The 237825-nt window shown below is 38.0% G+C and overlaps 2 protein-coding genes across 4 annotated transcripts; both read right to left on the bottom strand.

Annotated features, from left to right (window-relative positions):
- Positions 1 to 55377: 55377 nt before the first annotated feature.
- ITGA8 (integrin subunit alpha 8) lies at positions 55378 to 166758 on the bottom strand. The gene is made up of 30 exons (XM_059477303.1): positions 166546 to 166758; positions 166300 to 166424; positions 155110 to 155210; positions 152465 to 152588; positions 150968 to 151029; positions 149625 to 149670; positions 148542 to 148667; positions 147340 to 147384; positions 145890 to 145933; positions 144864 to 144920; positions 144686 to 144738; positions 139037 to 139242; positions 136803 to 136994; positions 124436 to 124481; positions 122348 to 122455; positions 115199 to 115254; positions 114448 to 114602; positions 113154 to 113291; positions 112632 to 112699; positions 111537 to 111684; positions 105182 to 105274; positions 99608 to 99687; positions 96557 to 96637; positions 91578 to 91683; positions 89636 to 89794; positions 83883 to 84008; positions 80976 to 81089; positions 68131 to 68232; positions 59056 to 59178; positions 55378 to 57844 (listed from the first exon to the last, which is right to left on the bottom strand). The coding sequence occupies exons 1-30, from the start codon at positions 166725 to 166727 to the stop codon at positions 57758 to 57760; spliced, it is 3153 nt and encodes a 1050-aa protein (XP_059333286.1). The 5' UTR covers positions 166728 to 166758; the 3' UTR covers positions 55378 to 57757.
- Positions 166759 to 172524: 5766 nt separating this feature from the next.
- Positions 172525 to 217870, bottom strand: MINDY3 (MINDY lysine 48 deubiquitinase 3). 3 transcript variants are annotated; one of them, XM_059477326.1, is made up of 15 exons: positions 217675 to 217870; positions 211012 to 211091; positions 209830 to 209887; positions 209220 to 209393; positions 205639 to 205690; positions 203651 to 203765; positions 203163 to 203236; positions 202624 to 202703; positions 197586 to 197656; positions 196964 to 197044; positions 183891 to 183963; positions 183014 to 183086; positions 177994 to 178081; positions 174747 to 174818; positions 172525 to 173537 (listed from the first exon to the last, which is right to left on the bottom strand). In XM_059477326.1, exons 1-15 carry the CDS (start codon positions 217769 to 217771, stop codon positions 173388 to 173390), a joined length of 1338 nt encoding a protein of 445 aa, XP_059333309.1. In that variant the 5' UTR covers positions 217772 to 217870; the 3' UTR covers positions 172525 to 173387. The 3 variants fall into 3 exon arrangements, with proteins under 3 accessions (XP_059333309.1, XP_059333299.1, XP_059333317.1); XM_059477316.1 differs by lacking the exon at positions 217675 to 217870 and adding an exon at positions 214443 to 214485; XM_059477334.1 differs by lacking the exon at positions 217675 to 217870 and adding an exon at positions 212700 to 212833.
- Between the last annotated feature and the right edge of the window lie 19955 nt (positions 217871 to 237825).

Below are 237825 nucleotides of genomic sequence, written 5' to 3'. Positions count from 1 at the left end.
CAGAGGGAATCTGATCAATGTGTACAAATACCCGAAGGGAGGCTACAAAGAGGACGGAGCCAGGCTTTTGTCAGTTGTGGCCAGTGACAGGACCAGATGCAATGGACACAGACAGAAATACAGGTGGTTCCACCCGACCATCAGGAACCACTTTTATTGTGAGAGTGTCTGAGAACTGACACAGGCTTCCCAGCAAGGTTGTGGAGTCTCCATCCATGGATATATTCAAAAGCCACCTGGACACAATCCTGGGCAGCTGGATCTGTGAGGCCCTGCCTAAGCAGGCAGGCTGGACCAGATGACTTCCAGAAGCTCCTTCCAACCTCAACCATTCTGTGATTGCTATTCAGAAAGAATACTTGAGCCCTAGCACTGGAGGTGCAGTGGCAACTAGATGGCTGGGCCTATTCCTAAGCCAATGTGGGTACTTTTTCCTCTCTGCAGCATTTCTTATTTGTCCAATCCATGCTGATGCTACACACAGTACATTTTTACATTGTACAAACAATGTAAATTATATTTAAATTGTACAAACACATTTTCAAATAGCTGACTATTCAAGTAATGGATACTAACATACTTAGAATGAGTACCTGTTAATGAGGCTCTCTTCACCAATCATTAGTAGACAGACACATTAAATGAGTGCCTAGGAGACTATACGGATTAGTTTGCAGGTAGGCTTACAGTTTAAATTTCCAATTTTTAATTCTACAATATTCAGACACCCTTGAAAGGTATGCTGAATATGCTTATGCTAAAAGTTGGGCTAATTAGTCCTTTTCTGTTCTTTTTCACAATGTCTACTGCTGTTTTTCTTGTGGTATTATTTCCCCATAGACAAATATAAGTTATGAAAGCAGTGCTTAGACAGCCAATGACTAATCTATAATGGACGATTAAATATTTCATATATAACAAATGAATTCAGTGAACAAGAAGGTGCAAATATTTATAATAAAGACATAGCTCTAGCAGGCTGTTATCTAGCCTTTCTGGTTGGCAGTAGCAGTGTGTGCATTTGAGAATTGCTTTGAAGTACTTTTATAATTTCTAGAAGAGTCCTAGTTTACTAGTGCATCAGTTATTTTACATATGGAAGATCACACAAACCTAAATCTAAAACAAAACAAAACAAAACAAAAAGAGTGAATGTCAGATATAAAGCCCTGAAGATTATTTTGCAGTGCTCCTGGTAAGTTGAGCCAGCTACAGATTATGTGGTGTTGAACATTTTACATGAAAATTGTAGAAGCTATTTAATCCTGGATCTTTCAAAGAAATAAAACAAAGTTTTATGACCAGAACAACAATTATTTCATATCCTTTTGAGAAATCTAGCAGTGATTGAGTACTACTGTTGTTTTAGTTGTAGCCATGCTGAGCATGGATACCAGAACATAATGCTCTCTTTGCCATAAATGCCTTTCACCCTGAAGATCTCAGATCATTTCAATATTGACATACACATGCTGTGCTATTAATGTGAGGCTCCACTGCTGCCTCTATGTGCTCATAAGGTAAAGAAATGTTTGGCTCAGAAGACCTAAGTACTTGTTTACATGGGGAAGCCAGTGTGAAACAGTTATGTGTGAAATACATCCCCATACCTGACTGCACACTAAATTCCTCAGTAGACAACAGCATGTGGTCCAGCTTGAGATATCAATAAATATTAGAGCCAAAAGTAGCTTTTACTGCCCTATTTCTATATTAAATGAAATTATATTTATCTCATGGGAGCTGCCAGTATAGGACTAGGCTGAGATTAAAAAAAATAAAAATCTGTAAGCATTGCATAAAGGTTGCAGAGGAAAAGCTAGTAGGGAGTCTTGAAGTTAAAATGAGGGTTCTGGGGGGCCAGGCTCAGTAGCTGAGAAGGGACTGGGAGATCTGAAGCAGGGATGAAAGGATGACTGAGGAGTCAGTGGGTTTGGGGACAGGGGAAGAAAGGATGAAGGAAGGGTTGTGTGGGGCCTCTACAGCTTTTGGGAGCAATGAGAGATATCAGAAAAAGTTGTGACAGGCAAGGGGGTTTTTCAGCCTCTAAGGTAGTTCTGTTTTCTAGATTTTCCTGCATTTCTGAAAGGTGAATGTAAAACAAACAAAAATATTTGAGAGTTCCAGATGAATCTCTGATTCTGAGACTTAAAGATTTAGTAAAAGCACCAATATAACAAAATCCTGAATAAAATAAGAAAAAGTGACAACATTCATACTAAGGATTATTATAAGGTTAACACAGACTATAATTAAGAGGAAGTTGTTATTCAGCATTAAAATCCTTCTTTGCCCTTTTCTGGTATTTATGACTCCATTCAGCTGAAAGGATGTCTGTCATTTGGATATCAGCTAAGTGAACCCGAAATTTTTTCTGAAGAAGGTTTGATTTAAACTCTGCTGGATATTATTTACATTATTGTCTGAGCTGCCACAAAGCTCTTATGATACAACAAAAAAGTCAGATTAAAACAAACCAAACTTTCTTTATGCTACAGCAAGCAACAATAAAATATACCAGTAAAATAGAAGCTTTCTAAAGTATATTTTGGTATAAAGCCTTACTAAAACCACGGCCTTCCCTAAAGCTCTTAATAACTAAATCTAAGAGCCTGCCCTCTCTGTTTAATCACTTTGATGAAATACACTCAAAGCAGTTTAGATCTGAGTTCCTCACCACCAAGTCCCTCCGTTGCTCTCAGCTCTCTCCTGGAGGCCACCCCAGCAGCACAGCTCTTGTGCAAGTGGATAGTGACCCAAACACCCACCCAGGCACAGCTCTGTCCACAGGGTTTGTGAGTGTTTGTGCTACCTTGTGCCTCCTGATGACAGTTCATTTGAGTCAGCAAAAAAAAAAAAAAGCAAAAGGAGTCTTGCTTAATGGCCTTGAGCTGTCATTACGAGTCCTGCACTAAAATCTTCGGGGATGAAAAACAAAAAGAAACCACTTTATAAATCAATACAAAACAAGCAAACATTGTTCTCAGAAGCCATAATCTTACTAAGAGTTTTAAAAAAGATTTTCACTGAAGTCCTAAAGTCAATTATGTCTTTCTGTGGCACCCCTTCCTCTTCTCTGCTTGTTACCTCTGCTCTCACATCTCCTGTCATCCAGACACTTCACTTATTCTCATGGCTTCAGCTACTACCTGTATTAATCAAAAGCTAATTTATCTTTCTGCTCCAAATTTTACTTGCTTCAAACTTTTGTTTCAAGGATATCAGTTTTATAATTGGAAATTATAACATTCTACTCAAAAATGTTGAATTTTCTTTACCATTTAAAACTTGAATACTATTCCTTCTCATCCAAACTTCTAAACATCACTTACTTTTTATTTCTTTGTCTTTTCTTCCATTTGTTGCATCTCATGCATTTATACCAGTTTATATTTCTGAACTTTTCCATACCTACTGCCATAGTCTGGTCCAAGCAGTTTTACATAATCTCTATTACTACAGGTACTCCCACCTTCCTGCTTCAACCTCTTTCCTCCCTTAATCTAAACTGAGAATGAGGATTTTTTTACTGATCAGAAGCCATCCCTTATCTTTGGTTGGTGTCAATACACCTGCTGAGTCACACAGATAATGCTGCATCAGTATGAATCACTGTTTCTTCATAAGAGGTAGAGACTTTCAAGTTTTAAAGCTCAGGGATTTTTTTCCAAATGCCATTATGCAGCAGCTTAAAAATAGCTCAAAGTTATTGGCAATTTGGAAATACCTCTGTTCCAGAATAGAATAGAATAGGATATCCTGCGTTGGAAGCGACCCACAAGGATCATCAAGTCCAACTCTATCTAAAAAGCTCAACTTTTAAAATATTTCAGGTATTCATTTCACCATATTATAGCACCGGTTCTTACTGGAAATAATTCTGGCAATATTTTAACTACCTAGTTAAAACCCCCAAAGCCTTGTGGCACTTATTGATGTAACTTTTCTCAGATGACTGTTCTGCTGCATCTGCCTGCCACACACATCCCATCACGCTTTAGCAATCCCTTCGACAGCCACAGCTGTGCCAGCAAATACAAACAGTTTCTTAGCTCCCAAGGGCCCAGCTGTGAATGAGTGAGTGCTAAACACTGTCCCTCCCACAACAATTTATATGATACATTTTGTGATGGTTTTTGTTTTCCTTCTGTCACTGAACTCAGGCTCAGAGTTTGCTACCAAGCTGTTTCACATGACATGTAAGTAATGAAACTCTACAATATTAGTATGTGGAAATTGCTTGGGCTTTCACATGTGTTTATACTTATAAAGGGTTCTGATGGTTTACTTGCTACTATTTGGAGTCTTATGTGTCCCAGGGTGTCTCAGTGTCTCAGGATATATCTTGATGTACTTGTGCTTTTTTCCTTGTCCTGCCATCTCCCAGTATTTTGAAAATAACCAAAAGCCAAATGCAATATCCTTAGATTTTTGTCATTCCCTGCAACCTTTATGCCTGAAAGTAAAGATAATCACAGTCCTGCTGTTTTCAGGTTGCTCCTGAGGACCTGGAATTCACTTGTTCTCTGTGCATAGCACAGAGTGGGAAAGCAACAGAAATGAGTTTCTATATGAAGCAAAGTGTCAAAGGAGCATGTGGCAGGGAATGAAGGAAGAGAATGTCAGAGACCTGTCAGAGGAAGGTGACCAAAGGACTGATGAACAATAGAAATGCTTTTGTCATCTGGGGGAAGAAGAGATGACTGTGTCCTCTATGCCAGAGTTCAGGAGAAAATTAACTTAGTCTCTGCTTTAATGGAAAGGAGATAGCAGATCTTTCTTTATGCTTTCAAAATACAAATGATAGAGTTAAAAATAAAGGGTGCTCACCTGCAGACTAAAAGACAAACTTGAAAGCTCATCTCTCTCTCTCTCTCTCTCTCTCTCTCTCTCTCTCTCTTTTTTTTTTTTTTTTTCTTGTGTGTGTGTGGCTCATGCCTTTTCTTTCCAGAGTCCACTGAGACAAAACATTTTATGTATTCTAGATTCAGTCAAGAAGTTAATTGAAATACTGGAAAATATTTATACACTTGTGCCCAAATTTCTCCAGGTCAGAGTTTGCATATCTTCCCTTGTATTTCCTGTATAAATATCAGAAATGCACAGAACTCTGTCTGCACTATTCTCTTCTTTTCATTTTTACCCCTGTTTGTCCAGAGCATGGTATAGGTACATGGTATGATTCTTGGTCCTGTGCAGCAACAGGAGTTGGATTTGATGATCCTTGTGGGTCCCTTCCAAATCAGGATATTCTATTCTATTCCATTCCATTCCTGAATGGCCTATTCATTTTAACTGTGATACTTATCACAGTAAATTTGTATTATTCTTGATATAAAGTAGATCATACTGACTGAAGACATACAGATAGAACCCATCCTTGACTACTAATTAAACTTGACATCTGTGCTGTTGATTACAGATGTATTAGAATTGAACATTTGTTGAAAATTTTATTAAATGGCATTAAAAAGATAGGAAAGTGGTTATTGTCTTGTTATGATTATTGTCTCTTGCTATCTGAGAATCATCTCTTCCCAACTTTATGGAGGAATGTCTGTCTGAAGTAGATACAGATTTCCAAAGGAGGGAAGCAGGAATGAGAGAAGGAGCATCTGCAGATGGTCTAAAATAATCATCATCTGGAAAAGACAGAGCTTAACTAGTGTGCAAGGAAAACAAAGTGAAATGTGAAATACTGAAGTGATGGGCAGGACTGTATTATTTGTCTCATGAGTGAATAAGACCAGGCATTGTAATTCATCAGAAATAGAACTGGTTGTGAAGGACTTGTCTCATGACTACTTAGGAAAAAATTGAGACTTCCTCAAGAGGCACAAGCCTCAGCAGATGGGAGCTGAAATGTTGTGAAATGCTTTTGTCTCTGGCATTCCGAACCCTTTGAACACTCGTGAGCAGGCCTGGCTCTGGGACAGGAAAAGTGGGTATTTGTGTATTGGAGCAAACTCCTGTGAGCAACAAGCTGCTGCTGTTCACTGAAGCTGAGATCAGCTGCTTCAGGTGAGGCAGGAAACCTCTGGCTTTCCCAGGCCCTTCCACTTAGCTTGCCTCACTTAGCTTGGCTTTGCCTGATCTGTTGGTGTTTCCTACCATGCTGACACACCGTATGCCTGCTTGATTATGGATTGCCCACTTTAATTTTACACCAAACCCTGTGCTGCTTCCTGAGGAATATTCACTGAGCATTCCTACACCTCAGGATGCTCCAGGCATAGTCCTCCAGTTGAATGTATGCCTTCTAAAAATTAAAAATAAAAAATTAAATTTAAAAAGGGGGAAAAAAAAGAGGAAAAAGTAACTTATTATCAGGTTCTGTATCCAGCACAGAGAAAACTAAGGCAAGAGCATTTGTGGCCATATGTTGGGTAGACAGGGTGGAGACTCATAAGAAATCTAAAAACGTGGTGGGATTTTTCCCCCAGGATGGAAGAAACTTATGGGTTTGCTGAGTGTGGAATTGTGGAATAATGTCCATAGACAGAAGTCAGGATATCCCTGTATTGCAAGGCTCAAGGCCACAAGGACTGCTCTGTTTCTCTTAAGGCTCTTGTACTGGGGAGACAGGAACTGGGAAAATTTATTGAGATCACTTATTGACAAAGGTGGTAGGGCCATCCAACAGAGTACAGAAGTACTGTGCCACAAAAACTGAGGTGATGGCAGTCTCTGCTTTCATGTGAAAAAAATTACGCAAATAAAGACTTTAATTGCAATGTGTTCTCCAGAGCACAATGAATATAGCTTTTCTGGGGAAACCCAGAAAATGAGAGGTGAGCTCATTGAATGTATCTTATGGTGCTGTGATTTTATGAAGCTTGAGAAAATGAAGACACAAACAAATGGGTTTGACCCAAGAAAAATAGTCAAGCCCCTAAGTGGATCACATGCTTGCAGAGAGAGATGCCCTGCATTTGGCCTGGTTGTAGGGACATTAGTTCAGCATGGGAGTGACTCAGACTAGTCCCAGAAGTTAATCTGTGCAAATGTGCACTGAATTTGTCTGCCTGTGCTTCAGACTGGCCTAGCACATGGCAGCCTGCTTTTGAGATGTGCTCACTTTGCGTTGAAGGACCACAGTACCTCCATCAGAAACAGTGTTCACAGGAATGTTTAGACACACAGTTCCTACTCAAATGAAGGACTCAGTGAACATAATGAAATGTTCACTGTAGGAAACTGAAACTCTTCAAATGTTGGGCTTAACCATGCATGCACGCATATGCATGTGGATTCACACAAACTATTGAAAATGGAAATCCAGTAGGACCAAGACAGAAGTTGTAAAATTTAAGAATGATTTTCTTGGATTTCCTTTCCATGGAAAACATTTGTTTATGTGTTTGCAATGCTACCAAGAAAATTGGTCCTTTTTCAATCTAACTGTACATATTGTAAAATGAAATGTAGATATATATAAAGACATAAATAAATATATGTAGGCATACAGCTGTATCTGTGCATAGTAGGCAAATATATCTATATATATATAAACATACAAGGAAAATAAAAGACTTTTATTCTTTGCTTAGCTTAAAATCTCAGGAGTTAGTATTATTCTTTTAAAATTACTATACTGTATAAAGGCACACAAATACCATACATTCAGCAAAAACATCTTGACAGAACAAGAGCACATTGGTACAGTCTTACAGCTCATGTTCTTCCTCTCCAGTAACTAAGGTGTGCTTCAGAATAATGACATTAGAGGCTAAGCATGGCTGTGACTAGAGTCCAGGCTAGCAAACCCTGCTGGGATAATTAGCATAACCTCCCTGCTATTGTCATTAAGAGATATTAAACTGAGAGAATGTACAAGGAGTAAAACAGAAGTGGAAAGGACCAGACAAAGATGAAGTTCTAGGGACTGGGAAAGTGGAGAAGGTTGCAGGGAGTTCCAGCTACGAAAATGTTGGGAACAATGGTTTCATATTCTGTAATATAATCTAATGGTCCCAGCTGGTCTTAACTCTGATGGAAAGGCTTTGTTTAAGAACTATAAAAATCTTCATTTTTCATAAACTCTGAGTAATCTGGGAAAAGAGAGACTTTGTCTGATCTGAATTATGTGGTCTTTGTTCACACAGTCTTCCTTACTGAATCTAGGGAACAATATGAGAGCCCTCCTGTGGCCAGCTGAACACCTGTAAATTCCCTTGATGGCAGTCAAAGACAAGACAGCCCACTAGATCATTACCTGGTGTCTGGTTTCTTGTTCAATGGGAGTAAGTTGTTATTATCACACTATTTATTGTGTAGAGGTGTGCATGGCATTCTCAACAATAACTCCAAGGAGACTGTCCTCAAACACTGATGTTAGAGCATCTAACTTAGAGCACAGACAGAGTGAAATGAAACAGAGGTAACACTAGTACAGAACATAATGACTTATTATCTACTGCTGTAAGTCAGCACAACTCCACCAACTCAGACAAAAGAAGATAAGTGGATTGAAGAGGTAACCATATGGAACTCTTTAACAAAAGGCAGTGGACTGGAAGTGGAAAGGATGGTTCTGAGCACCAGTCTGTGTCTCTATTCACAATGCACTGACATTTACACCAAGATGAAAAGATGTGAAATCCTGTGCTCTGACTGGGTATTTCTGATACAGCCCTTTGCAGAATGTAGATATTGCACAAGCTACCCAGCAGGATTTTTGTTAATAGTCTCCCATTTCTAGACAACTTGGACTCTACCAAGCTAATCCTTATTCACATCAATTTGGTTTACAGAAGTATCAGAACAAAAGGATTCAATAGCATAAGAAAGACTGAGTTCACATTTTTGATACCCATAAATTTTCTAGTAAAAAAATCCTTCTGCTAAAGGGGCAGAAAAATATTCTGTGCAGCCTCTTTAAAAGAGTGAAAAAAGTGAGTAGCTGGTCTAAGTACATAGAGATCTTGAAACATTAGGAAAATATCAACTTATATTAGAAAGAATATGAACCAAAATAATACCTGTAAAGCTAAGAAAATGGATACCAATTTATCCCTTTCATAACTACAAAAATGAAATAATCTTTATTTTATACAGTCAAATTCAAGAGGATATACTGAGAAGTGACAGCTTAGCTCCTCTGAACAAATATGCTGAAAGCTTGGCCTGAAGAACTAAACGTGTACCCTATGCAATGCACTGTGTTACATTACTGAGCTCTTTAAATTGACATAGGCAGCTGAATACCTTGGGAGAGTTGTCAAAGATGATTTACACATATTGGTGATGATTTTCATTAGCATGAATGAAAGTGCAGGAGGAAAAAGCCGTATTTGATCCTTCCAGTGCAATATTAATTAGTGTTGCCTACCTATCAGGTCATCAGTTTTACATGTTTTGTAAGTCAGAGCAAAATCCTGTTCAAATAATCTGTATCTGCAGTTTTTCCAGCAGCAGATCAGCATTATCCAAAACCCCTAAATAGTTGCTCCCTGAAATTTGTGAGTTTCATGATCCTTCTAGACTTCTAAATTCAGTTTTTTTCTCCTTGTCAGGCACGTGCAACATGTGACAAACTCTGGCTCAGTACAAGAATTTTGACTTGTGAATTAAAGTGTGCAAATCCAAATCGGTCCAAGTGGGGGCCTTCCTCTCTTGGTAGTACAAGCAGTTGATCAGTAGATGGTGGTGCTGCACTGTCACCCGATGCAGCTGGCCAACGACAGTAACCAGCTGTAACCATTTCTGTTATGGAGCAGACAAGTAATGGTCTTGCACATGACTGAGATTTTAATATATCAGAACTTTAGAACATTAAGAAATAAGAAATACTAAATATGCGTGTCTTATAAACAAGGAAAAGTATTTTCTTTTTCGTTTGATTTTTTCCCCCTAGAGTTCCAGCAAACTTTTAAATTTCTTTTCCTCATCCTGTATTTTAATTCAGTGAGAACAGAGTCCTTTAGCTTTTGCTGTTTTCATATACTAAATAGAATGATAAAAGCAAGGAGAAGTAAAATAAAGAGTGGGAAGATGCCTATGAAATTGTCAAACTACAGAAATTCTTTCAACATGGATATTTGCCACTTTCACCTCCCACACTGACTTTCTCACCACAGCAGCTCTCTGGAGCTGAAGGGACAGAAGGGGCTGGTTGTAGTCTCCTTTTCCCAGGCAGGTAAGATGGAGAGGATGAGCACTGGGGACATCCTTCACCTGTTCAGGTACAGGATTCTGGCATGCCTTTGTCTCTGAGTCTTGACCTGTTTGCACTGCTGGGGGTATTTTAGAGCTTCTTTCTAGGGTCACGTGTGCCATTGTGCCCCTGCACCCAGGGTGCTTGTCCTGGGATGGACTGTTTTCATCTTGGGGCTTCTACTGAGAAAGAAGAAATAAAATCTTGGAGCAGGACCCCAAATGAGTGAATCAGAGCTGCCTTTCTGAGCAGTTGAAGTGCTGAAGCTTTACAGCAGGACCTCTGATGGGAGCGACATGCTGAAAGCAGTTAGAATATATTGAGGGCCAGGAGCCATGTAGCAGGGGCAGATCAGATTTCCAGTTAAACTCAGCCACCCTCTGGCCAGGCTGCAGATTTGCCCACTGCTGCAGTGGGAATTAGCAGCTTCTATTGTAAGTACTTACATATGATGGATGATTAGGATGTAGAAAGCATAGTTTAGCAGCAGAGTAACTTTGAATATTTATAGGCTTTTGTTTACAATTTTAAATGTAATGACTCCAGAACTGGGCAGCTACAGGGCCATACTAACACTTATAATTTGCCACTCACTTCTGCCATCAAAAGCAATACTTTCTCAGTTCCTAGGTGATACTTCCTAGGCTGACTGATAGATTATGTGCATGAACAATCAGAGCCGAAGGAGCAATTTCATTTGGGCTGTGCATAAAACCTATTATGAAGGTAAAACCAGACATTAGTTCAAAATTGAACTAATGAATAGTACTTGAGAAGAGGGTAAGAAAGCTGATCCAAACTCTTCCTTTTCCTCAACCAGCTGGTGCCAGAAGAATCTGGTGTCAGAAAAGAGAATTGAGGGGCAAGTCCAGAAGACCTGAGTAAAAGTGTCCTCCAGCAGTATTGGTTCCTATTCTGTTTTAGTGTTGGTCCTATCTTCACCCAAAACCAGAACTACATTGTGAGGGTGGATGAGTCTTTAATTCATCTCAAAGTACCAGGACAAGTTGGGTAGAGAAAGAAAGAAAAATGTGCCCCAAGGCTAGCAGGCTAGAAACAAGAAATGGCCTTTTCAGATTTACCCAGCAATTGTCAGGTTATTTCTTCTTTCCTCCCTCCCTACTTCACTGTAATTTTTCTGTCACCTAGAAAGAAAAGCATGTTTAAAGATGTAATATAAAGAATAATTCCCATGCTGCCCCTTTTGGATTTGAAAGCTGGTAGGAATTTATTGCTCAGTAAGTTAAACCTGATACTGTGACATTTCTAAGGGCAATGGTTATATAAATACATCCTTATACTATCTCTGGGGTGCCACTGCAAACAACAAACACAGTCCCCACAGGGTAATGATATCACCTTTACATGACTGAATATAAAAAATGGAAGACCATAAAAATAATCTTTTATGAACAGTTTCTCTTTTATTAGGTCATGGAAAAATATGTTTGTTTTAAAAGGAAACAAAGTACTTCAGGAGTGAGAAATTTAAATAATTTTTCATGTTACTTCAAATATTAAAAAGGGAATACAATAAAATACAAAGAAATTCATAAACTCTGATTGCTCAGACATAGTTAATTTTGCACCATGAAGGTGTCAGTGCAGAAACATTATCCCTGTCAGAAAAAAAAATCAAGTCTCAGGATAAAATTAATATCTTAAAGAAAAATCATACCACAGCTTGTACTGTAAGGCTCAGTCATTAGTGAAGTTATTTAATATAGCTGTTTCATACAGTATAATTAAAGTGATAAGTTAACCATAGTCACGACAGTTCTTCCTTGATTAGTGTATATTATTCTCATATCAATCTTAGAGTCATGAACTTTTGGTAAGTTGGGTCTAGAACCTTCATACGGATTCATGAGGTTTCACATGCAAATACGACTTCTTGCCCTCCAAAGACTGAAGAAAATTTGCCTAAATTTAAGTATCTCCAGTAACCAGATGGAGCAAATAGTCCTTTAAGGCATATGAAAGTCATGAGCCTCTCTCTCTCTCCCTGCCCCCATACACACACACACACACACACACGTTTGATGTAGTGTTAATATCAGTTATCACACCTATCAATATGTCAGTTATCACGCCTATCAATTTAATGTGAAATCTCTATTTTTCTTGCCTAGGTGCATGGAAAAAGATTCAGGAACAAGGTAATACCTAAAGAAAGATATCACTGTCAACACTGCAATAAAAAAAAAAATCCAGGTCCCTCTGTTCCTTACCATGTTATAAGACACAGTACTGCACTCCCTGATTCTGTAGATGACATCTATATGTAAAGAAAGGCAGACAATAGAATTTGGTCTTAACTTTGACTTGAATGCAGTAATTTATTTTGTGCTAACTATTACCTCACTGAGACTGTTTCCAAGAAAGCAACTTTTAGTATTAAAGGTGAATTTCATGTTTTCCAAGGCATGCTGTGGGAACTTTCCTGTTGCTTGTAGAGCTAATGAATTTTTCAAGATGATATCTTAAAAAATGGCCACTCAGCTGACTACCTCTTTGGACTGCTGTTGATAGACTTATGAGCAGTACTGGAAAGACTTCCAGCACTGGGAAGAACTCGGCAAGGTTGTTCTTGCCATTCTTCTGCCTCAGGCTATGTTCAGTCTCTGCAGTTCAGCCCAGTTTTCCAGACCGCGTGTCCCAAGTCACTCCCCAGGGAAGGTGATTCGTATCCTTCACTGCTCTGCCTGTTCAGAAACACCTTCTAACATCTAACCTAAACCTCCCCAGTGACACATAAAGCTTTTAGGTTTTTATCCTATGCAACATGAACATGGCAAACAGATTACTTCCTTTTGCAGCAGCAACTTTTTACATGTCGGAAGTTTATGTCTGTCTCCCTCCTCATTCTTCCCTTCTTTTGGCTGTCAATCTCTGCAGACAGTTAATCATTCTTATTGCCCTTCTTTGGATCCCTTTCAGGTTATTCACAACTTTTTAAAATAACTGGAGTTGCCAAACATCCCTTATGTGGGATTTCCCATGTTTAAGCCTCAAATCTCACATGCCATATTAAAAACATGTGAAATATTGCCTGCTTGAATATTTCCTCTGTATTTGAATAGGTGACATGGGTTCTGAGGTTGACACATGGAAACTTGCAGCTGCTTTCCTGCCCATTCTTCAAAGCTGTCTTTGGCAGCTCAGAGCCATGACTTGGATGTGGCTGTGACAGAAATAAAAACCAAAGTGTCCCTGAAGGAGCTGGGGACGTCTGAAGAACAATGCACACCCTGAAGCACCAGAAAGTCGTATCAGTGTTTTAAAATTCAGAACTCACCAATTCTGAGATGCTGCCCTGAATCAGATGTAATCCTTCACCCAAGGACTCACCAATGTAACAAGAAAAAAAATACTCCTGTATTTTGTAGACAATGCTTTTGTTAATACAGCTCAGGAGAGGACATTTTAGGTCCCTGACTTCTGTTTTGCTTGGGATTCTCCATGCTCTCTTCTCTGCAAAATGCTATCCAGCAAGTCATGCTCCATCCTGCATTTGCTCCGTTCCTTATACTTGATTACCTAAGGACTTTGTCTTCACTGCACTTCCTCTTTTTATTATCAGAAGAGTTTTGTTTTTAATTTTTCAAGACCGTTCTGAGTTTTGGTCCTGTCCTCCATTACTCTTGCTGTTTCTCCCTGGCTGGTGTCATCTGTGAGTTTAATGCCTGCTCTCCTTTCAAGTATGCAAATTATTTTAAAAAAGCACCAACCAAAACTATAGCCAGACCTTGAACTTTAGCTGATGTATTTTTAGTTTCAACAAAGAATCATCTGCTATGTTATTTGGAGCAAGTCAGAAGCAGAACAGATTCTACTCCTCAGAACCATTTCCATGGATACCATGCAACACAGAGTTATGAGTTTGCTTCTTCTGCTTCCAGAGGCATGGAAGGGCTGTGTTGCTTGTAGAAGCAGTATCAGCTCTTGTCTCTGCAAGGAAAGACTGGGCAGCCATTCTGAGTGTCCTTAGCCCTGTCCACCGTGGGAGCAGCCCCGTTTCAGAGATGTGAGCACACATTTAGCTGGGGCAGAACATGAGATTCACCCAAAGGAATAAACATCTCCTCTCAGAGCTAAGAATACTCCAGCACCAAGAATGTTCTCTGCAAAATATCTACTTCAGCAAATAGGAATGCTTTTTCTTGGAGTCCCTAGGTAACTGAAAATAACAAGAGGGAAACTACAGCCTTATTCAGGCTCTAAGACCTGTGACATTCAACTGCAGCAGTGTCCATCACCTCTAAAAATATACACTGTAGCAGACCCCAATTGCATGAGAATTTCCTTTAACATCATCAAAAGGTCTGGGATCTCTCACTTAGTGAAGAGTTTTGGAGGAATATTTTAATAATTTTCTATGAATATGTATGAATCTTTCCAGTCTGGGCCCATCAGAGGAGTGAAGCTTGGCATTTAGGAAATACTTGAACCTAACTCACTTCATTTTTTTTGCCAGCACTCTGATTGATGACATTTCTGTGTAAAAGAAGGCTTTGCAGCTGACCTTTCTACTCTTGCTAGAGAGACTTTAAAGGCAGTGGCAAATTCTGTCATTACCCAAGGTGGAAAAGATACTATTTGTCCCTATTCAGTCTGGACATCTTGGCAGGATCAGAAATATATTTCTGGTTAATTGAGTACCAGTGCAAATCTTTCAGTGACCAATGTGGGTGAAAGAGAGTGAAGAAAAGTAATTTGGACTATATTTGAAAGAGAATTTCACTCATTTATGTATTTCCAATTGAATTTCTAACTTTTAAAACAATTGTTATTATGTTCCAGATGATTAAAAAATAAATTCCTGTTGAAAAATGAGATGGTGGTTTATACCATCCCCTTGCCAACAGTGAGAGTAGAGGTGGCTGGAAAGACATGAAATGTATAGCCTGTGCTGATAGAACATGGGCTCACAGGATTTATAAGCACTCAGGGACCACTTACAGGACTGTTTTGTGCCTGTATAGCCAGCCATGAGAATGTCATGGGCTAGTTTTTCTTTGCAATGAAGCAAGGAGGTAATAATTCCCACATTTTTCTCTCAGTGACAGGAGGAAGGTAGCTTAAAGAGCTGGGAGGCTGAGATTGGGACCTCTAGTTTCTCTAAGGTGATTTTTAAAGATTCTTTAACTCTACATACTTAGTATTACTAAGCTCCTTAAAGATTTATGAAGTTTATGACAATCATTTTTCCTTGTGTAATTTCCTTTCTCCTCAAGCATTTACAGGAAGAAAAAGGTTTTTTTTTCCTCCTTCAAGTCAGCAAAGCTTATCCTGTGAGGATTTCTGAATGAAAGGGGAGATTAGTGTTTCAGGAACATACCTTAAACTCACTTTAGAAGCATTTACTGGACTTCCTGCCATGCCTCCTACCCAGCTGGCTGGGCAGTCACTGCCCTGCCTCCCTCTGGGCTTCAGCTTTATTTTATTGGAAGGAATTGGGAAAAAAAATCACAAACAAGCTTTGAGATGCTTTCTATCATAAAATCCCACTTGGGATATGATTGTTTTTGACTAAAGCAGGAGCTTCACTTAATGGGATTAAGGAAATTTCCATCTGCTTAGAGGATCCTCCTTTTCTCTGTGTCTCATTGACAGGGGAAAAAAAGTTCAATTGTAATTGTATTGCAGGATAATACATCCAATGCCTTTTGAATCAGTGCCCACAGCTATCACTGCCTCAGCTGTACACTGCCCTCAGGGGTTTGACCAAGACCTCTTTTTCACCAAGAGGGAGAATATTTATTTTGGTCCATAGATGCAGTTTGATATTTACAGAATCATAGAATCATAGAAGATACTGAGTTAAAAGGGATCCATCAGGATCATCGAATCCAACTCCTGGCCCTGCACACAATCTGCCTGAAATTAGCAGCTCCTTTTTTTATGTCCTGCTCAAGATGCAAAAAATCTTCAAACTAATGTCTTTTCCTACATCTTTCAGTTTTGGAGCATCCTTCACTGTGATAGTGATGGATCTGCATAATAGGATCACACAACTGTTTTGCTAGGACCAAGCAAGATGTAGAAAGACAGCAAAATACAGCAATCCATTTAAAAAATAATAATTCCCATACCACTGCACAAATTACTTACATTATGTTTTTGAGATTAGCACAGTGTGCTTCAGAAAGTCAGTTACCCTTGTACCCTACTCTATAAGTTTATTTACCTTCAATGAGCTTTGTTTCCCCAAAATATTTAGGGGGAATATTAAAAAGAGGGTTTTTTGAGATTGAGAACTACATCATAAATATGCTGTTATTGAGCTTTTTCTTTTACAGCATAAGTAATCCTTAGTTGTACTTTTGACATGCTTGCTTTGTTATTATAATTATATCTGGCAGTAAGTTCATAGTTAGAAAAATTGCCCTATTCAGAATGGTTTCTAGAATCAAACCAGTCTTAGAGGATGGTGTAATTTATAAAAGCAGATCAGTACTCAATTATCTGCCCAAACATGTGTCGTTATTTAAGGTTACTTGGTATTTAACACTATCGGTGATTTTTTATGAGGGGAAATTAAAATTCTGTGCCCTGAGGAGCTTGTGAAAGGTTTCATCAAAAAAAAAAGGTGCAAATGTTTGTTAGTATGCCTTGTCCCAGTTTGAGGCAGAGATAATATGTGTGACACCCTATATAGTTAGAAATTTTCCACTTAATCTTCTACGATCTAAAATCTGTTTTATCTTTTCATTTCTCTATCAAAGTCTGTTATGCAGGCCCATGTCAATGAAGGAGTAGAACCAGCAAAACTGATCATCCACCAGGATGCCAAACCCACTTGGTGCAGGGTGTGTGGGCACTGGGGTCCTTGTGAAGGAGCCCACTCAGCATGTGAACCATCCCCACCATGGAGTGCTCTGTGCCCTCCCCTCTCTCCTTTATGTATCTATGGGCCTCTATGCAAATATTCATGATTTCTGTATGTGTGTTTAATCTTTGATATTTAATTCAACATATGAAACTATTAAACAAGTACAGTTGTTTTAATGAGTACACCTGCATTTTTTTCCTATATGGCTTTGAAGAGAACTGGATAAACTTTGCTTTTACTTTAAACATTTTCAATGGAAACCTGTATTTTTAAAGGAACTATAAAGCTTGCAGAAACTTTTCAACAAGGTGAAGCATTATCTTCTAAATAAGTTTTCATTTTTTCCTAAGGAATCCAAAATATTTGGAAGGTTGAAATGAATATTCTTTGGTTTTGCTGCAAGACTTGCAGGAAGCCTCAGGGATTTTTATTAGGAACTCTGTCACTTTAACATTTCTTTATGTAAATGAAGTTATCATTAAATGCTAAGTAAGGTTAAGTCATGCTCTGCAGAGATTGCTAAGAAGTTTGATTTCAATTTGTGCCTTCCTCTTGATAAACTCTTGATTAGGAATTCATCATTTCACTACTTCTCCAATTGCCATGGAACCTAAAGAACTTTTTGAAATGAATTTCCAAAACCCCAAAAACTGCAGAAAAATAGAACACTAGCATGAAGAGGAAAGGTTCTGACTGGAAGGTAACAACACAAATTTAATAGTGTATTCTTCAGTGTGTCCCATTTGCATATCATTCTTCTAATTAATAAGTAAAAATAAAAAAAAATAGCCAACCTCCATATTTCTTAAAAAAGGAAATATATAGTATTACATTACTTTTCATTAATATGTTACTTTTCAGTGCTGTTTCTTCACTGTTTTTTTCCACCACATTGTCTACCCACAAGCCAGCTAGAGGGGCCTCAGGGCTCTGAAGTACAGCTTGAATGACACATTAATCACTATTGGAAACTTACAGACTTCATGCTCACCTGGTTCCTTGGTGCCTAAATCACTTGAGCACATTTTAAATCCAAGCATCTCCCAAATGAAGCCCTTCACAGATTACATGCTTCCCAGAGAAGGAGTTTTTTTATTTAGTTCTCGCTAAGGACAGTTGGCCAACAGGAACATGTGTATCTGAAAAACTAAGCTTATGTCCATATGGACAGGTTGAAAATTTGATCAAATGTTGGACAATAACATATCCTAAGTGTTCATGTCCAGTCTCTCCAAAACACTAGGAGAGAAAAGATGCAGCAGTAGAGTCTTTTATGTAGAAAAATACTTAGCAAATATACAAGCTTGCTGATACATTCCCGAGAGGCTAAACAAATTTTTACTTGTAATTCTTTTATAGCTCCTTTAAGATGGTATTTTTTCCCCTAAATGCAATGTTGAAATTCTGCATTAAGCATGTTTAAAAAATGAAAGTTACATTTTCAAAACTGAAAAAGAAGTCTCTGTGAATAACTAAATCTTAAGAAGTAGAGCTACAGAGCTACAGATACAGGCATTACCCGCTCAAAAGTTTTAAAAAATACAGTGTTTGAGCTTAATAAAGCCAGCATCACCTGCAAGCCAGATTGGTAGGAGGGTATGGTCTCCTGCCAAACTTCAGGGAAAGGTCATAATTTGAAGAGTTCATAACTCAGTTGTAAAATGTTAACAACTGTTTTCCAGACTTCTCCTTGGTACACAAGTTTCAGTTCAGAAATCCTTGCATTTAATCAAATACAGTTCACGTTTAGGGACAAAGAAACCAACTTTGAATCTATTTACACTGTTTTTTTTATAACACTGAAGTTTCACCATTGGGAATCAATGTAAGACATAGAATACAAACAGTTATGTCTATTTTACAAATTGAAGAATAATGTTAATGATATAAGTACCTAGTTTTGTGTACTACTTTTCACCAGTAGATTCCATGAAGTCAGATGTCATACTCCATGTTAATTACATGAGCACCTAGTTCTGTGCAGTACTTTTTACCAGCAGTTGCCAAGTCAGGTTTGAGGCCACTGATCTACAATCAAAGAAACAAGTTGACTGACATATAAGCTGATCTACCAGACTTGGAACTGAGCTATGAAAAACATCTGGGGATCTTTACTCCTGACTGGGCCTGCTCACCACAAAGCAAGTTACATGTGCAATAAAAAGTACAATGCACTATCTTCACACATGGATGTGTATTACAAAGTCAGGTCTGTGACAGCCTGTTCACCCTGCACAGCTCCAATCAGGATGCAGCCATGCCTTGCTCTGGCCAAGAGAGATCAATAGCCCTACATGGCCCCAGGGAGGGCTTCATTTGCCTCTCAGGGACACCAGGAGTCTGTCACCCATGAGCTTTGGAGCTTGCCATGCTGGTCTGTTTCTTTAACAGTAACAGGAGATTGTATTTATAATTATACTAACAGTATCATTATTATACTGTTATATTATCCTAAGAAACAGGGTTTAGATAGAGATTCTGCAATTGTCCTAAACACCTAGATATCAAGATATTGAACCTACAGGTTTTAGTAGGTACAGAAATTCAGTTCCCCCTCATCTTCCTGCAGAACAAAGCAGGGAACAGTCACCCAGTATTATCTTTCACCTGAACACCTCTAATAGTAATGTATGTAATATTGTAAATATATATGTAATATTGTAAATAGCTTTACAATAGTTTTGTACAGTATCTATTGAATATAAGCATTGTACACTTCATATGGCAATATGTCATGTGTGAAATTGTCTTCTGTTGCAATTTCTGTTTCTTAGTCTGTGAAAATTGTACAAAATTAATAAAGTTTCTAAAAAAATTAAATAAAAAGTAGTGGTCTGATTCCTTGCTGCATTATAAAGCTCAATCTGCAGTCCTCAGTCACCTCTGTGAGCTTATTTATACCCCAGGCCAAGCATGCCTGTGACAGTACAGAAGGAACATCTGTTTGTGCAGAGCAAACAATTATTACCCATTATGAGGACAGCACTGGAACAGAGATATAATTAATTACAGTACATTTAGCATCATGAATGGAAGGACTTGACTTCCATTAGCAAAGAGGGGAGGGAGGCTCAGCAGGCAGATAACATCTTTTATAGACAGGGATCATATAAATGCCCATTTAACACTTATTTAATCTTGCAAAAACACTGTTAGGGGGAAAAAAAAATTGTTCCTGAAAAGCAAATGAACTATTCTAAGGCATTTAGACACCCCCATACAGAGTTTGTGTTCAAGAGAGCCCTGTGAGTCAGGACAGCCCATGATCCCAGCTGGCAGACCTGCTGGGACACGATGGAGCCCTGAGTGCCCCCATGGACAGATCAGGGCAGTGCTGCCAAGGTGCCCATCTCTCCCCTTTGGAGCTGTGCCAAGGTAGGGATGCACGAGCATTGTGCTCTGCACCACAACCCACATGTGGTGCACACAAGAGGCTGCCTGGGGTAAAGGATGCCAGGTGGGGCAAGGAAAACGGTGCAGGGCCATGCAGGCAACCTGCCCAGGGTTTAAATCCTTCAGTAAGGCTCTGCAGTGAACAATAGAGTGTGATTGTTGGCATTGTGCCATTCTCTGCAGGTAAGAGCAGTCACCAGAGGGGGTATGTTCTTGTGAAGATTCCTGAAAAGGAGACCACTGTATTTGGGACCAAAGTGTTGTAACACCTTTCTCTTTATGTCCTAAGTATGCAGCAAGACAGAGCAGAAAACAAGTTATTAGAAATCCATCAGTGGCTTTGAGATGGGAATGTAATAAAAAACCAGAAAAAACAGCTCACTCTCCCATATCTAAAAACCCAACCAGCCAAAATTTCATCTGTGAAAAGATCTAAGAATTAATATATGGACTGACCATGAACTGGGTCCAGCTAGGTTGGAGCCTAGATGTTGAAGTTTCTACAGGACACTCTCTTAACCACAGGCTGTATCAGAGAAAGTAGAGCAGCAAATACTTCCAAAATTATTTGGAACCTCTTCTTTATCTTCACAGATAGGTATATTTCTATATATTGGCATCTAGTGCTGGAATCTTTTTCCCCTAATAAGGTACAGGTGATGAGAACAGCACAACAATGAGGAAGGTCCCTTGCACTCTGTCTGTAACACTGTTGTCAGGGAAGAACTAAGGAATGTGTAACTGCTTTGGTGGTTTTGTAGTCTTTGGTCCATTACTGAATTATTGGTGCTGAGGATTCTGGAGTAGGCATCACTGCCCTGTTTTTGTATAGTCATGTTTTTCATAACTTGCAGGTAGGAAAACTTTAATTTAAATCTTACTGATAACATACAATAAAAATAGCTATTGACTTTATTGACATTTTAGCATGCAAGGTATTTTTAGAAATTATTTGGAACCTCTTCTTTATCTCCACAGATATTTCTATGTTGCTTGTGAAAGAATATAATTTAGGTGCAAAATGTTTGAGTTAATTCCTCTCTGATACTACAAACTTTTTCTTACTTGTATTTATAACTTGATGATAAACACCATCAGTTGCAGAATTCTGTAACGTAATCTTTAGTTATTCGAAACACACCAACATGCCTCCAAATTATTGCAAGTCATTCAAGTGTCCAAGTTAGCTGCTAACCTGTGAGAAACTGAAACTTGGGCACCAGGGATTTTGTCACATGGTCTAAGTGTTCATTAAAAATGACAGAAAGAAAAGAGTTATAGGAAAAAAAAGTAAATTCTGAATTCTAAAATCTAAACCAAACACTTGGTTGAGACTTGAAAACCATAATTTCATTTATAGTTTTCTCAGGATATCAGTTAAAAGTCAGCATGAGTGTGTACAAACAAAGCACAGATCTGGAAATACCCCTGTGTCAGATTCTCAGCTTTTACCACAGACAGTGCCAGGGTGTGTATATTAAATTGCTGTGGCTTTAGAGATGACACTGTCTTCCTCATCCTTCATCCCTGATCCCTGTGCACAACTAGAAGGAATGCAAGCAATGCCAGTTCCTGGCCTGGCACAAGTGCATTGTCCAGACCCAGACACCTAAAAAGTAATGTTAGTGAGTAGAGGGAAACCACTGTCTCATGGCAGCAGTCACAGAACTGTCTGTCATGTTTTTCTATCATCAAAGGGCTAAGCAGTGATCAGTGTATGACTCTACAACTGTTTTCATGGATATTTTATAATTCAGACATCACGCCTCCCGAAACTTGTCATATGTAAATGACAAGATGCATTTAAAAGCCCATTTCTTTACAAAGCACTTAAAATGTAGGGCACTCCTGTGTCCTACAGCTGTGTTCAGATACTTCCAGGTCAACTAAAATGTGTATCCAAATCAAACAAGGTATATACAATCACTTATAGTTTCTTTAAGCAAGGCCACCTCAAAGAAGTAAGAGTAATAGTCTAAGAAATGTTGAAGAGCCTTTTTATCCAGTCAACATACACAAATCTACAGCTATTTTGTTCCCAGAGGCCAATTTTCCTGTATCACATCATGGAAATTGTTGTTTCATTTGTTCTGAATTTTGGTATATTTTTAACAGTGCTTCCCTAATGCCACTGTTCATCTGCTATTATAAAAAAATACTTACAGCTTGTTGTATTTTAGAAACACTTCTAGCTGATTGTTTTCATATATTCTTCATAGAACAGTTTTCTACAACAATTCAGGAGCTACCACCCCAATAATGATAATATTAGCTACCACCCAGAAGGATAATGCAGTACAATCCTTCCCATGCTAATAGTTGAAATTTATTTCTATGCAATTTCTGGGTCATTTGCAGCCTTTGCAAATCTTATCTAACACTGTCTCATCTAGGGAATGTTCTAAAATCACATTCATGTACATCTAATTGAGCTTTTTGTTTTGGTTTTGCTGCAATCTCTATTCTGTAGCAAAGATAGCATTTATAGCTCTGACAACTCTTTGTACTTTATTTGAAAGTCATGTATTTGCAGATGGATAAAAAAGTATCTCTGTGTTTTAGTTACAGTGTTTGCAATACTTGACCCTTATGGTGAGGGAAACGGTCAATTTCATTTAATAACACTTTCTATAAGGATATTCCATGTTTATATCCATAGACTAACCTCTACCTATTTGAGTTAATTTCTGATAGCAGCTCTGGCATACATCCTCTAAATGTCCAGTTTTGATGCTACTGCTACAGGAGATCTGCATTAGTGCACTTTATTGAAGTCTAATTTAGACAATCTGGGTTTGCCCTTACCACTGCTGGTGAATCCCAACAATTTTGCCAAGCACCAGTTCCAGATTTTCCAGTTACAGACACCTTGCCACTTCATCTCATTCTGCTTGTTTTCAGGGACTCACACTGAGTTTAAATCTCTAATTCATTGGAAAAGCTCTTCCTGCCTTCAGGAACTCTGTATTAGGACCTAAATGGTTCAACTAGTCAGGCAGCTAACACCAAGCAAGTCTTGAGATAAGGATGAACTGATGGGAACCCAAGGGCACAGGAAAGAGGCAGAGGCCACAGTGGGCTGGAGAAAGAGCTTCTGGTTGAGGCAGTCTGCAGCTTTTCATGCATGTGAAGAATTGCAGCTGCTGATATTGTCAATATGCCAGAAAAAGGAGCAGCTGCAAGAGAGGAAGGAAGGGAGGACTGTGTAGGACCTCCTGACTTGACCCCACACTTCTGTAGTGTAAATTTTTCCTCCCTCTTCCCTGCCATTCTCCACCCATAAAAATTTGATTACTGTGATTTCATGCAGGTGAAGTGAATTTCACTTTTAAGGCTTGAAGGTTGTTTCATTTTGAAACTCGGAGGGTTTACAGTAAGAAAGTGGGAAATGAGCTGTGAGAGATCATGGGTGTGATTTTACATGTGGAGTTTTTGGCCACCCAGTTTCAGGAGCTGGCTTTTTAATACTGCTGAAAGAACTCCACACTGAGGATGGCAAACTATCAGGTGAATGCCATAAAATGAAATACCATCTCTGCAGGATGTGGTTTGTGTTAAATTTCATATCTGCCAGTCATAACAACATCCTGTAAACCGAAAACATTCAATGTTAATGTTATTCTGTATTTAAATAAAAACATTAATTAAAAACCTCTTTTAAAGACTGTCATTTCTTGATTCATGTCTTACAGAATAAGCTATGACTTTTCAGCATATAGAGTGACTATAAAAGAGAAACTGTAATTTCCTATGTAGGTAAATTTTTTCCTGAGTCCTTATTGCTTATCCAATATATTTTGGTCATATAATTATTACATGTCCAAGGGAATGAGTTGTTTCCATAACTGAGCTCTTTGTTAGATATTTCTCTTGCTCAAAAAAAAAGAGTCAGAATTTTCCGTTATATTTTTTTTTCTGACAATGCAGAGATTGCACATTTAGTCAGACATATTCGTGTTGCAGATTTCAGTTTTTTCTTCAAAAATCAATGATTCCTTTTATTACTTAAAATATTTTTATATTTTGCAGACAACTTTACAGCTGATTTAGACAGGTCTGTAAAAAGAACCATAGCCCTTCATGACAGTATTATGACCTGTGGGAAGCTGGGGAACAAGACCATGGGCCACTGGGAGCCCAAGGCTTCTCAGACAGACCTTGCTCTGACCTGGGCTAAAGCATTGCCAAGTTTGTGAAAGGTTCTTTGTCATAAGAAGCCTATGGGCTGCATGAGAGGAGCTTGGGTTTGGGACCTACCTACAGCAGGATCCAAAGATAGACCAAGAGAGATGGATGTGTGTAGGATATGGATCCTAACTGTGGAACTAGCTGGGTGCTCTGATATAGACTTCAGTTTTCCTCCCTGTAAAATACATTCTGTGTGAAAGGAAGAAGAGGGCTGGTAGGACACACATCCACAGCTCACACTGGTAAAAGACTTACCAGTCTGGGCACAGGAATGTTTTCAAATCTGTGTTCATATGTTACCTATGGACTACAGAACCCTGCTCTTTCTTCCAGATTATTAATTTTCTCTTCTATCAACTAATTCTAGTCCTTGAAAATATATGGTGGAGTCTTCCACCCCAAGCCCTCCTTCCTGCAGCTCTCAAGGGATGGCCACTGCTCTCTGGCTTGCTAATTCCTTATCTAAAGGGAAGCTGTCCTGCAAGCACTGCTAGATAAAAACACACTGTCTATCACACTTCATAAAAGATGAAACACAGGGACACCAGACAGCAAACATAAACACTCCCACAGACCTCTTGCCACTGTAAAATAATTCTTGGGGTTGGAGCTAGAGTGGCATTCTGTCCTTGATAATGTTCCTGATAATGTTGCCAGCTGGCTTACCTGCATCTATAGTTTCCCTGGCTGTTTGCAGAACAGTCCCAGCTCTAGTTTCAGTTCAATAACTTACATTGTTTGTGACCTGCTGTTAAGGAAGTTGCAGATGTGATCAGATCTCATTCACCAAGCAGAAAATTGTGTCAGGTATATCAGAACAACCATTATTGAGCTCATTCTGAGCATTGTGGCTTTTCATAGAATGGTCCCAAAAGAAAAAGTCTAACTGCCATCAACTCATTTTTCCTTTCTGAAATGTCTCTCACAAATCACAGCAAAAGGTCTAGGGAACAAAAATCTTAGAGAAATAAGCCCAAACTGAGCAAATAAAAATAGGCAATGGACAACATTTAACATAAAATCCAGTACTCTTCTGCCTTCAAACCTGTAATTCTGTGAGACCATGTGGGCAACTACCAACATTTCCACCTTTTCTCCTACAGGTGCTATGTAATAGCACAGCGGGGGCCACATTTTTCTCACCTTATGAAATTTTAATAGCATTCTTATCACTCTCCCATTCACAAGAATATTTTTAAAGACTGCTAATAATTGGCCTCTTAGAAAGTCAAGTCTGTAGGAGAAAACCTGAATGGAAAGTGCAAAAAGAGGGTTTTCATTACTGTGAAAGCCTTTTCTGAGAAATAGCTCTAAATCCAAATGGGAAAGACTCAGGCAATAAGTAGAGGAGTGTTTGTATGTACTAAGTCCTTTAAAAGATACAGCTAGATGTGGTACCAAAAAAAAGTCTATTATTTTCTACTAGGCATAGAAAAACTGAGAATGGAAAAGAATGAAAAATAGAATGATATAGAAAGAATGTGCCAGTTGTAACCTGGGGCCCAAGCAGAATACTGCTATTGCAGCCAGGGATTCAGAGGTTCACAGCAGAATAACAACATTAACTTAGATGTTTGTCAAATTTCTCCTCTTCTGTTTTTTGACACCATCATTGCAATACCATTTTTACTCCCACGTGGACAAAACCCCCATAAAAATGTGAGAGCAACAAGTGAGCTGAAAACATTTCTACACTTGAGTGATATGTGGCTTATGATGAGACCCAACTGAAAATGTTGTTCTCATATATAACATAATATTGGGCTATTATGAACATAGATCTATGGATACACAATGAAAAATTCATTGCAAAGTTGACATAGCATGAACAAGCTGCTTTTAATTGAATGGTATTTCCTTTTTCCCGTTATTTCTTCATTAAAAAACATGGCTGCTCTGAAAACCTGTACTGCTAAAATGAGCTGCAGGGTACACGACACTCACTGCTGTACCATTGCACATTTTTCCAGCATGAACAAAAGAACTAGAATAAGAGTCTGTAAAGAATTTTGTTCCATTATAAACTCAGAAACTTAGAAGCTTGATTATTTCTTCACTCATTGAACTCCATTGCAAAACTAGGGCTGGATCCAGCATACTTTGAATAGAGGGGAAATGCATTGCCTGCACATCATCAAAGAGAGCATTTGTTGCTCCAGAACAGCCTGAGCTGAGAGCTGAAAGCTACCCTAGGAAAAGGATTTAGGGAAAGGGAAGTATTTTATAGAAGTCAGGGAAGTTATGATCAGCAATCTGGATCCAAATCTGGATCTATCTTCTCTGTAAAGCCTCCTGTAATTAAAATCACCTAAGTCCAAAATGGAAAAACAATGTCTTACTACATTCTTAGTGAAAGCCAGGATATTGTCATTACCTGAAAAATGTAGGCTGAAATTTTGAAAGTCTCTGATGATAAATATAAAAGTCAGCTTGAAGGCAGCCAAGACCAGACCTTCTTGCTGATAATAAAGTTAAACAAAGTAATACTTATTTCATTAAGTGTGGCCTGGAATGTTTTCTGTTTTAATCTCTTGAGTCACATAAAAATACACTGTAAGTTAAAAATCAGAATAATTAAAGTAATGGCTATATTTATAAATGCTGCTACTTCTTTTGCCAGGTCATTTGGAGTGTTCTGCAGCAAAATAAACAGATGTTGAAAATATTAACACACTAATATGAAAACAGCCTCTTAACATTTAAACAAGGACCATTTGAGAAAAACACGCACACACACACAAAAGAATTAGCAGGAGGGAAAAATGTGGATTGAGGTAAAAAATATAAATCATGGGTGAAATGTGACATAACTGAACCCCTTCTGGTGCAGAATGCAGGGACAGCCAGAAATGCCCCTTAAGAATGTGTCTTCTGATAATGTGTAGGAGAGGGGTAAAGCCCTGGCACCAATACAGACATCCTCCAAACTAAAACTCATAAGAAGCACCATGGACATGTCCAAGGGCTGTTCCCACTCTGCCACTGCAAAAAAAAAAGAAGGAAATGAGAAAAGATGAATATTTTCTCCCTTACAAAGTAATCATTGGCACACTGCTCTGCAGGAGTGTGCTGTTCCAAAGCTCATGGGGAAGCAAATTTCACAGGACAAACCAGTCCCATCCATGCCCTATCTCCAAAGGGAAGGGACACCTCAAAAGGGGTGTCACTGCCTGGAGGGGACTGTCTGAGCCTTAGCCCCCTCTGTCCCTTTCCCTGCCTTAACCAGGAAGCTGCAAAGCTGGAACAGGGATAGTCTGATCCAGAACATGTCTGTTAAGAATTCAGGACTACAAGGGATTTGGAGCAGGTGACAACAGCTCATAGCACCCTTGGCACATAGGAAATCTCCACAACTCCTAAGGCTGCTGAGGCCCCTAAGAGCAGGGGAGCTGTTTATCATTGTAAACAACTACAGAAAACCTCCTCTGATGGAGAGAGCTCCCAGCATCATGGGTCTGTCACAGGCATGACAGTGCACAGGAGCGACCTCTACACCACTCCACAAACTGCTTGACATTTCCAGCTTCAGATGTTGGACTTAAGAACAGAAAAAAAAAAAACACCTCAAATCCAAATGAAACATGTACTTTTTCCACTTACAAAAGTCTTTGCTTTTTCCTCCTTAACTTTAAGGCTTCAAAATTAACCACAGAAATTTCCTGTCTAAGAATAAATAAGCCCTAAGAAATTTCATGACACTAAACACCCTCATCATCATTCATTCACCTTTCTTTAAAAGAGAAACAGCCCTTATATGTCTCTTCTGTAGTTCTGTGAGGCCTGAGGCTTCCCACCTCACAAAATATTTAAGCAATTGCCCAACTTTAAGCACTGAAACTCACGTAGGACCCAGAGCAGTAACACAAAAATGAGAGTGCAGAGTGTAACTTAATACTTTGTGCAACAGATAAAAACAAGGTATTGTTTGGGTAAAAATTCTGGCGAAGAATAAATTTTCCTTTTTAAAGGAAAGACCAATATTTTGAAATTAAATTAAATCCAAATCTGAGCTTGGTTCTGTGTTTTGGTACATACACAAAACTCTTATGAAGTGAATAAATGCCATTAATATGAGTGTAACATTGAAATTAAAGACTGTGTGGAGATATTTAACTGCCTCAGAAGAGAAATTGAGGAAATGCTTTCTGGTTTTGCTGCTCAGTGTGGGCATTGACTAACTATAAAGTTATTCTCATCACTGGTAACACCTAAGCACAAGAGAGTGTTGAAAAGCGTGTCTGACTTATGGATAGAAAAACTTGATCAGTGGTATTTTTATAGAAGCCATTCAAATTTTCATGAGGAGGAACGCTGGGTACTGAGTGTACTGAGGCCTGTATGGAGTGCAGACTTCCTGGCTTCAGAAAGGTAACTCTTCATAAAGAGTTAGCAATACTTTTCATTGGCAAGTACCTGAAGGAAAGCTTGGGTAGCCTGGGGACACCAAGACTAGCATGCACTGTCAGAGACATCACCATACTTGTAAAAAGTCTTGCTAGTCTGGCCACACAAATTAGGTTTCCTTCCATTTATACAATGCCTAAAAGATACACTATTTAAATTTAACACCGTAAATGATCAATAAGGAGAGTTCTGGGAACATTTGGTGCTCCATATTCTTGACTGCCTTCATAACAGTTCTGCTTTCTGTCTTAATCCACCTTCCTGTCTTACAAAGATCTCTTTGACCTCCCTACCCCTTGAACAACTGTGGTGCCACATCTCAAGTGGCTGAAGTGAATTGTCACACAGTCTGCCTGTGCTTTAGCCATGCTTTAGTCCTGGGGAATCCAGTATGGGGCTGTACATCCTCCTCTTCGCTACATGCCTCCTTCTTCTGTCCCTAGCTCATGCTGCCAGAAAAACACTCTCAGCTGTAGAGCTCCTGGTCCAGAGAGGTACCTGACCTTGAGTTGTTTAATTTTAAATAGTCTTTGCTGAAGAATAGTTAGGGAAGAACTGAGAGGTGATTCCAAGATGCTGGCCTTTTTATGGTTTGTCACAGGGATGTGGACTGGAGTCCCTGCACACAGAGATTTTAAATTCTTGGGGCCAAATTTACTCTCAGTGTGGCTGTATTGGCACTAAGGAAGTTACATCTGGGATGAATTTGGCCCTTAGCTTGAGAAAATTGAAACCTTATGAAAATCTATTGCTGATTTAATGACAATGCTGAGCAGTAAGCAATTTTACAGTAGGTTCCAATACACATGATAATGAATTGTTTTCCTTCTTCATTGGCAGCCAGCCCTGTTTAATCAAGTTGCTAGAAGGTGGGAAGTGTCCAGAAATCCTATTTGCTAATGCTATTTGCTGTTTGCTCCTTGGACACAATGTCTTTTAGGGCTGACTGTATGTGCACCTGTGATGCACCAGCACAGCAGCTCCTCCTGACAGGTCTGCTTTGCCCAGCAGCATCCAGACACAACCTCCACTGTTTCCAGTGGGCTGGGGTTGGAGAGAGCAAAACTGATGCCATGCCAGAATGGTGGAATGGGACAGCTCCCTAATGCACTAATTATTAACTTGAATGAGAGACAGCTGGGGATAACTCTTAGGAGACATGGGGAAAGTCCATAAGAATAGAGTTCCCACTGAAACATGGCCTCTGCCTGAGATAGTAAAGCTTGGATGAAAACCTCACCTCAGCAAGCAGAATAGGTGAAGAAATACCTGTTCCCAGTGCAGCTGGTTTACCCTGCACTCTTGAGAGCAATACCAAATGTACAACTAGCTTTCCAGAAGGCCTGCGCAGGAATGTTCACTGTGAATTTCTCCCTGTCCCAAATTCTCAGTTCTGGTTTGGAAGGGGATGTGTTGCCAACTCAGCAGATTTTGCCACTGAAATAAGTTTTGCTCTGTCTGCAAGATATTAGGATTCATTCTGTTGCTGTAAAAAATACTGGGGAAGAATTAAATAATTGTTTTAAAAATAATTTAATGTAATGCTCCCAAATGTTCACAAAAATGGAATTTCAAAAAGAGTATTTAAAAAAAATCCATAGAAGAAAGGTTTTCTAACAGCCTTTGGTTTTCAATCTCTTTCCTACCACTGAAAGCAGTGGCCTCTGTCTAGCATTTAAATTTTCCTGCAGCTTCACAGAAACTTCAGCTGGAGCATCAAAACCCCATAGTTTGTGCTGTTGCTTCACATTAACCATGATCTCATTATTATGATACAGATGAATGTATCTCTCACAGCAGTCATTATACCTATAAAGAACTCAATGGCTGTAGTAGATTTAAAGACCTCAAACAAATGAATTATAAACCATTCTAGCTTTCCTTAATCAGAGTGAATCTTTCCAGGTGTTCTTTAGCCAAATCACTTAAGCAGTGTCCAGGTTTATATACAAACAATGTTCCATTTACTAGTTTATAGTTTCCTGTCCTTTGCCCTCTTTAAAACGTGAGATTCAAATCTACTACTTAATCTCCAGGAATCTCTTCTTGACTCTTGTGATCTTCTAGAAAATGTCAGTGAAAGGATTGCAGATGTGCCTTTCCTAAAAACTTACATTATCTGGACTTCAGGCTCTGTTTGATTTTAGTGTATCTAGAGTTTTTACAGCTGATACTGCTGTTAACTCTAACACATGGGAGACTCTCACCCTCCCTTTCCTTTCTGCAGACAGCTACAAATGAGCTGCTCAACAAATGTTCTGTTTGCTATCATCCAATATCTATGCCTCACTATCATTTTTCATTGACCCTATGATTATCCTTTGTCTGATGTGTGTGTATATATATAAGATCATATAACATTTATCACTCTAACCACATACAAATTCCAGAACTGGACAGTTGTAAGACATTATTTTATATGGAACCAAAGTCACTTATCTGAATGATTTGCAGATGTGATCTCAGAGCTGCCTCCAAAGTGCAGGGGGAGGAATGTTTACTGTGACCAAGAGCCTCCCACTCATGCTGGAGTGGGACCACTGTTTGCAGTGTCCGAGTCAGCCTCAGCCCCAGCTCCTAAGCACTGAGATAATCAAATTGTGCAAAGTGGGCAAAAACCCCTTTGGATGACATAAACAAGAACACTTATTTTCAATTCCTTCAGGAAAACCAAATTAACTAATGCTTGTGTTTGGATGACTATATTTAGAAGTACATGGTAGATTTGAAATGGTTCCACTGATGATGACTCTGTCCTGTCACTTTACGTTGGGGTTCTCGATATGATTTCTAGGGCATGTTGGAAGAGCTGACAGTGCCCAATTATCAGTAGCAATGGGGTTATTCTTTATTTGCTTTTGAAATTGTTATTTTTTTATTTTCCTCAGTAGTTTCCCAGAATTCTTCAGTCTGTGTTTCTACACAAAATGTAGTGTGTTTTGTATTTACTAGCACCTTTTCTTGTTTATTTTCAGCCATTTGCCTGTTCCATAACTGTAACAATCTGTTATGTACAATGAGGATTAAGAATGCAAAAAGTGATTAGTAAGCCTACTGCCACTTAAAGTATTATTTATGTTGCTTAATAATTCACTCTCTAAAATTGTGTCTATTTTTAAAAGCTATCTTGAGGTATAGCAGATATATTTAGTATGCATTATAGGGACTCATTTAAAAACCATCACCAACAAGAAAAAAAATTCTACTCACTGTGGCATCCTTCTTTGTAGTAGCCAGCCTGAAAATATCCCCTGTAGGAGAAAAAAAATTAATTTTAGTTTCCAGGTAGGAATAAGCACCAAAAGCCAACTTAATTTATTTAAATAAACGCAATGAATGTATTTATTGCTGTACCTTCAGCAATGGATGTTTATTTGTGCAGTAATAAAGTAGTGACTGGCAGTAAGAAATGGACCAATTGATGTGCATGTGCAGCACCCAGCAGACACTAAGTAAATCACAGGGGAAATGTGATTCTCCTGAAAAGACTGACATTACTAGGAGGATTTAGCCTTTAAATGTTGAGTAGGTGTAGGGTGGGATGTTATCACATCTTTTCATTTTCCCCATTTTGTTCTGCATGGTTCCCTTTGAGCTCCCCTATACTGAGTTTGGATAACAATTAGAGTTACCATCTGATAAGCAATGTAGTTTATAGATTAAGGGAAAGTTTATTTCATAGAGATTAAAACATAGCAAAGTCAAGAGATTTTAAAAAGATGTTATCCTGCAGTCTCATGATTTGATTTTCTGCATTAAATCAAATTTTATATTCCCATGGTAAACCATGGCTTTTTCATACAAAAGAGAGGTGAAACTGGTCATAGCCTATCAGATAAGTGTATTTTCTACCAGCAACACACACCAGCGACTGTGACTTTGCTTAAGGGTGTCTGTTTCTCCCTGACAAGAGTCACACTAACTTTTCAACCCCGCAGTAACTCTCAGTTTATCTATACCGACAAATACAAACTGTGCTTTACAGCCAATATTCAAGTACGAATATTTGACGTGGACTCGCTAGTCCGCGCTAGTTGCGGCGCAGGGACCGCACAGTTTCATTTTCATTATTTAAAATTCCCTGCGGCCCTCGCCGCCCCAGAGGGAGCCGGGCGTACCCCGGGCCCTGGGAGCGGCCGCTCCCCTCAGGCAGGGCGGGACGGGACGGGGCGGCCGCCGGGGGGCGCTGCGGCACAGGCCACGGCCCGGCCCCGAGCGCTGAGGGCGGGCAGCGGCCGCGGGCCCGGGCGGGCCCGGGCGGGGCTGGGGCTGGGCCTGGGGCCGGGCTGGGGCCGGAGCAGGGCGGGGGCAGGTGCCCGAGGGAAGCACGGTGCCCTCCTGTCCCCTTCCGCTCGTTGGACGCAGGCGTGTGCCCGCGGGGCTCCCCGGTGGGGTGCAGGCTCTCGCCTCCCCGAGAGGGCATCTCTGCCCGGCCACTGCCGGGGTGGACACAGCCCGAGCCCGGTAACAAAATTCTGCAGGCAGAGCCCCGCAGAGAACCAAGGACAGCTCTTGGCCTCAGGGCAGGCACCTGTTTTGTTAGTTCTAGTTTAAAGATAAAATCAAATTCTTTGGTGTTACTGACTCAATTTAAATATTATTTTTTAACTTATGTTCATTTTTAAACAATGTTCATAGAATCATAAAATTGGCAAGGTTGGGAGAGACGTTTAAGATCATCAAGTCCAAGTGTGAACTTGGCACTACCACAGGAATCACTAAGCAACTAAACCACAGCACCCAATGCCAGATCCAGCCACCCTTTAAACACTTCCAGACATGGTGATTCCACTCCCTTTCTAGAAGGGGGGGTCAACTCTTCATGCATTCAAATGGGCGTTAAAGATCTTCTAGTCCCAATCTGCCTGCTATGGGCAGGGACACCTCACACCAGACCAGGTAGCTCAAGGCCTTATCCAGCCTGGTCTTGAGCACCTGCGAGGGATGGGATGTTCACAACCTTCCTGGGAAACATGTTCCTGTATCTCACCACCCTCACAGGAAAGAATACCTAAAAACAGATCCTAATATCTAACATAAGTTTTCCCTCTTTCAGTTTTCTACCCATTGCTCCTTGTTCTATCACTGCAGTTCCTAATGAAAAGTCCCTCTCCGACTTCCCTGTAGGGCCCCTTCATATACTAGAAAGTTGTTATGAGGTCTCCGCTCAACCTCTTCTCCAGACGGAACAGCTGCAACTTTCTCAGCCCGTCTTCTTTTCAACTTCATGGTCTTCATCTGGACTTGTTCCAGCTTGTTTCATGTCCTTCTTATGTTGGGGACACACTTCTCTGGCTTTTTTTTCCATCTTCATTTTTATATCTCACTCCAACCTTTTTGCATTTTTTATTTCTGTTCTCAAAACAAACAGAAAAAGTGCTTTCTTCTGGTTTGTTTGCAGCCTCAGGATACCATTCCAAATATTTTCATTTACTTTTTTTTAATCCGCATATTTATCTGTGTCTTATTCAGAGTGAAAACAAATACTTGAATATTATGTCAGTTCGTCTCAATTCTTCTGCTTGACTGTGATTACACAGCAGTATCTGAGACACCCTTGAGACAGTGAAGTGGTTCAGAAGTGCTGTTTACAGCCCCTGACAGAGGCCCTGTTCCTCTTCCAGCTCTGCATCCAGAGCTGATTAAAGCAAGCACTGCATAAAATGAAAGTTGGGGTCATTTGTGCTGCCATCCTGGTCAAACTGTACTTGGTGCAGAATTAGAGAATTCTGACTTTCTGGAGATTATATTCACCTCTGAGAGTCAGTTGAGAGATCCAGCAATCCTGGGCAGCTGGCTACAGCTGCCAGCCTGATTTGTGGCCAAAGATGATGTATTCTATTTTAAACATAGTATTTAAATTAAAGAATTAATTTTTTCCCCCTTGAGACTTCATAAAATACCATAAATATGTAGAAAATAGTCCACATATTCCTTGATATTTCTAATCTTTAGGCAGTTCTACAGTCTTTACTTTCAACGGTGCCAAGAAAGCACTGACTGGCACATTCTGCCTAAAGCTGTCCCAACCTTAGTGGAAGACAGTGTCGCCTGAAGGGGAGAACTGCAAACTTTCTGTATCTGAGATTAATTTTGTGGGGGAAAAAAAAGTAGTTAATGTTATCTACTTGCCATAAATTACATGGTCAAGTGATGACATACTAAATCAGAGAAAACATTTAGAAATATCAAGATCTGGTGGTTCAATTCTGATTTTTTTCTCTCTTTCACAACAGTATAGTATCAAATGGAATAATAAGAGCCCTTCCTTGAAAGAAATCGAAATTTCTTGCAGCCATGGAAAGTTTTTTTTCCTGCTTACATTTTACATTGTAACACCAAGTTATATTTGCTTTCTTTTTGTGGGAACACTGTACAGGTGGCTGGAGAGCAAGCAGGACTAAACCTTGAGAGGCAAGTTGAGAGCAGATGATTTTAAAGAATTGCCTAGAAGAGACAAAATTTTTCTTTAAAATATTATGTCCTTTGTTTTTCTAAATTCATATTGGGCATATGATTAACCCAGCAATGTGTGATGCTCATTTATTTGATGACCTTGCAGAGAAGTTGTATCCATTTCCCATGTATGAATGGAATCAGGGGACATTACAGTGACCAGTAAGGGACTGACACAGACCAATGCTGAGAGGCAGTGTACATCAGGTTTGTCACATCACCACTGCAATGACACAGCTTCCGCACAGGAGCTGGCTCCTCTCCTGCCAGCTCAGAGCTCAGGCAGAATGAACATGTGTCTGTCTGCACCCATCTGCTCACAGTCTCTCAGATTTCCCCAGAGGTAAGAAAATGCATTATCATGCAGAACATACAGATTGCTCTATGAGTCCTGGTTCACATTTGTGCAAACATTACTGATTTCCATATATTCCTGATTCATCTTTAAAACAACAAATCTTCAGAGTTAACTAACTGAAGCGCTGCTCCTGAAATACTGTCCTCCTGCTGATTTTCTAGAGTTCATGTGCAGTTTCCTTCTCCTGTAGAGTGTGGGAATCTGATGCTTCTTGATTTGAAGAGGCTATTTAGGAACTGAGTAATAATTCCATGATGATATGAAGCCATTTATGTCTTTCCTGCTGGGTGCTTGGCAGTGAGCATATGGGTTATGCCATCTTGTGCAATGCACAACTGCATATTAATATACACAGAAACAATCTGAGCTGGAATTCCAGTTCCCCACACTCCCATCTGAGAAACATAAATGACTCCCAACAGAACAGGATTTTGCCCTCCTGGCTATACCAATAACCATCCCACATCTTCCACTATTCTTTCAATAGTGTGTTTATGGGATAAATTTTCTCACTAAAAATCTGCATGAACATTCTCAATTCATCAAAATATGAAACCAAGTGGCTGCTGCTGCTGCTAGAAAAGTATGAAGGCTTTGTTGTGAACATTGCTCTAGTATTTACAGGGGAAAGGAAAAAATAGCAGCTTTTAGAGAGGTTTAACTCAAATCCCCCTCTGCAACAGTGTTGCCTCCAGGCTAAAGCCAGTGTAGTTTTTGATCCTAAGCCTTGCAATCTGAAGCTATCCTGTGGTTATGCAGTTGTGTTTATTTTGGAAGATACAACAACAAATAACAAGAGGAAGGATATACAAGATAACAAGGAGAGCTATAGGGAAAGGGGTTGCAGCTCCAAGGAGGGGGAAACTATTTGCATGTGGCCTCTGAAAACCAAAAAAATGTCTGTAGATAATATTTGCTTTTTCTATGCTCTCTTGGGCAAACAAAAAAAAAGGGCAGAGGGAAATGATGTTTTTTCTAAATTATAGCTCTGGGTTACAAAGGATCAGATAATGTTTTAATCAGTTAATCTACTGAGGAGGGGAGCAGAAAGTTTTAGCCTCAAACTCTGGAGAAGGTTGTAGAGCAGACAGGAAATCCACGCACTGTAAATGAGAATCTGCTGTGAGCTGGGTGAAATGCTCAAGTTCTATTCTGGGGGAAAAAATACCCACCATCTGAATTTGCTTTCATCTCAGTTGGAATGAAAAGTTAGAATTCATACTCCCCCATATACTAAGTATTCCCCAAAGCTGAGTTTTGGGAATACAAAAGTGGCCTTATCAGAACATTTAATTTGAGTGAAGTCATAGCATTTTGTCTTGATAAAGTCAACAGACTTTTTTTCAGCTTTTGATCTGGAAGCTCTTTGACAGAGAAAATTATGGAAGTGTGTTCTCTGAAGGATGTATTCCTCCCTCAAAAATCTCATGGATTGTTTTTTCAAGCAAGCTGGGGCAGAAGAAGTTAATTGGAATATAACTTTGCAATGATGGCCAGCTTCATAGTAATCCAAAAGCCACCAAGACATTTTAGTGAAAGGCAGTGAGTGACAGAGTGACAGCAGCTTGAAAATCCTTTAGTGCCAGCAAGGATGCGACATTTCATAGATTTATACACATATATATATTTGTGCTACAATAGAATGAAACCTATTGGGAAACTGCTATATTTTTCAGTGGCATTTTAAATAAGCACAATTAAGCATAAAAGGCTTGTTAGTACCTGAGCAGTTAATTGTGACTGGTCATTTGCCTTTAGTGGTAACTAGCATTTGTTCTCCGGAGGTCAGCTCCTCTAGAAGATGCCAGGATAGCCTTGCTTAGAAGCCAACAACCAGGAGTGAAAAAAATAAGGATAGAAGCATTACAAGTAGATTTAGTAGATAGTGGGAACTGGGAAAGAAAGCGCGAGAGAAAATGTTATTGTCCTCAAGGGAATTATAAAGGCAGCACGGTAAGGAACCTGTAAGCAAGGAAGAGCAGGATTCTGACTAAGAACAAGTGAAAACACATTATCTCAGCCCAAAAGATCCACCACTGCTGATTTTCTTGAAAATGAAATCAGATGCTGATCCAAATATTCACTAATAATTAAAGAGACTATTAAAAAAAAAGTTGTGTAACTAAACACAAGACAAATTTCACAGGTGAGTGGGTAAAGAGGAGGGGACTATTGGCCACAGCTGATAGAAGCAAAGTGCACAGAAAAAGCAAAAAAGAAGAGTGATGGAAACAGTGATTAACTGTAATTGAGCTCTTAATGGAAACAGATTAATTTCAGGTTCTACAGGAGAAAGACATGAAATATCTACTCTATTATCTGCTCTGATACCGAGGAGGAAGGCAGTTATTTTAAAGAAGATTCATATGGCTGATAGAGAGGAAGGAAGTAAGGACAAGTTTAAATTAAGACATGGGAAACCAAGGAAGAACAAAACAACAAACACTGTCAAGCAGATGGACTAGGTGACCTTGCAGGTCTTCTCTATCACATGCTTCCTCTTTATGAAGAGAGCAGGGTCTTGGTAACAGATATTTAGGATGTCACGTTAATGGCAAACTGCAGCAGACTTGTCCTGCTGGAAAGAAATAGTCTCCTTCTCTGCAATCTCTTTAGAATAATGAAGATACTAAATGCAGCTCAGAGTTCAAGCAAATAAACTCTTTAAAATACTGGCAATGAGCAGAGGTGCAAGTTTTCTCCCCTTACTATTTAAGTGTAGTGGTATCTGAGTTGAGAATTATTTTGGTGTTTTTTTCCAGCTGCTTCGTACTCTGCTGAGAATAGCCAGGATAATTGTTTGGGCTGATCTGCAGTCACTTTGCACAAAAGCCAGCCTGTCCATGGAGGGGCTTGCACCCAGTTTGTATTTGTGGGTCACACTCCAGTAGTTTGCTACAGCTTTACACTGGGAGATACCTCAGCCCACCATTTTATGGAATCCTAGAACAGTTTGGTTGGAAGGAACCTTAAAGATCATTTAGTTCTAACTTCCGTGCCATAAACAGGGACTCCTTCTGCTAGATCAGGTTGCTTAAAGCTCTATCCAACATAGCCTTGAACACCTCCAGGGATGGGGCATCCACAACTTCTCTGGGCAACCACTTCCAGTGTCCCACCACCCTCACAGTAAAGAATTTCCTCCTAATAGATAAACAAAATCTACTCTCTTTCAGTGTAAAACCATTACTGCCTCCGCCTATCACTGCCCTCCTTGATTCAGAGTCAGTCCCATTTTTCCTCAGGGTTCTCTTTAAATACTGGAAGGCCACTGTAAGGTCTCCCTAGAGCTTGGCTAAAAGCCCCAACTCTCTCAGTCTGTCTTCATAACAGAGATGCTCCAGCACCCTAATCATATTTGTGGTCCTTCTCTGGACCCATTCCAGCAAATCCATGTCTTTCCTATGCTGGGGGACCCAGAGCAGAGAAGAGGGGAAGAATCAGCTTTTTCAACTTGCTGGACATGCTTCTATTGATGCAGCTCAGGGCATAATTGGCTTTCTAGTCTGCCTGAGTATATTGCCAGCTCCTATTCAGTTTTTCATCCACAGATACACCTAAGATCTCCTCTGCAGGGCTGCTATCAGTGCAGTCATTGCCCAGCCTGTGTCCGTGTTTAGGATTGCCCCAACCTGACCTTGTTGATCTTTAGGAGGCTCACACAGGCCCAAATCTAAAGCATGTCAAGGTCTGCCTGGACATCATTGCTTCCAGTCAGGTTACCAACTGCATCACTGTATTTGTTCTGGTTTAGGGCAAATTTGGGAGAGAACTCTTTACGAGTTTTTTTTAGAAAAGTATATTTAATTGGTTCTTTTCTTAACTGGTTCAGGAGAAAATTTTTTTTGGAGAAAAGTGGAAAAAATTGTTTATTAAACAATAAAACTTTTTTTTGCTTTAAAAGAGATGAAAAATTTAGAAAAGTCTTTTTTTCAGGTTGCAGTTTGGTTCACTTAGTCTTTTATTAGTTTTTCCGGCATTGGGGATTACTGAAACCATTCACTGCAATTTTCTCTAGCTCTACTCTCATCATCATCATCACCCTCACAATAAATAAGTATATGCATGTCCTTTAATGAAGGAGGTACAGTAAATGGTTGACCACTGAAGGACAGCACATCTGTAGTGCCAGTTTCCTGAAGGATCCTGCCCTCTGTTTTGGTTTAAACAACAGACCTTAATGATCTGGAAGCTGTTTTTTCAGAATTCATTGGAGGTGGAGGAGGTTCTGTAGTAACAAACTCCAGACAAGAGCTCCAGGCAAGGTTTACTGGTCTTGAGAAAAGTGACCTTTCATTAATATTTGCGGCTTCTTTGTGGTGCATCAGCTTGCTGCTCAGTGTTTGTAAACTTCTCAGTCAGTTCTTCCAGGGTCTCTGAAAAGTGTGGAGCTGCCACAGCTCCCCAGTGGAGCAGCTGACACCCAGCTCCTCCAGTCTGTCCCTTGCAAACTAATCTGAAACACCAGGATCCCCTCCCAGGAAATTTTTGAGCAAGGTGGAGGCTCAGGCTAATCAGACTATCTGTTGCAGATAATTTGTCCAGCTTTAGCTTTATAAACAGTATGTAATCTGCCTTCTACCACTGTGTGAGGGTGTGGGAGACAGTGTGTACAAACACAACTGGAAAAGCCCCTGATACATACTGCCTTGTAATCGACTATGTCCTAGAGAGGGAAAGAATAAACATTAGCAAACAATTCTGACTTTCCCCTAACCTTTGCAATGAAATCATCCTATAATTTATGGTTTGATTTTTTTCAATGACTTTTTATTGGATGAAGAAGCTCATGTGTGCATAAAAGTTTGCCAGTCAAAAACATGTATATACACACAACTCCTAAAGGCTAGGAAGACAGGGCTCCTTTTCAATTTTTTTCCCCTACAAAAAAAATAGAGAATCATGAAGAATGTCTTGTGTATGAGTTGGAATCCAGACAAAAGTGGAAAAAACTTGCCCTTTTTGTGTTTTATGGCATTCTACTATCTTTTTAAAGTTATGGGTTTTTGTGTCAGCGCTCAGCAGATTTTAGGTGAGATAAAGTGTCCATTCTTCTCTTTTTGCCTCCCTTTCTCCGCTGTAGCATCAGGGATCTTAAAACCTAAAAAACCCTTGTGATTTATCAACCCTAATTGTCTTGCAGTGGGGTTTCAGAGAGATCATTAGCACACTCAGACATAAAGCAGATGTTCCAGTGATGACAGGTCAGCAGAAGGGAGTGTGTTTCTTTTTACCTCCTCCTTCTTTCTTATTCCTTATCAAATCTCATTCCCCTCAACACATTTGTCATTTACAAGGGTGAGATGTTTGTTGGTGGCAGCGGAGGGGCAGGAGCAGCTCTTGCAGCATGTGCACTGTGAAGCCACCTGTGTCCTCTGCTGTGTCTGGCTGTGGCACACCAGCATACAGGAACTGTGGGTCAGGATGGTTGGGAGCACACAAGGATTAGCAGCCCTGCCATGGATACGCAGGTGAGTGGCTGTGTTTATGTGTCACACCTGAGAAAACCATCCCACCACAGTTACCTGAGAAAAACATCTCAGCTGCTGTCCTGGCTTCATGACCCAGCAATGAGGCTCTTTCCTTGAGGCTGTTCATTTGCTAGCTGCCTGGGTGGAAAAGGCTTGTAACAATTCAGCTTCTGAAGCACATTTATTTAAGCAAAGTATTATTTATGCAGATTTTCCTTTAAAAAATAGATGTCTTCTGGCCTGAGGGAAAGCAATAAATGCTCTGAGTTATGTTCTCAATCAAGAATTAATCTGGATGACAGGACAAGGGAGTAAAGAAAGGAAGAAACAAGAGCTTCAATTTATAAAGAACTATTTTTCCCCAGCTGCCTGGCAGTCTGTGTTGGGGAGCACAGAACATAGGGCACATCTGAGTCCGAAAAGGCAAAGAAAAGAATTGTGATTATATCTAGACTTTTAAAACATTTTCTCTAAGAAAAAACTCCAGGGAACAGAAAAGATGAGAAAGATCCCAGATAGCTATCTTGATAGGAAACATTTCCCAAAGAAAAACCAATGGAAATCCTGCCAAATCAGGATCCTTGGTGCATGGTTATATATCAAATCCTTCTCCTTTTCCCCTTAAAACTATGCCGTGTGCAAGATTTATTTTATTCTTGTCATGGTAAATAAATCCATGGCTGCTTTCCATATTAGGAGAGAACACCAAACCTTAAGTACAGTTGCACCCATTTTAAGTTTCAGTATATCTGCACACATTATTGTAAACAAGACATTTACAACAGAAATGTCACACGGAGGCATCATATCTCCCACTAAATTTTGTTTCTAATGTGAGGAAGCCAGAAATGAGCTAAGGTAGAATGCTTATCAGCTTCCAGCTTCCAATTTCCCTTTTCAGCTAAGAAATATGTGGAAGACTTTGAGAAGAGCTGAAGAGCTCATGGCTGCTGTTCTCTCATGCCAGAGCCAAGATATCCACAGACACGATCATCCTCCCATCACTCTTCGTATGGAAAGAAGGGAGGTTTTGGTAGCAGCTGTCACTTTGTGATGGCAATGGGATGGTCTTCAGTGCTCCTGAGTCTTTTATAGATGACCATTATCATTAAAATCAGAAACTCTTCAATCTGGAGTAAGTCCTGTATTTTTGTGGGTAACCCTGTGTTCTTTATGGCTAATGTTCTTGTCTAGCTTTATCTTAAAAATGAGATTATAAATGTATTGGATGCAGCACCAATAGAAGGCTAGGTTCTTGAAAACATTTAGTTTTGTGGGGTTCTTTTATTGCAAAGTACTTTCAGCATGAATCAGAATCAATATGGCTCACATTGAGTGAATTACCAACTAAACAGACAAGTGACAAATTTTTCCTTGGAAACAGGAGAACATTGGCAATGGAGTCTCATCACTGAGCAGGTGTTTCTCAAGGTATGCAGTTCTGCTCCCATATTATCTCATATTTTTTATCAATAATTCCATAAACCCCCCCAACATTCCTGTAATATTGAGATACAATAAATATCGATATAACAGTGATAGAAAACTCCCTGTTCACAAGCCAAGTGCAAGAAGATGAAGCAACTGCTGCAATTGAGACACAAATTTTTGAGAGTGACAATCGCTAAATAGCTGGCAAATAAAAGTATTTCTCAGATGAATTTAACATAGTGTCTAATTAATTCCTGCCTAACTGGATGCTCAGGAGAGGTAAATAAGCACTCAAGCATGAAGAATGGCAAAATCCAAGGACAGTGTGATCTTTGGGTTCATCATGATGGACTGTCAGTCCAGTGCTTCCATAACTGTCTTGTTGGGACCGCTGGATTTGTTTCAAGAGTGAGCAAGGAGATGTCCTCCAAGGAGAGGTCTCTGTCTAAGTTTTTCCAAAGTGTTTTTCACCATTTTCCGACATAACTTCTCCTCCACATCCATTCTGGTGACACATACAGTTACCAGGAATAGTTGCTGCAGATGGTGCAGGAACAAGTCAAGCACACATGGGAATGTTTGAAAAGCCAGTTGCTAGATGCACTGCAGATGTTGCTTGTTTGGAACACTTGTAGCTGTTCTCCTCACAATTATTTCAAAAAATACACTAAACACTGATGTGAACAGCGTATTTTTTTAAATCAATACTTTCACTTTGCCATAGTTTTGTTCTATATTAGACATTTTGGAAAGAAGTGACTGCAAAGAGAAGCTAGAATATCAAGGAAAAAAAAGAGGAAGATCCACAATGGGGTAGGCTGGCTTTTGTTTTCCACATTTTAAAAAACAAATAGAATTCAGTATTTCTCACAGAACCTTGTCCTTAGTCTGGCATGCTTATGAGAAAAGCAAAACAAGAACAGTATGCACGAAATTGTACACTGCAAATACTCTATGTCTTACAAATGGAAGAAACCCCCTATCACTGTAGATGTTATTGTCATTGTCTCTTAATTTGTTTTTTTCTCTTTCCTGAATGTCATTATTCCAAAATTAGTTTGTTTATGAACAAACTTATAAAACATGTAAATTTAGGAGATAATAGCTTTTTAAAGGAGATAATAATTTTACAGATAACACATTAATTTAAAATAAATTTGTAAGTTTTGCTTAAATAAATATTAAGTGTTTCAAACATTGACCCTTCTTTTCAGAAATGGGGGGTTTTTTTAAGCAGTTAAGTTGAAAATCTTTTAAAGAATCTGATGCAGATATAACTTGAATTTTAGAATCTGAAATTAGGTTTTTGTTTAAAAATTTTTAATGACAAATGTTTGCATTTGCTTGAGCAGGGAGTGGTTTTGAACTGCATACCACTCACCTGCATGGAACAAAAAAAAGTCAACCCCAGTCTTTGAGAACTGTAAGTCTGAGGGAAATTCTGGACATGCAAGAGAAGTCAGTTGGATTCTCTGTATGTGTATTTCCCCATCACTAATTTACACCAAAAAAATATTTTCCTTTCCTCTCTCTTCATTCCACATGCTCCTCAAAATTCACAGTTGAGCCTGAAGGTGGAAGATGTCACCCTCCAACATAATATTGGTCACAGGTGAATGAAGCTGTGACGCTGTGGTGGACTCGGTGCTGCTGACCTCAGGGTCACCACCTACACAAGGAGTTTTTCCTCTCCAAACGTCCCCAATGCCAGTGACTTCAGCAGTGACTACAAGCACTTGGCTTGCTGGAAGTCCGTACCAAAAAGTATCAGAATTGGCCAGTTATAAAACTGGTTGCTACTATTATGGCTGTGGCTTTTGTAATTAGTTTCAGAACAGGCAGAGTTTCTGATGCTGAGTTGCTCCTGACAGTGTGCATGAGGCTGAGTGGGCAGCACCAATGTAAATCACCAACCCTGCTCTCAGCAGGGATGCTGTTGTTGTTCCTCACTGGAATGTGCACTGGGGCTGTGCTCTGTGAGCAGCAGCCTGTATCTGTTCTTCTCAAGTAGAAGAAAGAAATGGCTTTGTGGAAGAAACTTCCGCATTTCAGACATTCCAGTTGTTCCTTTGAGCCACAGCCATAACTCTCTCCAGATGTAACCCTTCACTTCTCCCTCTTTACAAGTTTATTTTCCTTGTAAGGAAGAAAAACATGGAAAAGATTTTTGGTGGGTGTAAACCAAACTAAGAAGTACTGAATGTAAAGAATGAAGAGGGCTTTATACAACATTTGGCAACAGCCAGACAGTTGAGCTGAGTCACAGACACAAAGCCATGGAAGGGCTAAACCCCATGAGATGCTTCTGTCTAGGTGAAATTCATCTTCTTGCCTAACATTGCATGGGAGAGGAGTATGTGTGTGCTGGTGCAAGCACAGGAAGGGAAATCTTTTCCTAAATTTATGGCTTGACCAAGGAACTCTGGCCTCTGTAGCTCCTGCTACAAATTTTGGGCCAGACTGAAATCTGGAGGTTCTGTACACATTTTGCCTGGGAGGGTTCAATCATAGCAAACATGTAGATGTTCTCTAGAGCAGGAAGGAGGTACAGAGTGAAAGCACTCAATTTTCATGTTTTTGAAGTGTTCTCCTGATAAGGGTATGGTGATAATTCTGGATTTTAGTTTACGTTTTGGGCATAGGCATGTACCTTTCCAGTTTTTGTATGAAGAATACTTCCTAGTTTTCAAGGCTGGAGGGTTCCTGCAGCTAAACCTATGTCCAGGTATGATAAGAAAGTAACACACCTCTAGCTCCCTCACCTGGGAACTCTATCTCACAATATGACTTAAGGGCAGAGCTAAAGGGAACACAATCATGTGTGCTATTTTGACTGTTTGGTGAGTAACAGCATTGTGGTAAAAGCTGAAGGGCTGATTGAGCTTTGCTGCCTTTTACCAGAAATCCCCAAACTCCGCTCTCCTCCCAGAGGAGCTGTGGATGCCCAAGCCTGTTCACAGCTGTGCGGTTCTCCAGAGAACCGGCTGAGCAGAGAAAAGAGTTGCAAGAGCAAAGTGTAGACCCCAGGAGAAATTTGGGGTTGTTTTGGACTTCAGTCTACTGGATGGAGAAATCATAATAACAGTCTCAAAACAGTCATTGTATTGACTCTGCTGCTGTATTGTTGTTCTGCTGGCCACATTAATGAATGGAAAAATGTGGGTTTATTTTCCCTGAAAAAATATAAAGCACTGCTTGTCAAGGGCCCTTGAAGCAGATATTTAGCTTTTCCTGAGGTTGCAGTTAGGATGGTCATATATGTACCTTTAAAAACAAGCCCCATTGACAAATTGTAAATTTAAAAACAGATCAATTAATTTCTGATGCCAGCAACCCTGGGCATCTCCTAGATACTGCCAAACGTGGCCTCATACCATTAACTTTTTTTTTTCCCTCAGAAGCCCTCCAGAGGCTTTGCAGAGCGGGCTGGTGCCCAGAGCTGCAGCCTTAGGGCAGAGGTCAGCTATGACAATAGCATAAGAGCAGAAAACACAAAAACCTTTACTCATCAGTGACACCAAAATTCAGTTTTGAGAAGGCCCAGGAAGTTACCAGGGAGCAAATGAAGACCTTCTGCTGAGGTATGGTGGGCACCTGAATTCCACTTCAGAACATCTCAGTGTGGAGCTGCTCTCTTGGTATGTGTGAGATCCAGTAGCTCTCTTCCAAGGACAGGCTGAACTACTGATTCAATAATTCACATTTGACAGAAAACTCTGCACACACAGATGCAGTAGGCCAGGATTATACCATATTTTATGTCAACACATAGATATCCTACAGAGCCTTGTTTTTCTTTCCTTCCCCCCACTTCTATATTTTTTGGTCTGGTTTATGTTTAGATTCTTATTGAAAACATGTGAGAGTATCACAAACATTAATTTGGCTGCCAAGACTTAGGTCCCTAAAGCCATATGTAGGTATCTAGAGTGGCTGACTTTCAGAGATCAGAGTTCAAAGCATGGCAGAGCAAAGCATTGATTTAGGTGCCTACATAAAAATGCAGTTGCTTGTTTTGAATGGTCAAGTTAGAAAAATTTTCCCAGGATATTTAGGACATTGAACATGAAAATGGTGAACCTTTGAGCATTTGGCAAGTTAAATGTTTAAATGATTAGCAGAACATGGCAAGGCTGTAAACTTTCTGAGACATTCATTGGGGATCTCAAACAGCATAGCTGGAATTCCAGGCTTCTTGAAGTTAATTTATTGGCAAAGGATTACGTTTGGATTGATTGTTAGGAAACCTAGGGCTGATTGAAGAGAAATGTAGGAGCCTTAGTTCAACAGAGTAACTTGGATCACATACTATTTGGGGCAGCCAGCTCACAGAGGTATCCAGCCTTAACACTTCTGCTTCTACTGCTGCTGGCCGTAGGTGCTCACGGGCTATTGCACAAGTGTACAGAAGGAGTATCAGCAGGAGCACTTCATTGCCAGAGATTTTGCACCTGGTGCAGAGTAACTCAAAGTCTGTGGGAGGCACAAGCCGCTGAGCCTGTTTAGATGGTGCCACACACTGACAGGCTCAAGAAAGGATCAGAGGAGAAAGGGACACTACATGTATAACAGCTTCTTGGCCACTGTACTCAGCCAAAAAAGCAAAGCAAGTGAATGCTAGAAATAGTTCAACCTGTCAGGATGTGAACAACAATTTACTTCTCAGGAGAGGACCATAACTGGGTGATGGACATGTCTGGGGAAAGACACATATGCACCATCTTTCCCACAGCATTAGTGCCACAGGTGTAGGAAAGGACATGGGACACCTGGGAACCACAGGACAGCAATCACTGGCACTCAGAGAGAAGATATCTTCTTGGGGTTCTAAATACCCACGCTCTGAGCATTTTGTAATTTAGAAGATGCAACCTACTCACTCCTTTGAACACAGACCACAACTTTCCAGTCCCAGCAGATTGCTTTACTCAGTTGACTGCAGTCAGACCCTTCTATTCTCTCTGTAGTCCCTCTGCATTGTGGCCTGCCATGAACCGCAGCACAGCCAGAGCAGAGCATGTAACACAGGGCTGAGATGAGCTCCTGGGCACAACCTCTGCCTGCTTGTCTCCCCTCCCTTGCACACCGGTGCTCTTCTGAAAAGTGGTCTTGGGGCAGTACATCCCAGTGGCACCCAGTTCCTCAGCCCCCAGCAAGGCAGGGAAAATAGCCCAAGTTGATGCCTGCTGTTTCCTCCTTGGCACCAGGCTTGAATGTTACCAGAAGGGCTCAAGGGAGTTGCTGGAGAGTAAACCCACAGTTGTCATTTCCACTGGCTGTACAAGGCACTGGAGTAACTAGGAGAGATGCCCTGGGTTGCCTTGATGGGCCAGTTGACTTCTATTTAGGTATTAGGATGCCCAATTTAGGAATCCAGAATAGGAAGTCTGCTTTTGGCCCTGGCATGCTATGACCATTGCTTATTATGCTGCTCATAATTGTGTCATTGTTGCTGTATGGTTCTCTTTTATTACATCCATCTGCTGCTCCATATTTTATATCTGAACTGCAAGCCTTCTGTGCCACAAATTTACTCTGTGCCTAGCACATAGTAAAGGCATGCCAACACCCAAATCCTGCACTTCCCCCACAGGTCTTGGTGGAAGCACTGAACAGTTGAGCAAAACAGTTAAGACAGCAGATCATGTGGAAAAATGCTTCATTTCTCCTTAGAGCACCAGCATTTGAGGGGTTTGTCAGCTGGTGCCTGCTATCTAGTGTGGCAAAAATACAGGACCTGGAGGGCATAGTAAGAGATTGTCTCTATTCAGCTTTTAAGCTGTTGACATCGTTGGAGTATAGGGAGAAGAAGAGACAGTTTTTACAAAAGCTTTACATGCCATCTTTACATCTGTGACACAAGCTGGCCAAAACAAGAATTGCATTGTTAACACACAGGCTCCACTGCCAGCCTCTTCCACTTTATGGCAGCTTTGGATGCTGATATGAAGTGATCTTGTTCTGTTTGACAAAATGCCATGCCTAGGCCAAGACTGTCAAGTGTTCTAATGTTTCTGACTGCTCACCTTCAGGCAGCTCCTGATTTTTTGGAGGGCACACAGGGATTCAATGCCCCAGTCACTTCATCTGTAGCCACTCCTTATTTGAGTCAACACACCAGCTTGGCTGTTGCTCAGAGACACACATTTTCAATTCCTTTAAATCCTCTTCAGTGATCTGATTCATGGTTACTTGTGTATCTGTACTCCCATTCAGGGCTGTGCATCTCTTCTGTTACAGAAACAAAAAATGCAATAACCTGGTGTGCAGTAGAGCAAAGACAAGACACTACATTTCTATCTCATTGATGAAAATCTCCAGAGTAATTCTAGATAAGCTCTAGATTTGACATGCAATTCCTATAAAATTCTATGTTCAAAAGAAATACAACCTTGATACTTTTAGTGTTCATGGTTCCAAATCTGAAAAGATAAGTACTTAATATTACTAGTTCTTCCCACCTAAATGGTTCTACACAGCAGCTTGGAAAACTATTATTTGTATGACAGTTCAATAGCTTCATATATATTGGATTGATGAGAATGGAATAAGCAGACTTTTTTTTCTGCAAGCCTGAGATGAATAAATAGCTCAAATCACAGTATCCATTACTACTTTTTCATCAGCTTGGTTTTACTTTATTTTATCACTTATAAATGATGGGTCAAATAATGCAAGCATAAGCAGCTAAAAAATAATCCTATGTGGTTTTATGGGTCTGTGGGGGAAGAAAGGGAACAGTCACATACTTCTCCAGTAGAGGCACTTGAACTTGCAGCATCTGGTCCATGGAGGGTGATGTTACTCAGCACTGATATGGCTTTGTAAGCTTGCTTTGGCCTTAGAGAAATAGGAGAGTCCTGGATTCCACCTGAGGAGTTTATTTGCAACACACATCCAGCACTGTTATTTGGTGGCCCTGCTGCAGATGAGGAATTAAGGGATGAAGTGCTTTCCCAAAATTACATGAAGTTTGTGGGCAATCCCACTGCCCAAACTCAGCCCAGCAGCCAAGCACAAGGCCATCCCTTCCCTCCCATGTTCCCAGTGGATACTGGGAACAAACTGAAGGGCCTGGGGTGCTCATGAAGGAGATATTATAAAGATCCAGGGTACATATTACATGGGCAGCTCTGGGGATTGGGCCTGCCTTAGCAGCCAAGGGGAACAGGCTGAGCTCAACTGGTAAAAGGTTGTTTTGAGAGGTGGTCTGCAAAGAATGGGCAAGGACATTGTTCTGGGACACGGGGAATCAGTCCAGAAACAAAACTGGGGAAGAGATGGAGCAATATGAGCAGACCAGAGAGATGCTTTATCTTTGGGGAGGCATTTGTGCCTCCCTTTGTGTGAAACAGCAGGGTATGAATGATTCGTAGGTGCCATCCCATTCAGCAGCTGTGTGAGAAGTACATGGTTGCTGTATTCACTCTGGCTGCACTGAGCTCTGCCCAAGCCTCCCTCAGAAGGAGTTAGGGGGTAGCCATGGATCTGCCTTCAGGTCCAGGGCCCCATCACATCCATCACAGGGCTGGGAAGCAGCTGGTGACATCCCAAGAGAGGAGACAGAGCTGGGAACTGCTGCCACCGTGCTGTGGGGGGCTGAGGGGAATCAAGGCTGGAAGCACAAGGAGGAGCTGGGAGGGTGCTGGGGGTAGGCAAGGCACCAACTGCAGGAGGGAGTGAGGGGAGGGAGCAAAGGGGCACAGACAAAGGAAGAGAGTGCTTCAGGACAAAGGGACAGCAAGCACAGAGCCTCTCAGTCCTATGGCAGCTGCAGAAGCACCTCTCCATGCCAGGTCTGGACAATGCTGTATGCTGGAGACAATCCACATCTTTCCAGGCACTGCTTCTCCTTGGTGGTGCTCACACCCCATGCTGCCACTTCCCCTTCTCCTGCAGACCTGCTCAGGAGGGGCTGGTAGTTAAAAGTTCATCAGTTCTGAGTGTACTTGCAAAAGACAATCCAGATTTTTTCTTGCAGTTCATTCCCACTCTCCAGAGCAAGCATTTTTAGATAATAAAATCCCCAAACCGTGATCTACATAAGATCAGTATACACTTGACACAACATAACAACTGTAGTGATGACAGTGAGGAGTCCACAATATGTTTTATGAGATTTCGTCTTAAAGACATTGCAGTGAGTCAATGGTTTCACACAGATGTTTGCTTAAAATGGCTGGGGGGCCAAGTTCAGGGTTTCTTTGTTCTGCTAAATTACAGAACAAAGACTTGGCTGGTTGCTTAGTGAAATAATCTGTAATAGATACTGCAGGGCTGACTTTTTGTGTATATATGGGCATTAGAAAAGTGGGGTGGAGACTAAACACCCCTTTCCCCCCAAATTAAGTTGAATATATTCTCATCAATCACATGGGAATTACTGAAAACTGCAGACATGTTCATGAGACAGGAGATATCCTCAGCATTTTAAACAAGAAGCAGATGCAGAGGAGATGGCATTGATTCTCCACCATCCAAACCAGTTGACGGAGGGGCCAATGATCAAATAATATTAATGAAGCAGCACTCAACAGAGCAGAGCAACATGCTTCAGAAATCTTTGAGGCAAAGCAAATATGTCAAAAGGACTGAAAACTGTTATGGTATTAGCATTTTCTCCTCTTGGGAGAGTAACTGCTTTGTTTGTCTGATCTGTTAGTGAGTATCTTACACTAAACACAAATATCACTCTTAATAATGTCTAAGTGCTTCATTAGAACAAAAATATATTAAATGTGGACTTAAAGAACTAGTAAACCTTGAAAATATCAAGCATTCATTACAGTCAAAATTAAAAAGGTGTCATCTTCACCACTTAAATTAATTTTTCAATTCTATTGCTGAATTAGTTGTGCCTCTTTCATCTGTTTGCAAAGAATTGCTTCAGTTTAACTACTTCAAACTGGATTTAAAGACGAAAGCTTTTTACATGTATAGAGAAGCTTCTTAGTGCATGCAGCAGCACTTGATAAATAAAACCATCCCAGTTAAACACCACTTTACTCCTTAGGTTTCCTGGGTAAGCCAGGCATAGACAGAAATTTTCCCCAAAATATTTAGTTTTTACTGGTTTGAAAGAAAAGCCTTTCTATTACTGGTTTGAAAGAAAAGCCTTTCTATTACCTTTGGATTGCACAGTCTGTACCACTACAGTGAAATGTGTCACAGTGCCTCAGCAAATACTGAAGTCACTCTGAAACAGCAGTGAAGCCAAAAGCTGGAAAAACTTCAAGTGTCATGTCTTTATCACCTCCTTCCTTCTCTCAAAGTCAATGAATGCAGCCCTTCATTCAGGAATGGGAGAGATTCACAGTTACTGCAAGAAGCCTTTCACAGCTGCAGATATTTTTCCTTTCCTTATCTAATTACAAGGGAAATAGTCTTCCTCAAACTTTGCATGAGCAATGAATCAGTTGGCCATTGTGGAAAAACAATCACATCACAGTATTAGATTATTATTCTCATTATACTCTGGGTTTACAACTTCTCATCTCCTGTAGCTGAACCTTATTTCCAATCCATCTATTTTACTAATCATCCTTTTTGTTGCTTCTGATCTGTGATAACATCTATGTGTTTAAAGGTTTGATTTCTCCTCTAGAGCCTTCTCCTCCTCCCTAAGTTGTTTAATGTAGTATCCTGCAGCCTCCTGAACTGCTTGATAGAAAGTCCCTTGTGTGCAGCTACCTTGTGTTTATTCTTGTACCCATGGTGCTTGAAGGGCAGGGCTTCCTTGGGGTCCTGTTCTCCCCAAGAAAAACAAATCTTTCCTAATTTTAGGTCATGAGAAAATTTAGTCTCTGTCTTTCTCCACAAGAAAGTTTCTTCTTGGTGTACTGAGTCAAATTGTGAATGTCTCCTACCCCTAGTTTAATGGTGTGGCTGTTCTCATATACAGGGCACAGAGGAGAACATTACAGACCTGGTTCTTTAAACAAAATGTTTTGGTTTTACAACAAACCCAGAATGCTCTCTACCCAAGCTATCTCCTGATGCCTCTTCCAAGCCTAAAATGGAAAATATTAACCCAAATATAAGCCTGGGTCTCCTGGGAGACTTCACTGTTAGTTTAAATCTATTTTCTTTATCAGGTCATAATATGCTGACCTATCTTTTCTCAAATGCTATTAAAATATTAAAGATCAGCAACAAAAAAAATCAGGTTTTTTTGTTTTATATCTGAACTGCAAGCCTTCTGTGCCACAAATTTACTCTGTGCCTAGCACATAGTAAAGGCATGCCAACACCCAAATCCTGCACTTCCCCCACAGGTCTTGGTGGAAGCACTGAACAGTTGAGCAAAACAGTTAAGACAGCAGATCATGTGGAAAAATGCTTCATTTCTCCTTAGAGCACCAGCATTTGAGGGGTTTGTCAGCTGGTGCCTGCCAACAGATAGCAGATAGTATAAGGTAGTTCTTGGCTCTGAAGAGAAGCTTATACTATCTGAAGAGCCAAGAACTACCTTATAAATTCATAATGTAAAATTTCTACAAAGACTATGAAATCTGTGGAAACTTTTTGAAACTTTTTGCAGCTTCAGAGGTTATTTTCTGGTGCTGCAGGTCTGTGATAAATGGGCAGAGTGCTTTAGCAGGGAAAATGTTAACCTTCATGACCAGGAGAACATCACAAGAGAGATGATGGTTGGGCTCTTGCCATACACTTGGTTTGGTTGTTATACATTTGACTTGTGCAAGTTTAAAACATGCCCTTCTCTCCCCAGCTTTGCTGTGAGAATTGCTTGGTGTTTGGCTTTTACAGCAACGACAAACAGGGCACACCATGGCCCTCCTTGACAGGAGAAATGGAGAATCTAACGTTGATATTTTGTTATTACAGTTCTAAATATTAACTTGGGTAAACTCCTGAAAAGCAAGCTAGCTCCTGTAATGCACTGACCATTTCACACAGCATCCAGAATTCTGCTCTGCTGCTGTTATCCTGAGTGGCTTCTGGAAAAGTAATACTGTCTGATACAGTCCAGTTTTGGAAAGAGTTCCTGAAGTCTGCTTTATAAACCCTCGCTGAAACAAAGAACAATATACAACCAAATGAAATGTAGTGCATTGGTGAAGTAGAATAACATGTTGAAAACAAACAAAACCATGTGAAAAGCGACTTGAACAATTACTTCCATTCTTTTCTAAAAGTCACTGTGTACAGTAGGGTAGCATCTTGAATAGCTAAGTGCCTCTCCAGTACAACACACAGGCAAAACAAGAACAGTCCTTCAATATTAAAAGCATTCCTGCTGTGTCACATCATGGTGCCTGCACGAGTTGAATTCAAGACTTTTTACTGTTAAGAGGCACTGCCATTACGCTACACTTTATTATGGATCTTTGCCAACAATCATAAATAAAACACTCACTCATAAACAATTCCTAAAGGCAGTGTGTCAGATGGTATTTCATTAAAAAAAGGCTTGCAGCAGTGGAGTACCATAGGCCATGGCTGGCTGGGGCTTTCTTTCTCCTGTGTATTTCTAGGTGTTTTGTGGGTTCCCAAAAGGCTTTTTAGTTAATGAAAACTATGCCTACCAGAAGATCTTTTATGCTAATGGAGGGAAAGTTCTCAGCTAAAACACAGAGAAAATCAGTGTTGTTTTCAAGAGCTGTCTAATTTGGAAAACCTGTAAAAGCTGTGAGAAATAGAAAAACTCAAAATGAGTTACAGAATGGTGGCAATAAAAAAATTAACCTGTGGTAAAATTCAAATTGTATTTGCTAAATATCTTTAAATCTGTAAGGGAAAATATATTAAAATATACTGATCCCTGGTATGAAAATTCTGAAATTTTCATGAAACAGAAAATATGATACAGTCTGCTGTATGGATAAAATAACTGGACAGCCTTTCTCAAATTCAGCAAGAAGCATGGGAAATAAAAGAAGAATGTCTCTCTGTTTACTAGACTGCTGTGGTGGTCATAGCAATAAAGAGTTTTAATAGGCTAATTTTTAAAGTAATCTGTTTCTCCTGCTCTCTGAACTCCTCCCATGTTCTCTGCAATTAGCAGCTCACCACAAACACTGGGAAGAATAAGGCTGAATTACATTTACAGAAAGCTGGATTTAGTAACTCATTACAAAGCTGACATCACTGCAACAAAAGGTCAGTCGTGTAGGGATGTGGCAGAGGTTATCATGTAGCACAGCACTAATATACTGGGGGGAAAGATTATGTCAACTGCCTGCTAAGTGTCCACATCCAGGATGCAATCTCCCCAGGGAATAAACACTCTTGGCAAGCACTGAAACACAGAAATCTTCACAAAGCTGTTTGCAATTTGCAGCCAAAACTATCCACAAGTGCTGGGAATAGACTACAGTCCTTGACAACACACCACTCCAGACATTTCCAGGGGGGAAGTTTAATCTACAAGGATGTAGAAATATAAAACAAAGTATTGCTCAAAGTAACTGTTTGTCAGATCATGTGCCTCTAATTTGGTTTCCAGTGACATTACACAGCTGCAGCCAATGGATTCCAGCCAGGCCCAACAGTCACTGAAGTTCTTTTTTTGTTTAAATTTAGTATCTGAACATGTTTTGCCCATCATTAAAATGGAGAGTAATTTCTCAAAAGTGAACTGTAGAAGTTACAACTGCAAAGAACTTATTAGGTCACCTAGGCCCATCCTCAGAGCAATGTAGGATTGAAAACACATTGCAAGAAATACTGAACTTCTCAGTGTTTGTTTTACTTTTTCCCCCCCATTCCTTTTTTCCTTTATTGTAATCGTTATCAGTATATTCAAAAGTTTAAAAAACAACCACAAATGCCAGTGTAAACATGCTTCAGGTATATAAGTAATATAAAGTATTGCACATACAGAAGTCCTATGTTCAGTATCTCCTTATGGTGCTATTTCATCAGAGTTGTGCAGATGATGTGATTACAATGAGCTGCTGATACTATTTCTGAAGCTGCTACACACAACAATTAAATATTTACAAAAGCTGGTAGCTCACTTTTTGTACTTCATGGAAGGATAATTTTGCCTGGAATGTATGGGATACAGAGGTGTGCAAATATGGGACAGGCTTGCTTTGTGATGGAATTTATCAGCTGATGTCTCTAATCTACAAGGGATCAGCTCAAAACCATCTGGGGGAAGGGTTCTGTTAATGGTTTTCTGGAGGACTGGGAAGTTGTCAGGCCTCCCCATCCCTAGGAAACACAGCTGCTTGCTTGTGTGAAGCACACAGGTGCTTCACCTCTGTGTTCAGAGGCCCATGTCTCCTTTTCCCTGTAAGTCTTGTGGGCACACTGCATCTGATAAGCTAAAGACTCCATAAAGGTCTTCTTGCAAATTTGCCTTTGCTATGAAGATATAACACAGCTCCTGCTTGGATTTCCCAGGTTAGTCTGCATACAAGAAATGATAAAACTGTAAAATCTCATGTCAGACTGGCAGAAGTGACAATGTCTCATAACTACTCCTATCTTGAAGTATTAGGAAGCAGAAGGCCAGTTGTATAAAAGGAGCCAAAAAGTGGCAGAATGGATGAGGCCATTTACCAGCTGAGAAGCTGAGATGGATTGGAACAAAAAGGAGAATGCAAGTGGTGTGTATGTTTCATAAAATGAACAATTCCTCGTGAAGTTTACACTATATTGCTAATTTCACACTCACAGGCAGCACTGAAAGACTCAAGCTTTCACATAAAAATTTGCACAGATCAGGGCTTAGAGCCCCTGCTGAGATAAACACCATTTGCTGATAGAAGGGAAAGGATAGAAACATCCCTTCTTTGGAATACTAAAGCCAGAAAAAAAGAAACAAAAGCAACTAAGCGTGTATTTTTACTCTTTACCTCAAAATCTCCTTCTTTCTTTTTGTTCATGCTTGGTTGGCTGGCATCCTATTTTTCTGCATAAATACAAATCCTGTCATCCTTTCCTGTGAGACTTTAAAAATAATTTTATCAAGCCCTAAACTTTGCCAAAAGCATTACTTTTAAGATGCTGCCAGCTTGTAGATTGAAAAATGAAAAAGGCAAAGATTTCTTTAGGTGAAAAATTATGGCAGTAAGTGTTCTTTTTTAAGAGGGGATTTCAACAAAGAACAGGGCAAAGACCAAGAAATTTTGCCCCAGCCCCAAACCTCCACAAGCCTTTTCAATATCACCAGTGTGGCTGTGATAATTTAAAGCAGTGTTTCAGAAATGTCTGTAACCTGTGTCAGTGTACAGCTGCCAGCCATCAGCAAAGCAAGAACAGGGCAACTCATCCCTGCTCTATATTGTGCATGGATTTAGTTATCTTGATGTGATACTGCCAGCTCTGGGCTGAAAGAGATACAACATGTACTTGCTTATCATATGTCTCATCTTGTAAAGTGTTCTATAAATTTTCTGCTTTGCAAAACACCTCATAGCCAAGGAGGTTGTGTTCTGGGTCTACAATGCATTTACTCTTCTATTTACATGCAAAATAAGTACATGATTTCTATTATTTTTCCTTCTCTCAAAATCTATGTTGATGATTATATCAGATACTTATTACAAAAAGGTGGAAAAATAAATAATTGTGCCCCATCAATAAAGGTATTTATAGATTACCTTTGTGTGTCAGAAGTACTTTCACAGTACTGATATATTGCCTGTCTCCCTGAGCCATAATTTCATAGAAGTTCTTAGGGAGGTTTCAAAGATACTCTGCATGATACAGTAGCATTCAGAAGGTTTGTCCTGCTTCATCTTCTAGCCAATCCAGCAATGAAGGAATTCTCTCCTTGAGAGATCTGGGCTTGTTCTGGAAGCATCTCAGCATACCACATGTGCTCAGAAGCATCTGCTGAAATGTACACTGACTGGAATATGGGATAAACATTCTGTTCAGTGGAAAATATGTTTGTAAGGCAGTGATAAGTTACTTTCTTTGGCAAGGATGGCCATCATGTGGCGTGTTCTCAGAACATTGCATAGATCAGATCGACAACATGTCACTTGCAGGTACAAAGGAAGACTGGTTGGAAGGAATCTTTCATTTAATCCTCGTCATGTTTCTATTCTCTCAGGCAGGATTCTGACTTGAACTGTCACTCTCTTCCTTTATGCATCAGTAGTCTTGTTATTTGTCAGCTGCTGCCTGTCAGCCATGTCATCTTGAGGAGGTCTAGCTCTGTCAAAGAAGCCACACTGCAGAATAAATCAACAGAAACAAAGATGTCATGGTAAGACAACCACAGGAAGACTTAGCTGCAGTTTGATTGTTCAACCTGAAATGCTGGGCACAATGTATAGCAGGCTGAGAGACTGTGAAGACATTTTATTTCTATCCAAATAATTCCCTATGAAAGTTTTAGATGCAAGGCATTGAGTTCCAAAGCACAGCTCTAAAAATCCAAATTATATGAAAGATGTCTTTGCAGGAGATGTAAAGTTGGCCTGAATGCTGGTATGGACTCTCAGTTCAGCAATGTGCTCATTCAGAAAGGAGATTTAGACTGACAAGCAGTAATCAAAAGAGAATGTGTTGGGAAATGTCCACAGGACAGTGTTGTGACCTAGTCTAAAGATCACTAAAGGTGAGATTCTTTCCACCTTACTTAAACTGTCTAACATTCATTCTTTTAGTTGAAAGGTTGAAAGTTCAAAAGTGGTTAAAGGAAAGTACCACTAAAAGGTAATTTCTCTCCTCCTTGCATGTTTAGATATAACTTTTTGCTGCTGCTACCTGGCCAGATGAAGTTGGGAAGTTAGCATAGGCAATAGACCTAACCATAATCTTTAGGCAGCTGAAGACAGATGAACCATATCCTAATGTAAGGAATTATTTCAATCTCATTTTTAATGTGAACTGAGAGAATGTACAAAAGCTACACTGGCTCCTTGTAATATAGCAGTTTCCAGTAATTTGTCTTAAAACTTGTGAAAGGAGTGTAACAACCAATACAAAAATAAAAAATTTTAAACAAAATATATGATATGTTAATATAAAAGGAAATCCTCTAAAAATTAATTCTCAGAAGTGCGAGTGTTGTTCCATGCTGACAAAAACTGGAAATTCCTGAATTATTCAGAGAAAACAAAGTTAGAGCAACTTCTTTTTGAACCTAAACATCCTGAAATAGAGGATCAGAGGTCTTGGGAAACAGAGCCAAACTCTGTATGCCCATTTGTAACCAGGTTTCCATAATAAAGGAGGACTTTGAAAACAAGTTCCCTGCATAAAGGTCAATGACACTAGCATGTCAGAAATGCCAAAACAAAAAAGACACGTGTACTGTTGCTTTTGCTCTGAACTGTTAAAGATCACAAAATTCTAACCTCTCTTTTTATCTCTTAGAATCTTTCAGTATTTTTGGTGGTTTTTTTAAGGCAACAGTAACAGGAATAATGGAACATACCTTCCATAAAGCTAGGGTCAGCAGAGCTAGTACTAGTAGTCCAAGAAGAATGGCTAGTATTATAACCCATAAAGGGATCTCAAAGGACACATTTGGGGTGGACCAAATGACAGATGTTCTGATCTGCAATGAAAGGAATACATTTAATGAACAAAAATGAAGCAAGTAAAGCAAGTTCAACAGTAGATCCTAAACAGAGGTTAGGAGCATTGATTTCAAGAGCATTTTGCAGATTAGAAATACACATTGACTGAAATTTTCCCATGTTGACTTGATTTATTGTAATTTCTTTTCCACTTGTTCATGATAATTACTAGAAATGGAATTCACACATATATAAAAGTCTTGTCATACTAGACAAAGAAATAGTTTTCCCATAATAGAGAGTGGCAAAAAAATTCCCTCTGTGCAAATACTTCACAAATATTCCAGGAGCAAAGTTCTGTGCACATACTGGTACAGTTTAGGCCAGTACACTGAAATGCACTGAATTACTCACAAACAATGGTTGACTTTAGCCCAAACTCTTAATTCAAACCACAGTAGATACCAGCAACATTTTTCTTATTTTAATTTTTGCTGACATGGCAGTATACATTTTTTCCTATGGTTTGCATTTCAGCTAAGCAGTGAAACTCAAGCAGAGTGTATTGTCCTTGTGATAAAGCCTAACACACACTCTGATGCTATCTTCTTGAAAAGAAGCCAAGCACACAGACCATTACCTAAATGGGAAGCAAGTGTGAAATGTGCTCTCTCATTGTCTGAGGCTCTACAGAGCAGCAGAGGCTAACATCAGTTATCAAAGCTTTTAATTGACTTGGCAAACTTCTCTCTGTAGATCTTCATGTGGACAAAGAGTAGTAATAGCCTTTTTGTATTTCTCCTTCTGGGGATACCCACACTCTCCTCCATACTCTCCTTTCCATACCTTGTACAAAATACATTATATGCTCTCAGGCTCTGCTTGGAAGGCTCCTCAGTCTCACTAAATATTTGCTCAGTCCCTGCTACTCCCAAGCGGGAAGCAATGAGTCTGGGCTTTCCTTAGCTCTTTCAACACAACATTATCCCTTCAGTCTGAGTTTATTTTCTCAAACTTTTTTCTTTGTTGTTAGCCTAGGAAGTGATTTCTCTCTGGGGTTTTCTCTTAGACCTCTCTCGTCTACTCCTAGTCTCCCTTAGGACAAGTATGTGACAGATGGAAGTTATTTGCTTTATGACATGATGAAATAAGTTTGCAAAGAAACTGAAGACACAAACTCTTAAATGAAATTCCTCTTCTGTACTCAAGATACCTCTAGGAAATCTACTCATTTTAATAAGTTTCTTGGCTATGGTCCAGTCCCTAAGCTGCACTCATTGTAAATTTTCTTTCTATGTTTTTTTCTTCCTCTATTACCTTAGTGATTGATGCACTAGAAATTTAACAAAATACTAATTTCTAATTTGTTCATTGAAGGAACATCAGCCTAACTTTTAAGAATGGGCACAACTCTGTTCAGCTCAAAACTGTTTCCATTCCTGTGCCTCTAATTTCTCTCCTTGAAGATGGCAAATTTAATAGTTTAATCCTTTCTGCAACATCCAGTCCTTTCTTCTCTCACTTTTTCTTGTTATCAGCATTCTTTGATAGACTTTTCCTTCTGAAAGCTGAAAGATCTGTCTTTCAGCTACTGTCAGGCTTAACAGGAAGACACTTTTGAATAGTCATTTTCACTTACTTCATCTCTGCAGCCAACTGCTCCCTACTTTGACACAGCACTTAAAGAGGTGGCAGTCTGGTGAGCTCTACTGATGCAAGTATTTTTTATTGTATCCCTCAAATGTAGGGACAAACTTTCTATGTAGGAAACCACTTGCTTTCTACCAAAGCTTACACTGAGGGTTACACAGAAAATTCCAGGACACTGCCCAGTTCTGGTGTTTGCACTTTAACATTGGCTCTGAAGATGAAGTACTTGCAGTGCTGGCCGTACCATCGTTGCTCTAACAAACACAGATAATATGCATCTTTGGAGCAGCTCTAAATGGTCATACGTCTACAATATTTCAAAAAGATAACATCTAAAAGAATAAATATGACAGCAAATTCAAACAAGAAAGAATTACTTTAAGGAAAACAGCATTAATAAAACAACCAATGAAATGTCCCCCTTATGTGCCAACAGCTATCCTGATGGTCTCATCCTGTGATCAACCATTCTTTAGGTTGCTTCTTAACCACTGCAAAATTTAATAGGCTCTCTGCATCATTAGATTCAGCTAGAGAACAGTTCATTTAGTAAGGATAAAATGTTCTTGAATGGCTCTGCTTGTGTCTCAGAGTGGCATTAAAATGCAAGGGCAAAGAAAATGAGAGAAGGGTCATTCTGAACTGTCTGCGGAGATTCTTCCCAAGAAAAGCCAGTTAAGGAAAAAGATGAATTCAAGTAAAAGGTTAATTGACCAGGGAAAACAGGGATGCAGTTATAAGGGGATGCTTGAAGCCTGTAGAAAACAATGGGCTCAGCTGTCCAAGGAAGAAGCATCTCCATGCTGCAGCTAGAAAATCATGAACATTGCCCTGAAGCAAGCCTGATCACATACAGCACAAGAGTTGGGAAGTGCTGATGAAAATTCATGGGCCCCAAGACAGCAAAAATAGACTGATTCAAATAACCCCAACTCATTCACAATGTGCACTTCCTCTGTTGGCAAACTCTGAGGTACTACACACATGAAGTTACAAATTTTAATTATTGTTTGGAAAGGACCTGACACTGTCAACATACAGATTGCATATCTTAATCATCTAAAATTTGAGCTTCACTACAGTTTCTATTCATAACACCAATAACACTATCACTTGCTTGAGCATGTTGCTGTGAATCTGGAGCACTAATGTCAAAGACTACTTACCAAAACCATCTTAAAAAATATTTGTAAAACAGCAGAAAAAAAAAAAAAAGGCAAGCAGTGCTTTCTGTTGTCTCAAGTTTAATGAAATTAGTGACTCCATTTTACAGCAAGACCAAACCACAGGGAAGACCCATTTACATGCAAAAACTTTATTTTGCCATTTCTGCTAATGATAGCTTCAGCCAAATTCCTAGGTAGCATAATGTGACTGAGATAAATACAAGAGGAAATGGGAGCCAACACTGATGCTTCAGAGTGGATTGTTGAACATCAGTAAAACAGCACAAAAAGATTCTGACAAGCTGCTGGCTAGGTATGGATGGCTTGATAGATGGACAGTCATCCGGGGTCTGGCCAGGAAAGGGTTAAGTTTTGGGAGTAGCCTGGAGGAGGCATGACCAGGACCTGGAGGTTACTCTATAACAGCTCACATTATTACCTGAGGCAGGGAAAGGGAAGTTCCTCCCAGCTGAGTAAGTCTGGCAGAGGGAGCTGATATTAGGGAGCTTCCCTGTCCATCTTCCCTTTCTGGTACCCTCTGCAATTAGTATTGTTGCTGTTACTGTTAATTTTCTTATCTCATTGCTGTTTCCTGTAAATTGTTCTTATCTCAACTTGTGATCTTCACATTTTGTACCTTCAATTCTTATTTCCATCCTGTTGCAGGTTGAGAGGGATGGGAAAGCAGGGAAGTAAGCAAACAGTGCATGGTTTAGAGTCACAGTGGGAAAACTAAACCGGGGAGTACCACTCCTAAAGCATGACAGCAGTCTACTGAAATTTTACATCCTGAATATGGAAATTATCTGAGTGGGCAAATTCTTCTTGGAGTAGGAAGGAATTTTGGTTTACAGATTTCTTCAGATAGTATTTGACTGAACCATATCTGGTTCCTTGGGCACCAAATCCAGTTTAACCCAATCTAAGGTAACTACTTCAGCACCACAGGTGCTGAGACAGGGGTGAAGTAAGCTGCTGTGTGGTGTTAGGTCTGAATAGCTCATAGGGCAGCATATGATTGCACAGGAGCAGAGCAACAACTTGACTCTTAATGTGTGCCAATTCACTGTTCAAAATTATGTAGGGTCAATCCAGACTCCAAAGCATGTTTGAGATCCTCCTGAAATCAGTGGAAACAGATTATTTTATTAAAGATGGTAGATTTCATTACATTTTGTATAAAGCTGACAGTAGTGTATGCAACTACAAGTACACGTGTTGCCTTTTCATGTCTTCTTTTATGTGCCATTTCTACATAGTTCCTGTGTTTGCGTGCTGTGTTTTCTCTCTCTTAGGCTATGAAAACAGTAACACAAGCTAGCTCTTATTCTGAAATCTACAGAGCACCTATCAGCATGGATCCAGACCAGGACATGTGGATGTTCCTGAGGATGCTAAACAATTATAAGTGGTGTAGCAGCACTCAGCCTTGCTTGTCCTGCCTGTGTTCAGAATCATTTCTCCCTTCCTCCTTCTGTCATTCTGCCTTTACAGACCACCAAGTGCAACTTGTGGTTTAATTTCAGTGGCTCAGCTGGAGCTTGACAAATGTTGAAACATAAACAAGAAACTGTAATCTTATAAAAGAGCAGGGCATCATGGTCATAGTCCTTAGATTATCAGCAATGAGCAAAACAGCAGAAATTAGGTCTATCTTGTATCAAGCAGACTGCTGCAAAGCTGGCACATTTCTCTTCTCTGAGTGTAGCCAATGCTAATGAAATATTTGCCTGCTAAAATCTTTAAACCATCCTGTCGAACCCACACCCTTTTCCCATTATTTTCTTTGTCTTAGGTTTTAAAAGGGGATGGTTGTGCTAAGTACTTGAGATTTATTTCCTGAGCAGGGTATTACATGTAGGCATCTCAGTCTCACTCCTGCCTGTGTGCATTACCAGTAGGATATAATGCCCTGGGCTGCCCCCTTTATACTCTACACAAAGCCTTGCAAGGCTACAAATGCAATTCTTGTAAATAGTTTGACACTGCACGTCCTGAACACCCACAGAGTTGAGGCAGAAGCTGGAGGGGAAGACACAAACAAAACATTCCTTCAGTTTTGTCTGCCCTTGTTTCACCATTTTTACAGAGGACTGTCGCTTCTTCACCCCATGCTGTCCACCAACAGTTTTACATGTGATTTTGATTTAAAACAAGTTTGTGTTTTCAGCTTGGATTTCTGTTCTTCTCCATGTGGTAGGTTTAGTACTGTAGGATCAGAGCCAGGGAATGTTTCCATCTAAGGTGGCCAAAATAAGTGGTTTTTTTACACAAGTGTTGCATGTTGACACTGTACTTTGGATGTGTGTTAGCTTTCCTCTCTGTTCAGGATAACTCTTTATGCTGAACACTGAAAACAATGCTTGCTTCCCTGTCAACTGGGTGAAGAGCACATCTCACAGACTTGAGAGGAGCCATCTGACACTGCTGAACATCTCACACCTTTGTTATCCAAAGGGTGCCAGAGAATGCCATCTGCCTCAGGCACTGAGATGAGGGTGAAGTCAACCCAAGAGTTACGGACAGAGCCTTTGTTTGCTATTGGAAATAACATCCACACTGGTCTTAGCACAGATGATGTCATACAGTCTTAACTTCATAACCCCTCTTGCAGTTCCATGAAAGTCATTTGTTGCTTATGAAAGTGTTCTTCTGGGGAGGCTTTTAAAAATGTGCCTTTTAAAAAATGTGCCATAGTTAACCTCACTGTAAGTATATAAAATAATTATTGGGGCTTTTGCCACTGTATTTCATTCAATTTGGAATTGCTTCTGATTTTGGTGTTAGTATGTCTTCAAAATAGTCTTTGATTCCTCTGGTGCAAAGCAGAGAGAAGCACATGAAGTAATCTGCTGCTTCACTGGTACTTCCTTATGTATAGATGGGAGTTAGGTTTGACTGGTGCAAACTTCCAGCACCTGTGGTCAAAATTCAGTGCAGGCCAGAGGGATTCTCACAAAGTTATTTTTTTTCTCCCTGGTTCTTTACACATTTCAAAAAATAAAAATAACTTCTCCATAATTTATTCTGCTACTTTAAACAGCAGTAAATTAATTATTATTCTAGTGCTACTGCTTTTGCTGCCCATGATAACCTTCCTTTAGTCTTCAGAAATTTTCTTTACAGAGGCTGAGAAACAGGAATTCTTTTGTCCTCCTACATGTCCCCATCCAACCATTACAGCATGATGTTCTGATATGTTCTCAAAAATGCTCAATATGGAATGTAAAAGCTCCCTCAAGCTTGAAGTCACATTTATAATTACACATTACAAATGTTTATGCAAATATATTTCATAAGGAATATAAGCTTGTTTAAGGTGCTATCAACATGTAATAACTAAAAAAAGGTATAGGCCTTAGTCTGAAACCAATGGTGCTCACTGGAGGACACTGGTCAAACAGTTTAGACTAAAGGCATCCACAGTGAAAGTCCTATCAAATGTTTAAGAAAAGTAAACCATATTTTATTAAACTCCCAAACTGGCTCAAGAATCATACATTTTAAAAAAGCAAATTTCTGCTTATTCTAACTTTGTACTTTTTGCAATAGAAAGTACTTTCATGTTGCACATGAAATTCACCAAGTAAGAGAGTATTATTTACCACAATAATACTTGTAGCAAAAAAATGAAAATTTTCTCTTGAATGAAATAGCTATTAGCAAGGAAATCCAACCAGTTGCATAATATATGGTTGCAACTCTAAGACTATCAAAATGAATGGAAATACTATATATACTATATATACTATAGATGTCAGTGGATTCTGGTTTAAGCTCCATGCTAATTTTCTGTTTGATGCATTTTCATTCTAATGTTTTACTATAAAAGATCCAGATTTTCTTACATTTACCTAATGTTTCACACACCTTTGTATCATGACCCTGTCTTCAAGATCTATGTGTCCAAGACCTATATTCCATGATGATAAAGTCCTTAGAACTACAAATAGGACTCTGTGGCTCTATAGGTTATTGATGGGTATGGGATTACTCATGCCATTAAAACTTAAAGTAAATATCAGCCTGCCTAATTGGAATCCAGCCCTATGTGAATTAAATGAAGGACATATGCTCTATTCTTTAAAATGTATTATCTTCTTTACATAAGCTTTGAAGTGCTAGCTGATTATTAGATATATACTTTTGAAAATTGATTTTAAAAATATTTAAATATTTCTTCCACTACCACCGTTTCATTGTCTGAAGGAAAAGCATAAACCTTTAAATAAATCTTTGGAAGCTTTTAAAACACAACTAGTGATCTTTTTCAGAAGGACCAAAAATATTAAGCTTTGCCCAACTTCAAGGAAATATTTCTTCTTGCAAGTGGAACATCAAAGAACTGGTGCATATAACACATCAAGCTGCAGAGCTGGCAAGCATCCACTGCCATGTCCAGATATGAAAGGACATAAAAGCGTTATCATTTTTCAACATTTTACAGTTGCCGTTACAGGCATTTTGCTGTAAATCATATGCTGCAAATAATAAGCTTTATACTGGCTGGAGTAAGAGAATGAAATGCTTATCTGATCATTTGGTAGATCATCTGACACTTGTTGAGAACAGCAGGCTATCACCTGGAGTAAAGCACTCCAGCCCAGATGAAGGCCCCACTATCAACAGAACTCTGCACATGTGTTTCTGGTATGGAACACATGTTGCAAGAAAATAAAAAGAGCCTGAGTATATCTGTCAGCTTGGTGCCTTTGAACCTTTCTGGATGAATACTGCATTAAGCACCAATCCCCTCTAGTGAAATCAGGGTTCTACTGACGGTGGAGGTTAGAGTCACTGTGCACATAGAACCAAGATTTCACCTTGTGTCTTCCCAGAGCAAGTATCAATCAACCATTCCATCTGTGCATGTACAAAACAAAACTTGAGAGCCTGTATCCTCTAAAATATACTCAAAGTAAGCTCTGAAGTGTATTATTCTGTTGGTTTTCTAAGTAAGACAGTATTTTGTCCCTACTACTGCATCTCAACCGACTGGTATGATGTATTTCCACGATAATTCAACTTGGCAAAGTTTGAACTGAGCTTACCTTTCGAAAGAAGGACTGTAACTGAGGAATATTTATAAAGATGAGAACATTGAGCCTTAAAATTTCAGATTACTCTTATACTAGAATCAATTTTTGCCTTCATATTTTACTTACCTTTATCATTGGCAAAACAGACAAAATATCTTTATCAATGACAAAATAGAGTGAATTTTAACCATGTTAAACCATGTGACTTTTAACCATACGAAACAAATTACTTTAAAGTGCTCCCCAAACTCAATCCTTTGGCACCAGAAAACAATTAAATCAAATTTATGTCTCCAAAATTAATTTTTCATATATTACTACAGAGCCATACAAATCTCGGTCTGCAAATAAGACCAGTGCTTTAGCATATATCATCCATCTATCTATCTATCTATCTATCTATCTATCTATCTATCTATCTATCTATCTATCTATCTATCTATCTATCTATCATCTATCTATATCTATCTATCTATCTATCTATCTATCTATCTATCTATCTATCTATCTATCTATCTATCTATCTATCTATCTATCTATCTATCTATCTATCTATCTATCTATCATCATTTCTGTAAGGATTACCAAGTAAATTTGTATGTTTGCACTTGATGTGCTGTGAGGTGGCAATCCTAGAAATGCATACAGACCTTCCTGAAAATCAGAGCATCAAAGAAGCTTAAAACAGATAGAGAGAAGTTGCTGTAGACAATACACAAGCTTGTGTGAGAAAACTGCTGACTGGGAGAAGAGTGACCTCTCTAAACCTGATGGAAACATGATTCTGGATTTTGCATAAAAATTTCCTCTAGGTTTTTTTACCCCAAACAAAGTAACAAGATACTTGCTTTCACAGTTCTGTTTTCTTTTGGGTGCAAAATCCATCTGAATTGCAATAAAGCAGTCTGCACATTAGTTCAGGAAGAAATTATTTTAAAATGTAATAAGAATCATGTATCATCAACTTCCACAGAAAGCAATGAAGTTATTTCCTTTAGGTATTACTTCAGGAATTTACACTAGAAACACAGGAAAGACCAATCTCAATATTTTCATCTATAAGAACTTTCACAGCTGTGATCAGAGTGACCAAATACATGTGCTTCACACAAAGATGTAATTTTCAGTTACTTACTGCTATGCTTCCCTCAGGGAGCTTTGCTGGTTGCACTTTATATGGCATGCTCTTAACTTCAAAGGAAACATTGGAAGAAAGACTGTAGAGATAATTTTTTCTCTGAAATGATACAAAAAAAGAAATTATTAAACCCCATGTTTATATTTAAAAGCATTATGAAAGATTAGCAGACAAAAAACTCCAGAGCACTGATTTCATAAGTGAAAGATGGTTTCTTTTGGTGAAGAGTGCAGGAATTGAGATCTGTGTGTGCCCATGAGATAAATACAGCATAAAGCTGCAATACAAAGGGCACATGTTCAAAATGGGGAAGAAGGGTTAGATATGCAGAAAGATACATACAGTTGTTTCTCATATTTCTCTCTGAAATTGATGAGTTAAAAGCATGGGTGAAGTTTATGGGGTGTCTGTGTTTTAAACCCTCATCTGCTGAACAAGCTCAACAACCAGCATGGGTGTACTGAGGACATTCACAGGCCTATGTTGAGACCGGGCTGGTAGAGCTTCCTGATGACATCAAAGAAATGGCTGTGCCTTCCCACCAAACAATAGAAGGAACAACCATCTCTGAGCTTCATTTACACAGAATCACAGAACAGTTTGGGTTGGAAGGGCCCTCTGGAGATCAGCTGGTCCAGCTCTTCTGCCAAGGCAGTCTCCTAGACCAAGCTACACTTAGAATGGGATTGATTTCCTATTGCAGTGCAAAAATCCTACTCATCTTGCTTGTCTACTAAGTTGTATCAATGTGAGAGGAATGTACAGCAGCCATTGTTTAACTGGCCACCTAGTAAAATATTTATTTAGCTGTCATTAAGAATTTCAACAAACCCAAAGATGTGCAGACAAAATGTGCAATTGATTTTCTGGGTGACACTACATGGCAACTCATCTTGTATATCCCTTCCCATGCAAATCTGGGGTAGTGATTTGGATCTTTGAAAGTGCTTCAATATTCTCTGAGAAGCTTTAGATTGTTAAGTGCTAATATGGTCAATGGAATTCAGAGGGCTAGGAGTGATGACTGTTACATCTTTTTTCTATATTATTATTATGCTCCTAGTTTTTCTACCATTCTTAATCCTTTATGAAATATGATGATCAGATTTCAACACAATATTTGACTGATGATTTACAGAAAGACAGAGCCTTGTAAGTAAAGCAGTCTTTTATTTTGTCAACAGCTTTTTTAGTCCAGCATATTTGGAACACTGTTGTCACTTCCTGAATCTCCTTCTGCAAAACCTTCTCATTCCTTCTATTCCTCACACATTTAGGAGTTCTTCTCCATTGAAAAGATTTGGTTCCTTGTGATTGTTCAACATCTTTTCCTCAGTTTTTCCCTGTAGTTTCCTGTTGCATTAAAAACATAAACCCTCTCAAAGAACTGCTTTTCCTCTTTCAGCTGTTTTTTTGAGCCAAGATTGAGGTAAAAAGACCCCTTGATAATCTGGGCTACTATTTCTTTCCTCTGCTGATGGAGAAAGGTTTATTTGTGAAAATGACCTGAAATAAGCATAATATAAGCCTGGCAGCCAACGTGGATGCATTTGAATGACCATGGCCCAAACCAAAGTTTTTACAGAACTGCTGTGGTTGGAGAGCATATTTGGAATTTGTTTCTTCCAAGCACAGGCACAGTAGAATCAACTAGAGCAGTATGCTCATGACCATGTCCAGTTAGTGTTTGAATATCTCCAAGAAAGGAAACTCCACAATCTCAAGAAGCAACGTATTCCAGTTTTTTACTACCCTCCAAGTAAAAAAGGGGTTTGTTAATGTTTAAATGGAGTTTCCTGTATTTCAATTTGTGCTTCCTCCCTGTTCCTTGATATTGAGAAGTGTGTTCTTTACCCCCACCAATCATGTGTTTACAACTGCTGATGAGATCCCTCCTGAGGTTTCTCTTCTCTAGACCAAACACTCCCATCTCTCTCAGCCTCTCCTGGTATATCGAATACTCCAAACCCTTAATCATCATTGTGGCTTTTAGCTGGACTTGTTCCAGTATATCCACTATCCAATCGTCTCAGGGAGCCCAGGACTGAACTCCAGGTCTGTTTTATCAGTGCTGAGTACAGAGGGAGAATTAATTCCCTTGGTCTGCTGGCAACGCTCTTCCTAATGCAGCCCAGGAGGTTGTTGACTTTCTTTCCTGCAAGGGCACACACAGTGGCTCATGGTCAACTCTGCATCCCACAGGACTCCAAGATCTTTTGCCAGAGCACTGCTTTCCAGCTGGTTGGTTGCATCAGTACATAGGATTATTCCTCTTGTGGTACAGAACTTTGCATTTCCCTTTGTCACCCTTTATGAAATTCCTGCCAACTCACTTCTCCAGCCTGTTGAGGTTCCTCTGAAGGGCAGTACAAACAACTGGTGTATCAACCACTCCTTCCACTTCACTACCATCTGCAAATTACCAGGCTATCAAGTTGGTAAGCATGATATCCCTTCTGTAAATCTATCCTGACAGCTTCCAGTCATCTTCCTGTCCTTGAGATGTTTGCAAAGGTCTTCTGCATTTTTTTCTCCATCACCTTCTCTTCTCAAGGATTGAAATAATGCTGACTGACCTATACTTCTCTGAATCCTCTTTGAAGACAGGTGTTACCATTTGCTTTCTTGCAGTTTTTAAGGACCATGAACTTTCAAAGATAATTGAGAAACGTCTGACATTCTCATTGCCCCTCCCTCAGGACTTCTATGTGTATTCCATCAGGTTTTATTGACTTTTGTACATCTGATTTGTTTAAATGTTCCCCTATCCTTATATCCCTCTGCTGAAGATAAATGTTGATAGCTGCAAATTTCCTCTCTGGTTCCAGAGACCTTGGTTTAGTGTATGCAGATTTTCTCCATAAAGACAAAAGTGATGGAGGGAGGCCTTGGGTAAGTCAGCCTTTTCTATGTCCCATTCAGCAGAAGACCCATATTTTCCTTTGTCTTCTTTTGGCTGCTGATATACTTATAGAAGTCTCTTTAATGCCTTTAAATCCCTTGCTAGGCTTAGGTGGGCTTCTGATTTCCCATCTCTGTCCCTGCATTCTCAGACACTCTCTACATTCCTTATCCAACCCCTGCACAGGGTCAACTGACTCTGCTTCCACCTCTTTTATGTTTCACAGAATCATATAGATTGGAAAAGACCTCCAAGATGATTGAGTCCAACCTTTCACCTATCACCATCTTTGTATGTCTGAGTTGTACCAAGATGGCAAAATCACTTGTCAAGATGGACAGTTCTTGAGCTTAAAGGATGATGATCCTGGAGAATCAGTAGTTCTACTGGACTTCTTTTTCTTTCAGGATAATCTCCCATGGACTTCTTCCAAACAGATCCCTGTAAAGGAGGGTGTTCTCCTGAGCTCCAGGGTTGTAGTCCTGGTATTTGCCTTGTCCATTCAGTCTCCTTTTAAAAAAGTAATTTTCTCTCCGAATATGTGAGGGTGATAAAAAGCCAGCACATTTATTGCCTTCTGGAACTAATTTGGCTATGCCATAATTTTGTTCTTTTAAAATATTGAGAGCAGCTGAATGGTTATTATCAGAAAATTTAACCTCTCCTTGGGGCCTATACTAGGAAAGAGCAATACTAAAAAATCTGTCTCAAACAACTACACAGCCATAGTCAAATCAGCTACATAACACAGATAGCATCAAATGAAAGGGAACTATCAGTATCTATATATTTCTATCAATTGTGTTTGAAATGAAAAATTTGGCTTACTAAATAAGTAGTTTTATACACATTCATGGTGCTGATCATCTATGAGGTGATATTCAGAAAAAGAACTTCTCTTTATCACATTAATTATTTTCCATTTCCAGACTCAAGACATTCTTGGTATTTTATTCTTCAGCACTAGATTCCTCCTCCCACAAAATCTCAGCATGTTTCTGTGACTGTGCATTCAGAAAAAAAGCCTGAAAAAAGCCTTATACTTTCAATCCTAAGCAATTATTATCAAGCAGGATTCTGGATATGATTATATGATTTATAAACATAATCTGTAATGGAGAGAGCAGAATATGTTATATTATTGAAGAAGCAGACATCAGACATTGAGCTGGATTGGCTAAGGTACAGTAAAGGCATTAACTCTGTTGAAACCTCCTATAAAGGAAACAGCAGTAATGGAAATATAAAGCCTTTCACCTACTATACATGGCTCATTTCATTTTCAGCTTGTATCAGCAACATGAACATCAGAGGAGGGTACTTCCTGTGGATGAGTGCTTGGCTTGGGTTAATAAGCTTGGGTTGTGACCACAGCTATCAGCTCGTCTCAACCCTTGATTAGCTCCTGGAAATGCTGGAAAACAGGAATGGAGACTATAAAAGACTAGAGAGTTATTTTCCTGCATTTACAGAATGATGTGTTTGTGGCAAAGGACTTGAAAACAATGACTGTGGTCAACATTGGCTGTAAACAGGATTTTTACTTGTCCTAACACCTTTGAGATACAAGCAGCTGTCTTTCCTACAGCTTTTTCTATAATTCTCAAGTCAATTGTGAGAAAGAGCATTTCTTTACCATATCATTTTTAAATAGCATATGTTTAAATATTCAGTATTTACTGGAAACTGCAGGACTTGTGGTTTGAAATTCAAGCTGAGGATTTAATCATGGCTCAGAGGAAGGAGAAGAAAGAATCTGGTATTTGTGTCAGTGCTTAATGATCAACAGTAGAGAGCCCAGCCTTAACTACACTGGTCTTTTGTGGTTCCCCTTGTGTTAGAACAAGCAGAAACTGATCTTGTGCTTGTTGCTGAAACAGTAGTTTGCCATATTCTGGGAAGCAGGCAAAACATGGCCATCCCCTGTGTTGCCTGGGTAGCAGATCCTGTTGATATACTTATTAAAGCTTCTCTCTCTACATGCTTTTGTTTCACAAATAGATTTTTGAATTGAAGCCTTTGTTTTCTTTAAAAGTTGCAAGACAAAAAAAAAAAAAAGCCAGAAATGAAGGAAAGTGTTCTCAATAAATATTGAGTTCAGTGTTTTCCTACATACAATTGAGACCAAAATAATGTGAGAAGTGATTTGAAAATCTTTCAAATCTACAATTTGAAAGACAGTTCACCAGGCTCCAGTGGGATGCTGCTGCTTTCTGCAGAAAGCTCAAGCACAGACCTACTGACCCCCCAAAGCATCTCTAAGGCATGTGGGCATCCTGGTCAGAGAGCACACTGAAATGCAGGAACAATTCTGGATCCCAGGGAGCTAGACTGAGGGCAGGAGGAACAAAATCTTTAGCTTAAAGACTGGCAGATCATTGCTGTTCTGCAGGTTTGAAGAGTTGAGCTACTGGAGAGAGTCCCCAGAATGACTCTGCTCCACTGCCTCTACGAAGAATTGTTCAGGCTCTTGGAAATCTTTTTTTCCTTTTTTTTTTCTGCTTAGATGTAGCCCAGTGACATCTCCCTAGCTGAAATGCACATGGCTCCCCTATGGCAAGCTGCACACCGTGGTGGTATTTTTATCCCAAGAACTTACAACTTTTGCACATGGAGTTCAGTGCTATTACAACAATTTTGGCACTGCTTGATTAACATTTGTTTCCCTTTGTATCTGCTGGAGCCTGGCACACTTTAGAGACAGGAGGATAAGCAATACCTTTTAAATACATGCTTTGGGAATTCATTAGCTTGCTTTCTTTGACCAATACCTCCCAAAACATGAAGTGCTGCCAATAGAGAGTAGAGCTCATACAACTACTTCTTCTTAATAATTTGTTTAAAAATGTGCATGTGACTCTGTACACATGGTAAATTGTATTTGCGCCATTTGCGGCAAGAGGATATCTCCACCCAAACATAGCTGTGACCAAAGAAAATACTCTGAAAAATCAACACATCCTTCTCTTTATCATTATATTCTTACATTTCACATATTGTATTTTTTACATTCATTTTGACAGCCTATTTTAGGTTATAATGGAGGCAGCTGTTTTGTTGTGATTCCAAAATATTTCTATATAAAGATTATAATGGTTATCAATCTAAGATGTTTATTTCTTCATATACCTAACATTACCTATACTGTAGCACATCTAGGAAGAGTCTCATGTTCTGCTTTTGCTAACACTGAAAATATTTTAAATAAAAATGAATTAAAACAAAACTAGCCAATACCCAAAAGACCTCCAGGTAGTTCAGCCCCATGCAAAGGTCTCTTTTTTTTCTAGACTTCATTGCATATAAACAATCAAATAGAATATAATATAATTTTTTTGGCCACAACCAAAGTTTTTGGTTTTACTTGTTTTTTCAAATAGCAATAGTGTTTTGATGCAACTGAAAATTTTGTTGATGACTTCCTCCTTTTGTTATTATATGTGCCTTGAAGGGCAGCACATAAAATTTCTGGCTTTTAATTCTCAGTCTGGATTAAAATAATCTACTTAAACTTCCATATATAGCTTATATATGGAAACGAATGAGGGCACAAGATGTCTCTCTCACTAATCTTTCTGTTTCACCACTTCCTTCCACACACAGGGAATTTAGGTTAGCTGCAGAATTATTCTTTGAAAATACTAAGCAATCTTCCCTTGACTTAGATGTTTTCTAACGGACACAGAACAGACACAGAAAGAGGTTCTGGGCTGGAGGATGCTAAGGATAGAAATTATTGTTCCTTGGGGTCATATTCCACTTACAGATCGAATAATTGCTCCCATAGTAAAGATGAGAGGAAGAAAAGTGAACAAATAAAGGACCTTGTACAAGAGGATCTCTCACCTGTCTCACATCACCTCCACCAGTTCTGTTCTGAGCTCCAAGCCTCTGCCAGCACACATGTCCTGCAGCCTGTGTGGCCCCACTGCACAACTATCTGCATTCTTCCTCTAATGGCCTTTGTGCAGCTGAACTGAATCCTTACCACAAAAGCATTACCTGACCTAGAGAACTTCTACGACACTAAAGAGGCTCTGAGTTCACCAGTAATAAAATATGGAAATTCTCAACAAAATCTCTCATTAGAACGTGCACTCCAACAGTGGTGACAGCTCTGGGTTCCAGGCAATGAAGGCAAAGGTGGATGCCAGGACTAGGAGAAATTGTAGTTGATGGTACAAACAAAGGTGTTACATCATGGTCTTCCTCATTTTCTACACCCTTCCAGACCTCTCAATTTCTTTTTATATCCTTGGTGCAGCTTCAGCAGAAGGGAACACCATCATTTTATAAAGCAGGGATGTGGGGCCTCTCAAGCTGAGTGTGAATTGAATTTGCGTCTTCCAGTCCTGAATTCCCTAATCATTGGACTGTCAGCTCTCGCTTCTGGCAATTAATATGGAATAAACCAAGTCCTCTTCAAGTCTTTAATCTAATTTTATAGGTGCCTTCTAAATAATTTTTGGATTTTGTGTTCAAAAAGGGTGAACATATTCCTCCTAAATCCTGATTTGGGTGCCTATCCTCCTGATAAGAAACAGCCCTCATGCACCAACCTGATGGTTAATGCAGGTCACTTTGTCTGAGGTATCTCCTTTTCTCCATGTGTTGAACATAGAGCTTAGGTATTTAGTTTCAGGTTTTGGATACCAGTCAGGCAGTTAAGAGTGTTGCAGCACACATCACCATTAATATGCCAAGCACATATTTCCATTTTTATGCATGTAAAAAGAAAAAGGATCAGTGCGCATTTGGAAACATTGAAATAATGAGTATTTAACAGAGAAGCCAAAATATGACTTTGAGTACCAAGAGAGCACCAAAATACAGTGGTGCTTCTCTTGCTTTTCAACTTTTTCTGATTAAAACTAGATTTTCCTCCCTTCTAACTATTAAAATTCGTGTGATCAGGAGTGCCAAATTCACATATCTGGAATTGCCAAAACATCAAGAGAGAAACAATACAATTATATTCAGTAATATTAAAAGAAAATACAATAAACTTCAAACTTCCTGGGAACCTTACACATCCTCTGTGGTTTTGTAGATTACTGCCTCTCCTACCTCTCCCAGAAGGAGATTTGTATCATTATGAGAAATTTTCAGTACAGGATGAAACAGTAGCTAAGAATGCACTGAGTTCCATATCCCACAATGTTTTAAGTTCCAAAGAGCTCAGAGCCTCAAGGTTGTTACAAATCAGACAGATTATAAAGCTTCATCACTTAGAAATGCATTTTCAAAACAGATGTTTCACTAGCCAACTCTGAGTCTTATACTAAAAAATACCCATCCATGCAAATACTGGACCAGATCCCCTTGGGTCTCCCTCAGATGACTCAGAAATATGATCAGAGAAACAGGGACATAATGGAACACAACATAACATAACCATGTAAGGTTGTTTCTGTTTTGAACAATCAGGCTATTATTTGCGAGATCAGCAAGTCTGAATCCAAAAGTCAGCTTTACTAGAGAGTTCATATTTACAGCCAGACTTTGAAGTTACTCCAAAAATGTATGTGATTCTTCTTGGCCTTTGCACAATGTCTGTCTCTATCTTTGCTGGCTGGTTGGGAAATTTGTGCTGCTTTATTTATTCAAATGTGTCTAATCACTGCACATCATTTAGCTGTTATTTGTTATGGGAGTTTGGGTTTTAAGGTTACAGGTTACAACTGTCAGGAGACAAAAGGGTCAGCTGTTGTCAGTTAAACTAAGTGGAAGAGGAAGGAGTCACTCAATACATGACAGGTCTTTTGTGGCAACAACATACACATGTTTGCCCATACAACTTCAGTGAAAAACATTAATTATTTCATCCTAGCATAAATTAATCACTTCCAATAAAATCCTTCTCAGGTTTGCATTAGCATATCTATAAGAAGAAAAAACATCCTAACACTGTGTTCTTGGCTTTAATGAGCACAAAAAAATTCTTCTGCAAATCATCATGTCTTCATTTAAATTATAACACAGTTGAGTAATGTTGCATGTCACCATTATTCTGATTTCTTTGGCACATGAAAACTTTTACATTAACTTTTACATGAACTGCAATGCTTCTCTAGAGACTTTTACCCTAAGTTTCTTTACAAAAGCATGACAGTAGGGTTCAGTCTGGCCCTTCCTGAGTCACAATAATCTCATCCTGATTATTTTAACTGCATTTTAATCCTCAATTGGAATCTGCAGATTTCAGCCTAGTTAACAACAGTTGCAGAATTACTAAGAGCAGATTGTGCCCTTTTTAGGAAACTAATTATGTTCTACGGTCTTTTATGGTGATGGTTGTGTAACTGTTAATTTTAAAAGGGGCTGTGAAAACGGGAACTGTTTTGAGATGAGTGGAAGGAAGACAACTAGACCCTAGGACACTATTTACTGTCTCCAAATTTGCATGTGAAATAAAGATCATGTTATTCTGGCATATAATTAGACATAAATGGGAGGATGCAACAGTTCTCTGGGAATTACCTTTTTCTACTTAGGAAAAAAATTCTGTTGCTTTGAGTGGAGTTTTTCTGATTCTTAACAAGAATTGCAAATTACTATTGAAAGGACACAGAAATGTTTACAGGGAAAAGGTAAAATCACAGCCCATAAAAAGTCTTGTTTGATAGCAAGGGTATGTAAGGCCAGTGGAGTAATCTGGTAGGAGTGTTTCCCACGAGGTCTTTCAACCCAGTGAATCTACAGGATGGCTCACCCTTATCCTTGCCCACGAGCTGGTGTAACATTCCATCTCTGCCTGGAGCTCCCTGAGTGAAGGGAGGTGCAGGCAGAGCAAGCAGATTTATTGAAGAGCAAGGAGGAGCTAAAGGGACTGCAGCATTGGCATTGCCTGGTGTATTTGTACACGCCCAGGTCCCAAGGCCCAGCTTTGACTCTTCTCCCCATCCAGATCAGACAGAGAGAGGTTTCAAATCAGCTGGATAATGCATCCTCTGAAGATACTTCTCTGTCTTGTCACTGTCTACAGAGTTAGCAACCAGCTTTTCCATCTAACTTTAGATTACTAAAATTTCATAAAATGAGTTCCACTGCTCTTGCATTAAACATGGCACTGAATTTCATGCAGTTACACTTGTTCTGAACCTAAGTCAGTCCAACTAAAGTTAAACCCCAGAAAAAGATTGTTTTTACTAAGAGTTATCCAAAAAAGGGAGATTTTGTGTCCTCTGTGGCTAGTTTATTTCAATTGTTACCTATCTCCTGTCACAGCCAAAAACTCAGAGAAACTGTTTCTCATTAATTTTGTTTAATCTCTTACAGATCTTTATTGACATATCCTAAACTAGACTTAGGAAAATCCTAATGAGGCTAATTTCCACTGAAATAGCTGTAAATAGACTAGAAACTTCATCTAAACATCTGTGCACAGGATTTTTTCACAAGACCTACTTTTTGGCCCTTTCAGAGTTAATTGTATTTCACCAGCAGAATGATGAGGAGAAAGACTTGACTGGATCTGGAATACATCAGGCTCAGTTCCCAGTAAGGAAGGTAGCTAAGGGAGTTTTATCTTTTGCTTGGTGAAGAAAATGATAAAGATCCTCTGTGTTATTGCTTGCCCACTGCAGTGCTCAATATTGTCATATATTGTTCCAGTAAAGGATAATATCTCTGCCTCTCTCTGTGTGTTAGGAACAGACAACAGAGAATCAGTGCAGTGAAGTTCTTACCTGAGCTTAAGAGGGACTAGCCTGTGTGAGCTTGTCCAGCAGCCTCTTAATGAAATTGGAAAAAAATGGAATCAAATGCCCATTCTATTTCCCAATAGATATGTTTCTTCTATAGCTGCAGGGATGTTTACAGACTGGTACTTTCTGCCCTTTGCAAAAGCTTGCACCAAATGATGTCCATCCCAATTCACAGATTTGAAAGGACAAAGACACATCCAAACTGTCATGTTTTTGGGCTTAAATTGGCACCAGACCTTGCCTTTTTTTGCACTAGCAGATGACTCACTCAGCAAACCTAAATGAAGTACATCCATTCTAGAGTATCTAGACATATCTAACATTTTTAAAATATGATTTCTATTAAAAGCATTTTATTTGTGTTAATGGAACTGAAGAAAGGATATGAAAGTTTCTTGGGATTGATTGTTCATAGAAATAAAATGTACGGACAAATCAGGAATTTGTTCACTTAGTCTCCGAAAGGATGAGAGACTTTGTTACTGGGCAAGACAGAAATATTTTGTTCAAGCAAGGCCAGACAGTGAGGACAGAACTTAAGTGCTCTTCAGTCACAGTGGTCCTACAACAGCTTTTGGAGAAGAAAGACAGAATGTGACCTGGCCTCCTGACAGATAGGTAGAAAAACCTTTAAAGTCATCCTTTCAAGTAACCACTGCCATAGTCCTGTACACCAAGAGAGACCAATGACCTCCCAAAAGTTTGCACCCATTATGGATTTGGTTAGCTACTGAGCTGGCATTCAACTTTCTGGAAATATTATCCTATCTGCTCTCATTTCTCCAGGAAAGCAAGTGAGGATGAATTTCTTTGGTCTACTTTCATATTTGAGGGAAGGGGGAAATTAACTTCAAAGGCATGAGGAGCTTAATTTAAAGCTGTAAACTGAAGATCCTCAATTCTTCTCTTGCTAGGGTAAGAGGTACCCTGCATATAAAGAATTCCTCTCCCACAGCTGTAGGGAACACAGGAAAGCTTCTTACATTCCAGACAGAAAGACTGGAAAATCCTGAATTCCTTGAGAAACAAGCCAATAATAAATCAGCTTGATCAAGACAGGAGATGCAGGTATTTCTTAATAACAGCAAATGGAATTATAAATTTCTCAGTGTATTTTCCATTGTTAAAGGTATGACAATTGCATAGTAAATACAGACACAAGGCCAGCTATGAGGTAACAGCTTACAGTAAAATCCCTCTGCCTTACAAAATCATAGAATAATTTGGGTTGGAAAGAAACTTTAATTGAAGATGTCCAGGCTGCCATAAGCCTGGACATCTTCAATTGGTCCAAGCTGCTCAGAGTCCAATCTGACCTTGAATGTTTCCAGGCATGGGACATCTGCCATCTCTCTGGGCACCCTGTTGCAGCATTTCACCACCCCCATTTTGAAACACTTCTTTCTTGCATCTAAATAGATGCACTTGTAGTTGAAAACCATTACCCCTTGGTTTTTTTCAACACGCCCTGCTAAAAGATTTGTTCCCATCTTTCTCAGAAGACCCCTTGAAGTACTGGAAGGTGCTATAAGCTCTTCCTGCAGCCTTCCCTTCTCCAGGCTCAACAACCCCAGCTCTCTCAGCCTTTCCTCACAGGAGAAGTGTTTTATTCTTCCAGTCATCTTGGTGGCCCTCCTCTGCCCTCACTCCAACAGGTCCTTTTATGCACTGTGAATATATATCTGAGAGCAGAAGTTGGAATACAAGAATTTGCAAAGAGAAGTTTTATTTTTTTCCATCATCTACACTGCCCCTTTTAGCAGTAAGACAGATTGTCACTACATGAGTGTCATGTATCATATGAGCTTGATGCATACTACTCTTCCCTAGATTAATAGAAAATGAATAACAATGAATGTTTAAGCTGGACATAGTGTACATGATACACTCTTTGGCTCCAAGAAAAACCTTCCATTGGAAAAGAGGTTATAAATGCAGAACATTTGGGTCAGTCCAGGAAAGCAGAAACAAAACTAGGAGAGGTACTTAAAAATAATCTTGGAATCTTCAAGTAGGATTCAGGACATAAATCTGAGAAGGAGTGATAGCAAGAAAAAAAAGTAAGCAGCATCCAAAAAACCTGGACAGGAACCAGTGAGATGTTATCTTCAAAGAAAATGGTAACAAGAAGTATTTACATTTGCCCCATTTAATTTATGAATTTTTATTTTAAAATATCTGCTCAAATAAATTATTATTTTATGTGTATGGAAAGAGATGTTTGTGTGTATTACCTCCAGGAATGTTTGTGCCCAGAGCCGGGACCTGATTTTTAGTGCAGCACTCTTTCCTCTTTCCAGCTGTCCCACAGTGCATGAAATTAGGACACACTTCACATTTGTACAGTTCTGAGCAAAAAATAAAGGGAAGTCATACTTATGTTTTGAAAACAAAATCATTTTCAAATGCTGTAAATAAGCAAAAACAAATAAACTTTCCTTAAAGAGCTAAATAGTTTGAAATCAGTAATTTTATCTAATATATATGAGATACCCCATGAGTCATTGAGATAATTCTAAACCAAGGAGCAGATTCTTTTTTAATCACCAGTGAATACAAACACCTACCTATAGTAAAGAAAATAAAAGTAATAATTTTCAACAGTGTCTGCTCTGAGGAACCCTTAAAATGTCCAGGCACTTACCAATCCTTTGAAGCACGTGCTTTTTTCTCACCTATCAATCATTTTATGATTTCATTTTTAGGTTTTTTTCTGTTCTGTATGCATTAAGTGTTTATTTATATTGCTAAATCTTTTCCCTTTTCTAACTCTCCTGGCTTTCCCACCGATATTTACATCATAGCAGCCAGAACATTTGCTGAGATTCATTAGTTGCTTTACTTGAAGCTTACTGTCCATGAACCATTCCTGATGAACAGTGATTCTGGCCCATACACAAGGCTGAAAGCAAAAGCCAAACATTGCAACTCAAAACTATATACTCCTGAAGTCTGCCAAAAGAATGTCACACTAAAGGTTAAAAGCTGACTGGAAGCCACTGAAGGGAATGAGCAGAGTCTCATGGGGTAACCACAGGAATTATGTGGTTGTTTAGGGCATAAAAAGGAAAAATGATCCCATAAAAAATGATTAAATGTTTGTGGAAAAAATAAAAAATGTTGTATATACAAATGGGTTTTATCTGAAAAGTTTTGTTTGACTCAGGGGAAGGCTGAGGATTTAATTGATTCCTATTTTTTTAACAAAGCAGAGAATCCCTCCCATGACAGAAGGCCTTGTGACCTCAAAAGCAAAGCTAAGTTTTCAAAAGTAAGTTTATTCCCTAGTGAGAGTGCGAATGCACTACCAATACCCAATCTTCAGGAAATGAGATGATGATGCATGGAACAGGTCTGAAAACACTCTTAAGGAATCTTGTATCTTTACAGACAGCTTTCCTCACAAATCTATGTCTTATTGGAGGATAAGCAGAAGCTGTATGCTTAATTGCTGCTTTCTATATCTGACTGAAAATGAAACTGTAAACCCTGGAGCTTGCAACTATAAACTTTTTTTTAAAAAAATTAATATTTTAAAGCATCTGTTTATTTGGCTTTAAACATCCTCCAAACAGATTTATTTATTTTGCAGGAAGGAGAAGACTTGTTTTCATTAATCATAGTGGTCAAAAACACACATTAGCAAAACAAATCATTAGTATGCAAAAAAAGTCTACTTTTGGCTGACGTTTTAGGACCTGAACACATATTTCTGTTTTTCTGAGTAATGTATTTAGCCTGTAGTGATTTTCAGAACAATATAACATTGGAACTAATGGAAAAGAAACCAAATATTTAATCAACAGTATAAATAGAATAAGAGGTTCTCAGAACATTTTGTCTCTTTGTGAAAATGCTTTGATGAAAATGAAAATAACTTAAAATTTATTTAAAAAATTACAATTTTAAGCATAGAATTATCTTTGGCCAATCAGGCTTTTCAAGAGCAACATTCATTTTTCCATGTATACTTCCAATATGTCAAATATAAAAAAATTATACATCAGCAGTAACTAATGCTGAAGGCATTAGTATTGGGACACCTTCTAACTGAACCAATGACATTGCTTTTCTATGCTTACCCTGGGAAAGTCTTGCTATATGTGGTAAGCACTGCACCCAATCCTATCCTAATTTGTGCTGACCAAAAGCATATTTTACTAGAAGACTGCTCATCAAAGTGTCAATTTCATATTACTGAGTACCCCACCAAATATATTTGCTCCATCTACATCAAGCAGGAGAAAATTCTCTGCTTCATATTTTAAGGTGCAAACACAGTGCATACTTCAGAACTTTGTTAACCACTTCCAGTTGCTGCAGTCATTTTTATGTTGGCAGCCTATGAGCCTGGTCACTCAGAAAGATGCTTGAAAATTAAGATATCACTGAAGAATGGATTAAGTGTTCTGTGATATTGACTGGCGTGTCTTTGAAAGGCCTGGCATTTTTCCTTCAGACACAGTGGAATCAGATTCTTCCTAGGGTATTGGGTTGATGAAAGAATGGCAGAGGAGTCAACAGTGATTATTGCTTAAAGTGGATTAAACTGTGATTTTGTTCCTAATAACATTACAGTTTTCATTACTTTCAGAGTCTATCTTCTTCCCATTATAAAAATTGCCAAATTAACTTTCAGAAGCAATAATTATTCTCTTAGTCCAGAACACTTAAGTTGGTGAGGTTGTTTGCTTCCAAATTCTAGTGAGGTCAAGGAATTCAAGCACGAGTTTGCAGTAAACAGCTTAATAAGACACTGGACAGCATGAAAGAAACTCTGCCCACGGTTCATAAAAATAGATGAAAAGCACTGACTGTGAATCCCTTGCCTGATCTGAAGTTCACTGGGTTCACACATTGCCTTTAGGCAAAGTCAGCTGACACCTACAAGGCTGAAGTATGCTAAGGATGGCACTTTGAATACAGGAGTGGAAAAAAACTTCTGAAAATACAGCCAAGTCCAAATAGGTACCAGACTGTCTAATCAGAACTATTTTCCTAGGACAGACAGCATTGCTATTGCTCCAGCATTGTCTGGACTGTTAAAAACACAGTGATGGGTCCCATTTGCCTTGCCTGTGGCACTGTAGAGTCTCACCTTTCCCTGCACACTCCCAGTTCATAGATTTTAGATAGCTCACCAATATTCTTGCAGAGTTTTTCCTGTGAGGTTCTGCCACTGCAACATCCCTTCTCCTGATGTAATGAGAAACTGTGGAATTATATAAAAAAGCAGCAAGTTCAGGAGTGTCTTCTGGAACAGCAAACTGCAAAGAGAGAAATGGGAATGGCAATGACATACACACACAACGATTCTAACAGATTTGTTCCTGTCTCAGAGGTCTTGAATTTTGGATTAACACTGGTTTTTCAATTGAACAGCATAATCATGAGAGTACTTTGTCTTCAACTGGGAGCATGATGAGTAATAGCACAGCAAGATATTGCCCAGTTATAGGAATTACAGCAGACAACATTCTTCTCTACTTTTTACTGGTGTCAGTTTCGTTACTTTATTTAATTTTGTTAGCCTCTCAGGGGCAAATTCTGATATATATAACAGGATAAGTTCAGAGTTGTTGCACAGTAGTTTATTTATTAGTTCAGATCAGAATCTGCCTAATAAAGTATAACGATTTTACCAGTTTTAGAAAAAAAAAAATGGAAGTCTGACTTAACACAATTTTGATCATATATCACATATGTTACAGATTTGTTTTGGTAACAGCTCAAATTTGTATAAAGCAAAAGCTTCTTCATTTTTAATCTCACATTAAAATGCATTCTCTTCAGCTTTATATTTATAGATTTTTGTTCTCCAATTAAAAATTACTTTTTTGTTGTCAGTTTTTCTTTAATTTCTATACGGTGCATTTATGGCTTCTTTTATGAAGCCTTAAATAACTCCTGGAAGCAACTGCTACAGAAGTATAGATAAATGTTAATTCATGACAATCCACTCATGTAAAATCACAATAAAATATACATAGAGGTTTATAGTAAGATCTCAACAGGAACTCAACTAAATAAATCCAAACCTATTCCTTAAGAACATCTGATTATAAAGTGCTATATTAGATCCGTCTCATCAGTTCCTTTAACCTCTGAAGACAAAATATGTTAAACAAATTCCTAAAGAAAATGTTTGTAATTGAAATAAATGTTGTAGCATTAAAGGAAAGAGAATAGCTATAAACACACAAAACCTCCCACACACTAATGCTGTGTAGTACTAGATTTGGAAAATTGGTGTAATTTATCTGAGTAAAATTAAAATGCTATAAATACAATATAAGCATTTAACATTGTCTGAGATCTTCAGTCAAAAGCATCCTACAAAGTGAAAGATATTATAACTCATTAACAGATGAAAACCCATGGAAAAAAAAAAAAATAATCCCCTTTTTTTCATTTTTCCTGTTGCTTCATGAGGTTAGCATTGTCTATTTGCAATAAGGGAACACATAAGTAGCTAGTAAATCTCTCCCTCTCAATGTGGTAATGTGCAAACTCTCCTTCCAGTATTCTTTCACCAGGATATAGACTTCTATAATGATGACAAATCAAAAAAACCCCCACGATATAGAAATGTGCCTGCAAAGAAGCCCTCAATACATGATCACAATGGGTATATATGTAGATCCATCTAAATACCAAAGGATTTTCATCTTTACATTTTTCTTTTTTCATAGATCCTAGAGTGTTAGCATCCTTGTGAATTGTTACAGCAAAGGTTCAAAAAGAGCCCTCTGCAGTTAAGAGAAACATGTGTGTCTCCTGCATCTAAAAGCAGAATTTGTCCAGTGGCCTAGATGTCCAGGTTAATGATATTATTTTATCCTTCTTGATCTGGGTATATGGAAATGCTCAACTGAATAATCTACCTCTGTTGCTATTTTATATGCCGTGTATCCGGCATGCTATCTTAGAGGATCACTCCCTCCCTTTAACTACAGCAGACTGTCTCAGTTTCCCCACCATGGAAGACTGTACTGCATTCTTCTCCTGAGCATTATTACTTTGAGCAGGTTTCCAGACCTCTCCAGTCCCCCACTTCTCATTCCAATACCCTGTTCCACTTTTCTGGTTTTCTAGCCAGGTTACAGCCTTTGCTGCATTGTGTAACTCCATCAGAAATGTTCTGGAAGAGGACTTTTTTACACAAAGTTATAATATAATGTATGTAACATAAAATAATGATACACATTATTTTATATTACATACATTATATTATATTATATTATATTATACTGCATTATAGATATTTAAATATTTCATATATATATTTAAATACAATATATATTTTATAATATACAATATACATATATTACTAGATTATACACAAAATTACACAAGAGCGGTTGGTGACCATTCAAGAGCAATGCATTGGATGGTATTGCTTTGTCCCAATATCAAACCCTAAAGACAGTGCTAACAGTTTTGCAGCATTAGCAGATTGCCTCTGGAAGGGGTTAGCTCCTGCCACTCATGTTGGTGGATGTGCCTCATACATGTGGTGGATTTTTGTTGTTATTTCACTGCTGCCCTGACAGATGCCTCACTCGTGGTGCTGCAGTGCTCAGCCACTGAGAATGCACCAAATGTCTGTATATTCTACCACAGTGGTGTTTATAGGTACAGGTTTTATAAAAATTCTTTTTGCCATCAGTCTGGGAGAAAAAATCCAACTTATCAGAAATACTGTCTCAAGCCAGAAGGCAATCTAACTGAGCCCTCTTCTCATCACAGCTGCCTTTAGGAAGAGTAAGAAGGAAGTAAGAATGGGGCATGCATACACAACACTCCTAATAACTTTCAGCTTCCAAATGTTTTCAGTACAGGGACTTCCTTATCTATATGAAGTTTGTGTTCATTTACTAATCTTCACTGAACCTCTCTTTTGGGAATTTGTTTACTTTCCTCTTAGAATCACGTAAACTTTTAACCTTGACTACTTCCCTTTGGCCACAAATTCCAGACATCTGAGACCTGCCACCATGAGCCATCACTTCCTTTTGCTTGTTTTGAATCTGGCTCCCCAGACTTCATTAGATGTTCCAGTTCCTCTGCAGGAAGAGGCAGAGAACAGTCAATCCACACCCACACTCTTCCTGCCACTACTCATTTTGAGGATCATATTTGTGCACAGTCATCTCTTTTCTAGATAGAAGTGTTCTAGTGTACTGAGTTGCGAGTTCTTCAGCTTGGAATTCATTCCATATCTTTGATAAGTACTTCGGCTCCTTTTTACACCTTTTAAGATTCATAATTTTATTATCCTTTCTCATCCCTCACTGTCTTCATAGAAGATAAGCTACAGAAAAGTTCCCAAACAAAAGTCTTCCCATGTGTGCATAGGTGTGACTTATCTTTGTGGACTAGACAACAAAGCTCAAATAAAACCTTTTTACAAGACAAGAAATTCAGCAGTGGGGAGGAATGTACTGCTTTGATTGAAACAGAACAATCTGAGTAATTTCAAAGGGGAAATGCCTAAGAGAGGTAAGTTCAGATATCCAAGAGAAGTCAGAGATTTAATGTCCTTAGCCTTATTTGGAAATTTGATCTAAGCATCCTGATGTTTGTATGAAACTTGAAGAAGCCTGTCTCTGTGTCCTCTTGCCATCTGAAGCAATAGATAAGCATTACGTATTTGAAACTTGACTTGTGTATTCATACTGTTCAATGCTTTGAAAAACTGAAATAAGGAAAGGATATTTAATTTCTTGCCATAAAAACTGTGCATCTAAAGCCATATTCTGCCACAACAGAGGGACCATTATTACAGGAAAATTTCTCACAAGCTTCACAAGAATTCAGTCTTTTTTATGTAACAGATGCAATCATTGTCAAGTAGGAGGAGCGAACTTCTTAATAAATAAAATAAATTAAATAAAAAAATATACATTGCCTGAAAATGTCAGTAAGAACTGTGGCAGTATTCTACACAGATTCTTAATTCAATCTTAAACAGAACACAGTGTCTAGGGTGGGAGGAGGCTGAACTGCTTTTCATGTACTTGCAACCTGATCTGATCAGTGAGTTTGAGAAGCTAGGCTTGCAAGTACAAATGCAGCACCTTAGCTTCTTCCTCCTCACCACTTCTGAAAAAGAGGTGAAAAATTAGGTAGAAAAGATATGCAGAAAAAGATCCCTACCTCCAATTTTGATGTGCTTTGGGTATAAACTGGACAGACATATTCTACCTTTTGTTTCCTATCACTCATTTGCTTTTTCTTTCTCTAAAGAAACTAAATAAAATGGTGGAATTCCAACATCTCTTTGGTTTCCCGGGTGAAATACAAAACTTTAGCAATATTGTATTTAGTCGACATAAATTTTTATTTACTCTTTTTAAGTATGTACTGTAGTTCTGTCTGTTCAGGCTAAAGACTTGACTTGTAACTACTTAGGCTGTGACCACTCCTCATCACTAGGAAGTTGTCTCCCCTTTCATCCAACATACCAAACTCACACCCATTTTGGTATGCAAAAGATGTAGAGCATTTTTAGCACTTGGAATGCAGCTCTCCCTGAAAGATGTTTAACAGGCTACTGCTTAAACTTGAGAAGTGTTGTTGTTTACTCCAGAAATGTCTGGAATCAGTCATGCTTAATAAATTGGATACCTTGTTTTTGATGGGATAATATGTAGAGCTGTGTTTTGCCTAATCTTCTGACGTTGAGCCAAACCAAGCTCTTTTGAGGGGATCTGCCATCACAAACATAGATCTTAAAACAGGAAATTGTCCAAGCAGTGAGAGATCGGGTTAGGAAAGCTAAAGCCCTAAGAGAATTAAATGCAGCCAGGGATGTTAAAAACAATATGAAAAGCTTCTATGGATACTCAAAGGTAGGTGAGGGAAAATGTAACTTCTCTCCAGAAGGAAACAGGAGACCTGGTTACCCAGGATGTTGAGAAGGCTGAGGTACTCAATGAGTTTCCTGCCTCAGTCTTCACTGGTGAATGCTCCAGGCACACTGCCTAAATCACAGAAGGGAGAATGAAGAACTGCCTGCACTGAATCTGAAGGTGCACTTGTCCATGAGACTTGATGAGATGCATCCATGGGACCTGAGGGAACTGGCAGATCAACTGGCAAAGCCACTATCCGTATCTGAAAAGTTGTGGCAGTCTGGTGAAGTTCTCACTGACTGGAAAAGGGGAAACATAACCTCCATTTCTAAAGAGGGTGAAAAAGGAAAACCTGCAGAACTACAGACCAGTCAGTCTCACTTTTGTGTCTAGCCCAATCATGGGGCAGATCTTCCTGGAAACTATGCTAAGGCACATGGAGAATGAGGAGGTGATTGGTGACAGCCAAAATGACTTCACTAAAGGCAAATTGTGCCTGACAGATTTGGTGGCCTTCTATGGTGGAGTCACAGTGTTGGTGGACAAGGGAAGAACAACTGACATCATCTACTTGCACCTAGACAAAGCATCTGCCACCGTCCCAAATGACATCCTGATCTCTGTGCTGGAAACACATGGATCTGACAGAGCACTCAGGGAATAATGAAAGGGCTGTGTGATCACACTTAAGGAACTGTGGTCAATGGCTTAATGTCCAGTTGGAGACCAGTGATGTGTGGTGTTCCTCAGTGCTGGTACTGGAACAGGGCCCTCTGTAACATGTCTGTTGGTAGCATTTACAGCGGGACTGAGCACACCCTTCTCCTCATATAAAGAGTACAGAAACCAAATATGCACCAAGCACTAACTTTAGAAATGCTGTAGGCTATCTATTTCTTGCTTCTTACCCACGAAAATGATCTTGGACTGTTAAAAATTCCCAAGAAAGTTCCAATCATGTGAAGCTTCCATTCCATTCCAACACAGGCAAAAAATCCCAATCAAAATGCAGAAAGTGACGGAAATAAAGTACTCACCTTTATTTGCATTGGATTAATAGGAGAGCTTGTTTGACAGTGCAATGGTCCATGTGTCTGAATGTGGAGAATATAAAGAAGAAATTCTTCTCTACTGGACACAGGCCAACCAACATGGAGAACTGTATGGTTGATGGCACTTGGTCCTATATTGTGCAGCTGTTGAAGAAATATGATCAGTACTTTCCAAGGCAGTAAAAACAACAAAACAAATTGAAACCACCACTCAGATATTTTCAAATTCTTAGTGGACACAGCCTTAGAGTATTTAGGGAAGATTATTACAGATTATAAATATCACTTTATTGATGGAGAATCTGTGGTAGAAGAACCTCTTTGTTTTAGTCACAAAACCAATGGGAAATCTGAGAGAACAGTCTTTTCTGTCTGAGTGTGTATTCAAGAAATCTATCACTTTCCCATTTTTTCCCACATATGAAGAACTGAATTCTAAAAAAGTATCAAAAAAAATTCCAACCCAAAGCACACTAGCAAATGAACCCCATAGAAATATGAACAACGAACAGTAACAGATCATGCTTGAAAATAGTAGCCAAAAGTTCAGAATACAAAAGAATCACATTTCAGGGCACAAGAATAGAAGATAGAGCAGAACTTAAACTAGCTTCTTTGGTTAAGAACTATATTTTCAACATTCTCAATCTAGATTTTCTCAAAAGAAGTAAAGAAACTAGTTTTCCTAAATTTATATCCCAAGACATTATTTGTTTCTAGGGAAAATGAGCAAAGACAGAAATAATAAAAGTTTAGAAACCTAGGCTATTAAAATAGTTTCCTTATATTAGTTTACAGTTTGAAAATAACTGATGACATCAGGAGTCTGGACATGTGTTGTCACTGGACTTGAAGAATTATAGAAGCTGAACACCATGGACCTTTATGCAAAGTTCCTAGAGATGTGAGAACCTCCTTTTTAAATCTGCAGAATTTTTGTGACTGATGACCTTTAGTTACAACAAAATAAAAAGCCCTTTCAATCTTACATTTTCTGGGAGACTGCTCAGTCTTTTGGATGCTTTGCTGATATAAACCATGTAAGTGGTTTCCTTAGTAACTGTAACTAATCACTGTAATTATTTGAATATATTTGAAGTCACAAATACAGTTTCACAAACAACTCAGATGCTTGAGACAGGATGATTTGAAGCATTTTTCAGTTTAGAGAAATGTGTTAGATGGGGAATTCATAAATGATAATTTGTATTTTACAGTTGTATTCACTATAATTTAGTATGTCCTGCAAATTGTAATCTTACACTGCTGATTAAGCTCAGTTCCTTATATTTCCTTGAGTGCTAGTTTGTGAATTATAACCATATGTGAAGCCCCCTGTTTTACCCTCTGGAATAAAGGCCATCCATCAGATTCTAAGGATGCCTTCTATTCCCTGAAGTTGAAAAGGGCATTGGCCCTTTTTCTAAGCTGAACTCTTTTAATTGACAAATCATCCATAGGAAAAAAAACAACAAAACTACAAGGTAAAAATATGTGTACTTCAAACATTAAGAGTTGTTTTCATCAGAATATTTTACATGTATGTCTACATTATATTTTTCAGTTAGCTAAATGTCAAAGAAAACATTTTTTCCAGTGCACAGCATGTACAGCTTCTAATGAGAAGATACTTGACATTGATTATAAGGAACTTTTAAGCACTGTTTTTAATTCTTGTCAAACACCCAAAATGTTTATAAATCCCTTAAATATCTAAGACAGACTCCTAGTATAAACTAATATCCCCTCCACTCATATGAACAGATAATGGGGTTGTGAATTCCCAGATTAAATTTGGGTCATGTGCTAAAGTCAGAGTATTTACATTTGTGGCTTTATCTAGCTACAGATAAAGACAATAAACCAAATTCATCAGGAATTCAGTGGGGGCAGCATGAGGTCCTGTGGAAACATACATAATTTTTACCTCATAGATGTGTTCTACTAAAGGACCAACTTCTTCTTCTTTTGTAGGTTCATCTTTGGGTTCCCAGTTGTGAAGTGGCAAAATAATTGTTGGGGGGTGAGACACTCTGTAATATGCAAAACAGTATAAAACAGTAACTGCATAAAACAGGTTAAAACTGTTACCAGTGAATGACTGCATTAGTTTTAGAACAAAATGATGACCACTATAAAAACCTGAGCCCTCAAAGGCTTGTTATTTGGACACATTAATTAGAATTAGGCAAGGTGAATGCTACAATGCCTCCATAACATAGTAGATGGGAAAGGGAGACATTGTGACTTCCGTAAAGTCATAATGGAAATTGATGTATTGAGAAACAAAATTCAGGTCTAGACTCTAAAAAAGGCTTTCCAACTGCTTTGCAAACAAAGTGGCAGTTAAAGCATTCTCTGGAATATTGCTGCAAGTTGCAACACATAAATAAAACAAACAAAGAAAACTGTGACTTAGTATTTGATATCTTTCCAGCTTTTCTTCTTTATTTGACCTTGAGAAAGTAGTCTTCTGTTAACATTTTAATTTGAATCACAAACATTTTATTTCTCATAAAAATTGGTATTTCCTTGTACCAGTTCCATTCAGATGCCAACTAAACCTCACTCAGGTGTTCAGAAGTTGAGAAATCAGATCCCAAGAATTTCTTTTAGCATGATAGGTCAGTTCTGGCACAGACATCTGTCACCTACAAGTACTGCATGTAGTCCTTGGTGCTACAAGGAAATGGTGTTACCCCTTCTTTGCCAGGGTCAACTCTCACTCAGTTTTGCTGATTTATGGAGTCTTTAGTTGAAAGAAAATCCATAGAATTTCAATGTTGGTTCTGCCAAAACTGGAGTTTTGCTAACAGAAAACTGTTAAAAAACAATAATTTTTGTTTTTAGAGTGTAAAATTTGAATACCATAATGGACTTCTAGGCACTGCTGTTAATCACTTTGCAGTGGCCCTGCTGCAGATTGCCCCTTGAAGAAAAGATTGGATAGTTTTGTTGCAAATGTTGAAAAAATACTATTGGAAGGAACAAACTGTTCTTGATTACAGCTCTTCTGTTATATACAATGAATGAAAATTTTCTACAGTATACAGCTTCTCAAAGCAGCAGGAAATCCCAGAGAAGAACAGCTTAATGCCATCCAGCTGAAGTACAACTCCTGGTGAAATTTGGTGTGTTCAGGAGTATCCTAACTCTTAATATTTCCTCAGACTTCAAAATGCCAGCAGTTTGGACTAACAAGAATGCCAGAGGTTAAATTCACAAGTCAATCCTAATATAAAACATATTAATTAAAAAGTAATTTCTCATTAGGTACTTGGCCTAAGTTTCCCAAATCATCTTGTTTCCAATAGGAATTTTAATTATGATTGCTGTTGGAGAATAGGAACTTCAGAGTGTTACGAAAGCCAAGAAACATAGACTCTTAATCTACTATAAAAAACTGCAAATCAGAAACTGTACAGAGACAAAAAGAAGAAGACATGAGGTTTCAAAACAGTGTTTTCTCTTGCACTGCCAGGGAAGTATTCTTATCCACGGAATTACAAAATGTAAAGTATAAATTTAGACATTAAATTAAAATTATTGTAGTGTATATAAGAACTTTTATATTAACAGAATTTACAGTTATTTTGAGGACTTCCACTATTGACACAAAACTAACAAAATGGGGTCAAAGAAAAACAAATTCACACTTTTTACTATTTTATTTTGCATTTAATTGAGAATGTTTTTAACATTTGAATGATTTATTAGACAAGAATTTTTCCTAGACTTTTAGGTGACAATTATCATGATACAAAAGTACTGAAAATATGATAAATAAAGTATAGTGCACAGAAAAGGCTTATATGGGGATATACAAAAAAAAATTCTGCCAGCTACAAATTCTCTAAACCCAAATTACTTCCTTCTTAAATCTCTCATTCCTCTAGTGCTTTTTCAGCAGCGGGAGATAACAATGCCAATACTAAAACTCCTACATTTTTATAGAGGAAGAAAGGTAAGCAAAATAATTAAATCTTTGTTATCAAAGCAACTGCTTATTGAATTATCTAAGGATTTATGTTAATTTTCTTTTAAAGAGGCTATTGAAGAAGATTTCTTCCTTTCTCACAGAAGAAGCATTAGTACTTGCATTCCACTGTGCAAGTATATCTGCATGTATGCATATGCACAGTTTCATAAATACTTGTTTTTCCTCAGTACAATGTATGATGCACTCAGTTCCACTCTGTGCAATTCTCAGAAGAGAAGTAAAGAAACTAATGCAAGATATTTTCCAGTCCAAATGTGGACCTAGTCTCTCTTTTACTTTTATCTAGGAAATAGTGAGCAATTCCCTTGGAACTGCATGTTTTAGCATCTCTGAGTAATTAGCAAAATCTGTCAACAAAGCATTTGGAAATGCTATAGCTAATAAGGAAACTAAAATACTTAAGAGGAAAGAAACTGGAAGTCATTCAATTAAGTAATTCCTCTTTATTTAATAACCTGTTTCCTAGAACTGCAGGCAGCAGTTCAAGCAACTTTTTCCACTTATCATCACTTTCCACTGAGCATTTTGTGGTCATTTTTTGGTCTATCAATTTACATGTTAACAGAAGGTTTTATTAAAAGGAACACTCTATGGCACAGTAAAAGCATGATCGAGACAAAGTTTCCAAAGAGTCTGCAAAAAATAAAAAGTTTGTAAGACTTTTTTATTAAAGTGAGGAGAGACTTCACCAAAAAAAAAACCCAAAAAAACAAAAAAACAACGATCCAAAAAAAAACCCAAAAAAATCCACAGCTCTGGAAGCAACCCTTACTGGGAAGTCCTGTGTATGTAACCACAACTGTTCCAGTCCAAAACTCCAGCCTGTCCTTAGCCTGGGGTGCTCACCCATGGCAACACCCAGCAGCTGCTGGCTCCCAACACTTCCTCGTGCATCTGTAGCCCATTAAATAACACCTTTGATTCTTTTCTCCTCAGCCTCTACTTCTGTATTACACCTTTTATATTCTTCACCTCTCTTTCTATCCAGCTCATTTCCTTAGATCACCACTAGCTACAGAGAATGAAATAATATTCTCACTTATGTTCTTATTCAACAAGTTGTATTTCAAGTGCTCCTTTTCAGAAATAAAATAATTGACATATATCCACACAGTCTTTGACTGACAGCTTTTTTTGTTCCACCTGACTAGTTTTAGGGTCTTCTTAATCTGGAATACATTTACAAAATATGATGAAAAATCCTTTTAAAATCCCTCAGATTTAGACTGAATATTAGACCAGATTAGAGCAGATAGATTGAATATTAAAACAGAAAACATGTTCTCTGTGATCTGCAAAATTATTTTACTTATTGCTAGCACTTGATAGTCATATTGTCTCGGAAGTGACAACAATAAATATATTTTTATAAATTAAAGCCCCATAAATAAATAAATTTTAATTTTTTTACATCTAAGGCAGCCTCTTGAGGTGCATCAAATTAGAGACATCTACCCCGCATAAGAGACATCTACCCTCCTTGCATCAGCCAAGCCTCATGGCCTGACTGTGGAAGTGAATCTGGATCTTGTAGCTCCTGTTCAACCTCTGCAGAGCTGATAATGGTTAAGGTTTTTTTTTTTTTGAGCTGTAGTTTCATAAGAGGAGATGTAGGAAATCTAATATCCCAGACATCCTCCTGACTTCCTCCAGGATGCCAGAATAGGAGTCTAGCTCCAAGATTTTACAAGGCACTCTAATATTATAAAATCTTAGAATCATTTAGGTTGGAAAAAACCTTAAAGATCATGGAGTCCAACCCTAAAACTAGTGCTGCCAAGTTCACTATTAAAGCATGTCCCTCAGTGCCAGATCTACACCTCTTTTCAATATCTTCCAGAATAGTGATTGTACCACTTCCCTGAGGAGCCTCTTCCAGTCCTTGACAACTCCTTCTGTGAAGAAGATTTTCCTAATATCTAAACTGAACCTCCCCTGCTGCCATTAGAGGCCATTTCATCTTGTCCTCTCACTTGTTATCTGGGAGAGGAGACTGATTCCCACCATACTTCTACCTCCTTTCAGTTATTTGTAGAGAGCAGTAAGGTCTTCCTGAGCCTCCTTTTCTCCAGGCTGAACGCCCCCAGCTCCCTCAGCTGCTCCAGGCCCTCCACCAGCTTTGTTTCTCTTTCCTTCAGTACCTCAATGCCCTTCTGGTAGAGAGGGGTGCAAAAATGATGCCAGTATTTGAGGTTTGGCCTCACCAGTGCCAAGCACAGAGGGCTGATCAATGCCTGCTGGCCACACCATGTCTGATACAAGCCAGGGTGCCATTGGCCTCCTTGGCCACACAGGCACAGTGCTGGCTCGTGTTCAGCTGGCAATTATCACCTAATTGCATTTTATAATTTCTAAAACTAAGCTGTATACAAAAAGAGAGATAGAAATGATCATCTTTGATTATATCCTGTACTTGTTTAATTTTGGTATACTTTGTGTCAGTGAACAGTTTATCATTACTCATTTCTTACTCGTCCTTTCTTCAAAGGCCTCACTCTGCTCTCTATTACTACATGCCTTGCCATAATGTGTTTCACATTTCCAGCCATAAAAGCTGTAGATTCTGTTTGGTATTCAGCATTAAGCATCCAAGTGGTTGCACAAGAAGACCTATACATATGAGCAGGCATTTTATATTAGTAACATCCATGCACAATTTGAATGCTCAAATGAAATGCTGGCTCTGACTGGTGTTACTACAATGTGAGATTCTTTAAGTTGCTGTCTTTGCACAGTCAGTCAATAAGTTTGTAGTAGTTCCATCCTGCAAGGCTTGCAGGGGTGAGACCCAGGTGTCCTAGATGGATTAGGCATTTGGGTTTATAATAAGCATGGGATTATCATATGCAGAAAGTTTCTGTTAAAAAAGTAGTTATCAAAATGAGTTTAAATAGTTGAATACTTACCCTCTGATCTGTACTTGAGCTGCAGCACTGATGTTGATATGGAGGTTCACTAAGTTGCTGGTGGGATTTATCTTGTTAGAACTGGAAAATATATGTACAAATATTAACAAAGGTTTTATATCAGAACTCTGAATTATCATATCACTCAACACACAAGGCCCACTGGGCATATCACAAAATGAGATTCCTACTGGCACTCTTCAGTCTTGTAGGACTCGGGTATTTAAGATGGATATTATTTGAGCTCATCACATATTTAATAATATCATCAACTGAAGCTTCCTTTAAAGAATCCTGTGATGATGAATAAGATGTTACAAATTTATTTGGCTCAGAATATCTTGTACAACTTGGCTATCTGTATAGATAAAAGTACCTTAATAGAATAGAACTTTGTTTCATACACTGGAGGAAGGCAGTGTTAATGAACAATACAAGCTTTGTTAGAATAAAATTTATTTTTATGATTCTCCAAACCTGTGACTTTAGCATGACTTAGTCTTTGGGGAAAAAGAACCAAGATCAACTGTTTCTTTCATTTTCTTATTTTCTTCCCTCCCCTATCCAGAGTGTTTACATTTTTAAAACCACTTAGTAGTGAAAACAGATCTCCGTGTTTAAAATCTAGAGCTCTCACTCATCTTATTGTCTTTTCTGATTGTAAATCCTTAGTAATAAACATAGTTTCTCTTACTTCAAAAGGCTACTCATGTGATTATAGCCCATTCCTATAAAAAAGGTTTGCAAGTTCAAATTCATGAAGATAGTGAAGTAATTACAGACTTAGAATTTATTTAACTATGAGATCAACAACACTAAATTTGGATTTCTTTTTCAATCAAGTGTGGTTTCCTTGCTCCATGAACACCAAGTTTCTATTGCTGTCCCAGTTTGCTGCTATCACATCTGGGTACCATCAGTCAATTGGAAACATTCAGAGGAGGTCAGCATTTCCAGTGACTGACGCCTGAGGAATAAAGAGCTTTGATCCAGGCTTTCTGGTTACAGATTGCTGAAATTAAGAGCAGCTCTAATTTGTTTGTAAACTAATGCAAATTTCCATCAAACATTATTTGAAATTTTAGGTAATACTCTATAGCCATTGTTTTGAGTATAAATGTACAAAAATTGTTTAAAGTGTTATTATTATAAAATTATTATACCACTATTTTGTTAGAATAAGCTGCTCTCCAACTTGCTTATTTGTCTTAATTTCCATAGAGTTAAAATACAGATTTTGGTCATACATATCTGCTATTCAAACCTTGTTCATGCTTTATGGCATTTTTTGGAGAAGAAAACAGTTTAAAAGAAGTGCCAAGACATCTCTCTCTCTCTAAGAGGTACATAATTGCATAGCAACATCCACATCAGAAAAGGAATCAGATTTCAAGACACTTCTCAGCCTCTTGCTTGTTTCTTATAAGTAATGAACTTAAGTTTTGCAAACCAAAATACTTATTTTCCACTTGATGTTTTGAAGCAAATGAAAGTCCTCTCTTTTGAATAAATTAAAGTAGGACGCAAATTCAGATGTGTTCTTGCCTCCATCTAGGCAATTTCCTCTGTTTGCTTCATGGAGTTATGCTCTGTTTTTCTTTTAGAATTGCTTTATCTGTTCACTAAGATCATAGAAATACACAAACTGTCCTGCTGCTTGTGAATGAATGTACAAAGCAGTGAGTTTTAACTGTAGGGTACATTTCCAATGCAAGAAATTTTACTCTTTACTCTTTCCTTTTTTGTTGTTTTTTAAATAGCTGTGTGCTCTTCAATATTTTCATACCAGTTTGTAGCCCAACACATTTCCTTCCTTTACATTTTAGTGAGTCACACTCATGGAGGAAGCATGAGATGTTGCTGTCTCCTGAAGTTCAGACTTATTCCTTAGGAAATTCTTGTCACTTTTTAAAAACTGTTACCTACATTCAACTCTTATTACTGAGACAGATTTAACTACCCAAAAAGCTCTGGACCTCCCCAGACTCACAGCATGAAAAGGGTGGTGACATGAGCCTCGGATAACCATTTAAAACTACTGCTTGCACTAAGAAATGAATAGTGGCATGGACGGGGGACTACAAGGTAAATGCTGTGTCTCTCTCCAGGAGAGCTCATGTCCAGGTTTGCATGGTCCCCACCCAGATTCCAGGGAGACCAAATGCCCAATGGACTTCTGTGCCATTGGTGTGCCCTTCCTGAGTTTCTGCATGTCCTTTCCCTTCAAGGCTTACATTATGGAGACATGACTTAAACATTTCAAATGTCTCAGTTATTTACCATAATGAACATGATCAAGGCCCTCATTAAAGGCCAGACATTAGCAATTAAGTCTCTGCATGTGGGGCAGGGAGGGCCCCATGCAGAACTCCACTGAGTATTTGATGAGGACAGATGGAGCAGCAGCCCTTCCACCTACTGAAAAAGTCCCAGGTTTGTTTTTGCTGTTATCCTAACCCAGCCCACTCTGTGCTTTTTTGTCTCTGTGGGAGAAGTTCTGCTCAGTAGAAAACACAAGATTCTACAATATTATTATGTGAAGCCCACAAATGGGGAGGAATCAAATGGAAAAATTACAAAGGTTCACCTGCATCAAACTGAAACAGCTCTCTCTGTGCCAGTAAATCTGCTGAGCAGATTTTAACTGCTTTCCTTTTGTTTTCTAAATTTTTGTGAAGAAGAAGCATGTCTGGTTTAATTCAGAGCACGATATGTTTGTGCATATTCACCGTTGTTACAAAGTGATTACTGTGTATTAATTCTGAAGTTTAAATAAAGTTAAGATTTGGCAAATCTGCAGAAGATGCTTAAAAACTCAGTTAACCTGAATTTTAAAGAAATACCTGAATAACCTGAATTTTAAAGAAATAAGACTGATTCTCCCAATAGTTAATGAGGTTCCAAAATCAAAAATCCTCGTGACTTAAACTACCATTGGAGAGCCCCTGAAATATTTACTGATACTCAAAAGGGACCTTATTATATAATAAACTTCATATGGCAAAAGGAATTAATAATTTAAATAACCATGCTCTTGATAAAATATCTAACCTTTTTATTTGCAGCTCAAAATTGATGCTGAAGTCTGCATTTTCAAAATGCTGAACAGAAAATCGAATGCCTGTGGAGAACTGAGAAAGAAACAAAACAACAGGTTACTAGAAACAGTTGATCTCTCCAGATCAATAAAGCAGCACTATTCAACATTGCATTTCACAGACTTATACTGGATACTGTTGCTTTTCAAAATTAGTATGAAATAACATCATCTAGTTGTTCTCAGGAAAAAATACCCTCCTGCCTCTGTATGTCACCAGATGGAAAACTTGGCTGGAAAGAGGAAAGATCAGAGGAATAGAGAAGCACTCCCAAGAACACAGCAGTGGGCCCTTCTTCATCCAGACAGTCTTTGCTTTGCCAAGCCAAGCCAAAAGCAAATAACAGTTGTCTGGCAGCTCTGATCCCTGCCTCCATCCATGCACGCCCCTGGCCAGGTCTGCAGGCTCCCTGCACTGTCTCTGCACCTGGCAGCTCTGCACTGCCTGCTTCAGGCACTGTGGGGCTGACTGAGCACCTGAGGCTAAACTAGCAGCAGTTTAATTTACTTCTAGTTGATTTTTTTTTTCCATTGTGGATCTGTTAAGAGGAATACAGCTTCAAAGTTATATTTTCAGTTCAATTTGCTACAACTTGGGAGTGAGTGACCAGAGGAGAGAGTAAAACATACAGGTCCCAAAACTGAAGGAGGTAAGTGCTTCCACTGGTGCTGCTTTGTGTTTAAGCAGACCTGGCTTCCTCCTTTTGACAATTTCCATTTGCTTTGCAAGAAGAGCAGGGATAAGCAGACCAAGTTTATTCAGAAGAGAGAAGGGCTAACTAGAGAAGGAATATACAATAGCCCATGGTGGGGTCTCTGTAAGCTTCTCACTGGACACATTTACAGCCCCATTGTGTAAGTAGCAGGTGAGTAGCAGGAGATGCCATCTGTCCTCAATGTTCAATTAATTAAATTCTACTGCAATGTTTAAATCATTGTTTTTAATTCTTTCAACTGCATGTTTAAATCTGGTAATTTTCAAAATGTGAATTTTTCAATTCCTACAACTCCTCACTCCTCCTCTACCTTCCATCTGGCCTAATGGCAGAATTTCTAGCAGGATAACATGCACATTGTACTTGCACTTTTTTAAAAAGGATGGTAACACATAGATATATTCTCCATGTGGACAAACAATCTTTGTGAGAAATTCATCAAAAAGCATCAGGAAATGAGGACATTATTCCCTCATCTCTGCCAATGTCTGACTAGACTGGGGGTGGGGGGGGGAGAAAAAAGGTTGTCTGCTTGGCATAATTTCCTCAGAATATTTCAGGAAACTTGTTAACAACAGGATAGGACACACAAATGTAGGGACCTAAATTCAACATCATTGAAGATGAGGAATTTTCCTCTGTGAACATCATTTCATATGTTTAAGCAATTCCTTTTTCCCAACATTTTTTTTTCATTCAATTCTCCTATTTCTTCATTTGCAGTGGTGCAACACAATCCATCACCAGACAAAACTTACCTAACATGTTTCATCTACTTTCAGCTGACTCAAGCTGAACCAATACTGTTATCATAAATTGAATGGTGAGTTCAAATCTCTGAATTCTGACTATCTTAATTTCATAGTTTCAGTAGATCTCCTTTTTGAAGCAAAATCTTTCAGATGAAAAGACAGTGCTCATTAAATTGCTCAAAAGTTGAATAGCTAACTTGGAATAAAGATGTAAGCTCTGTTTAATTTTAAGCTCCCTTTTTGGAGATGATATTACCAACTCTATTGATATTCCATTCACCTTTAAAAATATAATGACTTTTGTCTTTTAGACAAAATTTTCCAGATACTAAACTCACAATTTATCTTCCTGTTTTTACTAACCAGTCTAAATAAATTTGTTTCCAATGATAGCAGAAAAAACATTTGATGAACCAAAGATAAAATTTTCATCAGACTGAGCAGCCATGAACTGCAGTTCTGATGATCTATTACACCCCTGAGGCTTCATCTTTAATAGTGAAACACACTCCTACTGTACAACTCTAATAAGTTGCAGATGTTGTCTTTGTGTAGCCATATGACTTTGTTTATGTCATGTAACCCTTGATATTGCCACTAATAATAGGGCAAGGATGCTCACATGCCCTTGCTGAAAACCACCAAGGCCAAAGGAGTTTATCTTGCTTGAACATATAACTTAGCAATTATTCAACATCCTTATTTTAGTAGCACAGAAATTTTATCAGAATAGTTTATTTTTACTTAAAGTTTTTGAAGTGAGGCAAGTTTAATTAAGACTGCATTATTTCCATGTTTGTAACATCATGTGTCTTTGAAATACATGACATTTCTGCTATTACTGACAAGTTTTAACCTATTATGTTTGACAGGATTTAGGAGTATGCTGAGAGACAGAGGTGTAGCTTTTTATGAAGTCTTAAAGTGCTAAAGAAAGATAAAACTGGCCTCTCTTTAAGAATCAGTTTGGTACATACCAAGAAATAGGCAAGATCTTCCAAGCCTCCTGTCTTCTAGCCTTATTTCTATTAATTTGTATAAACTTCCAGATTCTTCTACTAGAATTTTCTCACTTGCTGATGCCACTGAACAGGCATTAGGAAGCTTGTCTGATCTATTTCAGTGTCATAAATAAGTATATTGAGCAATCTTTGCCAGTGAGATGTTGTCAGACATTTAGCTTGCATTCTGGCATTGAGATTTTCCTTAACAATTCTTTTTATCTTCATTTTTACTCTTTGATTTTTTTTTTAACTTCAAAGATATTACTGAAAAGATGAAATATTTTTTGTGGCCAGTAAACAATTTTAAGGACACAGATGACATAATGCATTTTGAAGATGTGAGGTGTCAGACAAGCCTGTAGTCTGCTGCAGTAATATCCCATAGATTATATTACAAAATCTCAACCTAACCCTCATACTCAGAAGTTGATCTTCAAGAGCTCAAGAATTCTAGGATTTCAGGGTGCTGGCAAGTCATTAAGGTGACTCAATAGTTAAAGAGTTTTAGGAATGTTCAATTTTGACCTAACCCTTCCTTCCCACTCACAGCTTCCACAAAGAGTCCCTTTCTGACTGAGTATTTTGAGAATAACTGATCTCCTGCCAGAGCAGAATTGTTTTGCAAAACTGGAAATGGATCAGAGCAACCTTTTGAGATTTATGCAATTTGTACAAAGGGCTGGTATTTTGCTTTTGGAAGTACATTTGCCATCACAAATATGTTTGGACTGAAAAAAACACAAGTCCTTTCACCTTTACTGAGCTTCCAGGAGACCTGGCTTCAAAGATAAATTTAGGATTTAAGATTTCACTTACTCTAATCAAACAATGTTGCTATCTGGCTTTGTAATGCTCTACCTTTGATGCCTCAATTTTAAAGGGATGGATTATTTTGTTGTAAAGTAGAAAACCCTTGAATATATTATGAACCCTGCTGTTTTATTCTGCTACTTGTCTCTTTATGAAGTAGTGTTCTTAATAGTATCTGGTAATGGAACTTAGAGCAGTCCTAGAATTGATTCTGAAGAGAAGAAGGATTAGTTATGCTGTGAAAATTCATAAAGAGACAGGCAAGAGTAGTAATGTTTTAGTGGCCACCAAATGGCATTCCTGAAGTCTTCACACTGCTATTGCTAGCATTTTGGGTGAAGGATGATGTGGAAACAGGGCTTTGGATTCAAAGGGAGGAGTATTAGGGTCTGTAGTCTAACACCTCTACACTCAGAACTTTCCATTGCTTATGCTTATTGCAAAGATTTCCTTTCCTTCTTGGCATACAAGTTAGTGTCTCTTGTGTTTGGTCTTCCTTTTCTCTTCCAGCCCAAGGGGCTTTATGCTCTCCTGCCCCACTCCACTGCATCCCAATCACCCACAATATTCTTGTCCACTTCCGTCTGTATCTTGAGAATTTGCTTCTGCCTTGATGCTAATTAGGAAACTACTAAGCAGATGAATAAAATTGCTGTCTTCTCAGTACCAGAAATTATTTGCCTTGAATTGGAATTTTCTCATGCTTTGGCCTGTCATTGCATCCCATCATCCCATTATTAAAGTTCCATTCCTCAGAATGTTTTCAATTACTTTTACTTTTTAGGATTTTCATTAAGTAGAATAAAACAAAAGCTACAAAATCTTTTGGCCTTCTTGTCCATGTTCTTCTCAGAAATATTTATAGTAATCTCTTCAGAATTCTAGTTCAAAGTAGTTCAATGTAGAGATTCTTCTTCCCAGGAGGTCCATCACCTGGAGCTTAATTTTCAATGGTTTCCACCTCCCTGTAGTCCCAGAGAATCTCTGGGACTGCCTGTGGCCATGCAAGCAGCTGACACTATGAGACACCTGCCTTCACTGAAGGATCAGACATGACCTGTTTCAAGATTAAAAGAGGCCAGGAAAGGCTGTCTCCACTGACAGGCTGAAGATTGAAATACTGATCTTCCATAGGATAGACCTTAACTTAGTAGGTATTTTGAAAATACGAAAGAAATTTGCTTTGGTTTCTTTGCAAAGCCATAGGTCCAATATGAAATTCAAACAGTAGTAGTTTTCAACTAAAAGCTGTTATTTATTCCTGATGTATGTTTAAGCTGTTGATTGCTTTGTTCTTATTAGGACAGTTTTTTATTTAAGTATCAATATTTGGATTATTTTCTTTTAGTTAAATATTTCTAGAACTTAAGAATTTATGAGAAACACTTAATTCCTCTGTAAGAGCATCCATAGCTAAACATTCCTGGATTTAACATTTCTGGGGTTTCCTGGGTTGTTTTGTCATGACATAGGGACAAAGAATGACAATTGTGGAATTTTTTATCTCCAAACCTATTTTTCATCCTTATCTAGTGTTCATCATCACTTATTATACAGTTATGCTTTTGTCCAAAAACAAGGCTACCATCATTCCATCTAATGTGTAGTATGATTTATTAGAGGCTGTCATTGCATCCCATCATCCCATTATGAAAATTCCATTCCTCAGAAATGTTTTCAATTACTTTTACTTTTTAGGATGATACTTTTACTTTTCAGGGAAATCTTTAGAAATAAAATAATAACTTTAAAGCATAAGTTTATTCCAAACACACTTTCCTTGATATAAATTGTGATATAAACTGGCAATACAACCCTTATGCACTCAAGATGAGAATCAGGCTGATGAAGTTATGAAGTTGTCATTTACTATACATATATCTTCATGTTTTAAGTAGAGAGGATTCTAAAAGGGAGAAATAAACTGATCACATTATAGATTGGAATTCTCATTATACTAGTGCAACTTCTAATGAAATGATAGTGATAAATTGAGTCATTCTCACCTTCTTTGAGTGACATGAACCCCAAGTTCTAGCATAATTAATCTTTTAGAAAAACAAATTGCTACTTTTCCAAAAGCACAACCCTGCCTCTTATTACACCAACAATTTATTGTCCAGGTAAATAATTTGGTTCATGTGCTGCTTATTGGGACACATTCTGGTAATTGAATATATTTCCATTTGTTCCCCTTTAAAATTCAATTAGATAAATATCAGTAAATGCATCTGGTTTTCCCTTACGTTTGCGCCAGCCACCATGGGGTTCCCAAGATCACAAACCACCATTCTAGTTTCATTTTCCATCTTGTAATCACAGCTCAACACACGCAGGGCCTGCAACAAAAGGACACCAATACAGAGGTCAGAGATCACAGTGAAATGGATCCAGTTGGGAAAGTGATGCCTTTTTGACTGTGACCTTTCTTTTGATTTCAGACACCTGCTCAGAGCACTATCAAAACATTTAGCTGGTTATTGTCAGACAACGGGGGGAAACTGATGCCAGGGAAAAACAAATAGGATAGTTTCCCAGTACCTTAAGAACCAGGATGAGATCACTCTATGTCTAGTTTTACCATACTGCTTTGTTGCCGTGAATCATTCCTATAGCCATAATGACTCAACAGAGAAACAAAGAGTAGACAAAACTAAGTGAGAAGAATAGGTCTCACAGTAATTCTGTAAAAACATAATTAGCAACAAAGGAGATAGATTTTCACATTATCAGATATAAAGGTTGTTTTTGTTTATAGCAATCCTTATCACTAGTAATATCATCTGTAAACAAAACAAACTACAAAAGAGATACAGCTATAAAACAGTGCAAGCTAGTAGATACAGAATAAAGCAAAGCAATAAAATATGGGGGGTTGCAATAAAATGTGTTGGGGTTTTTTTCTGTTTTCCTCTCTGACATCTTCAGTAAATGAAGACATTTCCATGTATGTGCAGAAAGCAGCTTTGTAAAAGCAGGATGCAGCAAGTTGCATTGCCTTTCTGCTCATTTGTGATTCTCACAGATGAACCAGTGTGAATGAGCTCATGACCTCTGTATAAAAAGACCTGGGAAATCTGTACCAATTTGCCCTATCTGTAAAAGCCAGCATGGACATGCTGTCCTTGTAACTTCCTGAGATTAAAAGAAAAGACAGGGCATGTCCTAAACAGAGCCCATGTGAAGCATGCCCTCAGCAGACACCTCATTGTATGCTGACATTTTTACAGTTTGCTAGGAGGAAACAAAAGTTTGTTACACAGCATTTCCAGTGCACTAACAGCCTTCCCAAGCCTCTCTAGGGTTGGGAGGGAAGCATTTTTATATTCTCTCCAGCTGGTTAATTAGAGGTGGGAAGCAATGCATGGGAGAAAAGAGGGTGTTAACACAGTCAGAATCAAACGTGTCTGGAAAATTGTCCATTTGATCTTGATGTGTGGCTTTATAGTTTTGCTTTTGTTGGGGGAGAGGAGTTGAAATTGAAGTCTAAAAGTTAGATATATATACTCATTTGTATTAGATACTTGGCAGTTTCTTTAAAGATGCTGTATTATAGACCAACACAAAGTAAATCAGCCCTTATCACATATTTTTTTTTGGACCTCAAAGGCTGAGAAAATATAGGAGTTTTTCAAGGAGTTCTTCTGCAATCTGGAGGCTATGTTCCTAGACTAAAAATGATTAATGCTGCAGAATTTATCTCACCAGCATCACAAAAGCTAATTTGTGCAGTCTAAAGATGTGACAAAGGGTCAATCTTGGTAGAATTCCTTCCATAATGAGATTTACTGTCTGTTTTTGCACTGATCATCTTTTTGAGGTGGTTAAGTACAAAATAGGAAAATTAAAACCAGGCAGGAAGCTAGCAAGAGCTGAGACTAGTACACCTACTGTGGTCAGCATCATTACATTCATATATAACTCAGCCAGATGGAAGGGTTTGCCACAAAGCCCTTCTACCTGACATTGGTAGCAATTCACATTTCTGTAGCAACACACAGGTTTTTTTTGCAGTCTTGAGCAGAAGTAAAACCCCAACAATTATCACATGTGCTCCCAGGGTGCATTTTAACTAGAAAGTGATTGGATGCTTTAAGTAATCCAGGCAGCCTACAAGCTTGAAACTCTTTTGTGGTTGTAGTGATGCCACAATGGTTAAACACAACCAGCTGGCAAGTAAAAAACTTCCTCTTTCCTTTACCATCACCTTCCAATTTTATTTTATGAGGAAAAGGGGATGGATTAGTTGATTTAATTAGTTGATTAGGGGATCTTCTGGTTGATGCATATTTATGTATCTAACTGACATATGAAGAGTAGTCTTCGCCTTCACCAAGCTCAAATCATGTCTCATCTACCCAGCCACAATGTACCTAGTCTAAGAATTTCCATGTAAGACAAGAATGTTCCAGGTCTTTTTCTCATTTTAACTGTTTAGTTCAGATGGGCATGGGGGAAATGGCTCAGAGTTTATCCACTGCAATACCAGTCTGGATGTGATCTTCACCAGTCTGCAGTTTCCAGCCTGAGTAGAGGCAGTTCTGCCAAAATATATAATGTTTTTGGTGTGTAACAAATATCTGTTAGTGCTTTGTATTTGCCTGATTTACTAATTATTCCATAAGAATTTGGGTCCCAGCTTTTGCTACTAAGGCAGGATTGAGCTGTTCAATATGGGCAGCTCTACCATGGAGCAAAGGGCTGGTGCACAGTGTTCAGGCAATGGCTGGGAATTCAAACACACAGTCTTGTTAGGGACTGTTGTGGTGTAAGAATGTACCATACAGCAGTACATATTGTCTCTGGATCTACTGCTGGAAATATATGTATATAATACTACAAAGTGGTTATACTTTCTTCATTGCAGCTAATTTCAGTAAATTCACAGCTACTGCATATGCACAGTTACTGCAAGCCAGTGGGTTTGCAGGAACTAGAGAAGCTGTGGTAATTTTCTCATTTACCTGGTATCTGGACCTTCTAAGTATTTCCACAATACAACTGGTGGAAAACACACTTGATTTCATTTAAAGTCATTCTATTTCAATCCTCAGCTTTTGACTGAAGGAAGTGTCAGCCTCTGCAGGAATCAACGAAGCTCCAAAATCATGTCCCTGACCTCAGACTTTAAAATCACACATATTCATTTGCCTCTCCACTTGCCTACGATCCCATTTCTGCAAAATGTTGCTAATCTTTTATGCAGTTGCACAGTCTGTGTGCAATATTCTACAGGATCAGGAGATAAGAAGATGATGCCTACTGAGGCACGTCAAACACTATACTGCACAAAGCTGAAGGGAGGAGCTAGAAGACAAGTGAATTTTCAGTGAAGTTGTTGACTTCATCAGCTTCTAAGTGTAATTCAAAAGATATAGAATAACACAATACATTGCTAACATGAAATAAAGAAAAAAAAGCAGGATTGGACAGGAGGCACTTAAGGTGTTTCTCTATAAAGCACTTAATGTGTGTTTCTTTATTAGCTCGACTAAATGCAGAATAGCTCCACAGTAGACAAATATCCTCTATGAATACAGTCAGTTTGAAATTATGACAGTGTAATTGAATTATTTGATTCTATAGATATTTCAGTTCCATCAGAAATGTATCAAATTCCATTTCATTTATTCTTGTCTTACTCTGCCTGATTTGTTGGCTTTGAGGAGAACCTTATCCCTGCCTTAATACCAGGAATTCTGCAGTTCGGAGAAAAACATCTACAAGAGGACTGTAAACATGGATGCAACGAAGAGGAAATGCAACCTAGAGGCAGAGCTTTAAGAATATGATTGCAATAGGCTCTACCATAAATCTACCTGTCTGCTGAAATTGCTTTATATTAAATTAGGTACATTTCTGGAGCAGTCACAGATACCCCATTGTCAGGATACAACACAAACATAAAAATAAGAACTGGAATCCTGACTCCACTGCAACTGACATGAAAACTGTCATTTTCACCTCTAGTCCATGCCTCAAAAAGTGCCTGCAGACCTTTTTTCCATATGCCTCAGTGTTTATGGCATCCAGTGTGATAACTTCTTCTGTTATCTTGTCAGTTCAAATTGCTCAAAGCCCTGTAAGTTGAATGAATTGAATCCCTCTCATTTATACTCACTTATACTCAGTGATACTATGACCCCTAAGAATTTGGTGATCCTGGTAACAGAAGAATTTACATTTAGAAAATTTTAGAAGAAATTTACAGTATCAATTTTTTCCAAATGAACATAGAAGTTAATATTTTAGTTTACATAATGGAAACATAATATTTCAAAAAATATAGTTAAAAGAAATATACATTTACTATTCAAAACAATAGGAAGAATAAACTTCTTTTCACTGCCGTTTGTAATCCTTGTGAAAATGGTCCTTGAAATGCAGAAAGAAAGAACTAAAAATGACGTAGCAAGTAGGACTAATGTTTTGATCCTTCTCAGAAAGAACATGATGATATCTTTCTGAATGAAGTACAAAAAGCAAAAAATATGAAATAAATTATGTGTGTGAATGAGCTAAGTAAATGTAGAGAAAAGGAGGGCAGTTTTTTATCTACGAGGATTCAGAATTGGATTTGTCAGAAAGGCATTTTTATCCTTCCCAAAATCTGAAAAGAATGAAGTAATTGTATTGTGTTTCCTGGGTTTTTAAAATTTTGTCCTCAAAAGAAAAAGTATTCTAACTTTAAAACTCCTTCTCAACCCATTCTAGCTTCTCTTTATTCTTCCAAAGCACCAGGATCTTTCCTTCCTTTCTCCATGAGTCTATTGTGTTGTCACTATAAAACTAAGTTTTTTCTAAAATGGTAAAAAACCCTGAATGATTTCTCTCTGTCCAGATCAGAGAATGGTTTGGATTGGAAGGGACCTTAACAATCATCTTGTTCCACCCCTGCCACTGTGGACAAGTCACCTTCTACTACACCAGGCTGCTCCATCCAACCAGGCCTTAAACATTTCAAGGGATGAGACATCTGTAGCTTCCCTGGACAACCTGTTCCAGTGCCTCACCACCCTCACAGCCAAGAAATTTTCTTAGTATCTAATCTCAACCTCCTTTCTTTCAGTTTGAATTTATTCTCCCTTGTCCTGCCACAACATGGCAGTGTAAGAAGTCTCTCTCTGTTTTAGTCTCCCTTCATAAGGCTGATGCAGCCCAGGACACGTTTGACTTTCTGGGCTGGAAATGCACATTGATAACTCATGTCCAGCCTCTTGTCTACTCCCACCCCCAGGTCCTTCAAATAATAGATATGGGCTAATACATGTTTGCGTTTTGGAATTAGTGCCTCCTCTGACATCTTGGTAAAATCCAAAAGAGCAGCAAAAGATTTCTAAAGAGGAAGGAAGGAAAAAAGTAACCATTTGTAGCATGTTAAAGAGAACTTTAGTTTTGTAGATTACAGTCCAAAAAACCAGTGGCTTTGCTAAGAGAACAAAAGGAACAGGCAGTAGGAAAAGGCTGGTGTCTTTAAGATATATTTCTGAGATGTGAAGTTGCAGAGAATTTCTATCATCTTTGATGATAGCATTACTTCTTCTTGGATTTTTTTTCAAACTAGGTTAGAAACCCATTAATAAAGTCACTGACAGAAGGAGAATAAGGAAATACCTTGTAAGTTAATTCAACTTCCTTAAAAACATTTGCCTTCAGAAAGGAAATTAACTTGCTTTCTCCCACTGTCACCCTTGAGGCCCTTTTGAACATTCCAGGCACTAACAGAAAAAAGCAGGCTCATGTTGCAACAGCCTGGGAGATATATGTGCAGATGAGGCAATTCAGACTTGCTGTCCAAAAGAGAATACATGAACACTCTGCTTGTTTGCAGGATAGGGTTTCATCTTTGCTCTTAAATAAACAAACAGACCCAAAAAGGAAAAGCACTGAATGTTCAGTACAGCTCAGCAAGACTTCAGTCAACATTAATCCTTCTGTGAACACTGGCACATTTTACATTTTAATTGCATTTTTTGTCCATTTATAACATGAAAGAATTGACAACAAGGAAAAGTAACTTTGTCAGTGTTATACTGCAGTAGTGTCCAACTATTCAGGATACTGGAAACTGGGACACCTTTAATAGTAGTAAAACACTGGTGTGCTGTGAGGGGAGACAGCAGTGTCCAAGTGTCTGGGAGTCAGCAGGGCTCATTAACTCTGACTGGGAGTTGGTACCATGGGATCCCAGGCTAAAGGAAGCATAAAGGAATTTGGCAGTATTACTTTCTGCTATTGGTATTGTTTACTGGTTCAAAATCTGAACATAGGAATTGTGAATAGGTATAGGTATGTGAACACCTCTATTCCTAGAAGAAATGTGACAATATTTGTGTAGTACTATAAAGAAGTTAGTGGGAAGGAGCTGGGTTAATGGGAATGAACCTGATCTGGCTCTGAACAGAATGGTCCTGTCCTTCCCATCTTTTGGAGGCATGGCTTATCTTTACCCTGGGCTGTGCAAGCAAGGATAGCTGAGAGTTGATGGAATCTCCCTTCCTGAAAGGAACCTCTTTATGTGCTGCTTTCAGCTGGTACAGCCTATGTAGGTAATCCTTGCTCTCAGTTGTCATTATCGCTAACATCTTGATTTTACTTTACCTTGTTGTTGCGTTCGACCCCGGTGTAATCTGCTTCGGGTGGAATCTTTATATGTAGCTCAGCTTCATAGGCTCCTTCCCCATCATTCTTTGGATTTATTATGAGCATGACACAGTTTTCTTCTCCAATTATTAGCTGATCTGTATCCCTGTACAGAACATACTACTTGTCAGGAGTTAAAACATGCACAATTAGGATTTATATATGAATAAAGCAGAAGGACATTTTGGTCTCAGACCATTTGTTCTGGAAAACACTCGGTGAACACAAAAAAACCCCATTTTCTATAAAAATGACAACATCAAAAAGTATACCAGGACCTGGGTAGAAAAGAGGTTAAGAGAAAACACCACTGTGGCCAAGATGGACTATCACAAAACTTGAAAGCAACTGGTAAAAAATTTCAGAGCCTGACTACTTTCTAAACAACAGGAAGTATTTAGTGGAGGAACCACTTGCCACAAGGTCTCATGAGCATTGTTTTCTGGAGGACACAAAGGTGGTAGTTATCTCCTCATGTCCACTGCAATACAAACAATGACAGATATTCTCCTGAGACCTGCAATGGCACTGTGCCCTTGATTCACAGCTACAGACTGATTCTGATGAGAGTCAGGTAACTCTCTGACATTCCCCACTTGTCCTGCTTGGCATATTTCTCCCTCCACAGAAGAAACTGTTGCCATATTTTGAAAATTTTATTTTGAGATTAATTTACTTCACTGTATACCGAGTTCAGGAGAATTGTGTCCAAGTGCAAAGTCACAGGCACACTGAAATAAAAAACTTGAAACCTCCTATGAACAACAATTTGTATAATCTCTTGGTTTTCACAGAACTAGAGCCACTCTAACAAACACCTGCAAACTATATTTTCTATGATAACCATTAAACATCATGAATGTGGTTTGTTTTAATTTGTGCATCCATTTCTTGGTTTTATAGCTGAAATGGATGCACAAATTAAAATCAGGAAATCAAGTAAGAGTGATTAGCTACAGTAAACAACAGAACTGTGTTCTACATCATTCTGTTGCAACAGTTAGCAGTGTCTGGACGGTGCATATACAGCATAATGTATCTTATTTCACTTACGGCACTGCAGAAAGTTGCAAGTCAGGAATACATAAGTTGTCCTCCCCACAGTCAACCAGAATGTAAGCCTGTATCATTGCCAAATAAAAAAATATAATACAGTTAGTACATGCCTTAAAGTCCAAATTGCATCACTACATATTGCTAACCTGTCTTAAATACCACTAGCACTGCTTTACTGAAATAAATCTTTTTATGCTTTCTGTGAGCTCCTTTTCATGTGGTAGTAAGAGGTTGGAGACTATTTAGATGGTCAAATATATCCTTAGCAGAACAATATAATCTTCAGTCCCTTTCCCACACTAACTTGGCTTACATATTCTAGAAGGCAATCAAAACAAGAAAGTTTTGGAGATACTTGAAAGGCCTGTTTGTTCTAGTTTTATATTGAGTCTACATTTTGTATTAATTAAATCCCTGTCATGTAATTTCTGGCTTTCTCTTTTAAGGAAGATGACACACATAATATTTGTAAATGCTTTCATGTTTATATACGGAAAATATAACATGCAAAACTCATACCTGCTCTGCTAGTAAGTTTTTCTGGTAATAGTTCAGGATTGGCTTCACAGTGAAACTATCTTCAAAACTGGTCTCATCCAAACTATAATTGAAGTTTATATTGATAGGAGATAATTTATCTCTAAATTCTGTTTCATCCTGTGAGTAACAATCACATAATAAAACCAATGGTTTGCTATGATTATTTCAGTTGGTGTAAAAAGCAACAAATTCAGACTTCTGAAGGTAAAGATGTGGTCTTTATTGAAGGTAAGACATGGTTCTTTGACAGATGCTGGCCAAATTCTGGCTGCATGTGGTGTCATTAGGAAAGCAAAGTGACTCACCAGTAACTGGAATGCCCAGAACACATTGCCTCCACAGCCCCACATCTGGAAGAAGCTGGCTGAGCTGAGTAGACTCAGAAATTTTTCAAAGCATTAGCCTAAAATGAAGCTGTTTAAGAGAGACACACAGAACCAACTCCTATCAGGTACTGCCCCCTTTCCTTTTGAAATGGAGGTAGGGCATGTGTGGATTTGTGGAGGTAATATTGCTGGTTTGTACCATACCTAAGAATTTATAAGACTTAGCAATGGTAAAATTAAACCACCTTTACTATCTAGATATGTCCTTACATAGTGCTTGAAACGTCTCCATTTCACCTCCCACTGCATTTCTTGGATCAGACTTGGAATAATCTACTTCAATTGCATGAGGTAACCCCACCTGCAAGTGAGGAAGTATTGATCCTTTCACCTTTACAACTTCAATTTCATAGTTTTAGTTTTTCTAAAATTATTTTAAAATATCTTTAAAATATTTTAAAAAATGTATGAATTTTAGGCCAATATTTCTGGTAAGACTCCTTTATAATCTTTTGAACCTAAATTGGCATGGTATTTAACATGATTCATTTATTACTGCACTGTGAATATTAAAAAAAAAAAAAAAGAATACCAAAAATGGAAAGCAATCTTGCATTTTTATATCAGAAGATGCAGTATTTGATCAGAATTTCCAGAAGAGCATGAAATTAAGGTATTTTTACATAAAGAAATTCTACAGTCTTCAAAATCCTTCTTTTCTACTTATATTGACAAAAGATGAGGCCAAAGATTTACATAGGGAATTTTTTCAAGGTAGCAGAATGCTCTGGACATACTGAACATACAGATGAAGTCTATCTTGTATCCCATTTCTGTAATTTTGGAGATAACTCTTCCTTTTCCAGTGACTCCTTTTTATTATTATCTTTAAATCCCTGGTACTACTCAAATAATGATGAAAGTCCAAAATATTTTAAACAACTTACTCTGAGATAAACAAGGAAGTCCTGGCAATGGAGTTGTTTCTGTCTTTCTATCACAATGGAGAAATAGTGATGTGACTGATGGTAATCAAAGAAGAGGGTTCTCTTAACAGCTCCTTTCTGTTTCAATGAATCTAACTGCAATTCACCTTTCAGCACTAAGGGATACAAATAAATAAATTACTTATTGATAACACAGAAATAAAACAGTAAGGAATTCATTCTGTATTATAATTCATTAACCTAGGCAAGTCTTCCGAGAAAAACTAATCCATGTTTTAAGTGCCTGTCTGTTTAAAAGCCCACTAAGTTTTGATCCAAATTATGCAGGATGTATAATTTAAACTTTCTTATTTCATTGACAGATCATATGTGTACAGGACTTCTGTCCCTTTAATTTATTAATTTTCCAAAACAGAACTTTCTCCAACAAGGTACATTCTTGGTTTTATTTAGAAAACTACTTAAACTGAAAAAAAAATCTTATAAGTGAGTAATAAAAGGTTTGCATACACACACACACACACACACACACACATCTGTCTATCTATCTATCTATCTATCTATCTATCTATCTATCTATCTATCTATCTATTCATATATCCATATATCCATCTGTTTATCTACTTTTTTTAAACTGCATTTTCTTGCCTGAGGAGGATCTCACTCCTATTGTCTTTACAAGTGTAGGAAAAAATACATTTGAAATGGAGCAGGACTAGAGTAAATTACAGCAACAGAAAATATTTCTTACCTATCTCATCTGAGATACTTTGACCTTCAAAATCTGCGCAGACTCTTACAGTAAAGCTACATATAAAAAAGGAGAAGTAATTCATTATTAGCAGAAAATGGACTTACCTGGGAATCAGCAGTTCCCAAATCATATCTTTTAAGTTTTATTTTAATTTGCTTAAAAAGATGTTAACTGAGATTGTATCTAGCTACCTATGGTATTCCCTAATTATGTCAGGAAGTCTCCTAGGCTTCACTAATAATCACAGAAGAATATTCAGAAGACAGTCTCTGAATATTTCCTGGCAAAGGTACAGAGAAGATTCTCTGGTCTCAGCAGTTCTTGAAAGAGTCTATGGAGATGACCCTTCTGACACTATTGCCAAAGCTGGATTTTTTATGCTGAAGTTCAGGAAACCACCTTCGTAAGAGGCTGTCTGCAGAAATACTTTCTGGTTCATCATGGTCAAATCAGAAAAATCTTGGAGCATATTGTCAACGCTCAAGCTCTTTTCCAGCAAATTAAAGCACTTGGGATACCAATGTGTTCCACTGGCATTACTATAAGATTTTCATTATTTCAACAGGCTGCAATTAATTCCAAACATAAAACTTAAATTTTTCGATCTTTCTGACATCAGACTAACCAAACTGCATTGCATTTAATTAGCTAAGTTTTGCAGAAAGGGGCACTTACATCACCTAAATCAAAGCATAGAGAAATTTGTGATTCATGTTCTTTTTCTAGTATGTTAAAGCAATGCATTCCACAAAAAGGAACACAACATAAGTAATTGTTTTTAATTTGCCTGTTCTGAATGTATAGCAAGCTCTTTTGAGCCTAGAAATACTCATATCACAACTGTAACCATTATACAAATGTCACCTCAACCATAGGAGAGTCCTTTCCCATAAGAAATATTTCTGTGTAAGACTGGCAACACATTTGCAGTTATACTCAACAACTGACAGGAGAAGCCTTTTATAGTTGTATTGGCTGATACCTTCTAATCTGAACTTTAAACTTATATAAAAATTAATTTTAAAAACCCAGAAAAAGTTATGATTATAGACAAGTTTCACTTTGTAAGGAATCTGTGCAAGTTTTATAAATATTTAACTGAATTGCATTTTGAAAAAGTTTTCACAAATTACTCTAGATGGTATGAGAAACAGTATTAATTATGCCTGTTGATGCAATTAGCAGAGCGTACTTCCCTGACAAGTGGCAAAACAAGAAATCTGTCACTGGAAAGATGTTCTTGATTTTTGATTTCTGCTGTCACCTGCCACATAGTTCTGCATACCATAATTCCTAATGAAATCCTGTATAATGTAACAAAATTGCTCAGGTGATAGATTCTTGCAAGTGCTTCTGGTTACCAGTCATTCTTAATGAAAATTTTCATGGGTTCATAAAATATTTTCGTTTGCATATGGAAAATAAATTGTAGGTCAGCATTAAAATCAGCTTAAATTAAATTTTAAAAATTGCCTTATTCATTGATCTTGATCTCCTCACTACTGTTATTCCGTATAATAATGTTCCAATGCAGTGGATAAAAAATCACTAACATAACCTTTAAACCAACCCATAATCCCATTCTAATTGCATGTTTGCTTCCTCTGGCAGATGTAATGAAACTGCCGCATCTGGCATATGTGTCACTCTCATGACCTTAATGGAAAATTCTTTCAATATTTCTTGAGAAACAAGAATGGCACAATGCCATTAATCTGTAGCCTTCAAACAGTCATTCCAGTCCATGCAGAGAATGCAGATTTTTCATATTCCTTCTTTTTTACAATTATGAGTCAATACAGGAAGAACCAATTATTTCCAAATACACAAGGCCAAAATAAAAAAATGAGGAAATCTTGTGTAATTGCATGAATGCAATTTAGACATCAGATTTCACAGGCCTCACATGTCAGAGTGTAAGAGGGCATTTCCTCAGATGTAAACTCAAGAGCTGCCAATGTATTAAACTCAGTTGTCTTGCTTTGGAGGAGTCACAGAAATTTTGTCCTATCATGTTTGGAAAAAGGTTGTGTTCAAAAATGTAGCTTGGAATGCTTTACCTGTCAAACAGAACAATTTCAGTGTATGCTTTATTTACTGCAATGAACAGAATAATTCATAATACATTTTTGATAACTGAAGTAATGTTCTCAAAAATTACTGTAAGAGTCAAGATTTACTCCTTCCACTCCAGGCAGAGCATGTCAAAAAGGGAATAGCAGAACAAAAAAGCAAAAATCTGGAGTGGATAACCTCCCACACTCTGGCCACACAGGAGGAAGGACTATGGTTTTAGCAGAATTCTGCCACACATTTGTGATTTTGTTTTTTAGTTCAGAAACAGTGCAAAAGACATCAAAGATTTCAATTGCAAACCGAGATGAATTTAGATTCGCTCATCACTTCAACAAGAAAATGCTGGGGAGATGTTGAGGGATGTTTTAGTATCAAGAAAAAGAAAAGCAGAGGGAAAGACAGACTACAAAAGAGTCTAAAGAATTTATAGAGATTTGAGATCTGACTCCTAGGCACAGTAAGAAACAAAATAGCTGAGCTTTGGAGCTTGCTTGTAGGGGCAATCAACCAAACAACAGAATTAACAATCAAAGGAAGAAAACTTCAGCAAGGAAGAAAACTTCAGCAAGTAAGAAACAAATGGGAAGTCGTCCATCATCCTAAAGCATACAAACTTTTTATGTGCTATGAATCTCTCTGAAGAGATCCCTACATCACATTTATTCTGCTGTGTCTGTCATCACTATGAGATTATGCTTTGAATAGTATTTGAATGTAGTTACAAAACAGAGGGAAAGCCTTAAAACTGAACACACGAGCTCTTCCTGACAATCTCAGGGCAACTAAGCTGTTTGTTTAAAACAATTTTATGTTTTTCAGGTAGGCAAAAATTATTTTTACAAGAACAAGAAATTTGAAAGTATTCCTTTCTTCAGAAATACTCTTGGTACAGATGTGAGCAGTCTCTTCAAAAGTTAACCCTAATAAAATTACCTAATATCACCAGAAGTGGTGAAAAGTTAGTTACCCATGTATAATATTTTCTAGACTGCACTTAGTACCAGAAAAATATTATTTTGGTATGGCTACTCTAGCAGCTGAAAAAAACCAGAAAACTTACTTCAGGAAGTGAAAAGCAAGACATTAGCAGATCCTACCAGGTGTCATTTGTCATTGCTAGTGATTTCTTTAGCACCCAGGTTTATAGATGGAGAGAAAGAATGGAAAATGAATGCAGAAAGGCAGTGTAAGCTTTAATGTTCTGGGCTTCCAGTCTGTGTGAGGCTGATACCCAACCTGCAAGGTCACAAACCTCCACAGAAGAGAAGAAGCTGTTATTGTTTACTGATGAACGTTTAAACAGTTTCCTTTTTGAAGTACAAGCCAAACAACACACTTCTATTGTGATGTTCTAATTCTTGCCCTGATTTTAGATTTTGTTATGGCCAAATCTAATCCAGTGACCAACACAGAGTTTTAGTGCTGAAGGCTTCTCATGGCTAAGTTACATTGCATGGCCAAGGTGCAGGAGCACTAGGGCTGCTGGATAGAACAAGTGACTGCCCTTTGGGTGTCTCTAGGGCTACTGAAGCTAAAACCTGGCACAGAGGTCTCCTGTACAGCACCTCAGCTGTGTTGGTGACACCACCTGCCTACCCCCTCTGACCACCCCTGAGGAGTGAGCTATCCATCTTCTGACTGTTGGCCATATGGCTTTGCTGTCCCACTCATGGCGTCAGGCTGGCCAACAGTCTTTGGAAAATCTCACACAAATTCATCTCAACAATGGCCCCTAGGTCCATATCCATGGGGCACCAACCACATCCTCTTTCAAATTAGGTCAATGAGAAAAGAAAATACCAGCAGCAGAAAGGAGCAAATCTAACCTATGCAGCAATGAACTGCTGAAATATTATTTTGGGAGTTTATCTCTTTGATAGGAATTTTGTATTCAGCTTTTTTAAAAGTGTATGCAAAAAAATGTCTCATTTACGGAATCTAGCTAACGCAAGATCATAAATATTTTATTACTACTTTAATAGTAAGAAATTTGGAGATAAAGGAACTGCATTGTTTTCCAAGTATTTTTTGTTAGTATGAACTTGAAGATCAGAAATTTTAAGCTCTCTGATTCTGGTTTTACTGGGTTTAGAGAAGGTAGATAGCCTATATTTCCAATCAGACATCCAAACATGAAAAGCACTTACAAATAAAAAATATAGTCTACAAATATAAAAAAAATAAAAACATATTTTATATGTATATATAAAAACAAAATATATTCTACAATACATGCTACAAATCAACTTTTTCTCATGATTGGACACTTTTATCCAACTTTTGGTAAGTCAGGTAATTTCTCTTACTTATTGCTCCTCTACAAAATGGAATTAACAATATTCACCTTACATCAGTGAGAGGTGAGTAAAAAACTTTTGTAGATGCAATTTAAGAACAAATATATAAAGTAGCTAATGGATAATCAGACCTGAAATGGTAATAAAAATATCAATGCATAGATAAATTAGACCTCCTGACAGCTAGAGCCCAATCTTAAACATAATAAATCACATTATGTGGAAAGAGGTTTTGAAAAATGAAAACATTTAATTTATTTACCTCTTTTTACAGATATTAACTTGTATCTTTCACACTTAGGGGAAAAAAATAAACTCTTTTTCCATATTCTTTAATACCTTCAGGGTTGCAAAATTTGTTACAGATTTGCTAGTATTGGGAACTCAGAAACAGCCACATTTTACACACAGCAGGGAATGAATTATATGATTCTAGAAGTTCAGGACAATTCTCCTTGAGCTGTGAATAAAAATGACTTTTTGTGCATGTTTCCTCTGCTGCTTCAGCTTTGCAATTTATATCATGGCAGAAATAATATTTTCCTAATACTTGGAAACGTACAATAATCCACATTATTCATGCACACACACTTCCTGAAGCTTTTCTTGTAGGAGGTTTCCTTTCATTCTAATTCTGCAGTGTCAGTCAGTAGAGTTTTATACAAGTTGCACAGCTGGCTAAGAGATACAGAAATCTATCCCATGGGACTAAGGAATTCTTTGCCTGTTGGAGTTTCCCTACTAATTGTTTTCATATGTACAATACAAGCTTATATCAACTAAGGAAAAAAATTACAGTGTGGAAAATAGCAGCTGCTCTTCAGTCTTTTCATAACATGAACTAAATCTTTAGGGAGCATTATTTTAGAATAAAGCAGACAGAAATTAAATTATGCTCCTATTAAAGCTTTGTAGATATGAACCAAACTCCTGGCTTATTGTAGCAGAGAAATAAAAAAAACCCAAAAAAATGTGTTAAAGGAGTATGGATTTCTTCCTTCCGTTTCTAAACACTATCTCAGAGCAAGAATGTTTTTTAAGAGAGATTTTCTTCCTCTTGTGCAAAAAAACCACCTTTTTTCTTTCAATACCTGTTGTTAACTGTTATGGTTCCAAAATCTTTTCTATTATGACATTTAGCATTTTTTTAAAGTCTTAAAGTATGGAGTTATGAAACAACATAATTTGGGTCAATGAACATGCTTCAGCCAAGTGTCTGTATTTAATTTTTTTTTTTTTTGCATCAACTGCTAAAACACAAGATAATTGAATCAAAAAAATTCCAGAAAGGCTAAAGCTTTGTAAAGTTCTGGGTTTGTATAGTTCCATCAAGTGCCTTCTACATTGCTCTGTAGATGGGCAATTTTCTACACTGGATGTAGAAATGAGGAGCATGATAAAAATATGAGAAGTCCATAAAGTGTAAAAGAACACTGCAAGAGTGAAAATCTCTTGATCCCCCCTAACCCCTATGCTTTGAAAGCCCACTTATTTATTGGTTTAAGTGTATCAAAGTTTAGTTCCTTTAAAAGCCTCCATGGCTCTTAAATGAAATGCTTCTCATGATTATGTTTTACAGTTCATATGTATCAATTAATTTTAAGATTCTTTAAGATTCTCTTGCTGAATCTTGCATTTGAGATGATTTTTAGGACTCATATCCTGTAAAGAATGTCTCCAATGTGAGGAAATCCTCTGACCATCTTTGGTTTAAAAGCAGTGCAAAATTTCTCATTCATGTTATCTTCTGGAGTCCTCCTTTACACCTTAATATTGTTTTTGTTCAGCCCACTTACTGGCAGGCTTCCTGCTTCCAATGTTTTTACATCTTAGAAATCTGTTCCTCACAGACTCTCTGGCAAGACTTACTACCATTTTATATTCAACTTGCACGTGTTTATGCTCTGTTTTGATTTTAGCTTCCTCATTTGTTATGATTTCCACTTTTAAACAGTATCTTATGTATTTGTAATAGCCTCTTTTGTCAGCTGTTCCTGGGGTCCTTTCAACGTGACTTTTTTCTAGTGCAGTAAATGTGCCTTTATGTGGTGTTATGTGTTGTTAGTTGGCCTCCAAATGTCCTGCAAGCATTCTGTACTTGTAACTGATCTTAAATTGTTTTAATTAGCTTTTATGTTGGGTTGTTTTGTTTTTTCGTTGTTTTTTTTTTTTTCTTTTCAAAGTTAAATGCTACTGTGGTTAAGAGTTTCTCTTTTAAGGATGGTTGAAACATTGTCCTGTGTGATGTGCTAAAAAAACCTTCCTCTGACCAAAGACAGCCAGAAACAACATCCTGTGAACTTCTCTCTGCATGGCCAGCCAGATACCTTCTCTCTTCCACAAAGGACTAAGATCTGTCTTTCTCCAAGAGAAAATGGAGGGCCCACCAGCTCTGCATCACTTTCACTGTTACATTTTGTCAACAAACAGATGACTGTGTTTTCTGTTTTTTCCATTTTAGCTGTTTCATGTTTCATTCATCTAAACATTGCATATGACTTTGCAGCTTGCCCAGGAGCTGAGCATCCTCCTATGAGAAGGAGACTCAGTGTATCAAAGGACTCAAATTTACCTACCACAATGAGTTAGACAGTCTGCTAAGTACTGGAAAATACCAAAAATATTTCTATGTAGGGGGATTTTGTTGTGCTCAGAGCATGTTTCAGCATTGTGAATTCTGAAAACATTCAACAAAGAGCTGCAATAAAATTAAGGAACAGGAAGTTATTTGAGAAAGAGGATAAGAATATTTTTTGAGTAATCATGGACTTACCAGGCCACCAAAAGCTGAGAGTCGGGGAGCTGACAGGTTTTATTGTCTGGATTCACAATCATGGGGTTCAGAATAAGATGAGCATTCACTGTCACAACAGGTCTGGCTCTGGGAGATAGAAATAAGGTTCACCACATTCAGAAGGAGCATATTAGTACCTAAGTTGCAGCAGAGAAAACACTGAACTGAGCTGGCTGCAAAGAAGCCAGAGTTGTAGGGTTACTTGCGAGAACACAGTTTTATGATGCTGCTCATAGCCAAAAGAACCTTTTTTTTTTTTCCCCATCAGAATCCTACTGAGATTCACAAAAAAAATCTCATGTTAACACATCACAGAAAATGTACCCTATGGTTAAGCAATAGATGTGTCCCAGGACTGAGGCACATCAGACACATTTCATCACACTGAGTTTTCTCAAAGGACCAGAATTTGCCTTTTTGGGTTTTACAGCAGTTCTCTGGCCATCTTGCAGATTTATTCTGTACTGTCTCCATTAATAATGATATATTCCAAATTACAATGTCTGTTTCAAGACTCTTAAAAGAAATAAACATGATTTGGTTAAAGTAGAAGTTGGTGTAGACTATCTTGGGCCAATAATGAAATAAACTGTCTGACATTTCTTGGAGTCAACTGACTTTGTAAATCAGGAATAATCACCAGTAAATTGTGCTGAGTACATGAATATACAGTTCTGGGGACAGAAACCATCCCTCTGAGGCTGTTATTAAGTGATAATCTATAACTGCAAGCAGTTTGGAAGACAAATAATAACAAGTATGTGTCCAGATTCTGATTAAGACAGCAATACTATTTACAGTAACTTACACAATCACCATTTTCTAACTTTCCTGATATTTTAATCCACATGTGAGCTCTTATGATTACTTCTTTATATTACTTCAGCAAGAAATTAAAAATAAAATGACTCTCTTCACTTTTGTGCAACAGGGAAAAACTTTTTTTGCCTATAAAATTTCAGTAATAAAACTCTATTTTAACAGTATGACAAGTTAAATATTTGACAAGTTGCATATATATGACATAAATATGTATATATATAATATATATATGCATAAATATATATATGCATATATATGACATAAATATATGACAAGTTGCATATTTGATACATTCTGGCCAGGAAATGGCCTTCTGCTATTCACTTTATTAAACTACATAGAACACATTTTATTGTTATTGAAAATACACAGTGGATCTAATTCTTCAATGCTTTATCCTGTGCAGTCACTCATGGCATTGCAAAGTATTTGTATGATTCTTTCATAGCACAGAAGGAAAATCAGGACTTCTCACTACACCTACAGCGTTAGCTGAGATGAGTGAACATTCCTGTTCTATAAAATTCTTATACTGTTACAAACATTCAGTTGGGAAGGAAAACATGCCTTTTCTCAGTCAGGTGCTGTTGGGAATACAGACAAGAAGAAGCCAGACAGGAATCAGAAGCATGACCACATTTTGTAGCAATAGATGGTGAATGCTTAAATGAAATGAGCTGCCAGCATGGCTGGACTAAGAGAGCATTAGCAGATTTTATGTAAATGTCTATGTATTTGGCAGCTTCAAATTTTACATCTCATCAAAAAGTGCATTTAGTGAAACTCCATAGTCAGCAACAACTTTTTGTTTTGTAAAGTGGGATCTTGTGCATTTTTTTAAACTGAGGCTAAAAGTAGCAGTCTTTATGTTCAATAAATGGTTCATGTCTTAACATACACAATCTCTGAAGATTGATAACTTTAAAGTGTCTTAGTAGCACCAATTCCCCAGGGAAGAAATTAATTTTCAACCCCATGCCTTTTAAATTTCTTATTTAAAATTAACTAAAGAGTCAAACATTCTAGAAGCTGCTGGAGCTAAGCCTAAGCATGGAAATTTTCATTGAAAATTACAGGGTCTGAGCATGGGAAAAAAACACTTCTTTTTCAAAATATGTTTAATTTAACATGTCTAATGACCACCTTTTACACACTGCAACAGGGAAATAGGAATTTGGCATTTTTAAATTTTCTTATCTCCCACTAAAGCCATGAAATATCAAATCCATTGTATTTACCACATACCTGTAAACAACTGCTTTTCCAGCTCCAAATGCACCCACAATTAAATCTGGAAGAACCAAAATGGTTTCAGAATAGCTATACAGTAATCTCTCACACATTTTTTTCCCATCATAAATTATCTTATTTACATTAACATTGCAGTAACATAAAACAAACATGATAATTCCTTTCTAAGCACTTTTCTTCAAAAGTGTGAAAAACACAAGTGTGTTTTACCTGAAGGAAAACATTTAATATTTCAGAGATGGTGTCATAAATGTCTCAGTTGAAACTAGTAACTGCCAAACTATTTAACACAATGTCACCCACACCACAATCTCACTTCTCCCCAGCTTGTATTATAGGGGAGAAAAATGCCATTAAACTCAATGTATTTTATTCCAAATCCTTAACTCTCCATTAAATGAAGAGCTGCAAAACAATTTCTCGCCAGTTTCCTATAAATAATGTTGAAACTTCATGGTGTTCTTTCCTGACAATCCTTCCATTCTACTTTGTGTTTTAAGTGATTTGTTCATTAATTTAGGCATTACATCTCTGTGCAAATAAACACAATGCAAGGTCAGAGGATGGCTGATTTCACAGTCGCTAATGTTTCCAGCACTGTAGCAATATGAGAAAAGGCTTACAACAGTTATCCATCTAAAGCTGTCATTTTCCCTGACAGAAGGAGTCAACAACACAGGTGCTACACTGGGACTTGGGCATGTCTTTGTCAGTGGTCAGTGGCCTGGGTTTGGGAATCTACAGGCCTGAATATTTCCACTTTCTGCCTGGAGGCCTCATCTAGTGATCTCTGGAAAGATCCAGACTGGCTTGCTGAATCCATTCAGGCCTCCTGGAGAAAAACTGGAGCCAAGCCATGAGGAAAAAGGATTAACTTTCCTGCTGCCTCTGCCTTTGGAAAGAGCTTTGGTTCATTTTCAAAGCCCCCAGAGTCCATCTGGGCACAGCTTTCACTCCATTACTGCTATCATTCAACATGACTGACATGTATCCAAGTCAGAAGACTGAGCCTTACAACAGCAGTGGTACAGACTGGCAATCTAAATTGATCTAAATAAGTTAATTAAATGAGTACTTGGGCTTTTAAACAAACTCTTACTTGCTGCTTCTATAGTTGGGGCACTGGTTTGCTTAAGAAGCCCTGAAGTCATCAAGCATGATGGAAATACCAAGCTTTGATGTTAATTATCTGGATGGGTTTGGTCCAGGACTGGCAGTGTATTTTCTAGTGCTTCTCCATCTTTCAGATGGTCAGGATTTCAAAAAAACTATAAACAAATACTTCACATGGGCAACAGCCAGTCCTTCACTGAATTCCATTAATAATGTCCTAATAGGAGCAGACAAAGACAGTTTATGGATCTGATCCTCTTTTTGTACAACATTTACATTTTTCTAATTTCATTGGCCTTAGAGAAATATGTTTCAGGGTCAGGAACACTTTAAATAGCAGAAGAAAATAACTGATTTTATCTCCTTTTTGGGACATTTGTATGTCGTATTCTTTGGTAGCTTTTACAGACAACTTGCCCACAGTACCAAAAGCAAAAGATGTTTTCCTCTTAAATAAACAACTAATTGAGACAAAGCCATCACCATGAAGGCTGCACCACACACAAACAGAACTTTTCCTGGCACCTCACTTATAGTGGCACCCATAGCAACCCCCCAAAAAAATGTAATATTTTGTTGATTTTTATTTTGCTTGTGTCTGAAGGAATTTTTATGAGTTTTGTGTTTGATGGGGTTTTCTTCTGTTTGCTATTTCTTAAGGAAAAAGAAACACTATGTTATGAACAGAAAGTGAAAGACAAGATGGAAAGGGTTTCTGTTCTGCTCTTCCCAGCTCTTCCCAGCTGGGCACTTCTTGTGAATTCTATAACAGACTTGACTTCAGATATGTACCGGCTCTTACCAGACCTGATAACTCAAAAGGTTTCAGGGTTATATTGTGAGAGACAAAACAGGAAGATATCCAAGACTTATTCAGATCTTGGCCTAGTGATGACTTCATAACACACTCTTTCATTAAAAAATAAAGGTTAAACACACAACTTGGGTAAGCTTACTAAAATGCAGCCCATGAGAACCTGAAGGTGAGAAGAATGAGTTTGTCAGACACAGCTGGCCTCACTGGTGTGAGTGAGTGTAATTTCAGTATGCACTGCTGTGCAAAGGTACCATCAATCTCAGCATCCCCATTTAATATTAAAGAGGATTTTGTACATCTGCTTAATGGTTAAATCCTGGTTTGTCTGGGACAGAGCCCAGCTTATTTGAAGACAGAGGGTGATGGGTCTAAAGGAGAAAATATAGGCCTCAGCCATCCAAAGACTGGTTTGCCATGAGCAATCTTTCTTCATTGCCACTTCATCCAGGTTTGGAGATACAGCAAACAGGATGAGGATCCCCAATCATGGCACCACCTTTGAGACTTTAAGGGCTGTAGGACTGTACTCTCCTGCTCTTGTTGGGAGGCTCTTTTACCCTGACATGTCATTTGTTTTCTGGCCTGAGCCATGCTTATTCTTGATCTAAAGAACTTGAATGAGTGAAACCACTGAGTAGAGAAAGTGGAATTAAGAATGAAAAGTAAAAAAAATCCCCATATTTATAGCCAGTAGTAACTTCTACAATCTAGTGTAAGGACAAAATAATTATATATTCAAGCAGAGCATTCACTGGAAGATTAATTAGGGATTTTTCTTTGCTTTGTCTTCTTCTGTTACAGAGCAGTAATGTCACTCTTCCTCTTTCATTGCTTTGTGGGGTGCAACTCCTATACCCATAATTGGAAAAAAATTGATGTTGATACAAATGCATGAGATTTGAATACACATCAAATCAGAGCACTTTTACAAGCAGAAGTTTTGAATTTGTTGACTGTTCTGTAGAAGAAAAGTTACTAATAATTTCTGTGAAAAAAAAATGCATGAGATGTCTAAATTATCTGAATTTTGGCAACTTTCTCCTTCAAAAATAGAAGTTTTCTTTATTAATTCTTGTTAATGCTGCACATGCAATGTCACTGATGCAAAGATCACTAGCTGAAAAACAAAGTTTTAACAATCACTTACAGAGCAAAAGAAGCCAGCTTAGAAAAACCAGCTTAACTCCTTATAACCCTTCCAAAGAGAGCCTGAAGAAAAGCCTATGCCTACTCCTTTGCATCAGTGAGGGATTTTTTTCAAGGTCAGATTAAAACATAAAAAAAAAAAAAAGACAAAAAAGTGTAAGAATCACAAAATCTCCCTCAGTTCTTTTCTTATATTTCATGTTTCTGGGATGATGAGAGATCTCACTGGTTTAGTTAAATAATCACTTTGCCTACACTGTCTGTTTGAGAAGATTTTCTATCAGCTGCTCACCTGCAGAGAGCCAAGATCTGTAAGGAAGGGTTGGCATCAGCACCCATGTGCTTCTGCCTCATTGCTTTTGAGGAATAAATGAGCTGTGGGGTCACAACCACACTGCAAAAAATAAGAAAACAAGCATGGAGCAACTCCACAGGAATTTTTAACTTCCATTTTTAACACAGCTTGCGGGTTGTATGCAATAAAGTCCCAGCTGGTGGGGTTTGCAGAGCTTAATGTTGAAACAAGTGTCTTTGGGACATATTTAACTGAAGTCAAGGGCACTGCACAAAGTTAAACAATCCTAATAATTTTTTCAAATACCTCAAATTTACTTTTCGTTGAAGAGAAAGGTTGCAAGATGCTGTCTGGTGCAAGAAATCTATTTTCTGAGATAAAATTATAAAATTTTAAGGTGCTGGCACTGAAAGGGACACTGGATTTTGTAAGCTTGTGAGTTCACTTGCACCTTCTGCCATGTGACTGTGACAAATATGAAACACTGTGTGATAAAGGGCAGAAACTTGCCATGATGATCACTAAACCTTCAACCCAATGAAGGAAGTAGGAAGATCAACAAATTCCTACTTCCAGTCTCAACAAGACATACTCCTTTATTAACTCAAGAAAATTTACTTTATTCCCTCATATTTTTAAAGGTCATCCCCATTCTCTCTGAGAAATGCAGCCTCAGGGAGTCTGAGCAGGGAGAACATGCATCATGTTCAGCACCCTGCACTTGACTGGAACCTGTCCAGCAATCCCAAAAGAAATTGCCAAGACATGGTGTCTCATATTGGTACATGGGGGACAGTGGCCAAGAAAAACAACCAGTGAACAACTGCAAAACTGGCAAACACCTCACTTGTCAGAAACCCAAAAATGAAACAACAGCTGAGTCACCTCCCTGCTGCAGCTCTACCAGGACACAGGCAGGAAAGGGATACATTTGGGGACTCAGAATGATTTCCTGACAGATTTAAACATAACTTGATGCAGTCTGTCAGATTCATTGTATAGTATAAAAAGGGACTGGAAAACAGTTACATGAGTACTGGTGCTAATGGAAATTTTGTACAAGGGAGAAAACCACCTAACTGTAAACTCTATTAAAAAAATCTGTGTGAGCCTTTTTGCTTTTTTATTTTCCTCAGCAGATCAGGTGCCAAAAAGGCCCATGATCATATCTCTATTTGTTTTCTAGGACTTCAGTGTTCATTACAACCCCAAATCTCAGTAGGAAAGGTCTAGAATAAAAATGCCTTTAAATGGCTATCACTTCAGGCTTGACCATAGTAAAAGACACAGGCCTGTCCACCATAGCCACCTTTACTCAAGAATTTTAGTTAAATACGACAAACAGCCATCATTCAAAGCAGAGTCACTTTCTTCCAATCCTATCATTCTCAGGTACTGTTTTTAAACCATTCTGGTAGCAGGTCTGTTACAGGCAATTCCAAAGGCTAATTCATACCAATGCTTCTCTTTTGTCTGAATTAATTCCTTTCACAACACAACAATATTATTCATTATATTACCAAAAAAAAAATCCTAAAGAGGACAGTTAATGCTTTATCACTTAAGTAAAACACTACTGGGATCAATTGCTTTACTCTTACATTCTATTGGGCACAATACCGTGATTTCATAAAATATTGTAAAGAATTTTAGAAAAGCATATCTAAAAATTACAGAAATAATAGTTTGCCATAAAATCAACATATTTGTACACAATTCTTGGCTTGTCACTACATTTTTGACTGATTATTCATGTGAAAAAATAATTAGCTGGTAGAAGCACTTCAGCTTTTCTGCATTTGCTGGCAGAATCCAAGCCATTGTTCTGGCTCCCACACATAGCAGTCCTCTCTTATCAGAGCAGATGCAGCTTCTCATTGATTTAATTTGTTTGTCTTCCACAGATCTCCTGGACCAACTTCATAATTTAATCATCGCTAGATTCCGATTTGTAATATTGTTGGCACAATGCCTACTGGTCTCAAAAAAATTTATTAATCTGAAGAACCCCCACCTCTCAGAAAGAAATTTGAGGATATTCTCCTTGCTGCTTGAGTTAATGTATTCAGCAGAAGGAGCTGTTAAATATTCCTGTTAAATATTTTATTAAGATTAGACTGGATTACTGAAGTTCTGTGGACATTATTACACTTCTTTCCTTCTTAAAATGTTTATAGAGTAGTTTGATATTAAGTACTATGATATTCTAACTAACTACTATGATATTCTTAATATAACTGAGTATATTAAGATAATATAATAATAATATAATAATAACTCAGATAATAACTGAGTCCAAAATAACAAGGCATGAAGATGCCTTTATGCATTCCCCATTGCTGATAAAGGCTTGACTTTAAAGAACAACCAAAAGAACAGGCTAACAGCTGGGTTTGTGCTGAAGTAGGATACCTTGAACTGAAGCTTCAGTGGCACTGATTACTCTCTTAAGTTAATAAGGAAGACTTACACTAGCATATAAACAGGCAGGGAACAGAGACAATAGTGTATAATTTATTTGAGCAATTAACTAATCATCAGTCTTTGAATAGTGAAGTCATCCAAAGCACTGTTCTGAATCTACCAACACTGTTAATAGGAACTGGTTAAATCATCCTGATTCAGAGACACGTTCAAAGAAACCCCAGTCTTCAGGAGGATATGCCACAAGAAGAAAGCAAGTTTAATGAGTTGAGTAAGTTATTCATTATAAACTATTTGCTCAGCTATAATCAGCCATAAAGTGACTGAACATATGCTGAAATGTGAGGGTGGAAACCTTACAGCCTAGAAATGTCTGAGCCCTGTACAGATAGATGAACCAGCTGGAAGTGCAGCATCATCACCTAGATAATCACAGACTACAGGCACTCAGTGGGGCCAGCTTTGAACAGATGCCCAGAAGCCAAAAGAAACAAATTTCTTTCCCATTAAACAGATTAATGGATTTCTTTTGTTCCTATGAAAATTGAACTATGCTAATAGAAAAAGACAAATAAATGTATAAATAAAATAAACTCTAATTCAAAATGCATGCCTTCGCTTCATTCCCTGCTTCAGGCCTTGATAACACACATAAAGATCAGGATGGAGCAAAGGGGCCCTAAAAGCCCCAGATTTACAGGACAGTGGAAGCTGCCTTGAAAGATGTTATTATGCATCCCAGATGTCCCAGTACAGAAGACAGGCAGGAAGATTGTGCTGAGGCAGGTATTTCAGAATATCTTCATGCAAACTTTGTCGAGCTGCTGTTACAGAGAATCCCATGATTATATAAATTGTGTTACAGCCTTCACTAGGATCACCTCAGACACAGCACAATGCTGCTTTGCCATGTCCTCACCTTGGCACAGAATTCCAGCTACCACTGTATTTGCACTTAAACTGATGGGAAAAGCCCATATTTTATGGTTTTCAATCTCATTACCTCCCTTATTTCTTTAATTCCATTTAGTGTTTTTTTCATGACTGTCAATCCAGAATAATGGCATTAAACCAGTATTTACTATTGCAGCAGAAGTGAGATCAGCTCTTCTCTTTTGAATATGACCTTAGAACATGAGTTGTCAGAAAACAGTGAAGTGGATCACCTGCTGAAAGATGTTACAATTATGTCACTGCTAGCAAAACAATGGTAAAGAATGTGCCTGTATGCTGTATGTTTACTACATGCAGTGGTATCATTAAAATAGCCCTAACACAGTTCACCCATGCCAATTATTAGACTACAAAAGCAAGCACGCAGTAACCCTGTTTTGGCAAAAGTGAGTTTAATAGTGTGCACAAGAAGTGCTCAGAACCAAAAACAGGATATTTCATTTACTAGTGTAGATGTACCTCAGGAGGATTAACTGGTCTTTTCCATCAAACACTGGGTCCATGTTGTGTACTGGAGAGTTATTGAGTATTTCAGGTAAGTATAGTATTAAGCTTGTCAGTGTCATGCTTAGAAGACTGGGAAAGCTGCCCATCATGGCTTGGCACAATCTATCTGACTGATATCCTTAATCTGCTTCCTTTTACTAGTCTTATTTGACTATAAAGTTTAATTAGATTTTGCCTCTTACACGACTACAGAGAAAAGAGCATCATCCATTAATAACCACCATCACCACTGCCTGGCACTGCACTCCAGCTAGGTGAGGAGGAGGCCTCTGTTTGGGGTAGAAGGTGATGAACACAAGCACAGAGAAGGCAGCAGCATGAGCAACACAGCTGCTAGAATGATCAGCACAGTTTTCTGCCTCTGCTGCTTCCCAGGGTTGAAAGTTTCCCACTGCCCCCAAGCCTGCAAAGCAGAGACTTCCATATTATCACCCCTGTCTGTGCTGATAAAGGAACAGTTCTGGGTACATAACATCTGGAGTGTCTGTAAGGATGACACGATTTACAGAACTCCCTCCTGGAAAGCTGCAGAGATGTAAACCAAAGGTTGTACTTAGTAACAAAACTCAGTCTTCCCTGTAAAAAAAATCTCAGTATTTTCACAATGCTGAGGGGTCTGTTACTGTTACAGTGACAGCACCTGGGCCAGGACAGCTGGACAGATGGTCACTACATTGACAGAACTGCTAACAAAAAGGAAAAGCAGCTCTGTCTGCATGCTGGCCCTACCAGGGAAAGTTCCATTTTTAGGTAAGTCTTTGCTAGTTAGTTATTCAGCTGTCTGTACCTTGTGCTTGTGCAATAAAGGCAGGGCAAGTGTTTGAGCACTGTGTACTGTCCATATTTTTGTGTTGTTAGCACAGATTAGCTGTGATTTTAGTGTGTGCAAGTTAGTACTCCCCAAGACAGCAGCTGGGAAAGGTTTGGGCCAAAGACCTTTCACAAAAGGGAATATGGGTACTGCCATCCTGTTCCAGTGGTTTCATCTGATAAGAGTGAGCTGTGCTGTGCCATGTAGCCTCAAGCCCAGACCACAGTTCCTGGCCCACTTTATTTTCTTGTACAAACATGATTACTGATAGCAATGAAAAATATTTGGGATTATTGTTTTTTCAAGCACTAATTCTGATTTTCTTCTCAGTTGAGAAGATCCAGCTCTTTTTTAATGTTGGTTAAGTATGAAACCCAGGTCAATGGTAAAATCTTTATCAGAAACCATTCTTTACCCATACACAAGTCATAAACTACTAACGGCTCTTTACATAAAAATATATGAAGAAGAGGAGAAGAGGCAGCACTGGTGGCAAGACTGAAAAATCATTTGGTACAACAGAACTGGTGTGCCATTCTCCAATGCACAAGGAACAATTAAATATATTAGAATTCATTCCAGAGGATTGCTAAAACATGTAGCTGCTAGAGGAAGTATGTCTCAAGTCTGTAAAATAACTGGATTGCAGAACTGTTGAAAATGTCCAGTGGAATGTTCAAGATTTGAATGGGACACAGTGAGAATTATTTCTTCACAGACAATTCAGTTGGGCTGTGGGGTCCCTTGACAAATGCTGCATGTGCCAAAAGTCTGCATGAGTTCTACAGCTGACTGTTCAAATTCATGGAAGAAAAGTCTGTCAAGTGATACTAATTTTGGAGGTGCCATCTCTTACTCTGGGCCACCTTGATATTCTGGTTGGTTAATGCAGGGTGAATATTCTGGGAAATATCACAACAACTGTACAACTCCCAGGATATCTATTGTTGGCCACTGATTGAAACATGCTATGGTGCTAGACAGATCTTTCATCTCTATCAGTATGGTTGTATTATGTTTTTCCTTGTCTGCTCTGCTGCTCCACCATTAAACTTGCCTGGGATCAGTTTTTCTCCCAAATTGATTATACAGCTGGGGTCATGGGGGACAAGAGACTCTTTCTCTGCCTTTCCCAAAGAAGACCAGAAAGTGGAGGGTGGAGGAGACTCTCTCCCTTTGGTGGCAGGAGTCACAGGAAGAGGAGAAAAGAGAAACCACTCCATCCACAGGAAAGCTGAGGGATTTGAAGAGCTCTTTGTACTAGGGAGTCTTCATCTGCTCCCTGTTTCCTTCTCTGTTCCTGAGCTTATCCTGGCATTTGGATGAAGAGAAGAAGATATTACTCCCTGTACCAAATGGTCTCTCTTCTCCAGAAGGCTAATATATAGATCCCAGTTTGAATTGAACTCCCAGCCAAGAGAGGATTTAACCTTTTTCCAATGGGAGAAAAATTTGACTGTGATTCACCCTCTCTTTTTAGTAACTGCATTACCCAGCTTGTAACCAAAGAGCACTGGGGTTGCTGGGATCTGTACAGCAATCCCAGGATAAAGCCCAGTGGTCTGTGGTAAGAAGCCATATGAACAGGTGGTATCTTCTGCCCTCTAGGTCAGCGATCTGCTCCCAAAAACATTACCTTATGGTCTGATTTAAAGAAAGCCTGAACCTCTAAAAGCTCTGAAAATGCTATACGGTGCATTAGAGATGAAATGGCAGAGTAAGTCTCCCAAGTCTCAGACTCCAAATTCCTAGCATGGATATGCAGCCTCATGAACAATGTCAGGCACAAGTGCTTGAGTAAATTATACAAAGACAGCTACAGCTATACAGGTCAGTCTTGAACAATTGAACTCTAGCCATGGAAGAGCTATGTGCTTGGAGAATCTCACCTTACACAGTGGCAATATACATTCATCCCTGCAGCCACACATTACAGCTCTCTTTCATCTCCAGTCCAGAACTTCTGAGAACAGAACTTCTGAAGGAGTGTTAAGTCAGAATAACCTGATTTTATTACATTTATCTTTTTATAAAATGGTTGCTTTTAGAATATACACACTAGAAAGCTTAAATTAAAATGTTTGTGATATTTTTTTCCCGTATCTTTCACAACCTTCCTTGAATCACAGGCACAAACAGTAGTTTGGGAAGCATGGAATTAAAAGCTAATTTTCTAGATTTTCTATAGTCAGCCAGATCCCATTTCTCTAAAATAAAACTTCCTTCCTAATCCTTCCAACTTCAGTACCTTGTTTCCTCCTTTTACAAGGGTTGCCCTCAGGCGTTTCCGTCAGGAGGTGAAGGAGGAAAGCTCTTTGACATGAGAAGGATTACTTGATTCATTGCCTAGAGTGTTTGTCCTAGGCTTGCATTTCCCTGTATTATTTCCTTTTTTTTCCCCTTTTCCCATAGGAAGGCAATCTATTTTTGTGCTAACATTGTGCCATGTTTGCACTATTTTTACAGCTCTGTTTTGGTGCTCTAAATCTTCATGAATTAGGGAAGAGGTGGTTGACTCATAGTAAGGGATTTTTCTTCTCATTTTGTGAGAGATTTTCACCAGTGCTATGGACTGCCCATCCAGGGGAAAAGCTAGTTACAGTAAATGCAGGGTGGTGTTTCTTTTGTTTGTTTCCATTTTTAATTAGGTAATTCCTGTAATAAAATCAAAAGCTCTAACACATAGTGAGCTGATAACACAATGTGAAATTCTGCAAGTAGGATGTATGGTGGAGGCCACAACGACAGACAGAGAACACACAATTATACTACAATTCCTCAGTGCACATTTGGGAAGATCAAGACTCATGACACAAACTTTCCACATATTAGCTTAAAAGATGCTCCACATAGAGTATGCTAATACAGCAGTAAGACTTCTACTCTTCTCTATGGGAGTCAAAGAATCTCTCCCTTCCCTCTATCTTTTCAATCTTAGAAATGCCAGGAATGCAATATCCTGTTTCCTTTGGTTTTGCTGGGGGCCTTGTGGGTGCTTTAGGAAATGTTTAAATGCTGAAACTTTAATAAAGAGCTCTGTTGTCCAAGAGAACCTCATTAGTCATGGACAATGAAAGTCTATTAATAGCAACATCAACAATATGCAAACAAAAAGTCAGAAGAGTGTTTAAAAGCCCTTTCTTCTCTCAAATGCTAAAGAGCTTCTTACTTTAGTCTCATGATAGCCTCACTTTATTACTCTGCAGTCAGCTTTTCTGTTTGTAAAACTGTAATTTCTACTCTAAACACCCCTTCCCAGAAATTGCTTTCTGCTTTTGGAAAGATACCTCTTTCAAGGCTTTTACAATCCATCTCAGAAAGGTAAAAGATCCTGGTTTTGTCCCTTTCAAAAATTACAGTTTTCACTTTTGAAATAGCACAACTTTTAAGAACTCTAGCCTTGAAATAACCCAGGGTAACAAGAGTGATTTCACAGTAAGTCAGGGAAGCATGGACTGTTAGGATTTTACTGTGGATGAACCTTTCACAGTAAGGAAATACCATGTTTTACTACACACCCTTACTAAGGCTTCTGAATTGTGGTGAGAAGAAACAGAACAGATTTGTTTCCAGATGAGAGAGAGGGTAAATACAAGCACACTTACATTCAGACTAATTAGATGGTAGGAAAAATTTTCTTTAAAAAACAAATGCTTCCCTGAAAAACTTAATTAATGTTACAAACTTGATAAATGTGAATGCATGTCAGGCAAACTCATTAGGAAGAATCAAAGCTTGCCTAAAAAGGAAGAGTCCATATCTCAAAATGAAAACATAAAAGGGATGGAAAGGCCCAAATAAAATAGCTGCTTTAAGCAATTTGCATTCTCTCTGCTTTTTTGTAATGCAAAGCCATTAACTATATATAGCTCAGTGTCTCTTAGGTCAGCAAAAAACAACCCAGAAACACAATCAAACCAATGCCTTCTTCTACAATGCAACATGTTTTTAATTAAGAAAGAATGCCAGGATGAAGGAGACCTTACAAGTTCAATAAGCTGAGACATTCAGTTTTTGCAAGCGGGGGAAAAGGGTTAAGGTTTTCATTGTAAACTTCACATGTTTTATGTTAATACAACTATTTCAGCCCTTTCTTGACTTTCTGATCATGTCTTTTGACAGGAAGGGGAGTATTTGTTTTGTCTGTTTTTAACTCTCAGGAAAGCAAACTAGAACTGTCCAGAAATGTCCATCCTTTATTCTGACCTCTGCCTTCCAAAAGGAGCAGTTTAGGCATGATGAATTTACCAGAGAATGGAAGTATGAAATTCCCTTTCTAATGCAAAAATCTTACCTGGGTAATCATTCTTGTCTACATCAGAGTCTCCTCTCAGAGTGAAGCCAAATCCCGAAGGCATGGACTGAGAGGCCCAGGCTCCATTGATAACCTGGGAAGGGTTAGGGTTTAACCCATTGCTGTGTCCATTGTAAATGAGGACTTTCCCTCTTCTGTCTTCTCCTGCAAATGGTGCACCAATAGCAATGTCTGCAGAAGAAAAAAAAAAAAAAAAAGAATGGACACAATTAAAAATTAACTCCTTGCAGGAAAACAGACTCAAATTGCTTCTGCTACAAACATGCAAGAACTTCAACATTCTATATTTCTGAATGTATTCTAGTTTAAAGGCAAATATACAAAATGTTAGCAGTGTTTTTTCTGTATCATGACAAAAGCTTATAAAATAATCCTATGAAGAGGTTATTTAATTATACTAAATAGCCAGTCCACATTGGATTCCTCTACATATTTCCAGGGCAGTTAATTAGCTTTAATAAACCAAGATCTAATGAATGCCTGCTTCTACTTTCCTATTTTTAAACAGGTAAAAACTTTATTTGATTTCTTCTCTGACCTGTTAATAAGGAGTAGCTTTTAGATAAAACCAATTTTCTTTTCCCAGATAACATATCCTACACAGACAAAGAACTTTACCCCCTCAAATACCCAATGCTTTAGAATGCAAAAGAGAACAGTGGAATATAATGTTTTCATCTATACCAAATCATCATTTCATTGATGGACTAGTACTGAGTCAGGAATTTCACAAGAGCTCTTAGACACTGTATAATTCAATAGTTCCATCCTTAAAAATGAGGTGCCACATCCAAGAAGCAGAATTCACAGTGCTCTTAGTTTCTGTGACCAGGATGTGGAGACAATATTGTCTAGACTGAAATCCAACAGCTGTTCTAGCTGAGCTAGATAATAGGAAACAATAGAGGATATGTATCTATAGCTCTCAATTTTGGGTTCTGATCTAGGAAATGATGCTGGACTTCTTTATTAAACCTGAATTGAGCATCTGGACTCTGGCTCTGAGTTTTCTTGGTCTTTATACAGTGACAGAGAAAAGCAGAAATGTCTTCTGCCTACCTCATCTGAATTCTGGAGAGACAGGAGACCAACACTGCCTGCCCAGAGTAGCTGAGGGTATCTGCTATTGCTCACAGGCAGAAAACAGGAATTCTCCACCATGAGGTTCAGCTGTGCTGAACTCCATGGTGGGATTCCAGGATAAGTCAGTGAGGGTGCTCTCAGCAGTCACAATCCAATGGCTCCTACCCACAGCCATTCATACTTTGTACACTCTGAACCCCAATGCACTTCTATGACTCCTGACATGAATGATCCCTTGCACAGCAGCCACACAATGAGGACACTGCCCTAGAATCTAGTGGCTAGAGCATTGTGAAAAACACCCCAGGAGGTAATTAATTTTTCCTTAGTTCATTAATTTTTCCTTAGTGGGACAACTATTCTAAAGGCTACTGTGCAAAACAGCTCTTCCAGAAAAAAAACTTGGTGTTTTAGTTGCAAAGGTACCTGCTTTGAAGATCCCTAACATCCTGGAAATAAGAAGTAAGGAAATGCATGCAGGGAAAACCAAGATGCCACTGATCATGTCTGGCAGGCTGACTCTAGGTGCTCAAGGTATCCCAGCTTTCTCAGGTAATCAAGCAGTAAGTTTAGTTGTTCTGGTTGCATGAATACAGGCTGCCAGTTAAGTTATATGAATATTTTGTTGTGTGCATGTGCTATAAGCATTTAAAAGAACTCATGCACCTGATTTTTAGTACTTAAGTACCAGTGGAAGACTGACTCCAAAACAGTACTTGTGTACTTTTGCCCAATTCTTTCATTGTTGACAAAATGCTCCATGTACTGAGCCTCACTGAATTATCAAACTCTTCCAAGCATTTGAGGAGAAAAGAACTCTGCTTTCAAAAAAATGAAACATCTTAACTAAGTAATTAAATGTTATTATAGTTTTAAAACAAAAGGCATTTTTATTAAAAAAAAACACTAGCATTTGGCAAAAAAAATCACACTGTAGTCAATATGACTGCCCTCTTACGGTCACTTTTCATGATTTGGGTCTCAATATCAGTTTCATTAGCATTAGTATAAATTCTCATTTATTTCAAATATGTTACAAAGCCTTTTCCAGCACAGCACAGACATAATATTTGCTGCTTGGGCATTTGTAATTTCAGTGTTAGAAATACACTACATTACAGACAAATTACCATTATATCCATCCTGATTGAGATCCCCAAGGTGAGTGATTGCACTGCCAAATCTACCAAACACTTCAGTGCCTGTCAGAATTTGTGCATCTTGGAAGAGGAATGCACTTTCTTGCAGGTACAGATAAACTTGCCCAACTTCTTTAGGCTTGCTCTCAAATTCTCGTTCCATAAAAAGAGGAGCACCAACTAGGATATCATCTAAACTGGAAAAAACAAAAACCCAGGGTCACTGAGAGACTGAGTGCAAACAACACAGTTTATACATTTGCTAAACAAGAAGCAGATAATTATCATACAGTCAGACTAAATGAGGTAAGAAGGCACTTCTGGAGTCCCAGTTCAAACACTTGGTCAAAGCATGGTCAATTAGGGAAGGCTGTCCACAGCTATACTCAGTTCAGTTTTGAATATCTCCATGGATGGAGGCTCCACAACCTCTCTGGGCAACTACTTCCAGTGTCTGATCATCATCACAGACAAAATGTTTCTTTCTAGGTTTAAATAGAACCACCTGTACTTCAATTCATGCCTACAAGAGACACTGAAAACTTACACTTTGCAATTGATGATGCAGAAGTCAGGAATCTAAGAGTGAATATTCTGTAGATCTGTTTTACCAACAGTGCCAGCGAGAGACAAATTTTAGTATTAAATCTAGTTTTTGCAAATTATATACCAGTAAGTGACCAAAAGAAAAAGAACCTCTCACTTTACAACAGATTTTTGAGTAACATGCATGACACACAAGTAGAGCATCAATTAATAGAGAATGCCTCATCACTTCTTCATATAGAAACTAGGAGACAAAGCCAATGCCCTATTTCTGAAAATGCTTCTGTTCAATATTAGGTACACAAGTAGTTGCAGTGTTCATATAATTTTCTGTACAGAGTATTAAAGAGAAATTACATAATCAAATCATAAAAATAAGATGCTTAGAGGAAAAAGTCTGTCCATTATGCTACTCCAAGAAGAATCAGTAAAAGAACACAGATCAATCAAAGCATCTTTTGCATGTTGTTGTTCTAAACAGTCATGTTTCAAAATATATTACCAACACTAATTTAGAGGGAATAAAAAGATCCTTTCATGAACTGTGAAGAATAAAAACAAGTGTGGTTGACAGACTCATAAAAAGCAGAAGCATTCTTAATGGACTACTCTGAGATATGAAATGATGGTATCAGATTAATTTCTGAAGGTTGCTCAAGGCCAAATAATAAAATAATTTGCATTACATTCAGTGGTCATTGATCATCTGTATTAAGGAAATCTGTTACTGCAAATAACTAGGAATACTTGATCACAGAATATTTAATTTGGAAAACATATTCTCTTGCTCTAATGCAAAATTTTTTTCAAACCTTGTAAAGCTCACAGAAAACTTTCTATTCACAATTCATCGTATTTCCAATATGAGTCTTTATCTATTAGCAAACCAAATAGTAAAATTGTACTACATTGTTTTTCCTAATCCTGATAGAAAAAAAATCCATATGATTCAGTATGATTCAGCAGTATCTCAGCTACTATTTTACCACAGATGTACACTATAATTCTAAGATAGACACCATAGAATTTAGCATAGAATATTTTATCTAGAAAAAAAATTAATTTCACTATAGAAATTACAGATTATGTGAGTTGTGACAAAATACTTCTAGGAATGTTATTTTTCTACTAAATTTTATAGCATGTTTCCATAAAGGAAAGTGCAGTTCCAAATGTCAGGTCAGTTTGGTACAGCTGTCCTATTTTTTTTGTTAGATTTTGCTCTATGGCATAAATAACTAAAAAGGAAGGAAGCAGATGCTGACTTGACATCAAAGGTGGGATTTTCCTTTCACACTAAACATTAAAAGTCTTCCTCTACTAATGGAAGATGTTTGTGATTGGGACAGAATATCAGCTGAAATGGTTGCCATGAAACAACAGCAACAACAGAAAGAAATAATGAATGCTCTTTTCAAAATAAGTAATTTTACATATGCCATGTACTAAAAGCATTACACAGTAGCACTATCATCAATTATTATTTCAGTACCTCACAGTGCAGATATTCCCAGTACATTGGGACCCCACAGAGTTCAGTGTGGTAGAAACCATGAAATAAAAGATGTGCTTGGCTCCCTTGAATATTTTACAAATGAGCGATTTTAAGACTAAAGGAAGATTTTTTTAGAGATGACAAGGAACCAAATGACTGAGAGTCAGAAAGCTCTCAGCATACTGATGTAAAATAAATAGATACCCAGATACCTTTAAAACTCTGGTTCAGAGAGCAATATCTAGAGTGCCTAAAATGGTGAAAAGAGAAACTATTGTGTACTAAACAGACTACCTATTGTGTACTAAAACTCTCTAAGCAGAAGCCTAACCCAGAACACAAGATTCACCAGGTGATAGAGAAAGCAAGCAGACAGGAGCTGGAGGTTATTAAACAGGGAGTACAGCATCCCAGTTGGAAGTGCACAGTACTGGATTATTTTTCTGGTAAAATTTCAACTTTGTTAAAATAAATGACAAGGACTGTATAAAATGCATGAACAGTCCAGGGAGAAGGGACCAGAATCTGGTAGTTAAAATGGCTCATCTTTTGATGTACTGAGGGACAGGTGGAAGGAGGGAAGTCATTTAATACACTGATCTATTTTTCAACTGGTTATGGGCAGCAGAGCCACTTGGAGCACCCACAAAACTTGGTTTGTCTTGTATTGCCCCACCAAGGGCACCTCACCCTCTTAAATTTTCCCCTTTCTCCTTCAGAGCTGAGCACTGTAGGTCAAACCACACTGCTTCAGCAAATCCTTTGCAAGAGGGAACTCTCCCTTATGCAGTTCTAGAGGTTTGGGATTAGAGTTTGGGTTTTTTGTGCTGTCACAGCAGTGTACTATAGCTAGAAAGGAAGAGTTTGTCAGCTACCCAACTCTCTCTGATCCTTATTTACTTTCTTCTGGTTCCTCTTCAAGTGGGTAAAATAAGCAAACAATTGCTGCTTACCCTACTTTATATTCAGTTCTACCTCCCAGCTTCTGTAACTTAATTATTTAGATAGCAAGTAGTCAAGGGGGCATGGGGGGTGTGTGTACTTGTTAGGTTCTAAGTGCCTATGTGGTTAGTATGATGCATTTTGTTGGTGAAAGAGGATATTTCAATTGGCTTTTTAAAATGTAGGGGTTTGTATTTACAAAATTGAGAGTTCCGAGTCAAATTCAGTTTGATGTGATTACCTTTAAAAAGCCATATGAGTAAATAAAAGCAAAAGCCCCTGGACAGTAATATTAAACAAGGAAATGCAGTTCAGTGTGCAGTGGTATTTTGAAGTGGTTCATTAGATTTCATTATTGCACTAAGATGCTAGAGTTAACATAAATTATATATTAATTTTTTCTCCAACACAGAAAAGTAACCAGCCAGAATTACTTCCCTTCTGATTAAAAAGAAAAATCTTTAAAAAGCACAAAGCTGACCACCTGCTGAGACTGTGTGCCATTCCTTTGTATCCTGCAGAGTAATAAAAAGCAGGAATATGGGAAATGTCAAGAGGTCAAAGTATAACTACAGAAAGCTTTGATATAAGCTAAATAAAAAAACCAGCAAACAGTTTATTTCACTATTTTTATTGGACTGATTCAGCCTAAATTAAAATTGCTCTCTTTTTCTCTCTTTACTAGGAATGTAGCTTGTGAGTTGATGGCAAACTTGATTTATTAAGTTTCATTGTGGATTTCTCAGTATTAGCAACAGGCAACTAAAGGGTAGTTCAAACAGTATCCTCAATTTCCCTGTTCTGCCTACAGTCCTGATGTGATGCAGATAAAACTGCATGATTCACTTTGCCATACCCACAGAACTGCTGGGCCAGATCTACAGAACTTTTTTTCCTAAGATGAGCCTAATCTTTGAGGCATATCATGAGTCTTACTACAGCAAAGCACTATTCCTAATAATCTTGTGTTCTTTTTTCAGCAAATAACTTAATCAGGTTTCTCATACTGATGGGGCCACCACTACCTCCTCATCCTTAGCTGAACAAAATGCCTAAGTGAATTTGAAGTGTTAATTTCCTTTTGCTTTTTTCCCCTTCCTTTACTCTTCCTTTCAGATAAATATTTCTATTGATTATATGTGCAAACCAGTCAAGGCAGGCTACATATCTAATCAGACATGTTTATCCAGCAGAGCTTTTTGTGTTTTGTTTTCTGTGGGATGTTTGGATCTCAGGAAGAGTCTTTAGATTTCTTTTAAGATATAGACCGGGAGACCACACAGGCCTCAACAGCAGTTTGATTATATTATTGACATAAACTGTGGTTTTAGAGGTACACAGAAAATATGAGACCTGCCAAGTAACCCTAGGGTTAACAGGAAATAACCTGCGCAGGAAACAGTTTGGTTCAGTGAGAAGTTAGATAAGTACCCTGAAAGTCTAATGAGTGTCTATTGCACCTTAGATGAATGTTCCTTCACCCTTTCACATTTGTAATAGATCAGTAGGACTAAATAATTTCTCATTCTGTATATCAGAAAAACCAAAATTCTCAAAAGCTGTGATACTATGACAAAATTTAATCTCAGAAATTTGGTAAGATTTGAGTTCTATGAAGCCACCATGGAAACTGCTGAAGCTCCTGTTCTGTTGTTGGGTTTTTTTGTAACTGCAATAACATTTACCACTTTGTTACTTTTCTATTCTTTTGTAAAACTCAATCTTTAAAGGGTCACCAGTCACTGATGAGAAGAAATCACTTAACCCAGAAAAATTATTTCATGCACTATGTTTAAGCACTTAATAAGAAATGATCACAAGAAAAACATATGATGTAGACACATCTGAGGCATTTTGCAATAAGCAATAGTACACTTCATCTCTAAATATTATCTTGGCTCATCTTTGTGCAGACTTCCAAGCCTTTGAGTTTCAGGGATCTTTATCTCCTTGCTACATAGCTACTATAAATATTCTTTTACTAAAGTCTTCTTCTTCTAAAATATTTAATCAGACTTTACATGACTTGAAAGTTAACAAAGGTTTTGTTCAACAGAGCCTGAAACCCCCAAGTATCTTAGGAATAATGATCCCCAGGTATCATGATCCTGAGACTGGAGCATTGTTATCCCTCTGACACACACAGTGCCTGCTGTAACAACTATGGGGCACAGACAATTGCTGGTCCTCAGAATGATAAACATGGATGGCCAACCAGCAGGTGCTAGAATGAAGAAAGAAGAGCTGGTGACATTAGAAGGCTTTTAAAATTGAGAAGTGAAGCTATGGATGAGAAAATTTTCCTGTATGTGAGAAAGATGAAAGTCAGAAGTTCATTCTCCCAATCTCTTCCCTGTGGTGCAATTTATTCACTGTTCTTTTACCTGGATCTGTTTCCTAGGACTCTGGACACTCCTCTGACACACTGCTTTGAATAAACATTCAGGAAGATAAACTCACCCAAACTAGGCCTGCAAATACTCATGCCACCATGGCTGCACAAAGATAAGTCTATGTGGGAAATTAAAATTAGAGAAGCAGAGAAGCCAAGAGAAGCATTTTGAGGCATAAAGCACCTGAAAACCTACATTTATTAATAAATATCAGTCATTGCTTCTATTAATGTTCAGTGGAGCTGAATATATTTTGTAACCTACCCATCATTGTTAACATCAGATACTGCAACTGTGTACCCAAAATAGGACGCCATCTGAAAATAAAAAAAACAACAGATAGGCTTTCATATTTGATATAAAATGTAAAGTTTTTTTTACTGATAATCCTCTTTGATGCACTAGATATACAATATTTCATCACACAGTTGCTTGACATTACCTGCTCACCAGTGAAGTTCTGGATAAAGGTCAGGTCAGAGGAATTAATAATTGAGACCTGGCAACAGAAGAATAAAGAAAGTTTCAGGCACACATGGAGATGCTACAGCATGACATCACTGCAAAAGAATTTAACACACTAAAAGATGGTCCAAGAAAAAACAGCTTTTTTTCTGTCTCACCACAGCTATCCTGTATGGTCCTGAACAAATTGCTAAGATTTCATGACCCTCAGGTTCCCCACGAAAAAAACAGGGAAAAGTATTTCCCTTCCTTGGACATTGAACAACAGCAAATCACAGACTATCAACTAATCAGTGACTAGGCATGAAAACATGAACTTAAAACATAAAGAAGTATACACAGATACATAAATGTATATACATACATATACACACCTTTTTCCTAAAAATTCTACAAATAAGTCCCAGAGACACCAGGAATTTGGGGTCCACAAAACTAGAGAATATGTCTGTGGCTGTGATCTACTTTCCCAGTCAGGTTACTTGTGGAACTTTTTGCCTACAAGTTAACAGCTGTATTCACAAATGTATATTGTTTTCTCCCTTCACTTCTAACTGCATATCATGACTCTTTGCATCTGGATTTCCGTGTATACACTTACAGCACTGACAGTAAACAATGGATATGAATAATCTGAACTTGCACTCCTCTGCACTGTGGACACAGCACTGCACAAAAATATGCTAACCTGTGGCTGAGCTTAGGTCTGATAACACTCAGTGGGTATAGGGATACTAGTCAGACTCAGAGCACGTAATTGTAATTGTGGCTGCCTAGTGAAAACAGACTTCAGAAGGGACTAAGTGCTTACCATCCAAAACCCAAACCAGTAAAGGCATTCCAACCCAACCAGATAAGTCTGAGGGTGAAAGTCAGTGGCACTTTTCCCTGATTTGAAAGTTTTGTATGAAGGAGACAGAAAATATAATGTAGCATTTAACCTTACAAATAGCTTAATTGCCTTCTTACTGTGAAAAACATAAAATGAAGGTCCAGTACATACATAGCCAAAGTTCTGTGCACCCCTTGGGACTCCAGCAACCAGCTCTGAAAGGATAAATGATCAACAGTGAACTGGTTTTGCAATCTGAGCTGTACATTCAAGATATATCCCACACCACTTAAAACTTCCTTGATACATATTTCAAATCCCTTAGGATCTGTATCTGAAAGACTTGTAAATCACTTCAAGCCATAATTTCATAGGACTGTAGCATTCATTCGGTTCATTTACTTGCACAAAATATTTCAGTCTGACTTTTGACCCATCCATTTCTGTTTAGCATTGCTTAGCATAGCACAGTATAATAAAGTTCTTGGTAGAATTCAGCCTGCTACCTGACAGTTGTGTACTGATGGAACAAGAATTAGTTATGGCATCACATACTAGAGCACAGAAGCTAAACCGAACTGTCCTTACAAATACTTCTTTTCTTTTTGCCTACCAACAGTTTGTCTCATCCATTATTTCACTTGATGCCATGTAAGTGCTTGACAAATTCTGCCCAGTCTATCTAAAAGCATTACAAGGAAATTTTTGTGAGTGGCACTGCAAGGATCCACTGAATAAGAACATTAAACATTAGACCTATCTGCCTTCTAGGAGTAATTTTGCTCAATGGCAAAATCTTAAACAACTAGTAGAAAAAATGAGTAAAAAAAAAGAAGGAATAAGCAAAGTCTCAGCCTGCAGTAATGCAGCCTCATTAGGATAACCATATCAGAAGACAGCAGCAGGAAGTTCAGATAACAGAGCACCTCAGCCACCTGCTTGTACTGACCAAGCCTTCCTCTGTTCCTCACTAGGATCATGCACTCCCCTCTGACTGAATGTGTTTGCTCAAGGGGAAGGGGAGGTACTAATGAAAGCCTGAACATGGCACAGGATGAATCTCAAGTCAGCCAACTATGCAATATTTCTGTGCCAGTCATTCACATGAAATCCAATTCAAAAAGCATCCATTATAGAACTCTGAGTATGCATTTAAAAAGCAGCCAAAGATGTAGCTTTCCATTACTGGGATACCTCTTTTTACACATCATAATGCTTGGCTCAAAACTGTGTGGTTTTGGATTTAGTTTTTGAATCCTTCATAATGCAGGACAGGCAACTTTAACTGCAGAGGGGGTTAAGCAGCAGCTGTTCTGGAGCACTGGGTTCACTTGTGGAAATGTACTATGTCCCTACTGGCTTTGTGAGTCTGGACTACAGAGCTGTTCAGCCACTCAAGAGTGTCACCCCTTATGGAATTAAAGTTTTGTGTTACTTTAATTCTGTTATGCTATACTGTCTCAGGAAAGAGTTGTCTCTGAGAATACTGAGTACAGACAGCTTAAGTCTCACCAGCATTTCAAATGTATAATAGGTATGTTCCTGTGCAGAGACCCAAAACAAGGAATTTAGTCTAAAGTCCATGGCCATATGGTTTTTATTCAAGTACACAGGTGCTTACCTTGTTCAGAATCCCCAGTAAATTCCCCAGCAGCCACTGAGTATCCTGTTTAAAGATAAATTTAAAAAAACAACCCAACCTGATAAACCAACTTCTTTCAAAAAATATGCAAGGAACATCAGATTTGTCTGTTCAATGGATCTGCTGAATGCAAGTTTTCTAACATTAGTATACTAAAACTGTGTGGAGAAAAGGAAAATTGTTTATCACACTACTATGACTAAATTAATGTTAGGTTTGAATGTATAAGAAATTGATCCCTCTTCTCCAAAAATGAGCTTCTAAATCAATAATATTTACTAATTCATCTGAAAAAAAAAAACACTAGGTACTATAGTGTTTTGCCCTAATAGCTATTGACACAATTCAGGTCTTCATTATTGTACTGTAATGTGTGAATGTCCTGGCTGAGCTTTATATGGAAAACAGATTTCCAAAGATGGAGTAAAACACCTCTTGGAGCTTTAGTAAACCTGTGAGATAGTAAATACTGTCACAGTAAAGAAAGACTTCTGGATTGTATCAGGGACTTTAATTTCAAATCCATGGGAAACAGTGCAAGGACACACCTTCAAATTCCACTGAATCTCTTCTATAACTGTGTGAAGAAAAACCTGCCTTACATGCAGAGACATGTCAGCATCGAGACATGTCAGCATCAAGACATTCTTAGAGATCAGTACTAATAAGTAGATAAGGAGCCTTTTTTCTATTAATTACATAAAATCTTCAAATTTACTTCTTTTATTGCTTACTTCAATTGTATCTTTTAAATATCATTGCAAATAAATTGGGTATTTGTGTAGTACTGTACAAAATACCACAGAACTGGATTTAAATTTATCTAATAAAAATTGAAATTGTCTTTAATTACATTAAGTTCAATCCATCATCTTGTAATGAAAAAATACATAAATGGAAAGATTTTGTATTTCTGCCTAATTATTTAAGATCAAATAATAAGAACCCTAACAAGCCATTCAAGATCTCAACCTTCAAATCCTGTTGCTGTGCATCATTTTAAGAATGTTAGTAATGTCACTGAAGTAACCAGCAAACTACAGATTTGTGGTTGGGTTAAGGCAAAACATGTTCAAATCCTCTCACAACTCAGACAATAGTAATGTAGGGCTTGTTTTCATACTTATGTAAAGATTCACCCTTTTAGAATATATTGCTAACTCATACAGAACTCAGCTTACCCATGTAATTGTCATCATATGAGGGTGGTGCCACTCCTGTTTGCTTCTCTCGTGCCAGTTTCCTCAGAATATCCTTGAAGGAATAATTTGCAATGATGTCTGCAACACTTGCTGTGATTACCTGACCTGGATTCAAACAGCTTCATAAATGAAAGGGACCTAAAAGAGGGCCAGATTCTATAAAACAGGGATAGCAGAACACCTGAACAGAGCAGAAAGGAGCCTAGTACCACACAAAGAGCAGATAACTCCTCTCAAACTTTCTCCATTATTACCCTGGAAGTCTCAAGAGTATACATAAATCATTAAAACAAGGCACTGAATCTCTATTGAATCATTACTCAAACACCTTCAGATCCATTTCAATCTACTAACTCAAACTAAAGTCACTGCACTGTACAAATAGAGTAGACTAATGAAAGCAATTTCTCAATGGAGAATTCAAAGCTATGAATTCCCTATTATCACAATCAATTAGATCTTGAAAAAAAATGTAAAAACACACATCAAAGAGGCTGACAGTGGGCAAGCTGGTAGGCAGAGGCTGGGAATCAGCTACATCATACATGTAAGAACAGGTTAAAACAATAATAACCCCTTAATTCTTTACCAAAAAACTTCAGGGTTTATCTACACAAGAAACTGCATCTTGGAACCTGCAGTGATGCCACAAATGAAATTAAAATCCCTGTAGATAGTTATAAAGCTTGCGTTCAAGAATGAACAGTAACAAACATTTTTTAAAATAGTATATTTGCTCTGCAAATACTAGCAAATTTTAAACCTGCAGTATTTCTCGGGAAAAATTCAACTTAGTAATTAAATTACAAATATACTAAAATGCCAACATAAAAAGAGTTATTTGCATTTGTTTAACTTCCTGGATTTTCCAACCACCCACATCCTGGATTTTCATCGCTTATTTTTATGCTCAGTTGCTTTTTAAACAATTCTTTTGATTTACATTTGTTGAAAATAAGATCAGATACTGGTTATCTTAAGCCAAAAAACCAGTGCAAATCTAGAACAACAATACTTTCTCCTTCACTTCTTAGCTCCAGTTAACCAGCCAGATGAACATACCTTGCCAATAAAAACTACCGGGCCCGCCTACTATCAGGTCTCCATTCTACAAAAAGCAGAATTAAATAAAATTACACAACAAAAGAACAAAATTACACAACAAAAGAAAAAAAAACCACAGCAAAATTAAGCATACATGGGAAAAAAAGCAATTTAAATGACCAAAACAATATCAGAATCATGATAACGGAGAATAGCCATGGTCAAGGAAAGGATGTAGGTACATAGATGTGCAGGACAATCCACAGTTAAAAAAAAGTCAAAATCACCCTATGCATCTGCACTTGAATGAAAGCCATTTATTTCACCACTTATTTCACAAAATGCTGCTTAATTGTAAAAAATCAAAGTTAACAGAAAAGAGGGTGTTCCAATTCAATGAAACTACAGTAATGTTTTAGAGAGAATTATACAAGGCAGCTGCAGAACGCTCGAAAGAATGGCAATGGTCAGGTCGAAGTTACCTGAAGCCCTGGTGCTGTAAATAATGGCCCAGATAACAACAATCACACAAAGTTTATCCTTTCTTCCACAACGTTGTTACTGGACCCCCTTGGCATTTGAGAAAATCTAGTCCTTTCCCTTAGGTACTTTCATCCCCACATGAGCATGGTTTTACTCAATGACTAGTCTGCCACCAAAAGCATCCTTTGGTTATTTTTGTGGATGTGACAGCCAGAAAACTAGATAACTTTTCTCAGAATCAGCCTGGGAGACTTTAGGGAGCTGAAGATAAATAATGACAGCTTATTATTATAAACAACCTGCAGGTGTTGTATTCCTACTATCTGTTTTCTTATAATTTTCAAATGTTGTTTATGAAAGGGCATCTTGTTAATTAGCCAATAAGGTGAAATGTATTAACTAAATGACCAATCAGCCCACTTGCATTGGAACAGTGTCTAAAAAGGAGCAGTCCAAAATAAATGGGTGCTATATCCCACTCAGCCTTCTGATGCTTTGTGTCATTTCTCACTAAACAGTGACATATTTTAACTTTTTAAAACTAATTGGCGCCTGCCCCACTCCTTCCTGAAAGTCAAGTAAAGCATTTTGAGTGGGATAGACTGAGATAGAAGCACATAGAAGTTTTTGCCTAATTATCTGTTAAGATAGACTGAGACAAAGTGGAATGCTGCAGAGAAAAGCAGGTGCTGATTGAGTATTTCTTTTTATTAATGAAACAAGAAAGTTTGATTCTTGACAAGAACTTGCAACAACTTCACAAAAGTTTCCACATCCAACAGCATGGAGATAAACTCATGATCACTGAGATAGCACTTGAACCCTGCAGATATATCATAATGACATTTGGTCAAAATACTTCAGAAGCAGAATCTCACCTTGTAAAAATCCAAGCTGAAACCTGCTTGACAAAAGCCTTGTCCTTCAGGATCTGCATTGCCTGCAATTATGAAGGAAGAAGCATTTTATTGATTTTAATGCATGTGGAAGATAACACAGATACTCCTGGAGCTGTAACACTATGAAATGTAACACTGCCAAAATATGTGAAAATGTGTATTATTTTTTAGAAGGGGCAGAGCAACTCAAGACCTTCTGCAAGACCCCAGTCACGCAGTCCCTTGTGAACATTTTTAAAACAGGATCTGCTACTTGGGACTTTCTCCTCCCACTGCCAAGAAAGGACCCTTGAAACAACCATCAAGGATTCAGTTTTAATTTAGCTGGAGATAAAAAAGTAAAAAAAACTCAACAAGATTGTAGAATGCTCATCACAGTCTGATCTGTCATAAATACAAAAATAAGTGTTTACTCTAAGGTGTTCTCAAAAAACCTTGATACAGTGTAAGGGTCAGGATGTGTACATGGAAAAACAACTTTCCTGTTTCTGGCTACTTCTATTTCTATTCTCCAAATCCTTATATAATTGTGCAAAGTGTGCTGCCCTGCATCTTATGGCAATTCTGTGTGCCAGAAGACTGCAGGAGTGCAAAACTGAGAGTAGGAAGGGCTTGAACTCTCTCTTCAAACAACATAAGCCTTTCCCAAAGGCCCAGTGAGACATCAGTCCATCCATAAATCAGACCTAAAGGACACCTTTTCTTACAGATTCAGCTTCTTTCTGTGCCTGTCCATGCAGAGACAAGGATTAGCCTTTAAAAGGAAGATACAACAAAACTCTGCTTAAAGCCCTACTACAATAGGCATAGAATGCTGAACAAGATGAATGACTGATAATAACCTAATGTGGTATTTTCTGCAGACTTCTAGTTGGCTGAATCTGGTTCAAAATATGGATGTGGTTTATCCCTATTCCCCAAGAAGCAAGGCCCAGAGACAGCTACCACATGCTCAGAACAGCACAGAAAAGAGTGTGGAACAGCAGTGTTAATGTGCATGGCTTTCTTCCATGCTGAAAGCTCTTCACAAATGAGCTCTTGTGGATGATATTGGCATGAGCAATGACACAGGCTTGTGTGTTTCCATGCAGGATCTGATCTTCAAATCATGACCTTGTGATGAGACATTTATACTCAGCATAAGTATGAATAATTGGTTTAATATGCTGTCTGGTTCTTATCTAGATCTGTTTGCTATGTTTTAAAGCCACAAAAATTGAACCAATTATAGCTCATTACTATAACTGCAAACACTTAATTTACTTAGTTTCTCCTCTTTCAAGGAATTATACAATAAAGCATCCAATTATAGGCATATAGTTTAATGTTAATTTTTACTTACACCCTCATTCAATGCAATAACATCATACAATAATCTGCATTCAATCAAAACTCAGTGGTGTGAAGACTGAAAGAATCAACACACTCAGTGCAAAATCAATTCCTTCATCCAGGACTGCTCATATTAATACCTACTGTTGCGACAAGGTGAATATTCAGCATAGGCACTGAAGTTCTGGATTGCTACATAGCAGGTGCCAACAGGGTCCTTCTCAGGGCTGTCTTTAAGGGTTCTCCAATGATACAGAGGAGCACAAGCCTATAAAAACAGAAACACAAATCAGAAGACACACATACTTTCACACACTCTTGCATTTGGCAAATGTAATTTTTAATAGGCTGTGTACAAGGATTCTCTCTCGTGTTGGATCATTGACATAGCAATGATGACAGAAGAAAATGCAGGATAACTGCTTCATATAATTTCATTATAAATTTTCATTGAAAAGCACACTGATGTTTCACTTATAGCCTTGGCAGGTGAAATCGTTCAGGGACTCCAAGTCACATTTAAGCCATGTTACAAATACTCTCTAGGTCTGCTTCACAAGTAATACCTTTGCTCTATTACTGCTCATTGCACAGGAACTGATCCCATAATTTAAGATGCATATCATATATATGTGGCTGAAGGCAATCCCAATTCTGTCCTGGTATGTTCTAAGATAACTGGTGTAGCAGCAGAACCGACTCCACTCAGCAGGAGATTTGTCAGGTTGTTGTCATATGGTTAATCACAATCATCTGAGTGTCTGCCTGGTAATAACCCCTTATAACCTGGTTCAAATCTTCATAGACAGCATACAGTTACAAGGCATTCAACAGGCTGAGTGAATAGTTTTGTGCTAAGGAAGCTTTGGCTAGATATTAATCTTCCATGTTACAGCAGTGGTGTTACAAACATGACAAAGATAAAAAATATACAACTTGTGTAGAGAGAAGCATTATCTTTTTTGAAGGTAATCCAGATAATTAGAAAGATAAGAACAATGAGCTCTCAGGACTGCAAGTCATTCCTCACAGTTTCCTGTGCCCTGAAACTTTTCATTGCCTGGGAGCATGAAGACACTCCCTCTACCTGCAGCCTTGCCTCTCTAGGATGCAAATAAATCCTTCATTCATGTTCTGTCTTGTCCTGCTCTTTCAATTACAAAGCTGTCTACCTCTGGCAAGGTATTGCTGCTGTTTACAATATTGTATTAGCCTTCATTCAGCAATCAGTACTAGCATGAACCACAGTGCTACTCAGAGCTTACTGCCAGCCAGAGCTTGTGGAGCAATGGCCTAAGGAGCAGGGTCACCTCACACACCCCTGCCTAGGAAACCTTGCATATTGAAACAGAGAGCACAACCAGAGTGCACCAAAGAGGAGTCTGTGTCCTGTGGGGGTGATTTTAGGTACAGCTGACATCAAGCCAAATGGATTGAAACAAGAACAATATAAATTGAGTTAATGCAGTTTACTATTAAAAATGTAGCTTAAAAAACAAGCTCCTGATGTTTGATGACATTTTCTCTTAGCCTACAAAGCTTAACAGACAAAGCTTTCCAGCTCTGCTGTCCAATTTTTTTTTTTGCCTGGAAAGTGTTGACTATACCTCACTTTCAGATTCTGAGAAGAGCTACCCCAAATAAATGAAATTTGGTCACTACAGACACAGCACATCTGTTGGAGATGAGTTTTTCTTATCACTTGACTAAGATTTCACAAATGGTGGCAAAGAATTATTTTATTTCAATTTGTGAATTGTTTAGTAGAATACAGAAAATGAGAAATGTTCATCTATTTTTAGAATTTTTTAGAATTTTTATGTTTACTTAGCTCTGTAACACAATAGGGTGATGTTTTACTCACTACCGGTTTCATTTCAAAATCCTTCTGTAGGTTAACTACAAGGCATTCAATATAAGGGAAAGCATTTCCTTTCAATACTTACTCCCTTATGACTACTTTTTAAGTAGTAATTGGAAGTTTTAATCAAATCCCAAGGTAAATTTTTGTTTGGTAATTGCAAAAACAAGTAAAACTAATGACCAAACCAATTATTCTTGTCACAATTACTTCAGTGCTGTTTTTAATGTAAACCTTAATGCCACTGTAAATATAAAATGTCTATGTATAAGCAGCATCACCAGCACTTCACTAGGCAATAAAAATACCTGCCCACTGCTAAGCACCTATCAATACAGGTAAAACATTTAGTGAAACTGGAGAGGAGATACTGCATCAATTTGATAGCCATCTCGATTTGGAGCTGGTTTTATCAGCTTTTTTTGCAGCTGTGTCACCATCACTATGAGACAGATCTTCAAAACAATGTAAATGTGACAAAAGAGATAAGTGTTTTCCTAACTGAACATTAGCAGAGGTTCTTGGCTTTCAAAACATTTCATGACATTCAAATACATGCAATTTCACGACATTCTGTGTTTAACATTCCAGATATATCTTCATAATACCAAATATTTTATAGCAGACAGCTATCAATTCCTGTGCATCTCTGAAATATGTCTCTTATCTGTTAAAAAAATATCATTCACTTCCACAACAATATGACATTCTGCTGTTTTCACATGGCAGCAGGATCACCTTCACTAGATCAGTTCAACCTGATTTTATAAGTTGCTTTTGTTTTTTGAATTATATACATCCTCTGTTTTATAATTCATGCATAATCAGAAAGTTATTTCCTTAATGTACACATAGAAAGCCATTAAACATATACATTTGAGAAAATTTAACACTATTTCCAAGTTAATATCAAATGCATAAGACTTACCACAACTTTCTCTTTATGAGCTTTGACTGTTGCCCCAAACCACTGATTTGTCTTAAATTCAATAGGTTCCCTGGTGCCATTGACTTTAATTTTCCTGTTGTCTGACAAAGAAAGAAGCACTATGTTGACACTTTATTTTTAACACAAGTGAAGAGATTAACAGATATATTACATTGCATTCACTTGTCATCATCCAACCCATTCAATAGGAAATTGACTTTTTAGTATCACTTAACCTTTTCACTAGTCAGCCAAAACCAGCTTAAATTCACACATGAAAATTCAAAATAATAACACTTAAACTTTAGAAAAGAATACAGAGGACTAGAGTAAGAAATGCTGTGTTTCCCCTTGAGGGAAAAAAAAAAGTTTACTTGGAATTTGTGATGAAGAATGAACAAGAATCTACAAAAATAGGTGAAAAGCCCTAATAAGTTTTCTCAGATGTAGTAGAAACTTTCCATGTAAAAAGCATGTTCCGTAATTAGATTTTGTCAAACAAATGACATTTCTCAGCATGCTTATTCAAAGACCAACACTACAGATAGCAAAGGACTTAGTTTTTAACAGAATTACATGTGTACACACTGTCACAAGAGACAGCTTCCTAATGTTGCTTTATATGCACTCTTGCAGATGTCAGCATAAGAGAAGCCATCTGGGCAAAGATTCAGGCCAATTATAATGCATTTCAGGTTTTAATAAAAAGCAGACATCCCTTCCCTTCACCCTCAGTTCTCTGAAGTAAACTGATTTCCCATATGTTCATGAGCTATGCTCTTCCCTTACCAGTCATCCCTAATGAACTTTTCAATTTATACATAAGAAGGGCATTACTCCTACCCCCTTGTATCTGCATTCCCTTATGTTTGTTTCTGGTTCATGTCAGGAGGGATTTCAGAAGAATCAATCCTTTTTGGTCACTTTAAGTCTAAGTGAAAATAAAACCACATACTGTATACCTTGGAATGTTAAAAAAAAATAGTGTCAGATCATATTCTAAGGATTTACATACTTTTTTAAATAACTGAGAAAAAAATACAACTAACATTTTAAAAAGTCAACACTCCTTGGTATTTGCCCAGTAGGAATACAGGAGATACCTGAATGTTTTCTAGAAGGTTAGCTCACCACTGACTTCAGCTTATGGTAACCTCATAAATGTTATAAACTGAATTAGAAAGAAAAATGTATCATACTTGGAGAACAAGGATACTCCATCTCTGTATTTTTTCCCAATAAACATGAAGGAAAGTTGAATGAGAATGAATCTTCTAAAGTCTGAAAGTCTCTAAGTAAACATCTTCCTTCATGCAAGTTTTTGCTTCCATGCTGCACCAATTACAGCAGCTACTGTTGAAGTTCATGCTTAGGGAGATAAATTTCAGGAATATTTAGCTCTTAAAAATTCAAGAAGTATAATTTAAAATTACTCTAAAAATACTAATTTTAAAAATATATTTTGTTGAAGTTAGGCCTGAACATGTGTGGATGTGAGACTGCGTATTTGACACAGGGCATGGCAGGCGCTGCCAGCTCCTACCTAGTTGTTGGCAACACTACTTTCAATTATTTTTTCCAGTGAAGTCAGACTCTTTCAGACTTTAAAGATTTCTTTTTTCTTTTTTTTAATGCTCCAGCAGATCTGAATATTATCAATGTCCACAGATGGGGTCTTGATACAAACAGAACTTTTGAAGCTTGAAAATCAGCCATGAGCAGCTTACAGCTGCCAGTGGAAGCCCGGCTCTGAGGATACTCGTAGCCTGTATTCTAACTTAAAAGGAGCTTACATTTTCAATCAAAACAATATATTTGTCTATTGGCAAAGTACACCAACATTTGAAAAGAAATTAAATTTTAAAACTTGGACAGCCATTTGCAGGATTTATCAAACTACAGCTGAATTTACCAATAAATCTGCAAGAACTGTACATACACACATGCACAATCCCACCTCATTTAGTAGCATGTGGTGTAGTAGGAATCCTTCGTCATGTGGCATGGGATTTTCATTATAAAATAATTTGGAAAATATCACAGAAACGTAAATTAACAAATAGGGGTTTTTCCCTCTAGATAAATCTCTTTTGATAGAAATTTTCTAATCAGTTTTGTTCAGCATCCTTGCTAGAGCTATGGAGTCATATTCCCAGTTTCTGAGGTTGTGCCTTAAAATACAGTTTAGTCTTTTGTATGTAACAACTAATCAGTATTTCAGAATGCTATAAAACCTCTACTGCTTTCCATGTATCTTTAGCAAAATGAAGCAACATACACAACTAACTTGTCTGAATACACCCAAACTGTCATTATTGTGCCTTGCTGCAATTGTCCATTCCTGAGCTAGTCACCCGCTTACATGTGAGGACATGATCTAAGCCACTTCTTTTCCTCCTAAACCAAAACTCTGAGGTCAGAAGAATCATGGCCTAAAAGTACCTAAAGTACCTTTTTTTTTTTAAACCAACTGTAAATAGCCCTGGATGACCATCTTAGATTAGACTCAGATAAATGCTATTCATTTACCCACATAAATCCCAATCCAGCTTAAAAAAAACTCAAATCTGTATATTTCTCAAAACATCATCTAAGCATTTCAAAAAGTAGCATATCTGTATCCTGACAAACCAATTTATGACAGGGAAATATCTCTCCTTGTGCTATTTATGGGCATCTGAGGCCCACAGGCCAAGTCTATACCGTACCTTACCCACAGCTGTATTTCTGTGAGGAGCAAACACTTGGTGGGAATTCAGGTCGCATTCCCATATCATCTTCTCTTCTGGAGGAGAGTGCCTGGCCCCTTTCAGGAAGGAGTCCAGGCTATCTTGTATCATGATATGTGACACTAATGCAGGAGTACAAGGCAGCAGCTGGGCTGGGCACACAGCGCCTGGGCTGCCCACAGAGAGGTCCAAGGAGTGCCTGAGTACAGCTGGATTGCCTCAGAGCCAGCCCAGGAGCTGCTCCAGACAGTCTCAGTTTGCTTGAGATGCAGCTCTGGAGTCACTCATATAATAATACTGCCTAAGACTGCACTGCAGACTAAGGCCCAGACAACCAGGAGTATGCAAAGAGCAGAGAGATTTACAAATATATATTTAGGTATGAGAACATCCTTAAATTGCATTTCAGCAAACCCAAAGCACCTCATTCTCTACTGCAGGAGCCGTGACTCTTATACATGGTACTGCCCTGCAATCCAGCTTCAGAAGCAGCTCTGAAGATACAGAAGCATGATGATGAAAACCAGCATTCCTTCACTCAGTTTTTTAGCTGAGGTACCTATGGGCTACCAAATGGAAAAATAAACAAGTCCCTTACTTTGCCAAAACAGTAATTGGACAAATAGAAAAATTTGAGTTTGGACAGCAAAAAGCAAACCCATGTTAAGAGCAATAGCACAGATTCACTTGTAGGAATTAAAGTCTGAATCTAGAGCAGGTGTTAGACATTTACACACATTAGAGTAAATTGGTGTTTTCTATGGGAATTGGTCTCCTCTCAGTCACTAAGCACATCATAAACAGCTTAATAGGCATGAATCAAACATTTCCCTTACCAATATATATTTTTATACTATTTAATACCTGCATAAGAGATGCATGGGCAAATACTGGTAATTACTTAGTGTGGTTCATTCAGCTCTTGAAAACTTTAAATAAAAAATGCAGCATCTTTCATAATTTAAAAATACTCAAATGAACAAAAGCAAATCAAAGTGGTGATCATTCAAAGCTTGGACTCCATGATCTCAGAGGTGTTTCCCAACCTAAATGATTCTGTGATTCTGTGAAAATATTTAATCAAACATAACACAGGAAAACAATGCTTCTAGTCAAAGCAAAATACCTGACTATGTAATACACCTGCAGCTCTTTCACATAAATTTTCACCATTCTGGAATTTTGAAAAGTATTATGTCTAAATGCTCTGGGTCTATTTGTCTGTATGTCCTGGAAAAACACCGATGTTCATTAACCAGGCATCTGCAACAGGTTGAGCTACAATCTGCCCTCAGATGTGCCTACATCCATCATGGAAAATCTCTTTCAAATACCTGTTTTGATATATCTCTGTATGTATCTATGCACATCCATACATCCATCATATAAAAACATAGTTAAAATATAGTACATGGATTTAATATATTTGTACATGATTATATATACACAGAGTAGAGGTGAACAATTACCTAAATCTATCCATATTTGTATAAAATGTGAATACAAATGTATAAAACAAACAAATATCTCTAGAAATTTCTACAGGTAAAGGAAAGTGAATATCCCTGACATGGAGATAAGACTTAGAATGTTATGTACAGTTTTCAGATATCACTGCTTGCAGGTGTTTGGCCAAAAGAAGACAAAGCAAAGGATGATCTACTTGTGTTCCATCCAGTGTTCAATAGGTAGAGGGAAGAGAGTGCCAAACTCCCATGTGAGGTATGCAGCAAAAGGAAAAGGGGCAACAAGACACAAGTTGCAGCAGGGGAATTTCTGAATAAGTCTTAAGCACTAGAAGAGATTCCCCAGAGAGGCTGTGGCTCTCTCCCTCTGGGGTGGTTTCAGAAGCTGGCTACAAAAGGCTCTGAGCAACCTCAGTGAACTCTGAAAGCAGCTCTGCTGCATCTTTAGTGTTCTGGCTTACAGAATGGAAGAGGGAGAAGGAAGGGTCCTGGCAAACTTGCTCCCATCTTCTAGAAGTGAGGGAAACAAGGGAATCTTGACAATCCTACCACCATATCACTACTCTTATGGTAGTGATGATACTATTAGATAATACCACCTGTTACAAAGCAAAGGTAACTCAGTAACTTTCACAGCATCATTGATATTAGACCCTCCCCAGAGAGAATGAATTCAAATCACAGCTAAATACTCAGTATGATCTAGGCCACTAAACCAAACATTGTTTTGAATTAATGCTGGGGGAAAAAAAGGGACTCCAAAGTTGAGGGAGAGTGAGGGTATGCAAAACAGTGTCATGATAAGAAGAGTTGCTTCTATATTTAGATTTATCTGGTTCTGCAACAATCTAGTTTATATCTGGTTTTTACTGCAGCTTAGCTGCTATTCTTATGAGTCATTTTAATTTAATAGATCATATCTAGAGAGCTTTACTTGGACATTCCACGAATCAAAAAAACAAAAAGAAATCAGCAAACCCAGTAGGATTTTTTCCCTAAATACAATCTGATCAAAAACAAATTAAGACCTCAGTGCTTGAACTAACATAGCTAAGAGTATTTTTTCTTTTCTTTAGATAGGGTTGAGACTTACAAAAGAAACTTATGAGAGTCTATTATAAATCAGAATGCTACAAGTGAACCATGACGTTCCAGATAAGGTCTTACTGGCAGAGTGGACTTAAGTGTGTCAACAATTAAAAGTACAACAAAGTTGTCTCTCAGCAATTTCTCTTGAGATACAAATTCTGTTTTAAAACAGGATTCTAGATTTTCCCCAGAATCTTACTATCTCCACAGCTAATGATTTTTTCATGTAACTAAAGCTCTCAAGTCCCACAATACATCTTCTCCTTATATAGTACCTGGGTTCTGTTACAATCAGCTCAACTGCTGGCCAGATTAGCTCATGTTTTTTATCATGAGCGTGCTGGGCCAGAACTGATTTACATCCCCCTTCCCTGCTCCTCTTCAGAGGCTGTTCAGATTTTTTCCAGCTAGTTTAGAAAAATACAACCTATTATAGTAAAACTGGCAGAGTTAACTGACAGCAAAGAAAACACCCCAGTGTGTTCCAGAAACTTAAGGGAAGGGGTATCTGAAATTCTGCCTTCAGGACCTAATTTAAAATACAAGAACTTGATGCAGCCATAAGTATTATAATTAAAAGTGACCTCAATAATGAGTTTCCAAAATCTGAACTATTAGCTTTTTACCAGATTTCAAATGCAATAGTGCACTTTAGGGGATATTTAAATCTGCTTCTGGCTGCAAGATGCTTTGAATGATTCAGAAGTTGCCTAGTTAATCAAGAGAGGAGAAATTTTTCTTGATATTGCTCTCCTGCTACCTCTCCTGGCAGCTGAATGGAAGAGCACACAGTTGTAACAAGGAATTGGTAATTCTACCTCAGTGTTAAGGCAAAAATAGTCATTGTAAACCCATTTCATACAGAAGAAACTGAAAAGAAGTTAGCTTTGTGTAGGCAAGAGAGGAAAGACAGACCACAAGCCTTTAATATGATGCCAACGCTTGTTTCCCTGTCCTCTCATTGAGTTTCACAGCCTTACACTGCAATGCAACCAGACAACTTCACAAAGTAGGGAAACAAGGGAGAAGAGTCACTGCCCTTCAGTCTATATTTCCTGGGGTAAGGGGATACTAAAAGCCCTTCCATTATACTTTATCTCAGCTCCTGCTGCAATGGAGCAGGTTAAAGCACACATTGTGCTTTCAGGGGGAGTGCTTTGAGCTTCTTCCCAGAGCCTTGACCCTGGCACAGAGATCTAGGGAGCTTTAAAGAAGTGCAAACACAGGACTGCAGAGTCAGTTCTGTATCAACAGCAGGAAACACAGAGAGTTCCTGCAAAAGCCCCTTCTTGGCTGCAGGCCATATCACTGGCCAACCCATATGGGAATGTCTGGTTACATGATTTGCTTATGGATGGGTCAGCTCAAATCCTACATGACAAAATTTCATCCTCCTTCCCTCCTTTTCCTCTCTCTTGCCTGTCAGGAATGCTATTTCATCAATAGGATTAATTATTGCAAGTAAATAACCTCATTGCTTTGGAAATCTCTGGGTTAGCCACATGAAAAGCAGAGATAGGTGACCTGAGAAATTAGTAACCATCTGGGACAAGTTCCTCTAGAGCAATTTCAGTTGGGTGATGTGGCTTTTTGGAATGGGTTGCAGATACTCCTGCACCTCAATAAACCCCAATTAAGCCATCTTCTCAGCAGGGTAGTTTAGCCCCCATACATTTCCACATTTACACAGGTTATGCAGCTGCCCGTAGCACTCAGACCATCCTGGCCATTCTAACAGTTCATGCAAGTGCCACGGAGATGGTTTCAGCAGCAGTCTTGTTTTGAGTATCATTCCTAGTAGTAAGGAGCCCAGTCTGTGTTTGACATGTTGAACATGGCACTCAACAGTAGTCATTCATTTTTAAAGGTTTTTTGCATCTTTCACTGGGAATACATTATGTACTCCCTCAGCTGATCTTTGCCTCTGAGGAAAAATAAGAAGGAGTAAGGGGGCATCATAAACCATAAAGACTTTTCTTCTGTCATTTAAAACTTGCATGATGCAAAAAATAAAGTTTAATACAGAGTGCCACAGTCTGTGTGGTAAGAGGGAGGTTACTGCACCTTGCCAGCGACTGGGTGCATCCCTTGCAGTGTCATATCCCTGATCCACTGGGAAACACTGCAGTTATCTCCCACCAGTGTCAGGATGTCAGATTTAGGTCTGGCACTCATGTTCTCCCTTTGGGGCTCTATGGCTCAGGATATAGAATGACATTTTTTAAAATAACACTTCAGTTATTTTAAAAATAAAAGTATATTACTCACATAACTAAATAAACAAATCCCTTCAACCAAACAGCCTTCGCAGAACCAAAAATCATCCTGTTTAAACACTGAACATCATAAAATTAACCCAAGCAAGACTAAGTTTTTAACTAAGGTGTCTGTCAGTTACTTGGTTCCCTCATATCACCTCTTGAACAAATGCCCCCTCTGTCTAAGGCAACAAATAGTTTAGAAATTCAACAGATTGGTTTTTTCTTCTTTCCCTTTCCTGACTCATGAGCCTGTCATTGCCTCTTAACAAGCCTTAAATGTTGGTGGACAGGGATTTTGTTCCTTTTTAGTTAACAAGCCATTCACTAAACACCTAAACTGTAAAATACATGATAACCATAAATCAGTAGAAAGTAACTCCACACCATGATATCTGAAAATGTCCAGAATCTTGACTTAACGCCATCACACAATACTAATCAATGTCCTCACTGTTTTCATTCAGCAGGACTGAGATAGTAACAATGTAAATACAAATAACATGAAAGCATTTGCAGACAAAGGAATCTCACTTGAAATTAGCTGTTCTATTTTTGTGGAAACAGAAATAATCTGTGCAGTTACATGAGTCTTACCAATTAGATGTCCACTTAAGGTATTTGTTTGTGGCAGTAAAAGTCCAAACGATCCAAGTGCACACACTGCATGTTTCCTCCTCAAGGGCAAAACATGACTTGCATTGAATGCAACACTGCTGAGCTCCATTTGTGTATCCAGTCCTCAAGAAGAAGATATGAGTCCTCATGCTCATATGGAATTTAAGCCACTGTCTTTCAACCTCTTGGATTTGTTCATCTCATGACTTTTTATGTCATAGTGAAAGTTATAGTTTCTGTGACCTGAAGCAATTTCACATATTGAATTTAGGGTATAGTATATGAGTCTGTCTGACTTTGACAATTTTTTTTAGAATTTAGAAGTCCTCCCCATTGAATTTTTGAGGCTGAAAAATGGGGATTTATCAAATTCTTTATCCACATGTTGGTTCAACACTGCCTTTCTTCCCAGTTCCTTCCAGTTCCACTCAGTTTATACTTCTGAACTTAATTAAGAATGCTCCAAATTATTCAGTAGTTTTGTTTTTTTATTGTTTTTTGCTTAGCTAATCTAACTGAAAGAGATATTATTTAGTTAGAGTCAAGAAGACAATATTGAAAAATTGAAGCATTGCACAAAAATGCATCAAAATGAAATTTTTCAGCTCTGAAGCAGCCTCTATAGTTCTTCTATTTTGTTTCAGAAAACATTCTCAAAGCTTTACAAGATTTTTAAAGATCTCCTACAAGGCATGAAACATTAATCTTCAATATTAAAGCTGCTACAACTGAACTTCTAGTCTTCTAACAACTTTTGAGTGTTTCTGTTTTGGAAGAAAGAATAATCTTGTGGTAAAGGCACCGGAAGCAGAAGAAAAAGCTCCCTAGTCAGTTACCAGTGTCATCATCAACTTTTTGTATGATCTTTGACAACCCAGACTAACTTCTCTCTGTTTCTTAGAATAAATATTAAAAATGGGAACAGCAACATTTCTGAGTGATGTTGTAGGAGAGGGCATAATGAGTACAAGATGTCTGTACAGGAGCCATGAACTGAAAACACCCCACATATTTACCAAGGACTATCTAAGCCCCAGTAGGTATGACATAGCTAAAGGCTTCAAAAGAAACTTTGTGGACAGACTATTTGAAATAGCTTCACCTAGGACAGAGCTCATGTGGACTACTCTGCTGGGGGCAATAGTGGAAAAGAAGGAAAACTTGATCCTGTAAATAATGGGTTTGGGAGAGAAAAAAGAGATGGGTAATATACATCCAGAAATCAGCAGGAGTCATCTAAAGCCTATTGGAGATGGACTTTCTGTTGCTGGCAGTGAAGAACAGGGTGTGGTACAAGCCATGCAAACCTTCTTCCCGGGGTCCTTGTGTAGAGGACATTGCTGAATTGTGCAAAATGACACCTTTACTGCCTTGGGACTGGAATTCAAGAGCCAGGGACAGCACTGCTAAACCTGCCTGTGCTGCCATCCCTGCCACAAGGACAGTGCATCTCTGCCCACACCACAGCTGCTCTCTGGCTTAACTTCAGCTGCCTGCAAGCCAGAATTCTATCCAGAGGACACAACCAGCTCAGGAAGATTGAATGCAGCACCCTTTGGAGATTCCAAACTGAACAGGTGTGTGATACAGTCCAAAGCCTTACTGATATACTTACTCACAGTGTGTTTGTGTCTTTATTCAAAACCTAGTATCTGCAAAAAGACATCACTGTGAAGAGTATGGAGCTGTCCCAAGTTTCCTACAGGAAAGTCAGATGTCCTTCTAGGTTTCATCACTAGATTTTCATAAATTTTTCAAAACTCCCTTTCAGAAATGTGATGGAATTTCATTTGTTCTGTAAGTTTTCTATTCAAACTTGAAATTATTTTTTATAGATAATACATTCCGATTTTGTTACATGTACTGTCTAACCATAGATGGGAAATACATTAATATTTCCTCTGTTTCTTGTTTTTATTTTAAATATGTATACTCAGAACATATCACAATTAAAATAATATATGCATACTGTCTATATACATTTCCATTTATATATATAACCAGATGCTGTACATAGTTTTACCTGCCCCAGCAGCCAGATACACACACATGAACTACCACTTACTCAGTTTTGAGGAATGCTCACTCAGCATGATGGGAAAGTCATCCTGATCAGTATTCCTAGACACTAACACAGTAACAGTATGTTGGTGGCTGGAGATGGGAGGAGTAAAGAACAGCACTGCTTATTTGCTACAGTTAAGTGAGCTCTTCTAATCTGACTTCTTTCAGAAAACAAACAAACAAAGAAAAAGAATTGTATCGCGTTCACATTTCAATAAATCACAAATATTAAGATTAAATATAACCTTAAGAATAATAACTTTCGCTTAATGGTCAAACTGTCAAGGTCTGCCTAAATAAAGGAAGCAGTTTTAAAGTCTCTGCAAACACTAGGTTTAAATTATTTTCAAAACCTATAAAGAGACAACAGAAAACATAAACAGCTTGAATTGTTTAAAACTTGTGTTCCCTCTAATTAAATAAGAAACATCTGTCTTGGGATTTTGGAAGTGGATATAATCTATCCACATTGTGCCTAAATCGGTCTAGCTTCAGTATTCTGAAACAAAATTCTTGCTTTCTGAATAGAATTAAATAAGCATGCTACATGAGGCACTTCATCCATCTGAACAGCCAGAAATCCCCTCGTTGAAAATAACAGCAAACACTAGAAATCCTGTTATTTCTGTGGTTCAGAGAAGTGTGAGACAAGGCTTTTGGGGCTTTGCCTTCTGAACATGCAAAAGTATTTTCAAAAGCAGGAATCTGCCACAAATATCTTTCAGCAGAGAGGGAGAAGAAGGGAAAAAAAAAGGCAGTTATTAAGATGAACTACTGATCCCGGAGGTCAAAATCCTGTTATTTCTCTGGGGACCATTAAACCCTTCCCTGCAGGAGCACATGCATTCAGGCTCCCAGGAGCGGGTTTCTATCCGAGGGCAGACACTCGGATCAAAGCCCAAGTACAGGACGGCGGAGGAGCCGAGGGGTCCCGGGCAGAGCACCGCGGGACAGCCGCGCACTCACTGGTGTTGTCGAAGGGGATCTGCCGGCACCGGGCGCCGGGCCAGGCGCAGTAGTACACCGCTCCTCCTTCCACGATGTCCGGCTGCGAGGTGTTGGCTTTGGGGGCTCCCACCAGGACACTGACCCTGCGAAACACACCGGGAGGTCACCGGGGCCATCGATCGGGACAGGCGGGCGATGGGCGCTGTCACCCCCGTGCCGCCTTCCCTCAGCGATCCGGCCCCGCCGCCCCGGCGCGGCACTCACGTGCTGGGGTCGGGGATGTAGAAGTCCACCGAGTAGCCGAAGTAGCTGCCCGGGGGCCCGCTGTACACCGTCAGCTTCTCCTCGTCCAGGTTGAAAGCCACCAGCGCCGGCGCCCAGAGCAGCGCTGACAGGAGCAGGGGGCGCTGCCAGCGGCGGGGCCGCCCGCAGCTGAGGGGCAGCATCCTCGCCGCCTCCACGGCTGGCTGCCGCTGGCACAGCGGAGCGCAGTGGTGCGGCGGCCGTGCGGAGCGGAGCGGGGCGAAGAGGTGCGGCGGCCGTGCGGTGCTGTGCGGTGCAGAGCAGGGTGGAGAGGTGCGGAGCGAAGCGGCGCGGTCCAGCTGCCGCCGTGCGCGGGCGGGGGGCGGCGCGGGAGGCTCGGCCCCGCTCGGTCCCGCTCGCCCCCCGGGGGACGCGCTCTCGGGCGCCCCCTGGCGGCGCACGGCCGGCGGCCGGGCAGCGCTGCCCTCACCGCGGTGCCCGCGGGGCTGCGGAAAGCGAGCGCCGGGAATTCCGCCGGGAATCTGCGGCAAACGCCGGCGAAGCCGGACACCCCGCGACTGCCCAGCGGCTGTGGGGCGGTCGTGTTCACGGGGGGAGATGCCGGAGTGTGGGCTGGTGGTTTCGAGTTGAACTTCTCTCGGCTTCCATAATTTTCAAGGGTTTGAACTGAAGAGCCTGATACTTGGAAATCTCTTTTAGGAAACTGAAGTGCATTGAAAAAATGTAAACCTCCCTCAGATTGTTATTTGGTTGCTCGGCATGGCCGTTATTAAATAGAAACCAAAAAACCCCAGCAACGAGAAAAACTTCTAACCACGGGAAAGACGCAGAGCCGGGCACAGAGTTCAGAAGGCTTCAGGGCTCGAAGCTGCGATTCCGCTGTTGCTCTCCAGGTTTCCCCGTGAGTGCCTGGCTACGCGGAGCCCTGCTGAACTGAGGGGGGCACCTCGCACTGGCTCCGAGCAGAGCCTTCAGCACAGCTCCGTGCAGGCGCAGGTCGTGCCGCTTTGCCCACAGAAATAACCTATTGAACGGGGCACAGAAAGGAACGGTGCTTTTAGAAAGCTCCTCTGGTAATTTCTTCGCAAAAGTAATTTAAAAGGATGGGGCTGTATAACTCCTGTCTTGAGCTGCTCTGCCCCTGCAAGCTCCACAGCAGAGTTTCACTTGGTTTTGTTAAGAACGTATAGAAGAACCTGGCTATCTTAAATGCTCTACTCACCTACAAAGCTGTGTGCCATCACATTCACATCTTGAGGGGACAGCATTATCAACATTTTTTTTCTGGCCAACGCAAAGGTAGGAAGAAAAGGAGAAACATTTTATTTTCCATGTAATGAGCTCAGTGACAACAAGGAAAGAGAATTGTTTTTCAGCATTTATAAGGCAGATGTGTCCAAACAGAATCAGAGAAAGATCAAAATAATAAAAAATCCATTTATAAATATGCTACATTAGATCTACCTATGAAAGCAGTTGAGAGCAGTTTGTTTTGTTGTGAGGTTCCAGTTACTTTACTTTTGTGTTTGTTTTATTTTAAGTGCTTTATGGCAGGATTATTCAGATAAGACTGACATTCCTTTTCACAAAAATGGAACTGTGTATTTATTTCCAGCATTAACTGTGTGACCCTTAGCTGTCCCCACAGGCTTGTAATATCCCTTAATTCTGCCTGCCTTGTATTTATGCCAAATTTATTTGGTAAATAGTGAAACACCATTGACAATATTGTATTATTTTGCATTGTACAAGTTTCTCTTACAGCTCTAAGCACCAGTAATAAATTTAGAAGTGAGGTACTTCTGAATGACTTTAGGATTAACACCTGCTCTTAAAAGTCATGCAGTTTTAAGGCAATTGAATGCGTTTAGAATTTGTGTTACCTTATGCTAAACAATGATGATAATAATGATGATGATGATAATAATGCTCCTTTTTAGCATAGCAATCAGTTCCAAGGCTGAGTGTCACAAATGTAGTTTCTGGGGCTCAGAGAACTGCTCAGACTGCAGCCCAGAGCAGTGGCACTCAGAAGTGAGAAGGCAGCACATTCTGGTGCTGTAGCCACTTTTACTGATCCATCCAAAACAGTTAAAATTCAGTAATTAGCACAGTTTGATAGGTGAGTGTTCACACAAATGAAGCTGAAGAGACATAAGGCACAGGCAGTTCTCACGTACCTGCCTTTCAGTTAGAAACAAATGCCACCTAACCTGGTTGTTTTGAGTAAGTTTTAAAAAGTAAATAAGTGCTTCAAATGGCTACCAGTGCTAAAACCCGTAGGAAGGCAGGGCAGCATGAAAAGAAGGAACTCTCTTTCAAGATCCTTTTACCCCCAAAGTGTTAACCTACAGCAGTCCCCGCATTACTCTTTTCCTTTTTTTTTTTTTCCTCTCTATAAAGTAGAGACATATGCATGCAGGATATTCCAAATTAATTCAAAGAGATAAACAATTTATGTTTCTAAGAATTTGCAGTGTTTCGCTAAACAAGCTGGACCTGTTCTGATCACTAGAAACTTATTTCACATCTTGCTTTCCTTGGACTTCAGCAATATTTGGAGTTTGCACACTGATCTGCACTGCATAAGAGGTAAGCAGCTCCCCCAGTTGCTAGTAGACTGAAGCTTGCACTTCAGCATACCTGTGGTCTGATACATCAATTCCTTTGAATACCTAACTAAAAAGTCTTAATAGGCTCTAGAACCACACCTGGAGCCAGGACAGAGGGCTTTCATAAGAACATCTAGCCAAGAGTCTAAAATCATTATCTACCTTACAGAATAAATGGAAGGTCAGATGTGGGATTAAGCAATTTATGAAAAAAATATAAGATTCATGGTGTGAATTTCTATAGCTAATATTATGTGCAGTTAGTGATGTTAGTATGTCATTATGGTGTTTCCAGTCTTAAAAATAGATGACTAATCTTCTATGGAAAGATTTGCTGAGGCAAAACTTAAATATTAATATTTTTGTAGGAGGGTCCATTATCACAGCTTTAATGTTATTTATGCTATTATTTAGAGGAACAAGTATTTCAAAGAATTGTATGGGCTTTGAGCATAAATCTTATCAAAATTAGTGATAGTTTTACTGTTAAATCTTTTCAAAATATGGTGGTACAGAAGCTGAAATGTCCAATTCCTATAGAAAACCTACCTTTCAATTGTTTCCTAGTTTTGTTTCTGTAGGCCAGAAGCCTTCTCCTGAACTGTAGCTGGAGTAACTACATAGACAGTGTTTTTGTGTTGCAAGAGGATAAAATGAGGATGTGACCATGCATTGCAAAGAGAGTGAGTTTGAATCCAGGATGACATGATGACAAAAGATGTTCAGCATTCCTCTTTGAACCTTACCTTTGGGAACATTGTCCAAGTTAAAAATCTTAGCAAAAGTAATTCCTACATGAAAAGTGTTAAAGCTAATTTTATATTGAGTAGATTAAATCAGTCTATCAATCACATATAGTCCACAGAAAAATCAGTTTATTTTCAAGAGATCCTGTGGAAATACTGATTTTTCATTAGTTACAGGTATTAACCACACAAAATCAATGTAAAAGGGAGTCTAATGGGCCAATTTCCCATGCTGGTGAAAGCAGAGACTTTGTGTGAGATCCCAAAGGACAGGATGCTGCAGAGGAAGATGGGGATGAAGTGTTCCTTCCCACTGCACCTCTGGCTGTCTCCAGCAGCAGAGCTGCAGCACAGGGAAGCTGCAGGTGCTCTCCAGAACATGCTGGATGTTTTGTGCTGAGCAGCCTTGCTTGCAAAGCAGGAGAATCCAGAGTAGCTGTCCACAGCCTGACTGCAGATACTCATCATCTGGGGTGGACAGCAAATGAGTGTGCTGCACTAAGGGAGGTTCCTGTTTCTGCATGGGAACTGATGTATAGACACAGCCATTCCTCTCGCCCAATGGATTTTGACTCCCACACTTTCCTGCTCCATCAAGACCCATCTTGGGCTTCTTTAACCTAAACTCATCCACACAAGAACTGAAGAGATAAGAGAAAGCATATACATGAACCAGATAAGCATAAATTGTAACTGTCTGAAGGAACAGAACTTAACAAAAGCATCCAAAAACCCAAAATGCCCAGCCTGTACTTAAGTGATTCACTGTCTCAAAGGGCCCTTTGCCTATTGAAACAGTATCCTATTCTAACAAGGATATTTTAATTTGGGTTTGTACTGGCTGCTTACCTTTAAATAGTTCAGACTTCAACAAAGCAAATATGGATTTGGTAGCTGTTAGCCTTCAAATATAACTCATGAAGCACTGGAAGTAGTCTTTCCATTATTTACTTAGATAACTTTTTTGGAGCTGCCTGACTGTGAACCCCAGTATACACAATGACGTGGGAATAATTTCTTTTACCATTTACCCAGCAGCAGACCCCTTTCTCTCCCCCATCACTTTTTTATGAAAGTTAATTTAGAGCAAAAAGACACCAACATGTATCTTCTGTCTCAAAGGGTTTTGAGACATGGGAAGGAAAGCCCAGTTTTCCAGACCAACTGTCCAACATCATGCTAACTGCACCATGTTTCCAGCTAGGATAGTAGTTGTCTCCCAGAAGATACTGACCTTTCCTTTGCAATTAAAATTGAACGATTCTGCAATACATAAAACCCCCTAGAGTATTAATCAAAATGTCATTTACTTGCATATTTAGCTCACGCACTTTCTTACAGTTAGCATTATCAATTTGCTCTGGTTACTTACAGCATGCATTTAATCCCATAGAGTGCTCTGATTTCACTGACTAGGTCTCAATTTGCAAACTGTAATATATATATACACACACACATAGGCAGCACTTAGAGCAGAACAACCTTTATATGGGTTTCTAGATATTTTTCTGTGAAAGCAAATCAAATGTAGCAAACATTAATGTCCTGCATTTTAAGTCGGCCATCTAAATAACCACTTTGTTTTAGGGGACAAAAAGCAAATTTCCATGCAGGCAGAATCTCTCCCATTGTGCTCATGGTAGAAGGAAGGCCAGAGAGCTTCACCTGGCTGAGGCTCTCAGATGAGCTGCCTGAATGCCATAAATCACTGCTAGTTAGCCTCTGTATCCAAAAATAAGTGAAATAAACCAGAATCCAGGCCTTTAACAGCTAGGCAGTATGAAGAAAAGAGGATACAGGAATGAGGGTTCTTTTATCACACCATCATCAGCTAAATGTCTCTAGAGTACAGCAGAAGTTTCTAATCCAGACTAATGCTTAAAGACAGATCTCTCATGAGTGGAGCTTCTAGTTGGTTTTTTTTTTTCCTGTGAGATAGAACATAAATTTTTTGAGAGTGGGCTAGAAAAATAAATGCACATTTTAACAGATTCAAGCTATGATTCAGTGCAAAATCTGGAGTGAGACACTCTAGTACAAGCCAAGGACAGACACCAAAATTCAAGAGAAAAAGCAAGAAAAGTGAATTTTCCCCTTCCAAGGTGTCAGTGGAAGTCTAAAGACATTTATCTTAAATGTGTAAAACCAGCTGAAACGAGTACCTATCAAGCTTGAGCATTTTTTGAAAAATAAAATTCCATACTTGACAAGGACATTCTCCTTATTTATCTATATTTTTCAGCAGTAATACCACTGTTGCACAAGTTTTTAATGTCAAGCCTACACTGCAAGACAGAATACTTGCATTCTAAATAAAGTGAGTCCAATTAAGGAATCTTTTCAAATCATTGTAATCTGCAAAGGATTTTTTTTTTCAGAAAAAGAAATCTAACAAAAATACTCTTTTAATACTAAGATACTCTGCTGTCAGTCTGCAATAAGGAACAGTCATGGTAATTCCAGAAGTTAGGAAATTACCTTTTGGTGTTGCCTTTTTCTCCCCCAAGATGCATTCAACTTTAAAGTTGACCTTTATTTATAAAATTTCTAAACCTGTGGTTCCTTTTCATCAACTCAGAGAAGCAGCAAACAAGTCCAAGTAAATCAAACTTTAAATAATATATGATTCAAGGAAAAGATTTTATTTTAGGGCTAAGAAGTTGATAATAAATAAAGGAATATAATAATGTAATAACAGATGTTCTCATGCACTTAACACATACAGTAATGCTGGCTTACACTGCTGTTTGGACAAATTAAGAAGAGGTATTTGGCAATATTGTAAGTTTTGAATAGTTTAAAGATTATAGAACAAGAAATTTTGCTGTTTTTACATTTCCTTTATACAAATTCAAATAAATATTAATATATCTATGTTTTCATCAGATTTTCTGTTCACTTTTAACATGCCCAATAACTAAGCCACAGTAATATACAACTGCCAAGAAAGAGTATTTAAGAATTATACTTATTCCTAAAAATGTATCTTCTTTATGTCACATTGTGCAAGCTCTTTAGGTAAAATTAGATTTTAGGAAAAACTGCAGAAAATTTAAACTCATTAAAACATACCCAGTGCAAAGGCCAGTCTAGTCCACACATTATGGTACTGTAATGTAAGCCAATATAATTTAAATAATAAAACATGCCTATATGATTCTGAGAAAGCTGAATATGTTTTATGTTTAAAGATCTGACATCTAATATGCAGATTCTGCAATATCAGAATTTTTCAAATCTTCATGAGATGGCAAAATAATGGTAAGACTTTGTAAGTAGGCTTTTTGTTTTAGGATAACTCACATTAACAGTACTACAGTGGCCAAAAAAGACAAACTATTATAATAGAAATCAATCTGATTAAAAAATTAAATATTCCAATTAACACTGAAAAAGTGTTTGTAATCATTATTTACAATTCCTCAGTGATACCAGTGTATAACTCCACACAGTGAGCTCCAGTTTGGTGTTGCTCCTGGCCAGCTCAGTTCAGGGAAGGGGATCGGTCCGTGCTCCAGAGCAGCTCTATGTACGGCCACTTGGTCTGCAAGCAGCGCTTCACCGGGGTGTCGTCCGTCTGCAGCATGGGCTCCTCAAAGCCCATCACAACTGCTGTGCCCTCCACATACATCACCTGGCAAAGCAAACCCAACTCTGTCAGCCTGCTCAAGAACTGAGAGGTGAGATGATCATTTTCACCAGGCCAGGAGAGGACTGGTTATGATACAAATCTATCGGTGATATTTTTGCCTGATGTCCAGGAGAAATGACGAGGAGGACTCCATGGATATCAGAAGGCTAATTAATTACTTTATTACACTACAGCTAAACTTAATCTGCACAAGCACCAACTGCACAGAATCTCATGACTGTCAGCCAACAGTCCCAACACACTCACAGGGATCCAATTGGCCAATGAATCAAAACACTCTCAGCAGAATCCAATTACCAACTCCCTTCAGGTAAACAATCTTCCACAATGCACTTGTGAACAACAAGAGGAGCAGTGAATGAGATAAGAATTGTTTTGATCATTCTTTTCTCTGCTTCTCTCAAGTTCAGAGAATGTGAATCCCACACACATCAAATCTGTGAAGTTTTACATACTTCCTTTTTTAATGAAATGGAAGTATGAAATTGAAAAACCCTCATCTTTGAATGCTTCTGCTTACATTTTGGGGTATGGAACCGCTGGAGATTTCACAGGGCTAATTTTAAGGACTTAATTAAAAGCTATTCCAAAGACTGAGCAGGTAAATTTTCTGGAAGAACTCTTACTTAAGTCCTTCTTGCTCCTTATGTCTCTTAATGTCTTACAATCTTTTACTCTAAATTCTCCTTCAGGAACCTAGAAGCAGTCATATTATGTCTGGTACACCCCTTTTTCAAGAATGCTGAAAATGAAACAGGTCATCTTTGTTTCCTCAGTAAATGGCTGAAAAAAAAATACTCATTTTTTTATGTGAGCATGTACTACTAAAAAAATTCACAAAAAATTCTAAACAACCTAAATTAGATGTTGAGTTACTTCTAGAAGTTGCACTTTATGTGTGTTACATCTTCAGTGTCCCTTGCAGTTCAGACCCCCCCTTATGACATGTAGGTGTGAGAAGTGCTCTTTCCAAAATGCAGAGTTTCAGAGATGTGGTCTGGCCAAGCAGTCCAGTATAGCTCAAATATGATTAGGAGCACAAAGAAATTTCCAATTCAAAATGTATAATTTTGCAAGAAAATAATCAAAATAATAGTTTTATAAAAAGTCTCCTTCAAGGTAGAGTATTTTGCCTTTAACTATATTCAGTTTTGCTTTGTGACTTTATTAGGGCTTAATTGTAAATCTTACCTTTTCATTATAATTAGATTGCTTCAGTCCATTGTAATGGTAAACAGTGAATGACTCTGAAACCCTGGAGTCCTAATAGAAAGAAGACAGTTAATTTCATGTGGCATCCATTGTGCCTTGATTCTCTTCTCTTTACAACTAGACAGATGCGTTCAACCAGTAAGACTTGAGAAAACTGTTAAAAAGTGCCATTTCTTTTAGGTGACAAAACCTTCATTTCACCTTTCTTATCAGAAATAAAAGCACAGTTCTCAGTAAATTAATGAGTAATGCCCCCAAGAGCAAGCCATGATTTTCTGTGTTCACCTGGACAATCTGAAGTACAACTTCAGCACTGACTTTGGAGAAGCCATCCTGATTTTTAATGTCAGACACCTTATGCAGTAGTCACATGCATGTTTATTTATGATGGTTTGGACAGCACAAAGTTTTTTACTAAGGACCAGATCCAATCTCCAGCCCTCCCTGTGAGAGCTAAAAAGCTCATAGACTCCCATGCCTGCCTAACCACACTAATTTTGAAGACACTGGTTCTGCCAAGGTCCAACAGCAAAGCTACTGGCTCTGGTGATCTTTACCATTCCAGGTGTTTAATTGCTGTAGTCCTAAGAGGACTGAAAGCTTTGGATTCACTGAACCAGGAAACACAAATAAGTGTAGTATCAGTTCTTTCATGCCTACTGGACCAGGCTCCAAACAAAAGCTTATCCCTTTTTTGAGCATGGAAGTAAAGGCTGGAATGAGAATAAATCTGCTCAGGTTACAGTACATCCATCAGAATATAAAACCCTCATTCATTTTTCTGCTCTTGAATGATTCACAAACTCTATCTTTCTATGGGTCTCTCATAGCCATCCAGGCTATTCAGTGGAGTGAGGGTGGTGAAAAGGAAGGTAAGAGGTAACTCTGCTTACAGAAGTTGCTTTACAGAGATAAATAAAATTAAGCCTTCCTGGGATGGAACCAGGACACATTCATTTCCCTGAGGAAGTAATGCTCACCCAGAAGGGAAAAAAATGCTGTTTCCTAGTTCCTGTGCCATGGAAGTTAAGAATTTTGTGCAGTTATTGTTTCCAAAAAAAAAAAAGAGCTAGCATGGAATTCAGGAATCCACCTCTCCAGGTGACTGCCCTAAGTAGTAAGGAGTCTTTGAATAATTAGCTGAATAGCTTTGAATAATTTTTTCTAAGCCAACAGCTTTCAGAAGGAAAGCTGAGATACCTCTCTGCTTTTGAGATGGGAGTTGAGTACTTTTTAGGAGAGTAAGAATGGGAGTTTGAATATTCTCAGCAAAGGAATCTAATCTGAATCTCTTGAGCCCCAGCTAGATGTTCAAATATTAAAATCAGCAATTCCAACCACCACTGGTATCTGCTATTTCCTCACAGTATTTGAAAGAAAGACTTTCAAAGATATTCATCATCATTTCTGCAGAATTTCACTTTCAGAAAGAATTCTGAGCAAGGTGTCAGTATGGGTAAGGGCTACGGCTACCTGATGCACAGAGTACAGACAGATTGATCAAATGGATACTGGCAGGTTCCAGTCTATAACATGCTGATTGCTCAAACAGCAGCCATAAGGCAGTAGCAATTCCCATGTTTTTTACTGGAGCCAGTGAAGGTTTAACAGGACAGGAAAAACTGAGTGGTGGGGAATCACATACAGCAGGGAATTAGCACTTGACAGACAGGCATTGACTCAAGGGCTCCAACTTTAACAGGAGGCAGAGTTCCTCCACCAAGGTGACCAAGATAGGGTTCTGCCCATGACTGCACTGTGCTTTGTTCTCCAGCCTCCCTTCTTCAGTCACTGATGCCCTTATGACAGGCATGAGAGGCAGCAGCCCCATACAATGGCTCTTGTCTCCTCCACCTCCCTATGGCCCACGGTACTTGACAGCTTAGGCACAGCCAATTATGGAGGATGTTCTTTGGCATTCTGAACTTCATTCTAAGCATCTGGGGCCTAAAATGAAGCAGTGGAGTCTTCTAGATTTGCAAATGTATTATAATTGTAAGAAATAAATTATATTCAATTGTACATATATTTCCACTTCTATTTGTATAAACAAATGAAAGGAAGAAGAAACAGTTGGCAAAAATACAATGTGGATGTAATTCTAAAAGGCCAGAGAAAATGAGCACTAACTCCTCCTTCTCTTTCCTCCAAATGATGAAAGCCTCTGGATGATATGATATATTCAGTCCCTACCATCTTTGGCAGTGCATTTCCAGTGTCTTCTGACTGACTAGAATGTTTCATAGTACAGAATGTTATACCCAGTGCTGCACAATCCTAACAAAAAGAATCTTGCTAAAGGGACTTAAACCTATCAGTTTCACTTTTCCTTGATTGTAAAAAGTAAGCCACATAGCTTCAGTGACACATTAAGCTAAAAAGCTTTTAAAGAAGTACTCCTCTCAGCCCTTCTCCTTCTTCCACCAGCCTTTTCTTCTGCCTCAGGTAAACCTGCTCATTTTTGCCAATACAAGGATGTGCATGGCCATGGAACAAGCCCTACACACATGTAAATAGAGCTCTTACCCAGACCAGCTTCCTGTTCTGGTTTACCACAAATCTGTTTAAAGAGGCTCCTGGTGGCAAGGAGGCAGTGCGAGAGCAGGAAAATGTGATCCAAGGCAAAGGGGAAAGAGGACAGCAGTGCTAAGTTAACACCTGCCTCTCACTAGTGGTGCAGTCTTAAAGAATGTATGCAACAGACTGAGAGTTTGAAAATAATTTTCCAATACCCTAACTTCCACATAAGTTAAATCTAAGTCCATCATGAATTTTTTGTTAAACTGTCAAAAACTTTAATTATCAAGAAATGTACATAAAAGTAGTCTTAAATATGTTTGCAACCTTTTCCCATTTGCAAGCAACCTTTTTAATACTGATAAAACCAGTATGGTCATTTATTCTCAGAAAAAACAAACTCAGAAGAACTTTCTGAGTAAGGAAACAATTCAATGTCATACTCAAAATGATTATATATTTCCTGAAGTTAAATTTAGAACAATGGAGTTTCCTTCCAGTCTAAAGGTGACAAAATCATGGACATGTTATAGAAAACAGAAGTCTACCTTTTTGTGGCGGAATACAGAAGTTATCTGATGATCAGCTGAGTTGAATGAATGCAATATTTATTAAAATTTACTCTTGTGATATTCATGGAAGTTTTCAACGAATCTCAAAGCCAAACAGAATAGACAAAGCTCTGCAGCAATGAATATATATTGATTACCTGCTCAGGGAAAAATTCTTGCAGAAAGGGACCCAGTAGTATGATGCCCAGTCCTTCTGGGTCTAATTTGGTCTTCATGAGGTTTACACTAAGATAAAAACATTGAATATAAAAGTATGAGTAAGACACTTTTATTCTTGCATGACTAAGTTATGCCGTGCTACCACAGTACTGACTGCCAAGTATAGCAATACTATTCTATTTTTAATCTTAAGTGACAACTGCACCAGAATGGCATGCAAGTTGCCAAAACATGGTTATTTTTAAGTAAAAGTAATCTGTTATTTTAAATTAAATAAGTGATAATTCTGAAGGACCACCATATTTGGTAAAATAATTTGAAAGCCGTATAATCTAAAACCAGGTTTACAGCCCAAAAGGCATTTTGCTGTCTTGTAAGCATTCTTTAAAGATACAAAACCCAGCCATCTTTGAAATATAGCTCTGTCACTGCCAAACAACCTGTTTTTAAACAGAGATTTGAAAACCTTCCAAGATTTTCTAAGTACGCTGAAATAAAATTAAATTTAACAGATACATTTCTTATTTACATTACATACTCGGTATCAAAGAAGCCAGAACCAACAAACAATAGAAATTCTAACAATACTAATCTGGAAGCCTTACTGCATGACTACAGTCTAATTTCAGGTCGCTGCAAACAAAGGTCAATTGTAAGACTATATATCTATTTAAGCAGTATATTTCTACAGGCAGCAGATTGGATCTATTGCATCTACCTAGCCCTGTGCTCGAGTTACAAGCTGTACCGTCCACAGGAACGTCCTCATTGGGTCAAACCAACAGAGCGCCTGGCCCAGAATCCTGCTCCTGACACTGCTCAGTGGTGGGTGCTCACAACAGAGAACAACAGGGCACAAACACATCCTGAGTTTACCCTCCCCTTTCCAGCAGTCTGCTGCTCAAAGACATCTTCAGTGACAGCCAGTATCTAAAACACAAAGATATATATTTTTCTTTCCATGCATGTGCCTAAATGGCTTTGAATCCACCTACATTTCTGCTCTTAATAAACTCCACTCAAAAAATACAAATTAGACTATGGGTTGTGCGAATAAGTGTCTTCTCTGTCACCTAATTCAGTTTGATGATACCTCATTTTTGTATTGTGTAAAGCAATTAATAGTCATTCCCTATTTACTGTGTCAGTGGTTGTCTATCTTTTTCAGATCAAACAGTTCCAACCTAGCTTTTCCTTGCACTAATGGCATTCTGGATCTTTAATTAGCCCTGTTGGTAGCTTTCTATAATATTCTTTTCCCAAGAAGGAGTGAAACATCAGGCATTTATACAATGACATAACTCCTATGAATCCCACTCCATGTGTCTGGCTATCACTATGAGTTTAAATTTCAAGATCTGTTTCCTGACCAGTAATATCTAGTTCACAGACCCACAGTGTGAAATCAGCATTGCTTTATCCCCTGAGCAACCAATCTACATTTACTTTATTGGCACTTCTCTGTTTCCATAACCTCTAGTAACTTCTGCCGCTCTTACACACTTTTTTTTAACATCTCAAACACATTTTTATCAGCAACATTCATACAAATCCCTACTGTCAAATCCTGCTGATAAAATAACAAAATTCACATAGTTAATACAAATTCCTGTAAAATCCCTTTAATTATCTCCCTCTATAAGGAAAAAGTGACATTTTTATTCCTTGATCAATTCTTTATCTATGAAAAATGTTCCTTCCTATTCCATGTTTATACATGAAACATTTACATGTCAATTTTCTCTAGACTGGCCTTCAAATCTTTTCTAAGTCCTATTGCTCATTTGTCACCTTTCTCATTCCTGTACTCTTTGGTACAGCACAGTTCACAGTGGCAGGTAACCTAAAAGAGTTCAGCAATGTCAGTCTGATGTTTCTTCAGGACTTTGCATTGTTTTACTTATTTTGACACTTCAGAATGCTAACTACTCTGACCACCCATCCAAAGGCTTAAGTGTGGAACCACTCTTTGATCTTCTCCAGTGATGAGGAGAACTGCCCCCTACCATCTTCTCTGGTGAATATGAAGAACTCACTGCACTTTCCACTTGACTTTGAATACTTTTAAAACATTGGGAATCATCTATCAGAACTACAAACCTCTTGCAGGCCCCTTAGCACTGATGGGCTCAGAAGAATACTACTAGTTTTTGTTTTATAACTTTACTTATTAGTCTACAGATTTTAACTCTGCTTTATGTTGTATTTACATTTAACATTCCATAAATACAGATTCTTCCAATTTTTTTAGTGTACACACTACATTTTCCTTTCAGACGACACACTCAGTTTCTCATAGATGTCTCTTTTACTACTTAGGCCTTTAACCAACACCCAGGTCTCTTTTGTTGGGAGCTGTGAGCAGAAGGTGTAGTTTCCAAGGTCTTTTTGGTTGTTGCACAAAAGCATTTTGTCTTTTTCGCTACCACTTATGTTTCTTCATCTTTACTCCTTTCTTGGTCCTAACATAGAACTAGTAGTAAGTTATTTGAATTCTTTTTGTTTCTCTCTTAACACACAGAGGATGTATTATGCAAATCTGAAGAGAGTGGCTTCATTAAGGTCCTTGGGAGAAGAATTTTAAAATTCATAACACTGAATGTGGTATCCTAAAAACAATGCTAATTTATTATTTTTTTAAAAAATCTCTACTTAAGTGAAACCACGACTGAGAACTTGTAAGATATTGGACTTCAATCCTTCTATTCCTCATTCTCACTGCTCTCAAAGTACAAAATTTTGGCTATGTCAGTGGCTGCTTGATACTTGCCCAAATTCTTGAAATGCTGCAGCAGAGTTGCAAAAACATTGTGTTTGCAAACAGAACCATAACAGATTATTTTAAAAATGCACTTAAAATTATGTAATAAAATTAAAGCAAGGCATGTACTCAGTAAAGAAATACAAGAACTGTTTAAAAATACAGCACCATGTAAGTTTTTAAATATAGCCACTGTACAAAATTCAATCAGTTAAGCAGAAGGGTAGATTTAATAAACTTGGATTGTGCTGTGTTTCAAGTGAGGTTTTTTCCTTCAGCAAATCATTAACACCTTTCACTATTACTGGTACCACAGCAGAGCTACTGAAATTGTGATTGTGTTTCAGTCTCCTCAGTGCAAAGCTTGGCACCTGAACTCCAGAGATTCCCAGTGTTGGGGCAATGGCCTTTGTACTGGTATTGCTGAGAAGTGTGTGGGAACAAAAGCCTCCGCTACTGGTCAAATAGAGAGCATAAAATGTTTTAAGCAAGCTAAATCTACATTGACAGATGTGTTTTAATCAGTGCCCTAAAGGGCATCAAATGGTTTTTAGAAACAGGCAAAACAAATGAGACAGGTGTGTTCTCAGATACATTTATTAAAACACTAAAAAATTTTACTAAAAACACATGCAATGACATTCAGTACTGGCTAAGTCACCTTGCTAATTCATGTCTGCTCTACAGTTTTCCCCTCTACAGTTCTACAATTCTAATCAGGTCTGATCTTTATACATTCTGAGATTCTGAGAAACTTAAAGCCTTGGATTAGATAATCAAATCATTAAAAAATACATTTGGAAGCAAGGCCTTTAATTTTACTTAAGAACAAACAAACAAAAAACAAGCAAAAAAGCCTGTATGGAGTTTGAAATACATTATTTATACTTGTGTTCCACACCAAAAAGACAGAACATCTAGAGCCCAAACAGAGTAGGTTCTCAAGATAATAGCAATAGGCATATATTTATTTAAGAGGAGATGATTTAAGACTGCATATTCCATGTTTTGATCATGGCTTTTCAATGCAGCAGGTCTTCTGACTGGCTCTTTGTACATCAATTTATATTTTATATTCTATGCAAATAAAATATGACAGGGCTATGCCCCAAATGCCCTGAGAGAAAAACAACCAAATGGGAAAACCACTGAACGAAGAGAGGATTTTTCTGCAGAGACAGTAGAACAAAAAATTGAGAAAGTAGAACAAAAAGGTGAAAGCCATCTTCTCAGACCTATTAAACAATGGCTTTGTTTCTTTCCTCTCCTTGTAAAAAAAAGTCTTTTGCAAATTTCACCACTTATTGTTGTAATATGAATGTGAGCCTTTTGTCTTGCACTTTCTTTTGGTTTGGGTATCTCTTTACTTCAATTTTTACTCCTCTCCTCCAGAGAACAACTCAGTAAACTTCATCATAAATTACACTATAAACATTTGAAAGGACACAAAATAGGCTCAACCACACTTCAGATGGCTCTGGTAAGTAAACTCACAGTCTCCACAGTCATTCCAGTTTTGACCCAACTGAACTAAACCAAATGTTTACAAGAGAGCAGAAGCAACTTTTGGAGCAGTAAAAAAGTGCATGTGCTTGGCTCTCCTTTCTGGGTTAAGCAATTAGTCACAAAACATGGTAAGTTTTGACATTGAGGGTTAACTGCTGTCACTTAATATTAGTTTTATCTGTCCGTATTAGAGCTAAAACATTTAACTCCAACCCTGGGAATCAATGTGTTATTTCTGAAAATAAATGGCAATTATAAGCACTACTAGGTCCTGAGTGCTGGTGGAAACAAAACTGTAACTGAAGCAGTTTCAGCTTCCAACTCAGCAGAAAGATCCTGGTAATCCAGACTTCCCTCTGAATATCTTGACTGTTTAGCTCTTCTGACACACCATTTCACCTACATTAATATATAAAAATATAATCCGGACTGTCTCCTGAATATATAGTAATGCAGTAGGTTTGAAGTTTTTTTTTCTTCTAGTTATTACTACCAAAGTTAGAGACATTTTCATTTTAATTCCTTCCCTTAAATTTCAAGCTTAACATTTGAAAATAACACTCTGTGCCCAGAATGAAAAAAATCCAAACTAGGAAAAAAAATCCAAAACCAAAATCAATCCAAAATTTTTATACATATGTGGTAAACGGAATCAAGAAAAAAAAAGCCTTAAATGATAATTAATGGCATTAACTGATACTTCTGTAGTATTTAAATTTTATTATACTTACTATTCAGGATCTGAAACAAGGTCCAGAGCCTTCATTACATCTTCTAACAGTGTGTCAGGTATAAACCCATTATCTGAAGAAGTAGCAAAGTTTCTTGTGAGAAAAAGAAACAAAATGCTTTCCAGCACAAATCTCACTTAAAAATACAAACTTATCTTTACATGTAAAATTTGCAAGCAAATTTTGGTGTTCTAGAAGGAAAGGAGTTATCAAATGCTTTTCTGGCACTTAAAAAAAAATAAAAATAAAAGTGCAATACAGAAACTGGATTTATTACTCATAAACTTTGAATTCTTAGCAAGTATTAAGCATCTATCTTTGTATAGAGTTCTCCATGACATACCTTGGGATAATAACTGCACCATTTTTCCCTCTTGATCAGTTAAAATAGTACCTCAATGCTAGACATTCTCTGTTTTCCAAAACATAAGAAAATTTCCATGTATGCCGCATACACTCAAGAACAAAATCTCATGAAGAATGAATCATATCAGATCAGTTGTTTAATGAAAATTTAATATAGGAGAAATAAATTTTATTTAAGCTTTATGTTAACTACAAAGAACGTAACAAGGTTAAAAAATGTCTTTTTTAAAAACTCTACTTCCTATTGCACAAATTCCCTTACTGCAGAATTCTCCAGTAATTTCTTCATAGAATTATGGAATGTTTTGGGTGAGAAGGGACCTTAAAGATCACCTAGTTCCAACCTGCCTGTTGTGGACCTGGAGACCTTCCAGTAGACCAGGGTGCTCAATGTCACTTGTAGATTGACTCCTGCACTGAAAATTTCTTAAGGACCAGACATTTCATTCCTCTCTTAAAGAGTACATTTCTACTAAAAAAATCTTATTTCAGCACAAAGTACAGCGCTTACCCTCAGGGTCATATGTCTGAAAAACTCTTCTTGCTTGTTCTGAAGGTGCCTCAGGAGCAACAAGGGCCATGTCCTATGGAGGTGAAAAAAAAAAAACCACTAAGAAAACTTACAAAACATTCTTACTTCAGATATAGATTACTGAGAAAATATTTAGCCATACCACACCCAGTTGGAACCTAAATTAATGAAAATTTCAATCCAAAGAAGAAAAGTTATTCGGCAATTTTGCTGATAGTGACATAAAACAATCAAGAAGTGTGCTAAAGATTATTCCACAAACTTCTACACAAATTTTATGCAAGTCTTATCAATGCAGATGTTGTGGCACAAAAGCTAATTGGAAACTACAATTCCAATCATTTGTACTCAAGAGCTCCAAGTGGGAAACTGCTCAGGAGAAAATAATTTGGAAGGAGTCCCTTTGTCCTGCTCATGTCTCCTGATGAGAACAACTTGAAATTTGCTTGCTTTACATACTGGAAATAAAAATGCTAGATTTTTATATTAATTCAGTATCACAATAATGCAATTTTAAAAATCCATAAATATGACTTAATAAAAATAAATCCACTATTTAATGAAAAAATTTCCATTGATTTTATAAATGAATGATAACTAGAACATTTCAAGAAAACCAATATTTTAACAATGTATCTTCATGTTTACATAGGTTCTAAAATCCTTTAAAGTACTTTCAGATAAAAAGACTATATTAGCTCAACACAGTTGGTTTCAGGATGCTAAACAAAGTATGAAGTTGTGCAGTTGTTGAGCACATACCCTGTCACTTATGTTATTATATAAGGCACATACATACACTATGAAATTTTGTAATATTTGACCAATTCTTAAATAATCTGGAATACAAAACATACGAAGTAGGAATAGATTTCATTATCACAGTGTATTACAATAAATTAATGTAAATAATATTTCTCGGTTTAAAACCAATGATACCATAGCACACAAAGCTTATTAACAACAAGATGATTACTGATTTCAATATTCAGGATTTAACTCTGAAGAAGGGATATTTTAGTGGTAGTTTCTTATTTAAAAAAATCAACAGCTCACAAAGCCTACGTAACAAGGGAGAACACTTAGAATTCCCAATGGTATGGAAGGATATAACCCAAAGTAACTTCCAGTGGCAGAGACACACAATTTCAAATGTAAACTACATAGCTCCACTTTGCTTTACAAGTATGCAGTTCCTTCCACACAATCTTAATGTAATCCAAGAATAAAGACAAGCATTTGCACTGTCCTCACTACCCACAAATTATCTTGTTCATGCAGTGCTTTCCACAATTTCATGTGACACAAAACAGATTCTTTAAAGCAAGTCTTCCACAACTGCCAACAAGTTTTTTCATAGTCCAATTTGCAAAAATTGTGTACTTCTGTTAGCATTTTAATTTTCCAGGTCCTTAGTTTTTCAGTTTATGTATGTATACATGGGAAGAACTAAGAGACAAAGTCACTAAATGCATTAGTCATACCAAAACTTCTCTCTCTTTTAAAGGAACTTTCAAATATGGTAAAACCTCCATATTGTTACATCTTAATATTTTTTATTCACTAAATGTCACGTACTGATGCTCTAAGCAAGTAACTTCAGATGGAAACAGAAAAGTCTGTCTCAGAGTCAGATGACCAAAAACCCAACCTCTCTTACCTGTAAAATTATTCGAACTTTTCACTGAGATTGCTGTAGTGTAAAAAGTTAAAATGCAAGCTCCTTTATATACAAATCCCACACAACTTCTCATCATGTCATTAATTTCCGCTATGCAGATAACTTTAAAAACTCCAATTAGTCCATATATTTGTACTGAGGGAAAAAATACCATAGGTCCCTCATGCAATAAAGCTGAAAATGTGATAAACATCTAACAAAAACATATTTCAGCTGCCCAAGCTGATATTTCACCATATGTGCCAAAATAGATTCCCCACCCCAGCCTTATGAATTGTATTTTGATGTAACCCATGCAGTGAAAGTTCCATATAAGGGAATCTCATAAACAGTTAATTATAATAATTATTTTCAATACTAAGAACAACATGTCCCAAAAATCATGTTTCACTCATTGGCTCTTGTGATACACAAACAAGTCATTTTATATTACTTTGAAAAGTTATTCTCATCAGCAGAACCAGTTATTTTAAGATCCCATGCTTAGCCTCAGAGGCAAAAAATATTCTTCGTAAGTTATAATGAAAACATTCCCAAACTTTTCATTCTGCAAATCCAAAGCAGAACATAAAGGCTAAGCCACACCAAAATCCAGGCTATGAATTTTTACAAAAATCACACCCTGAAAGATCCATTGCCCTGAAAAATGAAATCTGCTTGCATATGAAGTGCTTTATGGTTATACACTATCACTACTGAGTAGACATGTAGAAGAATTATATATTGTAATACTAACTTTCTTCTTAAAAAATTACCTAAAAACAATATAGAAACATTGATTATTTATCAACTTTTTAACTTGTTGTAACTTGTAATCACATCTGGAAAACTGGTTTATTCAATTCAGTCTTGTATTACAGAGAAAAGTGTGTATTTTTCAATGCTATAATCAGTGGCTTTCAAGGCATCAACTTTTCCAAAATGGCTTCCTAAGAAAACAAGGTTGATGGGATCTCTGAAAGTTATTCTCATCTCTCTAGCTGATTTCTGAATCCATTGCCCAGTTTCAATTTTACAGGAGTCTCACAACTGATTGTTGAAACTGGATGCCAGGCAGAGCATCTCAGTGAGGAGCTGGTTCAAAAAGAAATTTGATTTTATGTGTCAGCAAGGTTCCTTTGGAGATTGTATTTTGAAAGAGAAAAGACACTTCACACAATCCTACTGATGTACTATGTAACTGTATCATTATAATCTGGACACAGAGGTTTTTCCACACACAACTGGAATGCATTTCAAATTGGATAGTGCTCTGAAATTACAATGTCCAACTTCAGATCTTCCTGTGGCTGCAATCATTCATTTGCAATCAATCTCTACAGCCACTCTGTGCTCTCCCTGGAGCACACAGAGAATGTTCTTCTTCAAAAGGTGAAGGGATCCTGCTACCAAAGCCAGAACTGAAATGCTCTTTATAGCCTGAGATATAACAACTCACTTAGCTAAGAGAGAACAGAATTAATTGAATGCAACTTTATTTGGGGCCATGGAGCAGAAGTGCCATAAGTATCACCATCCATACAAATGAGTTTGTGTCCTAAAGGTATCAGGTAGTTTTACTTGTAGGGACTGGCTAGGAAGTGGACCAAAAATTAGAATTTAACACAGACTGGTATCAGTTGAAAAGCAGGAAATGCATCATCACTACAGCAGCAAAAAAAGGTTCAACGACTTAGAACGATACAAAAACCCAGTTGCTGACTCTCATTAAGATGAAGGCTCAATAGAATTTGGGCATTGCTTGGAATTAAATAGCAGCTTTTTTTGTAGGTTTTCCTAGGAGCTATTTATCAAACCAAGGAAAAGAGAGTCCTTAAGATCTAAAAAGGGAGGTCATTATTACCATCATACAAAGAACAGAACAGTTATGGAAAGGTCATTGATGTTTTCTCCTCTTAGGCATCACTGAGGAAGTATTGAGACCACTGAGGTATGAAGTTTCTGGCTCTAAAAATGCCAACATATCATGTACTGTCAATCTAGGCAGACTATTGTGAAGGGTCTGTCTGGAAAGGGACAGTTAAGAGAATTATGTCATGGTAACAATGCAAGTCAAATCCAAAACACTTACCCGTGAAGTCAGTCCTAAACCATTTGATGTTATTTTGCATAAATTTAATTTAAAAGACTATTTTACAGAGAGATGGCCAATGAAGACTAGTTCAAGACTCCCATTTGTGTTCAAGGACATCACCCACACCAGCAGCTTGCAGTGGGCAGTGCCCTCAGCTGTTGCAGCCATGGCAGTGCCCTGCACAGCCTGCTTACCATGATTTTCTTGTGCTGGTCAATAGAATGTGCCATTGCTCTGCAGCACACTATCTTCCACAAGAGAAAGCATCAAAAAATGCCAAACAACTGGAACATACCCAAACAATATTTGAAGGAGTACAAGGTTTTTTCCACTTTAGAGATGTACATAGAAAAACTGAAGGAAAGGTTCTAGACTTTTCTGTCACTATACAAGAGCTCTGTGGTCACAACTATTTCCACTTCAGAATGGCAGTTGTCAAAGATCATATACTGTATCCTCCTAGGCCTTGAAGAGGGGCTATGAGTCTATCTGGGATGCAGAAAATGCTAAAAGAAAATACTTTCCTTGAATAAGAAGAGAGGAAAAAGACACAAAAGGAAGAATGCCACACCCAAAGTAGCAGAATTCTTATCAGTGGTCAGAAAATAAAATACAGGCCTTGTAGTTTAGACCAGGAAAGGACAACAGGTAATCTTAAAGTGTTCATCTAGGGATAGTGGTGGTCCTGGGGGAGGAACATTCATGACAAGCAATTTGCTACAAGGCGGTTAAAAGGAAGCAAACTGGCTCTAGCTGTACACTGCCTTGCAAAGGTGAAACAGCTGCATTTACTCTACTGTACCTGCAGTGCCTTGCTGAGGACAGAAACGAGCTCTCAACAGGGAAGAAAGAAAAGCTACAGATGGACTACTTCAAACTCTTTTTCATCTTCACCCATAGTACCAGACAGAAAAGAGAGCCTACTTGATCCAAGGGTGGGGTGAGGCTGTGGAAGAAAAGCGAACACAAACCAAAGAAAAAGAAATAGTGACAGAAATCCGAGGAGCCTGTCAGTCTATTCGTCTGGAAAGTGCAGCTTCCAACATACACTCAAGTAAGTTATAGAAACCACAATATATCCTCCATTCCTTTGAGAGAGGGTGGTTTAATAAGACAGCCAACAAAAAAGCCACAGTGTTGCAGTTTTTAAAAATAAGAGAAATTCAAAAGTACAGCAAATACCTATTTACAGTTACATTGCCACAGATGTTGGTGGTTTAGTTTAAACCATTACAAGAAGGTAACAATTCACATAGTGACTTGTTAAAACATAAGAGCTTCTTAAACATGCTCCTTGCTTTTACAGACAGATCATAAAAGATTACTGTAAACCAATAAAGATTTGGTATATAGTATTTTTCTTATTCAGTTACTAGCTTGTTTTGCTCTTTTCTTATTCAGTTACTAGTTTGTTTTGCTCATCAACACAAAATGTCTTTGTTTTGAAATTAAAAATAAATTACTGGAATTACAGATCAAGAGTCAGCAAATTTGAGTTTACTGGAATTCTTCTCTAATAACTAAATTACATACTACTCTCCAGTCAAAAGCTTAATCTGCAAGGGCAGCTTTTCAAATTATATTCTGTTGAAAGACAGAATACAATGCTATATAAACATGAAACTTTGTTCTTAAGAGGAATCAAGCTGGAAGTGGACAAATTCCATGTTCTATGACTTCCAAAACCTCCATAATATAATTCATTCAAGATGAACTTTAGCTTCTATTACTATGCTACCATTTTCTACGTAAAAAAAAAAAATCTAGTATCAAATACTATTTCTACATCTAGTACTATTTCAGCCTATAGACATGAGCTGATTGCTACACAACACAGTGGTGAGTATTAACATATTACTAATTCTATTTGGGAATTACAATAAGGAGGTGGGAAATGAGCATGTATGACAGGAACACTTGATAGCAAAGTTTAAAACAGTGAAGATGGACTGCAGAAATTTAAATCTTTCTAATACAGTTCTAACAATACTGAAAGCTGCACTTAATGTTGGAAACCAGCCCACAGTATTCAGTTTCCCACTTAAACCATATAATTCTCTCTTGGGATGACGAAAACCCTCTGACTTGCTTCAACCCAGAATGATGAAATGCTTTTTGAAAACAGACAGGATTAATTATTTTACAACTCAAATATGCCAAGTGTTTCTAAAGGACAATTCTTCGCCTGGTTCATTAATCTAACAGAAACATTTTATATCTTTTCAAGTGAAATGTACAAGCTTTGTGAAGCAATGAAGAAAAAAAGTACATTAATAATGGCATGTGATCCACTGTTATTCAAAAACACCACAGTTTCATATATTATAAAAGCAGTATTGCCATATATGTTCATATTTGAAGCATATTATGTCAGGTAGCTGACACTAACTATAAAATCAATTATTTTATTCTTTTATTAATTCAAAACACATTATTTTTTTTCATTACAGATGTATTATACAGTAAAGCCCATCTCACTTCACTCCAACTGCATGAGCTCTCTTAACTGCATATGGGCAGTGACTGAATTTTTTCCCTAAATACACCTGAAATGCTTCAATATTTTCATACCACAGCCTCTGACAACTTTGGCACCTCTCTGTAACAGTTATTTTTAAAGTACACATATAAGATAGCGTAAACTGTCAACTGGTAGAAGAAAATAGGATTGGACTCCCTGTAACATACAAAGAAAACAGATTTCATAAACTTCTTATGTAAAACAAACCAACACTGGGAAAAATGTACTTAAATATCTAAATGAGGTTGCTACGTGAGGTAGCTATGAGGTTGAGTTTTAGAAACAAGAGAATGTGTTATACTCATAGCTAATCACATGTAACTTCCTATGTAAGAGAGGAAAAACAGAAAATGAAGGCACTAGCTAAAGTATCCCTAAATGTGCTTCACCTTTGCTAGGAGTTCAAAGGTCCCTCCTCCATAGACAATCCCTGTCTCTGCCTTTTCTCTGCATCCTTCCACATTCAGACTTTCAATTCATTCATTTACATATCTTAACCTGAAAGTAAAGCTGCCTTATCAAAAGAGGCTATTAAACGAGTAAATAAAGGGATGAAAACCTTTTTTAAAAAGTGGTTAGAAATTGGTTGCTAAAGATCTTTGTGACAGTACTTGGATTAAATCTGATGCTGTACATGGATTCACCCTATGGTCCTGAGGATTCCACAGCTGTCACATGTATTAAGGTTTTGTGGATCAAACAACAGCTACAACACAGATTTCAACCAGGTTCCTGCCATTTTTAAAATGACCCAAAGTCTCCTGATAGAAATTCTCTACACAAGTTCAGCCTGTCATGTCACCGTTTATTAGACAGTGTGCAAGTTTTGCAAAAAGCAGAACTTGACACAAAGTTTCAGAACAGGACTACAACAGTTACTATTTTAAAGCCTATTCTTATTACTGAAGCATATGTTGGCATGCTGGGAGTCTCATTTTCTGTTTCTAGTTCCTGCATCTATCCCAGTAGGGTCTGGGAACATGGGAATAAGGCAGGCTAAACAGAGAATAAAAGAATATGTAAGCTTCCACTTCCAAGGATTCATGGTGCCCTGCTCAAAAAGAACATCTGGTCTTCAGACATTTTGGAGAAAAAACATGCAAAGAGACAAATGGCCACAAAATAATTTCCCTGTTGCTTTGCTCAAGAACACTTCACTTAAAAATATCTTTAACAGGCATTCACTAACTATATTTAAAACTCTGTTTCCTAAGTTCTGTAATACATTAATGACTTCAGGACATTTTCTCGGGAAGAAAAACTGTAAGGGGAAGAATGATTCCTCGGATTCCATCCAGAACATGAATTTATAACAAGGGAGCAAGGATTAACAGCCATTCACAGAGATCCATTTCCTCAAACAGAACACATAACAGGCAGATAATCAGTTCATAAGCTGAGCAACCACTCTGTCACATGGTGCATACTACATTCCCAATTCTTAGTATTCCCAGTATCACTATCGGGTATAAAAAATATGCAGTTACTAGGCTACAATTAAAAGATAAAATAAAAGGGAAGGTGCTTTGTAAAGCAAAGAACGGATGCTGTGAGCCTGGCACTATCAAGGTTTATGATTTCTACCTCTTACCTCATCTAAAGGTACATAGGGCATGTGGAGAAGTTGTTCATTTTATTTGCCTTCTCTTCAGTGTATTACTATAGGCATATTAAATTCCATATTTTGGAAGACTGGTTTAACTTTTAGGGCTCTTAAAAAATCCTGTGTGGAAATGACTCCAAATTTCCCATTCAAAATTCAATTTCTGGAATGATTCCACAAAGATAACCCCTGATAAGGAATATACTAATTGCTATGACCTAACTGGGGCCTTCCAGTACCTGATGGGAACCTATAAGAAAGGTGGAGAGGGATTTTTAACAAGAGCATGTAGTGACAGGACAAGTAGAGATGGATTCAAACTGAAAGACAGTAGGTTTAGATTAGATATTAGAAAGAAATTCTTTACTGTGAGGGTGGTGAGGCACCAGAACAGGTTGCCCAGAGAAGCTGTGGCTGCTCCATCTCTGGAGGTGTTCAAGAGCAGGCTAGATGGGGCTCTGAGCAACCTGGTCTAGTAGAAGGTGTCCCTGCCCATGGCATGGGGGCTGGATCTTTAAGGTCCCTTTCAGCCCAAACCATACCATGATGTGAAATGTGTATCAGAAAAAAGGTGGTTCAAGATGGAAAAAATGTAAATCTAGAAGTGAATGAACTGTTAGGATATAGTTCTCAATAAACTTAACATATAACGTCAAAAATTAAGCACTTGGGTGAACTAGAGAAGGCACATAAAAGCACAGATAATCAAATGTACAGAACAATTCTGCACAAGAAAATACTAAATAGAGAGAGAACTCTCAGGCTGGCCTTTCTACTATAAAACTCATTTAGGATTACTTATGAACTTATGAAATGCTGTGTTATTCAGAAAAACTTAAGTTCATTTAGCAATAGCATTTACGCTACAAATCTTAAACCAACCAGTATAGTATATTCAATACTTTTTGGGAGCCCACAGTTCCCACACCCTCCATCAACATTAATTTTAAAAATCGCTTTCCTCCTGCAGAAAGGAGCTCTTAAATTAACAATAGGAATATTTGAAGAGTCAATGCTGATTTAGTCAGGTGAGGACTATTGTCAAAAACAGAACAGCATTTGCCTCCCTGGTCTGAAACAGCACACAGAAAATGGGAACCCTACTTTAGTCTAGAAATGATTTCTGCTGTTGTCTCACACATCTATATCTTTTCCATTTAGATGTCCAGACTGTTCCAACAGAATCAATTCCTCTCACACTTAAAAACTACAGAAAACTCTATGGCTATGTGCTCTGTAACCATTTTCTGAAGTGGAATCTTCAAAATGTGATCTTAATTTCTTCTTTGATGAAAACATATTTTTCAAAATTTGGTTACCTGCTGGACATGGAAGTGAAAAACAAAAGGAAGTGCAAAGACATTTTTCACTCCCTTCCCTAAGTAGAAGAGTTCTTAAATTAAAGGATACACATAGGTTATTTTTGTAGAAACTAGAGCTATTAACACATAGTTATAACGACTGATTTTTTACACATGCATTTTGTTTCCTTTCACAGCACTGACAATCTCTGTTGGTGTTTTGAGCTTAATGCTGCACCAACTCACACTCCCCTCGGCCCTGCTCTGGTAAACACCACTGCCCCACATTCAGCTCTCCTATAGCAGTGGCAGTGTTTGCTGAGGTGCCCTTCAGCTGAACTCTGACGAAAGAGATTGTTTAGGAAGAGAAGTCAATGTTCTTTCTTCTGAGAGACAATGATATCAAGGATGCAGAAGAAAGGCCCTGAGAATGTGTAGAACAGGTTACAGTGATCAAAGTCAGAGAAATAAAAAAAATGTAATCCAAAACCAATGTGGTTCCATGAGTCCAGGATAGGACATTTTCCTTCAAAAGCAGTAATTTGTAACTTATTCAGATTTCTTAGACAGGCGTTTTCTCTGCTTATCTGACTCTTCAAGTCTAGAAATGCCACAATGCTGTAACTGAAAACAGATAGCCAATTCTGTGATGGCCTCTGTGCTCAAAGACATAGAAACAAAAGAAATTTCTTAAAGCCCTACACAGCTGAAGTGTCCCCACAGTTTCAATCACCTGAAGTCAGCAGACATACATTTATTCCATGCTGTCTTTTCACTTTCAATGAGTCTGAATTCAAACTTCAGCACAATGTGGATTTGCATGTCACAACAAAATTTAGAAAGCACCTATTAACCTCCTGCTGTTCTTCCTATTGCTTGCACTGGAACATTTTCTTGTTATATTTTGCATAACCTTTCAACTTGTTGGTACTCTTTTATACAGTGTCTGACCACATTTTGGCATTCCTAGAAGTTCTGAGTTGTCTCAGCCTGTCAAAACTTCCTATAAGTATCATAAAAATAATTAAAACACGCCTGTACAGCATTTCATCCAGAACATCACAGCCTCATTTAGAGCTGCCCCACTTCCTACTCTCTCTTATCCCTACAATGAAAGAGAAAAAACAACACAAAAAGACTGTAGTAATTAAGCAGATTTTTAGGGAACATTTACAATATCACATATTTGCCTTCACACTGTCTGACAGAGCATGCAGGGAAGTTCATTGTGTCAGATGAAATATCCCTTGTTTGCTTTTGTTGGACTGAAGCCATTTGAAAGTTTTTCTATTTACTGAAAGGAAGAGTGGGCAGAGAGAGGCAGAAATGATGGCTGCTTGGATTTAGTAGCCTATAGATAATCTACCTTGCTGCAAATGCACAGCCCATGACCACTAGGAGTAACAGCCACAGTTATTTTTTCAGAAAACGTTAAATCTGGACTGCTGAGCATTAAGCAGCTTTCTGACTTTATCACACAACAGTTGTGAAGAAAAATAATATGATGGTACTACTTATGGCTTTTGCTAGGGAACCCCCTGCAATGATTCACAAAGTTTTTCCAGCTCTATTATGACACACACAACTATCAGAGTTTTGAAGAACTATTTAGATAATATAGATGTTTGCATGTGCTTCCTGACTTCAACATTTACCCATCTGCAGAATAAACTGTAGTATTTTTCAAGACAGTCTACCCTAGAAATAAAGATGTGAGGTTTCATTTCACATATTTGCAGATTCTGTTTTCTTTCCAAAAGATCTAAGTACAAATAATTATTTGGCCGATGACAGGCTGGTTATGTCCCAGACAACAAAACCACTGATACTGTCTTTATAAAATGTGCTTCAATCAAAACAATAAAGAAATTATTTTTTATTTCTCTCTATCTCCAAATCTCTGTACTAAAACAAAGATAGTAACTCACTGAGTACATACAGAAATGGTATGACAGTCAAGATGTGGAGATGAAGACCATGCAGGTAGAAGAAAACTTACTCTTCTAGTAACAAGACAAACTGCTGACCCATTGTAGACTTGTCTTAAAACTAGGAATTGACTCAACTGTCTCTGTTTACAGCTATTTCATGCAGCAGCAGTTACAAGAGAGCTCAAGCCAAACTACATACTTTGGTAAATTAATTTTCACTTTAAGCTATAAATGTGACCTTCAGCCAAAGATACTGTGCTGCATTTTGCACATTAAAATACATTGAAAATATAGAGAGTTTTAGAATGGCAGCAACGAACAAAATCATTTATTTTACAAAACAAAACATTTCTACAGTCACAGCTAAAAGAATGGTCCACATTTAGAGTAGTGCAAATGTATTCTGGCAGACAACAATAGAAGTCTACAAAATTTAAATCAAAATGTTCTGAGATAGAAGAGTGTGGTGGTTTATTGTTCATTCCACTGATAGAAGAAAAATGCTTATCACTCATCTAACATAAAAATCTGAATCCAACATCTAAATACTAAAGAACAGCAGCCAGCTTTCTTTCTTTAAGTAGAGCAGTATGCAGAATTTGAGTAAAACCTTTTGCTTGTTAAACCTCCAAGCTGAAGGAAATGAAGATTTTATTCTGCTCCCTAATTTTCCCATGCTAGTTGTCTATAGCAACAGTAGCCTAGGAAGATTGCTGTTTCTAGATTTCTAGACCAAATTACTCAGCTAATGACAAAACTGACTACAGTTCTGCTTTAAAGAATAATTACTAATTGCCTAACATTATTCTATTCAAAAATAAGGCCTTATGCTCCTGTAAAATATATGCAGCTTGAAAGAATGAAAACTCAATTGTTTTTTTTAAAATTTAATCAGCACTGGTTTTGCCTCCACAGTTCATTTTTCTCTTTCCATTCTGAACATTTCTTTCTCATGTAATCAAAGTCACCACCAAACTAGAAGCTACATCCTCGGTATCAAACACATTTACACAACTACACATGCTACTTTAACAACGTGCTGATTAACCCTTGGCAACAAATTCAAGTTTCTTCCTGCAGTTTTTGACATGTAGCTTCAATTGACTGTCAACACAATTTGTATTTCCATTGTAGCTGACATCTCTGCTCCACCTGAAAAGCTCAACAACTGCTACTTTAGAAAGGGTGAGGTTAGACACTTAAATTCAAAAACTAAGAGCTTTTATACACCTTCCGGTATTTATTTTCAAGATTTATAGTTAAAGTTTTAATTAACTTTTTAAGATATTAGGTATAGGGAAGTTAACTTCTAATAAGTACCAATAAATATACTAGTAGGTACCATTCAAAATTTCAATAAAATTTTTAATCAGAAACAGGTGTTCAATAAAAATAAAATTTAAGGTAAGCAACTTACAGTCTTCAACTAAAGAAACAGAAACTGTCTCCTTGGAAAATCTGGTCTAAGATTCTAAACTGAGAGTCCTCCTGAAAGCATTTTATGTTTTACAGCCTACAGTAGATATCTAACAGAATATATATAAAGAATTATTGTAACAGTCCCGATATCTATTTTAAATCTAGAACAACCAACTACAGATTAAAAATTGTGAAATACTGTCAGGGAAATGAAACTGCTACATAAATCTCTCTTACACTATAGAAATTTAAGACAGTACTTACCCCAAGCATGGTGTTCCAAAGCATAAACTACCCCCAGCCCAATAAATTAAACTAAAACCGGAAGACTTCACACTGCAAGTTATGAAATATTGCTTAAGTATGGGAACAACTCTGCCTCCAAGGAAAGGCTTAATTAACAGTTTTAGTCACTATGTTTTTACATCAAAGCCACATAAAAGTCACCTTGTAGCAAGATCTGTACTTTGAATTTATATGATGTTTATCTGCCTGAGGTTACCAAAACCACATCTAACATACCTTGGCAAAGAAGACTGTGAGGTGTGTTTCACTGCCAAGTATCCAAATGGGAAATTTTGGAGATTTCAAATAGGAGCCAACCTAAAAAGGTACAGCAAAATCAGAAATATAAAGCAAACCCAGAAATGTCATCTAGTTAGTGACTAAATTAATGACAATGTAGTTAGTTTTCAGAACCATTAGTACTCCACTGATATAAAATGTTTAATAAAATGATGTGTTTAGCTTGCAGACAAGTACTATACTTAACAATACTATAATCAGATACTAATGAAAGGTAGAAGTCCACTTGATTTATTAACTGGCTTTGGATTAATTAATTTAGAATCTACATTTATTTAATAAATTAAAGGACAGCCAGTTGCAGTCAATACACCAATATTCTGCCAACTACATTATTTTCTTTAACTCTGCGTTAAGCTAAAGGAATTTAATATAGACTATGAAGAAAGCATTTTATCATATATTTGTCTTAACATATGTCTCAATATATGAATTTCAACATTATTTGGAAGTTCTTTAAGATTTCTAATAGTACACAGTAAAGCTTTCAGTAATACTGTTAAAAAAGCCCACAACACCTTAATGAAAGAAAAATTAAGTTATGTAGAAAACAGCTTACCTTACAATATCTCAGTGATTCCATCAATGTCAAAAAGCCTACTGTTGCCTGTTTGTGTATGCCAAGAAGTTCTGTTCAAAAGAAAACACAAAATCTATTCAAGAAAAATCTGCAAATTCTGTTTTAAGCCATTTTTTCTCACTTTCAAAATTGGTCAAATAATAACAATTTAGAAACAACAGCAAATCATCAAAATATAGTCAAAAATGGTAATTTGTCTCTCTACAAAACAAGATCTCTCTATAAAGTAAGATCCAGACTCAAGGTTTTAAGAGGTTCCTGTTGATAGTCTCTTTTAAAAACCTGTTGGACTTTGTAGGAGGGGAATATTTACAATTTACATCACAATTATTCTTAGAAAAATCTAAGAAGAATAGCTATTTTCAAGAAAAGAAAATCCCATATACATGCATAAATGAATGCCTTTTCCTCTCTCCCTCTTTTTTCTTAAAGTTCCTTGGTCATATTTATCTTAAGCATTTCACATTCTGAATAATAAAACACAATTTTTCAAATAACAATTTTTTAAGTAGAAAAAATAATTTGATTTTCAATACTGACTTCCATTTAAAGCTCTCAAACACAAACAGCTGCCAGAAATAGCTGAAATATTTATGTACTACTGACTGGAAGAGCACTTACAGAGCCTTACTTGAGGTCCTCTAATATAAATAAAGAGAAAGTACTTCAAAATTCAAGCTTCAAACCTAATTATACAGATTTGGAAGAAGCTCTGGGCTTTCATATACATCATCTAAGGAGCTCCAAGTACTGTCTGCTTAGAGCAGCTCTGCTGGATGCCCAAACACTGTCTAACTAGAGCAGCACATACTGGAAGCATACACTATGATCAATTTAAGAATATCTGGATTTCCTTTATTTTGTTGAACATTGATTTCCATATTTGAAAGTTCCCTCTAAAACACTAAGCCTCAACCAAATACAGATACAGAAGGTGGTACAGAATGTAATCTTATCCCCCAAAGAGTTGCAGCTGAACCAATAACTAAAGATTAGGAACAGGTCTAATGTTAACAGGCCACACCTGTAGCCAAGAAGAACAAGTGGTATAAAAGAGTGGATTGGTGGGATCAGGACTCAGATGGTTACTGCAAGGACCAGGGAGAGGCAATGCTTAGAGGAACTGTCTACGAGAAACATCGCGGCAGTATGAAACTCTGCAATTTGGAATCCTTGCAGTGTAATGATAATAGAACTCTTGATGTATAAAACAAGTCATCTGTGTACAACAGCACAAAACTGACATCTTTACCAATGGGCTAAAGCCTCAGGACCATAGCAAGTGAAAGAAGCCATTCTGAATTTAAAAGATTCCTGGATTTGCAGAAGTGAACTCTGCAGCACCAGGCTTGCTATATTCCCTTCACCAACTTCAAGTTTACCTCACTGTATTTTGCAACAGTGCAGAACAGTTGTTATAGTAATGGTTTCATTTTTCCCTCTACTATTAAGCAAAACTCCCCATATATACAATTCTGAAAATCAAAACCCAAAAAACTTACAAACATAAGCTTATTCACTACCTTTGTGTCTGGAAGTACAACTCCTTCCTTACAGTGTGAGCTATACATATTAAAATGATCTTTGCGGTGTAGAATTCTTTGATCTGCAAGCTGTGCTTTTACAGATTACCTTTAAACTTGCTTGGAATTAAAATATTCAGAGTGCATAGATTATCCTTTGCAAAACCTCATTACCTCCTGGCAAATAGCTGAGTGGCTATAAATTGCCATATGCTGAGACAATTCATCCTTTCTTTGAGCTGGGGGAAAGAGAGCTATAGCCCAATTAAAAAAACTAGTGAAGAATCCTGCAAACCAGGGAACAGCTAAAATACAGAAATAGCACATTTATACATGCAATGAAGGAAATGAGTGGCAGAAGTAAGCAACAGTACATTAGAGAAGTAATTTTATGCATCACATATATTTCTTAAAAACCAGTAACAAAAATCAATGAGAAGTCCAGTGTGCTAAACAGGGACTTCAGATGTAAGTGCCAATACCTGGGCACAGAACAACTAAGTCACATGTAAATAATACTTACTATTTGGAAATTTATTTATTCAAAATAATTTATTATTTTGAATAAATAAATTTAATAAATAAATTTATTAAATAAATAATTATTTATTTATTCAAAAGAATTCTATGCTTAAATAGTTTGTTCCCCTGAAAGATAACTAGATGAGAACTCTCACTGATAACTAGAGAGTGCTGTGATTCTGGATACAACAATAGCCACACTGTGAATATTCTGAGTTGTTAGTAGTCAAGCTCCACAGATTGTGTATCTGTGTAGGAAGCTCCTAGGTTAACTTCAGCTTGTAGTCACTGACCTACCTATGCCTCCTTCAGAATGAGCCAACAGAGAGGAGAGACACAAAAGCAAAAACTACTCTCAGTTGATTTACAAAGAAACAAAAGGAGATTAGCTGCACTAAATCAAAGTTTATTCTGTGAATATCCTCACCCCACAAAGAGAGAAGATGACTGGAAGACATCTGATAACACGAAAGATCAACTAAGAAAATGAATATTTATGCCTCTTGTCACAAAGTTAGTTTCTCTCGCTTGGAAAAGCACTTTTGCAAAGGACTCAAATTTCTGAACCCATTTGTTTCCATCCGCATCAGCACAGCGCCACCCAGCGGCCACACCAACCCCACAAATCCCTGGCACCTCCCGGGAAAAGCAACTCCAGCCCCGGCTGCATTCATAGGGAACTGCTACAGTGCATGGAGGAACAACGGCCCTAAAAAAGCAGTTAAAAATACCAACTACCTCCCCGTATCTTCCCACCGAGGACAGCTGTGGCAAGAGAAGAGATCAGAATAAGAAGAAAGGTTTAAAGGAGAACATGTAGATAGTCAAAGAAGAGATATCACTGGCATTTTTACCACCACTGGCCAAGAACAATTCCAGGTCGTAACTCCTACCCTGTTTGGAAAATATGCAATACTGTGAGAGCCAGTGCTCTGAGAATAATCTGCAAAGAGATGGTAATTCCTCAAGTTTGCAACTCAGTCTGTTCTTTTGTCACTGCTAAAATTACTGGCAGTACCTTTACAATGGCTTATAAATAATTTTAATTATTTATTAATTAAAAACTGCTTATCTAAATAGTTGAAAAAAAGGTAAAGTGACTTCAGATAACTTCTGATTAAAACAGTATTCAGTCGTTGTTATTTTGATACCTTCAACATGAAAAGCTCATAAGCGTCGACATGAAAGAAGCTGAAGGTTTTACACACAAAGAGAAACAAAATCCAAGAGAAATGCTCAAAGAAGAAAAGATGACAAAAAGGATTTCTAAATAAAGGAAATGTGACAATGTATCCAAAATTCAGCCTAGCCTAAGAAGCTGTGAACAGTACCAGCTGCTCTTTATCTTTCTTTTTGATAGACTATAACAAATCACTTGGTAACAAATATGTTTATAGACTTAGGACTGTGTATAAGCAGGTTCTGGCTGTAATTATCCAACAGCTTCAAGAAAATGGAGGGCTCCCAACATAAAGTCCAATTACTGGACTGCTCAGAAAAACTAACAGGACACATAACACCAGATCCTTCAGAAGTACTAAAGATCATTTTCTATTCCTCCGCTCTCCACAAAAAGACAGATCTATGGGAGCTCTCACTCTAGGTTTTTGGGGCAGAACTGACTGAGAACCTAAATGCTGACTTATACTGTGTCCAAAGCAAGTTCAGCATTTTCAGAAAAGAAAAAAATTCCAATCTGGATAACTAAGAAAAAGCCTACCAAAAAGATAATCTGAAAGGCAAATGAGGGAATGAACTCACAATTTTCAAAACTAATATATTAAATTGCAGAACAGCAACTTAGCCTAATGTAAAGGAAAGCTCCTAGAAAATTCAGATTGATCGATAATAATCTAAAAATCCAGAAAGATATATCATAATCAAAAAGGGAAAATTAAAAATACTGAAGAAAACATACAGATAAAACCCAGAAGGCTAATTGAAACAAATTTCTATTAGAAATAGGGAGGATAAATAATAACAATGTCAAATAGAGAAACGTTAGAATATCCAAATGACCTTCTGTAAGTCTGAAAGCATAGGCTGCATGAAATCATAACCAAGAGCAAGTCTAAGATGTCTCAAGGGAGATTATATTACTTGTTCATCATCAAACCAGAGCATTTTGATTCAGGTCCTGCATGGATCTGTCCTGAACCTCATTTCAAGTAAGTATTTTCTGCGCTTAGATGATGGAAAATCATTGTAAGAAACAAGATGAACCCAAGATGGACTTTGTAGCAGTGAAAGAGGAGATGTGAACAATGCAAACTGCTTCTGTTTTCATATAATCTCTATTTGTAAAATAAAACCCAAAAACCACAAAAGCTCTCTAATCATGAGCCTCCACTGAATCACTCCACTATGTCAATGCTTTTCCTGCACTGGGGAGACCAAAACTGGACACCCCACCCCAGAGTTGGTCCCACAAGTGCCAGAGAGAGGGAAAGAACCACCATTTCTCTTCAGCTGCTGGCCACCCTCCTGCACAGCCCTCCTTGGCCAGGAGGACACACCAGGGAGTGAGTGCAGCTCACTGCCCACAAGGGACTCAGGTCCTTTCCTGCCAGCCAGTGCTGCCCTGTGCTGTTCCACAGGTTTATTCCATCCTGGATATAGGACTTGGCTGCACCTCAGGACATTACTGTCAGTCCATTTCTCCAGTTTGGTGTGGCTGTTTTGAACAGTGGCCTTGTCTTCAAACTTCCCAAATTACAGAGACTGCACTCCCTCCCATCATCCATGTAACATCTACATTCAACTTGTAGCTGACAATCCTGTATTCACTGATATTCACTGTATTCACATCAGCTATTTTGTGCAAATGTGTTTTACTTCCATCTGAAGTCTACTTAATTCAAAGGGCAGTAAACAAGGAGACTATCAAAACAGAAATGGAATGTATTCCCAATCTATAGGTCAGCATCTCAAATTATGTAAAAAATAACAAGCATAAACTAGAACCAACTTACTCATTCCTGAACATTCTCTGTCTCCATCCCACACGTTAGAAACAGCATGTCCAGTCAACAGCAGATTAATCAAACTTTGGCTATACAACAGAAAGAAATTATGTAAGATGTAAGATATTAAAAGGGACATGAAATTTATTTCAAAAAATGTGGTTATCTGTAACAAATTTAAAAATTACTGAATTACCCAAGCAGATATTTTGTAACTATTTTCCATTAACTAGTATGTATTATAATTCAGGAACCCTAATTATCATTTCCACTCTTTCAAATATGAACTTGAAATGCAGTCCTGAATTTGAAAATTATCGATCTGAAAATTCAACAAGAACAGAAGCACTTCCTCAGGACTGATGTACTAAAAGGAGTTAGCAGGGAAACAGACACACTTTTCAGTGTTGCTTTTGATTATTTTTAAATTACAATTGAGTCTCTCTTTTAATGTCAGTAACTTCCTAAAAGAATGATCAGTTACATAAGACAAAAAAATCAGCTCAAAAGTCTATTTTAAGTGGTAGCAAACTTTTTTTGCAGCTTACCTTCCATGACCATAAACAGGATCTATCAATGGCTCAGTTGCATCTTCAATTTCATTTTTTATGTTTTCTATACCCTGTAGAAAAATTATAAACATTTTTGCCATCTTAAGGAATGAGCTGCAACATTTATACAACAGAATGCAACAGTGAAACACTGGGAGGCTGATGTTTTTACATGAACTGATAAAGGCTGCTTTCTCTTCAAATGAAGGTATTTTCAAACATCTTGCAAGGAAGGATGTTTTCAAAATGTGTAAGTCAAAGTCTCCCAGATCAAAAGAGAAAAAGACAAACCAAAACCCAAAAAACCCAAAGGACCGAGCCTTTCAAATTTTTAGGCTGGACCTGTACTGCAACAATTTATCTGGACTTGACTTAGTTAATCAGTTTACTCGTTCACCTTTTACAGAAAAAGGGTTACAGGGTCAAACTTTCTCTTAAGAAAGAAATAAAACCCACCCAAAAAATACATCAAGCAACCCACAAACCTTTGTCAGTATTACAGAATACAGAAAGAGCAATACTCCAAATCTGTTTGTCCATGCTGAATATTGATCCCAAACTGCAGCCTTTAGTTCAGGGAAGCTTTTGAACGCTCGTTTGCTAAAGACAAAAAACAATAACAAACAACAGAAAAGAAGCATGTATTGAGATGAAGCATTAGAATAGTGTCACAAAGCACTACCAAGAATTACTAACACCTAACATGAAAATGTCAAAGTAGAACAGATCTGGTGTTATACACAGGATGACACAGCAGCTCCTCTGGAGTTACAGTAACTGCCATCTGCAGATGAGAAATAATTCTGGAGCAAAACGCAAAAATGAGCCATTTTTATATGCAAACATTAACCATAAAGTTACAAATGTGTGAAAAGCCTGAGTGGCTTGCACCACCACTGTAATTCTATAAAGCAATGTTACTGAAATTGCAAATAGACTGTATGTCACCAAAAAACATTGGCACTATGTAGGGTTCTGAACGACATTCAGCCCAGAAACAATGGAGAAAAACCTTCTACTTAACCAGGTGAGACTATCTTCCAGGATTTTGAAGCAATTATTTCATTTCCCATAAGAATTTGACTTTGTTAGATACTAGCTTTGGAAAAAGTAAATAGTTCAAAACATTGAACAGTGGTACACTGACATTTGGGATATTATCTTATTGCATAATATGGTGACTGCCTGGATGATAAGGTAACACCATGTGATCATATGTTTAAAAAGGAAAAAAACTGAAATAAAAACTGAGGAAAGGAAGGAATTCACCAATATCCCAGTGAAACAACACACTTGCAATTCCTTGGGTAGTTAGAGCTAAATATTACATTTCAGAACACAAACATTAGTTTGAATAATTCAAACTAGATCATAGTCTTTGCTTAGCTTACACAAACAGTACATTATTTTTTTTCTGATTTCTTGCACACTTTTAGTAAGCTTTGTTTAAAAAAGAAACAAAGATCTACAAAAATATATCCACAGATGGGTTTACTCTGGCTAATACTTGATTTCTAAACATCCTTTCTTCATCAGTAGAGTACACATGGCATACAAGGTATGCAAGGTAATGCCAGTTCTGAAATCCACCTGATGTCTAAAGGCAAATGCCAGAGCACTGATTCCAAGGAGAATGACAGAAAAAATTTAATTTGGTACCACAAGTCCAAAGACTGAAAGGCTGAGCAGGAGGGGAGGAGGAAGGGCAAGAAATTAGTGTTTTGATCAGCTAAGGTTATACAAATTTTATATTTTCCTTGTTCTTATTTCCTTATATGACAATGGGTTTAAAAAATAAACTATAATTACTACTGGTAAAATGAGCTGTGGTTATTTCAGTTCTAATTAGCCACATTTTCCATCTCAGGTGTTTTTTGGAATTCTGCTGCTCTTTATCTACTCTTTGGGGATTGATTTGCATAATATTCATCTAACTGTTCGCTATGAAAATAAAAGGCAGTTACCTTTAAATATAAACTCACTAGAACTGTGAACTCTGGGTTTAGACCCCAAAAAAGAACTATGTTTAAAGTATGAAACATTTAAAAAAAAATACTTCTTATGACATCTCAAATCAGGAAAAAGTACTGATGACATTATATAATTATTGAGGAATAACATCTTTAACTTAAATAGTAATCTTGATTAGATCCCCAGAACCCTATGTTCATAAACTTGAAATGCATAAACTATCTAGCCAATTTATCACATTACATTGCTCCAGTTTTATTTTAAAGCCTAATACTTATGCTCAAAATGATATTCCACTTAAAATGTTCCATTTAAATGTCCATTTAAAATATTCCACATAAAATGAAAGAAAAAACACAAAACCCCCCAAACCAAAACTTGAAATCCAAGTTTATCCTGATGAGTAACACACAAAAAGCTCCTCAGCATACCCCTTTCAGGCCTGTGAGTATTAGTGTAACTTCAAAATATTGCATTTTAAATGTTCCAACATATTACTTACTGAATTAATGCATGAAATCGCTCAAAGCCAAGCTCTTCGACAGCCAAGGCAGCTATACACAAGAGACACTTTTCAGCACTACACATGGCAAAAAAATGACACAAGATACACACAGCAAGCTAGAATACTTTCAAGCTCTAATTATATTTTTAATCCTCTCCTGACTTTTAAATTTAACTCATTAGTATAAATTAATTTACTGCAACATTAAGATTCCACCATACAAATTAGTGAGAACATTTCTATTTGGATTAATCAATTTATTAAAAGCACAAAGCCACTGGCATGCTGGAAATATTTGTCATATACTGAGCTGTTGATTTTGTACAAAATGTGGCTGTTACAAAGTCACCAAGCATATGCATACTATAGATATAATTTTGCAGGTCAACAAGAAGTACTATTTCCTAGAAAAGCAAGCATGATTATTTGGATCATTTTATCAGTGTAGGTAAGCTGTATTTTTTTCTTTGAATAGACACTTCTGTTACTGAAATTTAGTTCTTTTTTTCCCCTTAACGCTTATTTATTACAAACAAAAAAGTAGAATTATTCTAAACAGTGTTACATAATCTGTTTTCAAGTAAGTTCTTGTTGTTTTTTTTCAATAATGGATAAACAGCCTTTCAAATTAGTGTGCATCCAGGACATAAAAAAATACAGCATTAGTGTCTTCCCAAGTTCAACACAGGCTTTATACCTTTACTTTATCTTTCTGCTAGTAGAGACAAAAAACAAAACAGACAGATCTGCTTTCTGATAGATACCACTTGATGCTGAGTATTGAAACAATGCCTGATCACCGAGCTACAGAATGTGGCTGCGTACAACTCAGTTAAGATGTGAAGCCATTAGGGCTAGTACCACTGATCAATTTTCCACACCAGAATTCCCCAAAAGGCATTTTATGCCTATTCTGATTGTATTTTGAAAGATGTACTTAATTTGCTCTACATGCAAATACAACTGATTGTCAAGCAACAGAATACTTTCATTTTCTACTTAAGAAATAGAACAGCAGCAGTCTTAAGAATTTTAGTTTGTGTCATTTGAATAACTACAAGGAATTGCTTAGATTACCAAGAGTAAAACTGGACTTAAAAGAATGTATTTTAAAGACATTTTTATAAAATATGAAACAATGAATCTAAACTGCAGAAAATGCTAAATTGCAGAAAACTAACCTTGCTTGAAGAACACATGTTTTTGTAAGCACAAGGTTAGAGGGACTAACTCATATAAAGCAATCTTTGAACCTGGGAACTTGCACTACTAAAGCCAACACATGGCCAACAAGTGACTGCTATACACCACAAAAGCAGATGAAAAATGCTATTGCATTCAGTAAGTGTGCTCGAATCCACCTTTTGTTCACAGAGCAGGATGACAGGCAGTTTCATTCTGTTACTAAAGAACAGAGTAAAATGCTAAGATAATTACTATTTGAAATAAAGGGAAATAAGTAGAACTTCTAAAGAGAAGTAGAGCTATACATAACCCAAACAATGCTAAATAAAGACAGGGCTTAGTGGAACGAAACAGAACAAACAGCAAGAGAACATGAGATGTATGAGAAATACAATTGTTTAGAAATTCTTTAAAATGATACTCTATCATGCTGTGTCTAAGCATATTTCATGGCTTTATTATAAACATATCCCATATCCAATTCTCAAACAGCCTGCCATATGGAACTGTGTCTGTAATAGTCCCTGCTCACCCAACTCATCCCTTAACTCCAATCAACTATGAGAATGCCAGTTTCTATTTTTATTGAGTACACCAGCCAAGCAAGAAATAAATGTATTCCTTTGCACTAGCAGTTACACAACTTTGCATTACTCATAATATCCTCTCCTCATCATCTTTGTCCCACCCTTAACCAGGTTAAGAAGATGGTTTACAGGTAAATAGCAGGACAGAGGAAGGGAAAAAAGCTCAAACCTAACATATCTTAAATTGGTAGGAATACAGCATCACACATAGAAGGTAAAACGCTCTACAGAGGAGAGGTGCATTCAGTGTCTAGCAGGGAATTTAGAATAGAAACAATGAAAGAGACCAACATGGCCCATGACATAAGCATGCTGTACATGGGAAATGTATCTGGTCTTCCTTGAGCACATTCCATGTTATTAAGGACAAGTCAGGCAGAACTTGAAGATTTGCACGGAAACATGAAAAATGTAGTTATGTAAGAGAATGGATTAGTTCATAAGTGTCAGTGTTGAGAGTAATTATTAACTTGAGTGTGTGTTTAAAAACACTGTTGAACATCATCTACAGTTAAAAGTTCTTTGGAATCAAGCAATACATTAAAAACCAGGACAGTAATATCCTGTAGATAACTAGTCTCTGCTTCACTTTATGTAGAACACAAACTTCCTATCACTGGCAAGAGCTTCAGAGACAGCTAACAAAAAAGAAAAAAAACCCCAGAATTTCAGATTGCAACTGCCTTATCTTGCAAAGGATAAAATAGAAAAGTTGCAGATAAAACCTTCTGTATAATATTTTTTATTGCTTTAAGAAATGCTCACCTTGGAGCTCTTGTGCACTGACCATCTGTTTTTCCAATTAAATATCATTTTAATTATTATTGCTTGAGCCTTCTAAAGCACAGGGAGCACTTGCTAGAAGCAGATGAAGACAACTCATAAAGAGCTCCAGCACCACAAATTGCTATAACTAGCTGTGCACAATAAATCTATTTGTACAATTCCTGCTTTGTAGGTATGCCACAAACTGCTGAGTAACATATTTCTTCCATCAAAAGATAGCACCTCTATAAGCAATATGCTCTCATGTGAAGGGATTTTCATACTTCTTAAGGCACAAATTGTGAACAAAAACAAAGAAAAAGCAGCTTATCTTTTAGCACATTAGGTCTTTCCTGTTTAAAGATTAATAAATACAACTCTCTGATCATGTGTGCACAGACAAACTTTCCATGTCACTGACTCTGCAGTAGTTAGATATGACTGGATGCCTCATCCTAGTGCAACAGATGTTGTCTCCTGGACCCTTGATGTCAGTAACTCATGAAGCAAGACAATTGCAAAAAGCAGGTAACTGAAAAATTCCAAACTACAAAAAAATTTAGGTAATTTACCAGAAGGTGATTTAAATTGTTTGGTACTGCACAGACAAACGGAAAAAGGCTACTACTCCATAAGAGAGGATCCAGAATAATTTAGAATCAATAGAGCATTGGAGAATTTTCTACAAAATTCTTCTAAAGCAACGAGTGACAAGTATTCTTCCAGTGTTAAGAAGCATGTAGATGTTTCAAAATTAAAGATGTATCAGGTCCCAGTAAATTATAAAATAAAATTGAAGATTATGGAAATTGCTGAAATTCTAAAGAAACATGTATGTTAGAACTGCAGTGATCAGACACCACATTGCTTTCAACAAAAAGGATGAACACCTCTAATTACAACAGACAAAAATTTTGTCTTTTGCTTATGGAATCACAAAGGCAAACCCACAATCTGTGAATTAATAAAAGAGCAGTGGTCCTTAAAACCATGTAATACTTCACTAAAAGATGGGTAATTTAGCATAGAAATACATCTTACAAGGTTGCTCCTCTTGATGACTAGATTCTGCAGGACTTTCAGAAATACTAGCAGTTTCTTCAGTTGTTTTTCCTCTTATCCATGTTGCCAGACAGTATGACTCAGAATTATCAGAGCAAGCCATTTCCAAAATATCACATAATGTATGGCAGAGAAGGTTCTTCTGCTCCTCTTCTGAAAGATCAGAAACCTACATGAGTCTGATTGCTGAGAACAACTGCCATATATAACCTACCAGTATTTTTTATACATTAATGCTACCTAAATAATTATTACTTTTATCTCATTAATTACTAATGTTAATTGCTCTTTGACTACACTGGATCAAAGATTATAAGGCTGTCTTTAGAAAAATGTGGTTTTATAGAATTTATAACTCATTCCCTTTCTTAATAACAAATTTCAATTAAATATTTCTAAAACACAGAAGTATTAAGCACCAGCATAGACCTCACAAATAGGAGTTCTGAAGCACGTAACATACATAAAATATGGAGGAACACAAACAAACAACAAAGTGTGAAATATTTTAAGGTTTTTAACTAATACATGCTTTACAAATAAATAAAATGGAAGAATAATGAGGGGGGATAAAAAAGGGTCTCAGTACCTGGACAGTCTCTCCAAGTAGACTTTTCACTGGTAAAAAGCCTCTTCAAAAGGAATGCCTTTGTTACCAAAGAATAAAATATTATTAAAATACAAGACAACATTGCCTTTTGCATTTTGTCACAAGCACCAAAGCATTTTTGCATGTTTTTAAAAGAGTTTCAAGTTGCTTACCATTCAGAACAAGACCCTGAGCCTGCCCTATTTACTGACTTTTCCCCATCAAACCAGCTACAAAGGTGGCCTCATAACTACATCCAACACCACTGGGTTTGAACCTCAAGTACACTTCAAATAGACAAAGTGCATATTGGCACAGACACCTCCTGACTCACAGGACTGCAGGAATGGAGGCACAAATATTTTCCAGTATAACTGATCAGTAGTACAAGACATATCTAGTCACTAACACAAATCCCTTTAGTAGTTAACGAGCCCACCTCTTTTACCCATTGCAAATAATAACCTCCAGATCAGGTTAAAGCAATCCTGTGCATCTCCATATCCCTGCTTTGTTTTACCATCAGTGCTAATGTAATACAATTAAAAAACAACAAAAAAAAATCTCTGAGTTACAGAGAAGGAACAATGAAAGAAGAAATTTCATGAAGCAGAGTCTTGCCATTTCAGGTATTTGTAGCACCTCAGAAACAGCTGGTTCAACTTTCACTGCTTTCCTGACATGCTCACCTTGTCCTCCCATTACAGATATTTTTTAACAGATTTTTTTTAAGCAAACGTTGTTAGATGGGAAAATCAACCACTTCAAGTATTTCTAATACAGAATTACAAAAAAATAGCAGACACTGTGACACAGACATTACCCTTAAAGGCAGGGAATTCAAGAGATGTGACAGGATTAGAATTATATTTGTATCTGATCTTTTCCTCCTCCCCTTTACAATGCATTCCTGATTTTGAAGTTACTTCTGATTGGATCAGCCTGCTACATTTCCTCAAACAAATGTCCTTCTGCAAAATTATAGTTCAAAATCAGCCCATGCTCATCCCTGCCTTTTTACAGAGATTTTGCCTCCTCCATACTTTAATTATGAAATCAAAATACAACTGATCTGCAATTTATTTTTCATATTTATTTTATATATATATATTTATTTTAGTTCCAAATATATAAAGAACAAATTTTGGGCTCACTGATTTTAAACCAGTAAAGGCATCTTACCTGTACAGGTGCTATCACTGCACAAGGGCCACCTTCAAATTGTTCTAATGCAGTTGATTCAGAGTCACTAAAAACAAATCCTGTCAAATGAAAAAGGATTTTATTTAATGAACTATATAAACAAGTATGTATACTCCTTCCCTAACAGAAATGACACCTGATTTATTCACCTTTAAAAATTGGGGTTTTGTTTCCTTGATAATGTAACTGCATATGGTTAAACTATCTGAAGCAAAAAAGTCACAAGTACAGCTGAAAGGAGAGACATTAATTATTTATATCTGCAATTAAATCATGACCACAAAGGTCCACCAGCTGGGGTTTTAAACAAAAGAATTTCTAACTTAAACCATGGTTTTTATTTTATTATAGTTTATTTCTTATCAATAAATTAAAATTTGTGTATTATTTTGTCTACATATGAAAATATATCTTGGAACCTTCACTGAACATATATAATACACTTCTATTCCTGATGAATGGCACAGTATGCCTCCCACTGATCTCATTTTTGACCTATCAGCACATCCTATTAAGAGTGAAATATGCTGAGCAGTTTAAATATTCACTTGCAACCCCTGAATCAGACCTCTTAATGGTGTTCTTTTACAGAAGATACACTCCATTTACTGAGATGCAACATCACCAATTTTCCTCCCCCAGCTTTAATGCTTTGTATTAATAATTTGTATTTCAGAATTATCTTAAAGTCAGATAATAAAGCAAATACTGGAGCAATTAGAGCAAAATTGTTTCACTACCACCTTGCCCTTAAACTTGTCTTTAAGAGAGGTGATTCATATCTTTCATTACTCATTGATAAACGCACATGCAATTACCTTGATGAAGCTGACACACGGCAATTTAGAGCAAGAGGTGTTTTGCATTATCCTTTTAAGGAATGATAAGATTGTGCCAAAGTCATTCTAGTTCACTGCAATCTAGAAACCATGCAACTGCAGTCAGCAAGTGGGGGCAGGCAGAAAGGGGACACACATGCATCTTGTCATGGACTGACAGTGTCAGTCTCAGCAGAAACGAAGTTCAATGCTACTTCCCCACAATTTCTCCTCTTCCCAATTCTGCGGGATTACATGCTGCCATTACAAAAGCATTCTAAGCTCTGGATGTGAATTTGAACTGAGGAAATGCATCCCCCCCACAGTACAGCATGGCAAGTACATCCTCTCAAGCAGTAAGAGATAGAACAACTGCATATTTTGTATGCCATACTTCATCACAGAATAGTAGATGTTCCACAACAGTGTGAATTGTTTGTTTTAAAAAGGATCAGGGTAGCCATGGGGATTCTGCTGCATCTGATCAAAGGCTCCAGGTTATTTTTAATCACATGTGCATTACAAAGATGTATTTTATTTCCAACACCTAGGGGCCTATGTCAAGCCTACATACTTAGATCTGGCATCACCTGATGTAGCAATGAAGCTCCATTAATTCCTACTTGGAGCAAAGCTTGCAGTGATGCCATTTCACTGCCCTGTTAACGTGCCCTACCAAGAAATATCATCAGTCCTTTCAACTTTCTGAATTGGTTTGTGCAGGCTTAGAATATTAAAAGGTGAGTCCTCCTCTGCTTTGAAGCATTACTGCATGCTATCTAAGCACACTTCAACAAGAGAGCTTTTTTAGTTGTTTTAATGATTTATTTCTGCAGAAAAACAACATACTTGGGTGTGGTGCCACTAAACCACACTTAAGAAATCTTGAATTTGCTTCACATTCTTCAGGCTTCTTATAGAAGGCATGAACTGTCTCAGCTTAACCCTGCCCTGTTTTTCAAAATTGCCTCCTAAAAATAAAGAACATCAAGTGACCTACCAGAATGAATACAAATCTGAGACAGACAACGTAAAGTCGGTATCACACAGAATTTCACAGAATACAACCACAGGCAAAACACATAAAACACCCAAGGAAACACTTCTTATTACTTAAATGCTGCTTAATGCTTAATAAATACTAAGATTCTAAAAGCTATTAAGCAAAAAAAAATGAGCTTCAGTCAGCATGGTCTTGCTCTTTTAAAAAAGTTCTACAGAATTGGAAGTCAGCTCAGGTAAAATTTCAGAAATCAGAATTCCAAACTCCAGCTGGGTTCAACCTCAGCCTGAAACCACACCCGCTCACCTTTTTAACCCTCCACAACAGTCACATTTTGGGCAATCTGCAAGCACTCATCAACCCTACACTCTTCCTTATGATTTGTAAGAATGGCCTGGCCACCCTTTAAGGTACCAAGATGAGCATCTCCAATCCAGAGTAACTTCTGCTTTCTCTCAAATTTTCATATCTATCATACAGCTCTTTTCACTCAAGATAAAATTTCAAAAAGAAAAAAGATGTAATGCAGCCAAAATTTTTTTTTTAAGTTATCTGTCTGCTTTCATCCATTAGTATAATTAGCATCATTTCCCTGCAAGAAACATAAAATAATGCCATTATCATATATCTTCCATGCAATTTAAAACCTTATTAAAGGCTGCATTGACTCAATTTTTTCAACATTACTACTGCTCTGCTGCTTTAACCTTTTGAGGCAGTGTGGCAGAGAGATGAAGTGGATCTAGACTCCTGTTGGTAGCCAGTGCATCGCCCAATATTTTGAGTAATGACACTGAGAAATCTGTCTTTATATCCTTTGTCCACCACAATCACACAACACAAAGTTTTATTCTCCTTATTTCCCCATTTGGCATTTATGAAGGTCCATATTTCTTTGTTGTATCTAATTCTCTTCTATGTACAGTTTACCAAAATTAGTCTATGACTTACTTAACCACTCCTGTCCTTCATCTAATATGCCACATCATGGTCCAAAGTACTACAAAACCAATTCATTCTTCTACCATGACTACTCCACCACTTTCCTGTATCTTTTTATTACCAGCCTATTTCTAAAAAACCTTTTTTTCCACCCAGGACACCATAGATATAACTATCATTTCACAAAGGATGCTGTGTCTCTTCAGTATTTTCACTCTGTACAAAACCCAGTTTTACCTAAATGAAAGAGACAAGGGAATTAGTCAAGAGCATGCAATAGTAACCACGTCAGAAAAACCCTTGCTGATTCAATCTACCTGTAAAGACACTGCACTATCCACTTTTTGTCCTAGAATCACAGCATATGTTGAGTTGGAAGGGAACCACAAGGATCATCAAGTCCAACTCCTGTTCCTGCACATGTCACCCCAAGAGTCACACCGTGTGCCTGGCAGTGCTGTCCAAAGGCTCCTTAACTCTGTCAGGCTTGCTGCTGTGAGCACTTACCTGCAGAGCCCATTCCAGTGCTCAACCACCCTCTGGTTATTGAAACCTTTCCCTGATACCCAACCTAAACCTCCTCTGAATCAACTGCACACTGTTTTCTCAAGTCCTGTCACTGCTCACAACAGTAAAGAGATCAGTACCTGTCCCTTCAGTTCCCCTTGTGTGCATGTTGAAGGCCACAATGAAGTTTCCTCTCAGTCTCCTCTCCTCCAAGCTGAACAAACCAAGTGACTTCAGCCACCTCTCACCATGGAAGTGCATTTCTTTTTCTCTTTAGGGATACAAGAACAGCCTGACAGAAACACTGGAATAACACATTATCACCCAAACATGAGGTTTACAACACATCTTAATGTTGCACTCTTTCTTTAGCACTGGGAATAGAATGATACATATTTTGCTTGTGGCTTTGGGTTTTGCAAGTGTATCTTTGCAGTAAAATGAAACTTCTGAAATTTTATGTGGGGAGAAAAACCCCCAACAAACAAAAAACATTTTTCTGCCCACATAAACAAAGGAGAATTTACTACAGCAATACCACAACAAAACTCCACTGAATGGGTTGTGAATAAAGAGATAGGAAGTCCAGAAAGAGACTGAGGAATGTATACAAACTACCTGGTAGGCTGCCACTAAACTGGGCCACAGGAAGCTAGAAAAGAATGCAGACAAAATTGACCCTTCTACACTGTATGTTAGCCAAATACACAAACTGTACTTCCCACTATACTTCTGCAGTTAAATGCTTCTTGTATAGAAGACCATTCTAGATCTTTCTTTCTGAAGACCAGTGAGAACACAGCTTATGTAATTCAGAAAGGATGCTCTGTGCAAGCCTGCCAGACACTTATATTGGATGGCCATGATGTCTCATGCCTGGGGGATGATCTGAAGAACAGTTCTATGCATGAAATTTGTCCCTTGGGTCAATGGAGGAATTTACTCATAACATAGGTATACTCCTTTAGGGTTCAGTCATCTTCTCAGCTCCTTCCCAAGTCCTCACATCCATGCCAGGAAACACCAAAGAGCAGACTGAAGCTTTGCACTACATTCCTGTGTCTGCTTTCAAGATTCTGGTAAATGGAATCCACAAGGTTCAAACTGCAAATTCTGCTGCAATCATAAAGACAAAAATTCTGTAAAGAACTCCACATGAAAACCCTCACACCAATTTTACAGCCATGCCTTTTAGTCCAGAATAAAACCAATATACTTCAAGTTGCCAATGCAGAAGCCTGAGGGAATTACTGCCACTAACTTCCAGCAGCACATCCACATGAGCTGGGTCAGTTCTCCAACTGCTGGCAAACCATCCCATCTCCAAACGAGTATGATGGTCAAGGAGTCTGGTGCATAACTGGATTCCTGGAATGTGCTGCCTTCACTCAAAAACTGACAGCTATCAGTCTTAGGTTCCCCAACACCCTCCCAACTGCCTGCTTTTCTTTCCAAATGAAAATCATAGCTCTCAGCTTCCAAAGCGTTTGAGAAAGGATCAGATGATGCTTAGCAAGTATCCAAAATAAATGCCATGCTGGCACTACAATCAAAATAAATAAAAACAAAAAATCCAACACCAAATTAGTTGTTTGATGCTTTCAGCACTTTTTGTGTGGAACAGGATCTATCTTTTAAACTTTAAAGTCTTTGGAAACAATAAAGCTTCATATATTTGTTTGTTGTTTTTTTCCTTTTAAATCTTGATGAGTCAGTGTTGATGGGCCTCCTTTGCAGCAAGTAAATGCTGCAGAACTTTATCAACAAAACAGAAACTGAAAGCTGGGTGAAAGTATTATGCAGCTACAGAAGGTAAGTGAACTGGAATTGGCTGTTTTGATTCTCAGCACAAGACCTCCAAACAGTCTAACTTAATGTCACGGGGTTTTGCTACACAAAATTGATTATACTGAGAGGGATATAGAGAAGGGGACAGATGCACTACACATTCTAGTCATAGGACTTTCCCTACAGACAGACTGGAAATAGCTCCATTGCAGAAGCCACCAAGAACTCCAGAGACCTTTTCCATTAAACTCTCGGTCCACCACATGCACAATGCATTATAACACACATTTCAGTAAATTTTGAAACTGCTGAAATTTGTCACACAAACTATCTTAAAAACTTCAATTGTGGCAATCCAACATTACCAGTGAAAGAAATATTTAAACTTTCTAACACCAGTTCTTCTTTTCTGACTTTGTACACACTTTGTACTGAAACCGCAACATTACCAAAACTTAACAGATATTTCAGAAAGTCATTACATTTCAGTAAGCAATTTTGTTAGGAGAAGCAATGGCTTTGCTGTGCCTGCTTAAATTCTAGATCAGAATTTGGCTTTTTTCCCTAATGTTTATCACTGACTTATCTGAAGAGAGATAAACATAGGGAAAAAAATATGAGCCTGGTAATACACTGTGTCCAGCAGTGAGGAGCAGCTACGCAGCTCCCAAATCTACTGAAACTATGTAAATGACAACACCCTTGTAAAAAAAAAAAAAACAAACAGAGAACACTAAGAAACTAAGTTTCAAGCAACCTTAACCTGAGACCTGGACACATTTTTTAATCTATAAATTCCACTATCGCTTACGAATTTTGTCCAGGAATCAACAGTTTTATCATGAACATGAATCATTACTAGAATTCCTCAAAGTCCCCAGTAAGTTATAGAGAAGGCTACTATTCCCTTCTTTCAGCCGGGACAGGTACACACACTGAATCCTTGCATATAATTCTTACAGGTAAGCATTGCAATTGCACTTTTAAGGATCACCAACAAGCTTCCATCAAGCAGAAACCCTGCATTGGCTGTACAACCTAAACACCAAAAAAACACCTTTAAAAATACCACACATTCCAGCGTTACCGGCGCTTTATCTCTGGCATGTCCTAGTACTGGCATGCACCTGCTTCCACGGCCAAATAACCAATTCAAAAAACAAATCTGTGGGTCTCTGTCCCAAGTTTGGCCCCGCTTCTGCTATTTGTGACTCACATATTCACAAAAAAAAACCAAAACCACAGCACAACTTATGTTCGTTTCCACGAGCTATGCAAAATCACGACAGGAGACGCTGTTGTTATATTTAATAAATTCAGATCCTTTTCTACACAATTCTAAGTTCCTGTGGAGATGTGAGGATAAAGACGATTATGCTGCAAAAAACAAAAATAATGATTTAGCAAGGGAAGCTGCTGCATCATTTTCCCGCGTGGGCCAGCGCGGGCACAGGCACAGGAGCAGCGCCCAGGGCACGGCGCCCCTCAGGCACCCGGGCCCCAGCGCGGGGGGCGGCCGGGGCTGCGGTGAGCCCGGCGGGCAGCGGGGCGGGAAGGGCGGCGGGGCACGGCGCACGCAGGTACCTTGCGCCCAGCGGCAGAAGATGGTGTCGGCCAGCCCGCGGGGCCCGGCCTTCTTGCCCCACACCAGGTGGACGAGCTCCTGGCCCGCCTCGGACATGGCGGGGCGGCGGCGGCCCCGGCGCCGGGAGGGCGCAGCGGCTCCGGCGGCTCCGGCGGCCCCTGCGCAGGCGAGGCGGGGGCGGGGCCGCGCGGGCGGGGCCGGGCCGGGCCGGGCCGGGCGGGGCGGGGCGGGGCGGGGCGGGGCGGCCCTTCCGCTTCCCCAGCAGGCCCTGGTGCTTCCGCGGGCCCGGGGGCGTGTGGGGCTGGGCAGTGCTGTGACAAATCCGGGATGGAGCTGCTGCTGCAGGCAGCCGCCTTTCCACTTGAACGTTCCGAGATGAAACTGTTGTTGTTCGCACTTGGAATCCTTCCTGCGGTGTGCAACCGAAATGGAGCTGCTGTGTTGTGCCCACTTTCTTAAACAATTGCTGTATCGGTAGGGTTGGAAGGGAGCTCTGGAGATAGAATTAGAGAATCATGGAATCGTCGGCGTTGGAAGAGACCTTTACGAGATCAAGTCCAGCCATCACCCAGCAGTGCCCCTGTCACCCCTAAACCACATCACCAAGCGCCGGACCCACACCCCTGTTAAACGCTAAGGGCATGCTGATTCCACCACCGCCCTGGGCAATCTGTTCCAATGCCTGAGCACCGTAATGGTGAAAAAGATTTTTCCAATAATCTAATCTGAAAATCCCCTTTGACAATCTCCACATCAACTTGCCCAAGCCCTTTCTAAGGCAGAGTCACCTGGAGCCTGTGATAGGACCATTTCCATGTGGGTTTTGAATGTCTTCAGTGGAAGAATTCATGACCTCCCTGGGCAGCCTGTGCCAGTGCTCTGCCACCCCCATTGTAAAAAAATTGTAATTCATGTTGAGGTGGAACTTTCTGTGTTTTAGTTTATGGCTAATGCTCCTCATCTTGTCACTGGGCACCACTGAAAAGAGCCTGGCACCACCCTCTTGGCACCCACTTTTGAGGTATTTATACCTCATTTATATGCATTGATTAAATTCCCTTTCACTCTTCTCTAGACTGAGTAGGCCCAGTTCCAGCAGTCCCTCCTTGTACAAGAGATGCTTCAATCCATTTATCATTTGTGTGGCCCACCACTGGACTCTCTCCAGTAGTTCCTTGTCTTTCATCATACACTTGGTGCTTTTATATTGAGTGCATATTGAGGCTTTTACATGTGTAATCATTCTGAATTAAATATGAAAATCACAATATCAAACATGTTTCTGAGTTTTCTGACATGTCATAGCACAAATTGATCAGAAGATGGGGTGGTTGTACTTCTGATTTTCAAACGTTTTCAAGTATATGCACAGTTAAGCATTTTCTGAGTAATTACTGGCAACTCATCAATTTTCTTCAATATTGATTATCAGAATGGATTCTGTGAATAAACAATGCAATTATAATTGACACTTCTTGATTTTTAGCATAAAGAAAGAACTTCAAACAATGAGAAAGAATCTAATTAGAATTAAAGGCATCATGACAACAAAATTGAGTTCTGTACATACTTTAACAAAGGCCATTATGTTGCTAGGTTTTGTGTCTTTCAGATCAATAGTGCAGTAAAAAGCAAAATTTTTTGCAGTACTTCGAGTTTAATACGAGGTATACCAGACTTGAAATTGTAAACATCCCATGAGCAGGAGGAAAATACCCAAGTACATTTATTTTAAAGTATGTTATTGTATATACATGTGAAATTTTTCAGAAAATGAATCATCAAGACGGTGCCATGGTGCAAGTCTAAGTCAGCTCAACAAATTTCAGACTGTATCCATTGATAGGAAGGCTTTGCAAGGCAGAGGAAAGAAGTGCAAGTTTTAGGCCAGCTTTCCACATTCCTGGGCTTGTCGTTGGGAAAAAAAATTGTATTGTCATGGTTGCTCAGGGTGCAACCTGAAAAACAATTCAGTAGAGAGAGGGAAGAAGGCGCTGTAAAACAAGGATGCTGAACCTGCCATGGGGTGATGGCCACTGCTGTGCAGCAGAGGAGTTGTATGGCACCACCCAGAAGCACCAAAAGGCTGGAAAAGCTTCTCCTCCTCTTCCATCTCTGGTGTCGTGGATCATCACTTCAAGAAAAACATTGGCTCCACAGATGGGCAATGAGGCCAGGGAAGGGTTTTGAGAGTGAGGAATGAAGAGTGGCTGAGGGAGCTGAGGTTGTTTAGCCTGGAGAAGAGGAGGCTCAGGATTGGCCTTATCACTCTCTACAGCTACCTGAAAGGAGATGGTAGCCAGGTGAGGAGTGGGCTCTTCTCCCAGACAACCAGCGACAGGATGAGAGGACACAGTCTCAAGCTGCACCTGGATAGGTTAGGATTCGATATAAGAAAGAATTTTTTATGGAGAAGGTCATCAAGCATTGGAGTGGACTGCCCAGAGAGGTGGTGGAGTATTCAGGAAGTGGCTGGATGTGTCACTCAGGGCCATGGTCTGGGTCACAGGGTGGTGATCAAAGGTTGGGTTTGATCTTGTAGGTCTTTTCCAGCCTAAATGAGTCTATAACTCTGTGGTGAATGTGGAAATGAAGTTCATGAGCATGCCCTTTGATTTCATAGGTACAAAGAGGTATTCACAGTAAAACTTTTCCACATGTAAGGAAAAGCTCAGTCACAAGAGTTGTGAGCCAGAAGAGATTCCACAATGTAATGTGTTCTAAATTAAAGTTCAACAAATTTACTTTGTTACCATGGAGTACCAAGAACGCTTATCAACTTCAAATCTGTGATTACAGACCTGCAGGTGACCTAGCAGCTCATATCTCCTGTAACATCACAATATAAATTTAAATCTATATTTCCAACCTGAGTTAGAATGAAAAAATGCCACATTTTGGGGCAGTAGCAGTATTTTTGTGTAGCAGTGACTGGTTTGCAGCTAATGCCTTGTGTTGTGTAAAAATGCTCTCACCAGCAACTGATGTGAACTCTGATATTGCTAATTGGATCCATATAATTTGGTATGAGAAAACACATTTTCAGAGTTACTCACAATACTGGCAAAAGCAAAGAGGGTAATGAGAGACACAAGATGTTAAATGATTTCACCCATCTTGATTTGGTTGGCATACAGAACATGCAATTCAATATAGACAAATAAAAATTAATTCATCTAGGAACAAGGGAGCAATTCTGGGGATATGTGCCAACTGGAACAATCTGTCATGCTGGTTAGGAAAAGCATTGGGAAATTATTTTGGAAATACCATGAAATATCACTGAAATCATTAGCCTCACTAATAAAAATGGTAAAAATAAAACTATATATCAACTGTAGCAAATACTGAATCCGAGCAAATGAGACTCTAGATGTCATCAGTTCTTATAGGTGTTGGGCATTCATAAGATAATGATGTGTTGCATATGCCTATCAAAGATTTGGACAGGAAGCTTTGTGTGTGAATTTGTATAGATAGTTGAGTTTCAGTTAGTGAGGAGGAAACTAAAAAGCATGATTAGAAGAAACTACAAGCTCAGTTGTACAATAGCACATTGACAGCTATGCTGGATTTCAGAAATAAATATAAGTGAATTGAAGTCAGAACTCTTAACAAAAACAGTGCAAATCTGCATAGTACTACTTCAAAATAGTATTTTCTAAAATTATGAAACTGCTATTTAAATCCTTTTTCTGTGGACTCTGGATGTAAAAACTCATCTATGAAGGCTTCATGGAAGATAAACAGCATATTTATCTGCATTTTGGGTCTTTAGGTCCTTCAAGAATTTAGAGGTGGGCAAACAGAAATTACTGCTCTGCAACACTCTTTGATTATATTATAAATAATATGTATACATTTTGTATTACTTTTTCAAATAGTTTCTCTTAATGCAGGTTTTTTTTTTTCCTTTTTTTAATGTTGGACTGCCATCATGTGGTTGGTTTGGTGACTTAAGGTACAGCTTTTTCTTCTTTGCACAGCTGATTCTCTCTGCAGACTAGTGTGGTGGGTTTGGGCTCTTAGGAAAACATAGCAGATACTGTTCTGTCCCTTCTAATCTCTAATCCAAACTCACTTAGATTTGCTTGATTCTATTGGTTGCAGTATGTTACATTTTAGAACAGTTCTCTGCTAGACAGAAGGAGTAGGTAAAGAACATAAACATATAGTCGCTAAGTGTGCAGTCCTATTTGGTTTACTTAATATATATTTTTAAAGAATTAAATCTCTTAGTGAAACTTTTAATTGAGATTTTATGGATTAACTGCTATGAATTGTTGACAGTCAGCAGTACAAGTTAGAAACATTGTAGATTTTTGCCAGACATATCTCAGTAAAGTTCATCTACACTGAGATACTTTTGCTCTACTTGTCTTTAAAAAAGCTGGCTTGGGTGATAGGAAAAACAAATATATTAATTAATGGCAAGCTACTTAGTTCATACAGATCCATAGGGAATTGCAATGGTGTTGTATTACTAAATTGTTCTGAAGAGGTAAAAATGTGTATTTAAGTTTTCTACAGTTCCCTTTTTTGTTTACTCCCCTCTTTTAGTTACCTCACCCTGTCCTTCTCCCCTCTCAACCCAGCAAAACAAAAATCAGTCTATCAATCAGATCTGTATAAAAATGTTATTAGGAAGTTGAAAATTGTGGTAGGCTAGAAAATGTTGTTGAACCAAATCACAAAAATGTTCAGCTGTCTACCTCTTGGGTTGGATGCCTACTTCCTAGTTGTGAACTTTGTTTAAAGTGCAACATGAAGTACTAGTGAGTATTTGCTCTCAGGGTGATCACTGAGGGGAAATTTTAATATCAGAAGTCATGCTCAAAATTCCATTGTGTACACATCTGTGTTTGAGGAATGATGAATGTCACCAGCTTACAGAATGCTGATGACTCCGTCCCTTGTAGCAGAGGCAAGGTTTGTACTGTGGCTGACATTCCTTGTTCCAGCTGTTTCTCACTGAAGAGGTTAAGGTAATTGTAGTAGCGGTGATGGCAAAATGGAGGTGGGAAGAGATGCTGATCCCTGTTTTGTGCTGAGGTCAGACCGTGGGACACTATATGGAAGAGACAAGAACATGGTCATGCTTATCTGCTCAATTACCCATCCTGAATTGGGGTGGCCTAATTGGGGTTTTGTCTGGCAAAGGAAAAGGTCCTCCAATCTAGAGCAGATTAAGGTGCTTTCTGCCAGGATAAAGACTGGGAGGAAAATTGGGACCCAAAATTTAAATTCTTCAGGTGTCAAGAGACATCCTATGGCTCTGACACTTTCATGGCCCCTTTTGTCTCTCCTTAGGCTTCCTTGTTTTGAGAAGAGGGTAAAACTTTTATTTTGAGCAATGTATCAGGACCAATTCTCTGAGAAGATGAGTCCAAGTCTAAGGAACAGAAAGCTCTTGTATTTCTTATTTCCTCTTTTGAAATGATGAATTAGTGTTAGGTGGAAAAATTTCTTAGTTTACTGGCTCCTACTGAAATTACAGAAGAGAGCAAAAGGGCAGTTTCATACTAGGTATTTGCCCTCAGGATCTGTTGATGAGATTAAACAAGCCAGTGATTGTCCTGTGCATGTGAATGCTTGGGACTGACATCTTTGTGGAATGAGAAGGAGTTTCAGGAGAGTCACAACTTTCTCTGATAGCAAGGTAAAAAAGAGATTTTTCTTGTGTATATATCATATATTATTTCTTATATATATATAACATATATATAAATAGTGTCTTAATGCTATAGACAATAGCTTAGTTTTAGGTAAGCTGTTTAAAACTGCTGGAGCTAAAACTCCATTTGCAGAAACACCAGTGGGTGAATATCCCTGTACCCCTAGTCCAATCTACATCAGAACTTAACCATTCTACTCACTGTTGCATTTCATTTAGGATTCATAAGTGTATGGAAGAGGAAAAAGGACTATTTCAGAAACAGTCATTTATTCATTTTTTGCAAGTTACCATGGCATTTTCATGTTGTGTAAAGAAAAGAGCCATCTTTTCTCTCCCCAAACATCCTGATGTTCTCTATTATTTCCTGGTAAAATGATCTTACAAAGACAGGTAAATTTAAACATCCATTATCCTTACATGGTCACTCAGTGTGTAGCTCTCAGCACATGCTTTGGATTATGGGCTTCAATTTTGTATGAGAAAAAGAGAAAAAAATGACATTGTAATTGGCAAGGAAAAAAGTCTGTAATTATTAAGACTATTAGTAGTATAATTAAATTAAGGATGACAACTTCCAACACAGTAATACTAATACTATACTTCTGGCATTATTAGTTAGAAGTGGCTCAGGCAAGTTTAAAGCCAAATTATTCAGTGGGCTAATAACTTGCTGTGCAGTCAGTATCCTCTGGTTAATTACAGAGTTTATCTGGCAGTGACAATGCACAAAAGGAAAGATAAAAGGCATGTAGATTCATCAAATTTAGTAATGTGAACTGCATTTCGAACTAAAAAGTTATTGGATACAAGGAACTAAATTTTTGATTTAAAAAAAAAGCTGAATTGAAATATATTAATTGCAATAAAATGTTAAAATATTTAAATATGCCTTATTTAGTCAAAATTAAACAGGAAAGTTCCAGTTCTTCTAAACCTAAAGTCTTCTAAAAGGACTGATTTTCAACAGAAGATGCCATTAATGTGTTTAGAATAACTTTACTTTTTATCTTGGAAAGGTGGTTTGACTGGGGCAGTTTTGTTTCCAAGCAGGTGATGTGTTGGGAGACTGCAGAAGGAAGATGTCGTTCAGAGGGCTGATAGGAGAAAACAGATGCTCAGAAAGTGGTCTCTACTAAAGGGATAGGCACCTCCTTCTCTAAGTGTGGCAATCAAAACCATTTGCCCATTTAAGTGTCTTGCTCTCTAAATTATTTTTCTTATTTTTACAGGTTTTATGTTTCAAACTCCTCTTTTTTAAAACCCTGACACACTGGTTCTCATCTCCATTTCATCTACAATACTTTTGTTTAATAATGCTTGCCTTTTTCATACATTTTCCATCCCAAACCATTGTTTTCTCTCTTGAGTATTAATCTAAATGTTACTGATCTTTTATTTTTGTGACAATCTATTTCTTCCTGTTGTATCCTTCTGATTTGTGATGAAAATTCATTATTTCATGTCTTTTCACAGAGACAGCTGAAAATCCCATCTGCTTTCATACTGATACTCTCTCTGCAAGAATCTCTAAGTTCTTTGGGCCTGTGACAATGCAACCTTAAAAAGTATTACATACTTAGGACATTTTAAGGATACATAAGGGAGAATGCAAGGATCAAATTAAAAAGGAGCACCCATATTGGGAACACTGATTTGTCCAGAGGAGATGTTGGACAGTACTGAGAAAAGCACCCATCAAATGAGAAAATTCATGGAAAGGGGGGTTCAAGAGTAACCTCATTATTAAGTTAAAATCTTTTTTCATCAAAAGATGAATTCTTACTTTTTCTTTATAAAATGTTATCATCACACCAAAATAAATCATAGGATTTTATACATCATTATATTTAGATATAGCCTATTTGTATAGACTGTGTATGTGCATCATGCGCTCAAGCTTGACATTTGGAAGAATGCAACCAGTGGTTGCTTTGGATCATTGAAATTACTGGTTTTCCATATTTGAATGAAAATTCTTTGCCCAATAGAGGGTGTTGTAGTTCTTAGAATAGCTAGAGTACTGCTACTTACCTTAACTAAATTCAGTGAAAAAAAATTCTCAGCACATTCATGTGGTTAAGAAATTAAGGGTCAGGGAGTTTTGTTGATTTATAGCAGCTGAACATCTGCTTTGGAATACACAAAGTGAAGGATTCAAATTTACAGTTTCCCACAACAACCATGACTTGTCTCTGTTTTACATACTGTTGTCATTTTTACTGACAACTTTTATTCTTGAACATATAAACCGCATTAGGATTTGGGTTGTTGGGTTTTTTTCCTTTTAAATTTCTCCCCAAACAAAGTTATGCTTATATTTTTGTTTTCTTCCCATTCTTTTATTTAAAAAAAAAACAGAATAAATACTAGTAAAATCTAATAACCTCTCTCCTGTCATTCTAAGCAGCAATTGATAGACATCAAAGCTTCAAGAGGAGATTGTGATCTAGAACTGTCTAGATTAATTAGGAACATATCCTCAATACCACATTCCTCTTTCAGTTAAAAACTGTGTAGATGAATAGGAGCATTTTCTCAACACTACATTTGATTGTTACTTAAAACCATCTATTCCTCAAATAAAACACTTGGAATGATTCCTTGGAATGATTCATAGTCCCAACAGACCATAACTGCAAGTATTAGAAATGTTCTGTTTTATTTTAATTTTGCTGTTACATGGAAATAAACAAGTTTCCTTGTTTTGTACAAATTCAATTCTCTTTGTGTTTTGTAAAACTAACAATTCCAGAAAGCCTTGAGCCTATTAAGAGGTGTTTTCTTCTTTTCTTTTTGCTTCCCTGCTGCCTCTTTGAAATATACTAAGTAGCTTTGGGTATTACGTGTTCTTAGAAACCTGAAAATATTGCTAAAGAGAAAACTGCTTATTCAACACAACATTGGGACTGCTGCTGCTAACACTGCTTTTATAAAAATAATCAACACTTAAATTTAAAGTATTATGGCAACTCTCATCTTAAGATGGCTGGCTGTGGAAAACAGAGGAGATGGTCTGATATTCAAGCATCTTGTCACAGTCACTAGAAATGGTTGAAGTTTAAATACTTGTTATTAAATATATGAAACTGGTAGTGTCAGAGCCTGTTCTGCAATTTGACATATGGTACATCCTTGCATAGTGTTTTACAAGACTTAGCATTACATGAAGTGCATATGGATGAGTTTCAAAAGCCATTTGCCTCTCCTATTGCCTCACTAATTTATTTTTGCTTTAAAAATCTTCATAAGCAGTCAGCATTAGTGTATTTTCAGCAGCATCACCTTGGTACAGTGAAATCCTAGTGCAGCTTTCCTCTCCTCTTTTTATGAATACTTCATTGTGTAGCAGTGCAACTGAAAGCAAAACTGAGGAGCTCATCAGGAGATATGAATGTAAGTCAGTGCTATGATGACTCACATGACGACAGAGAAACCTTTTTGGCTTGGAACATTTTTCATATGACATTGTAAAGAAAAATCCATGTGTGGCTTAGCATGGCAAAATTTTTAACAAGCTTTGTGTATTTTACTGGAGAAATCTGTTAATTTCAAGCAATGAGTGAGAAGGACATATACTCTAAGTCTTGCACGTCTGAGCTTCCAGTATTAATGCATTTGCATGAGAACTTGCTACAACTGATAGAGAAAACAAAAATCCCAGTTCCTTCTTTTGAATTGTAGAGGGCATCATCTTTACAATGAGCAGAAACCTTGGGGAAAGAGAAGTTACCCAACAAAATTTCAGAAGAAAATGCAAGGCCAGCAGGCAACTAACTGGTTCTTGCTTCCCAGATTTCTAGATTTTTGAGTTTGTGCCAGTTGGAAACAGTTGCCATGGAACTGCTGCTTATGTACTCTGGCCATGTCTCATCTCTGATAATCTTTCCTTGCCTATATTTCCTCTATGCCATGTGGTCTGGGAGGACCATCTATCTTCTAGTCTGTGATGAGATTACCAACTAAGCCATTAAGAGGAATGGATGTTGTATTACAAGGCTTTTAAGAATGCACATAGTGCTCCCACAGCCAAACTGGTGAGCTGAATAAATAGACAGTATGATGGGTAGAAAATTAGCTCAATCACTGAACTCTAAGGTAGCGATTACTGGTACAAAGCTCACCTGGCAGCGAGGTATGAGTTGCTTGCCTCAGGGATTGATTCCAACCATGCTTGTTCTCAGTTACAGCTTGGATGACTGGACTGAGTGCATCCTTTGCTGGTTTGCAGATACATGATTGGGAAGGGTGTTCAGTACATTGGGGTGCAGGGCTCCTGTTTAAAGGACCTTTGTCAGGCTCGAGAAATGGGCTGTCAGGAACCTCAGGAAAATTACCAAAGGAGAATACCAAGTGCCAGTATGGAATTAACCCATGGAACAGCACAGGGCTGGCCGGGAAGCAGCCTGGTAGAAAAGGACCCGAGGCCCCTGTGGGCAGTGAGTTGCACTCAGTCACCAGTGAGCTGGATTTCTGGCAAAGAAGGGCAGGTGCATCATGCATGGGCTGTGCTAGGAGGAAAGTAGCCAGCAGAAGAAGAGAAATGATGGTTCTTTCCCTTTATCTAGCATTTGTGGGACCACATTTCTAGCTGTGTCCAGTTTTGGACTCCCCAACGCAGAAGAGATATTGACATCATGGAGCAAGTGCATCAGAGAGCCATTTTGATATTTAGGGGGCTATAGGATATGATGTACAAGGAGAGATGTGTTTTTTCTGTCCTAAGTAGAGAAGGCTAATGCTCTGTATGACTCCCTCAACAGGAGAGTGTTGGGAAGACAGAGCTAGGCTCTTCTCATAGCAGCACAGTGGGAGGACGAGAGCCTGTGACCAGAAGTTAGAGCACTGGAATGTTGGAAGCCCATCCCAGTGCAAGGGGGAAACCTTTGTCCTGAGTGGTGAAATGCTGCAACAGATTGCCTGTATAGGTTGTGGTATCTTCACCCAAGGAAACAAGCCACTTTGGAGTAGCCACTGCCTTCAGCATTTCGGTCTGAATAGACTTAACACTGAGTAGGGTGTTGGTGTATTTTCCAGTGGTGCTTTCCAACTGCTTCTGCCTAAGGTAGTCATTGAATGCACATGAACTGATGCTAGTAAGAGAAATTTCTCTCTCTTCATTCATATTTTTGAAGTGACAGGTACAGGCCAATGGAGTTTTGTTTTGCAGGGAAATATATAAAAATAAGGCAACTAAAATGAAAGAAGAAGAAATCAGTTGTGAATTTTCATTTGTATAGTGTGTTGCTTGAGTCTTAGAAGTGCATGAACCATATTATATGTATTTCCCTTTCTTTATGTCATTTTGATATTTCATTTGATAACTTCTCTCATAAGAACATCATAGTAATTGCATTCATCAATTGTGATCCAGCTGAAACCTAGACTTTTTGCTTTTCCTGTGGTTCTGTTTTCTTTTTTCCTGTAATTTCTGGTTCCCAGGCTAATTGTGATGATGATGATAATGTGTATTCCTTCTGATGACAGAAGTTTATTAGTAATTTTGAAGTCTCATCTTCAATGGAGAGGTGAAGTCATTTTATTGAAGCAACAACATAGTTACTATAAATTGTATACTGAATGCTTTGATTAACAGTTTAGCAGTTTCCTACTTGAAGTATCTTGGTGCTTTCTCACTATGTTACTAACCAGAAAATTTACCAGGAAATTGAGATTTCCCCTGCTGAAAGTCCAGTATTTGAAAGCTTACAAGAGAAATGTTTGCATGCAAGCTAGTAACTAGTTACAGATAATTTTTGCTCTCTCTAAAGGCTTTGTTCTCTGGAGAGGAAAAGCACCAAGACAAAACCACTGTGCAACGTATGCTCAGATCTAAAGTCAGACTTCAGATAGCTTGGCTATTGTACATTGATAATGAATCTGTTTCTAGCCTTTCTTGGTTTTGTCTCTTGTAATGCTTCCCCCCTGCCCCCTCCCCCCACCAAGTTATGTATTTTGAGTATTAAATAATATTATTCAGAAATAAATGGTAGCTATACAGACATTATAGTCTCACTATGGGATTAAATAAACAGGCAGTTCTGGGTGAAGTTGTATAAATCATAACAGTGTGCTCCATCAACTTCCATTTTTATACCCATAAGATGAGGCATTAAGAATAGTTTTTACTTTGTAAAATGAAGAAAGAGAAACAATAAGAATTTATTGCAGCCCATAAACAAAAGGAAAGAAAGGGAATAGAATTTAAGGAATAATGTGTTAACTTGAAACAATCCAGAGATTAATATTATGTATATATGGTAAATATATAAAGTAATTCAGTGGAATAAATAACATGGAAAGAACATTGTAAATCATAGAACCTAGTTTAGTTTCCACACACTTTGTTTTATGTCATATCAACCAGGCCTTACAGGAAACTGTAGAGCATAATTTTACAGTACACTCCTTTATACTGGGTGTGAGTATGTAAAGATTGTGAAATAATAATGTACCAAAAGTTTCCTGTGTTACCAAGTGTTATAGCAACCTTTCTTTTTGCCTAGAGATCCTGCTAGAACTGGGTCTTTTGCTGCCTTTGAACTTCTTAATAGGCATGGTCTGCAGTATTTGATTTCTCTTCTTGACTCTTAAATTTTAGTATGTCAACATTAATATTTTAGATTACTGAATGGAATTAGGATTCAGTGCAAAAATTTGTTGTTGACTTGTTGTAAATTAGGTCAGGTGTCTCCTGCAGTATGCTTTTGAAGCATTTTTAAAGTAAAACTGAAAATAAATTTTCAATAAATACTTTTGCCAGTGAGGCTTTCATAAGGACAAAAAATATACCATCCTCTTATATATAATTCTGAGCATCCTCTTATATATGGTAAAGAAATACAGTAATGCCAACTTATGTGGTCAGAATCTTAAGTCCAAGGAGGTCCAAATTTGGATGGATTTTTAACAAATTGTTTGGAAGTGTTGCCATTTTTCTGTGCTTACCTATGGCTCATCAACAAAGCTGTCTTATAAAGCATCTTTCCAGAAACAAGCAGAACAGAATAGGGGAAGCTATTTAAAATTAGGTCCTATATATCCACTTTTTGTAGCAATCCCACAAATGCTGGTAGTAGTTCTCTAGATGACAGTCTCTTTCCTTTTTCAGAATAAATGATATAAAAATCTTGGTTAGGATAATGTTGGAAATATTTTGATGTTGGTTGCTGAATGCATCATAAAAGTCATCTTTAATACCTGGCCATATTTCTGTTAGTATGAAACTTGGCACAAATGGTGGTGCCAGACCTTCAGCCTTGTGTCAGCTTAAGAGTCTGGCAGAGATTTGCCAGATGCTTTTCCAGCCATTCACCTGGAACACTGAAGGTAATAGAAAGTCTATTTGGTCTTCTGAAATATAAATCCCATTCTCTGTATCTCAGTATGGATTCCCAGTATTGAATGCTGTTTGCATCTGCAGAGGTTTTGAATAAAGTGCTTGTTCAGAATCATGAACAGTTGAAAAATGGGAGAGATCTGTTTCATTTCTCTTCTAAAGCTAACTGAGAAACTTTGCCAAAATAATGAATATATTTAGCTCCAGTTGGCATGTTTAAAAACTTCTCTAGGCTATATTGTTATGGTAGGCCTAAAAGGAAAAGCTTAAAGATCAGTGACCCCAAAACAATAATCACCCTAAAGTGGTTAATAAATGCCAATATCTCTTTTCAAGCTGGAGAAAACAATAAGCAACACTACGTTAGCTTATTACATATTTGTATAATGTATGTTTCTAATGCAAAAGTGGATAAAGAGTATAAGGTCCACTGTAAAATACAATGCTCATTAAATCCCATTTTTCCAAGTTCCTTCGTAGGTGTTAGAGAAGCAGTTACGTAACTGTAAAATGAAAAAATCTATATTAAAATGTGAGTTGTTCCCAGAAGAACTGCTCCAGTGTGGGTCCCTTCCACAAGGTGCAGTCCTTCAGGAACAGGCTGCTGCTGTGTTGGTCCCCCATGGGGTCAAAAGTCCTGCCAGCAAACCTGCTCCAGTGTGTGCTCCTGCCTTCTCAGGGCCACAGGTCCTGTCAGGAGCCTGCTCCAGTGTGGTCTTCCCAAAGGGTGACTCCTTCAAGCATCCACCTGCTCTGCTGGGAGGTGCAGCGTGGGCTGCAGGTGGCTCTCTGCTTTGCCAAAGGGTCAAGCACAGACTACAGGGGCACAGCTGCCTCACCATGGGCTGCACCATGGGCTGCAGGGGAATCTCTGCTCCAGCACCTGGAGCACCTCCTCCTGCCACTTACTGACCTTGGTGTCTGCAGAGTTGCTGTTCTCCCATATTTTCACTCGTCTCTTCTGGCTGCTGTTGTTTCACAGCAGTTTTCCCCCCCTTTTAAATCTGTTATCCCAAAGTGATTTTAAGCCCCCCACTCCCTAAACCTCATCACACAAACCCAACACAAGTAGTTATGTCAATGTATTCTGTTAATGTTTTAAAATGTATGATTTGTTCTGGAGATCATGCTTTTTTCCCTTTTTTTCTCAACCTATCTCATGTGATTTAGGGTTGATAAGGCATTCCTCATCTCAGTCTGTAAAGAATCTGTGAAGCAGGGCCATTGGACACCTTAACAAGTGCCATGGAGGCCTGGCACATCCTCTGCAGAGTCTGAAGTTTGCAGACTTGTTCCTCCTGCAGCAAAGAGGCAGAAATCAAGCACCACAAATGTTGGGGGGAAGCTGAAGTCTTTTCCAGTGACACTGAAGGGTCTCTGACATGCAATAAAGTAATGCTGTGGAAATCCAAAAGGTAAAGAACATAATCATTGTGTATTTCTATTGCATTTTTAAAGCTTGAATTCCTAAAGAAGCAATTCTTTTGGCCTCTCTGTACTATGGCATTCACATTCTCACATTCTATTGCATTCAATTCCTTCACCCAGGATTTTTCTCCTGGGAAGCTGAGAAGCCTCAGAGAAAGGAAAACAATCCCTATCTCATTTGCTTCTCCTGTGTTGTGCTCACATGTGGAATGTGTGTGGAGATTGTTTACCCACAGCTGATTGTTTCGTTGGTCTCCACTGTGAGTTGTTTTGATGCATTGGCCAATTGGTGCCAAGCTGTGTCGAGACTTTGGAAAGAGTCATGAGTTTTCATTATTATCTTTTAGCATTTAGCAAGTATCCTTTCTGTATTCTTTAGTATAGTATAGTATGGTATCATATTCTTTAATATAAATACTATTATAAAGTAACAAATTAGCCTTCTGAGAACATGGAGTCAGATTCATCATTGCTGCCTTCGTCAGGCATTCCCAGCAAATACAATACTGTACATCTTTCCTTCCAGCTATCCATCAAAACTTTTGAATCCTAAAACTAAGATGGACAGGGATCTGAGATTTTAAAAGTAATGAATTTTGAGAAGTTTTGTGAAAGTTGGTATTTGGATAGCTAATATCTATGGCATTGAGGAAAAGACAAAACAACTTATATGAGTCAGTACATGTGGAGCCGGTGCACGTACTGAAACAGCTGGTGGGTCACCATGTGTGTGATACCAGCCAGCTATTTCACCTTTGCCCAGATGGAAAGCTGGGATAAAAGCAGGAGCTATGGCAGCAACTTCTGTGAAGGATGTAGTCTGTAACCTGTTAGGAGAAAAGGGTTCATTAGCTCTGTCGTTCATGAAAAAATATTTATTTTGTCTAATTCTTGCTGTATTTCAAAGTAAAATATTTATGATCACAGTTGAAAATATTGATAGAAACAGACTAATAAATTTATTCCTTGCTTTCTAATTAATTTTAATGAATATAATTTATTGATACGTATATTTTTCTTGTAAAAATAGTTTTAAAAATGCAATGCTTACAATGGGATTGTGTCTGTTTCAGCTAAGCACTTTTAATAAAATAGAAAGTTTACTTTTGCTATTTACAAGTCATGTGATGGCTTCCTTAAGTCACATATGCTTTCTTAAAGGGACAGTACTGATCTGGAAAAATTTGATTTTTTTTTCTAATCACTGCAAACAATGAAACTTACTTCAAACATGACTACAATTCTCTCTCTCTCTTTCATGTTAGGATTATTTTAACAGAAACTTTTAAAATCGATGTGTACATGATTTAGTTCTGTCACTCACAGTGCTATAAACCATGTTATACTATATTCTAGATCTTTGTAAAGTAGAGATTTAGGGTCAGTTTGCAGAATATATTGGTCTAGAATGAAGTTAAAATATGGAAAGTTATGGCAATTTGTTGATAAATTTTGTTACTATTTTAAAAATGGTAGAAAAAGTCAAGATGTTCTGATGTTATTCAAGTGATTAAGTAATTTACACTGCAAAGATCCATTTCCAAACTTAAGCCCTCAAACAAATCCATTGTTTTGCAACACTGGAAGAGTACGTACAGCTCCTGGCTTTGTTCTATTTTGATGAAATGTGTCATTGATAAAAGAGAGTTCAAGCTTCCCTAAACCAATTAAAATGTTCTTGCCTCAGGTGGTAAATAAAAGCACATGATAGAACTAAAGCAGACTGGGAGAGTGGTAATCAGTACAGTAGTTCAGTATTGAACAATATTGAACACTGTAACAATAACACATAATAAATCATTTTGAAAGGTACATTGGATATATTTTTTTCAAGGACAAATAGAGTATACTTACAAGGATCAAAAGGACACTTTAGTTATTTTTATGCTTTATTTTAGAAATTATTGACAGTTTCTTTTAAAAGTAGCTTTAGCTTGCTTGACTGCAAAATGTTTATGAGAATACTTTTGGGTATTGGTCAGTTAGATGTAAATATGTTTTATTGAAAGGTTTTATCTTGATAAGATCATGTGGCTGTAATGTTCCATATTTAAGAACACTGTCCTGATTTTTATACATTAAATATCTTGATCTCATAGACGTGAAATGTGTTCAACCCAGTTATATCATTCAAGCCAATGTGTTGTTGCTGTACCATCTTTACCTTTATAGAACTGATTCACTAAAAGAAAGGCTTATCTATTATGAGAAAAATTTTTGTCCATTCATAAGAATGTCACTGTGGAAGTAAAGGCAGTGCCATACAGTGTTTCTATTTAGAAGGAAGCTAGAATGGGATAAACCTCTCCTGTTGGAATATTTCCCTTTGGTCTAAAGCAATTTGACTGCTCTTTAGTATCAAAAGTTTACTGTAAAATGACAGGCTGTCCAGATCAAAATACAACTGGGATGCTGAGAGTAAATTCTGCAGGATGCCAGATTAGCTAAAAGCATGTTGAAGTTGACACAGAGTTTCTTTACTGTTTCAGGATAGCCTGAGATCCTGAGAGAAGAGTCTTTGGTTTGGGTTAAGCTCTCACTTTGCAGCTTCCTCATCAAAAGGCAACACAGATTCTGGAAACGGAAGTGCAAGTGAGTTTAATTAGTTTTTCCTACTGCGTATCAAAGCTAAGACCAAATTTTCTTTCCTTCTCAAAGGACAGTCAATGTCAAGGACAGTAAATAACCTGGAAATGGGAAGTTTGAAGATGTTCTTGGCGTAGCACTTTAGTGTTTGGGATACCTGCTGCCAGTCTGCATTAGTTAACCTCTCAAGATAAATATTTGCCTTCACAGAAAGAAAAGAACAGCAACAAATGTATAATATATATCATCTGTGGCTTTAAAATGTGCAAGATAATACCCTTATTTATTTTCTTCCCTCTTTGGCTTTTTTTCTCAGTGTCAGTTCTCGGAAATCTAAAAAGGGACAAAAGTTTTGGTATTCTGTGCATTTTATTAATAACTGTAGAAGACAAGCCTCGTCCCAGAGAGTTTATCAGAAAATTGCTACATCATGCAAAATATGGCAAAAAACAACCAATGTGATAGACCCAAAAACCAGTAAGGTGAGAAAAATTTTGCTTGAAGCTAAAAGACTTAAATCTATTACATTATATCTTCATTTTAGCATAAGCCGTGCTGCCTTGTGTATTTTTTTCTTTTTACATCTCTGTTTTATCTAAAGACAATATAGAATGTGATCAAGTGGTGAAAGAAAATGTCCAAATGATAGAAATTAGAGGTCTTGTTTCATCATTGTTATTCTCCAGTGCTCTGGTCTCCTTCTAAAGGAGCTGCATGTCATCAAAGCCATAACTGCCTTTTTTGTTTATTTCAAATCCTTAAGATCACTAAGGGATTTCTCGTATTGGTTCCATATTTTTCCAGACTTTAAACAGCTTTGTTCTAGATCATCCTGGAAAACTCTTTATGCCCATTCTTTTTAACTTCAAGCAAAGTTTGATTTCTTAGACCACAGCTAGTGGCCACCAAGCACATGCACGGTGTTTTCCTGTGGGTCCTCTCCAATGAAGTGTAAGGAAAAGATGGTGCTGTGTTCAGAGCAGTTACACAAATGTGCAGTCCTGAAAAGACAAAAAACTTACATGAGATTTATATTACTGTGCCATATTTAATGTGTATTTCTTTCAGTAGCACTCTCAGCTTCTCTGTCGCCACTGGTCACTTCAAGGCATTTGCTCTGACATGTGCCTCCCCACTGCTATGCCAATGGGTCCAGTAGTGGCTTCCCACTGGTAAGCCAGGTCAGGAAACTAATAAAGGCTGCAGTTTTAAAAATTTTTAGGTTATTTTTAGGATCTGGTAATTTGCTATTTCATATGCAGTTCAGGTCTTTCTTGAACCATTTTGCACAAAGTGGTTCTTTCAGTTCATTCCAACTCTATTTTGTTTACTAGAACCTGGAAATATAAACAACACAAATCTTAAAGATCCACAACTAAAGTGCCAAATACAGTTACATATTAAAATATTTAATAATTGTGATTTCTTTCTGTGCTTTGCACTATAGCTATTCTTTTTTAAGGATGATGATCTTAATTGTGCTGTGTTGTCCATTTTTCTTTGTTCCTAGTAATGCTCTCAGAAGACTGAAGAAATATTGCTGCTCCTACTATAATATATACTCTTGAGAAAACACCAAAGAGACATGCTTTTAAGCACTCCAGGCAATAATTGATCATTGATGCAACTATTTTGGCCATCCCACATGCTCACTGATTTTGCATCAAAAGGTAGAAAACAGGAAGTCAATTGCAAAGTGGAGTTAAAAACACACCCTGGTGAGTGAACTCTGTGAAGATATTAAACACCTCACCAGAGTTCACTCCCTCCAGAGCTCATTGTTTCTCAGAGAGCCATCCTATGTAGCTAAGCTTTAGATTCTTCTTCTTTGATCATGCTCTGAATCTGTTTCATTATTTTGTTGTACATAGAATCATAGGATAGTTTGGGTTGGAAGTGGCACCTAGTCGACCCTCCCTTCATTGTGAAGGGACATTTTCAACTAAATAATTTTGCTCAGAACTCAGTCCAACCTGACCTTGGATGTTTCCAGGGATAGAGCATTTACCACCCCTCTTGTCATCATGTTGCAGCGTTTCTCCACCTTCATTGTGAAAAGTTTAGTCTTCTAGTTTAAAACCATTACCTTATGTCCAATTGCAAGGGTCTTATTAAAATATTTTTCTCCATTTTTTTATAAGTTCCCCTTTAGATACTGGAAGACTGCTCTAAGGTCTCCCCTAGAGTCTTTTCTCCAGGATGAATTATCCCAGCTTTCTTGGTCTGTCTTTACAGCTGACCTGTTCCAGCCCTCTGATCATTCCTGTGGCCCTTCTCTGGACCTGCTTCAGTAGATCCATATCCTTCCTGTGCTGGGCACCCCAGAGCTGGATGCAGCACTCTGGGTGGGCCTCACCAGACTGGAGTAGAGAGGCTGAATCACCTTCCTTAACCTTCTATCTGCAGTGCCTGTGACACAACCCAAGCACAATTGGCTTTCTGGACTGCAAGGGCACACTGTCAGGTTATGTCCAGCCTCTCATCCACCAGCACCCCCAAATCCTTCTTGTCAAGGCTGCTCTCAATTCTTTCATCTCTCAGCCTGTATTGAGATTGGAAGTTGTCCTAACCCAGGTGCAGCACCTTGTATTTAATTGTGGTGAACTTAATGAAGTTCAAAGACCCACTTCCTGAGCTTGTCTGGGTCCCTCTGGATGGCATCCTGTCCTTCAGGTGTGTCAGCTGCACCACACAGCTTGATTTCACCTGCAAATTTTTTGAGGGTGCACTTGATCCCACTGTCTGTGCCATTGACAAAGATATTAAACACAACTTGTTCACTTGATTCATATGTTTTACAGAGCAGGATGCCCTTCTGTTTTGCAGAACTTGATACACCAAAGTTCTGAGCTGGGAACACTACTCTTCCTGTTTCCAGTCTTTTCCAGTATTTGTCAAGTCTGTAGCAGTTTTAGAGCTGCTGAGTCCCTTTGTGGGTTTGACTTCTGAAAAAATATATTTTGAATTTGACATATCTAAAACTTTCTCATGCTTAATGAAGAATAGAAAATGACCGTGAAGTTTCACATAGGAATCTCTTTGCAATCACCTTTACAGATGCCTATATTTAAAAGCAGTCCAGATGTCTCTTTGCATGTTCTTCACTGCATTATGTGATTTTTA

The sequence above is a fragment of the Ammospiza nelsoni genome, chromosome 1, assembly GCF_027579445.1.
Source record: "Ammospiza nelsoni isolate bAmmNel1 chromosome 1, bAmmNel1.pri, whole genome shotgun sequence".
NCBI classification, from domain to species: domain Eukaryota; kingdom Metazoa; phylum Chordata; class Aves; order Passeriformes; family Passerellidae; genus Ammospiza; species Ammospiza nelsoni.
Note: the sequence above shows the minus strand (reverse complement) of the source record. Positions and strands in the feature narration are given on the sequence as shown.

What these genes read in the sequence shown, in the direction of transcription:
- MINDY3 (XM_059477326.1), bottom strand. Translation starts at nt 217,771, where the DNA reads ATGTCCGAGGCGGGCCAGGAGCTCGTCCACCTGGTGTGGGGCAAGAAG. An exon ending in CTTGTTTCAGATCCTGAATA is followed by an intron (nt 178,082 to 183,013) that starts GTAAGTATAATA and finishes TTTTTATCTTAG; the next exon opens with TGTAAACCTCATGAAGACCA. An exon ending in AAGAATTTTTCCCTGAGCAG is followed by an intron (nt 174,819 to 177,993) that starts GTAATCAATATA and finishes TCTTTCTATTAG; the next exon opens with GACTCCAGGGTTTCAGAGTC.
- ITGA8 (XM_059477303.1), bottom strand. Translation starts at nt 166,727, where the DNA reads ATGCTGCCCCTCAGCTGCGGGCGGCCCCGCCGCTGGCAGCGCCCCCTG. An exon ending in TTTGAGCTGCAAATAAAAAG is followed by an intron (nt 96,638 to 99,607) that starts GTTAGATATTTT and finishes TATATTTTCCAG; the next exon opens with TTCTAACAAGATAAATCCCA. An exon ending in TAGTAGAACACATCTATGAG is followed by an intron (nt 89,795 to 91,577) that starts GTAAAAATTATG and finishes TTTCTTCAACAG; the next exon opens with CTGCACAATATAGGACCAAG.